Here is a 279,252-nt window from a genome sequence, read left to right on the forward strand (position 1 = left end):
ATTCATCACACAAATAGGGGGATGACTACCAAGGTAGCCCAGGAGGGGTGGTGGAGGAGAGAAGAACCAGGAGGGGTGGAGGAGGAGGGAAGGACAAGGCCACGCAGCACTTTAAAAGTTTAAAACTTTAAAACTTATTGAATGCCAGCCTTCTGTTGCTTGGGCAATCCTCTGGGGTGGAGTGGCTGGTTGGCCGGAGGCCCCCACCCCACCGCGTTCTTGGGCGTCTGGGTGAGGAGGCTATGGAACTTGGGGAGGAGGGCGGTTGGTTACACAGGGGCTGTAGCAGCGGTCTGTGCTCCTGCTGCCTTTCCTGCAGCTGAGCCATATGCTGGAGCATATTAGTTTGATCCTCCAGCAGCCTCAGCATTGAATCCTGCCTCCTCTCATCACACTGCCGCCACCTTTCAGCTTCAGCCCTCTCTTCAGCCCACCACCTCTCCTCCCGGTCATTTTGTGCTTTCCTGCACTCTGACATTGTCTGCCTCCACGCATTTGTCTGTGCTCTGTCAGTGTGGGAGGACAGCATGAGCTCAGAGAACATTTCATCGCGAGTGCGTTTTTTTCACCTTCTAATCTTCACTAGCCTCTGGGAAGGAGAAGATCCTGTGATCCTTGAAACACATGCAGCTGGTGGAGGAAAAAAAAGGGACAGTGGTATTGAAAAAGACATTTTATAGAACAATGGGTACACTCTTTCACAGTAAACCTTGCTGTTAACATTACATACATAGCACATGTGCTTTCATTACAAGGTCGCATTTTGCCTCCCCCCCACTGCGTGGCTAACCCCTCATCCCTTCCCCGTGGCTAACAGCGGGGAATATCTCTGTTCAGCCACAGGCAAACAGCCCAGCAGGAACGGGCACTTCTGAATGTCCGCTTAAGAAAAGCACCCTGTTTCAACCAGGTGACCATGAATGATATCACTCTCCTGAGGATAACACAGAGAGATAAAGAACGGATGTTGTCTGAATGCCAGCAAACATACACTGCAATGCTTTGTTCTGCAATGATTCCCAACTACATGCTACTGGCCTGGAGTGGTAAAGTGTCCTACCATGGTGGACGGAATAAGACTACCCTCCCCAGAAACCTTTTGCAAAGGCTTTGGGAGTACATCCAGGAGAGCCGTGAATGCCAGGGCAAATTAATCATTAAACAAGCTTGCTTTTAAACCATGTATAGTATTTTAAAAGGTACACTCACCAGAGGTCCCTTCTCCACCTGGCGGGTCCGGGAGGAAGCCTTGGATGGGTTCAGGGGGTACTGGCTCCAGGTCTAGGGTGAGAAACAGTTCCTGGCTGTCGGGAAAACCGGTTTCTCCACTTGCTTGCTGTGAGCTATCTACAACCTCATCATCATCATCATCTTCTTTGTCCCCAAAACCTGCTTCCATGTTGCCTCCATCTCCATTGACGGAGTCAAACAACACGGTTGGGGTAGTGGTCGCTGAACCCCCTAAAATGGCATGCAGCTCATCATAGAAGCGGCATGTTTGGGGCTCTGACCCGGAGCTGCCGTTCGCCTCTCTGGTTTTCTGGTAGGCTTGCCTCAGCTCCTTAAGTTTCACAGTTTTAAGCGGCACTGCTTCGGGTCCCTGTTATGGCCTCTGTCCTTCATGCCCTGGGAGATTTTGACAAAAGTTTTGGCATTTCGAAAACTGGAACCGAGTTCTGATAGCATGGATTCCTCTCCCCATACAGCGATCAGATCCCATACCTCCCGTTCAGTCCATGCTGGAGCTCTTTTGCGATTCTGGGACTCCATCATGGTCGCCTCTGCTGATGAGCTCTGCACTCACTTGCGGCTTGCCGTGCTGGCCAAACAGGAAATGAGATTCAAAAGTTTGCGGGCCTTTTCCTGTCTACCTGGCCAGTGCATCTGAGTTGAGAGTGGTGTCCAGGGCAGTCACAATGGAGCACTCTGGGATATCTCCTGGAGGCCAATACCGTCTAATTGTGTCCACAGTACCCAAAATTCGACCTGGCAAGGCCGATTTCAGCGCTAATCCCCTTGTCAGGGGTGGAGTAAGGAAATCGATTTTAAGAGCCCTTTAAGTAAAAAAAAATGGCTTCGTCATGTGGATGGGCACAGAGTTAAATCGATTTAATGCTGCTAAATTTGACCTTAACTCCTAGTGTAGACCAGGGCTCAGAATACTTATGTGACTTCATTTCCATGCCTCAGTTGTAAATGGCTAATTCTCTCTTTCCCCCCATCTGTCTTCCTTTGCAGGCAGTTCATATAGAAAAATCAAGGCAGAATACTCAGATATAAATTGGAATTCAGCAAATCAAATGTCTGATCAATCTGGAGATATAATTCAAGAAAAGTTGCTGGTAGTTACACAAACTAACCTTACTAAAGTTTATCATCCACATGACTGTGTTGTTAGAATATAAATGGTGGGCAATTGCTGATGAATGGTGCGGCAATGAAATCAAACCATGTACTTGTCACTGTTTGTAAAGAAATGTGTACAGATGACTGGTGCTGTACTGTAAGATTTTTAATCTGATTCATGTAGTAATGTTAGTATGACACAGGAAGTAAAATTGACATGTTAAAGGGTTAGTGCTACATAGTACATTTTTCTAACGCTGCAGTGAGACCATTGGGAACTAAAATAACAGTTTGAATGGATCGTGGAAATATTTTTTTGAAGGATAAGCTAGAGATTCTCATGTTAATAAAATGCCTTTGTACAGATAGTAAAAGTTACGAGTTCAGTAGAGCATCAGTGTAAAGTTAGTGAAGGCCGAATAGCAAAAGAATACTGTTTGAAATTGTCATTCTGGAACATGCCACAGTTTCATGTCTGTCTTATGTGTTTGCATAGAAAGCCCAAACATCATAATTGGAGCTTATTTGACCCTACTGAAAAGTAAATTTGTTTCTCTTATGCTGTGCATTGGAAGTTAAGGACTGTACATTTCCTGTGGTATTTTATATGTTCTGCAGAATGTTTAGAGGCTGCCATTTTCTTTTTGTGAATGGTATTTTCTTCAATCATTTATAAAACTGTTACTTCATTCATTATTGATTTTTTAAATCTGTAGCTGAATCTTGGCCCTGGTATAAAAACTGAGACCTCGCCAGAATTTGTGCTCTACACTTAACATGCATTGGGCTGAATGATTGTAAGAACCTGCTATGAAGGGGGATTAGAAAGGATCGTCTTTCAGTTTAAGGGATTGAGGTGCTCAGCTAATGAAAATGACTGGCAAACAGTCATTTCTAATGACCAGGAGTCGATGCATATGTCAAGTGCTTCTGTGAGGTCTTCTTTCACATTAAGTGGGGTGGAGTCGTGAACTCCATCTGCAGTCAGGAACAGTCAGGTTAACTGTAGGGCACAAATTCTGGCTAGGTCTTACAGGTTCTGTGCCCACACCCTGACTGGGCCAGGATGATTATAAATGATTGAAGAAAATATTCGTCATTCACAATTAGAAAATGGCAGCTACTGCCCATTCTGCAACACAAAGACTCTTGAGTTTGGACTGTCCTTAGGTGGCTCATTAGGCTTGGGACAGCTTCCGACTCACTAGGTCAAGCCTTCCCGTCAAATAATCTTGAAAATATACTTGTTCAATCATGCAACAGAGCTCTAATGACCACATATGTTTATTATACCTGATTGCGTCTTCAGATAGTCAGTTCTCTGGAACAGGCACTATTTTAAGTACATGTAATCTATTGTACTCTGCCATCAATACTTACACCCCTCCCCCCTGACTATTTCTGTTTCATAACTGGCAAACTTTCTGTATCTTCATGCATTTTTCTGCTGAACAGCACTCCCTTTGTCACAAACTAGAGCGAAAGCCTGGAATTCCTGCTGGGACAGAGATGAAATAGTGGTCCTGACTGTGAGACATCAGAGCTCTTCACAGCTATGGTCATATTAAAACAGTGATAAATGTTTAGACAACTCATTTTTAATATATGATCTGTTAAAGTAATGTAAACGTTTATTTAGCTGAAGTACGTGTCTGAAGGAGAACTGTTCACTACAGCTTTCCCTTAACGCTGGGATTCCTTTCCTTAAATCCTGGCCCAAATCGTGCTTACGTTTCAGATGAGTAAAGTCCTATTGACTTCAAATGGGACCTTTTGCATGAGGTAAGTGAGCAGAATTTGGCCCATAGTATGAAAAACTAGCCACTAGGCAGAAAACTATGAATGAAAGACAGAATTGTGGCCTTAACTATGCCCATTTAAACAAAATCCTTAACTTTATTTTAATATATATACATCCTTGTATTCAATTTCTGTTGTTCTGATAGCAGAATTGAAGGAATAAAATTCATACAATATCATGAGGGCATTCCTTGCAGTAAGGTGGAATTGTGCCGGTTCTTCACTGTGACACTAAGAAAAAAACAGTACATTAACGCTTTCTCAGTTCCACAGTTCCTTTAGATAAAAAAATATATCAATGGAAAGCTTGGGTCACTCATACTTTTTAGGAGATGCTGCCTTTAACATTGAACAGGGTCCTTGGTATAAAATACCATATAATTATCCTTGGATAATGGTATCATGGTATCAGTGGTCATGATGATAGATAAACAACTACCGCACCTCGGCTATTGAAATCAAAAGACTGCCTATGTACAATCAGAACAAAAAAAATCTAATGGAGACAGAAAATTACAAAAATACAGAAGTACCATGTAGACCATTAAAAAACATGACCAGTTACTTTTCTAAACTAAAAGCCCCTCAAACTACATACTGACTGTCATTAACAAAGCACTAAGACAGGGGTGGCCAGCCTGTGGCTCCAGAGCCGCATGTGGCTCTTCAGAAGTTAATATGCGGCTCCTTGCACAGGTGCTGACTCCGGGGCTGGAGCTACTGGTCCCAACATTCCACTGCTCAAGCCCAGGCCCTGCCACTACTCCACCCCTTACCCCAAGGCCCCTGCCCCTTCCTGCCCCCTCCCCTGAGCCTGCTGCACCCTTGCTCCTCCTCACTCCATCCCAGAGCCTCCTGAACACTGTGAAACAGCTGATCGTGGTGGGAAGGAGGCACGGGGAGGGAGGGGGAGGTGCTGATCGGCAGGGCTGCTGGCGGACAGGAGGTGCTGGGGGTGGCGGGGAAGCTGCTGACATGTTACAGTGGCTTTTTGGCAATGTACATTGGTAAATTCTGGCTCCTTCTCAGGCTCAGGTTGGCCACCCCTGCACTAAGATGTGCAGTAGTAGCAACCAGAGAAATCTGCTTCAAAAGGGAGCTAGCAGTATCAAGGGCATGGGAAGAAGAAATGAAGGGAGATCAAATTGCATTAACCATCCTATACGTTTGGAATAGGCAAAGCCCGGACGAAACCTGTATTTCAGGCCAGCAATACGAACGGTTATCCATGAAGGGGATGCCAAATAATAAACTTTAGAGTAGGTTCAGGACACAAATTGTCCAAAGCCATGTCCTGTTGAAATGGCTGGGAGCCTGGGCCCTTTTGGTAATATCAAAGGTGTGCAGCAAATCTCAGTGAAACACAAACATCCCTATGCCTATTATGTTAAAAGTCTTGTACAAGGAAATGCTTTAATATCTTCACCCTATTTCCTTAAAAAAAAAAAAAAATCATTCTGAAAAAATGCAGCTCCTAACATTAGCTTTGTATAGTCAGGGACCATGGCAAAGAAGCCCATCTCCATCTCCAGTGCTGCCGAGTTCTGCAACTGGAATGGAAAGCAGTTCTTTCCCTTTGAAATCCTTGCACTGCTCTCTGAGTTCCATGGTGATAGGCACAGTATGTGAATGAGAGTGCCAGCACATGGCCTATACATCACTTAAGCCCTTAAAATAGGGCTTGAGTAGAATTTAACAAGGTAAATAGACTTTGGGTAAAATTAATCTCTCTGCAAAGGGCCAGCACAGTGTCAGCAGTTAGATGAAAGATTGGTTTTAACCAATCTGATAACTGGACTAACAATTGTTTAGGCTTCATTTAGCTTACAATTCACTGATAGGGAGAAAGGATTTCAAACGTCATGCTAAATCAGAATTAGCAAAGGCTGCACTCCATATTTTATTCTTCGGCTGTCCCTTTGTATCCAAGAAGCTACTGAGCTCATCATAAACAGTTGCCTACAAAACAGTTTCAGGGACCAAATGCAAGCAAAACATCTTTAAAGTAACTAGAAATAACTGCACTTTCAAAGCAAAAACCCATTAGTAGCAAAGATTCAATATGAAACAAAAAGAACTAAATATGTGGGATATTACACTTTTTAAAAAAGCTGATTGAATGTGATTGACTTCTAATTTTTCAGTATGTCAGTTTTACCATTAAAAAGTCCAAATTTATTTAATTTAATTAGTATATATATTTAGTATATACATTTAGATCCAACTTAAGTTGTTAACTTAACAACTTAGTATTTTATTCTTGAGGGAGAAGAGCTTCTATTATTTAACATTACATGGGAGAGATTCTACAGAATCTCTCAATCTTCTTTAATACTATAAAGAGTATTTGATGTTAGTGAGAAATGGAGGCTTGACCGTTCTGGAGGCTAAAATCCTGTTTCCATCCACGTGACAAGTCAAGCTTAGGAGCAACAGTGAAAACATTCTCAAATAGCTCCAACTCTCATGTAGAAGAGCCCCCTTTAGGCCTAGAAAGTAATTCAGTTTCAATAATCTTTCAACTCCTTGGCCTCTTTACTGAAGCTGCCAACAATGGTACTTATTTGAGGCTGCTGCGATGTACACACATATGCAGTTAAACCAGACTAACTGCCAACTCACTTCACATAGGTCAAACAGCCATCAAATGGCAACAACTTCTAGTGAGTGCTGCCCTGGGCAAACTCCTATCAACATCACAGAGATGATATGCTCCATATTTAGCTGAGCTTGCAAGCACATATACTCAACGTGATGGCATTTCTATGTGTGGATGTAGCATGGTAACTTTCAAACACCACATATGATCAATTCCAAAATATCAGGGTATATTCTACGCTTCAGTGGCCAGAAACCTATTCCTATTGGGGAAAACTGAAAACCAAAAAGGGGAAATGGGGGATATATGGAGCTCCTGCCATCTGCTTAGCACAGCCACAGTTTCAAGGACATCTGCAATTGTCTATAAATCAAACTGGCTGATGACACCCATTAATGTCTTCTGGCATAACATTACCCCATTTCATCTTATCCTTCCAATAGAGTTTAACACATTGACAATCTGAATGACTTATCTCAGACAAATAATAATGGGGGTCGGGGCAAGAAGGTGTGCACACCATTGGTATAGGGGAGAGGAAATGGGGCTCTACACAGAGCCACTGGCATGGGAGGAGAAGAGGGGACCCTGGTAATGCAGAAAAGGGTCACACAGAACCTTTTGTGTGTGTGTGTGTGTGGGGGGGGGAGAGCAGAACACTGGACTCTGGTACAGGGCAGGAGGGAATGCCCCCTCTTCATCCCTAGAGCCACTGGCACAGGAGGAAGGGGGACACACGAAGAGCTTGTGGGGTGGAACGGAGGAATACAAGGAGTCCCTGATGCGTGCAGTATGCTTGGCCTCCACAAGCTACAAAGTGTGTGACCCCTACGCTATTAATCCACTGAGCCATTCAGTTTCCAAACTATCATCAAATTACATTTTTCTTCTTTGCAATAAATATATAAGACTCAGAGTTCACTCTAAAGGTTTGGTGTAAGGTACTGACCTCCCTCAAGTCCCAAATCAATGGTAATTAATGGCATTCAGCATATTGAAGGAGGGGCTCGATGACTTGCAGGATGGAGCCTGAATACCTACAATTGTCAGAAGTTAAAAAACCTTGAGGGCACAAAAATATTTTGACCATTGAATCTGTGAAGACTACCTGACCTCACTTATGCCAATTAATTTTTAAATGTACTAAACAGTCTGGTAATAAATCAAGAAAATGGAAGTGCATCGGGGTAGTGGCAAATAAACAGCAACTACAATTGTACAATAAATACATTACATTGTTTGCAGTTTTGTAAAAGGCTGCACAAAAGTCTAGGTAACATTTTATTAATCGCTTCCTGAATTCAAAATATTGTTTGTGCAAATTTGAAGGGTTAGAAATCAAATAAGTATCTGCAAATCAGTTACATAAGGGAAGCACAATATCAAGGTCACATATCTACTTCCTAGTTACATTTTAAAAACACATTTCAGATATAAAGCACAATACAGGTTAAATCTTAAAATATTCTCTGCACTTCTCTTTAGAAATAAATTTCTTAAATGTTCCGCTCCTGGGTAAAAGGAGATTTAATTAATTTTTTGCTCATAGGCCAGTTTTAAAGGTTCAAATATAAATTTTACATATGCCAATATCACAGTATTTTTAAAAAAGTGTCCTATTATGTCCAAAATAAAGGAAAAATGAACTACTTAGAAATATATTAACTAGGTATGGCCTTGTCTACATGGCACAGGCAATGCATGCTAGGGGGTGTGATTTCTAAAAGTGCTCTAAGGTGTTGTGCTCTGACTGCCCCGAGTAAAATCTGCTATCACTGTCTAAAAGTGTCTAATTCAAGTTAACAGTCCTTCAAACAGGAAAAGGTTAACACAAACTAGGTACCTTTTAGAACATGGCAGCAGGATTTCCATGGGGCAGTTAGAGCATAGCACATTAGTGCGCTTTACAAATCACACCCTGTGGCACGCTTTGCCATACTGGATAGATAAGCCCTATGTCTTGTTAAGGAGGTACAGCAGTAAGGTTCAGACTATGGCCCTAATTCTACTCACTTATACTGATTTTACACCAGTATAAATGGAATAATTCCTGACACACTGACTCTCTATACCTGCAATGGGCTTGAGGTAATTTGAAACAAGAAATATTACTGTTTAGGTTCCTGATCATCCAGCTATTATAGCCATTGGGGAATTTTGCCACGGACTTCAGTGGAGCAGGAGCTGGTCCTTAGACAACAGGGCACATGCTGTGTTACATAATAGAAGAAAATATTTTTGGTTTTATAAAGCCATTTACTGTTAAAGATAATGGTGAATGGGAGTTGAAATAATCAAGAGTATCCAAAGCGCCAGTCTTTGATTCCCCTTGCCTCTTTTAAAAGAGGTGAGTAGGTAATCTTAACACAATAAATTGACACAGCACTGGGACATTACTGTAGAAAACATTGCTGGATTGTCACTTAATATGGATAACGGTATATGCCTTATACACATCCGCCTGAAACTAGTGGGTACGTACTCAGTCGAGCTCAGCAGTGCCTTTGCTGCTGCCATGGTACCACGGCTCTACTGCTATTTATACATGCGCTAGTTCCATGAGAGCTAATGTATGTGTACATGAGCAGGGGAATCACTCCCATAGCTCATAGTGTAGACACAGCATTACATCTATCTATTTTACAAAGAAGAAAAGGAAACTAAAGAATGATAGGTGTTATGTTTGTCCATGTATAGATAGGGCCACTTTCTGAGTATGATGGAAAACAGTTGCCATGTGTTTCAAAGTACATTACCAGATCAGTTTTAAGAGACTGTTCTTATTTGTAGCAAATATTTACTATTTCTTCCCCCACTTTGTCCCTTCAAAAAAACCCTCTCTTCTAGCTCAATGTCCTTATTTTTATTCACCAGTGTCTCTATTTATTGCTTTTAAGTGGTGGCTGATATGGAATTATGCCAAACATGTAGGTTTTTATTTTAATAAAAATCAAGGTTTTAGAAAACTTAAAATTAATAAAAATGTTTCAACAAATTTTGTTAAAAATTCCAGTGGAAAGTACATTTTAATTAGTTCAAATCTTTCCCTGCACGTGTTAGCAATCTGAATATTCTGGTCATGCATGGGAGCGAGCAATCAAAAACTGACTAGAAATGAACTAACCACAAAAGTTTAAACAACTAGTCTATTTTCTTGGTCAACTTGCATAGAATGGAAATAGTGAAACACCATTAATGGCAAAAAAACAACAACATGTAGATTTTCCACCCGCCACCCCGCAAATCTTTCGGTTTAATAACCTAAGTTGTGGATATTTGTAAATAAATGTACTTTTAAAATATATATATAATTTTTTTAACCTGACAGTATTGTAAAGCACATATAGGATAGATATGAAAGGTAAGCAATCCTAATCTTTCAGGTTAATGAAAGCTGAATGCAGTAACTCCTCAGTCGCTACTAGAAGAGTCTGAACTATCAGATGATGAACGTTTTTCTTTTTTTCCTCTTCTTTTTTTCTTTTTTGTGATGTTTTCCTTTCTTAGATTTACTCTTTTTCTCCTTTTTCCTTTCTTTTTTGTGGCATTTCTGTTTTTTTGGTTTTGGATCTTCTTCGTCAGTGACACTTGATGAAGATGATCTGTTAAAAAAACCCCAAATTAATACAGATTACATTACCAGTCAGGGTATGTATATATTCACTTTATTTTTCTTTCTACGCTGAATTTAATGCTGGAGACTGTATAAACACATGAATGCATGCTGTAGGTATAGAGGTTGTCCACACCAGCCTGTACTGGGTAAGCAAACCATATCCATGCTCATCCAAACCTTGGCCTCTCTGATGAGGCTGCCTCACCAGGAAAGCAAGATTTGTGGTACTCCTTAATTAACAGTGTTCACAAATGTGCGGGTTACGTTTGGAAAGAGTTAGTGACTCCTGCTTGTAAATTAATCACTAATTGTACCTTACTGGTTTAAATGTTATTTTTATTTCTTTGCTCTGCCTATAACATATTCCAAACTATGGAATGGAGACATTTCAAGGTTGAAACTTTATTGATAGGCAAATGATCTTATATGTTTAGGTCTAAAGAAAATGGATTGAAAGCATGAAAACAAGGCACATAAGGAGATGAAAGCTTGACGAGAAAACCTACAGTAATAGTATCTAACTTAATAATACCTTCAAACAAACGGCTGTACTACCATTCCCCTTCCCACAATCCCTGCCAATTCAGAGAGCAGATGTTACCGGATGCAAAAGATATACCCATTCTGATTAAACTGAATGGTCTGTTTAATAAGAGATAAATCTGGTGTGACATTTAGAATATTTCATGAATATGAAGTAACTTGGTTTTAAGTACAAAAATCTAACAATTTAAGGGCGGGGGGGGGGGGGGGGGGGGAAATCCTCTTTAACTTACTTGAGAACAGCTCCATAAACTTCATTGTTACTGCTTGTGAGAGTAAGGTACGCAGGATTTGGCTTCTTCGTAGTAATAGTCAAAGTGCACCAGGGAACTTTTAGTGCACACTACCAGGGTCCACAAGGACAGTTAGTGTGCAGAATTAACATAGCTACACCTTAATGCCCCAACTGACTTCAATGGGGGTACTCACAGTGCATGAAGTTAAGCTCATGCATAAATCTTTGTAGGAACAGAGTCTTAGTATGGTGATTGGTAGAATATCAAGCAAACAAATTATTAATTTAAATTCTCATTCTAAATAGTTTTATATTGTTGTTTAGAGTAAACAAGAGTCTTCTTTTAGCATTTTTAATTGCATGTCTATCACTTTTTAGCCACGTTCCTCATTTGTATGCAAAAGATTAGTAGTATGTTTAGTTTTATAGAGTAAAAATTCTGTATCAGACATTCAAATTTAGTATATGTGCTTTTGTAGAAGCAAAAATAAAAGGTTAACATGCACGGGATGTAACAATTTGGAAAGTATATTTTGGATTTTAAAATATAAAGAAAATTCTGTTTTAGGCTTAATTAGGTATTTGTAAGTTACCTTTTCCTTAATTTCTTTGATTTGGATTTTTCTTTGCTTATTCTTTTTAGATTCTTCTTTTCCTCCTCCTCCTGACTTGTATCTGTGGATATAAAAATTGCATTTTATACAAAATATTTTTCCTTTTTAACTTCAAAATTAATTTAAAAACTCACTGAAATCAGTACTTTTTTTATTGCTAATGTTTGTTTCAAGACCAAAACATTTTGTAACCAAGTGCTATTTTTCAGACTCATTTCAAATATTTTGCAGAGCATCCGCACTTTGGTTACACAACTCACATTGTAAAGGACCTGCATCTAAGTACCGAGAATAAAATTAGATATGTGAAACATGGTAAAAACTGCTACATTCACAAGAGGCTGCTCCTTGCACCTCTTCCTCCACAACAGTATATCTGTGTTTACATCCCCTTCAGGAGGTTTGCATGCTAATGTCCTTTTTAACTCTTTAGTAACAGTCAAGCCTCGTTTATCTGAAACTCAAAGACCTGAAAGGAGGTCCTATTTCCCACATGTATCGAATACAACAGACACTCCCTCTTGTTTATCTGAGTAACTTTCATATCCCCCATCTCATTTACTATTTTTGTGTGTAGTCTAGACTGTATATGGACACTCTCACAACAGCAATTGTTTATACCGAAGTAGGATTTATCCATGGCAGCTGTGGGATGATGGACATGCATGTCACTTTATTGTGGCTCATCAGCATATTACAGCAACCTAACTTGGTACTGATAAACCTGGATACTGTATAAGGCACATGTCACAAAAAATATTACCACATTTGACCCCTTTGTTGGCAATCTCACCAGAGGTACAAAGGTCTGAACAGGCATGGAGAATCAAATGTTTGTTGTTCTAGTCAGGTAGCTTGTCAAGGTAGTGACTGAAAACACTTGTGGGTAAACCTCCACTGTAGCTTCGCTTACTTTCCCCGTTCTGTTTAGTTTAAAACAGGGGTTCTCAAACTGGCGGTTGGAACCCCTCAAGGGGTCGCAAGGTTATTTCATGGGGGGTCGCGAGCTGTCAGCCTCTACCCCAAGCCCCGCTTTGCATCCAGCATTTATAATGGTGTTAAATATATTAAAAAGTGTTTTTAATTTATAAGGTGGGTCGCACTCAGAGGCTTGCTGTGTGAAAGGGGTCACCAGTACAAAAGTTTCAGAACCACTGGTTTAAAAAACTAAACAAAAAAGCAAACTTTGATTAAGGCAGTTCAGTTAGTATATTTCATTAGTACTAAATTATGTTAAAGTGTGTGTGGGAAACAACACATGGCAGAAAGGGATACAGTGACAGACAGAGCACTAGACTGTGACCTAGATGACCTAGGTTCAATTCCCAGCACTGCCGGTGACCATGGGCAAATTACTTCTCTCTCTGTGACTGAGTTTCTCCATCAAGCACTTTGAGATATTCAAATGGAACACACTAGATAAAGGAAAAGTGTCATTACTGAGAAAAAATGGCAGCCGGTGACAACTGCTGTTAATACCTTTAAAATTTCCTTGTGGAAGAATTATGCAAACTCATAAGAGAATGGTGTGGCCTATGAAGAAGGTAGGACAGATAATGTGGCCATAGACCACATCAGTCCCCAAACAATGGAACACCACAACGGAAGAACCTTAAAACAAGAGTACTGTACTGATCTGCGTCCTTCCAAAAAAGAACAAACACCCATAACAAACCTGATTCCCTCCAACCAGGTTGTATCTAGTCCCACAGATCAGGAGAAAACTCCTAAAGGAGTCTGTAAACTGGGCCATTCTTTACTTCAAGGAAGGATATGCAATCACCTCTGTTTGTCAAAGTAATGGCAAATAATCAAATAGAAACCTACTCCCCTTGGAAGGATAAAAATCAATGTGTTTTTTTTTTAATCAGATTTTTTTTAATTTAAATTCGATTTTTTTGATAAAATGCTTTTTGAGCAAAAAGCCTATCTAAAGATCATTTTAAGTAAGATACATTATAGCTTAAAGATATCTCATCATGGAATAGGGATTATAAATTCTAATTCTATAGTATGAGACAATATATTCATGTAATGTTTAAGAAAAGTTTTGTAAATGAGTTCCAATAGATCATGGATTAGGGACCTAATCTTATGGGGTTCCAGGGTCTTCTGTATAGATTATTTAGGTTAATCTTTCTATCAACCCAATGGGACTCAGTGCTCAGTTTAGAAGATACTGTCAGAGATGCTTAGTTTTGCAGTTCTCAAACTGGATTTGTGTCTCTAGAGATAACATGCTTGTTAACAGCAAAAATGTTTTTAAATAAATAAATATATATATAGAGAGAGAGGTGAGAAACAGACCTCAACCCTATTGTCCCTCTGCAAATTTGTGTACACAGAGTCAATCCCTTACCTCTCTCTAAAAGTGCAACGTTTCAAAAAGTTAAATGAATAGAAGATTGTTGGGGCGGAATAGATCTGGACAAGGAGAAGAAGTCTGGAGATAAATGTGAGAAGGGAAGGACAGGCAGTAGAAACAAGTGAAACTGTTTGAGCAGCATATTCCAGAAGTCTTGAGGTCTTTCTGAGTGTAGTCTTCATTGATTTAAGATCTACTATACCATTCTCTCACTAGAAAGGAAAACCTATAATGGCAGCAGGCCGTAAAAGAGACCCAGTTTGGGAATATTTGAATGAAGTTCCTCTACTTGTGGGTAACGCAGGCATGCGTGCAAAATGCAAACAGTGCAACAAAGAAATGCAAAGCCTGGTTGCCCGAATGAAACAACATCATGAGAAGTGTTCCTTCTCAGGAGGAAGCTGCGCTGAAGATGATGAAAGGAACATTCTGAACATATAGGATCTTCAGTGTCGTAATAATAATTAAATAACTGCATTGACTTATTTTGTTTAGGAGAATCCATCCTCAACATACAGGATTCTGAAGACTATCCACCTTCAGGATCACCATCATTTTCTATAGTTTCAGAGTTATCTGCCAACGATCGTGTTTCAGTCACATTATGTATGTCACATAGCCACAGTATATTACCTATAGCAAAAAGAAAAAAAAAAATCTCCATCATCCAGAAGCAACCATAGATGAATTTGTAAGAAGAATCAGCAGATTACAAAAAGAGGTAATTGATGAAAACATTGCCCGGTTTGTTTATGCAACAAACTCTCCTTTCCGTATGATTGAGAACCCACACTTCATTAACATGGTTCAGTCATTAAGACTAGGATACAATCCACCCAACAGAGCAGATGTCGCAGGCAAATTGTTGGATTAAGTGTATGAAAGAGAAATTGAGCAGTTTGCAAAAGGTCTAGAGGGTAAAATTGTTAACCTGAATCTTGATGAGTGGAGCAATGTCCACAATGATCCTGTTGTATGTGCTTGTGTGACAAAAGAATAAGGGAATGTCTTCCTTGCAGAGACAATTTATACATCAGGAAATGCACACACAGCAAAATACTTACAAGAAGTAGCAGTAAAAGCTATAACAAAAACAGTGAAAAAAATTCAAATGTCTAGTATGCAGTGTGGTCACAGACAATGCTGCAAATGTATCCAAGATGAGAAGAAATTATTTAGAAGAGAGTCCCAAGCTAACAACATACAGTTGCAGTACTCATTTGATGTACCTCCTAGCCAAAGACTTCAGTCTTCCAGAAATAAAGGCTAAAGTTAAAATTGCAAAATACTTCCGTAACAACCATGTTGCAGCAGCTGCTCTGAAAAAAGTGGGAGGAACCAAGCTAACTCTCCCACAAGACGTGCGATGGAACTCAGTATTGGACTGTTTTGAGCACTATATCAAGATCTGGCCTAATCTGATGACAGTTTGTGAACAAAATCGTGAAAAAATAGATGGCACTGTCACAGCCAAAGTTCTCAACACTGGGCTTAAGAGAAATGCTGAACACATGCTGAGTACCCTGAAACCTATTTCTGTAGCCTTGAACAAAATGCAGGGAAATAGCTGTTTTATTGCTGATGCTGTTGAAATTTGGAAGGAACTGAGTGAGATCTTAAAAAGAGAACTATGCAATGACAGAGTTAAATTACAAGCATTAAAAAAAACGAATGGGACAAGCACTACCTCCAGCTCATTTTCTTGCAAATATTCTCAATACTCGGTACGAGGGTCAAACCTGAACTGTTGAAGAAGAGGAGTTGGCTATGACATGGACATCCAGCAATCATCCCTCCATAATGCCAACTATAATAAACTTCAGATATTAGTAACAAAGATATGTAAAACCTATAAATTCAAAATTCATAATATTAAGATTGCCAGTGTTTATTTTAAGTAATTCCATAAGATTAAAACCATGACACCAGATGCAAGGATGTATAATATCTGATTATAATACTTCCTTCAGTCTTTGAATTAGATTTTTCCCAGGAAACATCTACCTTTTAGTGCTGAATTTGTCCATCCAATTAAAATCATGTGTGACCATCATTCTTTTATGTCAAAATGACTTTTGACGTTTAGTGGAACAAGCAGCCTGAAGTGGGAGACGTTTAAAAAAACAGGAGAGAAAACATTTCCAAAAAACCTAGATGAGTTTTCAAAAATGCTGTATAGAGCACCTACAACTTAAGGAAGAACATCTATACTAGATAGGGATAACACACTATCCTCTAAATATCTACGTACAACTAACTGTTTCTCTCCAGGGCTACATTTACCCTTTTTTCCTAAATGAGTGGCCATTCAGAGCCATGGTTTCAGAAATCCCTAGGTCCACAAGTACACAGTTTTTCTGAACAACTTTGTTCCTATCCACAAGTTCAAAAGAAAGGCTTTTTGGGAAAGCAAATTCAGCAACTAATTTTACCAAAAGAGGTCCAAGCTTTTCTTTTGAAGTGTTCTAGTAATACAGAAGGCTATGTTGGAACACATCTCTCTACCTCGCCTTCCTAATGTCATCAAAATAACCTCCTCACAGAGTATGTTTACACTGCGGTTAGAGGTGACTGTAGCACATGCAGAGACACCCAAGCTAGCTTTAATCTTGCTAGAGTGAATACCAATAGCGGTGAAGTCACAGCAGCAAGGATTTCAGCATGGGCTAGTGCTCCCAGTTTCCAGCTCTCGTACCCAGAGTCCCAGGTGTGCTTGCACATCCCATGCTGACACCTGTGCTGCTGTGGCTTCACCGTACTAGTACTCACACTAGCTAGATTAAAGAGAGCTTGCGTATGTCTACACCTGCAGCACCTTGATTGCAGTGTAGACATGCACACAGATAGGGTTTTGATTAGGAAGTGGAGGCAGGGTCTAGAATGAGAGAGCAATAATAATGCAAATGAGTAAAAAATATTAAGAAAAGTGCATCAGGGTTGGTGTATCTAAAATACATGATCCGAGAATAACAAAGACTAACTGCAAAGTAACAGCAGAATATCATGCCCCAGCATTCCTAAATTGGGGGCTCATAGTATGCTAGAACAGACCCCCATCCACCATCTGGGACCTTTTTGTAGGTTGAAACCTTAGCCCTCCTGCATCATCTTCTGATGAACTTGCGTACCTGTGGACTAACTAACCCCACCTGTTTTAGCTTCCTCTATAGAGTCTGAGCCTCATTTCCCCAAGACAGAGAGCGAGCAATTATCCCTCCAAATGTTAACTGAAAAATCAAAACTATTAGCTGCATTCAAACAAAATAATGCTTACGAATTCGAGAGAAGAAACAGACTGAACAAAGAAAAGCATTTAAAGAGGCATCATTTACTTGGGGGAAGGAGAGAGAAAAAGAGAATCATTTCAGTTTTATGCAATAAACAAAGGATAACGTCAATGAAATAATGTATATTACTTTCCCCGCATTTGCACATTCCCAAACTCACAATCTTTTGGATTTAAGAACCTAAATGTAGACACCCATGCTTGAAAATCTTGGTCAAATGTTTTTAAGTCGAAGCTTTTCTAATTTTTCCACAAGGTGTCAGGGGGGCTCTCAGATCTCTTTAGCCTGGAGCCATCCCATAAAAGCAATTTTTTTAGGTCACTGGATAAGATAGAGTAAAAAGTGAACTCTAAAGGAGTTAAATGACAGCTACCAGAGTTTAAATGAGATAGTTTCCCGATTTAGGATTATGCTCTGTTATTTAAAAAACTTACTCTTTTTCTCTGGTAAGGCCTGCAGTTTTCCCAGCTCTTCTTCCTCGCTGTCTTCACTGCTTGTACTGCTGACGTCTAAAACAATGTCTCTTTTGGGGTCCACCCGGAGAAAGTTTCTGCATTCAAATGTCAGATGACCAGCTGAATAAAAATCAAAAGAGTGAACCACAAGCAGAAATACTTCAAATTATAAAATAATGTTAACGAGTTACTGCTTTGTGCTGAGAAATATGCATTTTAGTATTACACAGATTTCGTAAAAGGGATGGACTTTAATTTGGTTTGTCAGTGGAAAAATAAAGGAATATCACTTTGAAAAACTATCGCAAAGTTTGGGGCTGTGTATAGAGCAGAAATGTTTTTGTTTTAGGAAGTGAGAGTTCCAGTTAGCATCTGGTGCTATTCCCATCAATTATCAATTTATTTTTAGAACCACTTCCCTCAAAGCTTTTGCATAGTCTTCTTCATTTTTTGTGAATGTGTCGCATACCCTTCCCTGAAGAAATGATTTGAAGGAAGGTGAAATGTTTTCCAAATTAAATTATTTTTTTAAAAAGAGTGAAATGAGAGAGTCTGCTCCCTTCCAGTGACAAATTATATCTGCAGTAACCAAAGGTTATCAACTAAAAATGTGTTCGTATACTATGTCATTCTTTATTTTCTAAAACATATGTGCGTGTCTGAGTTTCTAGTGCTTTACAGACACATTAGAAAAAAGGAATTTGAAACTAGCTTACACTGAACTTATACTGAAACATGGGGATTGAACCAGAAAGACAGATGTGAGGTGGAAGCGACAGCTTGCCATTTAAAAATAAATAAATCTCAATATATTCTTTCTATGATCAGCTCAAAATCAAAATTCCAGGATAACGGTGAAATGAACTGTCTTATGACCTTCTCCCAATTACTGTAATAAGCGTTAAACATTTCTAGCTTCGAGATAATAAATAGACTAATTCCTTTTTAATACAGTCCATATTAGAAATGCTATTCATTAAAGAACGCTTTGCAGCAGCAGTTATCTGTAGCAATGTGTATTTTTAAAAAATGCGGGGCCAAAAATCCTAAATTTGTATCCAGACAACAGAAACTCCTAACCCATCTGAAATAATGGACCTGGGGAAAAATGTGAAAAAAGGGAGCTTCAAATCTATGATAATTTGTAAAGCTGTCAGCTGAAAACATAATTTAGCCCCATACAAAAGGGAAACCCTGCTAGAAGTCTCCACAGGAACCAGGCTAATTACTGCTACAAACACAGCTTCTTCCCATCAAAGATAATCTTCTGAAGCCAAAGCAGTAGGGAACATTAAAACAGAATAGGTTACTTGGCTTTCCTAATTTCTTTCATATCCAGAAAGTTTACAACACTGCACTTATCAAACAATTAATTCTATACTAACATCTAATTGCCTTGAGAGGCGTTGATAAGTAAAGGAACGCAGTGTCAAAACTTGCTGGAAGAAAGTCGACCACCTCTCTCACCACGTAACCTTTTTCTAAATCAATTAAAAATGGTTTGAAAGGTTTGTCAACAAAATGTTCATTAATAATTAAGGGAATAATTAATTACTTAAATAGTATCAAACATGTAATATGAGGATTTAGTATTAAAAACTATCTTTAAAAAAATTATCTGGTTTATAGTGTAATTCTGTGCTAAGATTTAAGAGAATAATCACTGATCTGCCCATGCAACACAACATACAATGGAAACGATAAAGAACAGCTACAGCACTTGCAAGGTAGTGTCTTATGGTAGTGTCTTCCAAAGAGTGGGGCATGCAAAGGAACAGCTTTCTTGGGCAGGAAGGAGGGGAGGAAGAGCCACTGAATTGTTCTTTAGCGTCTCGGCTTTCAATTAAAAAAAAAAGAAAAGAAAAAGAAAGACTGTATCTGGTATAGTGAAGAAAACATTCAAAACGTGAAATGACTGTAACCAATGCAAAAATTCTTGTTTGAACAGTTCTGAGATATAAACTGCTCATTCATCAAAATGAGCAGGTGGAGGGATAGCTTAGTGGTTTGAGCATTGGCCTGCTTAAACCCAGGGTTGTGAGTTCAATCCTGGAGGGAACCATTTAGGGATCTGGGGCAAAAATTAGGGATTGGTCCTGCTTTGAGCAGGGGGTTGGACTAGATGACCTCCTGAGGTCCCTTCCAACCCTGATATTCTATGAACATGGGTGCCAACTCAGATACCAATGAGGATACTTTAAAATGTCAAATTTGTTAGCCATTTCACTTCTCATTGAAGCATGTAGGAAAGTAGTAATATCCTATTATTAGTGCTCTACCAAATTCAGGTTCGTTTTGATCAATTTCACAGTCAGAGGGTTTTAAATTTAGTCAATTTCATGTTTTCAGATGTTTACATCTGAAATTTCACTGTGTTGTTACCCTGGAGGTCCCAACCCCAAAAGGTACCCAGAAGTGGGTCTGATCCCCCCCACCCCTGAGCAGCCCTGCAGGTGAAGAGGAACTCCTGTCCCTCCCCAGCAGGAATTTGCAGCTAGAAGCCCCTGGCTGGGGCGCTCCCAGCAGCACAGGGGAGATCAGGTTTCACAGGGAAGGGCTTATTTCACGGTCCATGACACATTTTTCATGGCCGTGAAATTGGTAGGGCCCTACTTATTATGAAGAGCTACACTAAGGTTTTCCACCATGTGGGGATAGGGAGCTGACAAAAAAAAAAAAAAAAAAAAGTATAAATTATGATAGGCAGGCTTTTAACAACGGACTGCAGAGGGGGTGTGTGTGTGTGTGTGCGCGCGCGCTGTTTCATTTTCCCAAAGAGATGGCTCAGCTTTCAAAAGTTTGAGAGAAACTGCACTCTGGGCATCTTTATATTGCCTTCATACTTACGATAGCCACACTTCTTGCATCCTGCCCTGATATTATCCTTATTTCCACCTGAAAACAAACAAACTTCCATTAATTTTGGGTGTTACTAATTAGAACTTAGTTTCTTTTTATCCTTTTTATTTGACTTGACACCGTGTTAAAGTACATATGCATTCTGCAGTGATTTATTCATTAGAGAATTCTATTAGAAAACCTAATATCTGGTCTATTGTCCGGCTATGCCAGAAGGACAGGAGATACTGGATGTGTTTTAATAAGGCTGCAATTTTATTCCTAAATGTCTGGGAGTACCCGGCAGATAAAAGTTTACAGTGCAGATAATTCTCTAATTATTTACATACACCCGGAGACAGCGCTCCCTCTTACCTATCCTGGCCCCCAGCAATCCCACTGCTGGGACCTCTCACCCCCTCCCCAAATAAGGGGGGCTGACTCCCTGTCATACCAGCCCCTAAACACCCGTTTCCACTCCTTTAAAGAATACCTCCTTTAAATCCTTTCTCAATCTATTTCATCTGATCACTGTATCCATTCCCTATGGAGTATCTGCACTGGACATCTGCCACAAGGAGGCACCAGCAATTAGCTTGGCTACCTTCCCCCATATCTAGCCGGGTTCCCAGAAATCTACTGATGCCTTCTTCAATACCAGCCAAAAACATATCAGCGTCTAAGTCTGCAGGTTAACCCCATCTGCCCTGAATAACTCTTGCCCGATATGCTATGTAAGGATGAGAAATCACCAACTCCCTTATGCCATCTATGATTTTGGCCACCTCCCTCTTCTCAGACCTCCTACCCATGTCAACTCATGGAGACTTCGCAGCTTCCTGCCACATGCTGTGTCACAACATATCCAACCAAATAGTTTTTACTCCTGGGAAAAGTTCCAGGATCTGGCCCAAGTCCCTCTGAGTTCTGAACATTAAGTCCACTCCTTTACACATTCCTAAATCATTTCCCCCGAGGTGAATGACAATCATATCTGGTGCTTGCACACAGGCCACCATGCTATCAGAAGGGGCATCAGCTGCTCCCATAACATGCACCTTCTCGCACACTTTTTACTTATTTTGGTAACCAAAAGCATTGAGCCATAATGTAAAGGGGAACAGAATACAATAGTGTTACAACATCTCCAAAGTCACTTTTCTACAGTATATCCTATCACAGTAATCCTGATATTCTATGTTAAAACAATTAGTGCCAAGTACTTTTAAATAAATCCACTCTGAATTACTGGAATCATCTATTTTAATGATGTTTTGCATTTTAATTTTTTTAGTTCTTTTCTTAAAGAATGGCAACAAATGAAAATCATCCTACCATTAAAATGTGTTGATTACAACTACAACTGTACTTTAAACTACATTTGGGGCTTCTCTTTGCTATCTAGGAGGACACACTATATCTATATATATTTATTCAAGCAATTATATAGCTTAACTTACATTTAGAGTCTTAATTTTTACTTTTTTATTTTAGAAAATGGTGAATGATGCATGTCTTATTTACCAGATTTCTTCACTAGTGATTTTTGTCAAGCTCTAGTTGGATAAATAATAAAATTCAACTAAGAATTTCCCAAAGCAGCATTTTTAATTAAATAAAACCACCTTAAATGTGCTGGATACATAGGGAAAAAAAAGTTTATCATAATATGTTTTCCCTTTAAGGATATGTCTACACTGCAATTAAAAACCTGCAGCTGGCCTGTGCTCATTGGGCTCATGGGGCTTAAGGTAAAGGGCAGTTCAGTAATCAGTGTAGCCGTTCAGGCGTGGGCTGGAGCTGGGCTCTGGGCTGGAGCAAGGGGGCAGTGTTCCAGAGCTCAAGCTCCAGCCTAAACCCAAACATAATGAAACAGCCCTTTACCCCAAACCCTGTGAGCCTTAGTCAGCTGGCACGAGCCAGTTAGGGGTTTTAAATTTCAGTTTACACATACCCTTAAACGAACAAATTTATTAAACAAAGAATGTATTAGCTATAGTTAGTAAATTTAACTGATTGTTTCTGGTCGCCATGTCCTTCAAGATTTTAGAACAAGTATATAAGTAAATGAAGCATCAGTTAGGTAAGCTTACCTCATACTACATGATAAAGGCCTAATCCTTACTTAGTGGATAACTGATTAGCAATTAGTGCATAAATAGATGCAGAAGTAATATATGAGCAATATATATGAAGATTTTGTATGCCTGCATAACTGAGTATGGTTATGACCTCTGTATAATGTTTTGAGATAGGACAGTGTGAACAAAGGTTCCTGGCAATGAATCGTAACATCTGGACATTCTGTTATTGAGTTTTTGGTGTGTCTAGGGAAAATGAGGGAAGTTTCTGTCAGATAACTAGAATTGATAGTTCTGTTATTGTTAAAAATTTAGAAAAACATGTTATATAATTTAGTGTGTAATCTGGATTATCATACAGGATAGTAAATATTACCAAATAGAAAAGGAGCGATTGGGCTAAAGAATGAGGAGTATTGATAAAAGGTGATATGTAATACTGTGTATAAAAGATCATATTGGGACCTGAGGTCTCTATCCGACAGACAATTCATTAGCCTGCTATCTTCCACCTGATCACTGAGATGTGGCACTCTGTACCTGTGTGAATGAAGCCTGGACACTGGATTCAAGAACTCGGGGTTAGCAGCAATCTTTCTGCTTTCCTTTGGTTTGTGAGTAAACCTGTGGGCCTTGCTGAATGGGGTTCTGAAATATCACTAAATAGTAGAGATCATCCTCTTACATCTTGTTTTTTGTTTATAGATTGGAAGAGGAAAACAAGCTTTCCTGCTTTTCCACCTCCCACTAGGTTTCTTAACTTTGAATGAAGTAGTCATTGAACTGAACTAGTTGAAATAAACTGGAATGAAGAAAATACTCTCTCTGCCGTTACAGAAGAGGCTACTGCTGTCAAAAGCTGGTTTAGCACTTCAACAAAAACTGGTTCCAGGTGCTTAGCCAGTGACTTCCACCAGTTCAGAGCTTTGACTTTCTTTAATACTTTATCAGGAAACGTACTGATTAATAGTATTTCTTGTATTTAGCCTAAATGATTTTAATAGATTATAATAAATGTAGGCTTTAACATAGATTGTCAATTAAAAATTAATTTTCAACAGATATATTTTTTAACTATATCTGCACGTAAATTAAAAAAGTCTGATTTAAATCCAAAATCCAATTGAAATAAAAAAAAATTTAAGAAAACACAAAACAGATTTTCATTCACCTTACAATCATGACAAATTATATAAAATTTGTCATGTGCACTCATACATTAATTGTACATATATATTTCCACAGAGACATACAAAATCTAAATTATGATTTCTAGACTGCGAGATAAACACAAACTAGGACTGTCAATTAATTGCAGTTAACTCACGTGATTAACTCAAAAAAATTAATTGCGATTAAAAAAATTAATCGCAGTTTTAATCGCACTGTTAAACAATAGAATACCAATTGAAATGTATTACATATTTTGGATGTTTTCTACATTTTCAAATATATTGATTTCAATTACAACACAGAATACAAGTGTACAGTGCTCACTTTATATTATTTTTATTACAAATATTTGCACTGTAAAAATTATAAAGAAATACTATTTTTCAATTCACCACATACAAGTACTGTAGTGCAATCTCTTTATCATGAAAGTGCAACTTACAAATGTAGTTTTTTTTGTTACATAACTGCACTCAAAAACAAAACAAAAACTTTAGAGCCTACAAGTTCACTCAGTCCTACTTCTTGTTCAGCCAATTGCGAAGAGAAACAAATATGTTTACATTTATGGCAGATAATGCTGCCCACTTCTTATTTACAACGTCATCTGAAAGTGAGAACAGGCATGGTACCATTGTAGCTGGCGTTGCAAGATATTTACATGCCAGATGTGCTAAAGATTCTTATGCCTCTTCGTGCTATGGCCATCGTTCCAATGGACTGATGACGCTCGTTAAAGAATAATGTGTTAATTAAATTTGTGACTTAATTCCTTGGAGGAGAATTGTATGTCTCCTGTTGTTTTACCTGCTTTCTGCCATCTATTTTATGTTATAGCAGTCTTGGATGATGAACCCAGCACATGTTGTTTGTTTTAAGGACATTTTCACGGCAAATTTGACAAAATGTAAAGAAGATACCAATGTGAAATTTCTAAAGATATTTCTTTTTTGGTTGTTCGGGTTCTGTAGTTTCCGCATTGGAGTGTTGCTCTTTTAAGACTTCTGAAAGCATGCTCGTCACCTCATCCCTCTCAGATTTTGGAAGGCACTTCAGAGTCTTAAATTTTAGGTCAAGTGCTGTAGCTATCTTTAGAAATTTCACATTGCTACCTTCTTTGCGTTTTGTCAAATCTGCAGTGAAAGCGTTCTTAAAACTAACAACATGTGCTGGGTCATCATCCGAGACTGCTATAACATGAAATATATGGCAGAATGCAGGTAAAATAGAGCAGGAGACATACAATTCTCCCCCAAGGAGTTCAGTCACAAATTTAATTAACAGATTTTTTTAACGAGCGCCATCAGCATGGAAGTATGTCCTCTGGAAAGGTGGCTGAAGCATGAAGGGGCATACAAATGGTTAGCATATCTGGCACGTAAATACCTTGCAATGCCAGCTACAAAAGTGCCATGTGAATGCCTGTTTTCCCTTTCAGGTGACATTGTAAATAAGAAGCAGGCAGCATTATCCCCTATAAATGTAAACTAACTTGTTTGTCGTAGTGATTGACTGAACAAGAAGTAGGACTGAGTGGATTGTAGACTCTAAAGTTTTTCATTGTTTTGTTTTTGAGTACAGTTATGTAAAAACAACAAAAATCTACATTTGTAAGCTATATTCTCATGATAAACAGATTGCATTACAATACTTGTATGAGGTGAATTGAAAAATAGTATTTCTTTTGTTTATCATTTTTACAGAGCAAATATTTGTAATAGAAAAAATAATAAAAAGTGAGCTCTGTACACTTTGTTGTAATTGAAATCAATATATTTGAAAATATAGGAAAACATCCAAAATATGTAATAAATTTCAATTGGTATTCTATTAACAGTGAGATTAAAACTATGATAATTTTTTTTAATTGCGATTAATTTTTTTGAGTTAATCACGTGCATTAACTGCAATTAATCAACAGCCCTACTTTTAATATTTTGTTTCTGATATCTTAATTTAGTAACTCAGAAATAGTTTCATTAGTGGTAGAATATGCTATATCCTTTGTAAAGCAATAAGCTAGGATGTAAAAAAATTAAAGAGGGTAGAAACAAGCACACTTCAGGTAAAGTCAGAAATCAGACACTGAGAATTCTTCCTACGATAGGATATTCTGTACAAAAAAATCTGAAGAATTTAGCCTTCTGAAAGTGATGTTAAAGTTGCATAATAATTTAATTTGTGTATTTTTCTGATTCTTTTGTTGTGGCTGCTTAATTGAGTTGAAAATCCACCAGAAGAGAATCAAGGCTCTTTATTAATAACAGAATACTTCTGCAGACTTAAGTTGCAATTACATGTACAAAATTCTTGACATTAAAAAACAACCCCTCCCCCATTTTATTATTATATATCACTAATATTACCCTAGTGTCTAGGAGCCCTAGTCATGGACCAGGACTTCACCGTATTAGGTGCTTTTCAAATACAGAACAGAAAGAGAGTCCCTTTGTCCCAAGGATCTTACAATAAACAAGCCGACAGCCCATTTCTTCTTTGCTTACACTGACATGACATGACTTCATTATGGAGCAGCTGCTGGCACTTCATAGTTAAGGTTGCAACTGTAAACTGATTCTCCTCCTTAAACTCCCCTCCTACTTCCCCCCCCATGGAAAAATAAATAGTGGCCTCAAAATTGGTACATGAGGTTTGAGGCTGAATTAGATCCTTTAACTAATTCTAAGTTAACAGGACAAGAGATTAATGATATTACATCATAAAAATAATAAAATAAAAATAACCAGATTTTAAATGGGAACTTCAAAATAGTACATCAGCTCCTATCAAGCTATCTTTGGCTTGCGGGAATGCTCATTGTCTTCAGAAAGCTCTGCAGAACACCAAGGACCCATCAAACCCACATGTAAGAGTTCTAGAAAGCTAATTTCCCAGTGTATTAAAGGACACTGACAAGTTATGCAATACAGGACACATACATATTATGAAGCAGAGTTTTCTGTCAGTCTCATTTCCTCCCTAACACACATCTTTTTCAGACTCCCTAAATTCAGCAGGAGGATTCCCACTTCAGTGCACTAGTTGAGGTCTTCAGAAGTGCGACACTTGCCTAGAAGGATGGTGAGATGCAGCAAGCTGCAAGATCACAGGACTTAGGGATGGCAGAGAGGGAACAGACTGCTGAGGAGGCGGCAGTCTCTCATCCTTGTTAGTTCTCTGTGTATGGGCTGCATCGCTGGCTGCTGGCCATGGGCCCCTGAGTAATCAGCTGAGACAGCTCTGTTTGCTGATGTCTTGGTAAGGGCCATGTGGCTCTGACCCTTTTACCTTTGATCAGCCCTGCTGTTTGATGTCTTAGTAGTTAATTACTCCCTGGTAGTGATGGGTGCGGCTGAGCTGAGCTAAGCAGGGAGACTTGGTATAAAAAGTCACTTGCTAGGTGAACTCAAGAGCTGTGAACAGAGGTAGCTAACATGATGGTTTTGGGAGGAGTTCAGAGGCGGACAGAGAATTTCCTTCCAGGTCCAGATCTATGTTTGATTGCGCAGTGGCCAGGGACAGAACAGTGGGGGTAACCTACAATGGATGTGCCATGTTTTCTTTCCTGCCTGAAACTGGGACTTCCTGTGCATGAAGTGCAAGTTGGTGGCCATGCTGGAGAAAAAAAATATTATATTAGAAGGGCAAGTAGAGATACTACTGAGAATCAGAGAAGCTGAGGAGTTCCTAGACAACTAAGTTCAGGAAACATCAGTACCTCAGCTTCCTGGAAGAGACAAACTGGCCACCAAGGAGTCAGAGAGAGGAAGTCAGCAAGGCATAGCAGTTCTTAATGACCAAAGGCAGAAGTCAAGGTGGCTTTCTACACAGTTGGAGACCGACAAAGATGGGTAGGCTGCAGCCACCAGAGAGAAGTGGACCTAGGAGAAATTCCACACAGCTAGAAGTTTCCCATTGATACCAGGTCCTTAATGTGGAAACTGTGGAAGATCTCTCTGAAGATCTGGCTGGTCTATGGAACAGAGAGATGTACAGGACACACCTGTGGATGTGTGCTTGGCCCACCCTGTAAGAAAATCAAGCTTGCCCACAAAGAGATCTTCAACTGGCCAAGGAAGATTGATGATCTTTGTCGGGGATTCTACAACAAGAAGAACAGAAAGGACATTCTGCCAAGGACTGACAGACAAAAGACGGCATGCTGCTTTCCCAGAGCCAAGAAATATCATGTCACACTAAGATTGGATAGGCTTCTGAAGTTGGTGGATAAGGATCCACTGGCGATAGTCTACATCAGCCCTAATGCCACTGTACTGTGGAATCTCTTACAGATAATAGAGGACTTCAGGGAACTCAGAACGGAGCTGAAGAAGGAGAATGTCCAAGTGATCTTCTGTCTTCCTTCACCAAAGGACATGGAGGATCTCCAAGAAGTCAAAAGATTCTGAAAGTGAACCTCTGGCTAGGTAAGTGGTGGGGGTGTAGGGTTTTGACTTTGTGGAATATTGGTCCACTTATGGGGAGAATTGGCTGTACAGTTTGGATTGCCTTCATCTCAGTAGAAAGGGAACCATTTTTCTCAGGGACAGGCTGGCTACAGTAGTTAGGGGGGCGTTAAACTAATAACAAAAGGAGAGAACAAGAAGAGGGAAGAAATGGGCATTCATTTAGTACAAATCTGAGATGCTGTGAACATAAATAATCAAGGAACCAAAGGACAAGAAGAGAAAAAAAAATCTTTAATTATGTATACGCCAATGCTAGGAGCCTGAAATTGCTCATTTATGAACAAAAATTTGATCCAGTTGGTGCCAGAAACCTGATGGGAATATTTGCATAATTGGAATGCAAATATCAATGGTTATAATTTATTTAAGAAATATCAAGTGGGCAAAAGGGAAAGAGTAGTGGCACTCTGTCAAAAATGACATTATCTGTTTCCAAGACAATGAGAACTCAGAAGAAAGTGATCCATAAGCATTCAATGTCCTAAATATACCCCCATTTTGTGCTTTTAGTTAGTGTCTGCTACAGACCACCAAATCACACTAAGGAAGAGGGTGACCTGCTTGTTAAATACATATTTATAATATCTAGGAAAAAAAAGTTGTATGATCATGGGGGCCTTAAGTTTGAGTGACATACAGAGGGCGCATGCTGTCAGTATTAACACATCCTCAGAATTTCTAAATATTCTAGATGACAATTTCCTAACTCAAAAAGTATTGCATTCAACATGGGCAAATTCTACATTAGATCTCCTCTTTACAGATGAAGAGGAATTCATCACAGAACTAAAAATTAGTGGTAGCTTAGGTACAAGTGATTATGATTTGATCACATTTGTTACATGCAGGCAGAATAAAGTCCAAACCAGTAAAATATGCACTTGGTGCTTTAAAAAGGCAAATTTCACAAAACTGAAAACAATTATGAGCCATATCAGCTGGGAGGAAGAATTTAATCACAAAAATGTGAATGATATTTGGGAATTTTTAAAGAACACTTTACCAGATGCCCCAAAAGGCACAATAACACAATCCAGAAAAGCTGTACTGGTTAAAAAACTGACCTGGCTTAAAGGGGAAGTGAAGGGGGCTATAGAAAATAATAATAATAATAATGATGATGATAAAACAATATATAACAAATGAAAGAAAGGGAAGTTAGCAATAATGAATATAAATCAGAAGCTATGAATTGTAGATAATTGATAAGGGAAGCAAATGGACACAAGGAGACATCTATGTCCAGCAGAGTTAAGTACAAAAAGGACGAGTTTTTAAAACGTATATAAGAACATAAAGAACCCTAATAATGGTTTTGGACCATTACTAAATGGAACTGGTGGAATTATTATAATAACGCAGAAAAGGCAAAACTGTTCGACAAATATTTCTTTTCTGTATTTGGGATAAGCCAGATGATTTAGTCATCTCATATGATGATTACACTCTTTCCATAAAGATCTCTCATGAGGATGTTAGACGGCAGCTATTAAAGTCAGACATTTTTAAATTAGTAGGTCCAGATAGTTTGCATCCAAGAGTTTCAGCTTTCACCTTTATTCAACTGCTCTTCTACTAAGAGCTAATTTTATTTCCATACTGAGAAAGCCTGGATACAGAGCTATTTATGCTCTACATTAAGCAGAGGCAGAGCTGGGTATCGTCTATATACTGTTGGCAATTCAGCCTGTACATTGTCACCAGCATTCCCAAAGGTTTCACATAGACACAGAATAAGGTGAGAAAAATAACTGAGCCTTGTGAGACACTGACTGCAGACAGAGGCTATGGAGGTGGAGAAACAGTTGCCCATAATAAACCTTTGGATTCGGTTTGAGAGAAAGGACTGTAGTCATTTCAGGATATTTCTGTTCATCCCCACACTTACTGGGCTGTAATAGGAGTACAGCAGACCCTCGCTAGAGCGTGTGTCGCTAGAGCGCGGATTCGCATATAGCGTGGTCGCGGTGATGGATCCCAAATTTAAATATTTAAATTGGGATCCATGGTAACGTGGCCCCTGCTATAACGCGGTCCCTGCGTTAACACGGTACCATGCATGGATCCCGAACCCCACGTTCTAGCGAGGGTCCAGTGTATTTAGTAGTGATGCAGAGAGACCCAGCAGAATTAGTATGGAATTATCTCCTTCCCTTGCCTATGATCAAGAAAAGATCATCCAAGAAGCCAAATTCTGTGTCTGCCTGTCTCTCTTTTTGAAACTCACGACTGGAGAAGATAGGAATTAATATGAGAATTGAAAGACGCATAAGGAACTGGTTAAAGGGGAGACTACAACTGGCCATAGCAAAAAAGAACTGTCAGGCTGCGGGAAGGTTACTAGTGGAGTTCCTCAGGGATCAGTCTTGACACCAATCTTATTCAACATTTTTATTAATGACCTTGGCACAAAAAATGGGAGTGCGCTAATAAAATTTCCAGATGACACAAAGTTGGGAGATACTGCCAATATGGAGGAGCACTGGAACATCATACAAGAAGGGTGGATGATCTTGAAAATTGGAGTAACAGTGTAACCCAGAATTTGACATTCCTTCAGTAACCCCAGAATGCGACAATACTGCCATCGGCCATCTTGTATGTTCAGTCACTGCTAGCTGAAAAAACAAACCCCCGCATGGCATAGCTAGGAATAATTTTGGCCCTGAGAGGCAAAGACGTGCAGCTGCATGTTTGCAGTTCTACTAATAAGAATGGGAGGATGGAACAGGGAGTTAGTGAAAATAGAAGGAATGTTTGGACAGCCGACCTTGGTTTTAAGTGCCTCTGACACGTACGTTTTATTGTTATGACTAGAAATGCTTTGATACGAGATAATGAGTAGTTTGCTGAAATTATGAGAATTGGTGACCCTTTAGGGGTTACTCTGGTGACCCACTAGGAATCACTGTAAGTTATGTGCTTTGTTTAAAGTTAGCTATAAAATATTAGGTGAAAGAATATGCTTTGGATCAGTCTGAGGAAGCTTTTTCTTTGGACAAGGATCTGACACCTAAGATCTCCAACAGCTAGACGGAAGAAGGGCCCCAGGAAGGCTGGCTGTTGATTCCTCAAAACCATCTTAAACTTCGGTAAATATAAAGGTTTAGTATGGTCTGAAGCTACTGCTACAGCATGTGTGTGCATGCACATGTGCTTGAGACCTAATAAAAAAAACCAGTTTTAGGTAAAAACACTCTTGTTTGTGCCAATCATTGATCAGATGGAGGAGCTGTGTCCCCATTGATTTATTCCTGATACCGCCTGCAGAGAAACAGTTAAGTTATCACTGCTTTGGGTTCTGAAAACCCTGTGTAACAATAGCAACAGGATGAAATTTAATAGTGCAAAGTGCAAGCTCATGCACCTAGGAACTAACAACAAGATTTTTTTCTATAAGCCGGGGACATATCAGTTGGAAATGACAGAGGAGGAAAGCGACCTTGGAGTTTTGGTCAGTTACAGGATGACCATAAGCCACCAATGTGATGTGGCCATCAAAAAAGCTAATGCAATCCTAGGATGCATCAGGTAAGGTATTTACAGTAGATATAAGCAAATGTTATTACCTTGTTACAAGCCACTGGTGAGACCTCATCTGTAATACTTAAGAAAGATGAATTCAGACCAGAACAGGGGCAGAAAAAGGCTGCTACGGTGATCAGAGGAACAAAGAACATACTTTCCAAGGGGAGACTTAGGGTACGTCCACATAGCAAAGAAAAATCCCTGGCTGACCCACGACAGCCAACTTGGGCTCGGGGGTTTGGGCTGTGGGACTGTTTCATTGCTGTGCAGACTTCTGGGCTTGGGCTGGTGCCCAAGCTCTGGGACCCTCCCACCCTGCAAGGCCCTAGAACCTGGGCTCCAGACCGAGCCTAGAAACCTACACAGCAATGAAACAGCCTCGCAGCCTGAGTCGGCTGGCATGGACATATTTTGCTGCATAGACAGACTCTTAAGGAGCTTGACTTGTTTAGCCTAACCAAATGAAGGCTGAGGGGAGATACAACTGCTCTCTATAAACACATCAGAGCAATAAAAAGGGAGAGGAGCTATTTAAATTAGGAGCTAATGATGATACAAGAACAAATGGCTATAATCTGTCCATCAACCAGTTTAGGCTTGAAATTAAATAAAGATTTCTAACTATCAGAGTGAGATTCTGGAATAGCTTTCCAAGGGAAGCAGTGAAGGCAAGGTTTCAAGACACAGCTTGATAAGTTTATGGAGGGGATGCTATGATGAAATTGCCTACAATGGCATGTGGCCCATCTACAACTCCTAGTAGCAAATATCTCCACTCCAATAGCCAGAGATTGGCCATTAGATGGGGAGAGCTGTGAGTTACTATAGCATATTCCCCCCCACAGTTATCTAGCTGGTGTGTTTCATGAACACACTCAGGGTCTAACGGGTTGCCATATTTGCGATCAGAAAGGAGGTTTCTGTGACACCAGACTGCAGATTTTCACCTTCCTTTGCAGCATGGGGCTCCGGCCACTTGTATGGTCACACTACTATAAATGGTGGATTCTTTGTAATTTGAAGTCTTTAAATCATGATTCAAGGGGTTCAGTAATTTAGCCAGATTATGGGTTTATTACAGGAGTGGGCGTGTGAGATTCTGTAGCCTGCAATGTGCATGCCAGACTAGATGATCATGATGAGCCTTTCTGACCTTAACCTATCAGTATAAAAGCCACTTTTCCACACCATGAAATCTGGGTTTTTTTCCTTCAGTCTGTTTTGTTTTGTGACCACTTCCCCTCCAGGCTGATACGGGGTCCCCACTCGCTTTCTGGCTCTTTTAAAGCTTCACTTTGTGTTCTCACCCTGGGCACCGTTTTGTAGGATTGCCCCACCTGGCCCGGTCTCCCACCTGGCCTGAGCGGGGCACCGTCCCCTCCGCCCTCTGCTCTTTACTCACTCTCCCAGGAGGGGTCCTGCCCCCTTCAAGTAAGGGCGACCGGATGTTTCACTATGGGGCGCCCGCACCGCCACTGCGGGGAGCTGACGGCCCCGGGCAGCCAGGCTCCCTTCCTTGCCTCCCGCGCCAGGTGTCTCAAGGGTCTCCTCGGGCGCCCGCTCCCCCCCCGCCAGGACGGGCCCCTCACCTGGCAGCGCCATGGAGCCAAGGGCCCAGCAGCGTCTCCCCGAGCTGAGCCGAACACAGGCGGTGGCGCTTCCCGGCCGGAGGCCTTTGGGCAGCGCACCCCGGGCCGCACCATTAGACAGGGAGAGGAGGGGTGAGTGAAATCACCCCGGCGACGGGGCGAGGCGGAGGAGCCGGGTCAGCGTCAGGATTAGGAGGCGCGACGGAGGCGGCGCCTTTCTCAGCGATTGTCCGGCGGCTCCGCGCTCGGCCTCTCGTCCCGGCTGCCTCCCCCCGCGCCGCGGCGCCGGATCCCGGGGTCCAACATGGCGGGAGGTTCGCGGGGCTAGTTGGGGCTTCCGCAGCGCCGGGACTGGAGCGAAAGCGGAGCCGGGTCCGTCCTCGCGGCGCCCCCTCTCCTCAGCCCTAGCCCACCCCCGCCGCCAGCATGAGCAACATCTACATCCAGGAGCCTCCGACCAACGGCAAGGTGAGCCCCCGCGCCGGGGACGCGTGAGGTGGGATGGGGGCACGGGACCAGCGTGTGAGGCTGGGAAAGGCGAGGGGAGCAGCTCCGCTGACCATCATCCGCACCCCCGTTATAAAAATGGTTCCCGCGCCCCTGTGCTACACTTCTTGGCAGGTGCGAGTTACGTTAGCGAGCAAGAAGGTTTTCAATTGAATCTATATTAGCTCTTTTATTATACCATGGAGAGACAAAAGGTCACGTGGTGTCTATGACCCTAAAACAGCCCCCAGGTACCAGTACCTGTCCCCACCCTGGACAGGTACTTGTACCTGGTTAGCGTACAGTGGCCTCCGTCAGCATATAGCTCCTGTACCTGCAGGCTTGGCCGCTTGCTTCGGCGCTGCGCATACTCCCCAGGAGCGTTCGGGTCGATGCAAAGTGCCTACACCGAGGATAGGTATCCCAGCCTGCAAACCGCTACCGTCTAGCTCAGGGGTTCTCAACATTTTTCTTTCTGAGCCCCTTCTCCCATGCTATAAATACTACGACCTACTTGTGCCAAAACAATTGGTTTTCTGCATATAAAAGCTAGGGCCAGTGTTAGGGGGTAGCACACAGGTCAGTTGCCTCGGGCCCCATGCCCCAGAAGACCTGCAAAGCTAAGTTGTTCAGGCTTCGGCTTCAGCCCCATGTGGTGGCTTTTCAGCTTTCTGCCCTGGGCCCCGGCGAGTCTAACGCTGGCCCTGCTTGGCAGACCCCCTGAAACCTGCTCAGGTCCCTGCAGCGGGACCTGGAGCCATGGTTGAGAACCACTATTCTAGCGCGATGCCTTTTGGGAAGTTTTCTCCTGTGGTGGGATAGAAATAGCTCACCCAGTGATCTCTGGAAGCTGAGTCAAGTTCCCAGCGTGTAACTTAGAATAATAGGGTTAGAAGGGACCACAAGGGACATCTAGTCTAACCCCTTGCCAAGAGGCAGGATTTGTTGTGGCTAAACCAGCCAAGGTAGATGGCTCTCCAGCCTCCTTTTGAAAATCTCTAGTGAAGGAGCTTCCAAAACCTCCTGAGGTAGTCTATTCTATTGTTCTACTGTTCTTATGGTTATGAAGTTTTATCTGAGATTTAATCTAATTTAAACTTTCTCCATCCCATAATGTCATCCCTATCCCATAATTTTTATGCTATCTTTTTTTTTAAAAAATCCCAAAAGCCTACATGGTACTTGTAGCTGCCTGCCATCTCTGACAGAAGCATGGAGCCTGCAGAGCTCTGCGCTATTGTCATGAACCTTGCAAATACAGAACGCATAATCCTCTGGTTATGAGTAGAGCTGCAGGAAGAACCACAACAACAGGGGATATGGTGATTTATTTGAGGAGCGACTGCTGAGGGACATAACAAAACACAATTCAAGGTTATTGATGGATCACTGCGTCAGTGCTCATTTCTCAGGCCCAGATTGGTGGGATCACATCACAGAGCAGGTTTGGGACAACGAGCAGTGGCTGCACGACTTCCAGATGCAAAAGGTTGTCTTCTTGGATCTATGTGCCAACCTCACTCCAGCTCTCTAGTGCAGGGACACCAGAATGAGAGCTTTGCTGGCAGCTGAGAAATGAGTGGCAATCCCACTGTGGAACCTTGTGATGTCATATTGCTACCGGTCAGTGGGAAATCATTTTGGAGTTGGAAAATCTACAGCGGGGACTGTTGTCATGCAAGTATGTGGGGCCATTAATCGTATTCTGCTGCACAGGACTGTGACTCTCAGTTATACAGAGGACATAGTGCATGGATTTGCAGCAGTGGGGTTCCCAAGCTGTAATGGGTGATAAGCAGCACACACATCCCTATATTGATACCGGCTCACCTTGCCATAGAGTATATCAATAGAAAAGACTACTTTTTTGTGGATTATGCAAGCTGATCGCTAGGCATGCTTCACTGATATCGATGTGGGTGGGGAGGGGGAAGTGCATGATGCTTGCATCTTTAAGAACCGGACTGTTGAGAAAGCTGCAAGCAGGGACATTCTTTCCTGACTATAAGGTTACCATTTGCAATATTAAAATGTCCGTAGTGATTCTGGGGGACCCAGCCTATCCCTTGTTCCACTGCTCATGAAGCCATATGCTAACCACCTCAACAGCACTAACGAAAGGTTCAGCTATCAGCTCAACAGATACAGAGTGACCATTGAATGTGCTTTTCGTAGATTGAAGAGGTGCTGGCAGTATTTATCCACAAAATTGCATCTCAGTGAGAATAATATTCCAATGGTTATAGCTGCCTGTTGTGTCTTGCATAATATCTGCAAATGGGGAAAAGCTACCTCCAGGGTGGAGGACAGAGGTGGAGCAGCCAGACACAGGGGCTATTACAAGAGCTCAACATGGAGCTGTGTGGTTGAGGGAGAGCTTGAAAGAGCATGTTAATGGCCAACTACAATAATGTGCTGTACTGGAGTGTGCTCTGGCCCTGAAGTTTTAGGGGCTTTTAGGAATTCTATACAGCTAGTTATACATTTATAAATATTACACCATGTCTTGTAGTGAACCTATGAATTATGAGGTGCTTGCTATACATATATAATTATGTATTATTACACTGTGTTTCACTGAACCTGTGAGTTCTGTGATACAGTACAATTACAAGTAGTGTGTTTTGAGTACTGCTATATATTCTGCCTTATGTTTTGTGAACTAATAAATATGTTTGTTTTAAAAAAATGTATTGTGTAGCAAAAACTGTGCCAAAATCCAATGCTGAAATTAAAAAAACTTCATGTTTTAACAGAAATTAAAGCATGAAACTTTAAAATTAGAAAGACAGAAAACATCCCTGTCCCTTTCATTACACAAATGAAACTCCTGGGGGAATTCTGTACTCCTGGGGGAATTCTGCAACAAAAAATTAAAAATTCTGCACCTAATATTTTAAAATTCTGCATATTTTATTTGTCAAAATAACATAAGCGCACCAGTTTCAATTATTTTTGGTCACTTATTTCAAAATACCTGTCAGCACATATGTCTATAACAATACAGACAACAAAGAAGATTCAGGAAATGTTTTTTGACAAATAGATTCCTTATTAGGCATATTAATAAAGAACTCTGAGTAATAATTCATTTAAACTACAATACAGAACCGTATTTCCCACACCCCGCAGAAGCAGTGCAAAGGCTTGGGGGAGTCAGGGGTAATGGAGGAGTTGAGGGAGAGGAAGTAAATTGCGGAGAAGGAGCCTGGGTGTGAACTTGGAGGGTTGTTTGGATATGGGTGGGAAAAGTATGAAACAGTGGGTTTTTTTTTTTTTTGCAGCGGGGGGAGGTAGTTAGGGAGCTTTCCCCCATGCAGACCATCGCTGACCGCTAGCCTCTCCCGTTCAGTCAGACACATCTGCCCCATCCCCATGTGTCCTGCACCCCCTCCCCTGTCCCCATGTATCTCTGTACCCCCACCCACCCACTCCCCTGTCCCTATGTGTCTGTGTCTCTGTGTCCCCACTCAGCCACCCTCTGTCCCTATACAGCTCTGCACCCCCTCCCCATCACCATGTGGCCTGCACCTACCTCCCCACTGTGATCCTGCACCTCCACTCCCATTCAGCTCCTGCCTCAGTCTGTCCTCCCCCACTAGCCCTGATGAGCCCCGTCTGATCCTCCCAGCACCTCATGCCGTCTGTCTTCCCATAGCCCCCGTCTCCTGACCTGGCCTGACAGACACTGCGAAGAAGGCAAGCTCTTTCTCTTCTGTAGCTGGCTGGGAGCTGCTGCTGTTCTTGTGCCACAGTTCCCTCTGGTGGGCAAAAGGTGGAACTGCAGAAACATTTTGGCAGAAGCTTTTTTCTGTGCAAAACATTTAAAATATGCACGGCTCATTAATTATGTATGCACGCAGTAGCACAGAATTCCCCCAGGAGTAATTTTGGCTACACATACACCAACTGTCTCTCTTTCAAGTCAGTGTATGTGAAGCTGTGGTTGTCCTTATTGTCTCCCCAGTGCTGAGTTGGTAGGAGTAGGGATGTGATCCATGATGCCACGTGGAATGTGGTGGGGGTGTAGAGAGCTGCTACACTAGTTCTCAGATGATTGCAAAGGGTGGTGAGTCCTTGACTGATGGACCTGTAGATCAAGAGTCTACATCATGTGTGTTTGCTGCTTGAGAAACCGCCCCCCCCCCCCCAATATCCTGCTGCATCTCCCTTTCCTTTTCTTGCTGAGACTCATTGGCCTTCCTCCTGTCAGCTCTTTCCTTTGCCATATTGTCTGCCATATTTACCTTCCAGGCCCCTTGTTTGTGATCCGATGCAGAACTGGCTTGTAGGATCTCGCTGAACGTGTCTTTTCTAGTCCTCTTCTTTTTCCTCCTTATCATGATCAGGCATTCTGCAGGTGTGGAGGGGGTACCCCTCAAGGCTTCAATGGAAGCAGCCACAGGTAAAACAGATGTATCATTGGATTTACAGTCACAACAAAAAGGAAAGGATAAGTCTCAAAACTCCCTTCCCTTATTCCCATAAAATTTTTTAATAAGTAATGCTTATTGATACTTTAGCTTTGGCATGCACAGCACCACTCTCCAACCCCAACCAGGGTGAGTATGGCTTGCCAGAGATGAAGGGAGGAGAATGAGGAGGGAATTAAGATTTTTGGTTGCATGAAGCAATAAAATGGTGGCCCTTATTTTCATAGGACAGTGGCACTGGGTACTGGCACTATTTTCAATAGGTGGTAGTGATAGGTAGGGGTCGGTCCTGGGGCCGGTTTTGTTCAATATCTTCATAAATGATCTGGAGGATGGTGTGGATTGCACTCTCAGCAAATTTGCGGATGATACTAAACTGGGAGGAGTCGTAGATACGCTGGAGGGCAGGGATAGGATACAGAGGGACCTAGACAAATTGGAGGATTGGGCCAAAAGAAACCTGATGAGGTTCAATAAGGATAAGTGCAGGGTCCTGCACTTAGGACGGAAGAACCCAATGCACAGCTACAGACTAGGGACCGAATGGCTAGGCATCAGTTCCGCGAAAAAGGACCTGGGGTTACAGTGGACGAGAAGCTGGATATGAGTCAGCAGTGTGCCCTTGTTGCCAAGAAGGCCAATGGCATTTTGGGATGTATAAGTAGGGGCATAGCGAGCAGATCGAGGGACGTGATCGTTCCCCTCTATTCGACATTGGTGAGGCCTCATCTGGAGTACTGTGTCCAGTTTTGGGCCCCACACTACAAGAATGACGTGGATAAATTGGAGAGAGTCCAGCGAAGGGCAACAAAAATGATTAGGGGTCTGGAACACATGACTTATGAGGAAAGGCTGAGGGAACTGGGATTGTTTAGTCTGCAGAAGAGAAGAATGAGGGGGGATTTGATAGCTGCTTTCAACTACCTGAGAGGTGGTTCCAGAGGGGATGGTTCTAGACTATTCTCAGTGGTAGAAGAGGACAGGACAAGGAGTAATGGTCTCAAGTTGCAGTGGGGGAGGTTTAGGTTGGATATTAGGAAAAACTTTTTCTCTAGGAGGGTGGTGAAACACTGGAATGCGTTACCTAGGGAGGTGGTAGAATCTCCTTCCTTGGAAGTTTTTAAGGTCAGGCTTGACCAAGCCCTGGCTGGGATGATTTGATTGGGGATTGGTCCTGCTTTGAGCAGGGGGTTGGACTAGATGACCTCCTTAGGTCCCTTCCAACCCTGATATTCTATGATTCTATGATTTTAACTGATATCTCCTGTCTGAGAGAGAACAAAGGCATAGAGAACACAGCCGCTGCTGGTGTCCTGAAGCTGTCCGGGCCTGTGTCTCACTAGCCAGTTGACTGCAGTGGTGCCTGCTGAAGTCATCGTGGAGTGGTATAGGAAAGTGTCCTACCATGGAAGAAGAAATAAGGCTTCTATCTCTAAAAACCTTTGAGAGAGGATTGCAGAGCATCTCCATGAAAGTTTTATCGAGTTCTCTCAGGGGGGAGGGATAGCTCAGTGGTTTGAGCATTGGCCTGCTAAACCTAGGGTTGTGAGTTCAATCCTTGAGGGGGCCATTTAGGGATTGGGGCAAAAAATTGGAGATTGGTCCTGCTTTGAGCAGGGGATTGTACTAGATGACCTCCTGAGGTTCCTTCCAACCCTGATATTCTATGAGAAGGATACACGGGACATCCCTACATACTTCAACAGATTGCTCCGCATGCCCATCTCCTGCCTTACCTTACTCGGGAATAAAAAGCAGATAACAAGGTCACATTTATTTGTTGTATCACTCCCACTTGTCATGTGAATAAAACAATGAAAAGTTGATACCTGTGTCCTGTTTACTTGGGACTGGGCTGGACACCATCTTTAAATTTAACATTGTAAGGAAAAATGCATGCGCACACTTACCTGAGGTTTCGTCCCCTTCATAAGGCTCATTCTGATGGGACTGACTAGGCTGTGGTAGAGTCTCAAACAGGTCCTGGCTTGTGGCATAGCTGGACACCCTTGCCATATGTCCTCTCCTTCTTTCTCCCCTGTTTACGCCAGGGGTCACTATTGCAGACTGTTCCAAGGTATCCATGGTTTCCTGTGGAGTGCTGGTGGCGTCTCTGCCAAGAATGGCATGCAGCTTGTAAAAGTGATAGGTCTGTGGTGCATAGGGTGAAAAATCAGGATGGGGGTGGGGAGTGATAGGCACCTATATAAGAAAAAGCCTCAAATGTTGGTACTGTCTCCATAAAATCGGGACAGCTGGTTACCCTAGTGGCTGGCGTAGCACCAGATCAATTGTTGGCCTATGCGACCTTGTAGTATGCCTGCCTCAGTTCCTTCCCTTTCAAGCAGTACTTCTGCTAATCTCTATTTTATCCCTTCACCTGTGTCCCCTGTGCAGTCTTTTTGTAGATGTCCACATTCCTTGCACAGCCTCTTCTCTCTATAGGCCCAGGAGATGCAAGGCCTCCTGTGTATTCCAGGTGGGAACACATTTAGTATGTGGAGCCAGCATGGTTGTCAGTTGGGCAGTTGCACACAACAAGGGAGAGCTGCTAGGTGTGCTCACCAAGGTGGGCAATCAGGCAAAGCCATTTAAAAAATAAAAGGGGGTGGCTTCCAGTTCTTGTGACCTCTGGGCAGCAGAGTTCACAACTGTGACTAGCGTGGTCACTGTTGCAGGGAATGGGGCATTGTGGGACAGTTGCTGGAGGACCGTTAGGGTTAGCGTATCTTGATGCAATGTCAGATTCACTGTGTTAACCTCTGTAGGTCGACTGTGGCTCCAGGCCATTTGAGGAGATGGTTTTACTGCTTCACAGTTATAAGCTGCTTACATTGGCCAGAGGAAAAATATTGAGTGTAGGCACATGTACAAATAGGTTGACAAAAGGTAGATTACATCGACCTAACTTTATAGTGTAGACCGGGCCTAATTTTACTATACTCCTGGTAGTAAAGTTATGCAAATGCATAAGCGTTTGCAGGATCTGGGCTTAAATGGACAAGATAGACAAAGGCGGGAAAGGAAAGAAATACAGAGAGGTGAAGAAACTTGCCCAATGTCACACAGTGGGCCACTGGTAATAAAGTCTTACAAAAACTATTCTTTGACTTGTGTATCAGACAAACTGTAGGACAAATAGTCGACATCTAGTACATTAAAATAGCTGCCACTGAAAACCAGACCAACTTCCTAATTTTGTTCTTGCATTCCTAAAATTGGATGAAGAATTTTTTTACTTGTGACTGTATTATTTGATCAGAGACTTCACCTGTAAATGTTTAAGTGCAATAAGACTAAACAGTGTATTTTCATATATTTTATAGGTTTTACTGAAAACAACAGCTGGAGATATTGACATAGAGCTATGGTCAAAAGAAGCACCAAAAGCATGCCGAAATTTCATCCAGCTTTGTATGGAAGGTAATGATTGAGTTGGACAGTAGTTGTCGTTAATATTATTCAATGTACAGTATTGGTGACTTCTTCCATTTTATGCTTTTTCATAAAACAGGAATCACAGGAATAGTACACTAATGTCCACGGAAATTGACATTAAGATATAGTTACCAGTGTGCAGGAAAACTAGAAGTGTTGAGAAATACGTTTTTCAAAGCTATAGAAAGAGACCTCAGACAAAGAATTTTAAAAAGCATTTTAAATATGTTTCTCAGATCCAATAGATGGCAGGTTATTACTGAACTACAATACATGAGAGACTTAAGAGGCCTTACTTTGTGGGTATTTTGTAATGTGTAACTATGTTCTTCAGTAAACTCATGAAATGATAGCTAAGCGGTCCAAGGAAGTCTCTTGAAAAATTACTTTGTGCATCACTCTCCTTTCCCTGCTTATGACTTCCTGTTTTCTTTCAAAAACATCTGGGGATTTTTAATATTTCATTGTGCTGCCATTTCAGAGTGGTGGGAGCTCTGTAATCCAGATCAAAGAAATGGGGTTTGGGGATTAAACGATCTGCCTTGGGAAAACCACACCATGGGAGGATGAAGGAGCTTGTAGCTACACAGTATTTCCAGCTGGTGCCACTAGTCCTTTTATGTATCTTTTAGGGGTAAGGTACTTCAAGACCCCTTCTGATGTGTACCATTTCTTGTAGATATCCTCTGTATAGGAGATTTTCACTCCTGTCTTGTGCCTCCAGCATAAATCAAACCCATCATTTCTTGTACCGCTAGAACATATCTGTTTGAAAGGCATTCAGTCCTGGTATAAAGACTTCAAGTGATGGAGTCCCTTGATAAGTTGTTCCAATGATCAGTTACCCTAAATATTTTTTTTAGTCTGAATTTGTCTAGTTTCCACTTCCAGCCATTGGATCTCATTATGCCATTGTCTGTCTGCTCAATTAAAGAGCTTTCTACTGTTGAAAATCTTCTTCCCTTGTAGGTACTTATAGATGATGATCAAGTCACCTCTCAGTCTTCTCTTGGGTAATCTTAATAGATTGAGCTTCTTACCTTTTTATCTGTAAGGCAAATTTTTCAGACTTCAAATCATTCTTGTAGCTGTTTTCTGAGCTCTTTCCAATTTGTCAATATTGTTTTTGAAACATAGACACCAGAACTGAACTCAGTACTCTAGTAATAATCTCACTAATGCCATATGCAGAGGTAACACCAACTCCTACTTGATAATCCCCTGTTTATATATACAAAGATTGCTTTAACCCTCTTAATAGCTGCATTGCAGTGCGAGCTCATGATTGTTTGGTTATCCACCATGAGCTTGAAGTCCTTTTCAGTCACTGTTTTCTGGATACAGTCCGTCCCCCGGATGGAGGACTGTATTCAGAGGCCTAAGCCATGCACCAAGGAGACGCCAGTCCCTCATGAAACCCTGCCCGGGTGAGACTATTATAGCAGTGAATTCCACATTTGTTGATGCTCCAAGCACTAAAAAGAGCACTGTGCTCCGTGAGTTAAGGCAGTGACCCTGAAAAAGGTAATGTCTTCGTGCTTCAGAGATTGACATTGTCTTTTTCATGGGTCTCTGCCTTAGCTCAAGGAGCACAGTGCTTTAATTTGTCATGATTAACACTATCTTTATCCTCCTAGTCAGCAACCCAGAAGTTATTTTTGATTCCCTCACCCCCATATTTATGCTTTGTCCAAATCCTGCCACTTCTTCCTCCCTGGCTTCCTGTCTGAGCCTTCAACACTGTCTAGACATCAAAAGCTCTTGTCCAAGTCTGGATCGCCTCCCATCTTGATTTACTCCCAGGCATCTCCTTATCTTACTGGCTTCACTCCCTTCCTATGATATATATGTTGTCGTCCCCAATGAAACCCTCCATACGCTTGCCTTTCTCCAGGCATCAAGTTCAAGTTTCTTGTCAATTTCTTCATGGGCCTAAATAAATCTGTTCCTCCTTAGTTATCCACTCATCTCATTGTGTTGCTCCAATGGGCTTTGCTAATAATGCCTGCTATGGATACTCATTTATCCTACAAATGCCTCCAGGTGTTACAGATGGAATGCCTTCCTTGAAATCATCTGAAAGGCAAATACAATTCTCCTTTTAAGACCCACCACTGCTGTGATGCTTACAAGAAAATAAGTAATTATTGACATTTAGATTAATAGTTTTTAAGGCCATGGGGACCATTATGACTATCTAATTTGACTTCTTCATTAACACAAGAGAAGGAACCTCACTTAGTGATTTCTGCATCAGGTCCATAACTTCTGTTATGCATATCTTTTAAACTGACAACCAATCTGTATATAAGAATATTTAGGTTTAGGGGCAGATGAGGATAGTTTTGTGTTTTTAATTTTTGGGAAAAAACCCCACCCACCTTCTAGCCTATGTTGCTGCATCATTTTATTAGGTTTTTCATCTTTCTTCCCCCTTCTCTCCCTGGCCCTTCTATTGGTTGTTTGTTAGTTTTGAATTTATCTCTTTAAGGCAACAGCTGTCTTCCTATTTGTTTGTTCAGCACCTTGAACACTGCCAAAATATAAATAGTGAGAGGGACTTCTCAAGAAACATAAATTGGCCAAATGCTATGAAGTAACAATTTTACACTGATAATTAATTTTGAATATCTGATTTATGGCACCCAGTTTACAACACTATCCTAAACACACAGAGTGCTGGAATAGTGTATAACTATGTCATAATGACGAGGCTTGCTAGGAAGGGAGCAAAAGTTCACATTTTATATGAGATTATTAGAGAAAGAGTAAAGTTTGTTTTCAGTAGTCAGAATAACAACATTACTAATATGGTGAAAAAATGTTTGAAATATATGAAGACTTCTTGAACTTGGCTTATTTTAAATGGAAATATCTCTGTCTACAGTATAAAATTTGTAAGTCCTCCATTGTCTTAAAACATCATGTTTTTTTAATTGACCTGCTGCATATGTCAAGCAGAGTTAAATTTTCACCTCCCAGAAGCTGTTTTGATTCCCTATAATAAAACCAAGAAGCACAATAGACTCAGTATTTCAGAGTCTGATTGGAGCACCATATAAGGTGAAACTGATGAATACTTGTCAGTGTTGGTGTGTAGCCAATACCATTGTTTGGCCATACTAAATTATAGATGTATATGAAAAGCTTTGGTCATAGAGAGAGAGAAGAAAAGAATGAAAGGAGGAAAAACCTTCCATGCTCAAAGTGTGAGAGTAGAACCCTGTGCTGTCAATTTAAGAACTTTTATACTCTAACAGCTTATCTATCACGGAACGGTGGCCGTTAATTTAGCAATATTGGCAACATGCCTTCTCATGTTCTTGGTTTATTTTTTTAACCCAACTGTCTTTATTTCCAGTCACTTACATGATAGTGGTGTTATACTTAATTTCTTGAACACTTGATAACTGACAATAGGAAATTATTGGCACGGAAAAACCCAGCATTGTGACAAATAATGTGAAGTATGCAGTTTATTTTTTCTCACATTTATTGATATAGCTTGTATGTAGTTTTTAGCTCCATTAATTCACATAAACTAATCTTCAGGTTAGGAAATTAAGAATTACCCCACAACTTTGATTGTGTGGTGGTTGGTGGAAATATAGTGCTAGAATATTCCTACTAAGTGAAGCTCCTGATGATTATATTAGAGCAGAAGTCTAAAAAATAAGGAGATACTATAGAATAAACACAGACACATTGGACTTAATTCTCCTTTTATGCTGATCTTCGTCAGTAATAACTCAAAGTTCTTGGTAAAAGGAATATACAGGACAGGAGAACCAGGTCTATTAAGACTATCTGGGAGATGACTTCTTTTATTTCCAGCATGTATCTATTAATATTATCCTTTCAGTGACATGCAATGCCTTCAAGTGTACAGCAACACAGAAAACTGTTCTGTATTGTATATTAGTGTGTTTAATTTTGACACCATTGTCTTGAAAATTTTAAGATGTTTACCTGATCTCACATTTTATGGTACTTCCCAGTTCATATAAATGGGATATTTTATCACTGAAAATTGAAACAGAAGTTGAAAATCAACAAAATACCAGTCTTTGAGTCAAAACTCAAGTTCTAACTTCTGTACACATAATAATATCTAGCCCCAGATCTCAAAGCACTTCATAAATGTGGTCAATATCACTGTTATCAGATGGGAGAAACTGAGACACAGGGCAGCAAAGTGATTTACTCAGCAGGTTAGTTGTAGAGCCAGGAATAGGTTCCCTGAGTCCCACTCTAGTGTTTCAGAGTAGCAGCCGTGTTAGTCCGCAAAAAGAAAAGGAGGACTTGTGGTACATTAGAGACTAACAAATTTATTTGAGCATAAGCTTTTGTGAGCTACAGCTCACTTCATCGGATGCATTCAGTGGAAAATACAGTGGGGAGATTTATATACACAGAGAACATGAAACAATGGGTGTTACCATACATACTGTAACGAGAGTGATCAGGTAAGGTGAGCTATTACCAGCAGGAGAGCGCGGGGGGGGAAACCTTTTGTAGTGATAATCTAAGGTGGGTCATTTCCAGCAGTTGACAAGAACGTCTGAGGAACAGCGTGGGGGGAGGAGGGGAGGAATAAACATGGGGAAATAGTTTTACTTTGTGTAATGACCCATCCACTCCCAGTCTTTATTCAAGCCTAAGTTAATTGTATCTAGTTTGCAAATTAATTCCAATTCAGCAGTCTCTCTTTGGAGTCTGTGTTTGAAGTTTTTTTGTTGAAGAATTGACACTCTTAGGTCTGTATTCGAGTGACCAGAGAGATACAAGTGTTCTCCAACTAGTTTTTGAATGTTATAATTCTTGATGTCTGATTTGTGTCCATTGATTCTTTTACGTAGAGACTGTCCAGTTTGGCCAATGTACATGGCAGAGGGGCATGGCTGGCACATGATGGCATATATCACATTGGTAGATGTGCAGGTGAATGAGCCTCTGATATTGTGGCTGATGTGATTAGACCTTATGATGGTGTCCCCTGAATAGATATGTGGACACAGTTGGCAATGGGCTTTGTTGCAAGGATAGGTTCCTGGATTAGTGGTTCTGTTGTGTGGTGTGTGGTTGCTGGTGAGTATTTGCTTTAGGTTGGGGGGCTGTCTGTAAGCAAGGACTGGCCTGTCTCTCAAGATCTGTGAGAGTGATGGGTCGTCCTTCAGGATAGGTTGCAGATCCTTGATGATGCGCTGGAGAGGTTTTAGTTGGAGGCTGAAGGTGATGGCTAGTGGCGTTCTGTTATTTCCTTTGTTGGGCCTGTCCTGTAGTAGGTAACTTCTGGGTACTCTTCTGGCTCTCTCAATCTGTGTCTTCACTTCAGCAGGTGGGTATTGTAGTTTTAAGAACGCTAGATAGAGATCTTGCAGGTGTTTGTCTCTATCTGAGGGGTTGGAGCAAATGCGGTTGTATCGTAGAGCTTGGCTGTAGATAATGGATCGTGTGGTGTGGTCTGGATGGAAGCTGGAGGCATGTAGGTAAGTATAGCAGTCAGTAGGTTTCCGGTATAGGGTGGTGTTTATGTACCCATTGCTTATTAGCACCATAGTGTCCAGGAAGTGGATCTCTTGTGTGGACTGGTCCAGGCTGAGGTTGATGGTGTAATGGAAGTTGTTGAAATCATGGTGGAATTGCTCAAGGGCTTCTTTTCCATGGGTCCAGATGATGAAGATGTCATCAGTGTAGCGCAAGTAGAGTAGGGGCATTAGGGGATGAGAGCTGAGGAAGCATTGTTCTAAGTCCGCCATAAAAATGTTTTCACACTGTGGGACCATGCGGGTACCCATAGCAGTGCCGCTGATTTGAAGGTATACATTGTCCCCAAATGTGAAATAGTTATGGGTGAGGACAAAGTCACAAAGTTCAGCCACCAGGTTTGCCGTGACATTATCGGAGATACTGTTCCTGACGGCTTGTAGTCCATCTTTGTGTGGAATGTTGGTGTAGAGGGCTTCTACATCCATAGTAGCCAGGATGGTGTTTTCAGGAAGATCACCGATGGATTGTAGCTTCCTCAGGAAGTCAATGGTGTCTTGAAGATAGCTGGGAGTGCTGGTAGCGTAGGGCCTGAGGAGGGAGTCTACATAGCAAGACAATCCTGCTGTCAGGGTGCCAATGCCTGAGATGATGGGGTGTCCAGGATTTCCAGGTGGTTACATTGCTTACACTATAGATATTTTAAAATAATTCTAAAAGTACACTTATAGTAAATATTCTTTTTCTTTGCAGGTTATTATGACAACACAATATTTCACAGAGTTGTGCCTGATTTTATAGTGCAAGGGGGAGATCCCACTGGTACTGGGTCAGGTGGAGAGTCAATCTACGGGCTCCCCTTCAAGGTAGGTATCTGTATAGTTCGTTTTTAATTACTGTATATTCATTTGCAAGTGATTTTATGAATAGCAGAGATTGCTAAAACAAAGCTCACACAAGAAATTAATATTTTTCTCATGTACAGTGATTGCTTGCACATCTTGTGTTTCCATTTTTGCATGTGCATTTTTTTCATGCACAGTTCCAAAATCTGTCTGTATTGTACCCAGGGTACTAATATAATATGTTAGCCTATTAACAAAAATTGCATGAGGAAAAGTGAAAATAAGGTACAGTAAGAGAGCATGAAGAAAAGTGGAATCAAAAGGGTGAAATGAGTGTAAAAATTGTGTCAGTTATTTAAATGTAAAAACATCACTGAAGTGATTTCAATGTTTTTCCTACTAGATATTCAGTAGAGCAAAAGGAGATCAGAAAGCATCAGGTAAACTTGTGTGGAATATTACAATAAAAGGAGAGTCAATAGCTTTCAGATATCTTCATCTTCTCTTGCCCAGATTGCAATTACTGAATAATGCTTTCCAACACTCGTTGTGCTAGTATTCTGGCAGCAGCAAATATTCAAAAGTATGGACAAATATTTGCATGTGCCAAACTTAGATACAGAAATACTCTTATACCTGTGCAAGTTTAGATCTGATGAGCATCCATGCACAGCCCTGTCTTAAACATATGTTCACTGGGGTGTTTGCACACACAAGTTAGAAATCATAGGAATGTAGGCTTGGAAGGTCTTCTAGTCCATTGCCCCACACTGAGGCTAGACCAAGTTGGGCATGTGTAACTCTTCAGTGTAGTTTAGAGTATTTCTAAAATTTTACACCCAGTCTCTTAATATTTATATTCTTCATATGTTAGAAGGTACCTTTAAAAACAGACTTCCCCTTTGTACGTGTTCTTCTGTTTGTCTCTCACTTAAGCATTGCATTGAAACAGAGAGTGAACTAGGTATGAGAGAGAGGTTTTGTTCTATGATTTTGTGATCTGTTAGACAACACTGAAGTGGTTAATGCTATATGTTCAATTATTTTATCACAGGGAATGTTTATAGGCAAGGCCCTGTATACTATGTGTAAACCTGCATTGCTCTTTTCAACCCAGGCTTCTGGTTCTTTTCTAACCTCAGGCTTCAAAGGAGACAGTTTCTCTTTTGGATTGCATGAACAAATAGATTTATACTACTAAACAGGGAACACATATGATCGGTCGGCCATACCATTTTTTTTTTTTCAAGTTAACATTAGCATGCAACTTTTGTTAATTTTTTGCATGCTAACTCTGCATACAGTATTTTTTGGAAATGATTCAGTTGCATAAAGTGAGTTTCAAGCTTTGCGTCCAACAAGGGCTACCATATGGAATCAGGGCTGAGCAGGATATTGTTACTGAGGTGCCTCTGTGGTAGTTCTGTCCAATAGTGTGGCTGCATTGTTGATCTCCAGGTGGTAGTGATTTCTTTCAATTCTGGTCTGTGATGGGGTTTACAGACCCCACACAAAGGCTAAGGAAGTGAGGGACTAGTCCTGGCCAAGAGGACCCTGCCCCTCTGCAGCTGCAGAGCATGCTCCAGATAGAGAACCTACTTAAAAGGGGACTCTGACAGTCAAGCAGCTGTGGAGGGAGATTGAAGGCAAGGCTGTCTGGAGGCAGGAAGCCAGTTTCCAGCCTCTGGGACAGAGTGGTCCAAAGGAGAAAGGTCTGGACTGTGGGTAAGACCCAAATGGGAAGCCAGGGGCTTGACTCTTTTCCCTCCCCTGCTCCCTGAGAAGGGAGAATAACTGGACATTGAGAAGTGAGCTGGGAAGTACCCATTTTACTGTTTAGGTTGTTGAGGCTGATTGGAAACACTTTGCTAGGGAGGGGCAGAGTGTGTTACCATGTCCCAAACTGAAGAGTGGGAAGGTAGGAAGTAGCCCAGGGGAAGCTGGTCTGGTGTATCGGCAAGAGGGGTCTTAGACATCCTTGCACCTTCCCCTTTGGGCCCAGGACTAGACCTGGTTGAGAGGGAGAGCCCGGATCCCCTACCTTCCCCTCCTCCTATATGGCTGAGATAACCCAGGGTGAACTGGGCAACGCTGGATTGTAACTCAGATGCCAGGCTCGCGGACTGCCCAGCAAGGCCATCCCAGGACTTTGGGGACTTTTGAGCCACGGCTTCCCAGTCCACAAGTGAAGCCCTCTATATGATCATGCAAACAGAAGAAAAATAGCCCCTTTCTAGGGTTCCTATGCTTCTGCCACCCCCCGTAGTTGGACGCAGATCCATTCCTGTCACCCAGTTCAGCCTTATAAGACTTGGTCACAAAAAACAGCAGCTTCATACCCCTGCCTTAACCTTGGTCTTAGGATGCATCTGTAAAGTTAACAGGAGCCCACTTAAATCATGATCATACAGAGTCATGTGTGGGTGGGCCCCTAGCTTGTGCAGAGCCCGTGTTGAAATGTGAGAGGGGGAGGAGTGGTCTCATTTTCCTTCTACCAGGATTGTTTATTTGAGTCTAATATTTCATTCTCTCTATAATTTTGAGGACCCAAGATGATTTCTCTCACAAGAAATGACCTGAGAAGGAGTTGTCACGGAAGGCTTTAAATATAGGGTTTTCTTCCTTCAGACTATTCTTAATATTGGGGAAGTTTGCCTGCTTGTGTGTGCTTAGTTTTTCTTTTTGTCCTGATAGTTCTGCGTGCACTTACGTAAATCACAAGCACCTATTTTTGCACCATCTTTACATTTTCTGGGCTCTTTGTGTATAGTCGGGGCCTCCCTGTTTCTGTAAAGTTAGTACTTCCCATAATGGAATATTGATTGGCTGTGTACTGTACTATTGCTAACCTGTTGGGCTGGCTAAAAGAACAAGGAGACACAGTTGGGAGAAGTGGGGGCATGGGGAGGAAATTGTCTATGATCTTGTATTTGAAGATTATCATCATGTGTATGCATTGGAGGGAGGATTAATTTTGCATGGGCAACTTTTAATTTCCGCAAAAAGAAAAGGAGTACTTGTGGCACCTTAGAGACTAACAAATTTATTTGAGCATAAGCTTTTGTGAGCTACAGCTCATTTCATCGGATGCTGAGCTGTAGCTCACGAAAGCTTATGCTCAAATAAATTTGTTAGTCTCTAAGGTGCCACAAGTACTCCTTTTCTTTCTGCAGATACAGACTACAACGGCTGCTAGTCTGAAACCTTTTAATTTCCTGTCTTTACATAAATGCTGATTCTGCCTCCTTTACTCATTCAGAGTAGTACCTTGCCTTGGAAGTATTGTGTCTTGCCCAGCAAATAAGAAGTGGGCCCATAAAAAGGATGAAATACCGGTGCTATTAAAATCTGTTGCAGAGCTCCCATTGATTTGAATGGAAACTGGATTTGTTCTGAAATACAGCATTTTGTTAAGTTAAATATATGATAGTTTTGATGTCACAAGAAAAATGCAGGTTTTAGTCTTTTTTTTTTTCTTAATAGAGATTATGTTTAAATACTAGGTTTCTTTTTTTTTCAAATCACATCTATATTATTGCTTTGAAGTTGACAAATATTTTTCCATTTCTTAGCCTGATTAACAAGAAGCTCTTAAGCTTGCACTTTTTAAAAAAAAAAATCATGTATTTGTTTGCATTGTTAATCTGGGAGTAGTTTTTGATGTTTTGGTAGAACATTGTAAAATTTTTCAAACACAAGAAATTCTGGCTTATGTATGTTAGGGTGGTTGTTTACTGGTTAAATAAGTGCAAAATTAAAATTGCATACTAAACAATCTTCCTTTTTATTTTGAAGGATGAATTCCACTCACGATTGCGTTTTAATCGAAGAGGACTGGTTGCTATGGCAAATGCTGGAGCTCATGATAATGGCAGTCAGTTTTTCTTTACACTGGGCCGTGCAGATGAACTTAACAACAAGCACACCATTTTTGGAAAGGTTTGCTATAGAGTTATGACTTGAATCGTGGTTTTGACAGATGCAATTAAATGTACTTCTAATTCAGAGAATGTTTTCTTATTATCTTCGCACAGCTCAAATGCATTTTGCTACTTTCAAAGTTATTTTAGTATTTAAGAACATCTCAGTTTTTGTCTGTCTTCCATACCTGACCTTGATCTCAATTGGTAGTTTTCCTTAGTAGTTAATTTTCCATTGGTTTTCTACTAAATTGAACCTTTACAATACATTTTTTCAGAGTAATCTAATAAAATTAAAAGTACCCCGATTGTTGCATATAGACTGTTTTTTCTGTTTATAAAATGTTAATTTAGAAATGCAATTCTAATATCATTATTCAAGAACAACCCAAGCAAATGAAAGCAATAAAATGATGATGGTTTCAAGGAAATGTGGAAACTGTCAAGTAGGTTAGCTCTGTATTCTACAGAATTTTTTGTTAGTTTTATTTTCAATTCAGAGCTCCCTTCACCAACTTTTGTGGCACCTGAATAGTTCTTTAACGCAGAATCGGGTTGCTAAAGAGCAGAGTCTTGTTGCATTTAAAATATTTGTAGCCATAGGTAATGTAATGTAAATATTCCTCCTTCATATATTCAAAATTATTTACATAACAATTCCCTTAAATTTTGCAGAATAATTAACAAGCAGTCTGAAAATTGATAGGCTCTGAAATAACTAACTTTAAAAAACTTTTGTGAATTTGTTAGATCACTGGGGATACCATATACAATATGTTACGACTGACTGAAGTAGAAATTGATAAAGAAGAGAGACCACTCAATCCACACAAAATAAAAAGTAGTGAGGTATGTATGCGGTTATTCAAATATTCTACTTTTTCTTTGTCTTCAAACAATTCTGTTCTAGTAGGATGTACTGGCATTAATTTATCTGAGTGGGTTATGTATTATTGTTGAAAAAATAATTTTCAAAATAGTGAATTTTTAAAAAATAAAGTCTTTTTTTTTAAAGGTGTAAGTATTCTAAATTACAGCAAAATGCTTATTAAATATTTGTATAAAATATTTAACTTTTTCTTTAGGTTTTGTTTAATCCTTTTGATGACATCATTCCAAGAACAAATAGAAAGCTGAAAAAGGACAAACCAGGGGAAGAAGTAAAAAAGTCAAAATCCAAAGGCACAAAGTAATTATACCTCATAAGTGGGCCTTTCTTTAATTTTTTACAGCTCTAATTATAAAATTATTTCAGTCTTGTTCTATGATATGCTAGTATAGTATAGTTCTATGATATGCCTTGTATAGTACCTTGTAAAATAAATGTGGTACCTGATTTTTTTTCCAAGATGGGAGGGCATAAAAACTGTTTTCATAGTTTAAGCAATTTGTCCCTTTTCCTTTATTTCTTAATGCTGAATATTATAGTTGGTAAAAAGATTGTTTACATACAGTTGCAGGTATAAGATTTCAGCATTATATGTGCCAAATTACAATTTAAAAAAACTGTTTAAAGAACAGTAAAGTTGCAAAGTGAAGCAGTCATAAATTAAGAAATGCCAGAATAAAGGGTGCATGTGCAACCTTAATATGTGCCCTTTGTATGTGTGGATCGTTATACAGTCTCTGATTTCATGATTATATACTACTTTGTCCAAGGCACCGTCACCTCATTCTGTGCATCGAACTGATGGTGTTCTCAGAATGAATCAATACTCTTGTGATTGACAAAGTTTTCTGTAGGACTCCTTATTTGGTGCAGGAATTGGAAAGTATATAGTTAATAAGGCAAGGGATTGCAAGAAAAATGGTCTTACGGTCAAGGAAATAGAATTCCATTCTGGAGAACTGGATTTTATCCCTGCCTCTGCCACAGAGTTCCTTTGTGATGTTGGGAAAGTCATTTAAACTAAAATATTCACAATTGGCCACTAATTATGTGTTTCTTGTTTTCTGGATGTCAAGTGGGAGACATTTGGTGTCAAATTTATAGAAGTGTAGAGTGCTCACAACTTCAACTGAAGTCTGGGAGATGTGTTTTGAATGTATAAAGTGCTATAAAAATGCTAGGTACTCTGGAAAGATCAGTCCTTCAGTGTCTCAAGTTTAGCACCCAAAATTAGTGGACATTTTTTGACAGTTTTAGCCTTAATATCTTTGTGCCTTGGTTCCTCAACTGTAAAATGGGCTAATACCATCACCTAATCTCACAGTTGTTGTATTGATAAATTCATTAATATTGTGAAGCACTAAGATACTACAGTGAGAGTCCCATAGCAACATCGAAGAGAAAATTAATAGTTTTGTATTCAGTGCAGGGTTTGGATGGTGGGTATTAAAAAGGTTTGTGGCCACGTATTTTGAATGAGGAGCATAAAAAGAAATATTGAATAACTAGCTAGTCCCTCAATAAATGAGGTAGGGATCTTAGGGAAAAAAAGCATGTGATTATGTAATTAAAAATTGTATGATTATATATACATAAGGGGGCAAATTAAGTTTGCATGGGCAACTTTAATTCTGGTATTTTCTAACTTATGAGTGCTTTGCAACCTTAACAATCCTGTAACAAGTTTTTTTTTAGTAAATTCCTCATTTGTTTGTTTTTTAAAAAAGACACCAACATGAAAACCCAAATTCTGTCATCTGGAACTTTTATGTATATTGGGTCATCAGCAAGATTCAGTTAGATCCCAGCACAAATCCCTACCACCTGAGTAACTGGTGGTAGTAGATGCCTGTTATCCTCTCTGTGGATCACGTGCGTACACACAATTTGACATTGAGTTTCACATCTATTTGCAGACAGAGAAATGTAGAAGTTCAGGACTCTTGGTTTGGATTCAGTTCTAGGTTCTGGAGGGGAGTGTGGTGTAGTGGTGTTAGATTCCTTTTGCTGTTGTCAGTGGCCTGTCTCTGTCCTCCTATCCAGTGTTCTGATCCCAGTACCTGCTTGCCTCTCCCTCAGATCCAAACCATTTCCCTGACTAGTTCCCCTCACCCCCCCAACCTGCTTGCTTCTGTCACCCGTCTTCCCTTCTGACTCCTGTAATCCCTTTGTTCTTCTTCGAGTAGCATCCTGATGGGTGCTCCACTTCAGGTGCTCATGCTCCCCCTACCCTGTGATTAGAGATTTGTGGTAGAAGTCCCCTTTTGGCCTGCTCATGCACCCTGCATGTCGCTGTGCCTCGTAGTGAGGTTATATTGGGCTGCAGGGGCAAATCGCCTTCAATTCATTCTCAACTGTCTTCATCCTGAGATGAAGCGTTTAGCATGCCGTCTTAGTTTCACTTTGTACACTGAGCTAACTGAGTATGCTTAGTTTAGTTTAGACATGTTGTTGTTGTTCCCCATTTGAGGGATTATTTTGGACTTGGTTTTTGTTTCTGGGATATGGTGGGGTCCCCACACTTTAAGTGTTGTCTTTCATGCTGGGAAGCTACGTCAGTTAGTATGAACAATCTCAGTGTCTTCGGTGCGTGGGAGATGCCCATATACCATCAAAGTGTAAGATCTGCTGTTCGTTCAAGAGCAGATGTAGAAAAAACAGGGAGATAAAGTACAAGCTCCTCACGATGGAATTAATCCTGAGACCACCTTCTGACCTGGATTTCAGGAACCCTTGTACATAATGCCCTGTCTACCTCTGGATTCTGGTCACTGTGAGCCTCAGCATTGTCACTTGTCACAGCAGTGGGAGATCCAGCATTGTCACTTGTCATAGCAGTACCAAAAGTCCCACACTCTTAAGTCCACACATATTGGCAGGAGTGCTAGATCTCCTTCCAGGAAGTCTTGGTCACTGGGGACCTCAGGCCCCAAAGGGAGCGCTACTGAGGCGCCAAGTACTTCTGGAACCACAAAGAAGGAACCTGCTTCCAAGAGCCATGATATTGCTAAGAAAGGCACAATAGTGAATACCTCTTCTACTTCCAGTGACTATGCCCATTTTAGTGGACATTCCACTTTAAAGAGGTTGATGTCATCAGATCCTTCTGTACCTATCCCAGTGCTTCAGACCTTTTGCCTCTGAGTCAGGACATTCTTGTTCTGTGCACACAGGACAGGCTGCACCAACTCATATTACCAATGTACCTACCAAGGCTGACTTCCACAGGACTCTGCATGGCTCCTGTTTATTTTCCCCTGCTATAGCAGGAATTTCAATACTCAAGAGTCCTCCTGGTATTGAAGGAGCCAGCACTTCTATTACTTACCAGGACCGCATATCTCTTGGTACCAAAGTCTACTGGGTTACTGTCTCAACACTTCTTCTCTTGTTTCTCCAACTTTGACCACCCAGATTGAACAATTATCACTTCCCCTGGACTATGTTCAGGATTACTATGTTGAGGATGAATCCTCCGACTCACAGATCTCTCTTTACAGATCTCCTGTCTCCTCTGAGTCATTATTCTCCTTCACATACAGAAAAAGGGGAGGATAGGCAACACTGACCTTTGACAACCTGGGGTGATAAACCATGGATGCCTCCTCTCATGCCCTGTGCTCCCATTCAGTGATCTCACTAGGATCCCTGGGCCCTGTATTGACAACAGTTTTTAAGGGCACTGAGTCCTCTCAGGAAACATAGACACACACTGTCTTGTGCCTTCACTTCCTCCTCTCCAGCCAGAACCCGGAGAGGAGACATTTGAGGAAAAAGAAGCAAGAGCTCACAAAGGTATTACACTTCATATGTGTATCTCTTCATTATTGCCAGATGAGATAGTAATGTGTCTACCACAGTCCTTGGCAGATGAGTTTAGAGATTTCCAGAAGCTGATGAAGTATATCGCAGATACTTTTCAAATCCTGCTTGAGGAAGCCCAGGACTCCCATCATAAACTGGACATTTTACACACACCAGCTTCTCATGTGGCACTCCCTATTAATGAAGCTTTACTAGAGCCTGCCAAGACAATCTGGTAGACTCCAGCTATGCCGCCCCCCCATCCCCTCACACACACACACACACACACACACACACACACACTTGTAAAAGTGCCAGCAAGAAATACAGTGTGCCAACCAAGGATTCAGAGTTCTTATTCTCACATCCAACACCAAATTCACTGGTCATGGATGCAATGAATGTATGTGGTAGACAACACAATACAAAATATACTCCCTATAACAAGGACCAGAAGTGACTAGATCTATTCGGTTGCAGGAGTTATTCCTCCACAGTGCTACAGTCCAGAATAGCAAACCATCAAGCGCTCATGTCAGAATATGACCATTTGAATTCTAACAAGTTTAACACTTTTATTGACCATTTGCAAGAAGAGCACCACAAGCAATTTTAAGGCTATCATACATGAGGATCAGCTTCTACCAAAGATGTTGCTGCAAGCCTTCATAGGTGCAGCTGATACAACAGCCTGGTCCATTTCTGTTGTGATTGTTATGGGCTGAGCTTCTTGGCTGCAGTTGTCAGGCTTTCCTAGGGAGTTACAGAGCACTGTAGAGGACTTCCCTTTTGATGGTCACACATTGTTTTTTGGAGTCACTGATGATTGCCTTCACACTTTGAAGGACTCAGTGGTCACACTTAGATCCCTTGGAATATACCTTGCAAATAAAAGAAAATTTAGCAGGTTCCAGACATCACAAAGATCTCGCTCAACTCACTTCTCTACTTTCTGTAGATCAATTGATGCTCTGACCAAGATGCTGAGATATTCCAAGAAAAAGCCTGCTACTACCTCCTCTTCATTTTAGCCATCTGTGACATCCAAACATTAGCTCTGATGGCCTCGTCAAGAGTCTGAACCACCTGCTCCAAATAAATCTATCTCTGCAATGTCCCATCTTCCTTCCCCACTTTGGATACCCCCCTTTTCGTAGTTTGGATCTGCATAGGAGACAACAACATTCAACACAGGGGGCTTGGGGATTGTACAATCTTGGTTATTCCATCCATTTCACCTCCCATCCCCTTTTCCTGTCTCTTTTCAGAGACCCATCTCACAATTAGTTGCAGAGTCAGGAGGTTGCTCTGTCCTATGCTTAGGGGTTATAGAACCACTTCCAGTTCAGCACGGGGAGGAAAGGTTCTGTTCCAAGTATTTTCTGGTCCCCGAAAAGAATGGAGGATGGAGACCAATATTAGATGTCAGATGTCTCAACAACTGCATGAAATAACGTAAATTCAGGATGGTGATCCTGACAGTTATTATTCCCTCTCTAGATTTCAGGGATTGGTTTGTGACTCTCTACCTTCAAGACACTTATTTCCACATTGAAATTCACCCCTCTCACAAGAAGTTTCTTTGGTTTATAGTCAACCTCAACCACGACTACTTTCAATACCAACTGTTCCCTTTTGGCCTCTCCTCTGTCACAAGCATATTCTCAAAGGTCATGGCAGTCCAAGCCGTCCATCTACATTGTGTAGGCATAACTGTCTTCCTTTTTCTCAATGATTAGCTACTCAGGGGCTGATCCTATCATGTGGTCCATTGGCAGTACAAATGATGAGGTCTTTGTTTCATACCTGAGACCTCCAGATTAACCATGAAAAGTCTGTTTTGATCTTGGTTCAATGGATAGATTTTATAGGAGCCTCGACAGGTTTGCGAATCTACAGAATCTTAGTACAAAGATTCAAGTAAGCCCTCAGACTTCAGCAGGGAATTGTCTTCAGCAGTTGGGCCATTTGGGGGGGTGTGTCTGCATGACCCAACATGTCAGATTGCATCTTCAGTATTTCAGGGGTGGCTCAAGACAGTCTACATACCAAACAAGCACAGACTTCACAAATAGGTCTCTCTTCCCCTTTGGATTCTGGACTTGCTCAATTGGTGGAAGAACTCCTCCAAAGTCTGTGTGGGGAGTTCTCTTCTTTCAACCTCCTCTGACCACCATTATCACTTCAGACAGATCCCTGTTGGGATGGGGAGTGGATCTTGGTCCACACGTCATCCAGGGCAAATGGTCTTTCTATGAGAGTCTCCTGCATATCAACATTCAGGAGTTGAGGGCAGCCAGGAATGCTTGCTCCCATTTTCTTTCACCGAACAAAGCCAAATTAGTCAAGATCATGACAGACATTGTGTCCTGCATGTTTTACATCAATCGACACAAGGGACCATGCTCCCCCCAACTCTGTGCCAAGGAGACAAAGTTCTGAAATTAGCATGTAACGAACCTGATAGCTTCTCAGCCTCTTACCTCTCGGGTATACAGAACATCACAGCTGATCACCTTCACAGAAACTTCTCTCAGAGTTATGACTGGAAGATGGATTCACAAATGTTCCACAGCATATTTCTAACCTAGGCGTTTCCAGAAGTGGATCTTTTTGCCACTGCTGCCAGTGCAAAGTGCAGGAAGTTTTGCTCTGTGGGGGTAGGGGGGAGAGAGTCGTGTTTCAGTCACTGGGAAATTACTTTCTTATTCCATGGGCCAGGAGTCTTCTTTATGCTTGCCAACCAATGCCATTGATCTTGAAAGTTCTCAAAAAGGTCAAGCAGGACAAGGACTAGGTCATTTTGATTGCATTGACTTGGCCAAGGCAGGTTGGTACTCTTACCTGATTCAGTTCACTTCACTTCTCATTCGCTGCTGAGATTTCCAGTTGCTTGCCACTGTTGTCTCAGGGTGCCCCTCGACAGCCACTTCACACCAATTTGGAAGTTTTCTGACCTCAAGCAAGGCTCCTAGATGGTTCTCGGGATAGAGACTTCCCACTTAAGAGGTACAACAGGTTTTTAAATAGCAGAGAAATATCTATGAGAAGTACTTACCTTCAGAAATGAAGAAATTTAACCTATGGTGTATCTGTTGGCAAGTGTCCATTGACCATGGTTCTCTTTCCACCACCCTGGATTATCTGTTAGAATTAAAAAGATCAGGTATTGTTATGAGTTCTGTCAAGGTTCACTTGGCAGCAGTAACAGCCTTTCACTAATCTGTGGACGACTTTTCACCACAACTTCAAGATTTCTTAAAGATTTGAATAGTTATCTATGGGTTAAGGAACCTACCCCGGTATGGGACTTGAATGTGTCCTTAATTGCCTTATGACACACCCCTTTGAGCTACATATTCGCCATTCAACTTGCCCATGAAAACAGCTTTCTTGGTTACCATCACTTCTGCCCAGAAAGTGGGAGAATTGAGGGTATCAATGGCAGATCTCCCCTGCCCTGCCCTGCCGTGTTCTTTAAGGAACAGGTTTCGTTACGGTCACATCCCAAGTTTCTACTCTAAATGTCCTCTGAATTTCATCTTAATCAGACCATTCATTTACCATTCCCCCCAAAATCACATCACTCCAGACAGAAAGCTGCTTTCCATACCTTGGAGGCCAGAAGGGCATTAGCCTTCTATCTAGACAGGACCAACCATTTTGAAAGTCTCCAAGACTGTTTTGATTGTGGACAGATCTAAAGGATCCACAGGCTCCACCCAAAATCTCTCGTGATGGATCTCTGGGTGTATTATTTCATGTTATGACTCTGCCAACATTCTAAGTTGCCAGCCCATTCTACAATGTTGCAATCTATGTCTATGGCATTACTAAAGGATGTTCCAGTTGCTGACATCTGCAGAGCTGAAACCTGGATTTCAGTACGTACTTTGGTTCATGCCTCTAGATCAGATGTGGCAGTTGGCAGTCCAGTTTTGTCTTCAGTATTGGATTCTGTTCTGAAGATCCTTCCTTCCTCTGGCGATACTGCTCAGGAGTCACCTGAAGTGAAGAACACATAGGGACATTACTTGAAGAAGAAGGAGGGGTTACTCACCTTGTGCAGTAACTGGGGTTCTTCAAGATGTGTGTCCCTATGGGTGCTCCACTACCTGCCTGCCTTCTCCCTGGTAGGACTTTGTGGTAGAGAAGGAACTGAGGGGGAAGTTCACCCACTTAGTAGGGCGCATATGCGGGCCAAACAGGCACTGCTATTGAGAAAATCTGATGAAAGGCCCAGAGGGTGCATGCGCACCTGAAGCAGAGCACCCATAGGGGGACACATCTTGAAGAACTCCAATTACTGCTCAGGGTGAGTAACTGTCTCTTTCCTCCCCCCCTCTTTTCCTTATCCCATTTTTATCAGTTGGCTTCTCCTCCTAGATGCTTAGGTATAAGCAGTCTCCCTGCTCTCCGTTCCTGTGCCTTGCACCACATTGGCCTCTTGGAGCCAGGAGGAGCAATTGTGCAAACTACAATCTTTTCAGAAGCATATAACTTGGCCAAATTTGGGTGAATTTCGCTCTTGACACTAGGACAACCAACCCCCTGTTAGATATTTAGCTCCTTCTTTAAAGCAAGAAGTGCTAGAGCCTCTCAATAAAATAGTTGTAAGAATTTTTGTAACATGAGCAAAACAATGCTTATTTCCCTATTCTCTTTCTCAGAAATGTCTGGATAATTTTAGCTGAAATTGACACCCAGCTATTCCCCCCGCCTTCTCTCCCCCCCCACCTCCCCCCAAAAAAGAAAGAAATCAGCTTGAGGCAGAATGGAATGCAAAATTTTGGCCCAAAAAGTTGAAGTCTGGCAAAGTTATAAGCAACTAAAAATACCTTTGTTTAATGGAAGTGAAGTAGCAAACACGTAGCTAATGGTTTAAATGAGATAACATCCAGTAAATAACTGGCATTTTATTTATTGGAATTTTGAAATTTCATATTTATTGTTTGCATGTTCAAAATGTCACTGGATCAAAATGTATTTTTTGTTTTTGTTTTTTAAAGAAATTTTAATTTGCTTTCATTTGGAGAGGAAGCTGAAGAGGAAGAAGTGGAAGTCAACCGAGTTAGTCAGGTACAGTTCCCAATTACTTGTATCTCTCCATCTCCTATTCTTACTGTTTTTCTTTTGGCATCATTGTTTTATAGTGATAGTATATCAGTTTGAAACCTTGAAAGTTGTTCATTTTGTAGTTTTTCTAGATTTGACCAATAACAATTTAGGGGTAGGGAGGAGCTGTATACTTAGTTTGTAGCATTCTATTCTCCGATGTTGCAGTCTTTTAAATCTTTTATATAAATTATTTTTTTGTCTTGTGTAATTTTGAATATGATTTTAGTTTTCCCACTTTTACAATTGTTTTGTTGTTTCTTTCTTTAAACACAGTATTGTTATACTTCATAGCATATTAGTGGTTCTGCCATTCAAAGCCCATATATACGGTGTGGGTGTAAACTGTGTTAAAAGAAAGTTGTTTAGCTTTCAAAAAGTTGTTTAGCATGCAAAATGAAAAATTCAAAAGTTAGGAAATGCCACTTTTGTGGATGTCTATTTAACCGCAATTCTGTCCCTTTGTGCATCTATCCTGTGCACTGAATGAGGCAGGGAGCCTATGGAAAAAACAGTATGTGATCATGTAATTAAAGGCTATATCATGATGAATATGCAGAAGTAGGCAGAGTTAAGGTTACACTGGTACCATAATTCAGATTTCTCCTGACTTTCAAGTGCTTGACTTTGCCACCTAAATAAGATTATTTAAAAAAAAGTTTTGTCACTGTAACTATCCGTTATGATGTACGCTGCTTGGATACACTGATCTGTTGGCTTTGTGCCAGGGAGGTCAAAGAGTCAAAAGGGACATTATCCAAAAAGAGCAGTGTATTTCTGAAAACCTCGGGTAATATTTTCAAATGTGGATAGCTAAATTAACCATTGCCTCAAGTTCCTCTCCTACATCATCATCCTCCTCTCTCACCAATCTAGCTTCCACCCTTTCCACTCATCTAAAACTGCTCTCCTCAGGATCACTAATGATCTCTTCTTGGCCAAATCTCAGGGCCTCTACTGCATCTTCATCCTTTGACTTCTCTGTGTTTTCATGTTGCTGATCATAGCCTTATTCACAAAGGCCTGCTCTCCCTTGGGTTTTACAATACTGTCTTCACTGGTTTTCCTCTTACCTCTCTGGTTCGTCCTTTTGCACATTTGGCGAGTCCCCATCCTTCTTTCTGCCATTCTGAGGATCGTGTTCCTTAGGGTTATGTTCTAAGTCCTATCCTCGTCTCTCTTTTTGGTGGGTCTTACCACTTATACAAACTCAGCTATCATCACTATATTGACAACTCACACATCAACTTTTACATTCCTGATCTATATTTTTCCATTTCATCTTTCATCTCAGACTTTGACACCTCCACCTGGATGACTTGCCATCAGTTTAAGCTTAAAATGTTCCAAACTGATCTCCTCATTCTTCCGAAATTCTCCCTCTTTTTCCCCTCATTGTCACTGTTTTCAACATCATCATCCTTTCCTCCACTCAGGGCTGATGACTGTCTTTAGTGACTACTGCTCCTTCATCATATGTATTCAGGCTGGCTGAGCTGGACTACATCTAGTGAGAAGGAATGAGAGTTGCACTAGTTAGCATTCTTCTTTATTTGTTGTAAATGAGGGAAAACACCACATATAGACCTGGTTGCCTACCTATTAAATAGGTGATTTTCTCTAGCTCTGCATCCCCATAGCAGAGAAATGGGCATTCTTTCACTTTTGGTAGTTAGGCCTAGCCACATAACTTTCTTTCTCTGCCCCTGTGTCTTGGCTGAATCATGGGCGACCAGACCTAGTATTCAGAGCCAGAGTCTGCAGTCATGAGATGGGAGTCAAGTATCGGCTGGCTCAGGATACCGGGGGAAAGGGAGCAGGAGACAAACTGGAGATCTGAACCACGAGTCAGGAACCAGAGTCAGGCTGGGTTGAGGTACCAGGGGGTAAGAGACAGGAGACAAAATGAAGATCAGAACCATAAGTCAGATACAAGGAGTCAAGCTAGGTCAGGATGCCAGGAAATCAAGCTCGGGGAGCAGGAAGCACAAAGAGCACAGCCTAGAACATGGTGGAACCCTGTTGTTCGGACAGTTTTCTGTTCCTGCTGCTGGCTTAAGTAGGGCAGCCAGCACTCACCAATAGGACCTCATGGGTGGAGCGTCAAATTGGGGCTGAGCTTCATGGGTCCCAGGTAAGCGATTGTCAGCCGTCTGCCAGGTGGCGAGTTGGAGCGTGGCCACTCCCATGAACCCAGCAGACCCAGGTTCCGAGACCTGTGGTTCATGACATCCTGCTAGCTGGAGTCCTTAAGAAAATTGAGGTCAGAGCTGAGCATGGCAGGATGTCAGGTTCTAAGATACTGCATGTAGGGCTAACTGATTTGGTAGCCAGATAGGGTGGGTCCTGTTGGCTTCAACTCAAGAGAATAAAAAGGTAGACCGTTGAAGAAACTGTTTTGTATTAATTTTGATGGAATATATGGGCCCAGAGAGTCAAGATGTTAACATGACCCTGTCACCGTGTATAATACCAAACAGTTAAATGTGGTTCGGGGTTTTCAGTACTGAGGCCTCAGTCTGCTTAATACCATGGCAAGCACACTAGAAAATTCATGCCAAAGTTCGGAAGTTTATTGATCAGAATATGTAAGAGAAGAAGAATCAGAAAAAGTCATAGATATTTTGGAATTGGAATTGAAATTGAATGCTTATGCAGAACAAACTAAATCAAAACCTGTTTAAGTCCGCATCTCTCTCGGAAAAAGTATCAATTTGGATCTCATTTTGTCAGGCAGTCCTTCTTGGTGGGGAAGAAAGGATTAGTTTGTTGTTCGCTTCTGAGGTGTGAATGTCAGTCATCTTCTCTGCCTTTGACAAAACAGATACAAGGAGGAAAAAGAGAGAGGATAATAAAGATGAGGGAAATATGGGTTTTATTGATTATGTCAGGATACCAACCACCTGGTCAGGCATGGATGGGCACTCTGACCCGGCACTAGAACAGTTGTTCCTGTGGACTCAGGCTCACTTTTCTGGTCTGGGATGTCATCTGTCTTGTCTGGTCAGATCAGTCTCCTTACAGGTTTTTCTCAGGCTTGTCAGTGCTGGATGAGCAGTCTCATCTCATTGTGCTGGTACTGTGTGGTACAGTAGGTTTAATGATTGTGTGAAAAGCTGAGAGAGATAAGATAGGAGGAAAATAGTGGGGGATGAACATAGGAAGGGAGGACAGAGCAGGGTCTCAGGCTGGAGTTTTTACTAGTCTACTCATGATGGCCAGGTGTCCCGACTAGCACCCTGAGGTCTGGGTACCGCATTGATGTGATGATGCATGAATGAAAGAGTACCACCATGGACATTTCAGAGCCCAGTTCAACAAGGCAGGAGGAGGAAAGTAGGAGCGAGGGTGCTGAGGAGGAGGAAGACACCCCGGCATCCCTAGATGCATGCAGCCTGGAGCTGTTCTCAAGCCAGGAGGAAGGTAGCCAGTCGCAGCGGCTGGTGCTTGGGGAAGGATAAACACCAGGGGAGGTGCGCGGTAAACGGCTTTTATTTTGGGAAGGAAGCTATTCGGTGCGGGCTCTTGGGGCAAGGAGGGTTAGGGCTGCATGCATGCTGAGATGCAGAATAGGGCGTTGATGTGCTCTCTCACATCGCAATAATCGTCTTCAGTGATCTCTACAAAGGTCTCATCCAGAAGCTGTGCAATGCACTTGCGCAGGTTCCTTGGAAGCGCTACTGTGCTCCTCGTCCCAGTCAGGCTAACATGTCCGTGCCACTGTGCCGTGAGAGGCGGGGGGACCATTGCTGCACACAGGCAAGCTGCATATTGGCCAGGGCAGAAGCCGCATTGTAGTAGAAGACCCTCCCTTGCTTCCCAGGTCACCCTCAGCAGCGAGATATCTTCCAGGATGAACTCCTGTGGAAAATGTGGGGACAGTGTTCAGTATGGGGCCCCCTGCAGCTGTTGGCTGTCCCCAGGCACAGAACCGCAGAGGACAGTATGGCAGTGAAAGAATCAGTTCCCCTCGACCCTGTGCTTACTCACCATTTTGGGGCTCCTGTGGGTTATGTGAGCTTGCTTTGGGATGGACAAATTATGCTATTGTTAGACTGTGCTCGTCTTTAAGTACAGGCGAATCATTGCTCTGTCTGGTGTGAACAATGCTGCCTCTGTTAGGTGTTGCATTTTGCCTTTACAGATGCAACCTTGAGATCTCAGCCGTCTGTGTTATCACCGGCCAAAAGACTCCAACGAATTAGGAAGAGGCCACGTAAAAGCAAAGAAGACATGCTGCATGAAGTCTTGCAGCAGTCCCTTAATGAAAATCAAAAAGCGCAGGAGTGAAGGGAGAATGAAACCCCATCACCATGCAGTATAGCCAGCCTGAAGTGCAGCACTCCTTGCACAGCACTCCAGACAGGAAGGCTGAGTATGAGAACAGGACATACGCAAATCTGTGATTGAACTGTTACCCACCCCACCCCCTTGCCCTTTCTGTTTCCCGAGCAGTTGTGTTTCTTTTCAGTAAATGAATTATATTTTAAATAAATGGCTTTTCTGGCTTTGAAAACTTCTTTTATTGTATTAAGTAAAAGATACCTTAGCCCAGGAAAGCAACAGGCACTGCAAGTCAGTGTAGCAAGCACAGATTCCTACTAACATTGGAACCACTGTACTTCACTCCCGTGCAGGGCACCAAATATTACTGGTGGCTTTCGGCCTCAAGTTGCTCTCTCAAGGCATCCCTGATCCTTGCAGCCCCGCGCTGGGCCCCTCTAATAGCCCTGCTCTCTGGCTGTTCAGATTCAGCCTCCAGGTGTTGAACCTCCGAGTTCCATGCCTGAGTGAATCTTTCACCCTTCCCTTCACAAATGTTTTGGAGGGTACAGCACGCGGATATAAGCGCAGGAATGTTGTCATTGGCCAGGTCCAGCTTCCCATACAGAGAGCGCCAGCAGCCCTTTAAACTGCCAAAAGCACGCTCCACAGTCATTCTGCACTGGCTCAGCCTGTTGTTGAACTGCTCCTTGCTACTGTCAAGGCTCCCGGTGTAGGGTTTTATGAGCCACGGCATTAAAGGGTAAGCGAGGTCTCCAAGGATCACAATGGGCATTTTGACTTCCCCTATGGTGAACTTCTGGTCCGGGAAAAAAGTCCTGGCTTGCAGCTTCCTGAACAGGCCAGTGTTCCGAAAGATGCGTTCATCATGCACCTTTCCAGGCCAGCCTGCGTTAATGTCAATGAAACGCCCACAGTGATCCACAAGCGCCTGGAGAACCATTGAGAAATACCCCTTCCGATTAATATACTCAGAGGCTAGGTGGGCTGGTGCCAGAATTGGAATATGCGTCGCATCTATTGCCCCTCTGCAGTTAGGGAAACCCATTTGTGCAAAGCCAGCCACAGTGTCATGCACATTACCCAGAGTCACGGTTCTTCTGAGCAGGATGCGATTAATGGCCCTGTAAACTAGCATCAACACGATTCCAGTGGTCGACTTTCCCACTCCAAACTGGTTAGCGACAGATCAGTAGCTGTCTGGAGTTGCCAGCTTCCAGATTGCAATAACCACCCGCTTCTCCACCGGCAGGGCAGCTCTCAATCTCGTTTCCGCAGGATGGGGGCGAGCTCATCACACAGTCCCATGAAAGTGGCTTTTCTCATCCAAAAGTTCTGCAGCCGCTGCTCATCATCCCAGACTTGCAGGACGATGTGATCCCACCACTCAGTGCTTGTTTCCCAAGCCCAAAAGTGGCGTTCCACGGTGGTGAGCATGTCCATGAATGCCACAAGCAATCTCGTGTCGTATGTGTTACATGAGTCGATATCGTTGGACTCCTCGCTGTCAGTTTGTAGCTTAAGGAGTAACTTGACTGCCAAACGTGACGTGCTGGCGAGACCCATCAGCATATTCCTCAGCACATCGGGATCCATTCCCGCAGACCAAAAGGGAAGACAGAAAGCACAGTACAAAAAACATTGAAAGAAGGTGCCAAATGTGGACGGAAGCACAGGGATTGCTGGGATGCATCACGGGGCATTGGGACAGGACCCAGAATGCCCCGCATCCCCTTCCCACAAGCCACAGCTCCAGAATGGGAAGAGGTGCTCTGTGGGATAGCTGCCCACAATGCACCGCTTCCAATGCCACTGCAAGTGCCGCAAATGTGGCCACGGCAGTGCGTGTGCAGCTAACAGTGTGAACACACTGCAGCGCTTTCCCTATTGCACTCTCCGAGGGCTGGTTTAACTCACAGCGCTCTACGTCTGCAAGTTTAGCCATGCCCTAAGAAGAAGAAGGGACTTGTTGGAACAAATAATTTTTCACATAGCTAAATGGGTAAAAAAGTCTGACTTCCACATCATACAAAGTTGAGGGCGTCGACAGGGATTAATTCAGGATAAAAAGTTAAATCTTCAGATGTGACCTTTCTGACGTTCTTTTCTTCATTGCGGATGGGCTCAGTGGCACCTTCCTGAGGCTTCAAGCAGCGGGTATTGAGTCCTTAAAGTACTACATTTCAGAAATATATGCTGAATAAAGGCTCCACTGTCTGTCAAACCTTAGTTCACATTCACGCTGTCTCTTCGGTTGAGAAGGGAATGCTTTCCTACTTGAACCTTTGTATATAAGGAGCTGGGCGTGTAGTCGGATCTTTAGATTTGTTCTGTCAGGTTTTATGGATACTACCTTCAGTAGATGGTTCCTGCATGCTACACTCTGAGTTGTTTAATCTCTGTCTGTCTGTTCTAGTGATGGATAGTGCTGCTATAAGTGGCAACTGTCTGAATTGGCATGGAGAGATGACAGACTTTCTTACCTGTTTGGTTACCCAAGTTTGTCTACACCAGCTGGGGTATCCCACTTTTCTATTGTATTGTGTTGGTGGCAGTGGGACTGTTTCTCTGAAACTGTTATGATGTAATTTTTTAGATTTAATAGCATTTTTAGTGCTGAAAGAGCTATTAAATTTGTAGAATCAACTAGCCAGTCCCCTTGAAAGGAAGAGTGATGTCACAATAACTCCCTTTTTGCCTCTCTCACCCTTACTTCTTGGGCTAAAATTAACAGGAAAGAAATTACAATTTTTACCAGAGTCCCCTCTCTTCACTTCCCACTCTCCTAAATACGGTTGTGTAACTTTTATTTTATTTGTTTATATTTTTATAGAGCATGAAGGGAAAAAGTAAAAGTAGTCATGACTTGCTGAAGGATGATCCACATCTAAGCTCAGTTCCTGCTGTTAAAAGGTGAATACAATAGTTCTAATCTACAGAACTGCTTCAGTTTCAATATGTTAGATCTCATTGGCACCATGCACTTTCATTTTATCCATTGCTTTTTCTGAGTAACAGTTCTCTCCATACAGGGCTTCCTGCATAAAACTATTTTGTCATTAAATTCAAGTCATTGTTGGTGTGCCAAAATGTTTCCCATCACCAGAGACATGATGAGAGAGGGCTGGGAAAGAACCTTCTTATTGGCTTGGAGCACTTCATCAAGTCTTGGCCTTTGGGATTCCTTTAAAGAAATTTCACTGAATGCTCATAATATTATACATGTTTACAGTTTAGAAAACCAGATATTGGGAGATTATATATGATTAGTAAAAATATCTACTAATGCCTGATCTATGCAAGATTGCCCATCAATCAATAATAAATTTATTTATTTGTAGATGAATGGTAAAGATAGGTTGGAGACTAAAGAGTTTAGGAATAGGGAGTAATAGAGAAGGGAAAGAAAATAGATAATCACAAGAACAACAGGTTGTCGCTGTTCTCCTCCCCTAAATCCCAATAAATCCCATAAAATGTGCAATTAGAGAGAAGGCTGCCCTAGATGCTAACTACTCACGCTACAAGTCCAGGAATGGTTTATATGTGAGATCATAGATGTCCATCTTACTAGTATGAATAAAGGAAGTTTGGGTTTTTTGTTTTTACATTTCATTCTAGTATACCCACTAGTCCAAAAATCAACAGATGACATAGTTTTCCTTTTTTATGTTTTCAGTAGAATTCTTTTGACTGCCATTATTGCTTTCAGGAGCTACCTCTTTTTTCATGCTTATTCAAAGTAAGTGTAGATGAGGTATCCTGCTACTTCATCTTTGTCCAAAGTGGTCTCTAGGACCACCATAATTTCTCTAAAGGGTTATACCAGGGGTCAGCAACCTTTCAGAAGTGGTGTGCCGAGTCTTCGTTTATTCACTCTAATTTAAGGTTTTGCGAGCCAGTAATACATTTTAATGTTTTTAGAAGGTCTCTTTCTATAAGTCTATAATATATAACTAATCTATTGTTGTATGTAAAGTAAATAAAGTTTTAAAAATGTTTAAGAAGCTTCATTTAAAATTAAACTAAAATGCAGATATTATCAGTTTAGTGTGATCCTTGCCCTTGCTTTTCCTTGCTGAGTTTTCCAATGTCTGGCACATATTTGGATACTTTAAGCTGCACAAAGGCTTCTGAGTGATCAGTTGTTAAACAGCTCCGAGAGGGACAGAGGACAGTTTTCATGTGTGAAAATACCTGTTCACACAGGTATGTGGATCCAAATGCTGAAAGCATTGCAAACACAATTTTTCTTTAGACAGTTAAATTTCACTGGCAGGGATGTCCTGCAGGTCAGAACAGAGGCCCCATAATCTCTCTTGGTAGCTTTAAGTGTACTCCGCAGATCTCCGAAGTTTGATGCCCACAATTCTGAGCTTTTTAACTGAATGAGCTGCATTTCGAAATCTTCAACACCCATCCACTGAAATACAGACAAATCCAAGTTGCTTTCGTTGAACTTTTCAGGTTTAATTAGAAAATAAAGCATTGGGCCAAATCGATGGAAATCTTGAAATTTGTCAGAAAATTCTGATTCCAGTTCTTGTATGTACATTCTAATCTCAACATCAAATGCAGTGCGCTGTTCCACGTGACATGAAAGTGGTGTAAGCAGCAAATCAGGACTTAAATATCCCAGTACAGTGGTGCTGGAACAATTTTTAAGGTGGGAGTGCTGAGCTGTGTCCCCTCTTGCCCCTGTCTGCACCCCTCACTGCCACAGGCTGGGCCAGTGGGCCAGATGGGACCCCAGACCAGCAGCAGAGCCCCCTGGACAAGTGGTTGGCACCTGGGATCGTCAGCAGGCTGAGCGGGGCTGGCAGATGGAACCCCGGCTGGCTGGGGGCCGGCGGCCAGTACCTCAGGCCAGCAGCGGAGCCCCCGGGACCGATGGCCGGGACCTGGGGCCAGCAGCAGGCTGAGCGGGGCCGGCGGACGGAACCCTAGCTGGCAGCGGGCCAGCGGCTGGTACCTCAGGTTGGCAGCGGGCCAGCGGCTGGTACCCCAGGTCGGCAGTGGAACCCCTGGGACCAGTGGCCACGACCCAGGCAGTGTGAGTGCCACTGAAAATCAACTCGCATGCCACCTTTGGCATGCGTGCCATAGGTTGCCTACCCCTGGGTTATACCCACACCATCTTCTCTCCACTTGCCTGTTGTGCTCTTCACTTGGGCCAGAATTGCTTGGTTTAAGAGCACAAAGTCCTCCAGATTTGCAGAAAATGCATACATTGCTGTTTGGTTTGGAGGTCTTGAAATGTGCTGTAGCAGAGTGCGGCAGTTCCCCCTTGGCTCCTGCCTCTAAGTCCACAAAGTCACTCTGAGACCCTAGGGTTAGTATCCACTGGTGCAGTTTATTCACAGGCTTGTTCCCACCACAGTTTCACCACATACAGTTGGCCCTTCACCATCTGCAGGCAGGAGGGAGGGAATAGCTACCTCCCTGTTTCCACTCCCTGCCTTTTCCCTTTCCTTCTGCTCTTCCTCTGGCTTCCTTCCCCTGAGGCTTTTATACAGCCCCAGGCTAATTAGGCAGCAGCTATCTCTGCTTCCCCAATTAGGGCTAGGTTATCTCCAGCCAGCTCTAATTTATCCCCCTAAAGAGGAGCTGGTGTGACAGAGGGCTGAATCAGCAACCCTTTGCCCAGCACCCTATCACAGTGCTCACTAACTGAATTTACCCCTTACATAGTAGCATTGTGTTTTCTTACTGGTCTGTCCCACATTTTTCAAACTCTTCTAGCTAGTGGGTGTGACAATCAAATAGTGGAAAAATATAATCAACGGACATTATAGTGATGAGCATGGTGAAAATGGCTAGATGGGGGGGAACTCTGGCATAGTTTTAAATATATAACCTAAGTGAATTCTTGATTAAGATACTGCTGTACTGTTTTTAAATATGACTCTTATCAACAGATTCAGAGTGCTTTAGAGAAGGAACTACTATCTTATATGGATTGTCTCTCTTTTTTCCCCCCCCCTAGTGAAAAAGCAAATGAAGTGAGGGATTCAGACAAGGTGAGTGGCACTTCTTCTGCAAACAAAGTTTTGACTCATTGTAGATACTCATTCTATATTTCATGTGAATTATTGCTCTTAAGGGCGAGGTAATACTCTAAAGATTCAGCAGGGTAGAGTGTGACCCTGACCTGCCACACACCACCTCCCACATTCTGCATAGACTGCTGTCTGAACATTTCTGACAGCAACTTAGTGGTAGACAACGTTCCTCCAAAGTTATAAATCAGTCAAGAAGAAAAAAAATTATGTAATGGAACAAATACCACAAATGAAAAATCTCCAGCCACTGAGGTGTGTGAGAATCTGAGTGGAAAGATGTATTTATAGAAGCAGAATTTCAAGTAACTTTTCCTTTACTAAAAATGCCATCTATCATGGCTACAACTACACTGCATCTATTAGGATTCTCATTTCTGAGAATCAGAAACTTGAGGAATATCCTTAAGGTAAACAAACTGCAATGAACAGAAATAATACACAGTCCAGAGCCAACAATGGAACATGGAGGTTTTTTTACCTGCAAAAAAGCTCCTTCCTACATTTTATTATGGAGAATAAAACTTTTTGGTTGAAGTGTGGCTTTGCCTGAGTCTTTGTGCCAGGGGCAGCATATTATTGCACTGTCCCTAGAGCAAATTGTGATTTTGAGACTCCAGGCAGGGAAAAAATCATGTGCCAGGTATAGGCCTGGTAGAGTATAATTGCCCCAACATAACAATGCTGGCAAATGGGTTGGAGAAGCTCTCATGGGAGATAGTAGCTCTGTACAGTCTGCTCCAGCCCACACAATTACACATGGTATGAGTGACTGGTCTTAGGCTCTCTTACTCTCTTGCCATGACTTGGCCCTCAGTTTGAGCAGGAACCAGAGGGAAGTAGAAAAACTTTGCACAAACAATATTTCACCAGCTTCAACTTAAGGAACATCCATCCATACAGCATACCTTCTTAGGGGAGGCTGAACTCCCCCACTCCTTTTGGAAAAGGTTCCAGAATAGAATCATAGGGTTAGAAGGGACCATAAGTGTCAACTAGTCTAACCAAAAGGCAGGATTTGTTATGTCTAAACCATCCAATACAGATGGCTATCCAGCCTCCTTTTGAAAACCTCCAGTGAAGAAGCTTCCACAGCCTCCCGAGGCAGTCTGTTCCATTGTCCTACTGTTCTTACAGTTAGGAAGTTTTTCCCTGAGATTTAATCTAAATCTGCTGTGCTGTAATTTGAAATCATTGCCTCTTGTCCTGCCCTCTGTGGCAAGAGAACAACTTTTATCCTTTTTTTTTTATGGCATCCTTTCAAATATTTGAAGACCAGTATTATGCCCCCCCCACCTCCCTTCCAGTTTCTCTATGTCCTTTCTATACATTGCTGACCAAAACTGGACACAGTACTCCAGAGGCATAACCAGTGCCGAGTTGAGCAGTACTATCACTTCCCGTGACTTACATGCTATGCCACTGTTAATGCAACCTAAAATTGCATTTGCCTTTTTTTTTTTGGCAATACCATCTCATTGCTGACTCATGTTGAGGCTGTGATCCACCACAACTCCTTCTCAGCAATGATGCTGCCAAGCCAGTTTCCTCCCCATTCTGTATTTGTGCATTTGGGTTTTCTTCCTTAAGTGTAGCACCTTGCATTTGTCTTCGTTGAATTTCATTTTATTATCTATACCCCAATTCTCCAATTTCTCAAGATCCCTCTGAATTTTAGCTCTATCCTCCAAACTTGATCAGTATGCTCTACCTACATCTAGGTCATTAATAAAGATGTTAAACACTGGACCCAGAACAGATCCCTGTGGAGCCCCCTTGAGACCTCCTTCCATTCTGACATCATTCCATTAATAGTTACTCTTTGTTTGCAGTTGTTTAACCAGTTATGTATCCACTTAATAGTAGTTCTGGCGATCCCACATTTCTCCAGCTTACTTATCAGAATGTCATGTATATTATGGTATATTATGTCCACTGCTTTCCTTCTATCGACCAAACCAGTTACCTTGTCAAAGAAGAAAATCAAGCTGATTTGTTTTTGGTAAATCCAAGTACTGAGAGTCCAAAATGTGATTCCCTTCTGCAGGCCAAATCCAAACAATAATGCTTTATAAATGTATGGAGAAAGGATCCTGTCACAGCTTTGCAGATATCTGAAAGAAAAATACCTCTGAGATAGGCAACAACAGCAGCCTTGACGTGGCTTTCCAGCTTCAGGCCAGCCAGGTCATATTAAAAAAAAAAAAAAGAGGAGATCCACTTGGATCCTCGTGATAACCGCAATACCCAGAAAATTGTTAACAAAAGGAAAAAAGTTGGGAGCACTTTCCAAGCCTTTTACTGCACTCCAAATAGAACCCCCACGACCGTATGATGACATGACATGCTTATGAAGGTGTTCCTGGGATGAGCATGCATATATGTGGGGAAAGTTGGCAGGATAGCAGGCCCATTAAGGTGGACTTCCAACATAATTATGGGGAGGAATCTCGAATGAGTTTGAAACATCATTATATTTTTGTAAATTTATTATAAGATGGGTCAGTCACTTGGGCCTGTAGCTTAGTCACTCTTCAAACCAAAGCCACAGCCACTAGGAAAACGACCTTGAATTTAAGAAACTTAAGTTCAGAGGAATCAGGTAGTTCAAAAGGAGCTTTTGTCAGCTTTGTCAGGATCAATATCTCATGACACACGTTTTTTAATGGGAGCTTTGAAAAATGTCAAGCCCTCCATGAAACTGAAGAGGGTACAGAGATACTCATTCGTTTTTGGCCTGCTCATGATAGGTGGAACTACCAGCCACATGACCTGCATGGAGTTATCTTTTAATCTGGTCTTAAAATAGAAAGTTGAGACATCAAAGTGAGAATCCTGTTAGAGATATCTCCAGAGAAGCAGGTACATCATTTTCATTAACATATATAACAACCCCCTAGAACCCTGAGCAGGGGTATTCTAACCTGGAAATCCTGGATGCCCCATCTCAGGCATTGGCATCCTAACAGCAGGATTGTCTGGCTATGTAGACTCCCTCCTCAGGCCCTACGCTACCAGCACTCCTAGCTATCTTTGAGACACAACTGACTTCCTGAGGAAACTACAATCCATCGGTGATCTTCCTGAAAACACCATCCTAGCCACTACGGTTGTAGAAGCCCTCTACACCAACATTCCACACAAAGATTGACTACAAGCTGTCAGGAACAGTATCTCCGATAATGTCACGGCAAACCTGGTGGCTGAACTTTGTTACTTTGTCCTCACCCATAACTATTTCACATTGGGGGACAATGTATACCTTCAAATCAGCGGCACTGCTATGGGTACGCGCATGGCCCCACAGTATGCCAACATTTTTATGGCGGGCTTAGAACAACGCTTGCTCAGCTCTCATCCCCTAATGCCCCTACTCTACTTGTGCTACACTGACGACATCATCATCTGGACCCATGGAAAAGAAGTCCTTGAGGAATTCTACTATGATTTCGCCATTTCCATCCCACCATCAACCTCAGCCTGGACCAGTCCACACAAGAAATCCACTTCCTGGACACCAGGGTGCTAATAAGCGATGGTCACATAAACACCACCCTATACGGGAAGCCTGCTGACTGCTACACTTACCTACATGCCTCCAGCTTCCATCCAGACCACACCACATGATCCAATGTCTACAGCCAAGCTCTACGATACAACCGCATTTGCTCCAACCCCTCAGGCAGAGACAAACATCTGTAAGATCTCTTATCAAGCGTTTTTACAACTACAGTACCCACCTGCTGAAGTGAAGACACAGATTGAGAGAGCCAGAAGAGGACCCAGAAGCTACCTACTACAGGACAGGCCCAACAAAGGAAATAACAGAATGCCACTAGCCATCACCTTCTGCCCCCAACTAAAACCTCTCCAGCGCATCATCAAGGATCTGCAACCTATCCTGAAGGACGACCCATCACTCTCACACATCTTGGGACACAGGCCAGTCCTTGCTTACAGACAGCCCCCCAACCTGAAGCAAATACTCACCGGCAACCACACACTACACTACAAAACCACTAACCCAGGAACCTATCCTTGCAACAAAGCCCATTGCCAACTGTGTCCACATATCTATTCAGGGGACACCATCATAGGGCCTAATCACATCAGCCACGCTATCAGAGGCTCGTTCACCTGCACATCTGCCAATGTGATATATGCCATCATGTGCCAGCCATGCCCCTCTGCCATGTACATTGGCCAGACTGGACAGTCTCTACGTAAAAGAATCAATGGACACAAATCAGACGTCAAGAATTATAACATTCAAAAAGCAGTTGGAGAACACTTCAATCTCTCTGGTCACTCGATTTCAGTCCTAAAAGTGGCAAGCCTTCAACAACAATACTTCAAAAACAGACTCAATGAGAGACTGCTGAATTGGAATGAATTTGCAAACTGGATACAATTAACTTAGGCTTGAATAGAGAGTGGAAGTGGATGGGTCATTACGCAAAGTAAAAACTATTTCCCCATGTTTATTTCTCCCCTTCCCCCACCACTGTTCCTCAGACGTTCTTGTCAACTGCTGGAAATGGCCCACCTTGGTCATCACTACGAAAGGTTTTTTCTCTCTCCTGCTGATAATAGCTCACCTTACCTGATCACTGTTGTTACAGTGTCTATGGTAACCCATTGTTTCATGTTCTCTGTGTACATAAAATCTCCCCACTGTATTTTCCACTGCATGCATCCAGTGAAGTGAGCTGTAGCTCACAAAAGCTTATGCTCAAATAAATTTGTTAGTCTATGGTGCCACAAGTACTCTTTTTACGTATAAAAATTTATAATATTTATAAAAAGTAATTGTTTATATTTGCAACACGCCAGTGTGACACTTGCATCACAGATATGTGTTTTCATATTGTGCAAAGAAGCACTGTGGATATATAGAACCACCTCTCCTTCCATTCAGGATTGTATAAAAATCCTGTGTTATGTAATACACAGTAATTGTTTACATGGAGAATATTTAATTTGTCTCTTAATAAAGTTTAGAATCTGGAATCAGTTAAGATATCCTGGTTTCAGACAGATCCCAAGGGGTCCACAGACCACAGTTTAAGAATAAATGATTTAGGATATTAAATAGTGTGGAGTTAATTAATATTTAAATACATTTTTCAGAGCTACAGTCACAAATACAGGTAAGTCCTTTGTTGATACTACTGGTTCATCTTCTAAGGTACCTCTGAAAGATGTAGAGGATATGTTCCTCAGTTTACATAGTTCATATTTTGAGGCAATTACAAAATATTAGCATATATGGGCATATAAATTATAAATGTAATCATATCCGCTCTCTTGCTGAGAAGTTGTTCCCAACTTAAAAAATCCTCTAGTAAAATAGAGCTAAAATGAAAGCTGTCTGTTTAAATCAACTTAGGAAGAAGAGGAGGAGGATGACAGTAGCGATAAAGAAGAAGGTGAAATGGATAGTGATGAGAAATATCAAGTGAAAGAACGCATAGCTAAGAAGTTGAGAAAAGATAAAAATGAAAATGTTAAGCTACCATTTAAAGAAGAACCAGAAACTGAGAAGAAAACAACTAGCCGCAGGTAAGCAACATGCAAATTTTTCCTGATTTGAAATTTACAATAAGATGTTTAACTGCTCATCTTTAGCATTGCTTTTTACTATGCTGAAAGTTACATATATTTGAATTGCTGTAGTTTAAAAATTTGATTCCCCCTCCCCCTAAGAATTAATTGATTAATTCAACTGCTGAATGAAAAATTAAGAAATGTACTTATCACTGAAGTTAAATGTTTGATTTACTGCAGGAATTGTGTTAGGGTAATTATATAATTTGTATTAATTTCGTGTGGGCTTTTGTTGTTCCCACATGCAAGAATAAGATGGCTGTGTTTAAATCATGGGATTTGTAACTTTGCTGATATCTTTCTGATGTAATAGTTTACTATTTGATTCACCATAGAGAGTGAATTCAGCTCAGCCTTTCTCAAACTGTGGGTCAGAACCCCAAAGGGGTCGTGACCATGTTTTAATGTGGTCTCCATGGTTGGCATTAGAGTTGCTGGAACCTAGTGTTGAAGCCAGATCCCCGCCATCTGGAGCCGAAGACAGAGGGCTTCAGCCTTGGGCGGCAGGGCTCAGGTTACAGGCCCTCCACCTGGGGCTGAAGCCCTTGGGCTTCGGCTTTGGCTCCTCACCTGGGGCGGCGGGGCTTAAGTGGGCTCAGGCTTCAGTTCCCCCTGCTGTGGTCGTGCAGTAATTTTTGTTGTGAGAAGGGGGTCACAGTGCAATGAAGTTTGAGAACCGCTGAGAATGTGATGTGGTCAGAGATGATAATAGCATGTTGTAAAAAGCAGCAAGATAATCTAGGTGTATAATTAATCCACTTCATATGTGACAAAATTTTACAGGTTTTTCTAGCTAAAAACTATTAAATATGAACTCTGGAAGTTTATCTTGTAACTGAAATGTTAAGCTGTAGTGGTCCCTGTTGAGAAATATGGGCTAAATATTAAAGGCCTGTTAGTCATCTGTTGAATCCTGTTCCTATCAAGTAGAAAGAAATATCTGAAGAGTATTCATATCCCAGTAAACCAGATCATTAAGGCTCCAAATCTGTCACGGAGGATGCAGAAATCACAGATTCCATGACCTCTGAGAGTTCTGCAGCAGCCAGTGCGACTGACCCTAGCTGTACCAGCTGCTGCTGGAGTTGCCCTGGGGCTAGCCGCACTAGCCACTGCTCAAACAACGCCAGGCAGCTGGCCCTGGGGACCACCTGAGTAGCAGCTGTCCCTGAGACTGCCCAAGCAGTGGCCATGGAGACCACCGGAGCAGAAGCGGTCCTGAGGGCTGCCCTAGAGGTGGCTGGAGCAGCGGCCCCGGGGGTGACCAGAAACAGTTAGCCCCTGCTGCCGGAGCAGAGGCTAGCTGTTGGACCCTGGGACCCCACAGAGCAGAGGCATCCAGAACTCCTGAGAGCAGCGGCCCCTGGGAGCTCCCCAGAGCGGCAGTGCCCTAAAATCAGCTAAGATTTAGTCAGGGGTATTTATAATAGAAGTCATGGACAAGTCAGAGTCCCTGAATTTTTGTTTATTGTACATGACTTACTAAAAACACCTGTGACTAAATCTTAGCCTTAGGGCTTGTCTTCACTACTGGGGAGATCAACCTGCTGCAATCGATGCAGCAGGTGTCGATTTAGCAGGTCTAGAGAAGACCTGCTAAATCGATGGCAGAGCACTCTCCAGTTGACTCCAGTACTCCAGCTCCCCGAGAAGAGTAAGATAAGTCGACCGGAGGATAGCATCTCCCGTCGACGCAGCGCAGTGAAGACACTGGGGTAAGTTGACCTAAGCTGTGTCGACTCCAGCTACGTTATTCACATAGCTGGAGTAGCGTAACTTAGGTCAACTTACCCCAGTAGTTAAGAAAAGCCCTCAGTTGTTATTTATCAGAACAAGTTATACATGTGCATGTATGTGTGTTTTTAAGCATCTGTGCCTGAGATGATGTACAGGGAGATATTATGGGTGGATAATATCAAACTTTAGGAATTGTTTCAAAATATGTCAATAAATGTGTACTCCAGAGGTTCTTGACCAAATAATTTTCTCTCCACAAGTACTAATCAGCTATCATGGGACTATTTTATTTGTGTATTAAGTTGACTACAAATTAAAATTGTCCAAAAAGTATCTTTTAGTTTAATTTTAAATTCCTTCAAATTTCACTGTTTTATGTGCTCTTAATGTAGGTTTTGAAATTAAAGTAAAAACTTACCCAGCCCTGCTACCAGAAAATTGTTGATGAGTGTAGACAATAGTTGGTTTTCCTCCTTCGGTTCAGCTTCCACTCTTAACAATGGTTCTTGTGGAGCTTTGATGAACAAGGTGTTCTCCTTTAACTCTCATCCTCATCCTGTCTCAATTGCTCCAAAGGTTGTGAAGCCACTTTAAAAGTATTTTTTGTAGAACTAGCTACATCAGTGGGTGAAGTGAGCTTTCAGTATAGCTATTTAAGTAACTTATATTTGAAAGTGATGTTGGCTGTCCACAGAATAAGGTAACACCTTAGGAAGAAGGGAACTACCAGAACAAGAAAGAAGCAGTTCAAAAGTCATTCCTTCCCGCAATAGACATACATGTCACTTTTAATGGAATTTCTTGGGTCACTAGGACTTTTTTCTCCCTCCTAGAAGCTGGAAGTTGTATAGCTGGCAGTGGCAGCCTGGGAGAGGGTAGGGAAAACAAGAAATACAAAGATTTATTATACATTTGGACATTAAATTAAAATGAATTTAAAACATTCTAAATTGACAAAACAGTTCAAAATGTTTTTTCCTATTTTTTCTTAAATATTTATGAAATGTTTTTCATAGTAGGTTATGTTCCATGAAATAGCAAACAATTTTTTTAAGACACATGGCAGAATTACAATTATTCATTGGGTTTTTTTGTTCAATGACTGTCAATGTGTAATTGATTTACTTAACCAAATAAAAAATTTGCATTCTTTTTGAACTAGAACAACCCAATTTAGCATTTTTTTTTTTTAATATCCACATCAGAGAAAGTCAGCCTCCCATTAGTTGGGGAAAAAACCCCACAAAACCTATGAAGATATCATGGTTTAACTCTCAAAAGTTCATTTAAACTATAGATTTATTTTACATATTCATTTTATGTTAGTTTGCTGCACATTTTCTGTAAAATTGTCCCGCATCAAAAGACTACCCAGTGAGACTGGTGTAAATTTTCTTACTTCACTAAAAGCGGGCCCTTCTCTCTTTTTCTTTTTAAATGCATGGCTTATAGGACATATAAACAAGGTCTGAAGATTTACACGCAGAACTTACTGAAGGTTGCTTTTAAAGCAGAAGTGCTGAATTCTCTTTCTTTCAGGAAAATTTGTCAATGAATCAGCTAGGTGTGTCAGTTTATTAAGCTCTCCAGCCTTATTATCTGTTCCACATTAAATAGCCATCCCAGAACTGGGAACATCAAAGGGAGTGTCTCTTCATTTTTCGGAAACAGCATCTCTTCAGGTATAGGGATGGCAAACAAAGAAGGTCTTTGGAATAGCTATAAGGATACTGGGAAGAATCTTTGTGTCCTATGTTTGGCCCTGGAGAGGTGCTTTACTACTGCGCGTGATTCTATCAGTTTTAAGCATTAGTGGCCATGGGTATGTGTGTACAGTTGTCATTACTGTCTTGTTTACTGTACCAGTAGCATTAAATTCTGGAATCTGTTATTTTCCAGCTGATAGGAATCTGACATTCTCGGACATGGAAATTAAATGCATGCCACTGTTCGATCCAAATTCACTTGTATTAACCTTAGGTCCCAGTGTGATGATATGGTGAGCCCATTATCATGGTTGATGATTCTGTCTTGAAGAATGACTTCTTCATGTGAATGTATAGGAAATAAGTGATATGACAGTCTCATGAAATTTCTCCACCTAGTCTAGTCCAAGCTTCAGTTGTTTAGAGTAGGCAGTGCTGCCGGAGTTGTCTGTCAGCAAACAGGGCGTGGAATCAGCAGTGCATGACTTCAGTGGGAGGTTCTAGTAGCATTTTAGTGGGCCAAGGAACATCTAGTCTCTATCACAGTTATTCATCTCATCAGCAATGTAAATATGCAAACAGAGTCTTTGAGCTTTTAAATTTATTCATTCAGAATAATGGCTTCTAAGTAGGGTAACCTTTTCAGCAGATCTAGTCAGTTGGTCTGTCTTCTTGTTTCTTTTAATACAAAATCCATTTGACAAGTCAGAAAGTAGAATAGAGAAAACAATGTGGAAACACTAGACACTTTCTGAAATTCATGGCACCAACATCCAAGGCACCACTCCCTGTAAATACAATTATACTCAGAATGGTGAAGCAAATTTTGGTTGCTTCAGTATGTGTCAGACCTTTGGTATATGAATCTTCTGACTCAGAAGACCATCCAATTCAACATTAGTGTTGAAGCATGAGGGGATTCTGTCAAGTTGTCTATATATTTGGTGTATGAAAGGGAAATGCCAAAGTCTGAGTCTTTCAGACTGTCATATCTAAGCTCCTAAGTTCAGAACAGCTGGTTAACATCAAAAGCATACTTCCAGATAATAGAAAATGTCAGATTCGTGCATCAGGAATCAAATTCAATTTTAGAATTCCATCAAGTTGGCCTTAAAAATGTCAGGCCTCTGGTTGTTAAAGGCTTGAGAGGATCAGTTGGAGGTTTTATAGAGAGATCCCCATCTGGTCTAATGGTTCTTTAGAATAGTGAATGATTAAAATAATTTCTTTATGTAAGTTTGTTTTCATCCTGTAGGTGGAGCTCGGGTACTACACATTTATAAATAGAGTAGTTTCATTTATTTTTCATGCTTTTTATTTACATGGCATACAGCATGCAGCCACAGTACAAAAATAAGCAAAGTAATACAGAGATGCATTGGTTACCTATAGGAACCGAGGATGTGGCCATGGGTAAAAATAGTTTTAAAGTCCCAAAATTGTAGGAATAGTCCACTCATGTATATGAAATTTCTAGAAGGAAATCTGAAGATCTTCATATGACTGATATATTAAATAGAATTTTTTCTCTATTCCAGCTCTGGTCATTAAAGATCTCATGATTTTTAAATGGGTAGAAGTGTTTAAGTTCCGTATCCTGAGCCAAATGCTTTAATTCACATTCTAAAATTTTGTAATTGCTGCATACTAAAAATTGCTATAATTGCTAAATAGGCGTTGCATGTTTGTTTCACCTGAAAGATGGCTGCATTTCTGTGGCAGCTGAAATGATTCCTCTGTATCATTTCCAAATTTCTTGATAAAATTGCATAGCATTTTGCGGTTCTATAGGCTGAAAGGTACTGCCACAATGTATATCATCAATTTTACTGTCAACTAAGAGCTTAACATCCTTAGTAAGGCAATATTATGCTGCACAGCATCTATGAAATAACTGTCGAGAGTGACTGGGCAGTGAAGGAATAGGAAAAAATGTTTGAGATTACTGAATAATGACATCTGAAAATCAAATGGAAGGTCTCATGTTTTTGGAATTAACCACATAGATCTGAAACTAGTGGTGGGATGGATGTTTCCTATTTCTGTTCTTAGTCATCTCCTGTAATCATTTTAGCTGCATGTTAAAAAAATTAAATGTCTATTTTCTTTTGCTTGGCTTATAATAGGGCCAGTATCTTTATGTCTAAAAGATGGTATTTTAATAGTAGACCTCTGTAGCCATCTCGTTGTTTCTTGTACTCTCCCATCTCTGTCTGTACCCATCCATTCTCTTGTCTTATACTTAGATTGTAAGCTCTTTCAGGCAGGAACCATGTTTTTGTTGTGTTTGTATAGCTCCTAGCACAATGGGGATCCTGGTCTATGACTAGGGCTCCTGGGTGCTAGGGTAATATTAATAGCACACAAGCCCTGCTCTAGGCTAGGCCTATTTCAGAATCTACAAGATAAGCTAGCTAAAAGCTTTGGTAGAATAAAGTAATATTTTTTTAAAAAGTGTATACATTTAAGACACCATAATACTTTCTAAGAATTTGGATAAATCTTAAAAACACACTGGGCATTCCAGAAAGATCTCTTAGATTCATAGATACTAAGGTCAGAAGGGACCATTATGATCATCTAGTCTGACCTCCTGCACAGCGCAGGCCACAAAATTTCACCCACCCACTCCTGCAAAAAACCTCTCACCTATGTCTGAGCTATTGAAGTCCTCAAATCGTGGTTTAAAGGCTTCAAGGAGCAGAGAATCCTCCAGCAAGTGACCCGGGCCCCATGCTACAGAGGAAGGTGAAAAACCTCCAGGGCCTCTTCCAATCTGCCCTGGAGGAAAATTCCTTTCCGACCCCAAATATGGTGATCAGCTAAACCCTGAGCATATGGCCAAGATTCACCAGCCAGATACTACAGAAAATTCTTTCCTGGGTAACTCAGATCCCACCCCATCTAATATCCCATCACAGGCCATTGGGCCTATTTACCATGAATATTTAATTACCAAAACCATGTTACCCCATCATACTATCTCCTCCATAAACTTAAAGCCAGATAGATCTTTTACCCCCACTGCTTCCCTTGGAAGGCTATTCCAAAACTTCACTCCCCTGATGGTTAGAAACCTTCATCTAATTTCAAGTCTAAACTTCCTGGTGGCCAGTTTATATCCATTTGTTCTTGTGTCCACATTGGTACTGAGCTTAAATAATCCCTCTCCGGTATTTATCCCTCTGATATATTTATAGAGAGCAATCATATCTCCCCTCAGCCTTCTTTTAGTTAGGCTAAACAAGCTAAGCTCCCTGAGTCTCCTTTCATAAGACAGGTTTTCCATTCCTCGGATCATCCTAGTAGCCCTTCTCTGTACCTGTACTTCTCTTGAAGCCCCCTTGTAGGACGATCCTTTAATACTGCAATGTAAGGTAGCCGAAGTGAATTTCATGGAGGATCTTTTTGAATTGAATTATTTTAAATCCTTTAATTAAAGACCCACTTTACTCTTCCTAAGGTTTCATCAATATCTATAAATACAACATTAGGTCATTTTTATTCCTAAAACACACTTATTCAGAAGTGATTCCCTGTTATAATTATATCTTGAGACCTTATCACTTAGTTTTTAATGTGGGCCATGTTAATTGTATATTCTATTTTTTAATCAAAATGTTGTGGGTTACCAAGTCAGATGCCTTAAAGAAATTTAAGTATATTACATATGATTGTCTCCTAAATAATACTGAATAGGAAAGTGACTGAGAAATTATTCTGAGCCAGAGGCTCTAATTACTGATTCAAAATGTAAAAGAAGTGATGCAACACTGATTCGTTTTTTTGGAAGTAACTTCAATTATACAAACTCAGTTCTAATTAATACACTTGTTCAGACATGTAAATGTGCATTTTCCTTAAACATATTGGAGAAAAATGTTAGGTGTAATACAGAAAACCTTAACTTCATACATTGAAATTGTGAATTCTTTAAAAAAATGCTGGTAAAATATACAGCTAATAGTGAAAGAACACAAAGAAAAATTTTTTGGTTGTGTATCATTAAAATGATTGTACATCTTCTCATAAACTGAATGTTCTGCATAATCATTCATCCTGTGCAATTTTGTATATCACACAGCAATAGAAATGGGAAAAGTTCCCAACAGTATATGAATGAATTTCACAAATTGTTATACAAACATAGGGAGTACAGTGAAATTAATGATTCCTAGATGTAGCTGGAATCTCTCTAACCTCTGATGTAGTCCTTGCAAACAGGTTTAAATAAAGACACATTTATTTAATCCTTTCCTCCTAAAAATGCAAAAACTTGTTATGGGTATACCCTCAAAGATTCAGAGGTTCTTGGTCCTACATATTTAAGATTTTTATCAATGACGTGGATAAAAACAAATTGAGGGAGTGGTAAGTAATGAAGAGAACAGGTCAATGATACAGAGGAACTTGGATCCATTGGTAAATGGGGGTGCAAGCAAACAAAAAGGGTTTTAATAGGGCTAAATGTAAACATATATATTTAGGAACAAAATGTAGGCCATACTTACAGGAAGGAGGACTCTACCCAGGGAAGCAATGATTCTGAAAATGATTTGGGGGTTCAGATGGATAAGCAGCTGAATATGAGTTCCCCATGTGATCCTGTGGGGCAGAATATCCTGAGGGTGCAACCCCCTGCTCAAAGCAGGACTGTGAGCATTCGGACTCACCCGGCGGTGCCTTCTGCTGGTCGTCCTTGGGAATTAGCTTGATTTCCAACCCAGAGCGCCCTCTGCAGGCCGGTGATCCGCCTTACCACTGGCCCCAGTCCCTCCCAAGACCCAGTGCCCTTGCCTTGGGTGCTGCCCCCTGGCAGTACCCCCACTCCCTGGGTCTCCCCCACCCCAGGGAACCCTCACCCAGTATCCCCACATCATCTCAGTCTTGGCTACTGCCAGTCACCATCTAGCCTCGCACCCTGGGACGGACTGCAGCGTATAAGCCAATGATCACAGGCAACAAGGGGTGTGGACTGGCTGCCTTTACCCACCCTTAGGCTTCCCCTCTGCAACCCTAATACCTATATGGGCCTGGGACCAGGCCCTGCAGCCTGGGGAGTTGCTGGCCTAGGGCTTCCCAGGTCCTGAGGCCTTTCCCCAGCCCTGCCTCACTCGAGGTCCCCCAGGTGAGTTTCCCCTGCAGCCAGGCCTCAGCCTCCACCTCCCTGTCCCTGTCTAACCAGAGAGACTCTGTCTGAGCTTCTGGCTCCCAGCCTTTTTAAGGGCCAGCTGGGCCCTGATTGGAGCCTGGCCCAGCTGCGGCTACTTCCCCAATCAGCCCAGCTTCTAGCCCCCAGCCCTCTCCAAGGGCTGGCTTTTCAGCCCTTCAGGGCAAGAACAGGTGACCACCTCGCTACAAGGACCAATCCCCAACTAAATCATCCCAGCCAGGGCTTTGTCAAGCCTGACCTTAAAAACCTCTAAGGAAGGAGATTCTACCATCTCCCTAGGTAACCCATTCCAGTGCTTCACCACCCTCCTAGTGAAAAAGTTTTTCTTAATATCCAACCTAAACCTCCCTCGCTGCAATGTGAGACCATTAGTCATCGTTCTGTCATCTGGTACCATTGAGTCTAGATCCATCCTCTTTGGAACCCTCTTTCAGGTAGTTGAATGCAGCTATCAAATCCCCCCTCATTCTTCTCTTCTGCAGACTAAATAATCCCAGTTCCCTCAGCCTCTCCTCCTAAGTCATGTGCTCCAGCCCCCTAATCATTTTTGTTGCCCTTCGCTGGACTCGTTCCAATTTTTCCACATCCTTCTTGTAGTGTGGGGCCCAAAACTGGACACAGTTCTCCCGATGAGGCCTCACCAATGCCGAATAGAGGGTGTCACGGACTCCCAGGTCGTGCCCACTCCTGGCCCAGTGCGGTCCGTGGGGGAAACTCCCTTTCAGTGAGACAGCCCTTCTTGGGGGTCTACTCTCTCTCGGGGGTTAAGCCCCTCCACCTCCTGGAGCTGCACCTTTCTGAGCCTTAGTACACCTGTTTCTCGCCGTGGGCTCCCTCAGGGAGTCCACTCGCTCTGGACCCCCAGGGCCTCCACTCCCAAAGGGAATAATGCAACCCTGTTATCTAGACCGGAGTGACACTCAGCCAGAGTAAAACAGGAGGGTTTATTGAGCGTTTGAACACAGCGTAGGAAACTCTCAGGACCGTCAGGCCTGGCCTCCCTCAGCACAGCACATCCAAGTCTCCCCTGTGTCCAGGTGGGCTCTGCCTGCTCTCTCTCTCCAGCCCAGAGCCCCCCTGCTTCCCAGCTGGGCATATGATATTACTGGTCCCAAGCCCCGCCTCTGTCCATTGTCTTCTCTCCAGGTAAACCGGGTTGCCTGGGCCTCCTCTCCCCTCTTCTGTCCTCAGGCCCCCTCTGGCTGGAACTGGCTGGTTAGATCACAGGGTCCTCTCTTCACAGCCCATTGTCCTCCCACTGGCCAGAACTGGCTGTGACTCCTGAGCTGGGCCTCCGGATCCCCAGGTTCCCAGTCGTTGGGGTCTCCATTCTCCAGGCCATTGGCTGGGGTCCCAAATTCCCTCGCCGGTCCTCTGTAACAACAAACTCTCTCTCCCATCACCTCATTAGACCAGTAACACCCAGGGAAACTGAGTCCCACCCCCTCTGCATGCAAACCATTGGAAAAAAACAAGAAAATTCCCCACTTAGTCACACAGGGGAATGACCACGTCCCTCGATCTGCTGGCAATGCTCCTACTTATACAGCCCAAAATGCCATTAGCCTTCTTGGCAACAAGGGCACACTGTTGACTCATATCCAGCTTATTGTCAACTGTAACCCCTAGGTCCTTTTCTGCAGAACTGCTGCCTAGCCGCTCGGTCCCTAGCCTGTAGCGGTGCATGGGATTCTTCCGTCCTAAGTGCAGGACTCTGCACTTGTGCTTGTTGAACCTCATCCGATTTCTTTTGGTCCAATCCTCTAATTTGTCTAGGTCCCTCTGTATCCTATCCGTACCTTCCAGCGCATCTACCACTCTTCCCAGTTTAATGTCATCTGCGAACTTTCTGAGGGTGCAATCTATGCCATCCTCCAAATCATTAATGAAGATATTGAACAAAACCAGCCCCAGAACCGACCCTTGGGGCAGTCCGCTTGATATCGGCTGCCAACTAGGCATGGAGCCATTGATCACTAGCCGTTGAGCCGGATGATCTAGCCAGCTTTCTATCCACCTTATAGTCCATTCATCCAGCCCATACTTCTTTAACTTGCTGGCAAGAATACTGTGGGAGACTGTATCAAAAGCTTTGCTAAAGTCAAGGAATAAGACGTCCACTGCTTTCCGCTCATCCACAGAGCCAGTTATTGTGTCGTAGAAGGCAATTAGGTTAGTCAGGCATGACTTGCTCTTGGTGAATCCATGCTGACTGTTCCTGATCACTTTCCTCTCCTCCAAGTGCTTCGACATGGATTCCTTGAGGACCTGCTCCATGATTTTTCCAGGGACTGAGGTGAGGCTGACTGACCTGTAGTTCCCTGGATCCTCCTTCTTCCCTTTTTTAAAGATGGGCACTACATTAGCCTTTTTCCAGTCATCCGGGACCTCCCCCGATGGCCATGAGTTTTGAAAGATAATGGCCAATGGCTCTGCAATCACATCCACCAACTTCTTTAGCGCATCTGATCCCATGGACTTGGGCTCGTCCAGCTTTTCTAAATAGTGCTGAACCACTTCTTTCTCCACAGAGGGCTGGTCACCTCCTCCCCATGCTGTGCTGCCCAGCGCAGCAGTCTGGGAGCTGACCCTGTTCGTGAAGACAGAGGCAAAAAAAGCGTTGAATACATTTGCTTTTTCCACATCCTCTGTCACTAGGTTGCCTCCCTCATTCAGTAAGGGGCCCACACTTTCCTTGACCACCTTCTTGTTGCTAACATACCTGAAGAAACCCTTCTTGTTACTCCTAACATCCCTTGCTAGCTGCAACTCCAAGTGTGATTTGGCTTATGGGGTGACTTATGCCACATTCTCAGGCAGGAAACAACACAAAATGCAAGTTGGAGATCTACTTGTATTCAGAGGAGGAATTCCACTTCTGCAGACTGGAGTGTGACACCATGGCTGATCTTTTGACATCCCTTTGCTACAGCAGCTCACAGACTCTTGGACAAGAGTGCCACTGGCCCTTTACCATGCATGGATGATCAGTGCCACCAGGGAGCTGAAAACTATGTCCATGTAGAGTGGAAGCATCAGGGGAAAAGAGTCTAATACACTAAGTAAATTTAGGAGTCTATTGCTGCACATGTCTCCTTATCCATTTGATTGTAGATTCTGGACCAGGCTTCACAGACTACTCTCTGGCTCATCCACAGTTTTCCCAGCTGGGCACCAGCTTGGCCTGGTTTCCTCGCTATACTGTGACTGTGGGGCAGCATTGCAGACAATAACTTATACAATGGAAGAATGTCCAACCTGTCATCTAGAAGGCATTTTACAATGCCTAGGCTAGCCTCCCTTGATATATAGGCTATTCTACTGTTACGGAACCGGAGCATAAAGCTCTGATGTCTATGCACAAGAGAAGAGCAAGTAAGACACTCCTGTTCCAGAATAAGAGCAAATGCCATTTGCAGACTGTGAGAGGAAGCATTTCTTTATCCAGGAGTTGAATGCGTGAAGAGTATGGCACACTAGCTACAGTCTAGTTCATCCCTATTTACCCAGTTCATTACCATCTAATATAGCAAAAATAAGAATTAAGCTCCTTGGGAGAAGTTGCTACTGCCAATGTAGTGTAGCTGTAGAAGAATGCTACATTGGAAGGGTTATTGTTGGACACTAAAGCAGCAAATCCTTATCAGTAATTTTTTTTTAAAAAAAGCTCTTTTAATCAAATTGCACATGTGCTTTAATAAGTGACAGTAGTTAAAGAATTAATGTAACATTGGAAATACATTTCTCTCTGTTCAATTTGATAAAATCTTCAGAGTCTAAACAGAGAAATGATAGAATTCTATATTTATCTCAGTAAGGATTGCCCTACATCAGTTTGTTTGCTCCTGCTGAGTTTGCAGATATTTTAGCTAACTCCTATCTGTTGGGTGCTTTGTCATATCTTATTAGTATTCTTTTTATATCCTATTTTACTGTTATGTTAAATCAGTAGTTATACTTTCAAAACAGTTATTAATAGAGTGAAAAAATCTCTCTCTTTATTGAATGATGCTTTGTGGGAAGAAAGTTTGATGTTAACTGAGCAACTGAGAACATTTTCCAGTCTGAAGAACAGTAAATCAGGCAAACCATATGTAGCTTCTATTCTGATGTAGCTTCTATTCTGTTTAGATTCTTATACAGTTTCAGCATCAAGGCACATTCTGGACATGTTTAGTCCTAGAACAAATAAAAACTATTAAATATGTTGGCTTTATTGTTAATTAAATATATAAACATTTGACTTAAAATTAAACAGATTTAAATTGATTGATTTTTATGTTTGTGAGCACACTGAAATTAATTAGCTACAGCTGTGTATAATGCAGGGCAATCCATGCAATTTTATCATTGGCCCTTTGTCCTCACCTCCAACTTTTGTCAAGTCCTTTCATGGGCAGAGATGACAAGAATGCCAGGTTTTGTGAAATTTACATCATCTGTATGATACTATTAAAACTACCAAATTCATGTCACACATAACCAGTAACAGATGGGAATATATGACTCCAGGAACATTGTATTACTATAAAAGATTAATGCATGAACTCAATGTGACACTTGCCCAGCACTGCCTGTCACATTCTATCTTGTATTTTAGAATATTTCAGTTCTTTTCTGTTCCACTCTTCGTTACTGCGGTGCCTGGAATTTTTCATTGCAACATTTTCTTATTTCTGCATACCTATATTAATATGTGACAACGTGGTACTTGCATTTCAGTGCTGTCAGTGAAAGTTTTGATTAAAACCAATTTAAAATGTTCGTGTTTGACACAAAATAAGAAGTGATATTCATCCCCTGTATGTGCTTCAAGAAGTGCACATTTGATTTATGGTGTGAATAACTGTTAAAGATGTATCTTATTGTGCTCCATTTATATGAATGTGTATTCTCTTAAATCCGAGATCCATGCATGCTCATACAACAGTAAGTGCACAATTTATTGACATTGTTCCTTTTTCCCCGCCTTGGGAAGAATGATTAAGTGCCAGTGACAACTTTTATATGCTACCCTTTTAACCAAACAAGTGTACAAAGGTATTTTAAACAGATTAGAAGTATGAGATTTTGTAATTACTGGTATATACACGGTTATAACTGTTTAGTCACTTACTGTAATAGAGAAAAGGCCAAGTGAGTTCAAAGATAAAAGTAACATAGTTTTCATCTTTCTGACTTCTCCATTCCTGAAGGATATATTCACAGTCCATTGAATCCATGGGAATCTGTCTTTTGACTTGAATGGGCATAGCACACAGCTGTAAACCAGGAGATAGTGGCGTTTCTATAGCAAAGAAGAAAAAAGATTAGAATTCCAGAAAATAATTTTTCAGTTGCTGGAAGTAATTGCTATAATAAACCAAAAATTTTACAGTTACGACATCATAAATTTGTGTTCTTGGTCTCTGAGTGTACTCTTCTCTGCATTGAAAATAGGACAGTAACCACAGGGCTTTATCATGCATTTTGTAGAGAGGAGCACACATTTTTATCTCAAAAAAATCACGCTTGGATTCTCCACAAAATTTCTGCCCTATTTCGTTTGCTGCTCCATGATTACTTTTCTTGTTAAGGTTTTATTTTTTATTTTTTCACATATTTTGCTTTATTGATAGGAGCATGCTGCACTGTGCAGCATGTAAACAAATGAGAAGGCAAAGCTATTTTTGAACATTGTATCTTCCTTGTGTAGCTCCACTAAAGTAATTATTTTGTAGAGAACATCTTGGAAATTTCCCTATATATTTAGTCAGTTTGAATTTGTAACAGAAGAGCTCTATGTCACGTATACTGTACTGTAAGTTTTTTATATTATGGAGTGTAAGCTATATATTCTCTCTAAGGGTGTGTCTACAAACCTCCCAGCTCGTGTCTACAGACTTGGGGTAGCAGTGCTTGTGCTAGAACTCTAAGAATAGCGGTGTAGATAGTGCTTTGAAGTTGTGACTTGGACTGGAGCTCATTGGTTTAAAATGTCGCAGTAAAAAATTCAGAACGTGAGCTCTAGCCCAAGCCACAACTTCAAAGCGCTTCCTACACAGCTATTATTAGCATGCTAGTGCAAGCACCACTAGCCCAAGTTTGTCAACCCGTGCTGGGACGCTTGCTGGCATGGGCAGAATAGGCATACATTAAGAGGCTACCTCTGCCTCAACCTTAGGCTGGGACACTGCAGTTGATAGACCACAGGGTGAAACTCATGTGAGCTGCAGACAGAATATTCTTGGTGGAAGGTTCTCTATGCTGAGATCAAGATGAGATCAAGTCTTATCACATTTAAGGTGCTTTGTGAGTAGGGTGACCAGATAGCAAGTGTGAAAAATCAGGATCGGGGGGGGATGGGGGGACAGGCCAATGGTGTCTATATAAGACAAAGCCCCGCATATCAGAACTGTCCCTATAAAATCAGGACATCTGGTCACCCTATTTGTAAGGCTACCTCTTTATGGGAAAAGACTGCATGATAACAAATTGACAGAATGGCCTAGAAACGCTCTTCTGGATAACAGAATGTAAAGATTTAAAAACAAGGAGTTCTTTTACTGTTTCGCATTGTACATCAACAGTATATAACAGTTATGGATGGTAAGTAAAGAAACAGCATATCCAATTGAAATTTAAAGGAGAATCTAAGCAGCAGTCTTTTGCACAAAAGATTAATATATTACAAAGATTCGTCCTACCTTTCTGCCCCAATGAAGATTACCATTATATTTCTGATAGGCCTCAGCCTCCCATGGTTTTTAGAACTAGCTAAGACTAAGTATACTTAAACCTCCTCTTTCAAGCATTTAGCCACTTATCCTTCAATTGTTAGTGTATTAGGATTCCTGTCATTTCTTTATCCCAGGATACAATGTAGATCCACCTCCCTCTTGGTTTGTAAAAGCCATTGGTGAGACAGTGGACTCTTTGGAGATTGTCAGTATCTCATAATTTTATGGTAGAGTGCCAGGTGTTCTGAAGGAGTCAGTAATGAAGGTTCCACTCATGAAATTAACACAAGATGCTGACAATTATATCAACTTCAAACTGGTATTAATTATCCCATTTTCGGGAAAGATTATTGAGAAGGAGGCAAAGCAGGTATGGTAATATTTATAGTCTTCATATTTCCTTTACCCACATCAATCTGGGTTTAGACCTCAAATTTATGAGATACAGAAAATGACCAATGCCATTTGTTTTATCTTCTAACTTTGGACAAAGACTGTGTCCACGATGATCCTATTAGATCTGTTTGTTGCCTTAGATACAGGTGATTGAGGTATGTTGACACACCTGCAGCCCTTAGCAGAAGCAGATGAAATTACTCCTTTTCATACAGAGGACCCAAAAGATTATTATGGTTTGTCCACCCCATGGATTCTCATTCAGGGTACAATATATTCTACCCTGTTTATGATACTAAGTATGTGTCTTTGGCCATGAGGAGAGTTAATAAGGAGATATGAGCTGTGATATCTGTAGTATGCAGATGGTACTCAGCTGTATGTTTCCTTTATGTTTGATTTTTGCCTGCAGTGGGAATGGATGACTCAACATCTATAGAAACTTGGATGCAAAGTAACTGATGGAGGCTCAGTCCAGTTAAGAGAGATAATATTTGCAAGTTCAGGGAAGCATCTGAAAAAAATGGCTAGATTATCATCAGGCTCACTAACGGATCGTGTGATGCCATTTACTGTAAACTGGTTTTGCAGCCTAGGACTCTTATGAGACACAAGGCTGCTATGGGATGTCCACGTAACACCCATGCGAGAGTGCATTTTTCCATCTGTACTTAGAACGCTACCTCTTGTTTCAAATGACAACTTTGCTACACCCAAATTTGTCCCCTAATTTTGTCACAAAATGCTGTACTCGGGGCTACGCTTTGAGAGCATTTGAAGATTGAAGCAAAACCAAAATGTGGTAACCTGCTTATTTTATGGATAGGTGTGTATTTGTACCATTATTATAGAACATAATACGTAGCTTTACATTGAGAGCACATAACATGAGTTCTCTGACTTACACTTCCCTCTTGTGTGCTTACCAGGTGGAATTCATGCTTGGTGGAACAAATTTTTAATGCCCTAAATATTTTAAGTTTGCGTTACCTAAGATAACACATCTGTTGTTGTGCTACATTATCACAGTTGTGGTCAGCAGATGTGCCTGAGTTGGAGCTACTTGATGTAAAAGAGTAGAGCTGCTGGTATGACATTCTCTATGAGGGCCACTAGAGTCTGCAGTGTGCTTGTCTGTGCTGATGCATCGCAGGCTGGATTTCTTAATCCTCTGAATCTTCTGGACACATTGGAAATTAATTAATTTTTCTGTGGCATTTGGGAAGAGGATGGAATGAGAATTGAATGGGATTATTCATTGGCTTCGTATGATTAAGTTTTGGGCTGGGTCAGATGGTGGTAGTATAGGCAAGGGGGTTGTGGATTTAAGTAAGATAATGTGATTTTTGTGAAGTCTTAAGTTTTGTAGGAAGCCTTGGAGCTTGGTATGGGAATTCTTATTTGTGTTCCATTAGTCTAAATTAGTATATACTGTACACATATGCAGTTACGTGACTACGCACTGTAGTAGGAAGAGAGCCTGAGACATAAACCCTTGGATGAGAAGCCTGCTATGATGCTTGGGCTAAAGTAGTAGTCAAAGCTTTACTGATATAAAGGAAAGACAAGCTGTGAGCAAGATGCAGGACCTGTTCACAGAATCTGGCAAGAACAGGGCTGATATTGGAGAAATACACATTCCTAAGCAGTGCTAGGCACCAAGTACTCACACAAACCCATCCTGATATCAAGTGGTACCAGAACTTCCCAATATCAAGGATGATACAAAAACATTCCCCAAGGATAATAGGAACACACTGACACACACATATATATATACACACACACACCCTCGCCCCCGCTAAAAGATAAGGTCAGGATGACAGTACGTAATAGAGATGTTTTAATCCAACCAACATGTACAAGGTGCTGGGTAATAACTAGCCATGTCAGAGGGGTAGTACGTAACCTGTTTGTATCTGGGTACAAAAATGTATCTCAGAGGGAATGTTTTTGTCTAACGTAAGGAGGAATGGAAAGTCCTGCCATTCACTGAGCTGGACCATTGTTACGGGCATACATGTAGTAGGGGTCCGGTAGAGTCTGCAGGATACTAGTACCATGCTTTGTCAACAATAAACTTGTCCTGGTGCCTTCGTACCTTGATGGATCTTGTGGTCATTGGGTGGTTTGCTTGAGGTCTGCTGTGCCGGCTGTCTGTGCAGAGCTGGGGCAGCACACAGGGAGAACACAAAGAGAGCACACACACACAGTTGAACGTCTAACTACAAGCATGTGCTGATAGGAATTACTGATATCATTAACATCTCTTTGCTTTTATTTTTTTTAAAAAACCCTCAAATCCTACAAAATGTGTGCATAGCTAGTCTATGTAACCACATAATCCTATAACTGTTACCCTCATCCTCCACACTCATCCTCATTGGTTTTTATATCCACTTTTTGTTTAATTTAGATTTAAGATCTTCAGGCAGGAATAGTTGCTTAAGTATTTTTACAGTGCCTAGCCTGATCCTAACTGGAGAATCCCATCTCGGTGCCACGGTAATATAAAAATGTAAAACAACAAATAGGTTCACTTTGGGGATAAAAGAAGGCGAAAGTGATTCCAGCCTCTACGGCATCATGGAATTAAAGACTGTTTCATAATACATATGCACAAGGGGGCTGAATAAAGGTTGCACAGGTAACCTTATTTTTGCCAGTTCTTAATTTGTGAGTGCTTGACTTTGCAACCTTGCTAATGTTCTTTTTAATGTAGTTTTTTGTATGTAATTTCCTAGGTTTTTGTAAAGCGTGTTGACACTCGCATAGCTCACCAGCAGGGTCAGAACTTTAGAACCATTGCACAGACCTCTGCAACCACAGCTAATGGAGTAGCTGATAACAATGGTAGGTTGTCATCCTCTGTGTGGACAGGTACTAGACACACACTTTGGCAATGAGTTTCACAGATATTTGCTGACATCAGGATAATGGTGAGACTCAGGAATCTTGGGTTCCATTCCAGACTCTGGAGAGAAATGTGCTCTAGTGGACTCAGACTTTTCTGCTTGTTTCCCTCAAGCTTGACCCCTTCCACCTGTCCCTGTTCCAGTGCTGTGTCTTCAACACTCTGGCTTTTTGTCCCAGTCCTAGTCTTCCTATCTGGGCTTGATGCCCGATACCCAACTCCCTCCCCACACCTGTCCTAATCTCCATATCCAGACAGTCCCAGGTCCCCCTTCCAATCCGTCTTTCTCTTCCTCCCCTCCATCCCTCTGTTTCCCATTCTTCATCTGCTGCTCCCAGCTCCTCATCCAATATCAGTCTCCTGCCTCTGGCTTCTTATCCTTCCTAGTCTCCTACCTCTCTGGCTTCTTGTCTCAATCTCTTTGCCTAGCCTGTCCCACTTCTCCCCTACAACCCAGCTCCTTCTCAGATCTGTCTCCCCTCCCCTCATCCTCTCCCATTGGTTCCTAATCCCAGCCTGTCCCAGTCTCCTTGTCTAGCCAGTCCTAGTCTCTCCCCATCTTCTTCTCCGATCTCAGTGATTTCTCCCACCACCAGCCACTTTGCTCCCTGCCCATCCCCCTCTCTGCTCCCAGTCTTCTTGCTCAGCCAGTCCCAGTTTCTCTCCCCACTCCAGTTCTGCCAGACTCCTTGTCCCAATATAGTCCTTTCCCTCTGGTCTGGCTTTTGTCCCATCTTCATTCAAATCGCTTCATGCTGCCTGGGTGCTTGCAGCCTGGAGCGGCCATTACAGTAAAAATGTGGTTTCGCCCCTCTAACCCTGAGTTGGAGCATGCTTAATTATTCTGTGAGGATGATGCATGCACAGTCCTATCCACACATAGTAGTTGTAATGGCCTGGAACATGTTCAGTTACTTTGTGGGAATGGTTCATGTGCAGCCTGGTCAGAACTGTGAGAGTCTCGAGCGCAATGAGTGAGGAAGAAATCTTTAAAGATCTTAGCTAAGCTTTAGCAAGCTAGACCATATACCGACTGCTATTTTTCTGTGTCTTATAATTTGGCCATATTTGGGTGGATTTTTATGGGGACAGCAAAAGGCACATCACTGACACACAGGCCACCCTATCCAAAGCTTAGAAGTCCTACAGCTGTTCAAAGAAAAGCTTGCCAGAATTTTTTAACCTGGGGAAAACCACCTATTTTTCCCAACTCTCACATTTCTGGAAATGATTGAATTGTTTTGGCTGAAATTTTCCAAAAACTTTAGCCTGAAGCAGACATCCAACATGGGAAATTTCAGCTCAAATGGTTAAAGTTTGGTAACATATTATAAGCAACTGAAAACAGGGGCTTGTAATGGGAAGTGTTGGGCAACCTTACTAATTAGGCGGTGCTACCAGTCCCATCTACAATAAATAAATTATGTGCACTACTGATCAAATTCTCAGACCAACCTTAACAGTTCTCTCCCTTTGCTACCAGAAATCTTCAGATAAAATTATTTCAATCACAATTTTGCACCCACAATTACTTACTGTCACTTGAAGATGTATTTGATGTATTGTATTTTCATATTCGTGTGCATGTGTTATACTGTAAATGATTCATCATATGGTAGATGTGAGTTCAACATAATTTTAACCAATATTTTTCATTTATAAATCATGTGTCAACCCCAGGTATATAAAACCAGTTAAATTATTGGCCCAGGCTTGCAAGCACTTATATAAATAATTTCACTGAGTTAGTGGAACTGCTTATGTGAATAAAAATTTGTAGAAACGGGCACCAAATCCTTCCAGTACTGTTGAAATCTGCCACTTCTGACTTGGAATTTGACCGTCAATCAGTATGATGTAAAACAAAGGAGAGGAGGGAACATTTTGGCCAGTGACATAAAGGGCAACAACCTTATTCTCATAAAATAGTCTCAAGATGTTTTTAACTTCCATCATAAACAGGACTATGCTTTTCAAATCTCATCCAAAAGACCCCTTCAGAGTAAACTCAGATACTGAAACTGAGCTCTATTTAGAAGAATGAAGGACTGTCAAACCTGATTAGATTAGAACCTCAATTGGCATTCCGAACATTATGCTATTTTTTTTATTTTAACAAATGTTTAGCCATCTAATCAGAGTTCTGCTACCTTATGTCTTTTCAATCTTCCCCTTTTATGTATCATCTAAATGAAATCCTCATATTGACACTAAAGGCATTTTTTGTTGTTAGACTTTATTTGATTTAGTTTAGAAAAAGAACACCTGTTTTTCAGTGTGTAGTGAATTCAAGGTCACTAACTGCAGGCTAAGTAAAGTTCATTACAGGAAGCTGTGATGTTTGATTTAGCTACATGTTTCAAAATTCCTCCACTTCTCCTTTAAAAACTCTTGGTTCAGTTACTTATTAATCATATAAAAATGGTTCTCTTTCAAACCATTTTGGAACCGGGGAGGAAGATTCTTCTGTTTCCTGGGGTCAAAATCACTTCTTAAGCAACATATAAGTTTGAGTTGTTGAGCCTATTCCTTTTTTAATTTTAATTTGCATCTTTAATATTTTGTTTGAGAAATCGAATACTACAGAATTATGTAACTAAAACATAGGAAAAAAAGATTGCTTCTGAACAGATATTAGATATACTTGATTTATTTTTTTTAATAAGAACATCTACTTAGTTTAAGGGTTGCATGATTGATTCATTTCGTCAAGATACTGTAGACTTTCTGTATTCTTTACCTTATTAAAATTCATTTTAAAAATCCCAGACATATTCTCTTTGTAGAGTTAATGATTGGCAGTGACTTAAAAGCAGACGATAGTATATTAAACACAAGCACAGATTGTTTAGGCACAAAAACTGTATCCCGGCACTGAGATTTTTCTTGGCTCAGCATCAAAGCATGTTAATAGGTATAGTGTTAGCCTGGGACAAAGACTGGACTGTTACTGTGGTATATTTCATCCTGCTGTTACTTGGCAAGAGTCAGTGTATTTTTAGGCGAAATTTGTGTATGCACTTGTCTAGTCACCTGGAAAAAGGATGCTTAGGTGACCCGTGAAAATGCAGTTAGTGTGATGGAAGGTGAGAATGTGTAATCCTTATTATATAGTGGATTGTTAGCACTGTATTGAGGGCAAGATATCATTTCAAAGTACTACAGTGCTCTCAGTTGTTTAGCTGCACATGTGATTTTTGTAATGTAGTGGGAAGGATTTAGCAGTGGTATAGTAATGCACTTTGTAATTGCAAAATGTTTATGCTCCATTTCCTTCATTTCTTTCAATTGAGTTGAGTAGCATGGGAAGAAAGACATTTTGAAGCTGTATATTTCTACCATAGAGTTCATTTTCTGTAAGTATGAACAGTATATCTTAAAGCAGAGTTATGGTCAGAGATGACTATCTAATGTAAAAAAAGTATACTTCCTTTACTCAACAGATTTGATGCCTGTGTCTAGACAGTCATGTCACAGCTTAATCTACTATATTTTTATTTTACACTCCTTAGCGCACTGAAGAGCTAACATAGCTATATAAGCGTTATTGGGATTCTATTCTATCTCACTTTGTCACTGCACAAGTTTAAACTAAGAGGTGATTACTAAATTTCAGTTGTAGAATATTTATTACTGGTAACGATGCATGGTTAAAAAGGGCACAGCTTAATTTGTGGTTGAAAGGTTAAGTTAGGTTAAGTTTGTAGTGCTGGCAGTTAGAAAAAAATGTTTTACTTTGTTAACTGAGCAGATTTGTTTTGGAAGTCATTCCAATAATAAACTTGGATTTCCCCTCTGCCATTTTTTTCAGATATTTTTCAGAGTATACTGTTACTGCGTTTAAAAATTTGTATGGTACAGTGACATACTATGTATGTGGTAGTGTTGTCAAAATGATAAATTGCTGAGCCACATCATAAATTATATTTATCATTCGTGTTTGACTCTGTTCATTGAATTCTCTTCCCTGGGACTATTTCTAATATTCCTAAATTTTTATTCTAATCTAAGGTAATTCTAAATCATCTATTGCCTTAGTATATAGTGCTGAAAAAATAATCAAAAATATTTTCCTCTTTCCAGTTCTTCTGGTTAGCATGTTGTGCGGTAAGTTTGTCTGTACAGAGGTTTTTGCACAGTCCTTCTAATCTAGTATCCTGTCTCTGACAGTGGTCTTCATCAGATGTTTCAGAAGGTGTAAGAACTGTCAGAGGAGGCAAATATGGGATTGTCTGGCCCACACATAGACCTCATCCTGATTGCTAGTAGATGGTGGCTTAGGCCTGGAGCATGAGTCTTATATCCCTTTTACAAAACTTTAGTTATCATGAATTATGATAATTCTGGATATTCTTGATATCCATATCCATATTCAGTCCCTTTTAAAAATCTCAAATCTTTCTGTTTAATTGAATTTCCCTTTTTTCTTGTGTTGAGACGTGAACAGAAGCTTCCAATTTACCTTCTTTTTACCATTCATTATTTTATGCACACTCCTGTTATAAACTAAACCATCATATTATTTTCAATCTATCTTCATATGAGTTTTTTCCAGCCACTTGTTCATTCTTGTTGTCCCCTGAACCACCTCTACTTCTGCAATATTCTTTTTGAGATGGGGTGACCAGTACTGCACAAGAGTATTCCAGGTGCAGCTGCACCATGGATTTATATAAAGGCTCTATTATCTTCTCCATGTTATTCCCCGTCTTGTTCCTTATGCAATTTAAGATGTTTGCTTTTTAGATTGCAGCTGCACATTGATCAGAGATCTTTGTTAAGTTGTCTACAATAACATCCACACTTTTTTCAGTTTGAGGGGATGAGTATGGTTAACAGGTGTTGTTTTTGGGGAAAGGCTTAATCAAAACGAATACACTAGTTGCCATTTTTAAAAAGACAGTTCCCCCTCCACTCCTTTCTGTTTAATTATGAAATCTCTAATCCCCTGCAAAAAAAAAAAAATTTACAGATGCAGGACAAACAATATTCAGTCCTGAATTAGTATTGGATTAAGATGCTCAGATATCACCATGATGTGTATGGTATAAACGCCTACATAGAAAAAGGTGGAAAGTCAATTAACCTGTGATCCATCAAGGACTAGCAATTGAAGTTTTATACACATGGGAGATACCCAATTTACCAATGGGATGCAAGACACTTGTTTCTAGGTCTCAGAATTTCAGACTTTTAAAGTTATGACATTTTAATGTATTGTAAGCTATATTAGGTCATTTTAGACCCAATTATTTTTTCTGTTCCTGAGAGGTCTGTACAGTTAGATTCAGATTCCAATGGAATTTGAGACTATGAGTCATCAATGTGATGTGGCTGTGAAAAAGGCAAATAAAATCCTAGGATATATCAACAAGGTATTTCCAGTGGAGTAAAGGAAGTCTTAATACCATTGTACAAGACACTGGCAAGACCTCATCTAGAGGACTGTGTACAATTCTGGTCCCCTGTGTTCAAGAGAGATTAATTCCTACTGGAACAGATGCAGAGAAGAGCTACTAAGATGATCGGGGGAATGGAGAGCCTATCTTATGAGAAGAAACTAAATGAGCTTGGCTTGTTTAGCTTAGCAAAATAAAGGCTTAGGGGGAGTATGACTGCTCTCTATAAATACATCAGGAGAGTAAATATCAGGCTTGAATAAAGACTGGGAGTGGATGTGTCATTACACAAAGTAAAACTATTTCCCCTTGTTTATTTCCCCTCCTACTGTTCTTGTAAAGTGCTGGAAATGGCCCACCTTGATTATCACGACAAAAGGTTTCCCCCTTCCCGCGTCTTCCCTCCTCCCGGTAATAGCTCACCTTTCCTGATCACTCTTGTTACAGTCTGTATGGTAACACCCATTGTTTCATGTTCTCTGTGTATATAAAATCTCCCCACTATATTTTCCACTGTATGCATCCGATGAAGTGAGCTGTAGCTCACGAAAGCTTCTCTCTAATAAATTAGTTAGTCTCTAAGGTGCCACAAGTACTCCTTTTCTTTTTATCAGGGAGGCAGAAGAGCTATTTAAGCTAAAGGATGACGTTGGCACAAGAACAAATGGGTATAAACTGGCCATGAATAAATTTAGGCTGCAAACTAGAAGGTTTCTAACCATCAGATCAGTGAGGTTCAGCATTCAAATAGGAGTAATGAGGGCAAGAGACCTAACCAGTTTTAAGATGAAGCTTGGTAAATTTATGAACAGGATTATATGACGAGGTGGGACTGGGCTTGATGACCCAAGAGGTCCCTTCCATACCTATGTTCTTATGAGCTGGTTTTATAAGTGCAGGGGATACAAAAAGTGGTCACAAAAGAACTCAAAATACGATTGTTGGCGTATATACGTTAAATATGTGGTGCACACAACACATGGACTGATATAAAATGTTTTTTTGGCACTCACTTGTTACTCCATTGTTCATAAAGGATAAAATATTTAGTAGACGTTTCTCAACTTAAGTTGAAATTCCTCTTGTTTTCTCGCAAAACTTAATTTCCATTTTTGATAATGATGTTTGGTAGAACTCAGTTTTGGCCATTTGAATTGTAGAAGTAAGAAAATATTGTGGTTTTCACAAATCTGAGAAGATCTTCCAAAGATCTGAGAACATCTTTGGAGCTTTAACTATAACTTAAAAACTTCATAAACAAGTTATCCTTAATACTTGCTAAGAATTTGATCTTCAGTGATATATGCCTTAGAGGTATTTGAAGCTGTTTGGTTAAGATGTTACAGAGCTGTGTTTCTTAATGTATGGATGCATGAGACTCGAGGTACATGTGATAGCTATTGATATTAACATGCCTGTACTTCCATGTTTTGGAGATAACCATCTGCAATGAAAGGCTGAGTGGGAGGGATGGGCAGCTTCAGCAACGCTCCTCATTGTGACTAGAGTGATTTAAAAATGCCAGTTCTCAGTTTTGCTGCATTTGTTGCAGAATCAACTAAACTTTTGCTGAAACACAAGCAAGTTTTTATTGTAAACCAAACCTGCCAGGCAGATTGCCCCAAGGCCAGGGAGCTCAGTGCTTCCAGGGATAAATAAATTTGAAAGTTTTCCATAGTACTAGAAAGAATTCTGCTGGAAGATATTTATATTCGTAGTTTAATGAGATTTTTCTGTTTGTCAGATTAAAACGGTTGATTCTTCGTCTTGTGGCACATTACCTCTGCTTAATGATTTGTCAGATTTTAAGTGTATTATTCTTATTATAGTTATTCCTTAAATTTGACAACCATTCCTATTTTCCATTGCTTAAAGGCAGACTTATTTTTGTGACTAAATAGTTGACGTTCTATCTAGAGTGACTGATCAACTGTATACTACATTTCAGAAATGATATTTTTCATCCAGAGTTTCTTCCAAAGGTGGTAATTGAATATTTACAGTTGCAGTAATTTTTTTGTCTATTTTTCATTGGTATCCTTTGAAGATCATAATAAAAGAGATTGTGCTACCAGAAATATATCAGGGATCGTAGTCACCCTCAGGGTATTCCTTTCCTTTAAGGTTTCCTAGAGGAACATTTGAGTTAATTGTAATTTATCTATTTTACTTCCTGGACAATATTTGTACATATTGTATACATTCTGAACTTTCTTCTGGCCGTGCCAGATACTTCTTCAGACGTACTTATTCATCTTCTGTTTTCCTGGTATTTCTGGCAAATGGAGGTCTCCAGTTTTTGTTGAGAAAGAAGTTACTACTTCTAACTTAAAAATGCAACTTCAGCTTTATAGCAAAAAATTAAAATTTTGGAAAAAATGAGCAATGGTATTTTGTAGCACAGTAAATACAGATAATACTAGTAACTGAAAGCCCATACTGTTTCACAGATGTGGCATTTTGGCCAGACAATCCACCATTTGTGTAGTCTCCCTCATACAACCAATGAAATGGTTGTATGCAAATTAGCTGTAATGTAAGTGCGGTGATTTATTGAGTTACCTTTGATATCACAATGGTCTAGGACTCTTGGCATGGCATAGATGCATGCCTTGCTGTCACACTGGTATAATCTGTAAAGTCAAAGTGGCTGAGAACTTGGATGATAACAGACTATAAATCCCAGTGATGATTGAGCCTGGTGATACTTTAGAATAAAAAGAGCTTACAGCCATGCTTGTAGCTGTTTTTTCATCGCTAGACTTCAGAGTTTTACACAAACAGGTGACAATCTTGGAATATTATTATATAGATACCACACAAACCCATGCTCTTATAAGCAAAGACACTGTAAAATTTCTAACCTCCATTGATAATGTATATGAGAACTAGAAACCAAGGTACATGACTTTTATGTTTTAAACTCTCATAAAGGATTTTAGTCATGAAGTTGCACCATATGGACCTTATTTACAGATTAGCATGCTGTGCCTAATTTGCTGAAAAAGGCTTTGCAAATCCAGAAAAGGGCAAGTCTTTCAGAGCAACTTTATTTGAGTTTTGCTCACTTATTTTCCCCTTCAAACTTTAGGGGCAGGGGAGAGAAAAATGGTTCAGCACCATTTCCTCACATCTGTGAACTTGCAGACTATTTTGGCTTGGGAATTAACATTTTAAATGATCCTTTTTTTGACCCATTTAATTTGATGTGTAACTCTCATCACAATTTTTGTAAATGCTCATTTTGATTCATTGTGGCCTTGGAAATTTCAGTGATTTTGGCAGTAAAAGGGTTAATCCACACTGTTTGACAACTTTGCAAGTTGAATAACAGTAAAGCATACCATAGTCACAGTTGGATAATTTCACAGCGAAATCACTTTTTAATGAGAAGTATATCAGCAGTGCAGAGCTTTTGAAGTTCTTCTTATGTTTGGCTGATAAGCAGCCATACTGAGCTCATTGATGGAAAAGCATCCTTTTCTGAGCAAGACTCATATTAAAGACTGGAAGTCACAGTTACGTCATTGCTTGGTTAATTGGCTGCACCTGTCACTTGTTAACTGCCATAATCCAATAGTCTCTGAACCACGTGTTGAAAGGTCAGGAGGATCAGGAAAGAGCTCAGTTTACTGAGGAAAATTGTTAGATGTAGTCCTAGTTTGGCAACCCGTTGTACATGTTAAATTCAAATTTTCAGATCATGAGCATCTCAAAAAAAAAAAAAAGATTGCAAATAACTTTGAAGAAAATAAAAATATGCCATTTCCCCCCTATAATGTATTATTCAACTAAAATAATGACTAATTGTATAATTATTTATAAAATGTTGAATTTTAATTTAGATTTATTTTTTCACATTTGTTACAAAATGCAATGATATTTTACAATTAGTTATGTTAGTTAAAATAGCATTCATATTTTTAAATTATGTTTGGAACTAATTTTATATTTTTACAGAGATCTGTTATTCTCTAATACGTAATCAGTTTAAACTTATTTTGCTGAAACTTGGTCGGTCTTGATTTATATCTATATCTATATATCACTTCCATATCATTCAAGAAATCTGGCATATTTGGGATAGGCAAAGATGGTTCTGTGCCATCTTTTATGCTCCTACCCACCTAATTGTGGGTCTAGATTGTTAATATAATTAGATACCTACATAGAAACATTAGGAGCAAAATTTGGACATTATGTCTTACTATTTGTGTTGATGCTGCCTCTTATTTTGCATAGTTAAACTTCATTTGTTTTGGTGATGATTTTAATCTCTATTGTTCTGTTATCTCTCTAAAATAAGTAGAATTTTGTATCTTTTTTGAAAAAAATTAATTTTTACGTAACTTCTTATGAATATTGAAAGTAGCACAGACTGTATATTGGGCTGACCAAATTCAGATAACTTGTTCCACATAAACAGCATGAAAGATACAGAAAACACAAGTTTATCTAATTTAAACAGTTCAGAAAGGTTAATTAATATAAAATGTCATTGTGGAAATTATTTTCAAGGGCAGTTTTGAGATGTTGCTGCATCAGTTAGCAGGCACAATATGTAACTTGTAGAGAATAGAACAGGCCAGGCTTTACAATCAGTAGCGTTTTCTGGTATTTGTATAGTTGATGAATACATTTTGAAAAATTAAAAGTTCTTCAAAACCATTGCAAGAGTTGCTACCCCCCAGTTCATGATCTGTAAGAGATTCATTGCTAGGTTATATTTAAGAAGTTGTGTCAAGTTCTGTTGTTACATACAGTTTATGCGGAAGAGACTCTGAAATGTTCATTTTAACAGGTGCAGAATTTAGGCACGTTATTATATTTCAGTAGTATGGCCTTAACTGTAGAAATATAAAACTCTACATTTATTAATGAAAATTACATATGGACATCCCCTTTTTCTGGTACTGCACAACAGTAATACTACATCAGTTACTTCTCTGCAAAAGCCTCCTACAAATAGCAGTTGCAACTTCTTGTTTGATTAAAATTCTTCCTCTCATACCAGCTCCCTTGTCATGAGAATGGTCATACTGGGTCAGACCAAAGGTCAGTCTAACTCCGTATCCTGTTTTCCGACAGTGGCCCATGCCAGGTGCCTCAGAGGGAATGAACAGAACAGGTAATCATCAAGTGGTCCATCCCGTCACTCATTCCCAGCTTCTGACAAACAGAGCCTAGGGACTCTTAATATATAGTATAAGCTCCCTTGGCTCTTGTTACAAACATCGTTTTGTCTTCTGTAAAGGAAAATTTGCAACTTTCCTTACCCTCTTCAGTGGGCTTTTTCTACTTGCACGGTCACATGTCATTGCACTTTGTATTACATTCATTGTGCTACTTATTTACTCTTGGAGGAATTCAGTGCCAAAAAATTAAAAATTTCTGTGCACAATATTTTAAAATTCTGCAAACTTCTGCATATTTTATTTCTCAAAATAACAATGTAATCATGCCAGTTTCAATTATTTTGGTAATTTATTTGAAAATACTTGTCAGCAACTATGTGTGTAACAATACAGACGACAAAATTGATTCAGGAAATGTTTTTTGACAATAGATTCCTTACAGGCATATTAATACAGAACTTTGAGTAATAATTCATTTAAACTACAATACAGAATTGTATTTCCCACACCCCTGAGAATCAGTGCAGAGGCTGATCGACAAAAGAGAGTCAAAGATAACGGAGGAGCTGAGGGAGAAGGAAGTAATTGCTGGGAAGGAGCTTGGGAGTGAATCTGGAGGGTTGTTGGGTGTGTGAGGGAGAAGTATGGAACAGGTTTTTTGGGGGGGGAGGGCAATAGAGGGATTGTTGGGAAGCCTCCCCCATGCAGACCCTGGCTGTCCCTTAGCATTTCCCATTCAATCAGACATATCTGCCCCTGTCCCCATCTGGCCCTGCATCCCCCTCCCCCTGTCTCCATGTGTACTTGCAGCCCCACACAGCTGCCCCATCCCCATATGGCCCTGCACTGCCTGCCCCCCCATCCCCATATGGCCCTGCATCAGCACTTCCATTGAGTCCCTGCCCAGTTTTTGTGACCCCCCCCCCTCCTCCCCACCATCAGCCACGTGTGCTCTGCTCTGTCTGTTCTCCACATAACCTATGTCTCCTCACCTGGTCCTGTGGACAGGGTGCTGTGACAGAACGCAACCTCTCCTCCGCCCTATCAGCTACTGGCTGCTACCGGCAGTCCTCTGTTCTGGTGCCACAGCAGCCCCTGGTGGGCAAAAGACGTAACAGCAGCACCTCTCCAGAAGAATGTATTTTCTGCAGAGAAAAAGAAATTTGTGGGGGACATGAATTCTGCATGTGCACTATGGCACAGAATTCACCCAGGAGTACTTATTATATGGCAAACATTTGAAGACCATAGCTGTGTGAAAGACATGATTAAACATAGCTTCTTTTGTAAGGATTATGTGTCTTAACTTTAATAGTAAAACAACAAAATTGTCAATTACACAAGCTGTACTATTTTGCATTACTTGGTGGATACTAGTTTTAATTTTCTTCAGATCATATGAGTATTCCTGCTAAAAATCCTGATATATTCCATAATACTGTAACATACCATGACGTGTACTGGCTTTATTTTCTGTATGCTGTGTTCCAGATTAGAAAATCTGAAGGCTATTGTTCAAATTCTCCATCCTTTTGATTCTCTTACTTTTAGCAAAACCATTTTAGAATTAGTTAAAGCAGTGAAGATTTCAAAGAAATAATTAGTATTAAAGGAACTTGGGAATGTTTATACTTGAATTGCCTCTGTATTGAATGTTTTAACATACATATATATGGTTTGATCAAAAATACTTCAGATAATCTGCCTTGACCACCTCTCTTGGTAGTTAGAGGCTCTTTTAATCAACAGAAGTAAAAATAATTGTGCCTGCATGGCTAGTTTAAGCTTTTTCTTTCATTTTAGAGTTAGCTTGCAAGACAGTGTTTGGCCCCTCCCAAAGACACTGTAACAAACGTTTGCAATTTTATTGTGAGTCTTGCAGTATTTGTAAGGGTTCATGTGATATTCTGATTTTTGCATACTAACTTGTACGTTTTCTCAAGAACCTCCGCTTGGGAATCCACCTTGTTCAGGTACTTTTTGGAGAGAGTCTTAATTAATTTACTCTTAAATGGAACGCTGTCAAAAAGGGCATCTGTTCCTTCTAAACCCACATACCAAATCAGGTTAAGAGAGAGGACATAACATTACACCATTTAAAATCTCCAGGGTGGTGATGGTGGTGGGGGGAGATGTTCTCTTTGACTCATAGAAGCCATCAGGTAGAGAGGTATTGAGTCCCCCCACTAGGGAGGACCTGCTTGCTCAAGAAGAGGAATTGAGGTTTTTTTAACATAAGAGTTGCACAAAGTGGTTCCAGAACTTTGGCACAGTACTGAAGTTATTGTAAGGAAAGATGGGTCCAAGGGATCTTTAGAATTATAGTTTTAAACCACCCAGTAGGCAATAGTAGTGTGGGTTAAACAACTGTTTTGATTGCTCTATAATCAATAAAATTGCACAACATTGGCAAAACTTTATTCACGGATGTCTGTCTTTTCGTTCAGGCATTTCCTCCACAAATTTACCATCTAATGCCCTTTAGGCTCACTGTGTTGTTGTTTTTTTTTTAATGACTGCTGAAATGGTAGTTCCTGCCTGGTGGCAGAGAAGAGGGATTTTGAATAGTGGCTATTGTTCTCTTGGTCTTAATGCCCTCTGGCTACAGGATCAGCAAGAATGCCTGCTAAACCTAAGTGACAATGTCTCTATTTCATGAGAATAACTTGCTAATGAATTATAACACTATGAAAAGCCTTAAGAGTTGAGTGTGGGGGAGATTAAAATATCCTTAATATATTGCTCAGCTAAAGCCTTGCTTTATACTTGAAAGTTAATTGACCCTTTTAGTAAGTATTAAGAAATGTAATAAATTTATGACTTCGAATTCTAAATATGTTCTGTGCTGATCATACCTTGTTTAAATAATTACATTATTATTTAAATAGCATATGTTATATTGTGTAGCTCTAGAAGCACTTACAAATAGTAGGGATTTATTGCAGTCTTTTGGCATTAACTAATCCTCTGAACAGTAGGAGGCATGTAGTTTTTATCAAATGATTGATTGCTTTTCAAGCACTGATGTCCAAGCTAGCTTGCAGCCATGGAATTATTTAAAGAGCAGGGACAGTTGGGGCAAGTAATCTATCAATGAGTGTCCATTGTGTCTCATACCACTGAAGCATTACAATCAATAGAATTACTGCATGCAAATTAAGAGTGGATGAAGGATGGTGAGTGGTTGTTTTCTGTCCCAATGGTCCCACTTAGGAGTCACCTGAGATTTTGACCTGACTTGTCTATAACCCTATGTAATTATGACAATTAGGTTATTAATAATTACCATATCTATCTTAATTATCATCTAATTTCTTCAAATATAGTTTATGCATAAGGTTTTAGTTCATTTAAATTTATGGAAAGTTTGATTTGTCTGACCTGTTCTGTTGTTAAGATACTTTGGGACAAAGAAAAGACTGACGCAGCTGTTAAATGTATTATAGGATACCTTTTAAATTAATTTTAATTCATAAACTAATTAACAGTTTTGTGAATTTTCAGAAAATTCATTCAATACTCAGAGTAAGTACTGTAAATTTGGGGAAGATGAGAACATTTTTCATCCAAAATAAAGATGTTGAATACTTGCTTTAAGTCAGAGGTTTTGAAACTGTGGGACGTGCCCCCCTAAGAGGACATGGAGGAATGTTTCGGGGGCCTAGGGGGTGAGCAGTGACATCAGGCGGTTTGGACTTCAACCCAGTGGGGTTCAGGGAGGGAGCGCCACCTCCATCCTGACTCACCTCTTTTGTCTGGGTTGGGGGAGGGGGTGCAACCAAAAATTGTAACTCAAAAGGGGAGCTAAGCTCAAAAACTTGCAAAACTGCTGCTTTAAGTGCACGACTGGTTCCTCTATAACATACTGCAGGAAAATATAGCATGTGTATATGTAAATATAAATATATGGCGCGTGTATGTCATATATTTTACTTAAAGTAGAACTATACTCTTGGCACCAGTCCAGAAAGAGTATTTTGGAGATTAAGGATTAAGAAGAGTGTCATTTTTAATACACAGGGAATAATAAAATACATAAAGGGGTTGGATTATACCTGCTTTTATTTGTTGTTTGAATTGTAAATAGACTTTTTAAATGGCAGCTGATCAATTAGCCATTCTACTCAGAGATCAGTCTCTTATGGGGACACCAAAAGGAGTGTAAATTGAAATGCTGAAACTAGATTTTTACAAGCCTGCCAAAATAGTACTACAATGTACTGTGCTTGATTTTAAGTTCACAAAGTAAAATTGACAGAATTGTTCATAATAATCTGTAATTATTTTTTTGGATCTGTATATTTTGATGGTTTCACATCTAAAACATTCAGTGACTTTCTCAGCAGACTGTAGTTGCATGAACTGTTTTAAAATAGATTGCATTTATGAGCAGACCATAGTTTTGACCATGTTATACTATTTCTAAAAGCATGGATCACTGCTAATCTAAAGAATGCACTATCATGGGTTATGATTATAACAAGTTACTATTGTCTTTCTAATGTATGAGAGCATTTTGAGTTAGGGCACTGGCATCCTTTTTTTCCCTGTATCTTCTGTCTCACACACTTTACTATGTAAAATCGTCACAGTGCAATTATTGCTCATTTTCTATTCCGAACACATGAACAAACATGTACATTATTTTTACTAAAATGTATGGAATTGAAAAGTTCCCTGCTGTGGCTACATGCACATAATATGTTGAACGATGCGAAAGGAATATAATGCTAAAATAATTACTATTCTAAATAGAAATAATCAATGTATTCTGTGTTACCTAAGATGCTTTTACTATTATACAGTTAAAGTTCCTCAACCAGCTTCTTCCTTAAGTTACACTGATGAAATCCCATTATGTAAATGTAATGGCTTAATATGTGATTGCTAATTCTCATTTCTAGATCAAACAACATATGTTATATTCTAAACAGAATATAAATCACAACTTCATTTTTAGAGAAACGTATACCTAAACACATTTCAGATTTATACATAGACACAGATTTGCAGTTGCAAGCCTTTTTGGGTTCCTGGATCGTTTTTGGTCCTCATGACTGAAATCTTAGTCTGGAACATTTTCTAAGTCATAACCTCTCACTAGTCTGAGATATTTGTGTTGCACCTTTCTTTCTTTAAATACTGGAGACAGTTAAAGTTTATGAAAAAACCTGAGAGCTTGGCCAAGCCCCTTCTCCAAGACTGCGGCCATACACCTGTGTGCAGCAATGGTCTGCCCCGCCCCAGTAGCAGCAGAGTGGCGCAGGAAGGTTACCCTTAACGGGGCAAGAAACAAAGCAGCTCTGCCAAAGAACCTGCGACAGCGGAATGCCCAGTATCTCCATGAGAGTTTCCTGGGAGATCTGAGGCTGATTCCCATGAAGTGAGGGAGTCAATCAACACCCTGTTCCGCCACTCAGGCTAGGCATGTGGTGGTACGTGCATCATACAGACAGAAGGCTGCTTTCTGCAACCTTCCTGCCCCCAACAACTCACTTCGCCGATTTCCAAAATCAAAACCACTTACCAGGGGCCTTCTCTCCTGCTTGCGCTTCGTCAAAATCCGACAGCTGTTATTGGCTAGCCTCTTCCAGGGTAGAGAAGAGCTCCTTGCTGCATGCATCTCTGACCTCTGAGTCGTCCTCTGTCTCTGGGTCCCCCTCCACATCCTTGTCCAAGATTTCCTCCTCCTGGCTCGGTCCACTCTGGACTGGCACGCGAGACACACAAGGATCAACAGTGGTGGAGGTGGGGTCGCCACCAAGTATTACATCCAGCTCTTCGTAGAACTGTCAGCTCATGGGCACAGCACCGGACCGGTGGTTTGCCTCCCGCGCCTTGTGGTAGGCGTTCTGTAGCTTATTCACTTTGACCTGCACTGCAGTGTGTCCCGGTCATGCATCATGAAATCTGTTCCTAGGTATCAAAATTTCTACAGCTGGAGCGCAGCTGGGACTGGACAGTCTCCTCTCTCCAAATGCTGTTGAGTTCCAGCAGCTTGCTCCAAGCGGGAGATTGCCTGGTGCGTGGAGCAGGCATGGCCACCTGGAAAGATGCGCTGAGACCACTGCATGTGTCACCAAGCAAACAGGAAGGGGACTTTCAAAATTCCCAAGGAATTTAAGGGGTGGGGATGATGGTTGGTCACGTGAGGGCAGTGCCGTAGAGTTCAAACTGATGACCAGAGAGGTAAGAACAGGCATTGTGGGACACCTCCCAGGGGCCAGTCGCATCACTCTAATTGACCAGGGTGTCTACACTGGCACCGCAGTGCTGTAGCCCCAGCATAAAAAGCTGTACGCGTCTCATCAGGGTGGTTTTTTTACAGCGCTGCAACTGTGCAGTTTCTGCACACTAAGTGGCTTGGTAGTGTGTACACCTTAGGAGTTACAACACGGAAAGCTGCTTTACTGCTCAGAAACTTGCCAGGGCCTTAATCTACCCTTGATTCTCTGCCTGTGACCAGGCAAACAACAGCGGATAAGAACTCCTGTTAAAAATGTTCTTTTGACTTTTACAGCTGATCTTGGGGCAACAGTGTGCAGAATCTTTTCTGCCATCCTTTCCTCTCCCTTAAGTGACTGAAATTGCAAGTCTTTGCCTCCTGATTGAGAATATCTACCAGGTTCCTCCTCTTGTTTCTTACACCATAATGGTGGACCAAGCCAGCCCTATCTGCAAGGGGGACCATCTTAGAAGTTGCAGATAGAAGTGCACTGCCACTATTGCTTGCAGTCTGCAGATTCTTTCTCTGTCACGCAAAGGGACTTAGACCTTCCCACCATGGGCTAAGACCCAAAACAACACTAGATCAGAAAAGAGGCCAGGCCATCCTTCCTGCGAACAGCAAAAGACAACCAAAAAGGTTAAAAATTTTATGGAAAATGCCAAAAAGCATTCCAGATCCTGTTCATCCTCCAAAAGCTCTAGCTCACTCTCAGGTTCAGATCATGATCATTTTGATTCATAGAAGCAGGAGATGTTCTTTCTCCATGGAATGTGGTGGCCACCATTAAAATGCATCCAGAGCCAGTGGATGAGTAGGCTAAAGAACAGGGCAAATTCTTTGCCTCCAAATCTAAAATAGAATTTGTTGTTCCTTTGCATTCTTCCTTTAAAGAAGTCACTAGAGAAGAGTAGGAAATACCCAACAAAAGAAAAAGACTGTCATTTTTGTACAGGACCCCTCAAATCCCTCCTTTTTTTTTTTCTCTTTAAGGTTGATGTAGTGGTAATTCCTGTTGAGGGAAATTTCTTCCCAAAAGACCATACATACATAAAGATAAAAGCCACCCTTAAAATGGACTTATCTCTATGAACCACTGAAGAAGCTTCACTGGCAGTTGGCTAGAGCAGTGGTTCTCAACCAGGAGTACGTGTACCTCCGGGGGTACACAGAGGTCTTCCAGGGGGTATATCAACTCATCTAGATATTTACCTAGTTTTACAACAGGCTACATAAAAAGCACTAGTGAAGTCAGTACAAACTAAAATTTCATACAGACAATGACTTTTTTATACTGCTCTATATTTCTATACACTGAAATGTAAATGCAATATTTATATTCCAACTGATTTATTTTATAATTATATGATAAAAAGGAGAAAGTAAGCAATTTTTCAGTAATAGTGTGCTGTGACACGTTTGTATTTTTATGTCTGATTTTGTAAGCAAGTAGTTTTTCAGTGAGGTGAGACTTTGCGGCACGCAAGACAAACCAGACTCCTGAAAGGGGTACAGTAATCTGGGAAGTTAAGAGCCACTGAGCTAGAGCCACAGTATCTTGATTAAATAACCCAAAAAGCACTGAACACCAGAATTGGAATAAATTCAAATTAATACTAAAAAAATATTTCTAACTACTAAATATGGTGAATAAAGCCCTGAGCTCCATGCTGTTGGCAAAAACCTTTTTATCCTCTTGGCAAGTTTGAGAGATGATGAGAAATACCAAGTAATTCTGAAGGGCATCGTGTACTTCCTAGGGCTAGGGACAATAGAACCTCAGGACAAAAGGTACTCAAATCTGTATTCCACTTCATATTGAGAAAGAGAGCAGGAGAATTCTGATCCATTTTAGTTCAATGTAGGAACTAATTAGATTAATGTGTTTTACTTACGTTTAATTTTGGTTAAGTGTCTGTGTAGTTTGAGGCCTTATAACTGGAATGGAAAGAAAAAAATGTTTTCAAAATGGATACATAAATGAAGTTATGAAGGATTATTGTTGTTGGACAAGAGTGTAACTCCCAGCCTCTGTGGTTCATAAGTAAATATATTTTATTGTACTGTGAAATGTCTCAAGGTCTCTTCCTACAATCTCCTCTTCCTTTTTTCCTCATAAAGCTGCCAGGAAATGTTTCATGTCAATATTCATTCATGTGAACAGCCAAAAAACCTATTTCTCACCATTCGCATGATTCTAAATGTCAACAAAATGGGTTTCCCACTAGTGATATCAGTAGTCATTCATGTGTTGTTGAAATGGAGAAGAAATGTGGTTTTGGAAATTAAACTGATAGTTTCCACCATTAAAATCAAGATGGCTATATAGTTAATTTCTTGTAATGCATTGACTGGTAGTATATAGTAGCCATGTCAATATAATGAAGAAAATGGTGCTAGCTGCACATTTATTCTGACTCTTGTTTTTTTCATCCTTTTGCCAAAAGTTGCATCCTATGAATACAGGTTCATATAGGTGAAACAAACACAAAAACTGGAGGACACTGTAAACCACCTGCTGCTAGGTCTCTTCAGACTTACAGCATGACTTTAAAATATGAAAAGTATACTCCTGCCCAGATTACTCAATGAAAGCAAAATCTTATTAGAAACTCTTTGTAAAAAATGACTATGTATACCAGCAGTTCTCAATCTGTAGTTTAAGGGGTGCTAGCTGGTCACTGGTTCTCCTTCTTTCCAGCTGCCAAACTGTATTAACAGGTAAAAAAATAAAAATTATGTACTTTCCTTCCATTACTTTTCAATGAAAGCAATTGCTGTAGTTACCAACAGAAATATTATGTAATTGTGAAGGAATAAAAAGTTAGTCCACACAGTTGCAGTGCTAGGGGAGGTCTTCCATTAAGCAATCTGTCAATGTTATAAGTCGGGTCGGCAACCTTCAGCACGTGGCCCTTCAGGGTAATCCACTGGCGGGCTGCGAGATGTTTTGTTTACATTGACCGTCTGCAGTCATGGCCCACGCAGCTCCCAGTGGCTGCTGTTCGCTATTCCCAGCCAGTGAGAGCTCTGGGAAGCGGTGGCCAGCATGTCCCTACGCCCCGTGCCGCTTCCCGCAGCTCCCATTGGCCGGGAACGGTGAACTGCAGGAGGCTGTGTTTGCGGACGGTCAACATAAATAAAATGTCTCGCGGCCTGCCAGCGGATTACCCTGATGGGCCGCGTGCTGAAGATTGCCGACCCCTGTTGTAAGTTGTGATCCACTTTACGAAAAAGTTTTAGATATTGCCCTGTCTGTATAACTAATACTTTAAACATGCTGACTTGGAAGGGGGAGGAATGACTGGCACACTATGTCAATGAAGAGAAACTTACCTGTAAGATCAAATTTTTCAGTATCTCTCTTCAGTGTGTCTACCATTTCTGCAGTAGGATATTCACAGGGAGTTCTGGAAAGACATAAGCAAGAGGCTGATTCCTTGAGGCAAATCATTGAAGCAAAAAGGAATTAAACCTGTTTTCCCTCCTTTTACATTTTTCTTCCAAAATTATATCACCACCGATTGAAGGAAATTCTCATAAGAACTCTGAAGCTCAAAAGTCTTAACTTCTTTTCATTCCATATTATGATCCGAAAGCCTCTGCTTAAAATGGGATGAAAGAATTCATCAGTGATGCTTATGTGGCCGAAAGCATGCCCCTTCTCACTCCCCCCACCTCCCAGGCAACTGCTCCCCTTCCACCAGGGTGAAGGCCATATCATTAGCCAAAAGAGCAGATGTCTTCCCACTTGATGTCCAAGCTGTTTTGGAAGCTGCCTTTAGGGAACAGGTCCTGAATGCTAAATTGAAGTAGGTTTTGAGGTGTTCTCATTCTCTCTCAGGTGAACCCACCTCAACATACATGGTGTCAGCTCTGTACTTGGAGTTCCTGCTTTCTCAATGGAATTGAGGTTTGTGGGAGAAACTGAATTTTACTACTAATTTAGTTTCTCCTAGTTCCTACTAGTTTTTTAGAGCTGAAAGAAACTCACACTTGTTACTTGAAGGGCTCATAGATTAGCTGTCCTTTGTGTATATCATATCTACACACTTTAGTATTTAATCCTTGTTTTTTGAGCACAGCAATGTTTTGGTGGCACAATCTGTGATCCTATAATCACTTATCACTGTTTCCATGTATACATGGTTTGCTTATCACACTGATTGTTTTTTATTTTGTTTTTAGATGAGTTTTGTAACTATTTTTTTTACTTCCTCAAACTGGTTTGCTCTTCCAGAACTTACCCTTTTATGGGAGGTGATGTCAAAAATATATTGAATTTTTTCTGTATCAGTCTGTTAGTTGGGAGGTAACATTACCCTGTATACAGAGTGATCTAGTATGCATTAAACTCTTACTATCACAGATTTTAAATATTTTATAGCTTTAAATTTTGTAGCAAGAGAGTGTACAAGCTGATTTTTTCCTTAATGCTTCAAAAAAATTGCAAAAAAAATTATAAAATGGGCTTTGCATGCACTCAATGTCCAGTCATTTTCACGTCTTTAAACAATCGTAGCTAATAAAACAGGGAAAATTTCCAGGATGCAGAATGAACCATATTATGCCCTCCAACTCACCCTTCAGAAAAGTCTAGGGTTACATGAACCTTTTGGCATCCCATCACTAAAACTGCATTTTTGTCATGGCTGTCACAAAAGTTATGGATTCCATGATTTTTCATGTTTTTTAGAAATATCCATGACTTGACATTCTGGGCTTTTAGTGTGTGGGTGGATGGATGTGATGGTAAACAGTTTGAACCAGTTTCAGTGAGAACCTTCAGAGCTGCCAAGTTAAGCCCTGAGCTGCATGGGAAGCTAGTGGAGAACAGGAGCTCAGGCAGTGACACATGGGACCAGGCATGTGAATTCTCAGTGAGAAATTTAATTCCTCTAGAGATAGTTCTACTTCCACTTCCACAATATTTGTTTAAAAAAATAAGCATATGGTTGTTTAGAAAGCTCAGTTTCTTTATGGTAATTATTTCCCAGCTTTGAATAAAAACTGGAACTAGTTGGTGCACCAAACAATGCTATGACACTTAATTTTACTGTATTTCTAGAACTTTTGCCCTTTTCACCAGTCTGTGATTTTGTCTTAAAGTGCCAATGAAAGTGCCCTTATTCACTACTACTATTATAAACACTCAAATCAATTTGAATAAATTATACTTTCTGTTGTGCATTGAAAATATTACAAATTAAAATATCAAAAACAGTCATCTTGTGGGTTTTGTGGTTTCTGTGTTTGGCTGGGACTAAGGTTTTCAAATAACTTTAGGGACATAAATTAAGACTGCGCTGGATTAAATATGGTTTAGAAATTTGATCTCTTTTTACCTTAAATGCCTCCCTTTTTCCCCACTTGTCTACATACATGCGCAGTGCCTCATAATTTGAAGCCTAATGCATTTTGGATAAAGGGATGGTTTTCAAAATACAAAAAAATAGTATGCAGGCTAGCTTTGTATTGCAGATTTGCCTTGAAAAGAGGTCACTTACATGTATGTATAAAATACTTTTCTTAATATCTATTTGCTTCTGAAAATCTCCAGTACTGTGGAAACCTCTGTCTGAAATTATCTAGCTCCGTTTTTGAAAACAGAAAGCCAGATAAGTAAAGCCAGAAACTGTGTGTCGGCCTATGAATGAGTAATCATAAAACTGTATTTTGCATATCTGGGGAGGCAAATTGAGTTTTGTGGTTTCATTGTAAAACTTTGTGCAAGAAGTTATATGACACATATTAGGTTTTCTAGTTCTTGATTTAGCCGTCTGATTGAGACAACAATGCCATTGACATTCAGCTTTCACAGAGGGAGACTGCGTTTGTCTGAGTTCTACTTCAATAGCATCCTAAAGCTCATTTGTCTTTCCTCTTCATTGTATTAGACTTCTGTTTACCTTGTTCTGTCACTTCAACATTTATTATAGGCGTATAGTCATACAGGACTATTATTATGATTTATTATTTGTATGATCATAGTGCCTAGTAACTCCAATCATGGACCGAGACCTCACTGTGCTAGTTGCTGTACAAACACAGATAGTCTGATACCTCAGAAAATATCCTATAAAAATGTGTAATACAGGCTCATTCTTCCTTAGTACTGCTCCTCTCTCTGTGAAAGGGCAGGGCTTGATTTATTTTATTTAATTCATTACAATGTCTGAAAGCAAAATCAAAAATGCAAGGTTTACGTTTTGCTCTGAAGAGTGTAACTTTGTATAATTCTGAGATCCTGTGGGGAGGTGAATTCTATAGTCATAGGACTACTGCCAAGAAACTCTTAGGTGCACCATTGTAGTGTTTCTTGTGACGATGCTTTACACTGATGGGAGAGAGCTCTCTCATCAGCATAATAAAACCACCTCCATGAATGGCAGAAATTATGTCAGCAGGCAAAGCTGAGCGCTTATGTCGGTGTAAATTATGTCGCTCTGAGGTGGTTTATTCACACCGTTGAGTGACATAAATTATGCCAACATAGGCTGTAGTGTACTCATAGTCTGTGTTCTGTGGAAGCTAACCCCTCTATGGGATGAGATATCTGGAAAAATATGAGGAGATAAGATTTCTGTGCAAGAGCAGTTATGCACAATAGGCTGCATAAACAATGCTGCAACTCACTGCATTGTCTTTTACCTTAAGGTGTCCACATAGCTAACTTTTTTTCTTTTGTTTCTCTTCATGTCTCTGGCTGTACACACGTCTCTGAATCAATCCTGGGTTTTACTGCTTTTTGGAAGCATTTCCATACCTATTAAGCAGGCATATAAGGATGGGTATCTTTTTAATGTTGCCTGTAGGTTTGCAAAACCAAAATACATCCCCAGCTTGTCCTCCAATCCTAGTTTAGACATCTCTGTTGACATCAGGAAGCCTTATTGCTGATATTAAAAAGGGAAACATCTTAGTGGAAAAACAGCAACCAGATTCTCTACTCATCTTTACCATCCATTCAGTGTGTAACTGAAGTTAGTCGCCTTAATTCTGTGGACTGCCCAAAATTGCCATTTTCATTTGTTCACTAAGCCTAGCTTAACTCTTCAACCTGAATGACCATTGGATACAGGGATATTTCTGTTTTCAAATACTTCAGGTGTTTTCAATGAGGGAAATCTTGAAGACAATATAGATGAGAGATTTAAAGGATCCTCTTTTCTCTTCATTAATATGGTTGTCACTGCTTTCTCATAGTAAATCTCCAACTCACTTGCACGCAACTGCTATGTAGGTTAAGGCCCTTCCAAATTCACAGTCCATTTTGGTCAATTTCACGGTCATAGGATTATAAAAATCATAAATTTCATGATTTCAGCTATTTAAATCTGAAATGTCACAGTGCTGTAATTGTAGGGGTCCTGACCCAAAAAGGAGTTGTGGGGGGGTACCCTTATTTCTGCGCTGCTGCTGCGTAGAAGTAAGGGTGGCAGTGCCGCAACCCCCTGAAAATAACCTTGTGACTGTCCCCCCTTTTGGGTCAGGACCCCCAATTTGAGACGCTTGTCTCCTCCCCCCTGTTAAATCTGTATAGTGTAGGGTAAGAGCACACAAAGGAACAGATTTCACGGGAGGGAGACCAGATTTCACAGTCAGTGACATGTTTTTCATGGCCATGAATTTGGTAGGGCCCTATAGATCATCTTGTAATTGAAATCTTCCCATTTCACTTAATTGAAATTAAATTTACAAACAATCCTAGATAAAGGGCCATATTTCTGCTTCATCAAGTTTCCACTCTAGGCATTGGGATAGGATGTCAGGGAGCCAGTTATGGCTTCTTGTTTCTCTGCTTGACACCAGTCCTAGCACAGATTAGAACCACCTGTGTGCTTCTTTAATGTGCTCCATCTGACAGCAATTACCAAAGGTTCTTGTTATCCTTCAGTCGCACCCCTTCCTAAGTCTGTTCTGGAAATTGTGGAAGATGTTGGAGTTGGCTATACTGGGTCTATGCTTCCTGATAATTCCAAAACAAAGTAGATAGAGCCAGATTCCATCACGTTCATGAAACCAGAACAGTGCAGTAGGAATGGCGTGCGGCAGAGATTTGACCAAAAACCTTCCATGTTCATCCTTTCTTTGTACAAAAGGAAGCATCAATTAAATGTGGCCTGTCTATGGATCTCTCCTGCATTTGGGCTCTGTAGATTCTTGAATGTTTGGCAAACAGTGCATATATTTTGTCTTACATTGTGGAAACGTGAACCTTTACATTTTTCCATCATGTAAATAAGAAATAGAAAAAAATTGCATGTTTTTTTGGTGACAGATTTATTGATAGATTCATAGTATGTTAGGGATGGGATGACACTAAACTGGGAGGAGAGGTAGATACGCTGGAGGGTAGGGATAGGATACAGAGAGACCTAGACAAATTGGAGGATTGGGCCAAAAGAAATCTGATGAGGTTCAACAAGGACAAGTGCAGAGTCCTGCACTTAGGACGGAAGAATCCAATGCACTGCTACAGACTAGGGACCGAATGGCTCGGCAGCAGTTCTGCAGAAAAGGACCTAGGGGTTACAATGGACGAGAAGCTGGATATGAGTCAACAGTGTGCCCTTGTTGCCAAGAAGGCCAATGGCATTTTGGGATGTATATGTAGGGGCATTGCCAGCAGATCGAGGGACGTGATCATTCCCCTCTATTCGACATTGGTGAGGCCTCATCTGGAGTACTGTGTCCAGTTTTGGGCCCCACACTACAAGAAGGATGTGGAAAAATTGGAAAGAGTCCAGCGGAGGGCAACAAAAATGATTAGGGGACTGGAACACATGACTTATGAGGGAACTGGGATTGTTTAGTCTACGGAAGAGAAGAATGAGGGGGGATTTGATAGCTGCTTTCAACTACCTGAAAGGTGGTTCCAAAGAGGATGGATCTAGACTATTCTCAGTAGTAGCGGACGACAGGACAAGGAGTAATGGTCTCAAGTTGCAGTGGGGGAGATTTAGGTTGGATATTAGGAAAAACATTTTCACGACGAGGGTGGTGAAACACTGGAATGCGTTACCTAGGGAGGTGGTGGAATCTCCTTCCTTAGAAGTTTTTAAGGTCAGGCTTGCCAAAGCCCTGGCTGGGATGATTTAATTGGGGATCGGTCCTGTTTTGAGCAGGGGGTTGGACTAGATGACCTCCTGAGGTCCCTTCCAACCCTGATATTTTATGATTCTATGATCCGTCTAGTCTGATCTCCGGTGTATCACAGGCCCTTAAATTTCTCCCAGTTAATCCTGTATTGGGCCCAATATCTTGTGCTTGACTAATGTATATAAGACGGGAGTCCTTGGGGAGCCAACTGAGGTCACTTATTTAGGGTGAACTGCAAAGAATGAGGCAGACAGTTCCCAAAGCTGGTGAATATTCCAGTACTTAGATTTACCAAGCCGGCACAAAACAGCTTCTCTTAATACCTCACTGGTTACCCATAAGCCAACAACACTGTTCCCTTAAAGTAACACAGCCTTAGGCTCCACCCAGACATCCAAGTCAAAGATTATGAGGATTACTGAATATCTTATTCATCATATAAAAAAGTTTGTCCAATCCCAAAGGATTGGACACATTGTCTCCCAGGTTAATGAATATTCCAGGTCTTACCCAAATACATGCTTACAGCCAATTATTCTTAACTAAACTAAGATTTATTTAAAAAGGAGAGAGAGAGAGAGTATTGGTTAAAAGATCAGTATACATATAGACATGAATAGAGGTTCATAGTAGAGGTGGTAAGCTTTGTAGTTGCAAAGAGTTCTTTCAGAATTAGTTCATAGGTTATAGTCCAAAGTTCATATTCAGGGAGATCCAGTCAAGACTGGAGATCTCAATCTTGGGCTTAAGCTTCCCCTGCATGAAGCATCAAGCAGATCTGAGATTAAAAAGGATCAGGACCCAAGCATCTTTAGACAGTTTCAGGCCTTCTCTTGACAGGTCGAAGTCTTTTGGTGAACAATAGGCCATTATGGGGACTTTTGAAGTAGATCCATTTCGTAAGCATCACTGATAATTATCTGCATAGATTAACATAAGGCAGTTGCCCGTTGTTCCTCATTCTCAGGTGATTTGCTATACATTTCGAAGAGAGACGAACACAGTGATATCCTATGCTTACAGTTAATTTAAATGTTAAGATGTCCTTTTGATCTCTGAATTGACAGAATACAGCATAGACTGGGACTGTTTGATTACATTATTAACCTCTACCAATCAGACATGCCAAACCTGTGGGAAAAAAAAAAAAATGCAGAAATTGGGATTTTTTTGGCTTAATTTGCTTGTTGCCTAGTTTTTGGCATAGCTTGTTGCTTGTTTTGCTTGTTGCTTTTTTTTTTTTTTTTTGGATCGGCTCCAGGCAAGGGGGGGCAAGCAGGGGCAAGGAGGGGAGAGAGTTGGGTGCACCCTGGGCCTACCACAGTCCTAGACTGCACCCTGGGGAGATCTAGTCACAGAGTGTTGGGGTTCTTAGGGATTGGCTTGTTTTGGCCTCGTTTTGAAATGGGATTAGCTTGATTTTTGGCTTATTGTGAAAGTCGGGGTGCTTATTTACTGTGTTAAAGTTGGCAACTGTGCAACCAATATACATGTAAACACACAAAACACAACCATTATCTACCAGTGTGTCTTTAAGGGTTGAATTTGGGTCATTTATCCTGCAGGATGCTTAACCCTTTCTGGTCATGTGTCACAGCATATCTTCCATAACAGCATCCAGTCTTGATCTGAAGAAATCAAGAGATGAAGAATCTACCATTTCCTTGGTGGTTCATTCCTATTTTCTAATTTGAATTTGTCTAGCATCTCTTTCCAGCCGTTGGTTCTTGTTATGCTTTCCTCTGCTAGGTTAAAGAGCTGAATATTTTTCTCCCTGTGAAGATACTTTCACGCTGTTATCAAGTTGCTTCCCCATCCTCTTTTTTTTATGAGCTACCCAGATTAAGTTCTTTAAGTCTGTCACTGTTAAAGCATTTTCTCCAGCTCTCAAAACATTTCTGTGGCTCTCTTCTATACCCTCCCTTGTTTTTTTTAACGTGCCACCAGATCTGTATGCAATATTCCAGTACTAATCTAACCAATGCCACATACAGTGGTAAAATCACCTCCCTTCTGCTCCCTTCTCCCCTGTTTATACATCTAAGCATACAGCATACCGTCCTCCTGCTTGTAGGTACAGCCTGCATTCCTTGTACCTAAATGTATAATTTTGCATTGGGCTGTATTAAAATGCGTTTTGTTTGAATGGGCCAAGCTTATCTAGCGGTCCAGGTAGCCATGTTTGACTGCACTGTCCTCAGCATTATCTACTGTTCTGCTGATGTTTGCATCATCACAAATTTCATCAATGGTTATTTTGTATTTACTGCCAGCTGATGGATGGAAATATTGAATAGAGTCAGGCCTAGTACCTTTCTCACCAGAACCCCCACTAGAAACATCCCCCATTCAGTGATGATTCCCCATGGATGACTACTTCTTGTGATCTGTCAGGTTGCCAGTTCTTAATCCATTTAACTAGATAGAAAATACTATTAATAATGATTCAGAAAAGGCAAAAGTGTTCAATAAGTATTTCTATTCTCTATTTGGCAAGAGAAAGAAAAATGTGCTTGTATGACATGATGATGAAGTACTTTCTTGAGATTGTATAGTTCGTTTTTTAATCATGTCATGCAGTAAATCAAATACCTTACACAAGTGTAAGTATATTACATGTAACCCAGTTACCTTATCAACCACCTTTTAATCTCAAAGAATTAATCAGCTTTGTTTGACAAGACCTGTTTTCCATAAAAATCATGTTGACTGGCATTCCTATCCTTTAATTCTTTATTAATTGAATCCTATAGCAGCTTTTTCCATTATTTTGCCTAGGGTTGATGTCAGCTAACCTGTCAAGAGTTACCCAGGTTATACTGCATGCCCCGTTTAATATTATTACAATATTAGCAGTCTTCCAGTTTTTCTAATATTTCAAGATTCACTAAAAGTGAACATCAGTAGGCCACAGATATCCTCAGCCAGCTCTTTAATGATTCTTCTGTGCAAGTTATCTGAGCCTGCTGATTTAAAAATGTTTCTCTCTAGTAGATGTAGTTGAACATCCTTCTTGGTTACTAATGGTCTGGAAAATACTTAATCATCCTCATACAGCAAGAGTACATCTTCCTGCTTCTTTTCAAATACAGAGCAGAAATATTTATTGAACACTTCTGCCTTTTCTGCATCATTATTAATAATGTTATCATCTCCCTTCTCTGTATGCCCATACTGAATGTAATCAGGTCATGATCACTGGTCTCGAGGCAACTACCAACTTCCAGTCCAGTGATTAATTCATCTTTATCTGTCATAATGAGGTTCAAAATGGTTGCAATGGTGCAATACTTTTTGTGCTAGAAAATTATCTATAATTTTTAGAAACTCTAATGATGTGTTACTACTGGCTGCATGAGATCTCCAGCCTACATATCCCAACTGAAGTCCCCCATAACCAATCATTTTTTTCTTCCCATGCATTATACAGCTGCTTCAGGGAAAACTCATCTTGTTCATTAGTTTAATTTGCCCGCCACCAGTATCGCCTTCTGGGCTTTGTTAGTTAGCACGTTGATCACTATGAATTCAGTATCCTCCAGTTTTCAGTTATCAATAACTGTAAAACAAGTGTTTTTAATATAGAGTGCCTCGCCCCTGTTTTGCCCACACTAAACAGGTTATTAGAAGAGATTTTAACATCCCAATCATCCATATAATCCCACCAAGTTTCAGTAATGCCAATTATTTTAATTAACCAATTATACCAATTACTGTTCCTTCACTAAGTACTTGGAACATGAGATCATTCATGTTACAAATAATGGCATGACATTAGACTCATGTCAGATAAAGGCAGAGGAGATCTGTTAGGTCATCTAGTCTATCACCTTTCCTATGAAGGAGTCTTCTCTTCTGTACATTTCTACTATTTTGTTCATTCTAGAAATTTTTTTTTCTAATTATTGGGGCTTTCACCACTTTTCTTGATTATTCCACAGCCTAATAGATTTAACTGCCAGGAAATAGTTCCTTTTCTTCCGGCTGCAGTTCCCATTTCTGAATTCCACTTCTCCTGGCTGTACCTCCTTTTACTATCCAAAAAAATCATCTACCTTTGATATCTGTATCCACTAATACTTGTAGATTTTTGATTAAATGAACCCCAACTTTAAGCTCCTATTTACTTTTGGTCTCTATAAGGCTCTGAGTGAACTTTGTCAGAAATAAAGCTACCTATTCAGTTTCCCATCAGGTGCCTCCCCCTTCATTATTAGATAGACAAACCTCTTGTGAAGTCCAGCCAGATTTACCCTAGCTTTCTAGCAGACGTCTTCTATTTCCCTGTGGGAGTCCTGAAGATTCATTCATTCTGTGTGTGTGTGTGTGTCTGTCTGTCTCTTTCTCACACACACACACACACACACACACACTTTCTTAGTATCCATGTCTTTGCCATCACCCTTTTGCCGCAGAAGATCAGATTGGACTTGTTCAGATTGTCTGTTGTCAGTGTTGATTTTAAATCACCTATTGTATTAATTGTTGACTGAACAGATTCTTTACACATCTGGTAACGTCCAGGACTTGGGCCTACTGACATTTAATGTAAATGTTTTGTTATTAGTGTGTGTGTGTTTTCAGAAACTCATATGTTCACATGGGTAAGAGCAACTTCACAGACACATCTTTTGAAGAATTTTTAAAATGTCCTTTTATCTGTAATCAGATCACAATTTTCTTAATTTTATTTGCTAGTCAATTATTTGTCAAATATTTATAACTAATAATTTTTGTACAACAGTCATGAGCACTTCAGTTCAAGTATTTATAATTTGTGACATAGTTTTGATTACACATGGATATTTTTCTGTTCTCCATTTTAGAATTAGGGTCCAAGTGCCAGTAACTGAATTTGCAAGTAGAAAATTTGCTTTTGGTAAATATTCGCTTAAAGTTTGTTGTTTCCATGAACACTCCTGGCAGTAAACTTGCAGGCTATATTAATAATAGAAAACAGTTACAAAAGAGTCACGAACGCAGCTGGAACAAGTTATTTTTTTAAAAAATTTGGATGAATATTAATTTGCTTTGTTTTATTGCAGTAGTTCACAATTTTATTTGCACTTATAACTATCAATTTTATACTGTTCTATTAGAAGGGTAGTAAAAGATCTGCCTTATGGCAGAGGCTGAAAACACTCAGCGAAAGCTTCACACAGAAAGGCAATAATTGCTGGATAGTTGAAGTGACAAGGCTTTCGGGGTCATGGGGTAAGAGTGGAGGCTTGTTAATTACGATCCTGGGACAAGAGGCAGACAAAACAGTTTCCAGGTGTTGGAATTTTTTACGAAATACATAAACACCCGGCAGAGGTTGCGGGTGGGGGAAAGCATTAGGAGTGTTTCAAGGAAATGAAGTTACTGGGAAAGGATGCATTTTCATGAAAACTCACTATGTATGTTGGAAATGTGTCTCCCACGTGTCTCTCCTTCGCCCCCCCAAGAAGATGAAAGAGGATTTTCCCGTCTGTATGACTTGAGACCAAAAACATAACATCATTACTCCACTGGAGACTCCTAAGGGACAGGTGTGGTCAGAAAAAGACTGCTAATGCTGTCTGAAGGGAATGAGTCTGAGCAACGCTTTGAGTCAGTTAACATTCATTTTTCTATAACCATATTTTCTTACAGGATTTCAAGACCTTTTTATGAACCTGACTAATGCAGCCAATTTTAAGTTTTAAATATTTTATTTTCTGTAGCTAGATTTGCTATTTTGTGAAGTAGTGACTGAAACATTCTCTGATGAGGTATTGCCTATATGAATTGAAAGAAAGACACAGTGAGTGAAGGATGAGAGACTGAGTTGTTGATCTACCAGAAGGGTATTTGAAAACCTGTGGAACCATATGACCACCCAAAATATTATCTTTCTGCAGAATTAACTTTCTGCATCTTTCTGAGCAGCTCAAGAGACAGAGAGAAAGCAGGAGTGGCTAACCCATGACAAAGAAAACAGGTGTTTCTAAATTGCAAACAATTGGTTTAGAACAGGGGAATATGCATGTTTCTAGAGTAGTAGTAATATTAGGTTTCTTAGTCATAATTACATTTTACAATACTTAAGAAATTTGAAAGTCACCTTATTTATTTTCTTGAAAATACAATGTTACCTTTGTTAAAGAATTAGCACAAACATTTAATATTTTTAAGTAATGCACATGTTATTAATTGCTGAATGTACGGACAACGTATTCAATATAGTGGGAGAAAGTTTAAATCACATCACTGCTGTGTTGGCTAAATGTTACAGTGATCTTATCAACTTGTGAGCGTTATAGAAAAAAAGGTGCAAGTGTTAGTTATAAATGTAATGAACTATTCCTTTGTCTTCGAAACAAACCATCTTTATGTGCAAAAGATCATATGGTTCCATGGGTGAAGGAAAGAATAATATCACAGTAATCAACTTGTTGATGTTCAATTTGTATTTTGTTAAGAAATATAGATACTGTCAGGAAGTTCATGTCTTGGATATTGAGCACAGGAGAGTCACAACATTTTGAAAAAAGCTGCACTTTGCTTTTTTACACCTTGATTTAGGGAAGTGATATGCATTTGTGCATGGAGTGGGTATAAAATAAAGCAGTGCAGGCAGTCTAAATACAAAATGAAATAGAGAATGACGGTGCTGAAAAATGAAAGGATAAAAGGCACAGATTTAGTGATATATTTATCCTATGTATTTCTAACTAGTCTGTTGTTTTAAAAGGTTAATTTTTAAATCTGTGTGTACAAGGAAATCATAGATAATCCTGATGCATCCAGCTGCACAGAATTCTGTTTTATGCTAATATCTAGCCAAGGATTCAACATATTTTTTTAAAGAATCTTGTCATTATTTTTAGGGTTTTAAACCAGCATATCAACAATGGTGCACTGTAAAACTTTTAGTCCATCATGCACTGTAAAACTTTGTTAATCCATTTATGTACTGTCAAGGCATTGCTTATTTCTATACAGTTAATCAAGCAAAAGAAATTACTTCTCAAATACCGCAAAGTCTTTTGTTTGAATGCTGTTCAAAAGAACCACCCTTGGTTCCAATGAATAATTTTCTCCTTGATCCAGCAGCTCATTCACTAGTATCTGTATATTTTTGTTATAGTTCTGTAGTTTTACACAAAACAGCATTTTCTGTATTACACCCCCAATTTTGTTTCTCTCTCATTTATGTTTCTGTTTGGGGTTTGGAGTTCAATAAAGAATGTGAACCAGAAAATAAGGCTTTATTTTAAAATTTCTATTTAGTATACTTTATTTTAATGTACAAAATTTTTCTCAGTGCCATTGCAGTTTCCAAATGTGGAGAATATATTAACAGTCAAATCAACCCCAGTTGAACCTGATGATCTAAATTGATTAGATAAGTGTCTAATGCCAGCACTAAGCAACAAAAAACCCACCAAATAGAACCGGAGTCTAAGTTCAAAATGTCTATGTAACAAAATACACCTTTACATGATAGCACCTACTGAATCCATCCTACACACACATTCAAAACTCAGGCTGTTTAGTTAGCAATGGCTTCATTGTCCATATGCTTTCTCCTTTCCTTCCTACTATACAAAGGTCTGCAAACTCTGAGGTCTGCCAGCCTCACCTCAGTCCCTGGAAAAATCATGAACCAGGTCCTCAAGGAATCCATGTCGAAGCACTTGGAGGAGAGGAAGGTGATCAGGAATAGTCAACATAGATTCACCAAGGGCAAGTCATGCCTGACCAACCTGATTGCCTTATATGATGAGATAAGTAGCTCTGTGGATATGGGGAAAGTGGTGAACGTGAAGTACCTTGACTTTAGCAAAGCTTTTGATACGGTCTCCCACAGTATTCTTGCCAGCAAGTTAAAGAAGTATGGGCTGGATGAATGGACTATAAGGTGGATAGGAAGCTGGCTAGATTGTTGGGCTCAATGGGTAGTGATCAATGGCTCCATGTCTAGTTGGCAGCCGATATCATGCGGAATGCCCCAGAGGTCAGTCCTGGGGCTGGCTTTGTTCAACATCTTCATTAATGAACTGGATGATGGGATGGATTGCACCCTCAACAAATTCACGGATGACACTAAGCTGGGGGGAGAGGTAGATACACTGGAGGGTAGGGATAGGGTCCAGAGTGACCTAGACAATTTTGGAGGATTGGGCTAAAAGAAATCTGATGAGGTTCAACAAGGACAAGTGCAGAGTCCTGCAATTAGGACGGAAGAATCCCAAGCACTGTTACAGGCTGGGGACTGACTGGCTACGCAGCAGTTCTGCAGAAAAGGACCTGGTGAGTTCAGTGAATGAGAAGCTGGATATGAATCAACAGTGTTCCCTTGTTTCCAAGAAGGCTAACGGCATATTGGGCTGCATTAGTAGGAGCATTGCCAGCAGATTGAAGGAAGTGATTATTCCCCTCTATGCAGCAATGATGAGGCCACATCTGGAATATTGTGTCCAGTTTTGGGTCCCTCGCTACAGAAAGGATGTGGACAAATTGGAGGGAGTCCAGCGGAGGGCAGCGAAAATTAGGAGGCCGAGGCACATGACTTGTGAGGAGAAACTGAGGGAATTGGGCTTATTTAGTCTGCAGAAGAGAAGAGTGGGGGGGGGATTTGATAGCAACCTTCAATTACCTGAAGGAGGTTCCAAAGAGGATGGAGCTAGGCTGTTCTCAGTGGTGGCAAATGACGGAACAAGGAGCAATGGTCTCAAGTTGCAGTGGGGGAGGTCTAGGTTGGATATTAGGAAAAATTTCACTACAAGGGTGGTGAAGCAGTGGAATGGGTTATCTAGAGACGTGGTGGAATCTCCATCCTTCAAGGTTTTTAAGGCCCAGCTTGACAAAGCCCTGGCTGGGATGATTTAGTTGGGGTTGGTCCTTGCTTTGAGCAGGGGGTTGGACTAGATGATGTACTGAGGTCTCTTCCTACCCCCTTATCTTCTGTGATTCATGTATGGCAGCACCATGTGCTGCATTTGGTTTAAGTTTCAAGGTGAAAGCTATTCAAATTTCTCAAAGTTAATGCTGTATTTGATTACTTGAGTTTTGTTCTTGTTCCTTGCCCTCAGATCTTTTCCAGGGGCATAGAATGCCTTTTAGTTAAATTCCAGAGTACTATTGTCTGTTAATATTGGATACATCCTTTATCTGGGGAATACTGAATATTCTGCATTGGCAAGAGGATGTAGTGGATTATCTAAAAGGTTGCTTCCATACCCCTAAGATTTATAAGATACAGGCATTAAATAAGTCTTAAATATACCCATATACAAGTATTTAATTTTTCATTGGTATCTAAATAAATGTGATTACTTGCCCCAGAACATTGCAGAAATTTTATTTTAACAGAGGGTTACAAAATGTCTGCTTAATGTGATGGGTGGGAAAGGCAGCTGTGGTGCCTTTCGGGAAAATCAATGGGTGTATTGCTACAGAACTCCTGACTGATTCTGATGGTTTTTGTTTTGTTTGTTTGTTGTTTTCTGCTACCTATCTTTAACTATTAGTGGGCATAGATAGGTCTCGGCGTATTCATTTTTATTATTAGCCGTGTCATAAATATAAAGGGAAGGGTAAACACCTTTAAATCCTTCCTGGCCAGAGGCAAAACCCTTTCACCTGTGAAGTGTTAAGAAGCTAAGGTAACCTCGCTGGCACCTGACCAAAATGACCAATGAGGAGACAAGATACTTTCAAAGCTGGAGGGGGGGGGATGACGACAAAGGGTTCTCTGTCTGTGTGATGCTTTTGCCGGGACCAGAGCAGGAATGCAGCTGTAGCTCACGAAAGCTCATGCTCAAATAAATTGGTTAGTCTCTAAGGTGCCACAAGTACTCCTTTTCTTTTTGCGAATACAGACTAACACGGCTGTTACTCTGAAACCTGTAAAAAGTCAGTAAGCAATCTAGTTAGATATGCATTAGATTCTGTTTGGTTTAAATGCCTGATAAAATAAGTTGTGCTGAATGGAATGTATATTCCTGTTTTTGTATCTTTTCGTAACTTAAGGTTTTGCCTAGAGGGATTCTCTATGTTTTGAATATGATTACCCTGTGAGGTATTTACCATCCTTATTTTACAGAGGTGATTCTTTTACTTTTTCTTTAATTAACATTCTTCTTTTAAGAACCTGGTTGCTTTTCATTGTTCTTAAGATCCAAGGGTTTGGGTCTGTGTTCACCTATGCAAATTGGTGAGGATTTTTATCAAGCCTTCCCCAGGAAAGGGGGTGTAGTGCTTGGGGGGATATTTTGTGGGGGAGACATTTCCAAGTGGGCACTTCTCCTGTGCTTTGAGTAACACTTTGGTGGTGGCAGTGTTTAACCTAAGCTGGTAAGAATAAGCTTAGGGGGTCTTTCATGCAGGTCCCCACATCTGTACCCTAGAGTTCAGAGTGGGGAAGGAACCTTGACAAGCCATAACAGTACTTTTTGTAATGCTAATGACTAAAAATACAAAGAAGTGCTTTTGTAGTATTGCATACAGAAATACACAACCCAATGTCTTAGACTCTGTCTTGTTCCTCTTTTTCCATGGCCCCTACAGCATACTGTTATGAAAGCGGTTTTTCAAAACTTTACTATGTCCTTTGTACAGCAAGCTTAACAAAATCAGATAACTTTGCTTTTAATATTAAAATTAATTACATAGCACCATAAACTACTTTGCTGTGATAGTCACGTTATCTGTCCTGAATAGCTTAGTCTGCTTGCAAGTAAGATAAAAATATAGAGAGAAGACAAAACACATAACAGTTTGCATATGAGCAGACTGTTACAGATGAATGTAGAAAATAGACCAGCTTCAAGAGATGTATAACGAACAGGCAGAAAAAACTGATGGAAGCATAACTGTGGGGGAATAGATAAACCACAAAATTGTATTGTGGTTCTTGACTATTAATGATGTCTGAGATGAAGTATGGGTAACTTAATAGGACTATCCTTCTGTATAGGGTGTTTAAAGTATTTAAGTTTGTTGATGAAGATTGCATTTTATAATTTGGAGTTTATGTATATTAAGTTTTATTATTTCATTTTAGTAACTTAGCAAACATGTCATACTCTTCGTATTCATGACGTTACTAAGTTTATTTCCCCGTGAAAGAGTAATTTACAAAAATTTCCAGTTACAGTATGAATATTTGATTTTTTCTATTTTTGTATTCTCAAAACAGTATAATAAAGTACGAGGGCTGAGGGAACCACAAAAAGATCTCCATTTTCAGTTTGAATAAGCATTCAAAATGTATCCAAACATTTTTAGTCTAAAAATTTTGCTGGAAATTTCCCAGGTATCCTGCCATATTTTCTTGTTCTGATCACTTCATAAATACCATGAAATAGGTCTTTTGGCAATATTTCATAGGGATTGGCTGACAAAAAATGATTTAGAAGAGCTGAATATGTATAGTATGGCAAAGCAACTAATAAGTAGAGGGTTCTGAAAATAGCCTACAGATTTTTGAAGAGTGGAGTGGAATAGTTCAGTTTTTTACAAGAGGTGTAATTAAGCATAAGAATGAAATTAAGAAAGTGGACATTTAAACTGAATATCAGGAAAATCTTCATAATTGAAATATATTTGTATATTTTATAATCTTTAAAAGGAAATGGTGGAAGCCTTATTGTAAGGAGAACAGGAGTACTTGTGGCACCTTAGAGACTAACAAATTTATTTGAGCATAAGCTTTCGTGGGCTACAGCCTACTTCATCAGATGCATAGAATGGAACATATAGTAAGAAGATATATATACGTATACAGAACATGAAAAGGTGGAAGTTGCCATACCAACTCTAAGAGGCTAATTAATTAAGATGAACTATTATCAGCAGGAGGGGAAAAAAAAACTTGTAGTGATAATCAAGATGGCCCATTTCAGACAGTTGACAAGGTGTGAGGATACTTAACATGGGGAAATAGATTCAATTTGTGTAATGACCCAGCCACTGCCAGTCTCTATTCAAGCCCAAATTAATGGTATCTAGTTTGCAAATTAATTCCAGTTCAGCAGTTTCTCATTGGAGGCTGTTTTTGAAGCTTTTCTGTTACAAAATTGCTACCTTTAAGTCTGTTATTGAGTGACCAGAGAGGTTGAAGTGTTCTCCTACTGGTTTTTGAATGATATGATTCCTGATGTCAGATTTGTGTCCATTTATTCTTTTGCATAGAGACTGAGGGACATTTGCAGCAAGGAAGATGTAAGTTAGACATTAGGAGGAAAAAATCCTGAGCGTAAGGGTTATTAAGCCTTGCAACAAAATTACCTAGGGAGGTTGTGGAATCTCCATCCTTGAAGGTTTTTAAGAAGAGTTTAGACATACCTGTCAGGGATGGTCTAGATAATCTTTAAATCCTGCCTCAATGCAGAGGACTGGACTAGACAACCTATCGAGGTCCCTTCCAGTCCCACATTTCTATGATTTCTGTGATTTAAAACTAGACTAGACAAAACACTATGTTCTGTAGGAGACAGTGTGGCATTAGGAGGCAGATGGACTAACTTAATCAAATAGATCTTTTCTGTTCTCCAGTTTCTCTGATTCTATGATTCATTTGTTTGCACCAAACTAGAAATCAACCTTTTTGGGGGTGTAAAGGAGCAGACTCACCCCTGCAGTGCCTTCTGCTGATCATCGGGGAATTAGCTCTTTCCAGCATGGAGCGCCCTCTGCAGGCCGGTGATCTGCACAGCTCTGGCCCCCATGTACCTCACAGACCCCGGTGCCCCTTTCTCTGGGGTTCTACCCCCTGGCAGTATCCCCACACTCTGCGTCACCCCTTCCTGGGGAACCCCCAACCCCCTATCCTCACCTTGCCTCAGTCTGGGCTACTGCCAGTCATCATCAAGCCCTCGCTCCCTGGGGCAGACTGCAGTGTAAAGGCCATTCATCATAGGCAAGGGGGTTCATACCTGTTGCCTTCCTCTGCCTCCCAGTACCTCTGTGGGCCTTGGACCAGGCCCTACATCCTGGGGAGTTGCCAGCCTGGAGCGCCCCACTCAGCCTGCTCCTTCCCCAGCACTGCATCACCCTCAGTACCCTGTCAGGCAGGCAGGCCCTGCTCTCTCCCAGCCTGTGGAGAGAGACTCCTTGGCCCTCTGTCTCACAGCCTTTTCATATAAGCCAGTTAGGGGCCTGATTGGGGCATGGCCCAACTGCAGCTGCTTCCCCAATCAGCCATCCCCAGCCACAGCCCCCTCCAGGGCTGCTTTTAACCCCTTCTATTTTAGGGGTAGGGTTGCCACCATGCTACGAGGGGGGGGGGGGGTACATCTCCACTGTGATAAAAGACTCATTACTGGTGCGGTGCAGCTGACTTAGGCATGGAAGGATTCGATTTTTATTGGTAAATGTGAATAAATGTTGTTTTCACTGTACATGTAGAACCTGATGAAAAAATATTTCCATCAATAAAAATCAGTATTTATATATAGGAAAAATAAGAAAAATGCTGCTTGAGAATTTATTAGAGTTTGCTTTAAGGATATTCACTTTGTGTTATTTTGACATGTGATGTTGACAATTTGCATTTTAACAGTTATAACACTTCAGTGTTTTGAGTCTCAACATCTACTGTCATTAATTATTGTCTGACCCTCCATAATTACTCACAACTATGAAAATTTAAATGGATAAAAAAAATGCTTAAAAATTAACATCTATATTATCCATCAAAATTACAAAAAAATAAAAATTGAATCCTATCAAGCCTATTCATACTTTATCAAGATCAATTCACTATGTAATGGAGTGAAGAAACATAAACAGTGATGGACAAAGCTGCTAAATTTTAAATCAAAGAAGGTTACTTATTTGAGTTATAAAAAACATGGTGAAAAGTGCAGAATAAGAACCTTAATATAAAAAGAAAAGGAGTACTTGTGGCACCTTAGAGACTAACCAATTTATTTGAGCATAAGCTTTCGTGAGCTACAGCTCACTTCATCGGATGCATACTGTGGAAACTGCAGCTCAAATAAATTGGTTAGTCTCTAAGGTGCCACAAGTACTCCTTTTCTTTTTGCGAATACAGACTAACACGGCTGTTACTCTGAAACCTTTGTATGAACAGATGCACAATGATTTAAGAAAATATTTTCTGCTAGCAGATGGTGTTCAACAAAGACCACTATTGTTTCAGTGTGAAATGCTTTAAATGTTCTGGGCGTTTGGCCCAGACATAGCCATTTACCTATAGTATATGACCAGGCAATGACAAAAAAATGAAAATAGAAGTGCCAGTCCATACAAAAAATATTTCTATAACTTAATATATCTAACAAGTCAGTGTCAGTGATTAAACCAAGTTAAATTAACAAAACTGATCAGATCATTCTTTTTTACATTTTCACATCTTTCAAAACAGTTATTTGGCATTCTACATTTCAGGAAAAATGAGGATGGAATGCCCAGCTGGTACCTGCTGGTACTGTTTAAATGCCCACAGATAATATAACTCATGCTGCCTGGTGCCTGAATGTGTGGGTAATCTTCAGGAACAATAGAAATCTGTTCATACAGAAAACCCACAAATCCCAAGGATTTGGAGTCTCCCCTTGGATTTTCCACATATTTGCTGTTTTCAGCAGAATTTAAGCTTTTATTTTAAAGGTGAACTGCAAAGCTAAAAAATATGGAGTTATGTGGTGAATGCTAATGCTCTCATCTTCCAGCCTGCTTAATGGACCCCCTCTCTAACATATATTTTAACTTGTTAAAGAAGAACTTCCCTCTCCCCTCCCATTGAAGGTCATCTAAGACTTTGTCTACACTAGTACTTTTGTTGGCAAAACTTTTGTCAAGTTTGAAAAAACACACCCCGACCAACATAAATTTGACCGACAAAAGCACTGGTGTGGACAGCATCTCCTGCTGACACAACTAAGGCCGCTCGTTGGGGGTGATTTAATTATGCTCGCAGGAGAGCTCTCTCCAGCTGGCATAGAGTAGCTACACAGGAGACCTTACAGCTGCGCAGCTGCAGAGGTACAGCTGTGCTGCTGTAAAGTCTGTAGTGTAGACATAGTCTAATGCGCTCTGGTAAAATCAAGTTTGAACTTCCCACATCTGTCTCAAGAGTCTGTTAGGTGAATATATTTGCACTTAAAACAAATCCATGGTACTAACAAGACAGATGCATGTCATGTGCCTAAGTACTGGTGTTTCTCTTTCCCCACCCTTCACCTGTTTGTATCTTATTAAATTGTAAACTGTTTAGGCAGGAGCTGTCTCATCTTATATAACTGTACAGGAGCTGCATTTTAAATGCCAAATGAAATCAATCAAGAGCTTCTGGGGAAATTGAAAGGATATTACACATGTGTTAAATGTGGTGAATTTATTAAAAGTAGAGTTGGAGTAGGAATAGCTCAAATAAAAAAACAATTACAGCACTTTACAACCATGAAAATAACCTTGGAGAAGTTTGAAAATGGCCCTACATATGAAAAAAAGCAAGATGATGTGTAGAAGCAAGCTGGAGACAAAGAGTAAGTGTTATCCATTAGGGCCGTATTGTGGCTTGTCCAGCATAGCACCAACTGCCTGTGTCATGGATCGCAAGTCAGTAGAGGTGGAAGAAAAACAGAATTTCTACCCCTCAGGAAATTCTAAGATTTTGAAATTTAATTTCAACCCAAATTGGGACAAAAAGTTGAAAACATGAAAATTTTTGTGAAATGAAACATTCCAAAATTTTATTTTCAACCTTTATATTCAATTTTATATAATATATTATTATAATATAATAATCTAAATATTTTAACTTATCAAAGTATTTTCAACATTAATATAACTTCCCATAGAACATTTTGACAACACTGATATATTTCCGCAAAATGTTTCAGTTTAATGGAATCTCCATTTTCTGACGGAAAACTGTTCCATTGGAAATTTTTCAACCAGCTCTGTTACTCATGGTATGTCTGCAGTAGAAATGTAAGTCGAACAATATTAGGTTGACTTACAGCCACCGCAGTAATTACTGAGGTGGTGCATGTCCACACTATGCTCCTTGGAGTGTTTCCTCTGACCTGAGAAGGGCAGTGTGGGGAGCTGAGACCCCAGGCTTTCAGTTCCGCGGGGAGCCCGGCTACCCTACAGGTTCCCGGGCTCCTGGCAGGTTGCCCCTGTTCCCCATCATGAGCTGGGGGAAGCCGCCCGGGGCTTCTTGCCCTGGGGAGTGGGGTCCAGCTGCCCTGGCTTCTTGCCCCCCTCTCCAACAAGAGCCAGGCAGCCTTGTAAATTTCACAGCTCACCTTGACAAGGCTACCTGGCTCCCAGTGGAGAGTGGGATCCAACGTTGCCAGGACTTCTTGACCCGGCTCCCAGCTGGGAGTGGAGTCCATTCTCTCTCTCCCTCTTTCCCCCTCCCTCCCCCCGCGCCCAGGCTTCCAGCTTTCCAGGGGAGTGGGGACAGCTGGGCTCTAGCTGCCCAGCTTTCTTGTCAATTTCACGGCTCCTGCCATGAGATTGACAAGACAGCCAGGGTAAGGGATGCAGTGGCTATACAGTGTGTTGCCCTAACTACAGTGACATAAGCCTTATGCCTCTCATGGAGGTGGAATTATTATGTTGGTGTAGTAGGGCACTTATATCAGCAGGAGAAAGGCTGTGGTGTAGACACTAACATAATTAGGTCGACATAAGCTGCCTTGTGTAGACCTAACTGTGGAGTGTAGACCACCCCTCAGAGTGGACAGCCTGCAGAGGACTACAGTGTTTCATTTCTCAATGAATATGGGTGGGAAAGAGCCCTCATGGTGCTCCAGCCAGCACAACTGCAGGTATACACTGTGGGGCTAAGTCGACTTAAGTTACGCAACTACCAGCTACGTAAATAACGTAGCTGGAGTTGATGTACCTTAGGTCAACTTACTGCAGGGTCTAAACTATGCCGGGTTGATGGGGGAAACTCTCCCGTCGACTTACGTTATGCTTCTCGTTCCAGTGGAGTACTGGAGTTGACAGGAGAGCGATCGGCGGTTGATTTAGCGGGTCTTCACTAGACCCGCTAAATTGACCCCCTGTGGATTGATCGCATGTTGACCCCCTGGTAAGTGGAGACAAGTCCTAAGGGATGTATGCTACACCAGGTAAAGGGCTAGTGTGGAATATGTGCCCTTAGAAGAGTGTATTTCTCAAGAACCTCCATTTTTTATTTTTTCTTGTGTCAATAAGAGATATCCCTTGCTTTGACATCTTGGGTTTTGCTTTTCATTATGTTATTTTTTTGTGAAACCAAAAAAACAAAGGCTTTTTTTCACCACTCTATAGTTTTGATCGGAAAAGTGAAAAATGTTTTAAGAATGTGACCTTTGATTTATAAAGGCAGATCACTTCATATTGTCCTTGTTTGTTTGACACTTAAAAACTGTACAAATAAACCAATAAAATGTTCACAGACTGCAATATTCATAGTTAAATTGTTCTAAATTAGAATCCAACCAGGACTACTGTGTAGTATAAATAATAAATGTTAATTTTCTTTTACTACAAGTTATGACCACCTTCAGTAATTCCTAAGAACATTTTATTAGAATTTTGCTTTAACTGTGCTTTTCTCTGCAAGTTCAGTGTAACTAATCTGTGCTGAGAGTAAATTTGTATGAATTTGTAGAGTGCAAAAAAAAGTAGAGCCATAAATAAGTCTGAATAGTATATCATTTAAACAATAGTAAAACAATGACGTTATTCAAAATACTCTGGCTTTTTGGCTATACACATATTGCTTACACATGTTAAAAATATTAATTGCATAATAAAATGTTTATCTTTTGACAAATCAGACTCCTTCAGTTCTACATTTTATTTTTCCACACATTGTGATAACAGCATTGATCAAATTAATGTCTCCAGTGGCAGGGTTACAAGAACTATTCGTATGATACTGTGTATAAAAAAATATTCTCTAAGCCAATTTAAATAGATTCAGACAACATATTTGATAATAAATTTGACTGTTAAAAAACTACATAAAGTAATTTTAAGAGTCGGATAAATACCTATAAAAGCAAGAAAATTTAGAGTTAAGGATGAAATTGCATTTGTAACTTATTTCAGTATTGTGGTATGTAAGAATCATAAAGACACTTACTATCTGAAGAACCTCACATATATATAAGATAAGAAGGGTGAGTCACCTTGGACTCTGATCCTGCAAATACATGTGCATTGCTTTACTTTTAGTTTTACTTATGTGCTTAAAGTTAAGCGTGTGCCCAAGTGTTCTCAGGTTTCGGGTCTTGGACTCCAAATTTCTGTGTCTTGAAGATACACTATTAATGTTCTTTCAACAGTTTTTTTTTTAAATTTTATTTTGGGGTACAGATGTAATAAAGTAAAACATTTTAAATACAATGGGAGTAGTAGATACTCCTTAGAACTATTCTTTTGCCAAGTAGGAAGGGAATGGGTTAGAGACAGAGGTTAAAAAGATGGAGTTACTCTCACAAAAAGAGAAACTTGGTTGCTCTATGAAGTGGATCATATATATATTCCACTGCAAATTAATCTAAGGTGCAAATTATTGTTTATTGGATTGCTGTCAGAATTACAAAACCCAGCACAGATACTCAGGTTTCCCTGCTAAAACAAAAAAAAACCCCTTCAAAATACCTTGATCTAACAGAGAATATAAAAGCAGAAGAGCCCAGAAATTCGAAATTATAGTTGCCACTGTGTCACCATATCTGACTTTTCTTGGGAGGTATGGAATTTCATTTTTGTCTTAAAATATATGTACAAAATTATGTTTGCTGAGGAGCAAACATTTGAATTTATTGCTGTTACAGTCTTACCATTATGCTGATATTGATGGGTTTTGTATTGAATTTCTATAGTTGAACAAACAAAAGAACAAGACACAGGAAACTCACTAAGCACATTGTGATTTGAAGCTGCTCAAGGACTTGGAAAGTTAGCAGCAGTTGGCGCAGAGCGACTGGGGGCAGAGGACAGGTGAAACATCAAGGATGTATCATAAATTACTGAACACTGTGATACATTTTATTAAATGACTCTACTAACATGAATATCACCACCACATATGTAGTATACATATTGTGAAGGAATTAATGAGGCTTCATATATGTACCTGTATTTATCCATCTGGATGGACACAAAACCACATTTCACAAGATGTGGTGATATCCATATGATAAATTACATGCATTGTGCACTTCTGATCACCTCAGCTGCATTCTGCCGGTTAGTTTCTCTCTCCTAGGGCTATTTCTAATATTCCACACTTTTGAGCAGCATTAAACAGCTGTAATTTTTCCTTGTTGCTCCTAAAACTTGGAAAAAAACCTTATACTTTGTGTGAGGGGCAGGTTGAGCAATATCCAGTACTGGACCAATGGCTGTTTCAGATCAAACATCTTGTGGCCCTTCAGGGCTAAAAACTGCAATTTGTAACTTTAGGAAGAGATATCCATTAAATTTGAATGAGACACAACAATTGCTTCTAAACTTACAAAGTCCTGTGATATCAGGCTTTAAACTGACAATGTTGTATGTAAAGGAAAGCAATTGTATGTGATGTTGAGGTTTTAAAAAATTAGTTAATTTTAATTTTACTTTTTCTCTCTCTCAAAGGTCTGTATAATTAGACTCACAGTACTAAAATAATCTGGCATTACAGTTGGCGTGATACAATAAATAGATCAAACATAATGTTTTATTATTCTAATTAATTTTTGCACTGATCCTACAAACACTTAGGCACATGCTTAACTTTGAGCACATGAGTAGTTACCTGGAAGTTAATGGGACAACTCCATGCTTAAACATGTGCTTAAGTGTGTGCAGTATCAAAGCCTTTGAAAGTAATTTGTCTGTGGCATTTACAGAATACATAATTGTGTGGTGAATAAAGGTTATATAGGCCCTCTTTGGGAGTAATGTGACCATTTCATAATAAAGATTATACATTATTGCTAAAGTCTGGACATTTCTGGACCTTCTAACTCAGAGAAATCTTCTTTGGCCTGTCTTTCTGTTTGCAAATTCTGAGTTTTTCCCACCATGATTATAATCTAGCTCAAGTTGAACTATATTTTTTAGGTATGATCTTTTCTAGAACAGAGGTTTTACTGTTTTGTACAGATAGGTGATACTGCAGGTCTGAAAAAGATTATACATTTGTAGGGACTACATTTTACAGTGTCTGATAGGTTTTTATGGAAGCCATTTGGTGATCTCATCAACAGCGAGGCTATTGTTTCATTACTATCAGATTCAGTATGTTTGTGATTAAATCAGCAGAATAGAGAACATGAAGGGAGTGCTGTTCACTTTGCAATCATTTCCATGTGTTATAAATTCTTATCAGATGTTGGGAAACAGCAGACATACACTAACAGTAAGTGCTCCATCCAAATCCCAAGAAACAGTGATATGTAAAAAGCATAGATTGTGCTCTCAGTTAGTTTGATCTACTATTTAGGTATTTACAGTGTATCCACTGAGTAGGGTATCTAGGTATTAATAGAGTATATAGAAAATTATTTCCTACTTGAATCAAATTTTGTGTATTTTTTATCTTTTAAGAATGTGATGGTGCTTCAAACATTTTAGTACCACAGTAATTAAGGTGTGGTTCTAATCACTGATGGTACTTTTCATAACAAGGAGGGTCAGAGTGAGTCTTATACTAACAGCTTCAAGTATCTAAAGCTGCCCTTTCTTGATGATGTAAAAGTCAACTTGGGTTGGCGGGGTGGGTGTCTCTGGTTTACACAAAGAAGAAAAATTAGATGGTAAGTCTAAGGCCTCAAAAAATAAAACAATAACATAAAAATAAAATATTTTACAAAGAAACAGGATTCGCTATTTACTCACCCTGAATCTCAGTCCATTTAAAATAAAGTGAAGCCACACTTGAATTAATTATCTTTATTATTTAGGGTAGGGAGGAGACATGTAGCTCTGTCACATTGCTGCTAAAATGCTCCATTCCTGTTGCACTTTAATCTGAAAGTGTAGTACTGTGGAACGAAAATGAGCTGCGCCCAATGAGCAAAGAATACAGATAGGAAAATCGACATTACCATATTAGCTCACATTCATCCTCTATGTAGTCCAGTATCCTGTCTCTGATAGTGGCTAGAACCAGATGCTTCAGACGAATGTGCTACTATCTCTTCTCCCGCCCCATCTGGATTAATGTTTTGTCCTAACCACTATTAATTAGAGATTATTCTCATTCCTGAAGCAGCAAGTTTTATAACCCTTCCAAAATTCATTTGTGCATTACCTGTTATAATTGGATATCCTTGTCATCCCTCTTCATCTTCCAGTCTCTCTTTAAATCTTGTAGTGATTTCCACAGCCTTACTTGTTCACACTACACACATTATCTTCCACTCAGAGAGTGGGTTTTCCCCCATCATTAATGTCACCTTCTCTAAAGCCCTTCAGAGCAATTCTGGCCTGGTGATCTATTGCTTTTAAATTTGTTCTAGCACCCTTTTTTCTGACACGTCAATCTCTGATACTACCTCATCTCTATTGCCAGAAAAGAGCAGGTCCCAGGCAGGTGTCTCCCCAACATCCTCTGTGGTAAAGACTGATGCAAAGAAAACATTTAGTTTCTCAGCCATGTCTTTGTCTTCCTTAATTGTTCCCTAGAATCTCTGGGACTCAGCAAACCACTGAGTCTTCTGCAGATTTCCTGGTTCTAGTATACTAAAAATAATTTATTCATGTTGGTTTAAAAGCTATTTGCTCTATGAAATTCATCTTATCTCTCCTATATTCCTTCTTGCGTATTGCCTCTTGTAATTTATGCTCCCTTTTATAGACTTCACTAAGGTTAGATTTCTTGAAATTGCAATTTAGCTCTGCAAGTTTACTTTTTGTTTTCCAGGTTCCCTTTTTGTTGAGAATTATGCATGCCTTCTGAGACTTCAAGTAGCATCCATGCTGCATCTAAGGATTTTACTTCCTTTACTTTTGACATTAGGGTCTGTTTTACCAGCTTCATCATTTTGTTAAAATCTCCCTTTCTAAAGTTCAGTGTTGCTGCATGCTAGTTGTTGGTACCTTTCAGTGACATGGTGAACCAATCCACCAGATTTGGAAAGTGAAATTATGCTCCAAATAGCTGCACACTACAAGTTTCTTTGCTCAGAGCTTTCTTCATTATTAGAAGCAAAGATACATCTTTCATTGAACGAACTAATGAAATCTTTAATCTAAATTCAACCCCACAAAAATTTCTTAGTAAAGTACTATGGGATTCCGGACACAAAATGTATAGCTTCCAGTTAAATATACATAAATATATCATTGTCTATATTATGCAATTTACACAAATGTTTCTAAAGTAAAATCACAAATGGAGAAAGTATTAGTTGACTCTTTTAAATAGAAAAATTAAATAACCTTGAGATAGTTTCCCATTCTGTAAACCTGAGTTTGGGTAAAATTGTGGTAGCTTCCAACGTCCTCTGCCATAAGCCTGCCAGTTACATGAACTGCAGCATTGAAACTGCAATATTGGCAATTAACCATAAAACCCCTTTAACATAATAATAAAAAAGTTACCGTACGAATTGCAGACAATTACATATTATCATCTAAATGCTGTTAAACTCAAGAGGCATTATCAAACTTTTGCACATGTACACACAAACCCCAGGAATTGTGTAGAGCTGTGTAGCTGATAAAACTCCTGTGTATGGATCCTCTAAATCCATATCTTCCACCACTTTCTTGCTGTCGTCTTATTTCAGATGCAAATATACTGTAGCATCTGCAGGAGAAGGACAGACATATGTCTGACCTCCACAGCAAACCCCTAGCTTGGCAGGAAGAAGCTGCACATATTTCCAGACCCATAACTTTCATTCTCAGTTTTACAGTGCCAAAAACAAAAAGTACTATAATCCAGATAAAATAAGATTATTGAACCCAAAAAACTAGACTCAGATCTACATGCCAAATGTGAAAACTTGCTCCTCATTCCAAGAACTGTACATTCCATAAGTACCCATTAAGGGTGTTGCCTGATAGCGTTCAAAATTATGACTTTATAGAAAAAGTATCTGTCGAAATTTTCCTCCATACGTTGTACTTCGGTTATCTCCTACAAATGTGCCATTCTGGATCCCACTTTGTTATATCATTTGATTTCTACATTTTTAAACACTATGTTTTCATTTAGAATATTCTCATGTCTGTCAGATGTCTCTAGGTCTTATCTGTTTCTCAGGAAAAGTTGACACCAATACTGAAATTTATGGATCTGATTCATTTTTCACAGATCTAGCTTGCATTTATCAAGTTCATCTTGCAGAACCCAAAAGCTATATATTGGGTATAATTTAATTTGTCTATTACCTCTGATGTAATGTGAAGATGATGTTTATTATTAGCATCATTGTACCATCTATGAGTCCTAATCATGGACCAGGACTCCATTGTGTTTGTACATTGGGTTGTACAAACAGAGAACGAAAAGCTCTGAAGAGCTGACCATCTCAATTGCATCACAATGTCATTTTACCTTGTCTTACGTAGACTAAATTAGTATACCTAGTTCAGCTGTGAAATTCAAAAACACAATGCTAAAGTATTACATAACATGATTATTTTATTAATTATTTTAAGAGTTTCCACAATATCATACACTTGGGAATAGTTTTAAGGAAAAACTTATATTAGATACCAAAAATAGATTTAAAAAGGACAGTGTCAATGAAAAGTCACACTTCTGTCTGAAAATTTCTACCTACTCTTGTTACTTATAACATTTAAGATGACTCTAATTATGAGATTAGAGAGGAAATATTTTTTTCTGTTTTTCAGCTTATTTTGTCATGGACAACACTTTGTGTATAAATAAATTTATCATTTTTGCATAGACTTATAGAAGATTAGGGTTGGAAGAGACCTCAGGAGATCATCTAGTCCAACCCCCTGCTCAAAGCTGGACTAACCCCAACTAAATCATCCCAGCCAGGGCTTTGTCATGCCAGGCCTTAAAAACCTCTAAGGATGGATATTCCACCACCTCTCTAGATAACCCATTCCAGTGCTTCACCACCCTTCTAGTGAAATAATTTTTCCTAATATCCAACCTAGACCTCCCCCACTGCAACTTGAGACCATTGCTCCTTGTTCTGTCATCTGCCACCACTGAGAACAGCCTAGTTCCATCCTCTTTGGAACCCCCCTTCAGGTAGTTGAAGGCTGCTATCAAATCCCCCCCCCCCCCCACTCTTCTCTTCTGTAGACTAAATAAGCCCAATTCCCTCAGCCTCTCCTCATAAATCATGTGCCTCAGCCCCCTAATCATTTTCATTGTCCTCCACTGGTCTCTCTCCAGTTTGTCCACATTCTTTCTGTAATGGGGGGGCCCAAAACTGGATACAGTACTCCAGATGTGGCCTCACCACTGCTGAATAGAGGGGAATAATCACTTCCCTTGATCTGCTGGCAGTGCTCCTACTAATGCAGCCCAATATGCAGTTAGCCTAACTGGCAACAAGGGCACACTGTAATCGCCAGGTACTTTTCTGCAGAACTGCCGCTTAGTCCATCGGTCCCCACCCTGTAGCAGTGCATGGGATTCTTCCATCCTAAGTGCAGGACTCTGCGCTTGTCCTTGTTGAACCTCATCAGATTTCTTTTAGCCCAATCCTCCAATTTGTCTAGATCACTCTGGACCCTATCCCTACCCTCCAGCGTATCTACCTCTCTCATCAGTTTAGTGTCATCCGTGAACTTGCTGAGGGTGCAATCCATCCCATCATCCAGATCATTACTAAAGATGTTGAACAAAACTGACCCAAGTACACACCCCTGGAGCACTCCGCTTGATACTGGCTGCCAACTAGACATTGAGCCGTTGATCACTACCCGGTGGACCCCGACAATCTAGCCAGCTTTCTATCCACCTTATAGGTGATATGATGGTGGCATGATAGCCACTTAGTCATTTTCTACTGATGTTGGTGTGTGAAAGACCAATGGAAGCAAGGGAGAGAAAAAGCATTTTTTAAAAATAAGAAAATGTTGTTATAAAGCTATAAAAGTAGAAGAGGATTCATAATTATAATGCCAGAAGAGACCATTGGGACTATCTAGTTTGAACTCCTGTATGAGACAGACCATAATACTTCCCTGTATTGATTCTATTTAACCTAAAGCGTGTCTATTAGAACAACACCCAACCTTGATTTAAAAATGTCTTGAGATAGAGAATCCACCATAACTCAGGGTAAATTATTCTGATGATTAATTACTCTCACTGTTAAAAATATTGTATCTTATTGCTCCTCTGAGTTTGTTGGAGCAGGCAGCCAATCTAAATAGGGCAAAGAAAGTCCAGTCAAAACTGTAGAAAGTTCTTTGAATGGCAAAGGGACCAAAGGTATGCTTTGGGTGTTTTAGCCCCCCCAGCTGGAGTCTCTGCTGGGATCCAGTCTGCAGTTGTCTCCCAAGGCCATGTGGTGGGAGTGAGGGAATGCACCACCTGGATCCTAGTGTTCCCAGGATTAAATAGCTTAGGGCTAAGAACTTATCCCTTGGGATCCCACTAGAAATACACCCACTCAATGATGATTTCCCCATTTACAATTACATTTTGAGACCTATCAGTTAGCTGGTTTTTAATCTACTTAATGTGTGCCATGTTGATTTGTATATGGTTTTAGTTTCTTAATCAAATTATCCAATTCCAGTCACAGAGACCAAGAGCTACTGTCATTGCTTTCTAAGAAAAATAATGAGGGTACGTTTCCTTTAAAAAACAAAGCAAAGGAGTTTTAAACTGTTGTTTATGTGAATATTAATGCCAGTATTTAAAAAGTCATCACTTAGGATTGGGGCTTGTTTATGTGGTGGGGTAATGCGCTCTACTGGGTTCATAGCTTGAAACAGCCCTATGTTAAAGTGCACTAGGGAACATTTAGTGTCTACCAGCAGGGTCTTGATGGACCTATTAATGTGCAACAACTTAGTGCACTTCAGAAATTGCAGCCCCATAGTGGGCATTACCCTAACATGTAGACAAATCCTTAGTGGACTTAATACTTACTCTGGATTCCTACTCTATGGTATTTAGCTGAAACATGACTATAAAATAATAGAAATGGAGGATAATTTTTTTGAAAGCAACTAAGTGTCTGTTTTTTAAATTGAGACTTAAGCTGCTAAGTTACTTAACCATTTATGAAAATATTACTCTAAAGCTCTTCTTGCACTGATTTCATAACAGTTTAAAATTACTCTTAAATTTTACCAGCACTTTACAGGAGGCTGATGATGAAAAGCTTCTGATTTTGTGGAAATCATAAAGGAGCAGTTAACAGTTACTGCTGGGTGAATTCTAGGTAATATACTAACACTAGGTGGGTGGAATACTACAAAGGAGAAGGTTAAATATCAATTTAAAAAAAATCTCTTGGCATAAGCAGGTCATAAATGTTCAAATTTATAGATAATTGAAATGAAGAACACTGTTGGATACACATGTATGTGGGGGGGTCTAGTTTCAGATATAAGGAACCTGCAGTGAATACCGTTGTTGTTAAGCATCAGTTTACTACTGTGACACTTCTGCTGTTCAGTGATGGCAATTCAATGTACAAAATAAAAAATTCATAGTTATCAGAAGAAGTTTAAGGTTTTGGTTTAAGGGCCAGGTTGTGGTTGGCCCCAGTATAGGTGATCAAGGACCCTCTCTTCTGTACAGGAAACCCTCAACTGCAATCCTTGCAGTCTGTGGTGAGAAAGGATTGCTCTTTGCTTTTGTGCTGCTAGTAGAACTAACCAAGCCGAAAAGGAAAGGGAATAGAACCCTGGCTCTGGAAGGAGGCATACACCATTCCCTTAAGAGGAGTAGTAACAAGATTGTTTATTGTTTATTGTTCTGCACCTGGGAAATTCAGGAGGCACTTTACATTTCAGCCCAGCATGTGCCAGTGGCTTCAGGGCATAAATAAATCCTAGCTGTGCTGAGGTGCGTGATTTTTTTTTTTCCTGTCACCCTCAGCCAAGAAAACAGTATGGCCTATATCACTCAGGCAGTGCACAGCCACTGAATTAATTATCCCACTTCAGAGTTTTATGGTCTATCATAAGAGGGTATTAAAATACAGTAGTAACACTGCTACATACCAACCTTACAAATGGTGTTAAAACAGTCATTTGTTGTTGGGCATGTATGATTAGGGGAGTTTAATTAGGATTCTGGAATTTCAGCATAGAGCTGTGGGTGAAGTTGCACCTAGAATCCAGTCTCTTTCATCTAAAGTTCCAGTTTTACAGTCAGGTTTTGAAACATTCAGAAATAAGGCTGGCTTTGTTTCTACAGCGTTGTATCATCTACCATAGGACAAAATTGTATTTATTTGTGTATTAATGTTAAGATGAATAATGTGAAACTAGAATGGATAGGATTACACTACAGTTATTCTGCATGCTTCTGATTCACCTGCCAATAATGATCCCAGCAATAATTGTAGGTGTTCTTGAATCTTTTATCTACTGCTCTGATACAATGTTGACATCTGATTAATTTATGCCATTGAGTATTCTGGGAAATATTTGATTAGATTAAAACTGAGTCTTGTCTATGCCACAACCAAGTAGGAGAAACTTGATGTTTGCTTGGGTGCCTTGCTCAAGTTAGCCATGTGCTCTACTAATGTTGTCTTTTAAAACTGGGGACAATGCAATTTACACAAAGATGATGTAATAATAGAGCTTTAGTTTGGAAGGTCATATCATATATTTGGGGGGAGGGATAACTCAGTGGTTTGAGCATTGGCCTGCTAAACCCAGTGTTGTGAGTTCAATCCTTGAGGGGGCCATTTAGGGATCTGGGGCAAAAATTGGGGATTGGTCCTGCTTCAAGCAGGGGGTTGGACTAGATGACCTCCTGAGGTCCCTTCCAACCCTGATATTCTATGATTCTATGATCAACAGATAATGGCATTGCTATAGTCCTGACTTATGTGTTATGCTGCAACAATCATATCCTGGAAATGTGAAAAATTCAAACATCAAGTTATTTCTATCATATAATTTTTCAAAATACAATATGTTATAAGTTGTACAAAAGAGAGGGAAACTGTATCTCAAATTAAAGTGTTTTTGTGACTGCCCACTAATCTATAGATAATAATCGTGGCCTTAAGACTGCCAATGAAGAAATAGAAGCCCAGAACTGAGTGCAGACAAAGTGTGATTTAAACATTGCTCTTGCAACAATATCTACACAGGAAGTGCATAATGCCAGAGTTGTAGAACAGCATCAAACCAATTTTGCAAATTTTATCAATGCCAGATGATGAGGCAACCATGTAATCACCTCAGGGCAAATTTTAGAAGTGCTCACTATGCAGTCATAGTCTGCTTTTATAATCTTAATGAAAAGAGTTCATTTACTAACTTCTTATTTTCTTTTGATCTTAGTCTCATGGAAATTAAACTCTTGCAAGATTTAAAAAAATCAGGTTGGAAACTGATTCTACATACTGTTATTTCTAGAGAAGAAAACAGCATTGAATGAATAACTGGATCAAAATACCAAAAAGATTCTTAAAGTTTGGTGAAATAGCAAATAAATAAGGATGGATTACAAACAAAGCACTTTTTATGAAACAAGTATTTTGAAAAACAGAAGCTGGGAGACACAAGAACTAAAGTACTGTGGGGAAAATATATTTCCACCTCTAAATATTAATAACGGAATGAGAGTAATGTCACTAGTTTAAAATAAAGGTACCTTTGACCAATCCCAAAGATAAAGTGAGATTCTTGTATTCACGGAGTACAGTGTGATTTTTGAACATGTAAATTAGCAGTTGTTTAATAATTTTCAGATGGATATTGAGATTACTATAATTAAAGTGGTCAAAAGAACCACTTAGCACCCCTCAAAATAAAAAACCATATACATCCATTTACAGAAGTGGTGCAGTGCACTATTAGGAAGGATAGAAATATATATCACCAGCAATAAATGGCAAGCTCTTTAAACTTTGTGATGATTGTTGTTAAGATTAATGTTCATGAAATGTATTTTAAGAGGTGTTCTTTGGAATATATCTCTTTCTATGATTTGCAGAAGCAATGTGCCAAGGCCTGCCACATAGGCATGATGTTCTTTAACTCAGTATAGACAGGATAAATAAATTATCCCAAAGTGCTCTAAATGTTGTATGCACTACATTAGGCTTACTTACTGTCAGTAATCTACTCTGTTCTCTGAGTGGAAATATGGCAACCATTCTGTGCCAAGGACATTACATTTATGTGTTTTAGGTTAGCAAATGAAGAATAGCCAAGGGGAATTTAGATCAGCAAAATGCAAACTGCAAATTACCGTAATTAAAATGTCCTGAAGACACACGAGCTGACACCTGAAATCTTGAGAAAAGAAATGTAGAATCTTGACTCACCACAAATTGAGGTCCTATTTCCTGTAGTCCCCAGGAATCCAATCCAAGTTCAGATGCCAATCCAAGTTCAGGTGAAGGTTATTAACACTGAACAATCTTTCCAAAGCAAATTAGATGCAAACACAGAAGAAGAAAATGGAGAGGACAGAATTTCACCAATGTCTGTGTATAATCATAGAGCATTGATCATGTGAAATACACTTACATTTACCTGATCCAAACCTATAATAAATGAAAAATGAATCCCCATCATACTCTGGGGAAAAAATTCTCTTTCTCTCTGTTTGGCAATTACTTTAACCTTGTGCATGTAAATAACATTCTTCTTCGAGTGTTTGTTCACGTCGATTCTAATCAGGTGTGCGTGTGCCGCATGCATGGTCGTCGGAAAGTTAGCAGCTCCTGTTGGGTTGGTTTTGGAGCCCCCTGGAGTGGCGCCTTCATGATGCTCAATATATGACCCTGCCGACCCAACCCCCCTTCAGTTCCTTCTTACCGTCAGACATGCCAAACCCACAAAAAAAAAATGCAGAAATTGTGCTTGTTTTTGACTTAATTGTCTCATGAGTTGCTTGTTGGCTAGTTTTTGGCTTGTAGCTTGTTGCTTGTTTGGCTTGTAGTTTGTTGCTTGTTGCTTCTTTTTTTTGATCGGCCCCTGGCAAGCAGGGGCAGGCGGGGGAGAGAGTCGGGGTGCAAAGCAGGCCAGCCGCAGTCCCAGACTGCACACTGGGGGAATCTAGTCACATAGAGTGTGGGGGTTCTTAGGGATTGGCTTGTTTTGAAATGGGATTAGCTTGATTTTTGGCTTATTGTGAAAGTCGGGGTGCTTATTTACCACGTGAAAGTTGGCAACTGTGCTTACCATCCATGATGGCCGTTGGAACTGTGTTCGCTTGCCTAGCAAGTGCTTCCCTTGGCTTTCTTCTTGCGTATTAGTCTATGTTTCAGTCAGTAGTTAGTTTAGTTTTGTGTACATAGTGTATATAGTAGTTCAGGTTAGGAGTCCTCCCCTATCCCTTACCTACCCTTGGCTCCAGGGCATGCCTTGGGGCCAAGGGTTTAAACCTTGTAGGACCTGTGGTAAGCCCATGCCAACAGGCGACCCCCACGAAGCATGCCTGCAGTGTCTGGGGGAAGAGCACCAAAGGTGCAAGATCTGTAGGTCTTTCTGCCCTAGGACAAAGAAAGAGTGGGATTTCTGTCTGAAACAACTTCTGATGATGGAGTCCACTCTCCATCCACAGCCCACCATGGAGCACTGGGATTCAGCACCGAGTGCATCGGTGCGTAGCACCCCGGCCTCAATGCAGGACACGGCGCAGAGGAAAGATTCTGATTCGAGAGGCCCTTGGCACCGGCACTCCCCCACAGGTGGTGCAGGCAACCAGGCACTGCTCACACTCACCGGTGCTGCTTGTGCAGCACAAGAAGATGGAAAAGGGTTGTTCCCCAGTGCCGAAGGCAGCGCCAAGCACAACAGCAGTGCATCCCACAAAGGAGCACTCAGCGCCCAAAGACCAGGAGTCGGCGCCGTTCACTTCAGTTCCCCAGAGGGGACCACTGAGCCCGGCGCCCAGCGACTCCCTGGACAGACAGTGTCACGTAGAGGAGTTGGAGTCCCCCTCCACCCCGGACGCTTTTGAAGCCGCCATGGACCTAATAGTGATGACAGCCTCTCCACCTCTGGCTATCAGGGACAAGCCCCTGGTGTTGCCACACCTGGCGTCATCTAGATGCAAGCCAGCCATGATGTGGCGATCACCTTCTCTGACACGGCACTGTTCACCTCAGCACCACTTGGGACCGTTCTCACCAGCAGCTCCTTATCCAGGAGGTGCAGTCGCTCCTCACTGTAGGGACAGTGGAGGAGGTTCTTCAGGAGCTAAGGGGCAGGAGATTCTACTCCCGTTATTTCCTAATCCCCAAAGCAAAGGGGGGTCTCAAACCCATTTTAGACCTGTGAGGACTCAACCAGTTCTTGGTCAAGCTGAAGTTCTGCATGGTCTCCCTGAACATGATTATCCCCCCTTTGGATCTGGGAGACTGGTACGCCGCCCTTGACATGAAGGATGCATATTTTCACATATCCATTCAGCCTGTGCACAGATGATTTCTGCGGTTTGTGGTCGACCACAAACATTATCAATTCACGGTCCTCCCATTCAGTCTATTGACGGTCGCCCGAGTGTTCACCGAACGTTCACCAAGTGCATGTTGGTGGTTGCAGCCTTTCTTCGCAGGAGGCAGATACAGGTATATCCCTAACTTGATGACTGGCTCTTACGGGGGCACTACAGGGAGTAGGTGGAGTCTCAAGTCTGACTAATAAGAGCTACTTTTGAGAGACTGGGACTCCTCCTCAATGTGAACAAGTCGACCTTGTCACCGACCCAAAGAATAGAATTCATTGGGGCGGTGCTGGACTCGGTACAAGCAAGAGCAATCCTGCTAGAGACCGGATTCCAAGTGATGACAGACATTATCCAAAGCTTCAGGCGATACTCCTCCAAAACAGCAAGGGGATGCATGAGTCTCCTTGGCCACATGGCAGCCTGCACTTATGTGGTCTGACATACCAGATTGAGGCTCAGACCACCCCAAGCATGGCTCACTTTGACCTATTGCCCAGGGCACAACAGCCTGTACTCAATGGTGTTGGTGCCAGAGCACGTATTCAAATCCCTCTGTTGGTGGCTCGACCCTCAAATAGTCTGCGAAAGAGTTCCCTTCAACAGCTCACAACCCTCTTTGTCCCTAGTAGTGGAAGCATCAGCTCTGGGTTGCGGGGCTCATCTGGGAGGTCTCCGAACCCAAGGCCTGTGGTTGCAGGATGAGCTCTCGCTCCATATCAATATCAAGGAACTCAAAGCGGTGCGACTAGCCTGCCAGACCTTCCAGTCCCAATTACAAGGCCAGTGTGTGGCAATGATGACAATAACACCACTGCCATGTTTTACATCAACAAACAGGGCAGAGCGCATTCCTCCCACATATGTCAGGAACAGTAGCATAGCCAGGAGGGGAGCGGGGGGAGCGGCCTCTCCCCCTCTGAGCACAAGTGGCACCTTTTTAATTTATAGGCGCCTTTTTTAATTTTTACTCACCTGGCAGTGCTCCGGATCTTCTGCGGCAGGGGCTTTCACGCGCTCTGGCTCAGCAGGGGCCTTCACTCGCTCCGGGTCCTCCTCGGCAGCATTTCAGCAGCGGGGGCCTTCAGTGCCGCTGAGGACCCAGAGCGCCGCCTGGTGAGTACAAGTGGGTGGCACCTTTTTTATGTCCGCTGCCCCTGCTCACTCCACCTAGCTACACCACTGGTCGGGAAGCCCTCCAGCTATGGGAGTTCTGCATAGCCCACTCCATTCACCTGGAGGCATCGTATCTCCTGGGAGTGCAGAACGAACTAGCGGATCACCTTAGCAGGTCGGTCTGCAACCACAAATGGTCCATCTGTCCAGATGTCATACATTCCATTTTCCAAAGGTGGGGGTTTCCCCAGGTAGATCTGTTTGCCACCTGGAGCAACAGAAAGTCCCCAATGTTCTGCTCCTTCCGGAAACACAGCAAGGGCTCGATCTCGGACGTGTTAATACTACCCTGGAGGGACCGCCTCATGTATGCCTTTCCACCAGTACCACTCGTACACAAGGTACTGCTCAAGATCCACAGAGACAAGGCATGTTGGCCCCAGCATGGCCATGCTAACATCGGTACACCACGCTTCTGGAGCTGTCTGTGGACACCCTGATCCTGCTAACACTTTTTGATCACCCAGAACCACGGTCGCCTTCACCACCCAGACCTCCAGTCCCTCCATCTCACAGCTTGGAACATAAGAACACCCATACTGGGTCAGACCAAAGGTCCATCAAGCCCAGTATCCTGTCCTCTGACAGTGGCCAATGCCAGGTGCCCCAAAGGGAATGAACAGACAGGTGATCATCAAGTGATCCATGGTTAAGCCCAAGGGAGCTTCTGTGCTCGGAACCAGTAAGGGAGGTGGTTCTTCAAGTGCTTGTTCATGTCCATTCCAGTTATGGGTGTGGGTGTGTGTGCGCGCGCATGTGCATGGTGGATGGTAGATTTTTCCCATAGAAGCATCCGTCGGGCTGGTCTGGGCACCCCCTGGAGTTGCGCCTTCATGATGCTCAATATATAGTCCGGCACCACTTCAGTTCCTTCCTACCGCCAGTGACGGTTGGCTGGAAATTCCTGTAGCCCTTGCTTAGCAATCGCATTCTATAGTTACCTGTATATAGTTATCTTAGTATCCATTATTAATATTAGAGTTCTTAGTATAGAGTTGTTGGGGGTCCCCCCCCATTCCGCCTCCCTGGAGCCGTGGTATGCCGCGGTCCCTGGGGTTTAAAAACTGTGTGCCCTGTACAAAGCACATGCCAAAGAGCAATCCACACTCTTCATGTTTACGGTGCCCAGGGGAGGGCCACCAAAAGGATCGCTGTAAGACCTGCTGTGAGTTCTGCCCTAGAACTCTTAAAGAAAGGGAACAGTGGCTTAATGTGATCCTCATGAAGGCAGCTGTATGCTCCCACTCGCACCTGGGCTCAGGGGACCTGGCTCCTAATGCGTCGTCCTCTACACGGAGTGCCCCGGCACCGTTGTCAAGCTTGGCGCCAAGAAAGGACTCGTCCCGGGATGCTCTGCATCGACACGGCACCTCACGAGCCCTGGCTGAGAGCAGGCACCCATCCCATTCGCTGGTGCCTCAGAAGAAAAAGAAGCCAGACAGCTGCTTAACTCCGGCTTAATCCAGAGAAATGAGACTCTAGGTGGGCCACTGCTCCAGATCCCCTACTGATAGTGCATCGACTCCTGCCTAGGCGAGGCAGTTGAGTCCGGATCCCCCACAGTCACCAGTCCCTACACAGCAGCTATAGCTCCCTTCGACGTCGGAGGCTTACCAAGCTGCTTGGGACCTCCTGCACCTTATGGCGCCATTCTCTCCCCCGAGGAAGGAAGAACCTCTAGCGCTGGCTGACCCACCTGCCCCTCTGGTGCAGTCAAGAGGGAAGCCGGCTATATGTCCAGGCGCTCCCCCTCTCCATGTCCCTCAGCACCGGCTCACTCGGACAGAGAACCTACCCACTCCCCAAGCTCTCGAGGCACCGAGGCTCGGCTCCTCGATGGTCTTCAGTCTCGGAGACCTCAGAGTCAAGTCCGACTCCTATCGCTCCAGGAGAAGTAGGGGCCATAGATAGAAGTCTGGGAGAGACAGGAGGGAGCCTCAGGCATGGCCTCCTCAGTGGCACAACCCACCACAGTGGCCCTTCCGGACCCCCTGGACTTTTCGCCAAAGAGGGAACCAAGGTCACCGTTCTGCTGCGTCTTCTGTGGCCTCAGCCACATTCATCCCGCCATCGGCTGCGCAGCTTCCCTTGGTACCTGCCCATACACCAACGCCTCTGATAGTGGCACTGTCGTTGACACCGGATTTGGCACAACCCTGGTGCTGCCCTTGGCAACGTCCTCAGAACCGTTGACGCGCCTGATTGACGCGCCTGATTTCCACGCCTGCACCGTTGTCAACATTGACTGTGGTGCAGACGCCGATGCCAGCGACGGGCCCTCTGTCTTCATTGGCACAGACAAGGGGATCAGCACCAGCTCTGTTGATGGTTCCTCCCATCGTACTGATGACGGCACCAACACTTGGTTCAGCATCTGCAGCCCCGGCACTGTCGAGCACACCATTGGCACCGACACTGCCCCGAGAGTTGAGGGACCCCTTGGGGATGGATGGCAGGCAGCATCTGCTCCATATGAGCGCTTCCTCTTCATTGTCACCTGATGAAGAATTGGCGGGTACAGCCATAGTCCCAGCACTCAAGGACAACAGGGTGCCGCAGCAGTTACTGCGTAGGGCTGCTCAGGGTCTGGGCATTAAGGCCGAGGAGGTAGTCGAGGAGGCTGATCCCATGGTGGACAGCCTCGCCCCCTCAGGACCTTCCCCGTATTGCCCTACCATTCGTTAAAACGATTGTGGACAGTACCAAGACCCTGTGGCAGACCCCAGCTTCCTTGCCACCCACTGCCAAGTGAAATGAGAGGCCTTATTTCGTGCCCTCCAGAGGGTTCAAACATTTATATTCCTTCCCATCCCTGACTCTCTTGCTGTGTATGCTGCTAACCAGCATGAGAGACAGGGCTTCCAAGGGCCCTCCACAAAAAACAGGGAGGCTAAGTGTCTAGACCTTGTTCGGAGAAAGATCTATTCTACAGGGGGTCTGCAGCTCCATATCTCGAACCAACAAGCCATCGTCCGCAGGTACTCATATAACACCTGTGCGGCGATGGCTAAATTTACACAGCTCCTCTCTTCGGACTACCGAACTGAGTTCTTGGCCTTGGAGGAAGAGGGGAAGCTAGTCTCCCGGGCTTCCCTCTAAGCTGCATTGGACGCTGCAGATGCCGCCACTAGGGTCATGGTGACTGAGGTAGCCATGAGGAGGGGCTCCTGGTTCCAAGTCTCAGGGCTCCCTTACAAGATCCAGCAAACTATTCAGGACCTCCCATTTGAGGGTGAGACTCGTTTCTCTGAAAAGACAGACAAGGGGTTACACAGTCCGAAAGACTCACGAGCCACCTTCAAGTCGGGCCTGCACACTCCCGCCACACAGCGGAGACACTTCCAACCGCAACCTCCTCCGAGATTCCATCAGCAGAACCGATGGTTCTCGGAGGAGAAACAGGAGTGGCCAGGGTTCTAGCCAGACCAAGCCGCCCTCTGGTCCCAAACTGGCCTTTTGAAGGTGTGTTAGAGGACAGCACACCACATCATAGACTGGATCTACCCTGCCTTACCTTTTCTTCTCAGCTGTCCTCTTTCTATCGTGCATGGTCCTGTATCACTTTGGACCACTGGGTGCTCCACACGGTGGAGGGGATACTCCATCCAATTCTGTGTCCTCTTGCCCTACCACCCCCTTTCCCAGTCCCTCTCCAGGGACTCTTCTCACGAGCAACTCCTCATGCAGGAGGTGCAGTTGATTTTATTGCTAGGGGCCGTGGAGGAGGTTCCTCAGGAGCACAGGGGCGAAGACTTCTATTCCCAGTATTTCTTAATATCGAAAGCCAAAGGCGGCCTCAGGCTTATCGTGGACATGCGAGAACTCAACAAGTTCGTAAAGAAACTCAAGTTCTGCATGGTCTCCTTGGCCTCCATCATCCCCTCACTAGACTGGTGTGCCATCCTCGACTTGAAGGACGTGTACTTTCACATCGCAATCAGTCAGCCCCACAGGAAGTACCTCAGGTTTGTGGTCAACAGTACCCACTATCAATTTATTGTCCTCCCGTTTGGCCTGTCAGCAGCACCTTGAGTCTTCACCAAGTGTATGGCAGTCGTTGCTGCGTTCTTGCGGAGGCACCAGGTACAGGTGTTTCAGTACTCGATGACTGGCTGATCAAAGGCCACTCTAGGACCCAAGTGGAAGCTCAGGTCACATTTATCGGAGCCACCTTCGACAGCCTGGGTCTACTCCTAAACAAAGCAAAATCGACTCTGTCTCCTGTCCAGAGGATAGAGTTCAGAGGCATAATGCTGGATTCGACCCAAGCCAGGGCATACCTGCCACAGGCAAGGTTTCAGTCCCTCAGCGACATAATCCGAGGCGTCATGCAGTTCCCCACCACTACAGCTAGAAACTGCCTGAAACTGCTTGGGCACATGGCTGCCTGTACCTACGTGGTGCAGCACGCCAGACTCAGGCTTTGACCCTTCCAGTTGTGGCTCATGTCAGTGTATTGCCCAGCCCGGGACAGCTTGGACAGGATCGTGACCCTGCCTTGCCTGGTTCTCGACTCCCTCAGGTGGTGGATCGACGCTCAGGAGGTGTGTTCAGGGTTCCCCTTTGCTGCCCCACAGCCATCTCTGTCATTGGTGACAGACGCATCAGACTTGGGCTGGGGAGCTCATCTGGGACACCGCAGAACTCAAGGCAAGCAGATCTGGGTCTCCACATCAATGTCAGAGAGCTAAGAGTGGTGCGCCTAGCATGTCAGACATTCTGTCCTTACCTAACCGGACAATGTGTATCAGTCATGACGGACAATACAACAGCAATGTTCTATATCAACAAATGGGGGTGCACACTCCTCTCCATTGTGCCAGGAAGCCCTCATGCTGTGGGACTTCTGTGTAGAACATTCAATTCACCTGCAGGCATCGTACTTCCCCGGGGTAGAGAATGAGCTGGCAGACCACCTCAGCAGGTTGTTCCATAGCCACGAGTGGTCCCTTCGCCCAGACGTCGCAATTTCAATCTTCCAGAGGTGGCGGTTTCCCCTGATAGACCTCTTCACCACGCAACACAACAGGAAGTGCCAGCAGTTCTGCTCCTTCCAGAATCACAGCCTGGGCTCCAGCACAAATGCATTTCTCCTCCATTGGGCAGGTTCTGCCCTATAAGCCTTTCCACCGATACCACTCATTCACAAGGTGCTGCTCAAGATCCACAGAGATCGAGCTTGGGTCATACTGATAGCACCAGCCTGGCCCTGTCTGCACTGGTACACATCCCTCCTAGACATGTCTGTGGGAGCCCTGATTACCTTGCTGGTCTCCGCGGACCTTCTCACACAAGATCACGAACATCTCCCAACACCCAAATCTGCAGTCACTCTATCTCACGGCATGGAAGCTCCATGGTTATTGGAGCTTTCCTGGTCATACCAGATTAGACAGGTCCTCCTTGGCAGTAGGAAACCCTCTACGAGAGCCATGTACCTTGTCAAGTGGAAGAGATTTTCAGTCTGGTCGGCGCAGCACCATTCGCCCCCATGCTAGCTTCAGTGCCTCACATTCTGGACTATCTCCTCCATCTGAAGCAGGAGGGTCTCTCGTTGTATTCTGTAAGGATGCACTTAGCTGCCAACTCTGCCTTCCACCCGGGCAAGGACAAGGTTCAGCTCAGGCTTCACCCTGCTTTCCTCCTGAAGGTTGTATCGCAGTTTCACATCAGGATATCCTTCTCCTGGTATTCTACCATAAGCCGCATTCCAGTGGCAGGGAGCAGAGATTCCACTCTCTCGATGTCTGCAGGGAGCTGGCCTTTTACATCAAGAGAACAAAATGGTTCAGAAAATCAGTCCAGTTGTTTGTGGCAGTGGCGGACAGAATGAAAAGACAGCCTGTTTCATCCCAATGCATCTTGTCAAGGATGGTGTCCTGAATCAGTGAGTGCTAAAACCTGGCAGATGTTCCCGCACCTCCGATCGCTGCACAGGCTTCATCTACAGCATTCCTGGCTCAGGTTCCTAACCAGGAAACCTGCAGAGCGGCGACGTGGTCCTCCATACACACTTTCGACGCACATTATGCAATTACCCAGCAGGCCAGAGACGATGCAGCCTTCAGACGAGCAGTACTCCAATCAGTGGACAGCTCCGACCCCACCTCCTGAACTTGGCTTGAGAGTCACCTGGTTGTACTGGACATGAAAAAGCACTCGAAGAAGAAAAAACGGATACTCACTTCTCGTAACTATTGTTCTTGGAGATGGTGTTCATGTGCATTCCAATACCCACCCTCCTACCTCTCTTTCAGAGTAGCCGGCTAGAAGGAACTGAAGGGGTGGCGGGTCGGCAGGGATCTTATATTGAACGTCATGAAGGTGCTACTCCAGGAGGAGCCCAGATCAGCCCAATGGATGCTGCTGTGGGAAAAACCTTCTGGCCACCGTGCATGTGCACACCTGATTGGAATGGACATGAAAAATGCATCTCGAACAACAGTTACGAGAAGTGAGTAACCATTTTTTCTGCTCAGCAGCAGAAAACCATCCACCAGGGCCACTTATCTAGTTAAGTAGAAGAGGTTCACTTGTTGGTGTGCCCAGCATCACACACCTCCGCTCCAAGTGCCTATACCACTCGTCCTGGAGCACCTCCTTCACCTGAAACAACAGGGCCTGGCAGGGTCATCCATCCGGGTACACCTCACTGCTATCTCGGCCTTCCACCAGGGAGAGTTGAGGCGGTCCATGTTCGCCAACCCCATGGTAGGGCATTTCCTCAAGGGTCTGGAAAGGTCCTACCATGGGGTTGGCGAACATGGACCGCCTCAACAGATTAAGGTACCATGCAGGCACAGACTTGACAACCTGTGCCTGCATGGTACCTTAATCTGGTCCTCTCCAGACTAATGGGGCCCCCTTTGAACTGTTGGCGACTTGCTTCCTTCTGTATTTGTTGTGGAAGGGGGCATTCCTCGTTGCCATCACATCAGCTAGTAGGGTGTCTGAGTGGAAGTTCCTATCCAGACGGTGTTCCTAGCCAGTATGTGGGAAAAACCCATGTAGGAGAGCTTGTGTCCCCAACACAACTGCAGGTGAGTCTGAAATGTTTTGAGAAGTTTTAAGGAACTTTAAGGATTTTTTTTTTTAAATTGAGTGGAGGCGTCAAGACCTACTAAGTCTTGATAAAAGCATGGACTCAATATGTTTTCTTGAAGGTTTAGCATTTTGAGATGAAAGAATGACTTGGGTTCAAATACAGACTTTGGTTATGTCAAGGCTGAAGTGCCGAAGGTGGGGGCCCGCAAGGACTCTAAAAATTAATACTCGCCACTCCAGGCTTGTATTAAACTCCCAAGGTTACAGTTTTTCTCTGACCTTGGATGGGTAGATGCTGTCACCACCCAAGTGCAAAACCCCTTTGAGAACTAAGGAAGGCACACTTGGGAATTCCTTCTTGTCGCATACCCTCAAGCCCTTTCACCCCTCTTCCGGGGAAGAGCCGAGAAAGAAAAACAAAGGAAATCAGCTGTTGCCTCCAGCTAATTAAACAACGTGCACAAACCTCTTAGGACACAAAAATCCAATCATGTTCTTAAAAAGGTAAATTTTATTAAAAACAAAAAGAAAGAAAATACATGTGGAAATTCAGGTTATTGCTAGTTTTTTTTAAAAAAAAAAACAAGGATTAAGCACCAAGAATAACGTTCTTGAGTCCAGTTTATAGGTTACAAGCAAAACAAAAGCATTTGAGGTTAGCACAGAGGAGTCCACAAGCCATAAAGAAATAAAAAAGAGATAAACCTAATCACGTCTTCCAAGACATTTCCTGATCTACTTACATATCTGGGGTTTCAAATGAGTAGTGTCTAGGTGTGATCTGATGATTTTTCATACCTGTCCCCAAGCTTCTTACAGCATCGCAGCTCTGTTCTCTCTCTCTGGAGAACAACAACAGACAGACAAAGGTGAAGTCTTGTTTTAATTTTAAAAAGTTTTAACCTTCCCATTGGCTCTTGTGGCCAGGTGCCCACTCATGTTTTTTTTAAACCCTTTACAGGTATAGCAAGTAGAGAACAGCCACTAAGAGGGATTTTATAGCTAACTGGCTGGCTGGGTCCATAAAAGGGATCTTACTCTTCCCGCCCCCCCCTTCATTATTACAGGTTATAAGTGAAAAACTAAGTTGTTTAGGCTCATCCTAATCCATGTTTTTGCACATCACAAACCTACTCTTCACCTTTAGAAGCTGATTAAAATGTAGCCCTGGTCAGTAGTCAGGCAAATTCTTACCAGTTGGCTACATGGTGATCTATGTGAAATATGTTGGTCTCTGTCCAATTTCCAGTAAACAGTGTCGAGATCACAAATTTAAAATTTTTATTAAAGCTAATGTTAAAAAAATTATATAATACATAGGTTGGGAAAACAGTGTCTGTGCATCTGTGTATAGTGCTTAGTAAGTACATAATCAGCAATAACCCAAATTTAGGTGATTTAACAATACAGTTTAGATATTGGAATCCGAATACTCGGGTACATCACTCATAAAAAGTTGTACAGAGATTTGGTTGTGGAAAGCAAAATAGATCAATGAGTGGAGATTGTCCCTCAGTAATTGAGAATTAGGTTGGTTGTCTATTTAGAAAATACAATCCATGAGGAAAGTATTTGTTACTTTCCTGACTGCACTTCTCATCAGCACTCCAGCTCATCCCCCCTAGTATTGCCAATATTGGTGATGTGTTCTATGTAGCCGTCCCTCGACGCACCTGATTGCGTCTGACGCTATGAGTTGCCGCATCAGCCAAGCGTAGAGTTGACCGATTCCGCATTCTCTCAGAACTTGCTCATTACTGAGGTCCCATGCGCCTAAGGCTCCGACAATCAGTGCATGTGTCTGGACCTGGTAACCCTTTGCTCTCAAGATTTTGGCCCGAGGGGCATATTTCTCTACCTTGCGAGCTCGGGCATCGTGGAAGGCCGGGGTCCTGTTCTCGAAGGGCACTGTGACGTCCACCATGATGATCTTCTTCCAGTCCTCGTTGGTGATGACCGTGTCCGGTTGCAGTTGGCTGTTGATTCTGGGGATGGCAGAGTTTATGGCAACCTTCCCCACAGGTGGTGGGATGGCTCTGGCCAGGCGATCTTGGATGACGTTGTGTCGCAGCCGCCAAGCTCTCGAATGGGGCTTGCAGCTACACAGGATGTGGGGTAGCATCTCCTTGGTGTAGCCATACTTCCTGCATCGCTTGTCCCGATTCCCATGGCAGACAGCTCCGTTCAGTGGGACGCAGTTGAGCCAGGTCCTGTGGATGAACCTCCAGATGGCAAATCAGGTGAAGCTGCCCCTGGGGAGGAAGTGATTGCTGGCGTTATTAAAGATGGCCCAGTTTTAGCTGACTTAGGGGTCCTTCCTTGGTCTGTCCATCCCAGATCTAAGCTTTCTCTGTAGGGGATCTGTTAGTCTCCATTATATTCAGAGTAAATATTAAAAGCCTAAGTGAGTCAGCAAGAATTAACCTGCGGCTACTTGAAGTGTTCCTGCACCTGTTAGCAAAGTGAAATAACAGAAGTATCTTACAGAAGTGAAGGATTGAATGAGCATAGAGATGAGACTGTCCTCTAACCCTAAGTGGTCCCTTCAAACAATAAGGCAGAGTTTGCACTGTTCCTGACCATGCTATACCTTTTTGGTAAATAAATCAGTGATTTCATATTCTAGTTATTCGGCTACTTTTCACAAGCATCCCATTCACACATATGATTAAAAATAAAAATCAAAAGAATTAATCAGCACATAATTCCAAGTTTTGACTCGAGAGGCCCAGGACTGGAATAACAAGGGTATTACGGATCAGAATTAAAGTGCACTGACAGAACTGTGGGAGGATGCTTGCACAGCACATTCCTGCATTATGCTCGGCTCTAGCCAGTGTTGCTATTCAGTCACTTTCATGAGCACTAAATCAGTTACAACTTAAAAAGCAAAACAGAGAATATATAAATTAGAATACCAAAAAAGCTTGAAATAATGATCGGTAATCATGGCTTTCACACTTTTTCTATCACTAACCAGACTTCATTTTGGAACTCAATTATCTCTTCATACAGTGTGATTGTCTTTTGCAAGAATTGAACAAACACTTTTGGGGGATAGCTTTGGACAGTCAATAATTCATCTATATAATTTTATTAATAATTGACGAGCCAAAGAAACAATTCCCCTAGAAAAAGCAATTGAAAGAAAACAAGTAATATTCTGATCATAATACGGAAGTTCAGCAGAAAACATTTAAAACATATTATAAACTAACAAAACAGACTCATCACTCAGTGTTAATGTAACTTCTGTCTCAGCCTTTTGGTTTTCTCCATTCGACCTTTTTCAGATGTTCATTGTTTTGTAAAGTTCATAACGCTCAAAATATAGTTTTAAAAATACTTAATCTGGTATTGGATCATATTTATGCAGATTCATCAACTCCATTTGCTGTCCATATATGAAATCTTAGATTGGAAGAATTATCACTTCAGTAAATTGCATTTCACAAGAACGTTATGTTTGTTTTGAGATCGCTCTGCTTTTTATTTCCTTTAAGTGTGGTTCTTGTAGTTAAGTATTATGGATGATACAATGTTAAATTAATGAATCAAAGTATAAATGCAGGGTCCCTGTTCTGGTTGTCTCGTGCGTTTGACATATTTCTAATGGGCTCTGAAAAGAAACCATTTATCATATTCTTTTGTTGTCTTTGCTAATGTAAAGAAGAGCTTTTTTAACGTTCCAATTGACTTTTAAGCCAAGTTCTTCATACCAAACTTAACAAGAGTGAGGCAATACATTCCCTTTGTTTACATCAGAGATTTACTGCCCATTAGCTTTGACTCTGTTTCTCCTGAGTGGCTTTACATTCTTAGAAGATTAGACTCATGTAAATATTGTTCTCTTTGCAGTGAAGAACTACGCAAAGAAGTACGCCAGCTGAAACGTGAACTACTAGAAGCAAAGCAAAAGAGAGAAGAAAATTCTACAAAATCAAAAGAAAAAGAGGAAGGTAAGCACATATCATAGAAGGTGGTAACTGTAAATGTTTTAGTTAGTTTCTCATCTTCAACATCTAGGATTATTGGGTTTCATGTGGATGAATTTAAACCAGATTGCTGAATTGGATACTCTATAAGAAAAAAAATATTCCTTAAAAATTTACAATAGGAGCAACAAAAGTGTACAAATGTATAAATAAAATATAAAATGGCATTCTGTACTGTATCAAACAAATTTATTTGTGTTTGTTCCATGATATACATTGATTGGAGAGCTGCTGCAGCTGAAATTTCCATTGCTGTTACCCTATATTACTGTATTCCCTAACAAAGATATATCTGTTACCACCTGTAATACAGCAAGATAATAAGCAGGTGCCTAACTTTAAGCATGTTAATAGCTCCATTGACTTCAAACTGCTACAACTCCTGTGAATGACAGAACAAGGAGTAAGGGTCTCAAGTTGCAGTGCGGGAGGTTTCGGTTGGATATTAGGAAACCTTTTTTACTAGGAGGGTGGTGAAGCACTGGAATGCGTTACCTAGGGTGGTGGTGAAATCTCCTTTCTTTGAGGTTTTTAAGATGAGGCTTGACAAAGCCCTGGCTGAGATGATTTAGTTGGGGATTGGTCCTGCTTTGAGCAGGGGGTTGGACTAGATGACCTCCTGAGGTCCCTTCCAACCCTGATATTCTATTATTCTTCTAATGATTTCAATGGGACTATTCACATGTGTAAAATCAATTGCTTAAGTACCTTGCAGAATAGGGACCATAGAAAATATCTGCAGCTGCACAGATTGCTCTGGCAAAGTTAATGAAAAATATGTGTTTTGTTGTATCCTTAAAATTTTTCTTTGCTATAATGATTTTGTTGAGCTGAAACCACTGTTGTGGCAAAATTTAACTGGAAGAACATTTGATATAACATGAATCCAGTTCCTTTGCCACCCCTGAATCTGTTCATTCTTCTTTGAGTGATTGCGTATGTCCATTAGACTAGGTTGTGTACATCTTATGCACAGGTGCTGGAGAGTTTTCTTTAGTAGTACCTGTACTGGGGGGCTCACCTCTACCTTAGTATTCTCATGCTCTGAGCCGAGGATATAAAGTATGGAGCCTCCCCACCCATCCTTCAGTTCCTTCTTACTGACCATGGCTGGTAGTCAAAGCATGTCGTCTGTTTGTTCCTTTAGCAAACAAACCATTTTTAGTTAGTTTCTTGTTGTCAGTTATTCTTGTTGTCAGTTATTCTTGTTGTCAGTTGGTACTCATTTTCAGGTCTTTGAGCTCTTTCTTTTGCCCTTCTTTTCTTTTTGTTTGCCTCTTGTCCACTGTAACCCAATCACAGGCTGGAAGGAGTTTAATAGCTAATTAATTATGACAGGTGTCATATGTACCTGATTACTTGTTTCTCAACCAGATGGGTGGGACTGGAAGACATCAGGTGATAACTAAACAGATACCCGTTCCTCATAAAAGGGGAGAGGGCTCAGTCTGAAAAGGAGAACCCAAAGGGACTCCAGTGAAGAAGCCTGAGCCAGAATCTGCAAAAGAGCAGAGCCTTCAGAGAGACTCATTCTGAGGAGCCAGTACTCAGCTTCAGAGCTGGAGGAGAAGACTCCAGAATAGCGTAAGGAGATTGAAGACAGAGACCAGAGAGAGGCAGATTTGTTGAGAGACTTTGATTAATAGTTTGAGCTTTCGTTGCCCCAAAAGAGGTTGGACTTCAGATGTGTCTCAGTTAGAGGGGTGAATAGTGCACAAAGACAGATGACCTGCAGGTGGCACTAGAGATGCAGATTCCTGAACCATCATGCTTTGGCACAAGGGAGGGCTGTAATGGGGCGTGCACAGTGGTGAGCTGGAGCCGGTTCGCACCGGTTCGCTAGAACCGGTTGTTAAATTTAGAAGCCCTTTTAGAACCGGTTGTTCCGTGAGGGACAACTGGTTCTAAAAGGGCTTTTAAATTTAACCGGCCAAAAGTGCCGCCTTAGGCGCCGACTCCACGGGTGCTCCAGCCCTAGAGCACCCAAGGGGAAAATTTGGTGGGTGCAGAGCACCCACCGGCAGCTCCCCACCCCACCCCCGGCCCCAGCTCACCTCCGCTCCACCTCCACCTCCTCCCCTGAACGCGCCGCCCCCGCTCTGCTTCTCCCCCGTCCCCCCGGCTTCCCGTGAATCAGCTGTTCGTGCGGGAAGCCGCGGCGGCTTCCCGCTCAGCCCAGGGAGGCGGAGGTGAGCTGGGGCGGGGGGGCGTGAGGAGGGCCGCCCGCGCCGCAGCAGGTAACCCTGGGGGGCGCGCAGGGGAACCACTCCCCGCCCCAGCTCACCTCCGCCACCCTCAGCCTGAGCGGGAAGCCGCGGCCTGCTTCTCTGCCCTCCCCGGCTTGCCGCCGAACAGCTGATTCGCGGGAAGCCGGGGGGGAGGGCACGCGGAAAAGCAGAGCGGGGCAGTGGGTTCAGGGGAGGAGGCGGAGCGGAGGTGAGCTGGGGCCGGCGTGGGGAGCTGCCTGTGGGTGCTCTGCACACACCAAATTTTCCCCATGGGTGCTCCAGCCCCGGAGCACCCAGGGAGTCGGCGCCTAAGGCACCACTTTTGATGTGATCAGTGGGGGAGTGGCAGCTCCCCCTGCTCCCCCCCAGCTATGCTCCCCCGCCCCTAGGAGCCAGAGGGACCTGCCAGATGCTTCCTGGGAGCTGCCCCAGGTAAGCACCGCCAGGACTCCCCACATCGCCCCCCCGGGAGGTGCTCTGGCTCTTAGGGGTGGGGTGGGCACCCACTACGGTGGCCCACGAGACCCTCCTGCCCGGTTCTGGGGGCAGTCAGGGGACAGGGGAGGGGGGTGGATGGGGCAGAGGTCCTGGGGGGGCATCAAGAAACGTGGGGGGGTTGGATGGGGCAGGAGTCCTGGGGGGGAGGGATGGGCAACGACCCCCTCGTGGGGTGAGGAGGAAACCCGTTGTTAAGATTTTGGCAGCTCATCACTGGGCGTGCACACCATAACATCCATTGTTGGTAGCAGTGGACTCTGCCTGGTGCTTGTGGGAGACTATTCCAATGTCCCCTGGCTTCAAACTCTGCTCCAAGAGTCACAAACTGATGCTGGTGACTGGCCCTCACTCTCATAGCCTAAGTGCTTAGGTGAGGGTCACATCAGGGACAGGTGTTTGATTTTCCAAGACAAGAACTAAGGAGCAGAGAGAACAATCCAGGTTTTTCCTCTTGGAGGCCATTGGTACAACCTCGGTCAACAAGAGAGAGTTCCTTCCTCTCCAGGAGTGCTCTCCTGGCCTTATCTGAGGATAGAGATGGGAAGAGATCCTCTTTGCCATACCTCAAAGAGGCACAAATGCTTGGGACATCCGCAACTGCCAAAGCAGAGAATGACTTCCACACCAGAGTCCTTGGTGTGGGGGGACTCAACCACAGAGGCTAGCCACTCAGGTATCAAAAGTAGTACACGCCCTTCAGCCTACTCCTCCCTGGAGCTGCTGTCACATTTCAGGACAACTGCACCTGTATTTCTCCCCTAAGGTCCAGCAAGGGCCTCCACTCTAGGCTTCCAGCTCCCCATCCATTGGCTCTCTTGAAGACACCCATCTCTCTTCCTTCTGACTGGGTGTTTCCAAGCTGTACAGTCCCCTGACTATACTGTGAAACCTGCAGCAAAAGACAGGCTGCCTAAGGAGCCCTCATTTGCCTTCTCTTCAGAGATGGTACACAGTGTAATTGCCACAGGGTAAGTTACCACACAGCTCTTTCTAAGAAAGCACGTTATAGTCTTAAGGTGAAAGCATTGAAGAGAAAACACCTTAGAAACAATAAAAGAACCTACATGTGTGTTAATAAGCTTACCAGAGGTCACCCCAACTCCAACATCAGTTCTGGCATGTGAGCAGTCCTTCAAAAACCCCCACTCAAGTGTTTTCATAGATTCAGGTTCATAACACCCTTTGCTCATAACAAGAACCCTCATGATTCTGTAAGTCACTCATTTATCCAGTTTGGGGCTTTGAAGAGACCGTGAATAGGTAATTAGCCAGAGAGTGGTTTTCTGCTCAAGGTTCAGCTTCAAAAAGATGGATTCGGAGGTGGGTCGTTTGCATTCCCTTCACCCAAGTTTCTCCTAGGAAATTCATTTCACAGGTATTGTCCCAAAAAGTCCTCCAGGGTTCCTAATACTTCCCAGAGATGGTTTTTCTCCTAAAGAAATTCCATACAATCCTATTACAGTACATAAACTTTTGTAGTTTTAATACAGTGGACTCCTAAAATATTTGATTCGGTAAGGTTTAACTTAATCCCATAAGGTTTGTCCAGGATATTGCAGGATATTATATCTGTCACAGCCATATACTAGTGGCTTGACGAGGTCAGAGCTGTTGACTCCAGGGCCATCAAGACAGACTACTTTCTTGGCACAGATGTTGGAGCCCTCACCTCTGTTCCAAGCAAGGCACAGGCTCATTTCAATAGTGATTGCCTCAGAGGCATACACAGCTGTGAAGGATCTCCTAAGCCTCTCAGTACCAGCCTTGCTGATTATTCAGGCTGACAGTGCCCTGCCAGACCTGTCACATGTGGTGCATACATTGACTCCCACATCAGGATCTTTTATGGCACCAGCAACTTCTGGTACTACTTCCAGCAATCTCAGTGCCAGCTCCAAGACTAACAGTAACTACTCTGCTGCAGCGCATGGTACCAATAGCTTGGAAGCCCCTGATGTCATCTGAATGGAATTTTTTGGTCTAGAAACAATTGTCCTTTGGCACCACACTAATCCTGTCATTGGTCCTACTGGTTACTGTGGGGAATGCCTCCAGCATCTAGAGCCTCTGTACTACAGAAATCAATTCCTAAGGAGGGAAGTCTCCCTGATACCAAAAGACCATCCAAAGTCTGTACCTGGCAACCAGTACACAACAGAAACAAATCGCTGAGGGAGGAAGTTTCTCAATGCGGTACCAATAGACCACTTGATGTCAGTACTGAGGTTCTGTCAGACACCGAGGGTCAGCACTGTTTGCTGCCAGCTTCAGACAGGCCTCCAGCGTCAATAGTGAAAGTCCAGCTTCAGGTGGGTTCTAACCTGCCTCCTCTGATCGCATTGTCCTCTTCACCAGATGAGGCCCTGGTATGAAAATCATCATCTCTGGTACCAGATGATTTTAAGTCCTACCAGATGCTGCTGAAAAGGATGGCTACATCTCTAGGGATACAGAGTTTTTGGAGAAAAATCCCCACAAACTCATGCACATTTTACACCTAGCTGTGTCAGGGAAAGTTGCTCTCCCTATAAATGGTGCAGTTATGCAGCCTATAAAACCCATATGGCAAACCCCATCATTTATTGCACCAGTGGCAAAGCACAGAGAATGCCAATGCCAAGTTCCTCTGCAAGGGCACGAATAGTTTTAGGCTCACTGGCAGTGGGAGCAGCAAATGAAATACATTGCCAAGAAAGAGCAAAAGTGTCTCCCAAAAACAAGAATACAAAATAATGGACCTTTTTGGCAGGAAGATGCAGCTGCAGGATTACAGCTATGCATTGTGAATCATCAAGCCCTTTTGGCCTTTTATAATTTTTCCAGTTGGGATGAGTTGGCCAGATTCCTCAGCAAGCTGCCAGATGACTCCAACATTCAATTCCAGTTTCTTCTTGTGGAAGGTCAGCTGGTTCCAATGTTTGTGCTGTAGGCGTCTCTGGCTGTGGCAGATGCAGCTGCCTGTCATGGCAATGACAGTAACCAGGCGCCGCTCATCATGGCTTCAGTCATTGGGGATTCCTTAGGTAAAACACACCACTGAAGAGCTCCCCTTTGAGGGCTGGGCATTATTTTTCTCAAAGACAGACAAAGCTACGCATGCGCTAAAGATTCAAGGGTAGTGCTGAAATTCCTAGGTCTCTTTACACCAGTCATGAAAAGAACAAAATTTTGCTCTCAATTTCTTCTGAGGCAGCAGTTTTACATACCTGGAGAGGCGGATTGGTATAGGTGTGAGCACAAGTAGCAAAAGAGGATACCCCAGCCATCCACCTCCAGTGTTTCCACCACATGCCACATAGCAGGCTGTTTAACTCCCCCATTAAGGACAGCATAATGACCATACTGGATCTCACTGAAAATCATCCCTCCTTTGGGGGCAGACTGTCACATTTGCTAGGTTCATGGCAGTCCATCACTTCAGACAAGTGGATACTAAGCATGGTAGAATTGGGGATATGCCCTGCAGTTCCTGTCTTCTCTACCCTTCACACCCGCCTTCCCTGTCCCTCATCAGGAACCCATCTCATGAGTCTGTACTAAGACAAGAAGAGCAGACTCTACGTTCTTTGGGAGCCAGAGAAGAAGTGCCACCTCAGTACCAGGGCAGAGCGTTCTACTTCTGCTACTTCCTAATACCCAAAGCAAGAAGAGGTGTTGGGCTCATTTTGGACCTTTGGAAATTGAACAAGACCATCAAGAAGGTGTGTTTCCATATGGTTTCCTTCACAACTACTATCCCTTTGTTAGATCTGGGAGATTGGTATGCTGCCCATGACTTGAGGGATGTGTGTTTCCATGTGTCAATCCACCCTGGTTACAGCACTTTCCTTAGGCTTGTAGAAGGAGAAAACCACAGCCTCTCATCTCTGATGAGGGTTTTCATCCTATGAAAAAGGCAGTGTTTCACTTTCATCAGCCAGAAGAGAGAAATATCCATTGAATGTTTCATGTATTTTCATGCTTAAGTCTGGCAGTGAACAAAGAGAAATTGATCCCTACAATCCTCCAGAGAATACATTTTATCAGGGCAGTCCTGGACTCAACCCTAGCCAGAGCTTTTCTGCTGCTCTGAGGCTTCTAGCTTTATGAAACCTCTGTGCATCCTTCAAGGACCATCCCTGAACCCCAGTGAAGAATTCCCTCAGGCTCCTGGGGCATCTGGCAGTGTGTATTTATGTGACACCCTACCTTCCATGCCAGCCTGCGTCTCAAGTTACTGTACCATCCTCAGATGCGTCTGGACACACTAGTATGCATCTAAGACAAGGTTCTATCATCCCTGAATTGGTGGATGAACCAAAAAGAGGAAATGCTCCCTTCTCTATTCAAGGGCAGGCCGCAGTCTTAAGTCCCTCTCAGATACTTTTCTCCTTCCTGGGGACAGAAGGCTTGCTCTGTGCCTACTGTAATAACAACAGTAGGGTTTCCATGACTTGAGTCAAATGCTCTATTAATATTTAATTCAAGTCCCTATAGCTAATGTTGCTTTTATCTTATTGCCATTTGGTCAGTGAAAACAATTTGGTGGATTTTTATAACTTTTATTTAAGAGCATAAACAATTAAAATGTTAACTAATTTCTTACATTTCCCTGAAGTACTAAACAACATGAAAACTGGATTGATTACAGTGTACATCATTAGTCAAATCAAGGAGTTAACAGTAATACATATTAGAATTAGTTAAAAAAATAATTTAAGACAATTGTGTCTGCTATATTGTTCAGCATAGTCTTTTGAAGTTCTCATTATCTCACAGAGATTGCATTAATCCTTCCTCCTTAAAGAAGCTATATAAAATCCAACAATAGTATACAAACATTTGCATTTACAATATAATGAACTCTAAAAATATTAAACTTAATTTAGTAGTTTAACTTAACTCCGTAAGATTTGCCCAGGATATTGTCATACCTGTCACAAGCACATTCAGCCTCTATGGTTTTGTGGGAAATGTCTCTGTTGTGGGACATGTGCAGAACAGCAACATGGCCCACACCTTTGCTAGATATTATGTGATTACTACCGCATCAAAGGAAGATGAGAATGTAAAAAAGTAGTTCTGTAGTTCTTCTTACAATGAGACTCTTAACCCACCTCAAATGGAAACTTCTTGGAAGTCACCTAATAATGGACATATGCAAAATCACTCGAAGAAAAAAGAGTCACCTTCTTGTAACTGTTGTTCTTCAAGATGTATTGCATATGTCCATTACATGACCCACCCTCCATCCCCAGTGCATCGGAGTCTCTCATCTCAGAGCTTGGTACAAAGGAACAGAAGAATGGGCAGGACAGCTCTTCCCTTTATACTCTTGTCTCAGATCTTAGAATTTGATATAGAATTTAAAAATAGATAAATGAAAAATAGGCCATGTGAACTATAATACTATCTTGGTGATCTGTTCCTTATGCTAATATCAAAGAATTGTGATCAAATGTTTATTAGAATGGTGTGTTCATTGACTTTGAAAGATTTAATAACATTCAGAAGTCCATGGCAGGATTACTGAGCCCAAGATTAAAACAGAGATGCTACTACATGAAAGAAGTTAAACATGAATATGTTCCAGTCAAAGAAGAAATGTTGATTAATGCGTAATTAAGTGAAGCACAATATTGAAACAGTTAAATAATGTTAAGATGACATGTTGTGGTCAGTTCATCCTGCTAGGTGCTACGGTAACACAAGTAACAAATAATAATCCTTGATAATAGAAAGTATGAAGAAAACATTCAGATCATCTATTCTGATGTACCTAGAATTACTAGTAACATATGTTGTGATCTAATTCTACAGTAGAGAAATTTCTTTTATATGACCGTTTGTAGGTGGATGCACAGGAAAATTACTAAGACGGTACACAGTTTGATATATATATATATATATATATATATGTGGTAGACGTCGCAGTTACCAGGTGAACTGCACTTTTGATCCTTCCTGTTCTCTTGGAGCTCACCTTCTCAGGGTCTGTGACCATCACGTTCTACTTGGGATGGAAATCACATGATTCTCCCACTCTGACAGTTATTGGGTTGCAGGCTCCTATGTAATCAACTGTGATTATCTCAGCAGATCTGAGTTAGGCTCAGAGACTGCACATCTAGGCCAACGTTGGTAATCAGTAAGGCTAAGATTTTGTCACGGTTATTTTTAGTAAAAGTCACGGACGGGTCACGGGCCATAAACAAAAATTCACGGAAGCCATGAACTCTCTGTGACTTCTGCTGCTGCAGCCCCATAGTTTCCATGGTGGCGGGGACCTGAGGGTTTCCCCCTCCTCCCACAGCAACTTCCAGCTGCCGGGGGGGCCCCCTCAGCCCACAGCAGCTGGGAGCTGTAGGGTGACCATATTTCCCAAAGAGAAAACTGGACACCCCCAGCCGCTCGCCTGAGGCGTCCCCCTCCCTCCTCGCGAGGCTGTCGCCCATCACTGGAACTCTGAGGAGGGCCCCCTTAGGAGTCTGTCACCTGTCACTGGAACCTTGCAGGGGGCTGCCTGTCCCTGCCAGGGCCCTGCTGGCTGCCAGCTCCAGAGTCCCAGAGCCCTGGGGCTGAAGCAGAGAATGTCACAGAGGTCTCTGGAAGTCACAGATTCCGTGACTTCCATGATCTCTGTGACATAAACATAGCCTAAATAATCAGCAAGCAAACAGCCTTCTTAAAGCACAGAATCATTTAATTCATGCAAAAACATTTAAGAAAAAATGTATCTTGAAAAACAAGCCTAAACACAATACTTGCTTCTCCTTAATGCCTACCTGGATCTGTGAAGGCCCAATTCCTTTAGACACACCCATAGAGCCTTTCACTCTGTCAGCATGTCCCTTTAGACAGACAGCTTCTTGGCAAGTGCCCCTACCATTCCAGGAATCAATACCCTTTTTAACAGTTTGTAGTCCTTTAATCTAGTAGATCTCAGCATTGCAAAACAAGATATACAGCATGTTGGGAAAAGGATAAAGGATCATTGAAGCTAACAGCTGGGCCCCATTGTCCTTCCAGTGTGTACCTATATCAGGGGTGGGTAAACCTTTTGGCCTGAGGGCCACATCTTGGAATAGAAATTGTATGGTTGGCCATGAATGCTCACAAAATTAGGGTTGGTGTGTGGGAGGGGGTGAGGGCTCTGTCTGGGGATGCGGGCTCCAGGGTTGGGCCAGAAATGAGCAGTTCAGGGTGCAGGAGGGAGAAGGGGGGGAGGGCTCTGGCTGGAGGAGCAGGCTCTGGGGTGGGGCTGGGTATGAAGAGTTTGGGGTGTAGGAGGGTGCTCCGGGCTGGTATCTAGGGGTTCGGAGGGCGTGAGGGGGATTAGACCTGGGGCAAGGGGTTGGGGCAAGGGGAGAGGCTCAGGGGTGCAGGCTCCGGGCAATGCTTACCTTGAGCGGTTCCCGGAAGCAGCAGCATGTCCTTTCTCCAGCTCCTACACGGAGGCGTGCTGCCCTGCCTGCAGGCACGGCCCCTGCAGCTCCCATTGTCTTCAGTTCCTGGCCAATGGGAGCTTCGGGGGCAGCGCTTGGTGTGGGGGCACAGCGCAGAGCGGAGCCCCCTGGTTGCTCCAATGCATAGGAGCCGAAGGAGGGCAATGCTACTGTCATAAATATAAAGGGAAGGGTAAAAACTTTCCTGTATACAGTACTATAAAATCCCTCCTGGCCAGAGGCACAATATCCTTTTACCTGTAGAGGATTAAGAAGCTCAGGTAACCTGTCTGGCACCTGATCAAAAGGGGACAAGATACTTTCAAATCTGGGGGGGGGGGGGGGACTTTTGTTTCTCTGTTCTGTGTGTTTGCCGGAGAGAGATCAAGAAAGCAATCCAACTCCATTAGAATTAGTAAGCACTAGCAAGGAAATGCATTAGTTTACTTTTGTTTTGGCTTTTGATTTTCTCTGTGCTGAGAGGAAGGTGTATTCCTGATTTTCTTTTTGTAACTTTAAAGTTTTTGCCCAGAGGGAAATCCTCTGTGTTTTAAATCTGATTGCCCTGTGAGATTAGCTTCCCTTCTAATTTTACAGAGGTGCTTCTTTTACCTTTTTTCTTTCTAATAAAGTTCTGTTTCTTTTAAGAGCCTGACTGATTTCTCTATGGTCCTGAGAACTAGGGGTTTGGGTCTGTGATCACTTTGTAACCAATTGGTTCGGATATCATTCTCAAGCCTCCCCAGGAAAGGGGGTGTAAGGGCTTGGGGGGATATTTTGGGGGAATAGGAACTCCAAGTGGTCCTTTCCCTGATTCTTTGTTAAATCACTTGGTGGTGGCAGCATACCCTCCAAGGGCAAAGAGTTTGTGCCTTGGGGAAGTTTTACCCTAAGCTGGTAGAAATAAGTTTAGGGGGTCTTTCAGGCGGGTCCCCACATCTGTACCCTAGAGTTCAGAGTGGGGAAGGAACCCTGACAGCTACTGCTTCCGGGAGGCGAGTGGAGCGGCCCCCAACCCTGCTCCCCGGCTGGACCGCCGGAGCGGAGCAAGCCCCAGACCCCGCTCCCCTGTGGGAGCTCAAGGGCCGGATTAAAACAGCTGGCAGGCTGGATTTGGCCTGTGGGCCGTAGTTTGCCCACCCCTGGCCTAGATGTTCTTAAACCTGGGAAGCCACTGTGTTGCTTCCCTGTTTGTATTTCTCAAAGTCCCAATAGAAATTGGACCAGTGCATTCACACAGGAAAATCTTATAAGCCAGCCTTGAATAACTTCCCCTCCCTGACCAGGTCACAATAGGTAGACAAATCATAAATGATATGGTTTTTTGATACGGCATTTGGTATGTGGGCAATTGGTGCAACATTGCTATAATTCAGTAGAACAACATTTTTTTCATTTGATATTACATGACATAAGCTATAGGAATAAGACTTCGTAGAAATGTCTTTTTTCCTCCTGCTGCTGCTTAATGTATTTTAGACTTGTTTCTTGCCATCTTTGTTCAATGGTGTCACTATCGCTATTTGATAGCTGTGTGTTAGAAAAAAAGCATTTCAGTATATCAACTGGTTGATGATCACACTAAGTACCCCAATTTTAGTTCTTTTGACCTGAGCAGGCAATCAGCTTAGACCCTTGAATGTTAGATTTCCCTACAAATATCCCTGCTTGTATAATTGCAGCTAATAGTCATAACATTTTCCACACTTCAGGTGATTTTAAAGGAACAATAACAACAGGTAGTTCAAATCCAAAATTAAGGTTTAATGCTTGGAGATGAATTTTGTAAAATCTAATACTAATAGAAATGTCATTGTGAATCTTTTTTTAATTTACGTGAAAACAGTTTAAATTTTCAGCACTCTCAGGCATCGCAAGATTATGCAATCCCCTGAGAATTTGGAACCTAAACTGAGTATAAATTAACTAGAAACAAGTAGAACTGAATAGTTTCTCTTCATTGTCAAATCCAAAGTACAAAAAAGAAAAGAAAAAGAAAAGAACAGCATGATGAAAATAAATTGAATTTTTCTTTTTAAAAGTCAAAGGTAAAATTAGTAACAGGACATTGTTTTAAAAGATTTTGAAATTCCCAAACTATCTCTTTAATAAACATATTAAAATATTTAATATTGCAGTATTATGTGGAAAATAATGCTTGTTTATTTGAATTATATGCATTATGTGAGCCTGCAAGGTGATGGGCTAATCACCACCTTACAAGAGGCGATTCAGAATCAGGATGTACTTTCTCAAAGGCTTAAATGAGTATTAGAAAAGATCCAAGCACTTGTTGAACAACACATCAGTTTGCAGTCATTTCTAGTTATATCTGTGGTTGAAAGAAATGTAAAATATAACCCATTTCAGGGGTGGGGGAAAAGCAAAACAAAGTCTATATGAAACCTCAAATCTCTAATTTAAATACAGTAACTAGATACAGTAAAAGCTGTGTTATCTGGCACTTTATCAACCAGAAACCTCTATTAACTGACATTTCTGATATCTCCCAATACAAATCTTCAATCTAGTAACCAGGACTAGTATACTGCCCAGGAGGTTATGCAACTGCACATTCTGCACTCTCCTTTTACGCACAAGAGGCAGAAGACCAGTAAGCAAGCTGATATAAGGGACTTATTCAAAAAAGAAGCTTCCAGGGTGTGTCATAGGGTCATTACAGATTCAGCCCCATCTCCTACACCTTTTACATCTACGAGGATAATTGATGTTGATAATGATGTGTGGCCTGAAGTGCCTTCTGAATCATCAAAGAAAGATTAATTATGTTCAGTTTTCAGAGTAGCAGCCGTGTTAGTCTGTATTCGCAAAAAAAAAGGAGTACTTGTGGCACGAAAGCTTATGCTCAAATAAATTTGTTAGTCTCTAAGGTGCCACAAGTACTCCTTTTCTAATTACGTTCAGTATAGTTTTAGTATTAAGTGTATTTTTAGTGATCTGGGTGTACGCCATGCGCTGCCCATAGTGATATGTAGTGTCTTAAGATAACCTGCTGTGCAGTACTACTAGTGGATTGGTGAGTACCTGAGTCATAAATATAAAGGGAAGGGTAACCATCTTTCTGTATACAGTGCTATAAAATCCCTCCTGGCCAGAGGCAAAACCCTTTCACCTGTAAAGGGTTAAGAAGGTAAGGTAACCTCGCTGGCACTTGACCCAAAATGACCAATGAGGGGACAAGATACTTCAAATCTGGAGGAGGCCGGGGGGGACGGGGACGACACAAAGGGTTCTGGCTGACTATGTGATGCTTTTGCCGAGAACAGATCAGAAATGCAAGCCTTCCAACTCCTGTTAAGTTAGTAAGTAATCTAGCTAGAAAATGCGTTAGATTTTCTTTTGTTTAATGGCTGGTAAAATAAGCTGTGCTGGAGGGAAAGTATATTCCTGTTTTTGTGTCTTTTTGTAACTTAAGGTTTTGCCTAGAGGGATTCTCTATGTTTTGAATCTGATTACCCTGTTAGGTATTTACCATCCTGATTTTACAGAGGTGATTCTTTTACCTTTTCTTTAATTAAAATTCTTCTTTTAAGAACCTGATTGATTTTTCATTGTTCTTAAGATCCAAGGGATTGGGTCTGTGTTCACCTGACCAATTGGTGAGGATTATTATGAAGCCTTCCCCAGGAAAGGGGGTGTAGGGCTTGGGGGAATATTTTGGGGGGAAGACGTCTCCAAGTGGTCTCTTTCCCTGTTCTTTGTTTAAAATGCTTGGTGGTGGCAGCATACTGTTCAAGGCCAAGGCAAAGTTTGTACCTTGGGGAAGTTTTTAACCTAAGCTGGTAACAATAAGCTTAGGGGGTCTTTCATGCAGGTCCCCACATCTGTACCCTAGAGTTCAGAGTGGGGAAGGAACCTTGACAACCTGTATACTATTTTATACTTTATTCATTTTATTGTATTATTATTCTTTGAAAATTGATATTCCATTGGTAAGTATAACTCTTACTTAACTGGAATTTTTGACTAACCAGAACCCCCCCATTCCCCCAACATGGCAGATAACAAAGCTTTTACTGTAGTATCATGTTTTCTTGTATTATTATTTCTATTACTATAGCACTAGGGGGGAAAAAAACTAGTTTTGCTAAAGGGGAAGAGAGGGTGGGCACTGTAGGATAATCTCAAATCATACAGTATCTTATAGTCTATTCAACAAAAACTGCAATCTTCCATTTCTACCTTGAAAGAATTTCTAGTGTCTAATAAATTCGGTGTGAAGGTTTATAGTTAGTTAGTCAAAAGTAATTTTTCTGGGTTGACCTTGTCCAGTGTTTTAATAAATTTTTCCAATCCTTTTAGCTAAATTACTTCTCTAATCCCTCTACAGGTTTCCTTGAGTTTAAATATTTTATCAGAACCTTCAGCAAGTAAAACATAGCCATACAGAGATGCAAGGTTAGACAAATTTTCTAATCTGCTTTTGAAAGATGAAGTATCAGATTGTCTCTGGTGTAATATCAAAACAATGCCTGAGTTGTGAATATTGCCAAAATTCAGACAGCATAGGGCAATCTGAGCTTGTAAATAAAGAAAGGATTTAAAATCTCAGTTATGATTCGGGCTGCAGATTTGTCACAGCACTTCTATAGCAAAAATCATGAAGCAGTCATGGTAAATTTAAAGAAGGTCACAGTTTAGAGGGGAAATGATGTGTAAAGTCACAGGTTTGAAAATTCAATTATTGCTGTAAATACAATATATATAAATCTCACCACTGCCACCTTCTCACCCCACCAAGCATCTAACCGTCACCTGCAGCAGCCACCCTCCACCTTGACACTGCAACCCTAATGGCTGCCCGGCGAGGAGGGGAATGAAGGAGCGAGCCCACCCCACACTTACTCTATAATGGCAGCTCCTGTCCCACAGGACTGGGCCTGGCTTCCTGCTGCGGGTGTTGCAGCCTGGTGCATAGCGTAGCAGCACCACTCAGGTTTGGCCCAGCTGCCCCTCCTTCATGACAGAGCATCCCTTTGCCTCAGCCTTGACATCCTTATAATTAGAGATGGACCCATGGCACAAAGTTTGATCAAGATTCAACTTCCCCAAAGTTAAGGCTGTTGGGAGTCCTTCTCTGCTAGATCAAAAGGTTTTGTTTTGTTTTAACTTCTATATAGATATCGATACATAGATTAGTTTAGCTGTTAGTGTGCCACTTAATGTGAACACCAAGAAGGGAGACGAATTTTTTAAGTGTCAAATGAACATGTATAAGAAGGACTAACTGGGAGGATCTCAGGGCTGTTTTCACTTGAAACGCTACAGCGACACAGCTATAGCACTACATTTGCGCTGCTGTAGCACGTCAGTGTAGACACTCACTACAGCGACAGGAGAGGTTCTCTTGTCAGCATAATTAATCCTCCTTCCCAAAAGGCAGTAAGTAGCAAGGTTGATGGAAAAATTCTTCGGTTGACCTATTGTCTACACTAGGGAGGTAGGTTGACTTAACTACATTGCTGGAGTGGGAGGATTTTTCACACCCTTGAGTGACATAGCTGAGTCGACTTAACTTTTGTTTGTAGACCTGACCTAAGACATTTACGTTAAATACCAGGAAAAACTTCTTAACATTGAACTATACTAGGCTGCCAAATAGTCTCCCAAGGAGATAGTGGACGCCTAGTCACCTGAAACGTTTAATCGACTGGACAAAATATTATAAAATGTATTGTAACAACTTTGAATTGGCAGAGAAATAAATATTGATGACGTAATAGATCTTTTCACTTTCTAACTACTGTATTCATTGTGTGCCTGTAATATTCCAACATGAGGTTCTGATTCATCCCTGCTTGATCTTCATTTTTTCAACAAAAATATTTAAAGAGGTGACATGGCCCAATGATGATATTTTCTCTCTGACTGATAATCCGTGAAAGTGATCCATTAGACGTAAGATGACTCCTGCATGCCCCCTCCTGCAAAAATGTATTGGGATGGGGAGTACCTCACCATTCTTGTTGGCAGTAGGGGACAAAAGGCCTCCCATGTTCCTTATCCAGTTTGAGATCTTGGGTGAGAGATTCTGCGTCTCTGTGTAGACTTGTATACATGATATTCTGCAGTTTGTACAACTCAATCTCAGATATTTGGGACTTGGAAAGGAGGCGTTTTGGTACAGTACTTCGTATTTTTGGTATTCCAAAAAAAATCTCTTTTTAATAAGATTACATTTTGCAAGTTATTAGGCATATAAACGTCCTTATATTGCTTTGTTTTAAACAAATAAAAACCTACCAATTTATTTCATTTTAAAAATTTAACTACTGTTTGTCCAAATGTTCAAAGTTTTTTATGGCCAACAAACAATATGCTCATACCAAGCCATAATTTAGTTCTTACGGTTGGTCATGTTTGATTATCTATCTGAATTTTAATTCACATAATAAATTTGTTTGCATTTAAATTTGCAAAATAAATGTTGGTGCATCTAGACTCTTCTGAATCCACAGACTAAAAATAATATCTGCGTGGCTTAAAAACAGCTTCTTATCGCAGAAAATAATTGCTTGTTTGTAGTAAGAGTATTTCCATTACCACCTGATTTCTCTTAATCTTTTGGGAAGAGTATGTGGGATGGACATTGGGATCTCTTCTCAGTACACGTGAGCTGCGACATTCTTTAGCAGATTCATAGATTTTAAGAACAGAAGGTGCTATTAGATCACCTTGTCTGACCTCCTGCATATCATAGGCCATTAAATTTCACCAGTTACTCCTGTATTTAGCCCCATAACTGTTGGACTAAAGTATATCATCCAGAAAAGCATCTGAAGACTTGAAGAGATGGAGATTCTACCACTTCCATTGTTAGTTTGTTCCTGAGGTTAATCACCCTCACTTGTAAAACTTGTGCTTAATTGAGTTTGAGTTTGTCTGGCTTCAGCTTCCAGCAATTGGTTCTTATTATGCCTTTTTCCGTAATATTTAAAAGCCCTATTGTACCTGGTATATTCTCCTCATGAAGGTTCGTACATGTTATATGTACTGTTCATGGAGGCCACCAATCTTTCTCATTCATTAAAGAACTAAAAGTCAGATACAATAACCGTATTGGGAGGAAGAGGGATGATCTTCATTGAAGCCATTAGGGATCAGTCTGAGCACAGGGGTCTAGTCATACTGAGCTCCTTGCAGGATCAGGGCCCAATTCTGTTATAAGGCTACTGCCTGATGTCTGTGCTTCCACCACACATCTACTTTGACAGCTGCTGACAGCTCTTTATTAATATTAGTAGCACATTTGGTATTAATACTTTCAACTATACATACTACATATTTGCCTGCTTGTGTTTGTTCCAGATTCAAAACATTAGAGTAATTACAGAGTGGTGTGGTAGTGGGGGGCAGAGGAGAGCACATTTAAGTGTTTACATGGTTTAAAGAGGAGGGAAAAAACCTAATTCCCTCCTTACAAGTTTGATTATAACCAGCCTTCCAATTTGAGAATAAGGTTGTTAGCTATGCCAGACTGCTGTCAAGACCTTACATTAAATAAGATGTTTTTCTTTTATCTGACATTTACTGTAGTGATGCCAAGAATTACATCAAACATATAATTCATTCGAATGCTGAATTTCTTCAGTATTTTGCCAGTACTTAATCAAATATTTGAAAAATCTATCATTCGTTTCATAGCTTTGTGTAGTGTAAAACTGTGAATATGTTACCATGAAAGTTACTTTAGACAAATTTAATCTATACAGTTTTTTATGTATTCAATATGCTGATAGTTTTAAAGGAATATTTTTTTTAAAAAAAATCAATTGATTTTCTTTAACTGTCATATTTTCAGTTGCAGCTTTTGAACATTAGTACCTTTCCTTAAAATAACCCGTTAATCTCTAAATGGTGATAAAAACCAAATAGCCACATAGGATGTATTTGAAATGCCACAAATACAAAAGAAACAGTGAAACCTTCAGAAACTAACAACAAAATCTAAGGATCCTGTTTTAGGTACAAAACCTTTTTTGTTATAATAATAAAGTTTAAACTATGGTAATACCGTCAGAGAATAGTATATAATAACTAAGGCCTTGATTCAGGGCAGCATTTAAGTTTGAGCTTAAGTTCCATGTTTCATTTTGTTGTTAAGTCTGATTGATTTCAGTGAGACTTAAGGTTATATTTAAGTGCTATCCTGAAGAGATTGAGGCTTTCTTGTATTGAGGCCTCAGGTTTTAGGATAAGAAAATTACCATGACCTAGAGAATGTTGCGAATATTAGAAATTCAGAATTCTAGCTGTACCTGGGTTATACATCCTAAACATGTAAATTTTAAGGTGATTGCAGTCCTTATTATGAAACCTTTTCAATATATGAGGCATGGTTATGTAAGATACAACTTACATTTTGGAGTAAAGCCTCAATCTTTATCCTGTCCCTTTAAATCTTTGTCATTATTTCATTTTTAAAAATTTCTTTCAGTGTAGGTATTTCTAAGGCACCCATTAGCGTAGCATCTAGGTATCAAATATGACGATTGAAGAAACCAATTTCTGGCCATCAGTAGTATAATTTCTCCACTCCGGTTAGGTAACATTTTTTATGGGCTCTTTGGAAGTGTAACAGGGTTTACCAGACCTTGGAGGCTCTGCTGCTCTGCTGCACCTTGTCCCAGGAAACAGTGCTCTTTGAGAAAAAGTGCACCAATTTGGGAACCTATGAGATCTGATCCTCCAGCATCTAGAAGGGCTGGGGACCAGCAACAGCCAATCAAGGCCTAGCTGTCCAAAATAAAAGAAGCTGCCTGCTGTCAGCAAGAATATTCTTGGGTGGAGCCAGAAGAAGGATGCTTCCTGTGCCTCAACCAGGCTGGGCCAGGGTCCATTAGTGGCCACAGTCAGCGGAATGTCCACTGTTCCTCATACTGGCAATGATTCAGGAAAGAACTTAAGCATGTGCTTAAATCCCATTGACTTCAGGGAATTAAACATGTGCTTAAGGGCTTTTCTGAATACAGATTGACTTACCCACAGATTGACCAAACCTTGATTGACCAAGCCACAGATTGACCAAACCTTACAGATTGACTTACCCACATTCTTACATGCTTTGCAGAATTGGAGGCTCTGTTAGCTGTTCCTGAAAACTGACAAAGTTCAGATAAAGGTGATGCAGATTTCCATTGTTCCACAATAAATTTGAGCAATCCCACAAATTGTCATGCACTGTTTGCTCATCCCTGTGTGTTAGGGTGCAAAAACGATTTCCAAGATAGTATTACGTGTCCTGACTGAGAGTGTTTTTTTTTAAAACAAACTTTTATAACAACAACATTGCTTTGTTCATCATAATAAACTATTAAGCCCAGAAATCCGCCTGACTAACACAGTAATTACATTGCTTTCTTTTACAGTGGTGAATGATTTTATTTTTCATTGACAAATAGTTAATATTACTGGAAGAGGATTTCTTCATTATTTTTAAGTTCTGGCAAAATTTTATTATTCTTACCCCTTCACTGTAGGGCCCAATCTGTAATTTGAAATACCATTATTAAAGGTCATTCCACTGAAATCAACAAAACATCAAGTATCAGGAATTTTTTGTTTGTGACCTATAGAAAAAATGCTAAGATTTGTTTTCTAAAAAATTCAGTTTTTCTCTTTGGGAATATTTGATGAGGGAATCTGATTTAAATTGTATTGTATTGTTACAGAGGGATGCATTTCTTGACTTTAAAGAATGGGTATCCATATCAGTGAATATGGGAAAGTGTAACATAACGCATGCATACACTGTTTTAGGCCTTTCACTGAGAGGCAGTAGCTAGTTCAACAGAAGAATTTTTCTGTTGACCTAGTGCTGTCTACACAGAGACTTAGGTTGGCTTAACTATGCCAATCAGAGGTTTGGATTTTTTATACCCCTGAACGACTTAGTTATGCTAACCTAATTTTCTGGTGTAGCTCAAGCCTAACAGGATGTAGAAATATATTAAACATGACCTTGCAATGTTCAAAAGAAAAGGGTGAGTATATGTGCTGTGCCTCATGGAAGCAAAGAACTTCCTGGGTATGAAGGTGGCTGAGGTGGTTTTAATGCATCTTTGACCCCTCCTGTTTTGTGATGTGCTGGCAACTGGACAGGCTCGCAGAGTACCTTAGACACCTTGGGGGCTTGTCTAAATTACAGCAGCCTCCCAGGGCTGCCCAGAGTTTCCTGAGTGCAGGAAGGGGCTCCAGGTTTGAGGGGGGGCTCACGGCTGGGGCAGGGGATTGGGGCACAGGTTCACCTCGGGCGGCTCCCATTCAGCGGTGCAGCAGGGGTGCTAACGCAGGCTTCCTGCCTGTTCTGGCACTGTGGACCACACTGTGCCCCAGAAGCGGCCAGCAGCAGGTCTGGCTCCTAGGCGGAGGAGTGCAAGTGGCTCCGCATGGCTCTCTCCCGCAGGCACCCTCCCCCATCCCAGCTCCCTTTTGGCTGGTTCCCGACCTATGAGAGTGTGGAGCTGGTGCTCAGGGTGGGGCAGCGCACGGAGCCCCCCCTGTCTAGGAGCCAGACCTGCTGCTGGCCATTTCCGGGGTGCAGCGCGGTGTCAGAAGAAGTAGGGGCTAGCCTGCCTTAGCCGGGCACCACCGCCAATGGGACTTTTAATGGCCCGGTCAGCAGTGCTGACCAGAGCTGCCATGACCCAGTGCCTTACATTACAAGACCCAGTACTGGGTCGCAACCCACAGTTTGAAAACCATTGTTCTATAGTACCTATGCTAGGGAATTCTCTCTGAGGCAAAACCAAGGCTGCTTAGTCGAGTGATGATCTCTGTTGTATTCCACTGAGGGTTGTGCACCATGTCCCCGGAGCTAGAGCCGGAGCTTTTCAAAAAGAGTATTGCTTGGCAGTCTGCTCATGCGTCCTCATATTACCTCTTGGTTTCAGGCGATAAAGGGCAAGGCGGAACGGCCAAGTCTCCAGTTTCTTCTCACCACCACATGGTCCGAGTCAGAGCTTCTGCTCTCATTCTTAGTGACTCATTTTCGAAATTTTTTTACAAAAACGGTTCTTATTTTCATTCACAGTTAGAATTTTATTGCTTTTTGTTGTATTTTGGCAATTCCTAGCAGTTTTTAGAATTAAGGACTTTTTGGGACGTTGCTTTGGTAATTTTTCACGCCAAACAATTCTCTTCCTCCCCTCTCCACAAGCTCTGAGGTCTGGGTACTGGATTATGCTGAAGGTCCCAGGATTTGCAGTCTGTGCTTCCTGCCCTTGCTCATTTTCCATCAGCAACGAACACCAATGCTGTTTGCACTGTTTGTGGGAAGCCTACATTGCCTCCAGGTGCAGTAACTGCCTCTCCTTCCCTGCCTGTACACAGGAAGGCCAAGCTCTCCACTTCAAGAAGCACCTCATGGAGCTAGCCACGGAGCCGAAGTCGGATCCAGGCTGGGGAACCCCCCTTTGCACACGCCCCATAAGTCGGCATGACCAATCCAAGAGCACTCCCCCTACTACGGAGCCTCTGTCTGGATCCACCAGTACCAGTGCTACGGACCCTGCATCAGGGCCTAGCCATGAGCCACGGAAGCATGCACTTAAGCATGGCAGTAAGTCTTCCTCTAAATCCAAGGAGGATGCTGCGCCATCCATGAGTTTCAGCCGCGGAAGAGCTACATGCTCCAAGACTCACAAGAGTGACACAAAACTTGTCGGATCCCTGTACTCCTCCTGCTTCGGCTCTGCCAGTATCCCATAAATCATCAGTCCTTTACTGGTTCTGGCCCTGTCAATAGACCGGATACCATTGATTCCAGGGAAGCACTCCTGGCCCTCACAAAATGTTTGCCCTGGAAGGAGGTGCACTCAGCTTTGCAGAGGGCTCTATCTCCTGCATTATGTCTGCCTCTTGCTGGTGTACCTCTCTAGCACATCCCATTCTGATGGCTCCATTTGCACTGCCATTCATGCAAGACTATGAATCTGAGGGCCCCGGATGTTCGGCACAGTCTGCCACTTCCATTCCAGAAATGTGACTACCAGAGGGTGCCAATGGCTTTGTGGCAGTTTCCTCTTTTGCCTTGCCCAAGAAGCTGGGTACCAACAGATCCGGAGAGATTCTCTTCATCCTCTGCAGATGCAGCTGTGTCATCTACACTTTCCTCCCTGCCAGAGGACCACTGTCATTTTCAGAAACCCCTACGGAAAATTTCCAGTGCTCTTCAGATCTCAGTGAAAGAGCTGCAGGACAGTCAGCATCAGTTACTAGACATTATGCATGCATCAGCACCCCTGTCCATCCAAAAACCACTCACTGGGTGATGCTCTGGTCAATGATTGGTCAGACCAGATGAAATACACCTTCTCCCCTGACACACACATTCCGACTCTGCATCCTCCACAAACTCCAGCGGGAGAGAGAGACACCCAATCTCATTGCTCCAGTTTGACCTCACCAGTTCTGGTTCCCTTTTCTTCTCCACGTGTCAAAACAACTTCCACTCCAGACGTTTCCAGAATTGCTGACACAACACAACGGCAGATTGAGGCATCCAGATTCATGGACGCTACACCTGACAGCATGGTTTTTGGACGGACACCTCCATTAGCATGAAAATGCTCATTGGCAGTGCAAGGCATCCTCTCCAGTAGCCAAAAGGATTCCATGAGGCGATCGTGTCAGGCCATATGGACACGCTTCACCTCCTGGGCCCAACAGCAAGGTCTTGCCCCGAAGCTGTAGGCATCCCCGTGCTATTAGACTGTTTCCTTCACCTGAAAACCTCAGGACTCATTCTCAACTCTGTCAGAGTGCATGCAGTCGCCATTAGTGCTTTCCATCCTCCAGTGGAAGGACATTTGATTTTTACCCACCTGTTGACCGCCCGATTCTGGAAGCACATTTATGTAAGTATCCACCCATTCAACCTATCACTGTCCAATGGGACCTCAACCTAGTCCTGACCTCTTTAATGAATTCTCCCTTCAAACCACTGGCTTCCTTCCCCCTCTCTCTCCGCTCCATGAAGGTCACTTTACTTGTTGCCATTTCCTCAGCGAGGAGGATTGGTGAGCTGGGAGCCATGATGGCAAACCCCACCTTCACCACATTCCATGAGGAAAAGGTCTCACTGCAACTGCATCCCAAGTTTCTTCCAGAGGTGGTTTCCCAGTTCTACCTCAACCAGCCCATACATCTGCCTACCTTCTATCCAAAACCAGAAGCCTCAAACGAGGAGTGACGGCTTCATTCCCGCGATGTGTGTAGAGCACCGGCCTTTTACCTACAAAGGACAAACTCGTTCCAGAAGTCTCCCAGGCTGTTTGTAACCAAAGGTGAGAGAATTAAAGGATGGGCCATTTCCACCCAGAGAATCTCTAAGTGGGTCTTACGGTGCATTATGAGCTGGTGTCAGTTGTCAGGGCATCTGCCCCCCCCTCCCCCCAGATGGAATACAAGCCCATTCCACAAGAGTGTAAGCATCAACCACAGCTGCACTCCACGATGTGCCCCTTGTGGACATAGGTAAGGCGGGCATGTAGAGCAGTGGTCTCCAAAGTGGGGTGCGCAAGACCATCCCTAGGGGTGCGCAGCAGGAGGAGCGCTGCCGAAGGAGTGCTGCTGGCACGGCAGCAGCAGCGCTCCCAGACCTTTGATTCTCCAGTGGCAGCTCGGCTCTCCCCGCTCCGTCTTCGGCGGCATGCTGGCGGCAGCTCTTCTTCTTCTTCTTCTTTTTTTTTTTTTTTTTTGGCGCTTCCCTAGAGCTGACCCTGGGGGTGCACGATCCAAAAAGTTTGGAGACCACTGATGTAGAGTACCGTACACACCTTTTTCTCTCATTAGGCTATGGTACGTGATCCTGTGATGGACACCTCATTCAGCACAATGGTCCTCTTCTCCTTTCTCTGGTTCCACTATCTTCCTCACACCTTCCTCCTATCTAGGTACTGCTTGTCACTCACCATCAGTGGAATACAATAAGGACCATCACTCAAGGAAGAAGAGGTTACTTACCTGCAACTAGAGGTTCTTCGAGATTTGTGGTCACTATTGATATTCCAATCCAACCATCCTTCCCCTTTGCTGTGGCTCTGTAGGTCTGCAGTGGAAAAGGAACTGGAGATGCAGCCAGTCCACCTCATCCATAATTGCTTCGGGCGAAATACGCGGGTGCATGTGCGGACTGCCGAGCAATACTACTTTGAAAAGCTACAGCATCGGGCACATGGCACATGCACATAACCCTCAGTGGAATACAGATAGGGACCACGCATCTTGAAGAACTTCCAGTTACAGGTAAGTAACCTCCTCTTTTAGGGTCCTTTATGCCTTTCTCGTCCTTTTACCCTGCATAAAATAACTAGAGCAAGGGTGAATATTTTACCCTAAGTGAATAATTGTGCTCTGAGCATACGAAGATCAGAGGTTTGTGGAAAAAACACTTTTCCCTTTTCCATGACGTAACTCCTTTCCAGTTCTAAGAAAAAGTTGCCTACGTATCTCACTTCCCTAGTTCGCATTTTCCCTTAGTGGTTAGTCGAGTTGTACTTTAAACTTCTTGATACTTCTTTCCAATATGTCCGTTACAATGTTTTTAAAAAAATGCTTCATCTGTGTCACTGATACTGTGACACATCAAAAGTATGCAGTCTAAGCACTAGCAAAAATTAATTGGTGATCTTAGTTAAAGTTTTGTGCAAACCATATCAGTAGCCGCAGGGACAGCAACTATTTTCATCTAATCCTTAAATATATTCTTTCACATTTACGAAGAATGCCACACTGATTAGCCTCACTTTGCAATTCATTTTGTTTCTAGTAAGCAGAACCTCTGGGATTTACTTTGAGAAACTAGGTTATTCTAACAACTGTTTCATGCGTTATCTGATTGCCTCATCCAAAAAAGGAAACAAAATCTGTGGAACCAGCACAAGTTTCATCTCCTGCCTTATCAGAGGGATTGGCATTGTTTCAAGTTTTGTCAACACTGGTAAATTAGATAACAAAGCAATGTAAAAGATGACGTGTATGATGTCAGAAATGCAAGTACCTGTGGAAAGTTCAAAATCACTGTCACCTCATCAATGCCAGTATTCGTGTTCATACCACTGCTTTATGCTAAATCATATTTGCCCCACCTTAATTCTGGAAATTATATACTTACCAGCACTGATGCCAAAGTTACTCACGTCAGTATCACACCAGCTTCAACATGAACAGTGACCTTATTTGCTGTTCTAGTGCAATCAGCAGGACTAGAACTCAGATTTTTTTTGGATTTCATCTAGCAAAGAATGCTTCTGATGATGCTTTGTATATTTTATAAATAGTGTCATCAGCAAATATTATTATAATCTACTCTTATCACAGAAAAGCAGAGGTTTGCCTCCTGGGGGTGGGGGAGGACAGGCTCTCTGGACCCCCTTCCCAGGTCCCCACTGACCTTCTTTTACCGCCTCATCTTCCCCAGTTTGCAATCTTTGGGGGAGATCTCTCTGCAGGCTATCACGCCCAGGCCGGGAATAATCCCAGCTATACATACAAAATGATGGGGGTCTAAATTAGCTGTTACCACTCAAGAATCATTAAGAAAGGGATAGATAATAAGACAGAAAATATCATATTGCCTCTATATAAATCCATGGTACCCCCACATCTTGAATACTGCATGCAGATGTGGTCACCCCATCTCAAAAAACATATATTGGAATTGGAAAAGGTTCAGAAAAGGGCAACAAAAATTATTAGGGGTATGGAACAGTTTCCGTATGAGGAGAGATTAATAAGACTGGGACTTTTCAGCTTAGAAAAGAGACAACTTAGGCGGGATGTGATAGAGGTCTGTAAAATCATGACTGGTGTGGAGAAAGTAAATAAGGAAGTATTATTTCCTTGTTCTCATAACACAAGAACTAGGGGCCACCATATGAAGTTAATAGGCAGCAGGTTTAAAACAAACAAAAGGAAGTATTTTTTCACACAACTCACAGTCAAACTGTGGAACTCCTTGCCAGAGAATGTTGTGGAGGCCAGGAATATAACAGGGTTCAAAGAAGAACTAGATAAATTCATGGAGGATCAGTCCATCAATGGCTATTAGCCACGATGGGCAGGGATGGTGTCCCTAGCCTCTGTTTCCCAGAAGCTGGGAATGGGTGACAGGGGATGTCATCTCATTTCCAGACTATAAATGGAAACTTTGTCCCAGACATTGGGTTTTAGGACAGATTACACCATGAGGCCAGCATCTGTTGTGCCTTGAAGAAATATCTTAGGAGAGCAGAATCTATTTAAAAGAAAACAAACTAATTCAAACTCTGAAGTCACCATCACAGAGAGATAAAGGACCCCATGGCATACACCCCCATTTAGGGTCAGGTTAGTGGGTAAGAGACAACATACTTTTAAAAGTGTAAAGCTAAAAATGAGAAGTGGCATTTTTTCAGTAAGTTAGGTTGGGACTTCTCTTTTTTCATCATTCCTTAATTAGATATTTGAAATTGGGCAGAAAAAAAGAGGAGCCAAAGCATCATATTATGGACTTGATCTTTTCATTAGGCTCTGCTAACTTGTGATGCATTAAGAAAAGGAGTACTTGTGGCACCTTAGAGACTAACAAATTTATTTGAGCATAAGCTTTCGTGAGCTACAGCTCACTTCATCGGATGCATGCAGTGGAAAATATAGTGGGGAGATTTATATACACCGAGAACATGAAACAATGGGTATTACCATACACACTGTAACAAGAGTGATCAGGTAAGGTGAGCTATTACCAGCAGGAGAGCGGGAGGAGAAAAAACCTTTTGTAGTGATAATCAAGGTGGGCCATTTCCAGGAGTTGACAAGAATGTCTGAGGAATGGGGGGGGGGAGTAAACATGGGGAAATAGTTTTACTTTGTGTAATGACCCATCCACTCCCAGTCTCTATTCAAGCCTAAGTTAATTGTATCCAGTTTGCAAATTAATTCCAATTCAGCAGTCTCTCATTGGAGTCTGTTTTTGAAGTTTTTTTGTTGAAGAATTGACACTTTTAGGTCTGTAATCAAGTGACCAAAGAGATTGAAGTGTTCTCCGAATGGTTTTTGAATGTTATAATTCTTGATGTCTGATTTGTGTCCATTGATTCTTTTACGTAGAGACTGTCCAGTTTGACCAATGTACATGGCAGAGGGGCATTGCTTGTACATGATGGCATATATCACATTGGTAGATGTGCAGGTGAACGAGCCTCTGATAGTGTGGCTGATGTGATTAGGCCCTATGATGGTGTCCACTGAATAGATATGTGGATACAGTTGGCAATGGGCTTTGTTGCAAGGATAGGTTCCTGGGTTAGTGGTTTTGTTGTGTGGTGTGTGGTTGCTGGTGAGTATTTGCTTCAGGTTGGGGGGCTGTCTGTAAGCAAGGACTGGGCTGTCTCCCAAGATCTGTGAGAGTGATGGGTCGTCCTCCAGGATAGGTTGTAGATCCTTGATGATGCGTTGGAGAGGTTTTAGTTGGGGGCTGAAGGTGATGGCTAGTGGCGTTCTGTTATTTCCTTTGTTGGGCCTGTCCTGTAGTAGGTGACTTCTGGGTACTCTTCTGGCTCTGTCAATCTGTGTCTTCACTTCAGCAGGTGGGTATTGTAGTTGTAAGAATGCTTGATAGAGATCTTGTAGGTGTTTGTCTCTGTCTGAGGGGTTGGAGTGGTTGTATCGTAGAGCTTGGCTGTAGACAATGGATCATGTGGTGTGGTCTGGATGAAAGCTGGAGGCATGTAGGTAGGCATAGCGGTCAGTAGGTTTCCGGTATAGGGTGGTGTTTATGTGACCATCGCTTATTAGCACCGTAGTGTCCAGGAAGTGGATCTCTTGTGTGGACTGGTCCAGGCTGAGGTTGATGGTGGGATGGAAATGTTGAAATCCTGGTGGAATTCCTGAAGGGCTTCTTTTCCATGAGTCCAGATGATGACGATGTCATCAATGTAGCGCAAGTAAAGTAGGGGCATTAGGGGACAAGAGCTGAGGAAGCGTTGTTCTAAGTGCACCACAAAAATGTCGGCATACTGTGGGGCCATGCAGGTACCCATAGCAGTGCCTCTGATCTGAAGGTATACATTGTCCCCAAATGTGAAATAGTTATGGGTGAGGACAAAGTCACAAAGTTCAGCAACCAAGTTTGCTGTGACATTATCGGGGATACTGTTCCTGACAGCTTGTAGTCCATCTTTGTATGGAGTGTTGGTGTAGAGGGCTTCTACATCAATAGAGGCTAGGATGGTGTTTTCAGGAAGATCACCGATGGATTGTAGTTTCCTCAGGAAGTCAGTTGTGTCTCGAAGATAGCTGGGAGTGCTGGTGGCGTAGGGCCTGAGGAGGGAGTCTACATAGCCAGACAATCCTGCTGTCAGGGTGCCAATGCCTGAAATGATGGGGCGTCCAGGATTTCCAGGTTTATGGATCTTGGGTAGCAGATAGAATACTCCTGGTCGGGGTTCTAGGGGTGTTTCTGTGCGGATTTGTTCTTGTGCTTTTTCAGGGAGTTTCTTGAGCAGATGGTGTAGTTTCTTTTGGTAACCCTCAGTGGGATCAGAGGATAATGGCTTGTAGAAAGTGGTGTTGGAGAGCTGCCTAGCAGCCTGTTGTTCATATTCCGACCTATTCATGGTGACGACAGCACCTCCTTCTCAGCCTTTTTGATTGTGATGTCAGAGTTGTTTCTGAGGCTGAGGGATCTGATCATCCCTACACTGAAAGACTGTAGTTTGGCTTCTGACTCCTCATCCTCTGAAGTAAGGATTCCTTCAGATAAAACAGTGCTGGAAAATGGTGTTGCACATTTCTTTGACCAGGTGTCTCTCTCATGTAAACACACAGCAACAGTATATTTATAAAAAACACAAAACAAAACAACCCTCCCTCCCACTACAATAAGACACTCTACACATGCTTCTGCCCCGGCAAGAGATTAAGAGAACAAACAAGATGTAACAGATGTGTAATCACGTTGCTTAATGCACTACTGGAAGGTGCCCAGATACTATCATGATGAGCTCAGTATAAGAGCTTACACAGAATAGATTTTTTAAAATACTGTAGGATGCCAACAAGGCTAATTTAGATAAATGAAATATAAGGATTTCACCTAGTTATTTCATTTATCTAAATTAGCCTTGTTGGCATCCTACAGTATTTTAAAAATTCTATTCTGAGTAAGCTCTTATACTGAGCTCATCACGATAGTACCTGAGCACCTTCCAGTAGTGCATTAAACAATGTAATTACACATCTGTTACGTCTTGTTTGTTCTCTCATCCTTTCCCCAGAGAAGCACGTGTAAAGGAGCATCTTGTTGTGGTAGGAGGGGGGATTGTTTTGTCTTTTATAAATATACTGTTGCTATGTGTTTATATGAGAGAGGCCTAGTCAAAGAAATGCATTTTGCACTTGGAGTGGAAAGTGGTGAGGTGTGTGATAGTTCTTAGTTCTTGGGAGAGTTCAACCCTCTCCATGAAGTTCTGACTCCAGTACAGACAAGTTTTACCTTTATTGTTGAAAGTTCCATTGTGCCAGTGGAGTGGAGCTGTCAACCACAATCTTCATCATGGACCTTTAGGAAGCCTTTTCGATATCCTGGCCTCATGCTGTGGAGTTCTTTGAAGATAAGAATGGAAAAATATTATTGCTAGTCCAATGCCATGCACATCTGCAATGCCATTTTCCAGCACTGTTTTATGTGAAGGAATCCTTTGCTCAAAGTATGAGGAGTCAGAAGCCAAACTACAGTGTTTCAATGCAGGGATGATCCGATCCCTCTGCTGGATCAACAATGAGTCACAAGTTAGCAGAGCCTAGTAAAAAGATCAAGTCCATAATATGATGTTTTGGCACCTCTTTTTTTCTGCCCAATTTTGAAAGGTTTTTGGAGAATTATACATATAATAGTTGCCCCTAAGCCTGTGTTTGCATATATGCATTCTCCCTTCCAAGGGCTATCTGCTCTGAAATAATTTCTTTGTTCTGTTGATTGCCCCAGTGGGTTTTGTTTCTTTAGTGTAGACAAAAATATCTTGCTTACAAAAATGTGTTACTTCACAAAAAATAATATTTTGGCTATGTTCAACAAATAAATTATACTTGTGGTTTTGAAATAATCAAACTGGTTGGGATTTTCAGACATTTCTAAGGTTATGTCTACACTGCAGTTAGACGCTCATGGCTGGCACATGCTGACTCCAGCTTGCGGGGCTCAGGCTGTGGGGTGGTTTAATTGAAGTGTAGATTTCCAGATTTGGGCTGGAGCCCAGGCTCTAGGACCCTGAATGGGGGTGGGTCCCAGCAGCCTGAGCCCAGAAGTTGACACTGCAATTAAACAGCCCTGCAGCCCGAGACCCACGAACCTAAGTCAGCTGGCATGAGCCAGCCATGGGTTTTTAATTGCAGTGTAGACATGCCCTAAGTGTCTTAGAAGTACAAATCCCATTGACTTATGCACTTTTGACACTTATCTATTATTTTGACTATGACAGTAGCAGATAGGAGGACCCCGCAAAGGAATGCAAGGCTCTTTTGTTAAGTCATACTGATGAAAGGTGCTGGAATTCTGCATAGAGGTGAAGAATTATTTTGGCGGACTCTGAGGTCACTTCAGGTGGGCCTTTTATCTCCAACTCAAATTATAAAAGGTCTTCTCATTGAGGCAGAAGTTGGGTTGCAGAAATTTCTGCAAGGAAAACCACAGGAACAGTTAAGCTCTGGAGAAAAGCCTAAGATGAAATAGAAGTTATTTACATTAATTGGGGATCAGTCCTGCTTTGAGCAGGGGGTTGGACTAGATGACCTCCTGAGGTCCCTTCCAACCCTGATATTCTATGATTCTATGATACATTAACAATAAATGACACCACCCTGGAGTGAGAAACTTGAGCTATAGCCAGTGTGCACATATTCACAACAGGGTGGGAGCTCAATCTGTATACATGAGAATTGTAGTGTGACTTGCACAGCACTAAATTAAAAGTGTAGCCTAAAAAAGTATGATTGAGGATCAAATCTGCATGAATTTCAGCTTGTTTAATTATAGCTAGGCTTAAATCACAGTGTTTAAACTTTTAGGGCCAAATTGGAGCTGACCCTTGTATGCATGAAGTCTTCCCCACCGTACACCTTCTGCGCCACACACAAGGGCCCACCACAGTTGCAATCCTTGTGTTCTGGAGAATGGAGGCTGCTCCTTGAAAGCATCCCTTTGAGCACACATCTCCTGATAGGGAAAAAAAGAGGTTTTCTTAACTTGAATTAGCTAATTCAAGGTAAAAATTCTAGTGAAATAAGGGAGTTTTGTAGTTTTGACACATTATCACATTGAGATAGAGACTAAGCCCTGGTCTACACTAGGACTTTAGGTCGAATTTAGCAGCGTTAAATCGATGTAAACCTGCACCCATCCACACGATGAAGCCCTTTTTTTCGACTTAAAGGGCTCTTAAAATCGATTTCCTTACTCCACCCCTGACAAGTGGATTAGCGCTTAAATCGGCCTTGCCGGGTCGAATTTGGGGTACTGTGGACACAATTAGACGGTATTGGCCTCCTTGAGCTATCCCAGAGTGCTCCATTGTGACCGCTCTGGACAGCACTCTCAACTCAGATGCACTGGCCAGGTAGACAGGAAAAGAACCGTGAAGTTTTGAATCTCATTTCCTGTTTGGCCAGCATGGCAAGCTGCAGGTGACCATGCAGAGCTCATCAGCAGAGGTGACCATGATGGAGTCCCAGAATCGCAAAAGAGCTCCAGCATGGACTGAACAGGAGGTACGGGATCTGATCGCTGTATAGGGAGAGGAATCCTTGCTATGAGAACTCCGTTCCAGTTTTTGAAATGCCAAAACCTTTGTCAAAATCTCCCAGGGCATGAAGGATAGAGGCCGTAACAGGGACCCGAAGCAGTGCCACGTGAAACTTCAGGAGCTGAGGCAAGCCTACCAGAAAACCAGAGAGGCGAACGGCAGCTCTGGGTCAGAGCCCCAAACATGCCGCTTCTATGATGAGCTGCATGCCATTTTAGGGGGTTCAGCTACCACTACCCCAGCCGTGTTGTTTGACTCCTCAATGGAGATGGAGGCAACACGGAAGCAGGTTTTGGGGACGAAGAAGATGATGATGATGATGAGGTTGTAGATAGCTCACAGCAAGCAAGCGGAGAAACCGGTTTTCCCGACAGCCAGGAACTGTTTCTCACCCTGGACCTGGAGCCAGTACCCCCCGAACCCACCCAAGGCTGCCTCCTGGACCCGCCAGGCGGAGAAGGGACCTCCGGTGAGTGTACCTTTTAAAATACTATACATAGTTTAAAAGCAAGCATGTGAAAGGATTAATTTGCCCTGGCACTGGCGGCTCTCCTGGATGTACTCCCAAAGCCTTTGCAAAAGGTTTCTGGGGAGGGCAGCCTTAATGCGTCCTCCATGGTAGGACACTTTACCACTCCAGGCCAGTAGCACGTACTCGGGAATCATTGTACAACAAAGCATTGCAGTGTACGTTTGCTGGTGTTCAAACAACATCCGTTCTTTATCTCTCTGTGTTATCCTCAGGAGAGTGAGATATCATTCATGGTCACCTGGTTGAAATAGGGTGCTTTTCTTCAGGGGACACTCAGAGGTGCCCGTTCCTACTGGGCTGTTTGCCTGTGGTTGAACAGAAGTGTTTCCCGCTGTTAGCCACGGGGAGGGGGGAGGGTTGAGGGGGTAGCCACGTGGTGGGGGGAGGCAAAATGCGACCTTATAACGAAAGCACGTGTGCTATGAATGTAATGTTAACAGCAAGGTTTACCCTGAAAGAGTGTAGCCATTGTTTTATAAAATGTGTCTTTTTAAATACCACTGTCCCTTTTTTTTTCTTCACCAGCTTCAATGATCACAGGATCTTCTCCTTCCCAGAGGCTTGTGAAGGTTAGAAAGAAAGAAAAAACGCACTCGTGATTAAATGTTCTCTGAGCTCATGCTGTCCTCCCACACTGACAGAGCACAGACGAATGTGTGGAGGCAAATAATGTCAGAGTGCAGGAAAGCACAAAATGACCGGGCTGAAGAGAGTAAGTGGCGGGCTGAAGAGAGGGCTGAAGCTCGAATGTGGTGGCAGCGTGATGAGAGGAGGCAGGATTCAATGCTGAGGCTGCTGGAGGATCAAACCAGTATGCTCCAGTGTATGGTTGAGCTGCAGCAAAGGCAGCTGGAGCACAGACTGCTGCTACAGCCCCTGTGTAACCAACCACCCTCCTCCCCAAGTTCCATAGCCCCCTCACCCAGACGCCGAAGAACGCAGTGGGGGGGCCTCCGGCCAACCAGCCACTCCACCACAGAGGATTGCCCAAAAAACAGAAGGCTGGCATTCAATAAATTTTAAAGTTGTAAACTTTTAAGGTGCTCTGTGGCATTTTCCTTCCCTCCTCCACCACTCCTCCTGGGCTACCTTGGTAGTCATCCGCCTATTTGTGTGATGAATGAATAAAGAATGCATGAATGTGAAGCAACAATGACTTTATTGGCTCTGCAAGCGGTGATCGAAGGGAGGAGGGGAGGGTGGTTAGCTTACAGGGAAGTAGAGTGAACCAAGGGGCGGGGGGTTTCATCAAGGAGAAACAAACAGAACTTTCACACCGTAGCCTGTCCAGTCATGAAACTGGTTTTCAAAGCTTCTCTGATGCGCCCCGCGCCCTCCTGTGCTCTTCTAACCGCCCTGGTGTCTGGCTGCGCGTAACCAGCAGCCAGGCGATTTGCCTCAACCTCCCACCCCGCCATAAACGTCTCCCCCTTACTCTCACAGATATTGTGGAGCGCACAGCAAGCAGTAATAACGGTGGGAATATTGGTTTCGCTGAGGTCTAAGCGAGTCAGTAAACTGCGCCAGCGCACCTTTAAACGTCCAAATGCACATTCTACCACCATTCTGCACTTGCTCAGCCTGTAGTTGAAGAGCTCCTGACTGCTGTCCATGCTGCCTGTGTACGGCTTCATGAGCCATGGCAGTAAGGGGTAGGCTGGGTCCCCAAGAATAACTACAGGCATTTCAGCATCTCCAACAGTTATTTTCTGGTCTGGGAATAAAGTCCCTTCCTGCAGCTTTTGAAGCAGACCAGAGTTCCTGAAGATGCGAGCGTCATGTACCTTTCCCGGCCATCCCACATTGATGTTGGTGAAACGTCCCTTGTGATCCACCAGAGCTTGCAGCACTATGGAGAAGTACCCCTTGCGGTTTATGTACTCGCCGTCCACATCTCATGGCTGCTCGGCAGAAGATGGTACAATAGGCCTGCTAGCCATCCTCATCTCTTGCCTGCCCGGCAGAAGATGGTACAATAGGACTGCTAGCAATCCGTATCGCCTGCCTGCTCACCATAAGATGGTTCAATAGGACTGACTGCAGGACTAAAGAGAATGACCTCGTCAAGTCATTTCTAATTAATCCCTGCACCCATGTCTGCCCAGGCGCTCCTGGCCGACGTGGCCAGGAACACCTCGGACATGGCGATGACGGCTACCAGTCCTATTGTACCGTCTGCTGCCACAAGGCAAGGGGTTGCTGCTGCTGTGTAGCAATGCAGTACCACGTCTGCCAGCACCCAGGAGACATACGGTGACGGTTACCTGAGCGGGCTCCATGCTTGCCGTGGTATGGCATCTGCACAGGTAACTCAAGAAAAAAGGCGCGAAATGATTGTCTGCTGCTGCTTTCACACAGGGAGGGAGGGAACGGGGGCCTGACGATATGTACCCAGAACCACCCGCGACAATGTTTTAGCCCCATCAGACATTGGGATCTCAACCCAGAATTGCAATGGGCAGCGGAGACTGAGGGAACTGTGGGATAGCTACCCACAGTGCAACATTCCGGAAGTCAACGCTTGCCTCGGTACTGTGGAAGCACTCCGCCGAGTTAATGCACTTAATGCACTTAGAGCATTTTCTGTGGGGACACACACACTCGAATATATAAAAACAATTTCTAAAAAACCGACTTCTATAAATTCGACCTAATTTCGTAGTGTAGACATACCCTAAGGCCTGGTCTACACTACGGGGTTAGGTCGAATTTAGCCATCTTAGGTCGATTTAGAAATGACTGCGTCCACACAACCAACCCTGTTCCGTCGACCTAAAGGGCTCTTAAAATCAACTTTTGTACTCCTCCCCGGCGAGGGGAGTAGTGCTAAAATCAACCTTGCTGGGTCGAATTCGGGGTAGTGCAGATGCAAATCGACGGTATTGGCCTCCGGGAGCTATCCCAGAGTGCTCCATTGTGACTGCTCTGGACAGCACTTTGAACTCCGATGCACTAGTCAGGTACACAGGAAAAGCCCAGGGAACTTTTGAATTTCACTTCCTGTTCAGTCAGCGTGGCGAACTCAGCAGCACAGGTGACAATGCAGTCCCCCCAGAATCGCAAATGAGCTCCAGCATGGACCAAAAGGGAGACACTGGATCTGATTGCTGTATGGGGAAAAGCATCTGTGCAGGCCGAACCCCGATCAAAAAGAAGAAATGCAAATATATTTGCCAAAATCTCACAGGGCATGTTGGACAGAGGCTACAACAGGGAAACACAGCAGTGCCGTGTGAAAGTTAAGGAGCTCAGGCAAGCCTACCAAAAGACAAAGGAGGCAAGCAGTCGCTCCGGGTCAGAGCCCCATACATGCCGCTTCTAGGATCAGCTGCATGGCATTCTAGTGGGGGACCCTACCACTATCCCACCACTGTCCATGGACATCTGCAAGGGGGGAGTCTTGCGCAACGGGGAGGAGGATTTGGGGGATGAGGAAGAAGAGGAGGAGGAGGAGAATGCATAGCAGGCAAGCGGTGAATCCGTTCTGCCCGGAAGCCAGGACCTTTTCATCACCCTGGAGCCAATACCCACCCAAGATGGGATCCCCGAGCCTGAAGCTGGAGAAGGCACCTCTGGTGAGTGCACATTTATAACTACAGTACAGGGTTTAAAAGCAATTGTGTTTAATGTTTGATTTGCCCTGAAGAATTGGGATGCTCTCCTGGAGGTACTCTGAAAGCCTTTGCAGAAGGTTTCTGGGGAGGGCTGCCTTATTTCGTCCTCCACGGTAGGACACTTTACCATGCCAAACCAGAAGCAAGTATTCTTGAATCATTGCAGCACAAAGCATGGCAGCGAATGGTCCTGGGTTTTGGTCGCTTTCAAGCAACATCCGGTCTATATCTTTTTGTGTTAGCCTCAGGAGAGTGATATCATTCATGGTCAGCTGGTTGAAATAGGGGAATTTTTGTAAGGGAACAGTAAAAGGACCCCATTCATGCTGGGCTGTTTGAGCTTGGCTAAAAGGGATCATCCCAGAGAATAGCCACGCGGCGGGGGGGAGGTGTGAAGGGATCATCCCAGAGAATAGCCACACAGTGGCGTGGGGGTAGGTGTGTGCTGTACATCCACCCGAAAACCGCAGCCCCTACTTTTAAATGTGAAACCCAACCCATGGCTTGCTCTGGGAAGGGAGGGTGCTGCAGTTTGAAAACATTCCAACATGTTATGAAGGTATAAAAAGCCAATCCCGCTTACCAAAAGGCTTACCGTGGCTGACTGGAAACCGAATTCTGTTGCCCAGCTATGTGTGATGTGTCACCAAACCGGCAGGCGCTCAATGTAAAAGGCAAAATGTGACCTTGTACCTAAAGCACAGGTGCTGTCTGCTGTGAATTGCTTGATTCACTGTGAAAGAGTCTCCCTTTTGTTCTCAGAAATGTGTCATCTTAAATTTTACTCTCTCTTTTTATCTTCCCCCGGGTGCAAATGTTTCTACGTTTCTATCATCTCCATCTCAGAGGTTATCACAGATTAGAAGGTGAAAAAAATGCACTTGCGATGGCATGTTTTCCAAGCTCATGCAGTCCTCCCGCACTGATAGGGCTCAGCTTAATGCATGGAGGTATTCAGTGGCAGAGGCCAGGAAAGAATAAAGTGAGCGTGAAGGGCAGAGGCAGGATGCAATGCTGAGGCTAATGGGGGAGCAAACGGACATGATGAAGCATCTGTTGGGGGAGCAAACGGACATGATGAAGTGTCTGTTGGAGCTGCAGGAAAGCCAACAAGAGCACAGCCCCCCGCTGCATCCACTGTATAACCGCATTCCCTCCTCCCCAAGTTCCATATCTGCCTCACCCAGACGCCCAAGAACGCGGCGGGGGAGCTCCGGGCACCCAGCCACTCTACTCCAGAGGATGGCCTAAGCAACAGAAGGCTGTCATTCAAACAGTTTGATTTTTAGTGTGGCTCAAATAAATAATGTGGCCTTGTCCTTCCCTCCTCTCCCACCCCACCCGGGATACCTTGTCCGTTGTCTCTTTTTTTTTTTAATTAATAAAGAAAGAATGCATGGTTTCAAAACAATAGTTACTTTATTTCGAAGGGAGTAGAGTGGTTGGCTTACAGAAAGTCCCTTCTTGCAGCTGCTCGAACAGCCCGGAGTTCCTAAAGATGGGAGCGTCATGCACCTTTCCTGGCCATCCCACGTTGATGTCGATGAAACGTCCCTTGTGATCCACCAGTGCTTGCAGCACCATTGAGAAGTACCCCTTGCACTTCACGTACTGGTTGGCAAGGTGGTCCGGTGCCAAGATGGGGATATGCGTTAGGGAATCCCATTGCAGCAAAGCCATCCAGTATGACCTGCACATTTTGCAGAGTCACTACCCTTGATAACAGAACGTCAATGATTACATTGGCTACTTGGATCACAGCAGCCCCCACAGTAGACTTGCCCACTCCAAATTGATTCCCAGCTGACTGGTAGCAGTCAGGCATTGCAGGCTTACACAGCGCTATTGCCACTCACTTCTCAACTATCAGGGCAGTTCTCATCTTGGTACTCCTGCAGTTCAGGGTGGGGGAAAGCAACTCCCAGAGTTCCAGGAAAGTGGCCTTACGCATGCGAAAGTTTTGCAGCCACTGTGAATCATCCCATACCTGCAACACTATGTGGTCCCACCAGTCTGTGCTTGTTTGCCTGGCCCAGAATCAGCGTTCCACTGTACCAACCAGCCCCACTGCCACCATGATGTCCCAATTGCCACAGCCTGTGCTTTCAGGAACGTCTGTGTCCATGTCCTCATCAAAATCCTCCTTGTGCTGGCGTCTCTTAGCCCGGTTCTGCATATACTCCAGGATAATGCTCGAGGTGTTTACAATGCTCACAACAGCAGCAGTGACGGTGAGCTGAGCGGGCTCCATGCTTGCCGTGGTATGGCGTCTGCACGGGTAACACAGGAAAAAAGGCGTGAAACGATTGTCTGCCATTGCTTTCACAGGGGCGACTGACGACATGTACCCGAAACCACCCGCGACAATGTTTTTGCCTCATCAGGCATTGGGAGCTTAACCCAGAATTCCAATGGGCGCTGGAGACTGCAGGAACCGTGGGATAGCTACCCACAGTGCACCGCTCTGTAAATCGATGCTAGCCATGGTAGTGAGGACGCACTCTGCTGACTTAATGTGCTTAGTGGGGACATACGCAATCGACTGTATAAAATCGATTTCTAAAAATTGACTTCTATAAAATCGACCTAATTTCATAGTGTAGACATACCCTTAGACTCTCCTATAGTCTTTAAGTTGACCTGCTAACTCGTGTGAAAACTGCAGCTGTCTTGTCTTCATTAGGATTCTACCTCGGGTTAGCTAGATTAAGAACACATCATTTTTTTCCATAGAAGACAAGACCTAAGGAAAGAGGTAGGGTCATAGCACTATAATGTAGTGGTGTTATACCATACTTCATTACTCTCTTCAGCTCATTCCATCTCATTGTACATGAAGTTTCTGGTAGATTTTGTTTTATACCGTTCAGCTGCAATTTCCCTTCCCCCCCTCCCCCACCACCTTTAATTTCTGGGTTTTATTATGCCTTAATTTTTTCTGATCTTTCTATATGCTAGATTTCCAGTTCCAGATCTTTCTTTGTAACTCTGATGGGGCATGGACTGTTCAGATATTAGCTATTAGTCTTCAACATATTAGCTGGCGCAATGAGGAAATAAAAAGTGGGGTGTGTGTGAAAATTACAGGAGGAGTAAATCGAACAGTTTCTGACTCCAAAGTACAATTTTTCTCAAGACAGCTGTCAGACTTTTAAGTCTTCTACCATTCATTCAAAAGGCTTGACAGTCAGGGTTTGGTTTAGATTTACAGTTCAGTGGTCTCTGTCCTATCTGAAACCTAGTGCACTAACTTTTCCCTATAATTATATTCTGTTTGATCTTCTGCTACAGATGTCTGGAGAGTTGAGGGGGTTATTTTTGTGTTCATTATTGGAACTGACAGTCTTGAAAAAAAGTCTTATTCACGGCTGTGAAATATTCTGTAAGTGTTTTAAGACATTTCACATGTCATTGAGTATCTTCCAAGGAAAAAAATAGTTTAGCTGTACAAATCAAAAAAGGAAGATACTGATCAATATTCTTAATTTTGTTTTGTACACTATTAAATTATCAGTTGTTATTAATCAATATCATAGAAATGATGTACCCAAACAATTGGAATAATTAAGGTGCATATTTGTCACACTGACATTCTACAACAAACTGTTCAATTGGATATATAAAGAGTAGCCTTAGGCTATTCTAGATAATATTACTTTACTTTGGTGTTTTTCCTTATTGGCAAGAAGAAATCTGTTTATGGTAAAGAATTTTGAGGGGGTTTTTGCTTGTTGCCACAACACTGAGAATGTGATTTGTAGCTTCCTCAGCCTGGGAGACAGGACAAAACAGGAAAGTTGTCAATATGACCATCAAACTACAGAACAGTAGTTACAACAGATGGAGCAATGGTGCCTTCAGGCAACATCATTCAGCATCCTGTATGTTAATCTTAAGTACTAAATGAAAAAGTAAAAAGGGTTGAGACAAAGATGTGAAATATCTCTGACAGCTGGAATCCTTCAAAATAAAAATGAGATATTTGTCATTTAACTTCCCGTAACAATGTTCTATATGATACCCTTAATCCTGAATCAGTCTTAATTCATTCATTCACATGACATATGTCCAATTGAATATGTAATACAATTGCCTTTTCATCCAAATCCTTCTTTTTCTACTTCCCTGTTACTATTGGCCATTCTACTTTCCTACCAATTTCTCAGGCTTGAAATTTTGTCATTATCTTTGCCTCCCGCCTGCCTACTAACCTACACATTTATTTCAAGAATAACTTTACTCCTCCCTGAAAAGAAAAAAAAGGATAAATTAAATTAGTTCTATTTTTAAAATAAATAGAGAAATGTTAATATGATGCATGCTAAATTTTGTTAGTAAATCACTCTGATTTCATTACACCCTCTACCTTCCTTCATTGGAACTGTTTAAATTGTAAGCTCTTCAGGGTAGGGGCCTTGTTCTCATATACTTCTGGAAAACCACTTGCCTATATAAATAAAAATAATGAAAAACATTTTCCCTGGTACCAAGAAGCAAATTTTAAAAGCTAACAAATCAACCATATGTGACATTTCACTGTAACTAAAAAAACAGCTATAATAGTAAGAGATTAGCTCTTTAAATGGTCAAATAAAACAATATAATAATAATATAAGCAGTTATATAATGTTTTTCACCCCTAGTTTCTCAGTGCTTTTTATAAAGGTTTATAAATATAATTTGTCTCAGCTTTACAGATGGGGAAATTGAACTGTAGACAGGTTATATGACATAATTAGGACTGCCTTTACATGTCTTAAATTCATATATATGAGCCTGAATTTGTGGGATAAGGAACAAAATAGCCCTAATTGTGTCTTGTTTAACTTGGCCTATTAAATAGCTATCCCCAATCTAATAGGTCTTTTTTTTGCTTATTTTGTGCTGTATTGGAAGTGTCTTTGATCAAATAACTTTTTGTTTATTAATTCTTATGACATTTTAAGCTAAATTATCACATTGATGCAAAAAGATGACATTTTAATAAAAACAAACTCCGATTATGAATTTGGGAAATTTTAAGACTAAAATTAGTCATCACTATGCAAGGTAAACATAGAATCGTAGAAATATTGGGCTGGAAGGTACACGAAAGAAGTCATCAAGTCCAGCCCTTTTGCTCTGAGACAGGACCAAGTAAACCTAGACCATCCCTGACAGCTGTTTGTCCAACTTGTTCTTAAAAACCTCCCATGATGGGGATTCCACAACCTCACTTGGAAGCATATTCCAGATCTTAACTATCCTTATAGTTATGAAGTGTTTCCTAACATCTAACTTAAATCTCCCTTGTTACAGATTAAGCCCATTGCTTGTCCTTCCTTCAGTGGACCTGGGGAGCAATTGATTACAATTCTCTTTATAACACCCTTTTACATATTTGAAGACTGTAAGCAGATCCCTCCCTCAGTCTTTTTTTCTCAAGGTTAAACATGACCATTTTTAACCTTTCCTCACAAGTCAGGTTTTCTAAACCTTTTATCATTTTTGTTACTCTCCTCTGCTCTCCCCAATTTGTCCACTTCTTTCCTAAAATGTGCTGCCCAGAATTAACTGAACACATTACTATTGCTGAGGCTTCAGCAGTGCTGAAAAGAGCAGGAGAGTTGTCTCCCATGTCTTACATAAGATGCTTCTGTTAATACACTCCAGAAAGATATTTGCCTTTTTCACAACTCTATCACATTGTTGACTCATATTCAATTTGTGATGCGTTGTAACACCCAGATCTTTTTCAGCAGAACTACCACCTAGCCAGTTTTCCCCCATTTTGTAGTTGTGCATTTGATTTTTCCTTTCTAAGTCAAATACTTTGCACTTATCTTTACTGAATTTTATCTTGCCAATTTCAGATCAATTTCACAATTTATCAAGGTTGCTTTGAATTCTAATTCTGTCCTCCAAAGTGCTTGCAACCCCTCTCAACTTAGTTCCTTGTGCAGATTTTATAAGCGTATTCTCCACCCCATTATCCAAGTCATTATGACAATATTGAATAGTACTGGACTCAGGACTGACCCCTGTGGAACCCCACTAGATAGGTCCTCACAGTTCGACAGTGAACCACTGAGAGCTACTCTGAATAAGAGTATAAGAATGGGCATGCTGACCAACGGTCCGTCGAGCCCAGTATCCTGTCTTCTGACAGTGGCCAATGCCAGATGCTTCAGAGGGAATGAACAGAACAGGTCAATTTATCAGGTGATCCATCCACTGTCATCCAGTCCCAGCTTCTAGCAGTCAAAGGTTTAGGGATATCCAGAGCATGGGGTTGTGCCCCTGACTGTCTTGACTAATAGCCATGGTTGGACCTATCCTCTATGAACTTATGTAATTCTTTTTTGAACCCAGTTATACTTTTGACCTTCACAACATCCTATGGCAATGAATTCTACAGGTTGACTGTGTGTTGTGTGATGTACTTCCTTTTGTTTGTTTTAAACCTGCTGCCTATTAATTTTATTCGGTGACCACTGGTACTTGTATTATGGTGGGAAGGAGTAAATAACACTTCCTTATTAACTTTCTCCACACCATTCATGATTTTATAGACCTCTATCATATCCCCACTTTAGTTGTCTCTTTTCTGAGATGAACAGTCCCAGTGTTTTTAATCTCTCCTGAAATGGAAACTGTTCCATACCCCTAATAATTTTTGTTGCCCTTCTTTGAACCTTTTTGAATTCTAATATATCTTTTTTGATATGAGACAACTAGGACTGCACCCAGGCATACCATGGATTCATATAGTGGCATTATTTTCTGTCTTATTATCTATCTCTTTGCTAATGGCTCCTAACATTCTGTTAGCTTTTTTGATTGCTGTTGCCCATTGAGCAACTGTTTTCCAGAACTATCCACAATAATGCCAAGATCTCTTTCTTGAGTGGTAACAGCTAATTTAGATCCCTTCAGTTTGTATGTGTAGCGGGGATTATGTTTTTCCAGTGTGCATTACTTTGCATTTATCAACTTCGAATTTCATCTGCCATTTTGTTATCCGGTCATCTAGTTTTGTGAGATCCCTTTATAACTCTTCAAAGTCAGCTTTCAACTTAACTATCTTGAGTAATGTATCATCTGCAAACTTTGCCACCTCCCTGTTTCATCGCCTTTTTCAGACCATTTATGAATGTGTTGAACAGCACTGGTCCCAGCACAGATCTTTGAGGGATCCCACTGTTTACTTCTGTCCATTGTAAAAACTGACCACTTATTCCTACTCTGTTTCCTTGTCTTCCTTGAGTGCTCAGGTTTCAGAGTAGCAGCCGTGTTAGTCTGTATTCGCAAAAAGAAAAGGAGTACTAGTGGCACCTTAGAGACTAACCAATTTATTTGAGCGTAAACTTTTGTGAGCTACAGCTTACTTCATCGGATGAAGTGAGCTGTAGCTCACGAAAGCTTATGCTCAAATAAATTGGTTAGTCTCTAAGGTGCCACTAGTATTCCTTTTCTTCTTGAGTGCTCAATCATCCAGTGGCCCTTCTGGGTGTTTGGCAGGCTTCCTGCTTCTGATGTACTTCAAAACAATTTTGCTGTTAGTTTTTTGTCTTTTGGTAGTTGCTTTTCAAATTCTTCTTTGGCCTGCTTATTTATACTTGACTTGCCAGAGTTTGTTCCTTTCTATTTTTCTCGGTAGGATTTGACTTCCAATTTGTAAAAGATATATTTTTGTCTCTATCTGCCTCTTTTAGTCTTACTGTTTTAATTTGTGGTATACGTGTAGTTTGAGCTTCTGTTATGATGTTTTAAAAAAAGTTTCCTTGAAGCTTGCAGGCATTTCACTTTTGTGACTGTTCCCTGTAATTTCCATTTAACTATCCTCCTCATTTTAGCATAGCTCTCCTTTTTGAAGTTCAGTGCTACTGTGATAGGTTTCTTTGGTAATTTCCGCCCCACAAGGATGTTGGTTGCTATTATCAAGCAGTTCAGCTATATTCAGTTCTTGGACCAGATCCTGTGCGCTGCTTAGGACTAAGTCAGGAATTACCTCTCCCTTTGTGGGTTTCAGGCTAGGTGCTCCAAGAAGCAGTCATTAATGGTATCTAGAAATTTTACCTCTGCATCTCATCCTGAGGTGATATGTACCCTATCAATATGGGGATAGTTGAAATCCCCCATTATTATTGGGTTTTTTGTTTAATCTCCTTGAGCATTTCACTGTCACCATCATCATCCTGGTCAGATGGTTGGTAGAATATTCCTACTGCTATATGCTTGTTGTTCAAGCACAGAATTTCTGTCTAAAGCTGTTCTGTAGTAATGTCTATGGCTTTCAACCAATTGTGCACCCACCTTCTAGTAATTTTATCTGGACCATATTTCCCTAGTTTACTTAAAAGAATGTCATGAGGGACTGTGTCGAAAACTTTACTAAAATCAAGATCTGTCATGTCTACGCCTTCCCCCTATGACCAGGCCAGCAAACCCGTCAAAGAAGGAAATTAGGTTGGTCTGGCATGATTTGTTCATGACAAATCCATGCTGGCTATTCCTTATAACCCTATTATCCTCTAAGTGTTACAAATTGATTGTTTAAATAATTTGTTTCAGTCTTTTACCAGGTATCGCAGTTAGGCTGATTGGCCTATAATTCCATGGGTCCTCTTTGTTCCCCTTTTTAAAGACAGGTATTATGTTTGCCCTTCTTCAGTCCTCTTGGACACATCATCCAGGAGTTCTCAAAGATCATTGCTAATGGTTCCAAGATTGCTTTAACTAGTTCCTAGGATGAATTTCATCATGCCCTGCCAACAATTTATCAGAATATTCTTTAAGCTGTTCTTTCTTTATTTTGGCTTGTATTCCTTCCCCCTTGTTAATATCAATTGTGTTGATTATCTGTTCTCCATGAAGACTGAAGCAAAACAAGCATTAAACAACACAGACTTCTTGATTTCATCAGTTATTAGCTCTCCTTTTCCCACTGAGTGGAGGACCTACACTTTCCTTCATGTCTTTTGCTTCTAATGTTTTGAAAGAAGTTCTTATAGCCTTTTATGTCCCTTACTAGGTGTAACTCCTTTTGTGGCTTAGCCTTTCTTATTTTGTCCCTATAAGCTTGCAGTGCAGGTAACCAAATATCCATTAATGTGAGGAGTTATACAGTCATTCCAAATGAGTGTCAATAAAATATGTATTCCATAACATACCATCATGTATTCTGATATTATTACATATATTGTGCAGAAAATCTCCTTTAGAACTGTTTTAGAGGGTTAAAAAAAAGTAAGGACTCTTTCATATACCTTCACCTAAAACCAGGGTGTCTTTGTATCATGAGTAAAGCTGTACAGGCCTGGAACGGAAAGAAACTTACCTGTTTGTAACTAAAAAATGTTAGAAACCTCTAACTGTGATCTAGAATAAGAATTTCTATTCATACTACAACAGGATTTTAAATTAGCATATATATACATCAGCATAAATTAGCTGAATTATAGAGTATCAATAATGAGAGCAAAAATATCACAATTGATCTGCTTCTTAGTAAAGAGTTATGCACAGGTACTATACCAGTTTAATTTGTTACCCTCTTTGCTCCTGCCTTGATCATTTTAGTTATAAGGCATGTCATCTGGATACCCATATTTCTCCTTTTCTTTCTTTTTTCTTTTTTCTTGTTTTGTTTTGTTTTGTTTGTTTTTTTAGTTGAATTGTATTAACAGATCTTGTGTGAATTTGTTCACTCTTTCTGGTGGGTTCTAAATACTGTAACAGAACTTTTCTGATTGCCCTGAAAGCTAAAATCTCTGCCCAGCAGCCAGCTGACTAGCCAGGTTAGATGCTAAGCAGATGCAGAAGGCTACTGTGGTGAAGGAATCCTTTCCCTCAAGCCACAGAGTGGCCTCAAAACCTGGTCTAGTTTATTGGCTGAAGTAGGCTCTGCAGCCTCATCCCCCACGGAACAGAAGACAAGAGGACCAAGTAGCAATGGAACCCCAAACCCTGCCTCTCCCCCAGAACACCCATAGCCTAGCCTTTCGTTCCCCACACATACTGCACTGCAGAAGGTCCAAATGGATTTTTACACTATGCAAGGGATAGATATTTCTTTTCACCTGCAGGACATTCCACATCCAGCCCATCCCATTTCATAGCCAGAGAAGCAGAACCTGAATTGTAATCTGTTTGTAGTATTTCTTATCTAGATAGTTAGGAATCCTTTGAAAGTTATTCTAACAAGTTAGCAATTTCCTTTGCAGTCAAGAACTAAGGATTGTTTTAAATAGTTGTTGATGGTGTGTGTATAACTTTTGGTAACAAAGCATTCACAAATCCTCAAATATGACTGTAAATCATACCATACAATCTAGCAAAAAGACAGTTGAATTTGAACAGATTCTAAATGACAAGACCTTATTACTGCAATAGAAGTTCCAATTATCATATCACAAAAGACTTTCACAGACATCTTTGATAGAGGAAGTAACTTCCCCCTCTTCACCATGGCAGTCCTAATAAAAAGATTGTCCTTTACAAAATTGTCCTTTACAAAAAGTCCACTGTATAGGGCAAAAATGTATGTTATGCATTTTGTTTGCCAAACTGTGATGTCTTTACTTGTTAATTTTTCTTTGCACTATGTGAGAAATATTTCAACAGCACTACATTTCTATGCATTCCAGATGGACCCTAAGGCAGGATTTAATCCTGATATCACAGATGCACAATAATGAAAGGCAGTCAGGCCTCCCAGCTGTTCTCAAGCTGTTTGCTTGTTCATTTTGGCTGGAAATGAAAATGTATTGAGGGACGGAGGGAGATGTGTAAAAAACCTATTTAACCAGGTGACTAAATCTCTCAAAAGACCAAGAACCAGTGAGCAGCAAAACCAGACAGGTGGTATGGCTACTTGAATGCCTTCTCAAAGGATTTAAATTTGACACCCAGCAAAAGATTGTTGTACTATGAATTTGGTTGTGCTTCTGCATGAATTTGGTTGTGCTTATCCAGTATGTTTTCCATTTTGTTGTAGGATTGTACTTTGTGAAAAACAGTAGTAGCCAGTGTTACTGACCTCAGAGATTTGCGGGATCAAATCAAGCATGCTGGGCTGGATGCTTTGATCTGAACTGTGAATGCAGACTTCACTTTGCATTGTCATTGGCAGGAAGATAGATTATCTAGTCTAACAGCTTTTTCGCTTCTAAACTTCATCTGCTGCATATGGGATATTATTTTGCAAACCTGTACTGAATTATCTATGTAAAAAAACAAACATTACCACAACACCTGAAACAATCAGGAACTTTTGGCTTGGGCGGTCAGTTATCTGTGTAACAATGTGATCTTATTTCTTTTACTCTTGTCTTCTTTCCCACCCCTTCTCTCTATTAATTTGTCTCAGACACTTGTTTTATATTGTAAGCCGAGTCTGGAAAAGTACATATGTGCCAGTATTCAAAAAGGGCAAGCAGGATGACCTGAGGGACAGTAGAACAGTTAGTTTGACATCAGCCCTAGGCAAAATAATGGAAAAGCTGATATGGGATTCAGTTAATAAAGAATTAAGGGATAGGAATATAATTAATGTCAGTTATATGGTTTAATGGAAAACAGGTCTTGCTAAACAAACTTCATTTAATTCTTAGACAAGATTACAAGTTTGGCTGACAAAGGTATCTGTGTGGATGTAATATACTTAGAATTTTGTAAGAATTTGACTTCGGCGTGACATTCTGAAGAAAAAATTGGAACTATGCAATCTCAATATAACGTACGTTAAATGGATTAAGAACTGGCTAACTGACCAGCCTTAAAAAGTAGTTGTCAGTGAGGAATCATCATTGAATGGGTTTCTAGAGGGTCCTACAGGGATCAGGACAAGACCTGATGCTATTCAACATTTTCATCGATGATCTCAAAGTAAATATAAAATCATTGCTGATGAAATTTGGGATAATGCACACATTGGTGGAATGGTAAATAATGAGGGGGACAGGGCACTCATATAGATTGAGCGGGATCATTTGGTAAACTGGAACCACAAAAATGATTTGAGGGTGGAGAGAGTGCCTTACAGCAAAAGACTTAAATCAGGGGTCTCAAACTCAAATGACCATGAGGGCCACATGAGGACTGGTACATTGGCCTGAGGGCCCCACCACTGACCACCCCCTCCTGCTGCCCCGGCCCCACCCCCACTCCACCCCTTCCGTGAGGCTCCGCCCCTGCCCTGCCTCTTCCCACCCCTTCCCTGCCCCCATTCCAACCCCTTCCCTGAGATCCCCACCCCAACTCCATCCCCTCCCTGCCCCCAGGGGGTGCAAGAAGGGTGCAATGGCAGGCTCAGGGCAGGGGGTTGGGGTGCAGTAGGGGTGTGGGGTGTGGCAGGGGGCTCAGAGGGTTGGGGGGCAGGGTGGGGCAGGGGGGCAGGGTGCAGGATGCGGCAGGTGGCTCAGGGCAGAGGGTTGGGGTGCAGGAGGAGTGCGGGGTGCACCAGGGGACCCAGGGCAAGGGGTTGGGATGCAGGAGGGGTGCAGGGTGTGGCAGGGGGCTCAGGGAAGGGGTCGGGATGTGGGATGCAGCAGGGGGCTCAGGGCAGGAGATCGGGGTGCAGGAGGGGTGTGGGGTGCGGCAGGGGGCTCAGGGAAGGGGGTTGGGGTGCAGGAGGGGTGTGGGGTGCAGCAGGGGGCTCAGGGCAGAGGGTTTGGCTGCAGGAGGGGTTCGGGGGGCCGGTCTGGCCCAGCGCGCACTGGGGGCAGGGCAGGCTGGCTCCCTCCATGCCCTGCTCCCGCGCCGCTCCTGGAGGCATGGGGATCTGTGAGGAGCGGCCAGGGCAACACATAGACCCCTGTGCCCCACCTCCACTCCCCCAGATCCCGGCCACTTCCTGGAGTGGCGCGGGGGCAGGGCTGGGCCGCGTGTTTGAGACCCCTGACTTAAATGGTGAGGAAGTTATATATCCAAAAGCTTTTCATAAGGTGTTTTGTCTGGTAATTCTGAAGACACGACAAGCCTGTAGACTGATATTAAATCACAAAGTATACATTCACAGCACTTGTTTAGCAAAAAATTTGTTTTCTATTTCAGAGGAAGAAGCTGATCCAAACAGCATTGTTACAGAGTATCTACAGGAGAAGAAAAAGTACGAAGATCTGCGGAAGCAGCAACCAAAGAAAGGGATTTCTCGTGAAGATCAGGTAGTTGCTTAAAATAATAAAACTGACACTAAGGAAAATTGTTTCACAGAAAACTCTGGAAAAGTTTCTTATCTCTTCAATTGTATTACACAAAATCTCACTCCAAGAAAAAGGTTGGCTTAATTCTTTAAAAAAGAGGACTCAGTGATCCCTTATGTGGGTTATTCAGCCATAGGTGCTGGGAAAGTCTGTGAAGTTTCCAGTCAGTTCTTCAGTCAGAACATCAATATTGCTATGCTTGAAAGTGCCATGAGTTTGCCCCAAAAAAAATTCGGGAGAGAAGGGTTATCCACATAGATAACGAGGAGTCTCTGGTGGCACCTTAAAGACTAACCGATTTATTTGGGCATAAGCTTTCATGGGTAAAAAACCCCACTTCTTCAGATGCATGGAGTGAAAATTACAGATATGCCATCCCTCTGCTGCTGCTACACATACTATCATGTCTACACTGTTGTTTCTACTCACACTAGGGCAAATATATGTATGCGAGCAGGGGAATCACACCCCTAGCTCATAGTGTAAATGTCGCTTAATGCATATGGTCACAGCCAGTGTCACTACTGTTGCAAAAAGTTTCCCTTACGTTCCCCTGCTCTCCATAACATTTACCTTTTGGCCTGATTTGTTACATGCTTGGTCTCTGTCCAAAATTGACTTTTTTATTACGTTTTCAAGCGATTACAACCATGTTGTAGTTTTGAAATGGACAAAAATATGTTTTCTCTAATGTAGAAAGAATATTTTTTCTTTGCTATAACAAAAAAGAGAGAACATTGCAAAATCAAACGTGGTTGGTGAATAAATGTACTTTGCTAAGTTTAAAATAGATGTGGCTTTTAGATAACAAAATTTGGAATATTTTAAAACATGAAACTGTGAAGCAGAAAATAACATATATCCAAGATACATACATTACACTTTACAAATGTATTTATTTGGATACAAAGGTTAGGGGTCTACTACTGACCACCTAACCAGGAAGAAGACGTGGATGAGGCTTATTCTTAAACAACTAACAAAATAATTTCAAAGCACAGGACTTGGTTGTGATGGAGGACTTCAACTACCCAGACATCTATTGAGAAAATAACACAGCAGGGCATAGATTGTCCAACAAGTTATTGGAATGTATTGGATACAATTTTTTTATTTCAGAAGGTGAAGAAAGCTACTAGGGGACAGGCTGGTCTAGATTTGATTTTGATAAATGGGAGGAACTGGTCGAGAATTTGAAAGTGGAAGGCAGCTTAGGTGAAAGTGATCATGAAATGGTAAAGTTCATGATTCTAAGGAATGGGAGGAGGGAAAAACAGCACAATAAACATAATGGATTTCAAGAAGGCAGACTTTAGCAAACTCAGGGAGTTGGTAGGTAAGATATCATGGGAAGCAAGTCTAAGGGGAAAAACAGTTCAAGAGTTGGCATTTTTTCTAAGAGACATTATTATGGACACAAAAGAAAACTACCCCACTGTGTAGGAAAGATAGGAAGTATGGCAAGAGACCACCCTGGCTTAACCAGGAGATCTTCAATTATCTGAAATTCAAAAAAGAATCCTACAAAAAGCGGAAACTAGGTCAAATTACAAAGAATGAATATAAACAAATAACACAAGTATGTAGGAACAAAATTAGAAAGGCCAAGGCACAAAACGAGATTAAACTAGCTAGACACATAAAGGGTAACAAGAAAATATACATTAGAAGAAAGAGGAAAACCAAAGACAGGGTAGACCAATTACTCAGTGATGGGGGGAAAAACAATAACAGAAAATGTGAAAATGGCAGAAGTGCTAAATGACTTTTTTGTTTTAGTTTTCACCAAAAAGGTTAGTAGCGATTGTATGTCTAACATAGTGAATGTCAGTGAAAATGAAGTAGGATCAGAGGCTAAAATAGGGAAAGAACAAGTTAACAATTATATAGGTTAGATGTCTTCAAGTCATCAGGGTCTGATGAAATACATCCTAGAATATTCAAGGAGATGATTGAGGAGATATCTGAGCTATTAGTGATTATCTTCGAAAAGTCATGGAAGACGGAAGAGATTCCAGAACACTGGAAGAGGGCAAATATGCCAATCTGTAAAAAGGGAAATAAGGACAACCTGGGGAATTACAGACCAGTCAACTTAACTTCAACACCCAGAATGATAATGGAGCAAATAATTAAGCAATGAATTGGCAAACACCTACAAGATGATAAGTAACAGCATGGATTTGTCAAGAACAAATCATGTCAAACCAACCTGATAGCTTTCTTTGTCAGGATAACAAGCCTTGTGGATGGGGGGGGAAGCAGTAGATGTGGTATATCTTGACTTTGATACTGTCTAGCCTGACCTTCTCATAAATAAACAGGATGGTGCTACTATAAGGTGGGTGCATAACTGGTTGGAAAACCATTCCCAGAGTGGAAGGGCATATCACACACACCTTTCCCTTCTACTGGGTCCCAGTACTGCTGTTGGGATGCCATTGCCCTCATCAGAGAGTTAACAGGCGAGGGAAAGGGGATTGTTTCCTCGGTGTACCAAACATGAGGCACCCCGGTCTCCTTTCCCATCTTCTTTGAGATGTCTCATAGAATTGTAGAAGATTAGGGTTGGAAGAGACCTCAGGAGGTCATCTAGTCCAGTGGTCTCCCAAGTGGGGTGTGCACTACAGGAGGTGCGCTGCAGGAGGAGCGCCGCCGAAGGAGTGCCACCGGCACGGCAGCAGCAGCACTCCTGGACCTTAGATTCTTCGGCGGCATGCCGGCAGCAGCTCGGCTCTCCCTGCTCCGTCTTCGGCAGCTCTTCTTCTTCTTTTTTTTTTTTGCTTCCCCAGAGCTAGCCCTGGGGGTGCGCAATTCAAAAAGCTTGGAGACCACTGATCTAGTCCAACCCCCTGCTCAAAGCAGGACCAACACCAACTAATCTTCTCCTAATCCACTTCTAATTCCAGTTTATGAGGGAGCCAGACCCCCTGTTGAACCTGTACTGGATATCTGCTAATGCAACAAAATGAATTTTACAACCCTTAAAGTGGCCAAGGGTTTTCTTTCCCCTGCTCGCACAGTGAGAGGAGGGAAGCAACTTGTTTTCATCCCTCGAGAAAACTGTGGAGCTATTATGTTCTGCAAAATCATTAGTTCTGAAATTGTTCTTCTCTCTCTTTCCCCTCCCCCTTTTCTTAAACAGAAAATATGGACATTAAATGCAACCGCCCTTCCCAAACAAAAAACCTATTGTTAATGCTACACTAAAGTAGTGAAAGAACTCATAAGCCAGGAAGTTCCCAAAGATAAGGTTGCTTGCACAAGGAAACTTGACTACATTGCACATTTGTGATATTTTCTGTTTCTGATTCCCATTTTTTAACTTTTGGGGAGAGACTTCAAAAAGTTTTCTTTTTTACTTTTAGAACTAGATTTAAAAAATAAAAGCAGTCATACAGAGGTGTTTTACCAAATAAAATAACAGCTGTAAGTGACTGTGATTATGATATACTGTATCAGTACAGTTACAGCGGTGATACTCAGGCTGAGGCTCGCGAGCTGCAGGTGGCTCTTTAATCTGTCTCCTGTGGCTCTTTGCAGCACATGCTGTTAAAACACTGTGTGATTTAGTTATTAACCCAGCTAAGTTATTAACCAATTGTAGTTGATAAAATAATAATACTTGGCCAGTTATTTTGCTGTGAGAATTTTTTGTGAGATATATGTGTATATATATACATACACACACACACACAAAATATTTCCACTCACATACTGTTACAGTTTTTTGAAAATGTTAGTACAGAATTGGAAAAGTTGTATTTGCACTGTAAAATACAGCATGTCAATGTCAACGAAGTTAGGACATCAAAGCCTGAATTATTTTTAATTTATTTCATTGATTTCTTCACTAGAGAAAAATGACAAATCTCCACAGTAAAATTGTCTTCAGTAGTCTGCGTTGTTTATTGATTATCTTACTCTTAGTAAGTAACTGCTCCTTTAAGTAAATATGCTTAAGACATTGTAGATGACTGACGAAATTTCATAACCTATAACAAATTCCTTACATTACTTCTAGGTATTAATATTTATAACTCTTACTAATATACTAATAGCAATATATAGTTTGTTTATATCCACTTTCATAAATTATCTGGAGGTTGTTCTTTGCAGGAGGATTATTAATTTATCACCTATTGTTTGTTAAAATTATAGGAAATGACTTTGAGTGACCACATTAAAAGCCAATGGTTTCATTCAGTTGGTTACACCGCACCTTGCATCCCAACACTTACATCATATGGTCATGTCAAAAAGGCAACATGGTAGTCACTGATGGGGACGGGGAATTTGTGAACAGTGTGGGAGTATCTTCCTCAAATATGTTTTTTGAACAATTTCTTATCCACGTCAACTAACTACTCCTCAAGTAATCCAAACATAAGTGTACTGTGTATTTTATTATTACAAAACTTCAGTAAAACAAAAGATATTTCATTTCAGACGCTGGCGCTGCTGGACCGATTCAAATCAAAGCTAACTCAGGCAATAGCAGACACTCCTGAAAATGAAATGTCTGAACCTGAAGTAGAGGATGATGAAGGATGGTAAGGATTTTTAATGCATTATATTAGGGAAGGGAAAATCTGACTAGGGAAAAATAAGGCCTACTCCAAATTTTCACCCATCTCTGAACCAGAACCTTTTTTCAATTTAGTAAGTCTTTTTCCCCCCCATCTCACTTACCTGTAGTGGTAGGTTCTCTTCTGGAGAAGGTCAGAGAGTCTGCTTCCCTATTCCTACTTCAGGGCCTCTTCAGGAGGCAGCAAGGCAGTTCGTTTTCTTTGCCAGTCACCCTCTCCCCAAAGTAAGTAGCAGGAACCAGTAGCATCTCAACTGAGATTCTGTTTCCTTCAAATTAAGTGCATGTCTATACAGTTATTTAATGCACAGCAAGCCAGTGTGGAAGTCTACAGCACACTAGCCTGCCATGTTCTAAATGGCTATGTGGATCCTGCTGCTGTACACTGAAAGTTCCCTAGTATGCTTTGATCTACTGCTGTTTTGAAAAAACTAGGGAACTTTTAGTGCAAGGAACACATGACCACTTAGTGTGGAGCAGGCTAGAGCATTGTAGATTCACCCCCTGGCTTGCCGTGCACTAAATCACTGCATTGACAAGCCCTTAGTGATATTCTGTACTTTAATCCCATGCAAGTTTACATTACCTGCATCTGAAATTCCATAGCTAATGTAATCGTACTCACTCTGAAACATACTTTTCAGAAGCTATAGAGCCACCAACTTTGCAGTGAGCTAGTATAGCAGGATTCAGCTAAGTGATATCAATATCTTACTCCCTTGTTGCTGCTTTGGAAAGAAGGGAAGAGCAGACAATGCCCCTTTGAAGAGGCTGGTGTGTAGCATCAGAATTTAGGGGAACCATGACCTACTGGTAGGGATGAGGTGTGACACAAGGAAGAAGAGAGCCAGGAGCTGTCAGATTATGGGTAGTAAGAGTAACCTTCTAACTTTTAGATATTCATGTGAAACTTTTGCTCATCACTCCTTTATATACTATGTCTATATGAGTAAAGTATTTATGCTTATGCCAATCTGTGTAATAGCATATTTATTATTTATCTTGACATGTATTAGCACGATATATAAATATATTAACAGAAGGAGCCACACTGGCATGCCCCATTCCTACTGCATTTTCCATTCCTGTCACTGGGAGTTGATTTTTGCTTTACTGTTGACTTTGGGAAGTCCTGACTTCCAGAACCATATACTCATTTCACAAGGGGCATTTCTTCTACAGAAATATATGGGCCAGTATCATTTTACTGTTATGATTATTTCCATGCTTTTTGACATAATGGTACTTTTGAAATACCTAAGTTTGTTAGTTTAATAAGCCAGGAAGCACATCCTCAGCGAGTGTATACCTCAGGGGTGGCCAAACGGTGGCCCATGAGCCACATCCGGCTATTTTACCGTTAAAGTGCGGCTCACAGAGCCCCCCTACGCTCCCATCCATTCTCCATCTACCAGACCAGGGGACTGCAAGGAAGCTTGGGACCTCTGCCTTGCAGCGGGGTGGTGGGGTAGGGGCTTCTGCACAGCAGGGATGGGGGTCTCGGGGCTTCATCCCATCAGGCACCTCCCTCAGGGCTGAAGCCCCAAGCCCCGGCCCCCGGCACGTGTGCCTTGACTCTCGAACTTCGAAGATTATCGTATGCAGCTCAGAGGGCCAATAAGTTTGGCCACCCCGGTATAGCTCCACAGACTTAAAAGGAGCAATGACAATTTATACCAGTTTTGTGTAAATATATGTCACAGTTCAGGGCAACTACATCTGTATTTCCTCTCCATGGTCCCTCAAGGGCTCCCAGTCTAGGCTCCCGGCTCCTCAGCTGTCACCTCTCTTGGGCAGAGACCTGCATCTCTATCCCTCCTGATTGGGGTTTTTCCAGTCTGCACAATTCCTTGCCTACACTGTGATATCCCCAGCAAGCCAGACCACCAAAAGGCCAGTGTTTGTGCTTTGCTTTCTTTCTAGAGGTAATGAACAGCGCAGTTGCCTGTAGTTATAATTTACCACACAACACCTCTTTATAAGCAAGCATGTTTATTCTTGAGGTGAAAGCATTACAGAGAAAACATATTAAACCACAAAATAACCTCCACACATGCTAAAAAGCTTACCAGAAGTCAACCCAACTCCAACCTGGGACTGTGGTAGGTGTCAGTCCTTCAAAATCCATGGCTTTTCCCCATGGTTATAAGTTTATAACTGTCTCAGATTCAGAACCAGAACCCAAGCTGAACAGAGCAGCCATTTTTTTATACAGCTCAGGCCTCTGAACTTGGTCTTCGGTAACAGATAATCAGCAGACAAGACCCTCTCCACAGGGCATAGTTTCAAAAGGTTGGAGCATTTGAATTCACTTCCCCCTACATATTTCCCAGGAAAACCACTTAACACATTCTGTTTCAGAAGTGTGTTTCTTGTCTGGCACATGGTTCAGTGTAGTCCTTTGAAACCCCTGGACTCACATCTGTCACATCTCCCGCCTCAAGAAGTTACATACAATCCTGGCCCATAATAATACATAAACCTTTAAGTTTGCACTGGCAAGGTCTGCACTCCTGTAGTACACAAAGTGGAGCAATGTAGATAAGCCCTAAGCAGTATATAAACTATATACATACACAAACTAACTAGAGTGTTTTGGAAACTAAAATTAAACTTTGGTTTTTTGGGAGAAAGGTTTGCTCTTTTCCTTTTTTTTCAGTGTCCTCAGCTGGACTGGGTGATTTGATCCAATTGTGGCAAGTTCACATTAAAAATTCCTTCTCTCTTATTTGCAGCCCACCCCTCAAAAGGCAGTGTTTGTACTTAAGATGATTTGTAGTAAATATTATGAGTGCATGGCATGTGCTTGTGTGATAGGCATTCCTAGGCCGTTTTGTCGGTCATGGTTGCTGCTTTTAAGGGAAGTGAAAGCTAGCCAGTATGCTGTGCTCTACTGTCAGGGTGTGTTATCTGAGGTAAAATTATTGTCTCTAAGATATTTTTATGTGTCCACATCAGTGGCCACACATTGAGGCATAATTTTCATTTTCTGTCAAGATAGAAACCATTACCAATTTGTTATGTTTCCTTTTATTTGGCAAACTTTTCTCTTTGCATTTTTGGCTGAGCTGCTGTATTGGCATGGAGCACAGCAGACATTTGGGTACTTTTCAGCAGCATTCTACTTTTTTATGCAAAAAAAGAAATAAAAGAAATATGACTCTATTGTAAATAGTGTGCATGGTGTTTGATAATTATTACCAGATTTTACTGTCTAACAAGGCAGTTGAAGAAGTGTTGTTAAGAAAGCTAAAGAGAAATATGTGATATAGTTTTAATTTTAAATTTAAGAATCCTTACCAGGACATATACTGAGGTCCCTATAATTTTATGACTGTTCTGTGGCAGTGATTACATGTGCTGTCTGGAGCAGCAGAATCCATTCTTCTCTACAAAATTCAAGGAGTCTCAAATTTTTACAACCAGCAATGGACCCTATCTGTAGCCATATAATTCAAAAAACCTTCTACTACATGTTAATACACCATACATAATGATAGAAATAGTACTTTTATGACCATATCTATGAAGTCAATAGGCCATATTGTGCTTTAGGTTTTGGCAAGAAAACTCTCATAGCACCTAGATGCCTAAGTCAGATTGCTTTGGCTGAAGCTTGTAGGTGGTTCTAGGTACAGACTTTGGTGGTTTGCACAGAGACTGCAGTTTTTGCATTGGTTGATGGTGGTATATGAGGATCAGATGTCCATGCCGATATTAAACCTATCAACTGCCCTCAATAACATTGATCATGAGGTCCTATTGACTTACCTGCTGACCATTGAGAAGGCCTGACAGCCAAACTGCAGCTTATTTACCATTAAAGTGCAGCTCGCAGAGCCCCCCCCACACCCCTCCATTCTCCACCTACCAGACTGTGGGGGGGGAGCTCAGGACCTCTGCCTTGCAGCAGGGTAGAAGGGTCTTCTGCCCAGCGGGGAAGGGGGTCTTGGGGCTTCTGCCCAGCAGGCAGCACCTGCTGGGGCTCAGGGCTACAGCAGGAGTGGGGCTGAAGCCCAAGTCCCGGCCCCCGGCAGATGTGCCCCGGCTCTCGAACTTCTGAAGGTTGTTGTATGTGGCTCGGAGGGCCAGTAAGTTTGGCCACCCCTGCCTAGAAGGGAGCAGGTGGAGCTATGCCTTCATTCTTTTCTCTCAAAGATCATCAAGGGTACAGCAGCAGATAGAACAAAGCCAATTATATTGGCTTCAGTTGTTCCTCTCCACAGAGTGATGATGTGTGACTGTTCCTCCTCCTCCTCTAAAGGCCTTCATATGTGGGGTCCCACAGTGATCCATACTATCCCCTCTTCTCCTCAATATCTACATGCACCACTGGGAGAGATAGTGAGATGTGTTGGGTTTGGCTGTGAATAGTATGCTGGTGATACTGAGCTATATATCTCATGGTCAACTGATGCAACCACCACCATTTCTAAATATCAGATCACCTACAAGAAACAAGTTTATGGATGAAGAGCAGCTGGTACAAGCTGAACCCAGGCAAGAGTTAAGTGACAGCAGTCAGAAGGGGAAATGCTTTCAAGAACTAGCCAAGAAGCTGTTTCCACCTTCCATTGAAGGCATACAGCCCCCATTCATCAAAGTGCTATGAAGCATTGGGGTCTGTTTGATTTGGACAGCCAGATAGCAGAAGAGGACCTGGTCACAGTGATCCATACATTTGTCATCTCCACTACCATGGATTACTGTAATTAAAAGTGGCTGAAACTGAATGTAAAGACGATGCACCAGCTCCAGCTAGTACAGAATGTGATTGCCGACCCTCTCCATTGATTAGGCCACTGTGAGCACATCAGAACCATGTTCAAGTCTCTCTAGTTGCTCCCAGTCAGCTTCCAATGACAGTTCAAGGGTTTGGTCCTAATTTTCAAGGCAATTAATGGATCAAGTCCCAGCTACATTAAAGACCTTATTTCAATGTATGAACTGCCATGGTATGCCTGTGCTCTTCGGTACAACACAGATCACAAAGCCTGCACCAAAGTTCATGAGAGCTGAGGATAAAGCATTATCAGTCAAGGGGATCCAGTTATGAAACAGATGAAATGTAGGATGGATCTGGACTCTGAACTGATTCCACCTCCTTCTCCACGCTCCTGGAAGTGTTTAAAAAAAAAAAAAGAGAGAGAAAGAATCTGATGCTAAAAGACACTTTCTCCAGGCCTTTTCGACACTACCTTTTAGGGGCCTATACTACTCCCAGACCCTGGTCCAAGATGCTCTTCGTTGGTGCCAAGAATCTATGAGAAGAGGAAGAAGAGATAGCAGCAGCATTCTCAAGACTGTGTACACTCCTCTTCTGGTTCCAAGAAGACTGGAACCATCAGTCCGTTGGTGCTAAGAGATCTATTGCAGCTGAAGGGAAAGCCTCTGTCACAGGAACCAGATTCTGTGGGGCAGAAGCACATCTTGATATTGGTTATTGAACTCTATAGTGTTGCCCTATTAATTCAGTCTCCTCATACTCCATCACAGGTTCTGAGTCCAATTCCAGGTCTAGAGCCACCATTCCTTGTAGGGAGTAATCCTGATAATTCCTCTCTTTTGCAGGAGGAAATTTCAATTAGCCCAATTTTCATTTTTATCTACTGCTCTGGAAGAACTTAACAAATGTGTTAAAGTGGCAGCAACTCACCTCAGAAGGCAAGGTGTCCACATCTTTCCATATTGCTCATAAAAGCAAAGTTGCTAGAAGAGCTCCAGTCTTCTCTGTGCAACACATGGACAGCTCATTCAATCTCTAAGATTGAGGATAAACCTAGAAAAGTCACAATTCATGATCTCAGCAGATCGTGTCCAGTTACAGGCTCTATTATCACAAAGATCTACCTAGCTTAGCACAGATTCCAGAATATCTTCAGCACTGTCCACTTGATTCAGAAACAGCTTTGAAACCAAACCTTCAAATTGCTAGGCATTTTGTGTCTCCTTGCATTCTGTGTCCTAATTAGAGCTGGACAGAACCTAGCAGTTCAGCACCTAACTCACGCCAAAACCCTAGTGGGATTCGCAAACTAGATATTCCCTTGCCTATGTTGCTTTTGGGGCTCAGTTTGATAAGTGTACTCTGAGCAGTCAGTTCCTGAAAACGAAGAGCCAGGCCTCTTTGACATGCCTACTCTAGCCTGGGGAATCAAAGATAAAATGTTGTTCCAGTTCATGAACACAAAGATAGATTAGAGTCACGTTTGTTCCCCTCCTTTTCAGACTGAAGTCAAGGTACCTTGGCTAGACTGGAAAATCAGGCCCCATATTGGATCTCTCTTGCTAAGGCCATTGATTTACCAAGCTACCTTTAAAAAAGGAATTATCAAAATATTTCTTTTGATTGCTACAGGCCCCTTTAAAGAATAAATTAATGCCAGAGATCTGTATTAAAAACACATTGGAAAGAGGGGGATTTCTACTCTGTTTGGCAAAAAATACATGTTTATTTCGGTCTTTGTATTGCCACTAAGCTGGTAAAAAAAATAAGCAGTAAATCCCTTTCTTTCCTCATCCTTGCCCCGCTCCACCCCAACCCCACGCTGCCAGCATGTGATCAAAACCTCGATCATTTAATTGTTCTCCCACTGTTGAATGTTTGGAAGATTGTATTTGATCAAAATGGTCCTTTTGCCAAAGTTATACTACTTATTGCTAATGCTTCTAGCAGTTGTCCATGCCAGAGAAATACAGTTTTTATTTCTCCATGTCTAAGTTTATTTGGGCCAGGCATCTGGGCTTGGATTTGGCTCCTTGTTCACTTAACACATTCAGAGATGATCCATGCTTTACTCTAGGGATGTCTAGCGTTGCATTTACTGCCTTAAAATCTTATGGTTTATTTATTGCTAAGCTAGTGAAAGATGAAGAAATAATATATTTTCTGTGTCTAACAGCCCAATTTAAGCATCCAAGGTATTGTATACCATTTTTGCCTACATACACTCCCAACATTATCTGGCTTTGTAACATATGCAAGCAACATGCATTTAGCTATATACAGAATTTTTGAGGGGTGGGGGTGTGCTAAATAAAATTTTGAATGTCAAGTTATGAAAACTAGAACAGAGTGCAGTTTAACTGGAATGTGATTTTGTTCCAGGGAAACCCTACCCTCTTCCCCATTCTGCGGCCCACATGATATAGTGTTGCACAGTTGGCTGGGTTCATTTGGGGAGGGGATTTGCTGCCTTCTGAAGTATCAGGTACTGTACAGGCTATTGCTGGAGACAGGATATTAGACTAGATGCATCACTGGTCTGTTCCGGTATGGCAGTTCACATGTTCTTATAGTAAACGCTGTAAATTTTCTCTACATTGGTGTACTGTCTGGGACAAAATCTGGAATTTACTTCAGAGTATTCCATACCGATCTGTTCCACAAGCATGTGTTCTCTGTTTAAAGCCCCCTCTTCTTTCATCAAACTACTTAACATACTTCGTGAGGAGGATAGGGAAATGCAGTAGGTTGTATGTGTGGATTATTACTGATAAGTAGGGCCCTACCAAATTCACGATCCATTTCGGTCAATTTCACGGTAATAGGATTTTTAAAATTGTAAATTTCATGATTTCAGTTATTTAAATCTGAAATTTCATGGTGTTGTAATTGTAGGGGTCCTGACCCAAAAAGGAGCTGTGGGGGGGTTGCGGTACTACTACCCTTACTGCCTTCAGAGCTGGGCAGCTGGAGAGCTGGTGCCATCAGCAGCAGCAGCCCAGCAGTAAGGATGGCAGGTATGGTATTGCCCTACTTCTGCAGAGCTGGGCCCTTGGCAAGCAGCCACCGGTCTCCAGCCACCCAGCTCTGAAGGCAGCAGCGCAGAAGTAAGAATGTCAATACCACGACGCCCCTAAAATAATCTAGTGACCCCCCCCCATGCAACTCCCTTTTGGGTCAGAACCCCCAATTTGAGAAACACTTGTCTCCTCTGTGAAATCTGTATAGTATAGGATAAAAGCACACAAAAGACCAGATTTCACAGGGGAATACCGGATTTCACTGTCCATGATGCTTTTTTCATGGCCGTGAATTTGGTAGGGCCCTACTGATAAGATAGTATATAAGAATCAGATAATTTAATTTGCATAATGAGAATACCTTGATTGAGAGTAAAAGGCTTGGTCTACACTTAAAGGTTAGGTTGACATAGCTACCTTGGTCAGGGCTCTAAACAACCACATCCCTGACTGACACAGCTATGCCGACCTCACCCCATTGTGGACACAGGTAGGTTGATAAAAGAACACTTCAACTTAGCTAACTTTCTTCAGGGAGATGGTGTTACTAAAACCATGGAAAAACCCCTTCCATTTACACTGCCGGGTTATGCCAACATACCTCTGCAGCTGTAGTCTCCATGCTGTAGAGAGAGCCTAAATTGTTGTTGTTTTACATGTTGCTGATTCTGAGGTCATTACAAAACCAAAATAGTCACATTTTCTCACTAGCGTCATGTCTTTTGGACCTAATGGGATTTCTGTGGATAAATGCAGTATCCCAGTAGACTGGTTACTCACAACTTTAATCTTATTTTAAGAGAAAAATAGTACTTAATGACCATGTTGAGTAACATTAAAAAAAAAAAAATGAGGCAACAAGCCACATGTGCATTAGTCCTTACAAATAAAAGCTTTTTTCCCCCTCATCAACCTTGTTCTTTGCGAACAATGGACTATTTGAAGTTTTAACCCCTGGAGATTACATAACGTTGTTCTAAATTCTCAATTTTAATTTTGCAAGAAATACTTTTGTGGTGATAACTGAGAAATCGTGTAATTTGATGAAAATATCTGAGTTGAATATTATGTTAAGAATCCCTGAAAAAGTACTTGTCCAAAAAGGTATGTACATCTTATGCTGCAGGCATAGGAGAAAACACAAAAAAATATTTTTTCTAGGTCCTTCCTTGATATTTTAGAGGACCCATAAATTGCTGGTGTGATAATGTTGTTTTCTCCAGCATCCATTCTGGCAGTGGAGACACCTGGAAAGACTTGTAGTAAAATGAACTACTTCAACAAGCAAGCCTAGGTGATATCATCTGTTCAACACTTCAAAGAAAAATGTTCATTCAGCCTAGACCAAAGTCTTTTCTGCCTCTAAAGGAAGTAGTAACAAGAGTTGCTGATTAACTGATCCAAATGGATATATTTAGTCATTCTTCTGAGGTTATATGCTAAATATTCTGAAGAAAGTAAGTTGATCTGATCTTTCTCCAGTGGTTGTTATATACACTATTCCCTTCCAATGTGCTAGTCAATGCTATGAGACATATATGATCTGACTTTAATACAGATATAAGTTTATTAATTCAATTTTAATTACTTAAAAATTAGGGTGATTTTTGCTCGAAGCATGAACCTTAATAATAACCCAAGATTTTTATTTTTGAATTATCTTCTATTCAGTAATTGTTCTTGTTTGGATTTTAGACACTGTACATCCTTTATTTTAGTTCTACTAATTAGGTTTCACAGTATTGCCTTTTGATAAAGTAAATACACCCAGTTTGCCTTTTTTAATATACTCTCAGCTTTTCAGGTCTTGCAGAAGTAGTGTAGCCCACCAACAGTGTTTAAATTTCACCTTCGTCTAGACTGAAATTGTAATGACAATTTAAGGTGATTTCTGTGAATCAGTATTATAATGATCTGAGGTCAGTCTAAAATCCGAAAAAATATATGCTAGTTCCATCTACTAAGTTAAGGCCAATTTGTTAATGAGCTATGTTTGTTTAAAAGAGGTAAAAACTATTCAATATTGTCTTGGGATATGGAATAATAAAGCCAGTTCCACAAGTTAATCATTTTATATAGAGGACTAAAAACACAATTATTTTGGTTTTAAATTCCTTATCAATATATTATGTGGTGATTTTCTCAGTATTATCTTCAGTTTTCATTTTTCCTCAGTATTATTTCAATAGTCTGGATGATTAGAAAAGCATACTATTCAACAGATGTTGGAAATGTTTTTCTAACCATTCCAGGACATGTGGTACTCACCATGATTAATATTTTTAACATCTTTATGTAGTGACTGGCAATTAATATTCTGCTGTCTGTGAGCAAAAGAGCCTTAATTCATTCTTTTTAATGAAGTTGTCAATTTAGTGAAACTGAGGTAAGGGAGCTGAAATGTTCTGACACAGTACAAGAACTTGGAGGAGAGCAGAGGTAATCTGATAGTGGAGGGAAACAGAGTAAAATGGGGAAGAGGAACACAGGAATGGGCAGAGGTGAAACTAAGGACAGTGTAACGAGACAGATAAAGTAAAATCAGTTGGCAGTGGACAGTTAAGTCACCAATTGAATTACGTGATGATAGATAATTAGTGACAGTGAATTGCAAAACTTATGGAAATTATAAGATGGTGATTGGTAAAATATGTCCATGACGTATGGAAATGTGATATAGGGAGAGACCATATTGCTTCTGTGGCAATGGAATGGGTGCTACTACGGTAGGGGCTTTCATAGCTTGATATTGTGGATGGATGGACAGAAGTCCTGGAGGAATGGTGCACAGGGACATGGTTTTTACAACACCAAGTGGGTCACATAAACAAATGAGACCACGCTCAAGCAGATGTATTCAGGTGAGGTTCAGGTTTGGTGTCCATTGGTCTAGCTACTTATGTGCCTTCCTTCCTCCCTCTCCCCCCCCTTAGTACTCTAGTATCTAAGCGCCTCCCAACCATTTAAGAACAGAGATTAACAATATCTCTCTCTCTCTCTTCACAGCTTTCAGGAAAAATAGTTTAATTATTTTAGGGAGCAGGAGTTTTTGGTGTGTGTGGATACTAGAGTGAAGGGTATAGCATCCAAAGCCAACTGGATAGCTAGATAATGTTAAGATATGACAGATGGGAAATGGTGATGGAACTCCTCTAGAGTCTTCTATTGCAAGGAGCAATAGTGGTGGATAAAGGCTGCCTTACGAACAGGTAGGGCCAGCCTTACGGGTGGCCAAGATGGGTGTCTGCCCAAGGCGCCGTGGTCAAGAGGCTGCAGAAGGGCTGTGCCCACCTGGTAGGCAGTGGGAGAGGATAAAAGGGGCTGTGGGGCAGGAGCCAGGCGCTCACACGCCTCCCCTCTCCACCCTCCCAGCAGCATGACACCTGCAACACCACCGTTGCTCCACCTGCTGCTGCTCTGCCTGCTGAGCGGCCGCCCGCTGCTGGGGAAGCAGTACATAAAGGGTGCTAAAGAAAGTTCTCCCAGGGCCTACCCTAAGGCCGACCCTGGGAACAGTGGACACTTATTGTCTGTCCCAGTAAACTAGGGCTGTGCCTACACTCAGATTTTTGTACAGTTCTCTCACTTGCTGTAGCACCAGATCAGCTCCATTGGTACTAGCAATGGTGGGAGCATTAGTGTATACTGGGCGCCAGAGCAGTTCTAAGAACCGTGTTCTTAGCTGTGGTACATCAGCTTAGAGGGGAGGGGCTGCAGGCTTAGTTTTGTTTTACAATGTATATAACATTTCCTCTTTTAAAACCTGCTTTTTCACATTTTTTTGCCATTCTGGTTTTTATTTTGTTTGTTTGTTTTTGTGTCTCAGTCCTGTGTTTTCTTTCCTTTTCTTTCCTTGATTTGAATTCTTTGCTTGTTTTCAATTTTCATTCTTTTACCCTTTTCTCTGGCTTTTTTCTTCCTTTTTATTTTCCATTATTTGCATTTTGGTCGGCCTCCCCTTTATTCTCTTTGTTTTTGTTACTCATTCTTTTCCTTTTCCATTCTTTACCTTTCTTCCTCAATTTATTTTTCTTTTTGGTCTCTTCTGTTTCTCCTCTTCTTATGCCACCCATTACTCTGCTGGAAGTGAAAAGAGTGCCAGTGAGTTCATTCTTCCAGAACAGCTAACTTCTTTTTCCTAGGAAGAGAAACCTCTTTTGCTTTGATCTGTGGACTCACTCATCTGTTTTGTCTGTCTTTTCATATGGGCTACAATTCTATCTACTGGCTATATATCATGAGGGTGACAGGAGGAAAACGTTGCAACATTTTCTCTGTTATTTATGCTTGTACTTTCTGAACACTCTGATTTCATAGTATTTTCAGGAAAGTTTTATTTTATAAGCAGGGCATAATTTAAAGAAAGAGGAATCACTCAAATATCACTCTGAAAAAAGTGGCGTTTTGCTTGTGGTTAGTTTCGGACTGAAGGAACAAAAACAATACAAGAAAATGAAGTTCCATGTTAGGCTAACAAATTATTTAGAAATCCTTGTAGTTATATCCAAAAGTATACTCAGACAGTGATCAGAATATTATAAATCCCAGCTGTTTTCTCTTTTACCTCACTGACGGAGTGAACTGACAATCTATATAAAATATAGTGATGGTAATTTACAATATTCATGTCTTTGGTATTTATTGTAATATTCATTGTGATGAACTTATTTGATCTAAATGTGGAAGGGATTTGTAGTTTTTGTACATGTTCTAGGCGTGTATATGGCTGCTAGTGGGAGTTTAACTCTCAGGTCTATAGAGGGACTATTGCTAATTAGCATGAGAAAAGTTGTGCCTTGCTTATCTCAGTGCCTCTTGATAGCAGAAGCAACAGCCACATTCTTAGCCAGTCTCTGTTTTGTATATGCACCTACATTTAGGTAAAATTCTTATTTGTGCTTTTAGCTTTAATAAATGTACAATGGCCTAGTTTTGACATGCAGCCATTGGTGCGTACAAATTTTGAAGGCACTCAAAATGAAAGATGGCAGAACTTGTTCCCTTCGCTCTTTGCAGCTGAGTTCTTCACTGGAGCACTTGCCTACCAATGGAGACTTAGATGCTAGGAGACCTTAGGCACCTGCAAGGTTAAGTGGCAGCTGAACGGGGGGGGTTGAGAATGTCGATCGCACCTAGTTGTTGGCACATAAGCCCATTTGTGTGTCTAGCTCAGGGGTGAGCAAACTTTTTGACCCGAGGGTGGGGAAATTGCCACATCTGGGTGGGGAAATTGCATGCAGGCCCATGAATGTAGGGCTGGGGCAGGGGGTTGGGGTGCGGGGTTTGGGAGGGGGCTCAGGGCAAGGGGTTGGGGAGCAGGAGGGATGCGAGATGTACAAGGGGGCTCAGGGCAGGGGGTTGGGGTGCAGGTGAGTGGGGATGCGGTAGAAGGTTGGGATGCAGGAGGGGTGCAGGGTGTGGCAGGGATCTCAGGGCAGGGGGTTGGGGTGCAGGAGGAGTTTGGGGTGTGGGCTCTGGCCCGGCACCGCTTACCGTGAGTGGCTCCAGTGTGGCAGCCGAGTACAACGGGACTAAGGCAGGCTCCCTGCCTGCCCTGGCCCTGCACCACTCCCGGAAGCAGCTGGCACCACATCCCTGTGGCCCCTGGGGCGGGGGGGAGGGGTGAGCAGAGGGTTCTGTGCGCTGCCCTTGACTGCGGGTACCTCCCCCGAAGCTCCCATTGGCTGTGGTTCCCTGGTGCCTGCAGGCGAGGGCAGCGCGCGCCTAGCCATCTGCCCTACCACCCCCCTCCCCAGGGGCCTGCCTTAGCCCCGCGGCGCGACAGGGGTGGCAATCCATGAGACTGAATCCTGGGTTTCCCACTTCCCAGGGGAGTGCTCTTGTGATAATTGGACCTCCAGTTTTACCCTAATTGTGAGCTCAACTGTACAACGTTCATAGGATGACACGATCACATACCTATAACCTATGACAACAAACGTTGATGGGAAAAGGTGCAAAAGGAAGACAGACTGGATTGGTCCAAACAAAAAGGCCTACAGATATAACTCAAGGACTGTGTTAAGATCATGCTTGGGAAACAAGAAACATGGAACCAGAAATCAGTGAACCAGAATTGGTGTGTCGGAAATTAGACCTGTTGTGAACAAAATGATGGGAGGACAGGCTATACCACCCATTATTCCCTTTTGTGGTCCTTAAGAAAAGAGACTTTGGGAGAAAAATTGCCATTGGAGTGAGCTTCACCATCATCCTGCGATGATGGACCTTCATCCTGATCCTGAGAGATCCAAACCAGGCCAAAGAGTGGGATCCAGATGATTCTGCCAATTCTACCAGTTCTGACTGAATCCTGAACACCAGCTGAGCAGTGAGACTTTGTGTTCCCTCCTCCTTCCTTTTGTCCTTTCCCTTCCCCATCTTATTCCTTCTCTGTTCTATCCCTCTTCTGTTTTCTTCTGTTTAATAAGAGTCTGGCTTAGCTGGCCAAGACAGTATATTTTGCCACACTGCTGTAAGCCTATGACCAGAAAGAGGCAGCTAAATGCAGCCTAAACAACCCGATGCTGGTACAAGTTTACCAGGTCTCAGAATGGCTGACAAGACTGTGTGTCATGCCTGTTTTTCCACCAGTGAGGTTGTAAGTGAAAATAAACACCAGACACTGTGACGGGGTTCCCGGGGTGCAATCTGAACTGTGGGACCACTGAGCCCTCTGTCCCACCAACCTGGGGTATCCCTCACACTGATGATGATGGCAAGCTACAAACCTCTGGCAGGTACTGTACTTACAGATATCCACAGGCAGGGACACACCCAACTGAGTTACATGAATGCTTCTCCCAACCACTCATGAACCAACAGCAGAGAGGCTTGAGCCAATTCCCCCCAGTTCCCCAGCCTTGCACCTCAGAACTATACGGTCTTGCCCAGGTCAGAAGCCTGACCAGTGTAAGTTCATTACCCAGTCCACCCCTCCCTCGATGTGGAGAAGATACACACTAGCCTTTGTCAACTGAGCTCAGATTTCCCAAGCACTTTAACAAAAACACTGTTTTAGATAAAATATAAAACAGATTTATTAACTATAGAAAGATAGATTTAAGTGATTATAAGAAGTAAGCATAGAGATCAAAGTTGGTTACCTAAGAAATAAAAGTAAATTCACAATCTGAGTTCTATAGACTTTGTACTCCACATGTATTTCCAAATGGTGAGTTGTGGGGGGGTGAGGCCAAGCCATGATGTCACTTCCTCACTTCATAGTTTCTCCCAGCTTGCTTGAAAGATCTTTTGCTATGACATGTGTCAAGCAGTTTCCATTGTATACGTGCTCTCTCTGAGAAGTCTCCATTGTATACAGTTCTTGAGACTGTGGCTTCCCTTTAATGGGCCATCAGCACATCTGGCTACTCCACTGTTGTACCTGAAAGACTGGTTGTGGCTGTTCCCAACCTCACAACATATTTCAATAACACACACACACACACACACACAGCAAAACTTCATAATTTCCACATACAATGATAGTACATACAATCCAATAGGATGTTAGTGTTCAACAGATCAATTTTTTAAATGATACCTCACAAGGCATACTTTGTATAAAACATCATAATTATATGACGGTGAATATGGGGGTTCCGGGATGCTGCTTTGAGGTACAGAGTGTCACAGATATAGAAGGTGCATTTCCTATCTTTGTTATTCTTTTCTTTCCCCTTTTGTATGTCTTTGTCTTGTTTTATTTTCAGACTTTAACAGCAACAACCCATCTCAACTAACTTATCTTTTCCCCAAAAAAGACAACAATTACAATATTTAATACCATCTAAGAGACTGTCAAGGGGGTTTTAATAACAGGTCATTTTAATAAAAAAATGATGTTTAATTATGTGTTTGCCATGCTACTAAGCAGACTGAGGTCTCTGTATACTAAACCTGAACCATGTTTAAAACAGCTTTAATGTTGGCCAGTGACTGAGTTATATTAACACCTTTGACTCTTTGGGTCCATATAGTCTATCTAAATTAATACAGCTATGCTTTAATCACCAGGCTACAGAGCCATTCTCATACTTCTCTCCCTGGCCCTCTCTTTCCTCTGTCCCAGGATAGAGACGGACTCAAAATCACAATCTCCTTCCTGGTTTCCCCCAGCCTTGGGAAAGGAGTAGATTATACCTAGTCTACACCCAGCTCAGCATCTGTAGCCCAGCTAGCTGGGAAACAGGCCCTGTGTGAGAATCCCACATTTTGACCTTAATTTCTATCAATCCTGTCCTGCAAATGTGTGGTGTTATCTATTAAAACTGAAAGCACCACTTTATGAAATGTATACAAAGTGTGTGTAACACTTCCAAAGAATATTGTCATTCTTTTTGTATCTTAATTTTAGAGAACAGTACTCTAATTTTCATATTGAATAAGCTGAGAAGAAAAAGACAAATGCAGTAAGTGTGTCAACTAAAATAAATAATTGTTCAGTATCTTTTAGAATTAAACTACAAATTTGCAATCATGAGTTACCACAAGGATGAACAAAATACATTGTAGCATTATTAGTGTGCACAGAATTATAACCTACTGACCCGTTATATACTGGAACAAGTCTGACAAATATGCATGTATGTTTTCATAGGACATTGTAAAATGTAAGCATGCTTTCAATTCACTACAGTCAGTAATTTATAAAGCACGTGGGTCAGGAGTTTATTGTGCTGAAAATCAGTCGCTTTCTTGGATTTTGTTTTTTGGGGGTTTTTTAAGACAAACGTTGAAAGAAAAACAAGTTAAAACATTTTGCTTTCTATTAAATGAGAAAATTAGATGTAATTATAGAGAAGTTATCCATAAAAAGTGTTACGTTTTCAGGTTTGTGCTTCAAGCTTTTGTGAAAAACGGCGTCTTTCATTCAGGTTTTAGTACATTGTATAAGCATGGTAAAACAATATTTCATCCTGTGATGAAACTTTCATACTGATGCTGATTTTTTTAAGATTTCATGTCTTTCCCAAGCATCTGCTAATGCATACAAATTACTAAAAACATGAACGGCCTTATTACACAGTCCTGTAAACACTTAGCACTTGTCTATATGGCAACTGAGTTGAGATTCCTGTTGGCAAGCATGGATGAAAGAATGCTCTGCAGATATGCTATGCTGGCAGCTGCAAATAGGCAAAGGCTGTTTGTGCTTTATATAAGCTGTTGGCATTGGGTGTCTTTGGTTTTGGGCTTCAGCTGCCATGCCATCAAGCAGATGGTGTGACTACAACAGTGGCTTCTCCAGAAGCAGCAGGGGATGGAGGAGGTGCAGGGACACCAATGAGGAACTGCTACTACGCAAGCTTTTTCCTGGAGCAGCTTCACACAGCGGAGTGCCATTTCTGGGCCTGGGAAACCAGCATCGATTGGTGGCAGAGAATCGTTCCTCAAACTTGGGATGACCAGCAATGGTGACAGAATTTCAGGGTGGTGACGGCAGCTTTTTGGAGATCTGTGCTGAATTGACCCTGGGGCTACAGTAGTAGCATGCCAACATGTGGTGTCCCATACCGGTTGAGAAGATGTTGCCGTTGCCATCTGGAAGATGTCACCATTGCCATATGGAAGACAGCCACTCCTGACTGTTAACTGATCCATTGCCAACCATTTCAGGATGGGGAGATTGACTGTTGGGGCCACTGTCATGAAGGTGTGTGCTGCTGTGCAGAGGTATTGTTGAACCAAGGTATACAGCTTGGTGCTCAGGAGATTATTGATGGCTTTGCACATGTGGGGTTCCCAAACTGTATTGGGGCAATTGATGGGAGCAATGTGCCTATCTTTTCCCTGCCGCATCAGACCTTGGAGGTTATAAACAGAAAAGACTATTTCTCCAAGGCCTGGTCAACTGCCATGGCAGATTTACAAACATAAATACTGGGTGTTTTGGAAAGGTCCACAATGCTAGGATCTTTCAGAACTCACATCAGGTTACCTTTAATGAATAATGGAAAGTTTGGCCCCAGGATCACTATGGACAATAATGGTATAGAGATTGCTCCAGCCTTTGTGAGAGACCTCGGCTTATTATCTGCTTCTCTAGCTTATGAAGCTGCTCACAGGCCATTGGAGAGAAGAAAAGGAACAGTTTAACTATCACCTCAGTCGTTGCAGAATGACAGTGGAGTGTGCGTTGGGCAGGCACAAAGCTATATGGTGCTGTCTTTATGACTGGGTTAGAAGCTGCAGAACAAAACTTGCCTAGGATAAGAGCTATGGGTTGTATTTTTCACAACATTTGTGGATGGGAGAAAGTCTTAACAATGAGTGGGAGGTGGAGGTACAGAGATTTGCTGAACACCATGAGCAACCATTAAGGCATCCACTGAAAAGTGTAAACCACCAAGTTAATGCTGTCAGAGATGCTTTTTGTTCTTACCTGGAGTTTGGTGCCTGAAGATGTGCAGTTGTTATCCATGTTGTGAGCACTGGAGTTGCTTTTTTGGGTGGTAAAAGTGGCATGTTGTCGCACTTTTTATCTTGAGCCTATATTGTTGTTATTTTGTAAGACCATATTACCTGTGAAAATTTGTACTTATTGTGTACCATGCCTGTATTGCAGATTCTTTGTAATTTTCAATTTTTTTATTGCTCAATATACGCCAGTACATAACTGCCAGGAATAAAATACATTACACATTTTGCTAACAATTGTAATAAACAGATTTAAATTGAAAAAGTTCAAAATTCAAATATAGTGTGGTGGATGGGGGCAATTCCTATTCACAGATGAGTGAACAACTTGCCTTTGCTACTTCATGTCCTTCTGAGATTGAGTGTTAGGGCTCAACATTGCCAAGTGGATTGGATCGCTTGAATATGCTGAACTTCCACATGATGGTGCTCTCACTGCCCTGTGCTTGTGCTGGGCGGGGAATGACCCTGGGAGCACAGGTGCAGGGCTACGGCAGGGAACATCTGCTGGTGTTCCCAATACCCTGTGTTATCCAGAGGCTGGGGGTAGGGCTATGATCGCTGGGCAGGAGAGATGTGGGTAGAGAGAAGGGAATTAGTAGTGCCCCCATTTCATGGCACGGCATGGGTTTGAAAAGAGCCGACGACTGGGGCCTCAGGATGTGACAGATTGCCTAGCTGGCCCAGTTGCCATTTTGTAAATGTTTGGGGGGGGAGGGGGGGACAGAATGAAGGGGACAGGTTTGGAAGAGGGAGTATGGCTGGGTGATGGGACGAAAAACTCAGAAAGGCCCCCAGGTCACATCCGCCCATGGGGCACTTTTGAGAAAAAAAATTAGTACAGCAGTATAACATAACAACAGCATGGACGATTACTTACATGCCAAGGTCCCTTTGATAGGCTCTGTAGGTTCTTCTTCATGTGTCCAAAACTGGGAATTTGGGCTGGCTTCCTGTATGGCCACTCTCTGAGTCCCAAGTTCTGAAGAGATCCTGGCTGTTCAGGGAGATAGCTTCTCTGTCCTCCTCATTGTCCCTGCAAGGCCGTTGGGTTCTATCGTGTCATGTAGCTAAAAATGCCTTTCCACATCCTTAAAAAATAGACAGGTCAAATGGCCAGTAATGGATATTCTTCTGTCATCATTGCTGTCTTTATACGTTTGCCTTAGCTGTTTGGTTTTTATACAGCACTGAGAGGCATCCCGGTAGTGACCCTTTTCAACTATCTGTTTTAAGATTTCCTCTAACAATTTCTTATTGTGGTGGCTGGCCACAAAAGCTGCCTGCAACCTCATTTCTCCCCAGATGGCTAGATTATCAAGGGTCTCACCACAGCTCCAAGCAGCTGCTTGAGGACTATTGTAAAGCTGCTGGAGGACTGTCAAAGTTGTCTGCAGCAGCATTCTGTCTACCGAACAATAATCTGCACTAACTTAATTCGCATCAAACTTAGTACACTTAGGTAACAGGGCTCCAGAACTTGCACCAACTAGGGAGAGGGTGTGCTTTAAAGGTTTGCATCATATGTACACAGGCTTTTTCAATCCTCACTAATACAAGTTACTATGGACTAAAGTGCCCATGCAGACAAGCCATTATTTTCAAGTGTAGTTCTTGCTACTGCCAGTAGTGCCCGAAAACTTCAATGAGACTACTCACAGAAGTGTGAACTAATAGTGGTTGCACAACTGGATCCACAGATAGGAAATGGAACACAACATTTATGTATTAGATTTAAGTGTACTCCACTGTTATATTCATTCTTATACATTGAATGCAAATGAAAATTGTCACCTTTTGTATGGAACTTTCAAATTTTAAAGTTGTCTTTTGTACCAATTCAAAAATAGCAGTTTTGCATAGAAATTCTCTCTTCTGAGTGGAAGTAGAAATTAATGGAGTGGTGGTGGGGGAGGGGGCTTCATCTAAAATGTTACAATCAATAGGCACGCTTAAGTATATAAAGTCAAATGGCATCCAGTTCAGCATGTTGTGAGTTAGAAAAGTATCTGACTTGTCAGTGAAGAACATTGTTTTACAACTGGTAAATCTGTACGTATGCCCAGTTTGTTTTGTCTTTTTTCAGTAGAGTAAAACAATTGAACTATATTCCCTTTAAGATTCTATTTTGGCTAGCCTAAAATTTCATGTTTTCTGACATCTTCCATACTAATTCCCACTTCAGTGACACCTACTAATAAGATCAGAGTTGATCAACTCCAGGCTTTCCTGCCCCTGAGTATGCCAACAAGACACCAATGACTCCAGAACATGCTGATAGTTTCAGACCACTGGGAATGTTATTAAATGGAGAACTACCAGTATGGTCAAGATTTCAAATCAACAGTAGAAACAAAAAGTTGGCTTGAAGAGCAGCATTAGAGTTTAATCTAAGAAAAGACTTGGCAGAATTCAGTTTTTATGTTTTATAATTTTGACAGGTAATATCCATTTTATATAAGCATTTTTTCAATTTTATCCATTTAAGTTTTCATGGTTGTGAGACATTAAGGGAGTCAGATAATATTTATTTAATGACCGTAGATGTTGAGATGCAAAAAGTTAAAGCTTTATAAGCATTAAAATACAAACTGTCAAAATCACATCATAATACACAGAGTAAATATTCTTAAATCAAACCCTAAGTTCTCAAGCAGCATTTTTCTGACTTTGTCTATCGGTAAATTTTGATTATCAGTGGAAACATTTTGTCATGGGTTTGTCTGTATGGTGAAATCTGGGTTTACCAACATTTACCAATAAAAATCTAAGCCTTCCAAGCCTATTTATGAATGAGAAAGCATGTTCAGTTTAAAGTGGAACAGGAGGACTGATGCATTCCCTGTTTAATCTTAAAGGTTGCGATCCTGTAGAATGCATTCCCTGAACTGACTGTAGGAGTTTTCAGTGCAAAAGTAGAAATAGGCCTACAATCATGCTGACCATAAGCATTAAAAGGAAAGTCCATAGTGACTAATAGGAAAACTTGAAAAACACTCTCAGTTTCTGGAAAGATTATATTTAACTCATCTCGGAAGGTGCATCAAATAGAAACAAGACAAAAGGACTCAATACTAGAAATAAAAGACCATCAGACAACATTGATACGAGAACATTTAAATTTGAAAATAAAAGTGGTTACCCTGGAATATAAAGTAGTAGTAAACTCATTTTTGCATTTTCTGACCATCTCACAACAGTACATTTTGCCAGGGATATTGTAATTACCATTTCTAATGTCACTTCTTCTTTCACTCAGCAAGCTTGAACTATGATTTGTTTGGGTTTTTTTAGGTTGTCACATGTACTTCAGTTTGAGGACAGAAGCAGAAAAGTGAAAGATGCAAGCATGCAGGATGAAGACACTTTTGAAATCTATGATCCTCGGAATCCTGTAAATAAGAGGAGAAGAGAACAAAGCAAAAAGATAATGCGGGAGAAAAAAGAAAGGAGATGAAATGAATGTAAAGCTATCTAGAGCTGTCTTGGAAAGTGTAATAAAGCATTGGCCCTTTAATAGCTGTGGTTCCTAAAAATATCACTTAACAAGTGTGAAAAGGAATCTCTCAAGAACCTGTTGTCTGATTTTGAAATACAGCTATCGTCTTTGTTTTATGAAATGTGCAGTAAAATAAGCAAGTGCTCTCAGTGCATAATCCAAGCTCTCTTTAAACATTTTTGAAATCTGAATAAATATATAATAGTTTTGGTCATCATTTAAATCAATGTATAGCAATTAAATATTGAGAATAGAATCAGAAGGTATGTTTTCAAGACAGTGAAGGAAAGATATTTGCCAAAATGAAAAGGTTAAGGAATGAAAAAAAAAAATATTCCCACCAGCTGTACAGGCTTTTTAAGATTTAATTTTTTTAAATGGTAGGATTAAATCCATTTACAGATGATTGATTTTTTTGTTTAGTTAAGAAATTGGGTTCTTCACTGTATCACAAAGTTCAGAAGATAGATTTAAAAATTCCAGACTTCCAGCACAAAGTGTACAATGTTCCCAGCTCTCTTGAAACTCAATCAAAATTTAATTTGAGGGTGTGGTTAAATTTTCTTCATCTTGAGAAACATATCCAAAAAATTACTTGGAAAGACATGATAATCTACAAGTTTGGAAATGTTATTTCACAAGCTTGAGAACATTTTAGAATCCAAATTTAAATAGCAATTAATATGGAAAAAAGAGCAATAATTTAAATCACATGTTTATAAGAAGCTTAGACTCCCAGAACAAGAGTCGTTATTACAAAGTACCCTTCCTCTAATTTCATCTTCTCTACTGATTTGTCAGTATTGCAGGTTTATTTATTTATCTCAATATTGAGACACAGAAATTGCGAAACTAATCTCAGACTCTTGTTATTAAAGACTTTACATCTAGCATGCAATGACCTTAAAGCCACCAGAGGAAGCTGCAAATTTAAATAACCCTACATCATGCAGATTTCTCTAGCACATAATGGAAGCGTGTACAAAAGAAAAAATATATCTGAAATCCCAGAGAATATGGCATTTTTGGTTGTATAAATTTCTAAGCTATATACACATACAATAAAGCAGTTGGTAACACAACTAAATAAGGGGACAACAAGGTCACTAAAAAGTAAGAGTAGATGAGTGTTTTGCTGCTGTCGTTTTTAGAACAAGTTCAGGAGGGTATGGTGTCCTTATCAAAACGCCACTACCAAGTTTCTTGATAGGGTCTGACGTGTGAGGTACATAAACCTGTCTTGGTGTGTCAATGTGGTCCAAATGGCAGAGGTTAGATTAATGCAAAATATTGCTTAAATGTGCTATGTAATCTCTGAGATAAGAAGAAAAAAACTTGTAGGTGTGAAACAAGTTCCTGGAGAAGGCTGTCAATGTCCTCCTCTTGTTCTGAGTGAATTATATTCTAGCAGGGTGTAGCAGAGTTAAGAGGGGTTACATTCTTAATGTTGTCATTCACCAAAAAAAAAAGTGAGTCAAAGTTCTTTGTGATCTGCTTCAGAATCTGTAAATAATTTTCTGGTGGGCTGTCGTTACTACTTACCAGAAAGCAGAGAACAATTTTCCATCCACAGTCACATACTGAGTCACGTCTATTTATTTATTGCTTTCCTAGGAGAGCCAATAGAAAGTTTTAGAACAATCATTTGTAAAAATGATTATCAAATCCTCTCATTCCACAGGGGGAAAAGAACTTAGCTGACATCCTCTTGCTAATGCAGTGGGTACTGAAAATAATTATAAATAAAAAAAAATTACATTATTGAAATAAATAACTGTTTGATTAATACTTATCCAAATTGTTTATACACATTTGATTCAGCTGGAAGAATTGATATTACAGTGCTTTAAATGAAATCAGTTTCAGTGGCCTTCTTTATAGTGTCATAACTTGTGAACAGTCAAATCTCTGGAATTAAGAAGCAAGTTATATCTTAAGATGGAAAAAGAATGGACATGCACACAGGCATCTGTTTACAATGAATAGAGGTCCTGCAGACTATAGCTTTAAATAAAAGCATTAAATAGCAAAACAGAGATCACTGTCAGCCAACTATATGTACTTACAAAGGGTGAAATTCACTCCTCAACATAATTGAGTTTTGTATGGAAAACTACATGGGAGGAAGAGTACATGCTAACATTATCCCACAGGGAGAAAGCTGCAATACTACAATGGCTATTCCCTCCTATAGGCCTGTAAATCCTGAGCCTCTGTTCTTTTGTCCATTCCACCCCTAATAACCTCATCTGGGGCATCTGCTTTACTCAGAGATGGCACCAGGACCTCTTAGGCCTTGTCTAGACTAAGATAAAAGGTATGATGGTAGAATGTGTTAACTAATACATATTAGTAACTAGTTTTAAAAATCTAATGCAGTTAAGGCATTCTGCTTTTAATATGTGCTAAACTGATCAAGTTAAAGCCTACTGGGGAGCCTAGATTTTAAACTTGAGCAGTTATAGCATGTTGAAGTATACAGTGCCTTGTCTACACTAGACTTTTAAAACATGTTAGAACATTTAATTACATTATCAATTCACCTTGTTCTAAGGTGATTTTTTGCTTTATTCACTTTGAATTAAATTCCACTGGTAATATTGGATTTTCTTTCAGACAGTTTACATATCTTAAGTTAATCTTTTTGAACTTTGTCACCAATTCTAGAAAGAATTAATAAGACTGTAAATTATCCCATAGTCACTACTGAGTCAAACAAGGAAGGGATGTATACACTAACTTTTTTATTGCCATAAGGCAACAGTCTTCTAGTGATCATGAAAGTAAGCTACAGGCCTTCACTGAAAGCCAAAAGGAGACTCTTACCCAGAGATAATTTCTTCTCTGTTGAGCTGAGATAGAAGTCTGGTCTCCTTCTACATCTCTTAGACAGTATTCCTTTACTATTTTTTTAAATATTGGCTAAGATCATGCCATTAATATATATTATAGTCAATAACAACCTCACCAAAAATTATGTTCATGGTATAGGCCAAATAAATATTTTCTTTGTGGTAGATTCTTCCATAGTGCAGGAGCCACAACAAAAATCATTTAGAGTTTTATTATCCTCAGACACTTTGCAGATAGTTACAATAATCTGCATATAAAAATGCGGGAAAGTAATTTAACTGCCTAAGGACTTACCCATCATTTGTACTGTGAACAGAATGGATATAGGCCCTAATTTTGCAATTGAATCTGCTCCTGTGAGGAACCACATTGAATTCTACCCATGTGGATCTAGTGGGAGCATCAGGGACATAGTTTGAAGCTTGTAAGGTAACTATGATGATTGTAAAAAAACTATACAATATAGTGAACGCTATTTTTATGAAAAGTAACATTTAATATAGCTTTGTAAATCAATAACAATTTGCTATTTATAGTGAAAACTGTCACACTACAGTAACTTTTTTTCAAAATATTGTAGTCCAGGGGTTGGCAACCTTCGACACGCAGCCCATCAAGGTAATCCACTGGTGGGCTGCGAGACAGTTTGTTTACATTGACCGTCCGCAGGCACAGTCCCCAGCAGCTCCCAGTGGCCGCGGTTTGCCGTTCCCGGCCAACGGGACCTGCGGGAAGCGGTGCGGGCCGCAGGGATGTAGAAACGTAGAAGTCAGAAACAGTCTGAGCAGTTTGGTCCTGTCAATATAATAAAGCAAAGTCCCGGGCACATCAAGTGTGTGCAGTTTCTTTTCTGTATGTGCCAAATGGTTTCAGAAAGATGACAGGCTGATAGATTTGATGAAACTTATCTGGGGGATGAATTTCAGGTAAGGTCTTAGGACCACCTTATCTCTATGAAATGACGTATAAGGAGTTCATCCATAAGTTCCTGAAGCTCACTCACTCTTCTGGCCAAAGCGATAGCCACAAGGAAGACAGTGTTAAAAGTGAGGTGTTGCAAAGAGCATTTTGAGGGAGGTTTAAGGGGAGGCTCCATGAACCTTAAGAGGACCAGGCTGAGGTCCCAGCATCTCTGACCAGTGAGTAAATATGTAATAATAGTCCTTTGAGGAACTCTAATACAGTGGAGTGAGAAACAACTGAGCGATAACTGCCAGTGGATGACAAGCTGGAATTTCTGCAAGGTGGACCTAACATAAATGAGTGAAAGGCCAGACTGTTTCAAGAGCAATGAACAGACAAAGATCTTCAATACAGAGGGCCGGACAGGGTCCGAGCCATGTTGCGCTGCCTATATCAAAGACCTCTTCCATTTAGATGAATGTACCTTTTTGGTCAATGTTTCCTGCTCTCTCTCAGGATTTTCTGAACCTGAAAGGTGCAGTTCTCATCCCTGGTCCTTAACCAACCAAGAGCCATGCTGTCAGCAGCAGTGACTTTGGGTCTAGAGAGAGTATCTGGCCATAGTTTTAGGAGAGCAGGTCCAGGCAGTCTGGGAGCTGGATCAGCAGCTGAATGAATACCTGTAGCAGGTCAGTCAGCCAAAACTACTTCAGCCAGTATGGTGTAATGAGAATCATCGTGGCTTTGGCTCTTTTGATTTTGGAAATTACCCTTGGGATAAGGGGAAAAATCAGTGAAAAGTCATATAGGAGGTTTGAGACCACTGCAGAAGGAAGCATCCATTAGCAAATTTGAGCTCACACTCCTTCTAACACTAGACAGCGAACAAGTATATCACAGGGTATCCCAATAAAGGAATATCAGCTGTATAATGGACCTCAGGATGTTGAGGTGGAACTTCATGTCTTCTAGTGACTCAGTCCCTTGCCTCTCTGTAAGTGGTCCAAGTAGGCTCCCCAACCTGTCTGACATACCTGTGATCGAAGTCCTTGTCAGGAAGGGGGCAGAAAGTAGTATTCCATGCACCTTTGTCAGTTCATTCCACCATCTCAGCATCATTTCAGTTCTGCAATGATGTGAGTTGGAATCATGACCTTCTTGCTCATTTGATGTTTTGCCAGTGAAAAAAGAGATCTGAGCCAGAACTGGAATGGTTTCAGGTGAAGTCAGGTAAATGGTACAAGATACATGCACACCAACATATGGCCTAGCAGTCCAAGACACATCCATAACATTATTGTCAGGTTTGATTCTATCCTGAGCATTAGCAATTGCATCAACAAGGACCTGTCTTCAGGAGGATACATTCTCATTGTCCTGGAGTTGATCAGGTCTCCTATGAACTCTATTGATCTTCAGTGGGATAAGATCATTTTTACATAAGAGCATAAGAACAGCCATACTGGATCAGACCAAAGGTCCATCTAGCTCAGTATCCTGTCTTCCAACAATGGCCATTGTGAGGTGTGCCAGGGGGAATGAACAGAACAGTTAATCATCAAGTACATCACCAGGAGGCCCAGCTGAGAGAACAGGGAGAGGGCATAGTCAAGGCTTGCTGCCACCTCCTGCTGTGATCTGCATTTGATCAGCCAATTGCCCAGGTAATGAACATCCTTTCTTATAAGGCCTGGTCTGCAATGAAGTTAGGTCAACCTGACTACATCAGTCTGTGGTGTGGAAAATCCAAACCCCTGCATGATGTAGTTAAGCTGACCTAACCACCCAGGTAGGCAGCAATATGTCAGTGGAGGAATTCTTCCAGGGGCCGGGTTACTGCTTCTTGGGGATGTGGATTACCTACACTGATGGACAAGCCCCACCCATCGCTATAGTGAGTGTCTGCACTGAAGCACTACAGCAGAGCACCTGCAGGGGCAGCATTTCAAGCGTAGGCAAGTCTTCAGATGTGCTGCTACTACTGCTAGGTACTTTGTGAAGCCTCTTGTAAGAACGCTAGGGCATAAAGCAAACCTTAGTTAAGCAAACTGCTTAACTGATTACCCAGATCACCTTTCTTAAGGTTGTTTGGATTTTGACTGCTTAATTAAAAGAACTTGGAGGTTGACTTTAATTTTAGAGTGTTGTATTAACTATCTTTAACAACAGCAACTGATAGTGTATAAGATATAACAAGGCCAAAATAGTACTGGACTATGATTTTGAGAACAAACTAGAAAGTTGGTTGATGCGATAACCATCTAGATTTTAAGACTCAAACACCACAATCACAATAGAAAATAACACCTATACTCAACCACTATCCTGAGAAGGTGACTTTATTAAGAATTTTGACTAAGAGTCCCTCAGAATAGGGCCTCACATGCACCAACTGCTCATCAACTCTGCTGTTGCTTTCTATAGAGGAAAAATAATCAAAGCATAAGACAGTTTGGTCTATTACTTACACACCAATTCACCAAAGTCTCCTTCCTAATGGATCTGTAGTAGTCTACTATTTAACCTACTTCCCAAAAATTATATTAGCCCCAGGATCTGATTAACACTCCTAACTGAGAACCACCTAAATTTATAACAAAATGCGTAGGCTGTGTGCAGGTCAAGAGGATTGCACAGTTGGTCTAGTTTATGTCTGGAAACACCTAGAATCTGAAAGGCAATATGAAACCATTAACTATGCTACAGTGTTTAGCCATTTTAGTTAACACTGTAACGTGTTTAGATTTGAGGTTACTTTACAACAATTTTGATTTGGCATACTGTAACTGTGACAATCTTTAAAGCACCTACACAAGCATGCATACTTCCTTACTAACTGACTACTCAGTTTCAAAAAGTAGTCATTGACTGATTTGAGTCATGCAAGAAAAAGTCTTGTTACTTATCTCTAGATCTTTGCTCAGCCATCGGCTTTCTGCTCAGTTACGGTTCATAGCAGGAGTTGACACTGCAAACACAGATGGAGCAAAGGACAGCCACGACTGTTACCTTTTTATGATGTGCTAGTAGGCAACCTAAATTGCTGGAAAAGACAAAGAGCTAGTGAAAGGTGCCTGTCAGAGATAGATACGTGATATCACCAGGTGGGCTCCCAGGTGGCTGGCCCAGGACCTCAGTCTTCTCCCTCCAGGTGTGTTGGCCTTGGGGAAGTGATGTGATGAAGGAGACAGGCTTTTTTAATCCCATTTCTTACTTCTGGGAGAATTCTGCACCGAACAACTAAAAATTCCCTGCACAAAATTTTAAAATTCTGCATATTTAATTTGTCAACATAACACAATTTAATCACACCAGTTTCAATTATTTTGGTAATTTATTTCAAAATATCTGTCAGCAACTATGTAACAACACAGACAACAAAAAAGATTCAGGAAATGTTTTTTGACAAATAGATTCCTTGCTAGGCATAGTAATACAGAACTCTGAGTAACTGATTTGAACTACAATAAAGAGACATATTTCCTGCACCACTCAGAAGCAGTGCAAAGATTTGGGGGACTCAGGGGTAACGGGGAGCTGAAAGAGCAGTAAGTAATTGCTGTGAAGGAGCCTGGGTGTGAACTTGGGGGGGTTGTTGGGCGTGGGTGGGAAAAGTATGGAATAGGGTTTTTTTTTGGGGGGGGGGGAGGGAAAGATTGTTAGGCAGCCTCCAGCATGCACCTGGCTGACCTCTATCCCCATGCCTGCACCCCCACTCAGCCACCCCTCCTCCCCCACTCCCATTCAGCCCCGCCTCCTCTGTCCTCCCACCCCACCACTAGCCCTTCAACCCCAGTCTGTGACCCCCCAGAAGTCCCATGTGCCCTATGCTGTCTGTCCCTCCATATCCCATGCCGCCTGACCTGGCCCAGAGGCAGGGTGCTGTGAGAAAGGCAGCCTCTTCTCTTCCCTATCCACAGCTGGGATTGGCCCCACTGACACCACAGCAGCCCCTGGTGGGAAAATGGCATAACTTCAGCACCTTTCCGGCAGAATGTATTTTCTGCGGAGAAAAAAATTTCTGCATGGCACATGAATTCTGCACATGTGCAGTGGCACAGAATTCCCAGAGGGTAATTTCTGCTGGTTGATCCAACCTGGTTCCTCTTCTTGGAGATGCTGGTGTGGATTGTTAGAAATATGAATCACCATCTGATTACAGATCTGAAATGGCAAACCAAATTGAGAGCTGTCCCCTTTCACCGTCCAATCAGAGAACATGCCATCACCTCCGAGTTCAAATATTACAGTCTCTTTGTGCAACATATCTTGTCAGAACAGTTTGTGTAAGACAACTTGGGTCATAGCTGTTGGTAGTACCATGTTCAGACATTCACTAAGATCAAGGTTGTTGGCGCTGGTCAGCAACTTACTTCCACAAATCACTTTTCATGGGGATTCCTTGCAGTGCATCCCATTGCCAGCTTTGAAACTTCAGCAAGCATGTTGTGCAATTTCTACATCAACACTTAGCTAGCTGCTGAGATATCCAGTTTAAAGTTCACATAGTTTATACAAAGTCCCTCCATATTCTGTTATGATCTTTGAACTTGTTTTAACAGTCCATTAAACAACACAAAGTCACTTCAAGAACTGTTGTTCTCCAGCAGGCCAGAACAGCTGTATAAACCTTTCATTGTGTTCTTATTTTAATAACAATGGTGGGACCTTAGTTACACATGGTTGAGCTGTGTCTGTGCACTATTCAACATTATTATTCAACTCTGCTGTTAAATGTCCTTATAACACGCCATTGGTTTCAGTCCCTTTTATTTACTGCTTCTTTCAGTACAGGTGTATTTCACTAACTTAACATAATCATGCTTGATTGCAAATATTAGCCTTAATTTTTCATTTTATTGCTAAACTAAAATAAATCAATGGGAATGAAACCCCTTTTTTTCCCCAACAGGACTGTCCATGAGGTAAACCTTGTCATTAAAGTTTACGCTATTTTGCACAAAATTGCATCACTTACAGTTGACTTCTTCCCCTTCTCACATAAAACTTCATTTAATCACAATAATTTATTCAGTCTGGTTCCCTATTTTTTTTCTTACTACTGTATCTGGAACATAATATAGTATCTTAATATTTGATATCTATATTTCAATTCATTCATTCACAGATGGGAAAAGGGGAAGCATCTCTTCAGCTGCACCAAGGGTAGACTCTTCTGAAAGGCTGCAGAAAAAAATGGTCTTACTTTTCATAAGTGTTGTTCTTCGAGATGTGTTGCTCATGTCCATTCCATTCTAGGCATGTGCGCACCAACGTGCACAGTCGTTGGAGATTTTTGCCTTAACGGTATCCGTAGGGTCGGCTCTGGCGCTCCCCTGAGTGCCAAGTTCATGTGCTGGCATATCAGGCGCCGCCGACCCTATGCCCTCTCAGTTCCTTTTTCCCGGCAACTCCAACATAGGGGTAGGAGGGCGGGTAATGGAATGGACAGGAGAAACACATCTCAAAGAACAACAGTTATGAGAAGGTAAGTAACCATTTTTTCTTCTTTGAGTGTTTGCTTGTCGATTCCATTCTAGGTGACTCACAAACTAGCCTTGGAGGAGGGGCTCAGAGTTCACAGTCTTGCAGCTTGCAGCACTGCTCTATTGAAGCCAGCATCGTCACGGGCCTTCTGGGTGTGTAATGGGATGGGAATGTGTGGACTGACAACCAGGTGGTCGCTCTACAGATATCCTGGATAGGCATTTGGGCTAGGAAAGCTGCCAAAGAGGCTTGCGCCATGGTTGAATGTGTGGTTATGATCACCGGAGGGGGCACCTTTGCTTGATCGTAGCAACAGCAAATTCAGGCAGTGATCCAAGAAGAAATTCTTTGAGCAGACACTGGACAACCATTCACCCTGTTGGTCACCACGATGAACAACTGTGTCGACTTGTGGAATGGTTTGGTCCTTTCAGTGTAGAATGCTAGTGCCCTCCTGATGTCTAGGGAATGTAACCTATGTTCGTCCTCTGACTTATGCAGCTTTGGAAAAAAGACAGGTAAGTAAATGTCCTGGCCCATATAAAACTGTGAGACCACCATGAGCAGGAAAGCTGGGTGTGGCCACAGCTGGACTTTGTCTTTGTAAAAGACCATATAGGGCAGTTCCAAAGTAGCACCCTAATCTCAGAGACCCGGCAGGCAGATGTTATTGCAACCAAGAACATGACCTTCCAGGAAAGAAGGAGAGAGCAGGAAGCCAGAGGCTTGAAGGTGGGTCCTGTGAGCCATGACAGAAGAGGATTCAGGTCCCACAGAGGGACAGGGTCTCTGATGTGTGGGTAGAGGTGCTCGAGGCCCTTGAGTAACCTGGCAGTCATGTCCTGGGCAAAAACTCTCAGCGGTGGATGGAGAGCCGAGATAGCGGCCAAGTGGACCATGGTAGATGAAAGAGATAGGCCTTAGAGCTTGAGATGCAAAAGGTAGTCCAGGATTAACTGCAACGAGACCCGCTCGGGCTGAATGCCTTTATCCGAGGTCCAACAAGCGAACCGCTTTCATTTGGCCAGGTAGGTTGCTCTGGTGGAGGGTTTTCTGCTGCCCAACAGAACCTGTTGGACACCGGACAAGTACTCCTGCTCCTCTGCATTTAACCATGCAACAATCAAACCATCAGGTGCAGCACCGCCAGGTTCAGATGCAGAAGACTGCTGTAGTTTTGGGACAGCAGGTCCGGCCTGAGCAGTAGCTATAACAGAGCAGCAACTGAGAAGTCCAGCAGCGTGCCGTACCAGTGCTGGTGCAGCCAAGCTGGTGCTATGAGGACCACCTTCACCCTGTCCAGCTTGATCTTCATGAGGATTCTGTGAATGAATGGCACTGGGGGGAAAGCATACAACAGCACTCCCGACCAGAGCAGAAAAGCATCCGACGGAGTCTCTGTCGAGGCAAATCAAGGACAAAACATGGCATTTCCTTTTCTGCCTGGATGCGAACAGGTCCACGGGGGGAGCCCCCCACCGCTGGAAGATGATGCTGACTACTTTTGGATGGAGGGACCACTTGTGGTGAGACAAGAAGATCCTACTGAGGTGATCTGCCAAAGAGTTCCTGGCCCGAGGGAGTTGTGTGGCTACAAGATGGATGTCATATTGTACACAGAAGTCCCAAAGCCTAAGGGCTTTTTGGAAAAGGGCAGACAATCTGGCTTTGCCTTGCTTGTTGATATAGAACATAGCCGCTGTATTGTCCGTCAGGACCTGGACCACCCTGCTTTTTATGTGAGGTAGGAAGGCTTGGCAGGCCAGGTGAACCACACTGAGCTCCCTGACATTGATGTGTAGGGATCAATCGTGACTCGACTCACGACCTTGCGTGCTGAAATCGCCCAGGTGGGCTCTCCACCCCAGGTCCAAGGTATCGGAGACGAAGGAAAGTCCCTCCAACACTGATGCAGGATTCTACCACCATGTGAGTGATGATAGTAGGTAGTTCGGTATCTGTTGGGGATGTAGACCGACGCCAGCCATGCCTCCAGGGGCCTGAGGTAGAGCTGCGCGTGTCGGACCACGTAGGTGCAGGCCGCCATGTGGCCGAACAATCGCAGGCACATGTGAGCTGTGGTGAGAGGGTGGAATACAGATAAGGACCATACATTTCAAAGAACCTCCAGTTACAGGTAAGTAACCTCCTCTTATTACTATTTAAGAATTGCCTAGGCATCAAGGCCTTTTAGAAAAGATACGACAAAGAGCTGTGGCCCCCCTGAAAAAAAAGTCAACACCCAAAATTGCAGTCTGGCCGTTGAATAAAATTTTCTGCCTAACAAGTCCAGTCTCTTGGCATCTTTGTTTTTCAGCATGCCACTGACTTGGCCCTGCCCGTCCCTTTCATTAATAGTGGATAAAACCAGTGATGCCACTGGAGGGTGTGTGTACAAATATTCAAACACTTTTGCAGGGACATAGTACTTCTTTTCCGCCTTCTTAGAAGTAGGCGGAATGGAAGAGGGGGTCTGCCACAGCGATTTGGCAATCTTAAGGACTCCTGGGTGGATGGGCAGCGTGACCCAGGCTGGGGTGGAGGAGGATATAACATTAAAGAAGTTGTTGTACTCCTCAATTTTTAAGTTTAAATTGGTAGCCACCCTTGTAAGGAGGGGCTGGTGCTCCTTGAAGTCATTGGGGGGACTGCCCGTCAGGGAGGGATCCACCACAGCTTCATCCAGAGACAACGACGACGATTCCACCGCCAGGGGGTTCCTCTTCCCTCTCTGGGGATAGCTCCTTAGGTGTTGGAGTCTGCTGCACTGCCCCCATGTCAGTTTCAGTACTGTGTTCCGACTCTGGTGCCGGTGGTGCCGGGAGTGGTTTGTCTGAGGCAGCCAGGGATGACTGGTGGGAATACGAGACCAGCATTACTGGCACGTCCCACAGGTTCCAGTATGGCTACTGAGCGGGCAACTGTCCCTGCTGCCATACCGCCGCTGCAGGTGCCGTACCAGTCTTGCGCGTCAGCAGTGAATCACCCTTCCTTGGCGAGGGGTTGAACTCCTGGTCCGATTCGGATCATTGCCCTTCCCGCGACCAGGGAGGAGCCATAGAGGCCTGAGTCTCCTGACTGACCCTGGTCAGCAACTGGTGAGACAAGGGCAAGGGTCAGTACTCGGGAGGTGGAGACTGGTGCCGTTATAGAAAGCAATCCCACCCCGGTGGGGACCAACGTCTGGGAGGCCATGTAGGCAAAGGTGACGTGCGCTGCAGTGATATTTGGCAGGGGGATGGGGACCAGTGCCTTGATTCTGATGTCCCTTCCCTTGTAGGGGGAGAGTGCGGTGTCGGGGATGTGAGCCTTCTGATCAGAGACCGAGGGTGTGATGGCGGGTTCCTAGGCCATGGAGATGGGGATCTACGCCTGCAGTCCGGGGACCAATGATGCTCCACTGCCCTATGAGGGGGTCCCATGACCAGTTTGCCCTTAGGTGCTGGGGTCTTAGCTGAGTCTGGCTAAAGTCCAGCTTAAGTCCAGTTCAGTGGTTCCCAGTTTACAAGGAACCGGGTGATACTCTTGCCTGCTGGCATGATCAGAGACAGCTGCAGTTCATCTCCGGGTAACGAAGGTGTCCGGGTTCCAACGACAATGATGACATGTAGGGGCATGGTTGCTCCCTAAACAGCGAAGGAAACCAGGACTATCCTGCACCTTCCGCCACCCGGGAGGCTGTCACTGGTTGCATTTGATGGTGTACGTCCCTTTCGAGACCACAATGGCTTTCAGAAGAATGGGACAGAGTCTGGTGTGGACTTAGTTTCATAACAAAACTTGAGTGATTCCCCGGTGGCACTCTGCATGCAATTGGCAACGCTTTCCCGGGGCAACCCGAGGAGTTGCCAACAGCATAGAACTGGAAGAGATGCTGCATGGCCAGGGGTTTGCTCCCATTCCCATAGAATCCATGCATGTGATACAGCAATTTTACTTCCTGCGCTCCAGCTGGCAAGCACCTCCAGAGGTTCAGAGGCATCACAGGTTCAGCAGAGGGCCTGGACAGCATCAGACTCCAGACACTTATGAACAGCAGGGTGCTGGTGCAATGGTGGGATGTCATGGCTCGTGTTTGAGACCTCTGAGGGGGCAGAGAAGAGAGAACAAACTCCCACACTTCCCCTGTATATACTGGGAGAATTTGAGACCAATATTGCAGGGTGAACATGAAGCAGTGATCTACGTGAGGGTGGCCATAATAAGTCAAGGACTTCTCTGGCCTTTTCCTGCCTCAACATCGGGGTAGGCACTGACAAGCCCACCTGACACGTATTTTTCCAATGACCCCAAGCCGTTCCTTCTTGCTAGCTAAAAAGGGTGGCTGGCAGGATGGAGAAGACAGTTATACTATTCCTTGAGGGTCAGTTGGTTTACCCTTCCACTCTTTGAGCTGTGAGGTATGAAACCATTTCTGCCAGGGTTTTCCATTTTTTCCATTCAGGATTTCTACCTGATAAACACTGGGACTGGCCCGATTCACAGTAAAGCAGGGGCCATTCCAGGTGTGTGTCAGAGTGCTCCTTCGCTGAAAACCTTCTGTATGTTACTGGTTGGCCTAATTCCCATATCAAAGGAGGTTTTCCCCAGCCTAGTTTTTTGTCCATGTTTTCCTGTACTATGCCTAGCTGTGCTGCCACTCACTTGTGTAAAGCAGCTATCACTTCTACTAAGGTTGTACCCATTCATCTGTTACCATCTTTCCTTCCCAGGCACTATGCAGTTCCACTCCCAACCACCAACTTTCTGGCATGTGCATTTGTCTTCCAGTCATAACTTCAAAAGGAGCATACCCATGTATCGTCTTAGAGCCTCTTAGAGCCATTAAGATGATTGGTAGCTTTTCATCCCAATCCCTCCCTAAGCTCTTTACTTGTTTTCTCAAAGCTTCCTTTAGAGTGTGATTGGTTTGTTCAACTTGTCCAGAGGACTCAGGGTGTCCAGCTATGTGGAAATGTTGCTTAATGCCTAAAGCCTTACATAGCTCTTGCACTGATGATGATATTGAACAGAACAGGACCCAGAACTGATCCCGGTGGGACCCAACTTGATATGCCCTTCCAGCTTGACTGTGAACCACTGATAACTACTCTCTGGAAACGGTTTTCCAACCAGTTATACACTCACCTTATAGTAGCTCCATCTAGGTTGTATTTACCTTTGTTTATGAATAGGGCTTCGTGTCTGACATGGAGGTTGAGGAAGTCATGAATTCCGTGACTTTCCATGGCCTCCGTGACTTCTGCTGTGGCTGGCGTGGCTGACCCCAGGGCTGCCCAAGCAGTTGGCTCCAGGGACAGCCAAATGAGCGACTGCTGGAGTGGCCCCAGGGATGGCCCCCGGCAGCGGTCCCCAGGGCAGCTGGCTGGAGCAGCTGGCAGTGGTCCCTGGGCCGCCGCAGTCGGCAGCCCCCAGCAATGGCCCCCCCGGAGACCCTGCCAGCAGCACCCCTTCCTGGTGCCCCACCAATGCTCCCTCCAGCAGCCCCCCTGTCTCTGCCCCACCCCAAAGAGGGGTCTGGGTGTGATGGTCTTATCAGGGGAGTATGGGGGACGGGTGCTTGGCGGGGTGGGGGTCTGGGTGCAGCTAGCTGGGTGTCAGTGGCATGGGGATCTTGATGTGGGGGCTCAGGATGGTGCAGGAGGGTGGGGCTCATTAGGGTCGGGGTCTGAGTGCAGGGAGCTCAGTGGGGGTGGTCTGGACATAGGGGCGGGGGTCCAGAGGCAGGGGGTCTGGGTGCAAGGGGGCTCCAGCTGCAGGGGTTGAGGTTCAGTGGTGTGAGCTTTGGGAATGAAGGGCTACGGGGGTTCTGGGTGTATGGGGTGAGGCTTGGCGGGGGTGTCTGGGTATGGGAGGGTCCAGATGCATGGGGGTTTGGCAGCTGGGGGAGCAACTCCCCATACACTGACCCCTCCCCCCACAGCTGAGGAGCAATGGGGGCAGGAAGCAGGGGAGGATGCTGAGCTTCCTGCAGCTGGGGGAGGTTTCTGGGGGTTGGTCTGACAGTGATTTACCTCGCTGCCAGCTGCTCTGGGTGCCTGAAACAATGTACCTGCCCAGCTAGGGAGTGGTGCATAACTGCTCTTGCAGCTTCCCTTTGCTTCCCTGTCAATTTTCTGTGGGGAAGCAAAGAAATCTGCAAGGGACATGAATTCTGCACACGTGCAGTGGCGCAGAATTCCCCCAGGAGTAAGCAAAGGGCAGAGAAAATCCACTCAAAAACCACAGACAGTTCTCTGAATGGTCCCTTCTTTGGCTGCTTCTACCAGCTGGAATCCCTGACTAGTTCCTCACTGTGATTTCTCACACACACACCCAAGGCCAAATGGCAGGAAGGGATGAGAGGCATCACCTGGCTCCTACTGCCCCCGCTCTCTCTCTCTCTCTCTCTCTCTCTCTCTGTGTCTGTGTGTGGGGGGAGGGGTTTGGGGCTTGCTAGGGGAAGTGTGGCCCTGGCTGGGCCTTATTTTACCCCCTCCCCTCAGTGCAGCAATCCTGCTTTGGCTGCTGCTTCTGCAGCTGCTTCTACTGGCTTGGGAACCACCAAGTTGTGTGAGTAATCTACTACTAAAAAATGAAGTCTGGTCAAAACAAACTGGGAAAATGTGCAGGTCACAACCTATTATCACATTATCTTAATTTATCTTAATCCCTTGTTATCTTACATTTTGCTTATTTTGACTGAAGACATACACAAACTGAAACCTCACCAGTGTTTCCACAAAAGTTTCAGAGTTGAGAGATTCCTTTCTGTTTACATATAGTGTAAGACAGCAATCCTTAATACTGCATGTTTTTTATAGTTAATTTTTGACTTGTTCCTGAATTCCTACTTAAAGAGTTCTGTAACTGTTCTCACTCATGAAGAGCAAGTAGGCTACCAAGAAGTTAGAATTTATCTCTTTTTTATCACTAGCACTGAGCAAAATCAACAGCTTATTTCACTAAAAGTTCTCAGCCTTTTGAAATAATCTAAATAAAATTCCTGTGACGTAGCAGCTATTCTGTATATCTGAAGTGAATCTCCACAGAACACTTTCTGTTTGGCATTTTTATAGTTTTTCTAAATAATATTAATCTCCACATCTCCTTCCCAAAGAAGCAGTATTACTTGTTTATTAAAACAAATTCTTACTATACTTTTAAAAATTGTTTTGGACTAGAGAACATACTTACGGCTAAAGACGCGATGTGCTCCTAAACTCAATTCAGCCTAGCAATTCTTTCTGTTCCTATTTTTATCCTTAATTTTGCTTTGTGTTTTGAGAAATTGGTCATATTAATGCATTATCTTAGTGACATCATATATTGTGCACTAGGTTAATGGGACAAAATCCATGTGGGATGGCATTAGAAAATGAATTGTTCACTCCACTAAGATGACAGAGTGCAAAAGCCATCCTCTGTGGAAAAAGTTCTCCCAAAAGCAACAATCTTACAGAAGCACAATATATTCTTCCACTACATCTAACAAATAAATATTGTTTATGGGGGCTTAGCATATAATGTACATTTAATGCATATATTCCAGGATCACACTTGAAGTCTAACATGTGGTTTGGACTAATACCAGAAAATTTGCGTGCAAGGAAGAAAAAGAAAAGAAAACCCCAGAAGAATGAGAAATCGCACAAGCTAAATTGTCTTCCCTCTTTCTGAAAGGAAGATTCTTCTGGAGCTAAGATTAAGCTCCCTGGAAGACATATTTGCTTTTTGTGCTGTAACAAACCTAGGGGGGGGAAATATACATATTTGGCTGTAAATCCATGTCCTTTATCCTGCTTGTGTGACTATGAGCAGCACTCCCCAGTCTAAAATATAAGAGAGGGAGAGGGAAAGCACGATTTTTAGTCTGGCAGAAAACTCAAAAATGTGAAGGTTAGCAGAAAGAGCAGGACAGAAAATTTGTACTTTATTTTTCACATTTATTTAATGGTCTAAAATTTTGCTCACAAGTTGGAAGATTTGCGACCGCTGAAACTAATTTGACAACCTATAGGATAAGTTCTCCTAGCTCATCACCCTAATATACTGCAGACTTTCTAAAGAAAAACTTTACAAGCTCCAGACTATTTGGCACCAAATGAATAGAAAAACACAAATCCTTGGTTTGCTTTTCTGAGGGACCTCCATGATAAGTATGTTACACAGGAAACAATTCTCCCGTCCAGAGTTGCTTTGCATCTAGGGTGATTTTCCAAACAGCAATTTCTAGCAGGCCAGCATGTAATGCAGTAACTCAGGAACACTGCGCTAGCTGCCAAGTACGGCTAATTCTGGGATACATTACAAATATTGAGTAATAACTGGGATTTATAAGGACCCTCCATCATCACCCTCAGCTGTTTTTCTTTTCATATATGGATAGCCATTGTCATCTTGCCCAGATCAATTTATAGTGTCCTTTGCAATTTCACTGCTTCCCTCTTTTCTCTATACTGAAGGGATGAGCTTAAATCACTACCCCGAGAGTATCCAAATGTGTTCAAATCTGCTATGCAACTGCAAGTCTTCTAGTTCTAAAAGTTATAAGCATTCACTTCATCAGGGCCAGAGCTGCACCTACAACATAATTAGGAATTATCTCGGTTACAGAGCCATGTAAAACTGATACCTGGAGCTCTGGTCATACTTTTTGGCAGCATTACTTTCTTGATTTGGCTTCTAGATCCAATATCCAATTCAGAAGAACAGTCCTGCATTCTTGGCTGAAATACTTCTCCTCAAACCCAACACCAAAGTGTGGCAAGATCTGGGTCGGTAATACTTTAAGAAGAAAAAGGTTGTTTACTGGTAACCATGGTGTTTTGATGCCATTGCTTGCTCCGATATCTTCGCCCTCCTTTTGGAGGTTTTCCTCAGATCTGAAGTAGAGGACTAGGAGCATTTAGGGGCTGCAGTTCCCCATATGTAGTTACTTCTGAAATTTGAGTCCATAAAGGTGCATAAGCAGCCACTAAAGCCACAGCTTTCCACAGGGTTCTGAGCTTATGCATAGAGAGGCACGCGTTTCCCCAAGAGTGTGGCTCTGCACAGACAATCAAGAGAACAACAAGTAAGGATCTTTTCTAGTGCTGCCAGTGATGTGTAGTGGGCTCTTATTGCTGGAAATTTCCACTACACAGTAGTATTGATTGTGTGGAATCATTTGGAGTTTTACACCAGTTTGAGAGGAACTTCCTCAGCCTTTGCTCCTTTTGTGACCATGTGCACGTTCTGTCTTTTTCCAGTTTTAATTCTGCTCTTTGCCCACTTTCCTCCAAGTGACTCTCAGGGAGCTATGTAGATGTAGCATTACTGAAACAGCTGTGCCGCTGTAAGATCGCATGTGTAGCCATGTTATGACGACAGGAGGGACCTCTCCTGTCAGCATAACAAAACCAGCTCAGTACGTGACGGTAGCTTTGTTGGCTCCCACTGACAGAGTGCTGTGCACATAAGAGTTGCTGGCATAAGCGCTCATGTTGCTCGGGGGGGGTGGGGGGGTGGAGGAGGGGTGTTTTTTCACACTCTGAGCCACAGAAGTTTTGCCAGTGTTAGTACCAGTGTAGACATGGCCTTTGTGTGAAGTGATCTGATACCACAGAATTAGATTCTGCACTAGCCATTTAATTTAAATGCTTTACTTACTGATATTCGTTGACTTGTGCGAGGTGCTGTTGCAACATGGGCCTGCTCTTGTCCCAGTGCTAGGGGTTACTACTTGGGTGCTGCATTAAATAGTATTTTTGATGGCTTATAAAACCATCATCACCATCATCGACAGATAACTAGGCTACTTACTGAATCACCGGGGAGAAAGTAAAATTGAACTTTTACTGGTATGGGGCCAGCTCCAGCCCCCCCCCAAAGGGCAGGGCCTCTGGCAGAAGGGGCAGGGCGGAGGGCAGCATCAGCCTATCTGCACTGCCTGGCCCATGCCATCTGGGGTTCTTTTAAATCGCCGGCCCTGGGGCAGCTGCTCCTTTTGACCCCCACCGGCAGTGGCCCGGGACAAAAACATAAAAGCACTGCCATGGCAGCGCTTTAAGCAGGGTCCTGCGCTTTAAAGTCAGCTGCACAGGCCGGTACTGGCGGCCACTTTCTACCGGTACACCGTACCGGCCCGTAACACCTTACTTTCACCCCTGTGAGTCACAGAACTGACTCTGCTGCTCACAAGCTAAGGTCAACTGAGGACACTTCCTGAATTTTGTATCAGCTCCTAAAGGTGTCACATAAGACAATTATCTTTTTGATGGGATTTTTCAAAGGGGCCTAAGGCAATTAGGGCCTCACTTCTGGAGTCTAATGCCAGCCCTTAGCCATTATATGCCTACTCTATGGGAACTCAAAAATAGACAGCAAGAATTCCTCTAAAGTACCACCTTCTTGATTCTCTCAATTTTGCATTTGTTTTCATTGACTTTTAACATGGTCAAGCTGTATTTAACTCATCACCTTAATTTTAATGTCAGCATAATGTTCCTTAAGAAGTCGTGTTATGATAAGGTGCAAAACATTTAAAGAGTGTGTGTGAACATGTGTGTATATATGCTCCATTGATTTCAATATGGGTGCTCACGTGAGAATCAGACATTTTCTTTATCGTTGTTCAAGAAGCTGAACAGAGCACCACTATATTTCAGAGGGCATTTTCAATCTAACTCTTATTAGTTATGCTGCTACATGCGGCGGTGGGGGGAAGAAGTTTTTTGTTGCAGGTGTTTTTTAATGAAAAAAGAAATGCAGTTGTGGCAAAATTGCTTGACACTTGTTAAGTGTGAACTACGTGAAGCAGTCTGAATGCTGTCATATTCGTAGAAAATATACAGCTGAAATCAACAAAGAAGCAAAATAAATGCAGTTTATTCCATAGTTTGCAGACTACTTCATGGTTTCAAAAATAAATGCGTTAATTCTGTACAATATGAAATTTAAATGCAATCCTACGAATGTATGTGTTCCATTATGTTAAATAGTTGCCATATTCCATCCTAGGGAGCTGTACTTTACAGATGAAGTGATTGCTGCACTTGAGAACAGTGCTATAGAGTACCACGCACTGAAATATCATCCTGACCTTGTCCATACACTCAGCCATTAAAAAGAAAATAAATCCCTGTTTTTGGCATTTGCTAGAAAACAAAAATCACACATTTAGCCCTCCATGTGCTACTATTTGTGCCTGCAATTCATCCAGGTACAAAAACACGCACCCACAAGATCAGTGGATGCAAATAGTACCCATAATAAAAAGGAGAGCAGAGTTATTTTAAATTGTAGGACGCAATATTTTATTTCACTGATTTCCTTTTGATTGGTAACGTTGATTTTATTAAAATAAAAATAGTCATACAATGAACATTTCAACCTGGGTCTGGGTGAAATGAAGAGAGAAAAGATGAGAAGATAGTAAGTAATAAAATTACTTAGCAGTTACACTGTTGATCTGCAGAGTGCAAGAAATAAGTACAAGTGCAAAATATATTAATGAATTTAGTGTCAGAACATACCTGAAGAAGGTATTGCTTATCCCTATTTTTAAGATGGCCAAAGTAAAGCCGCCGTTAAGGAATTTTCACAAGGATTCACAGTGAGTCAGTGTCAGAGGCATGAAAGTAACTCAAGAGACTGGCTCTCTGCCCCAGACCAAGGTGCCTCCCAGTCATGCATACTGTCAATACTATGTCACATACCGTTAGATCCATTAGAGAAAGTTTTCATTTTCTAAGAGAACTACACTGAAAATTAAGGTAATTCCCAGATCTACACATTGAATGTCCCATTAATTAAACTAGGTTCACCGGGGGATGGAGACCAAAGCCCTGAGGTAAGTGGGAAAGTAGGATACTAGGAGGAAGCACAAGCAGGAGAGCGCAAGAGGGGAGGGCTCCTGCCTCATACTGAGAAAGCAAGACGATCGTGTTATCTTAAGTGCCTATACACAAATGCAAGAAGCCTGGGAAACAAGCAGGGAGATCTGGAAGTCCTGGCACAGTCAAGGAATTATGATGTGATTGGAATAACAGAGACTTGGTGGGATAACTCATATGACTGGAGTACTGTTGTGGATGGATATAAACTGTTCAGGAAGGACAGGCGAGGCAGAAAAGGTGGGGGAGTTGCATTGTATGTAAGAGAGCAGTATGACCCTCAGAGCTCCAGTATGAAACTGAAGAAAAACCTGAGAGTCTCTGGATTACGTTTAGAAGTGTGAGCAACACGGGTGATGTTGTGTGGGAGTCTGCTATAGACCACCAGAGCAGGGGGATGAGGTTTCTTCAGGCAACTTCAGAAGTTACTAGATCACAGGCCCTGGTTCTCATGGGGGACATCAATCACCCCAATATCTGCTGGGAGAGCAATACAGCAATTCACAAACAATCCAGGAAGGTTTTGGAAAGTGTAGGGGACAATTTCCTGGTGCAAGTGCTGGAGGAACCAACTAGGGGCAGAGCTCTTCTTGACCTGCTGCTCACAAACAAGGAAGAATTAGTAGGGGAAGCAAAAGTGGATGGGAACGTGGGAGGCAGTGACCATGAGATGGTCAAGTTCAGGATCCTGACACAAGGAAGAAAGGAAAGCAGCAGAATATGGACCCTGGACTTCAGAAAAGCAGACTTTGACTCCCTCAGGGAACTGATGGGCAGGATACCCTGGGAGAATAACAAGAGGGGGAAAGGAGTCCAGGAGAGCTGGCTGTATTTTAAAGAAGACTTATTGAGGTTGCAGAAACAAACCATCCTGATGTGTAGAAAGAATAGGAAATATGGCAGGCGACCCACTTGGCTTAACAGTGGAATCCTTGCTGATCTTAAACACAAAAAAGAAGCTTACAAGAAGTGTAAAATTGGACAAATGACCAGGGAGGAGTATGAAAATATTGTTCAGGCATCCAGGAGTGAAATCAGGAAGGCCAAATAACACTTGGAGTTGCAGCTAGCAAGGGATGTTAAGAGTAACAAGGGTTTCTTCAGGTATGTTAGCAACAAGAACAAGGTCAAGGAAAGTGTGGGCCCCTTACTGAATGGGGGAGGCAACCTAGTGACAGAGTTCTGGAATAGCCTTCCAAGGGAAGCAGTGGGGGTAAAAGACCTATCTGGCTTCAAGATTAAACTCGGTAAGTTTATGGAGGAGATGGTATGATGGGATAACATGATTTTGGCAATTAATTGATCTTTATTCATGGTAAATAGGCCCAATGGCCTGTGATGGGATGTTAGATGGGGTGGGATCTGAGTTACTACAGAGAATTCTTTCCTGGGTATCTGGCTGGTGAATCTTGCCCACATGCTCAGGGTTCAGCTGACCGCCATATTTGGGGTCGGGAAGGAATTTTCCTCCAGGGCAGACTTGAAGAGGCCCTGGGGGTTTTTCACCTTCCTCTGTAGCATGGGTCATGGGTCACTTGCTGGAGGATTCTCTGGACCTTGAAGTCTTTAAACCATTATTTGAGGACTTCAATAGCTCAGACATAGGTGAGAGGTTTATTGCAGGCATGGGTGGATGAGATTCTGTGGCCTGCATTGTGCAGGCGGTCAGACTAGGTGATTATAATGGTCCACTCTGATCTTAATATCTATGAGTCTATGAGGATATGGAAAAAGCTAATGTATTCAATGCTTTTTTTGCCTCTGTCTTCACGAACAAGGTCAGCTCCCAGACTGCTGCACTGGGCAGCACAGCATGGGGAGGAGGTGACAAGCCCTCTGTGGAGAAATAAAGTGGTTCGGGACTATTTAGAAAAGTTGAACGAGCACAAGTCCATGGGGCCTGATGCGCTGCATCCGAGAGTGCTAAAGGAGTTGGCGGATGTGATTGCAGAGCCATTGGCCATTATCTTTGAAAACTCATAGCGATCGGGGGAGGTCCCGGATGACTGGAGAAAGGCTAATGTAGTGCCCATCTTTAAAACAGGGAAGAAGGAGAATCCGGGGAACTACAGGCCAATCAGCCTCACCTCAGTCCCTGGAAAAATCATGGAGCAGGTCCTCAAGGAATCAATTCTGAAGCACTTCGAGGAGAGGAAAGTGATCAGGAACAGTCAGCATGGATTCACCAAGGGCAAGTCATGCCTGACTAATCTAATTGCCTTTTATGATGAGATAACTGGCCCTGTGGATGAGGGAAAAGCAGTGGACGTGTTATTCCTTGACTTTAGCAAAGCTTTCGATATGGTCTCCCACAGTATTCTTGCCAGCAAGTTAAAGAAGTATGGGCTGGATGAATGGACTATAAGGGGGATAGAAAGCTGGCTAGATCATCAGGCTCAACAGGTAGTGATCAATGGCTCCACGTCTAGTTGGCAGCCGGTATCAAGCGGAGTGTCCCAAGGATCAGTCCCGGGACCGTTTTTTTTCAATATCTTCATTAATGATCTGGAGGATGGCGTGGACTGCACCCTCAGCAAGTTTGCAGATGACACTAAACTGGGAGGAGTGGTAGATACACTGGAGGGTAGGGATAGGATACAGAGAGACCCAGACAAATTAGAGGATTGGGCCAAAAGAAATCTGATGAGGTTCAACAAGGATAAGTGCAAAGTCCTGCACTTAGGATGGAAGAATCCCATGCACTGCTTCAGACTAGGGACCGAGCAGCTAGGCAGCAGTTCTGCAGAAAAGGAACCTAGGGGTTACAGTGGATGAGAAGCTGGATATGAGTCAACAGTGTGCCCTTGTTGCCAAGAAGGCTAACGGCATTTTGGGCTGTATAAGTAGGAGCACTGCCAGCAGATCAAGGGACATGATCATCCCCCTCTACTCAGCATTGGTGAAGCCTCATCTGGAGTACTGTGTCCAGTTTTGGGCCCCACACTACAAGAAGGATGTGGAAAAATTGGAAAGAATCCAGCGGAGGCCAACAAAAATTATTAGGGGGCTGAGACACATGACCTATGAGGAGAGGCTGAGGGAACTGGGATTATTTAGTCTGCGGAAGAGAAGAATGAGGGGGGATTTGATAGCTGCTTTCAACTACCTAAAAGGGGGTTCCAAAGAGGATGGATCTGGACTGTTCTCAGTGATAGCAGATGACAGAACAAGGAGTAATGGTCTCAAGTTGCAGTGGGGGAGGTTTAGGTTGGATAATAGGAAAAACTTTTTCACTAGGAAGGTGGTGAAGCACTGGAATGGGTTTCCTAGGGAGGTGGTGGAATCTCCTTCCTTAGAGGTTTTTAAGGTCAGGCTTGACAAAGCCCTGGCTGGGATGATTTAGTTGGTGATTGGTCCTGCTTTAAGCAGGGTGTTGGACTAGATGACCTCCTGAGGTCCCTTCCAACCCTGATATTCTATGAACTAAGCCATCAGGGTAAATATTTACTTTTAGGTCATTTTAAAACCTGATGAGATTTCAAGTGGGTAGTGTCCCTTTAAGCCAGTCTTGGTCCTGGCTAGTATAGTGAGGAGGAACTGTGTAATCTATCCTCTGCTTCATGAATCCAGCTGACTGGGGCAGAGGACTAGAGGAATGCACACTTCTCTGCTTCTATGAACAGAAGGAAATTGCAACCATATTTGCGGCTGGTTTGCACTTACTGTCAATTGCAGCTGTTAGCCAGCTTGATGGACCAGTCCTAGGGGATGTGGACTGTGGGCTGTCATACTTGATAGGTCTCCCTCTGTTCTGACATCATTTTGAGAGCAGTGGAATGATATTGTCCTTTAGCGTGAATAGGGATGATAAAAGAGGTTCCCCACACCCTTTTTCTCCACTATCCACAAATCATCACCGATGCAGTGGAGGAAATGATTGAGCTCTTGTGTATTCGCAAAAAGAAAAGGAGTACTTGTGGCACCTTAGAGACTAACCAATTTATTTGAGCATGAGCTTTCGTGAGCTACAGCTCACTTCATCGGATGCATACTGTGGAAACTGCAGAAGACATTATATGCACAGAGACCATGAAACAATACCTCCTCCCACCCCACTCTCCTGCTGGTAATAGCTTATCTAAAGTGATCATCAAGTTGGGCCATTTCCAGCACAAATCCAGGTTTTCTCACCCTCCGCCCCCCCCCACACAAACTCACTCTCCTGCTGGTAATAGCCCATCCAAAGTGACCACTCTCTTCACAATGTGTATGATAATCAAGGTGGGCCATTTCCTGCACAAATTCAGGTTCTCTCACCCCCTCACCCCCCTCCAAAAACCACACACACAAACTCACTCTCCTGCTGGTAATAGCCTATCCAAAGTGACCACTCTCCCTACAATGTGCATGGTAATCAAGGTGGGCCATTTCCAGCACAAATCCAGGTTTTCTCACCCCCCCCACCTTTTTTCTCAAAAAACACACACACACAAACTCACTCTCCTGCTGGTAATAGCCTATCCAACGTGACCACTCTCCCTACAATGTGCATGGTAATCAAGGTGGGCCATTTCCAGCACAAATCCAGGTTTTCTCAGCCCCCCCCGCCCACACACAAACTCACTCTCCTACTGGCAATAGCTCATCCAAACTGACCACTCTCCCCACAATGTGCATGACAATCAAGGTGGGCCATTTCCAGCATAAATCCAAGTTTAACCAGAACGTCCGGGGGGCGGGGGGGGGGGGGGGAGGAAAAAACAAGGGGAAATAGGCTACCTTGCATAATGACTTAGCCACTCCCAGTCTCTATTTAAGCCTAAATTAATAGTATCCAATTTGCAAATGAATTCCAATTCAGCAGTTTCTCGCTGGAGTCTGGATTTGAAGTTTTTTTGTTGTAAGATAGCGACCTTCATGTCTGTGATTGCGTGACCAGAGAGATTGAAGTGTTCTCCGACTGGTTTATGAATGTTATAATTCTTGACATCTGATTTGTGTCCATTTATTCTTTTACGTAGAGACTGTCCAGTTTGACCAATGTACATGGCAGAGAGGCATTGCTGGCACATGATGGCATATATCACATTGGTGGATGTGCAGGTGAACGAGCCTCTGATAGTGTGGCTGATGTTAGTAGGCCCTGTGATGGTGTCCCCTGAATAGATATGTGGGCACAGTTGGCAGCGGGCTTTGTTGCAAGGATAGGTTCCTGGGTTATTGGTTCTGTTGTGCGGTATGTGGTTGTTGGTGAGTATTTGCTTCAGGTTGGGGGGCTGTCTGTAGGCAAGGACTGGCCTGTCTCCCAAGATTTGTGAGAGTGTTGGGTCATCCTTCAGGATAGGTTGTAGATCCTTAATAATGCGTTGGAGGGGTTTTAGTTGGGGGCTGAAGGTGACGGCTAGTGGCGTTCTGTTATTTTCTTTGTTAGGCCTGTCCTGTAGTAGGTGACTTCTGGGAACTCTTCTGGCTCTATCAATCTGTTTCTTCACTTCCGCAGGTGGGTATTGTAGTTGTAAGAATGCTTGATAGAGATCTTGTAGGTGTTCGCCTCTGTCTGAGGGGTTGGAGCAAATGCGGTTGTATTGCAGAGCTTGGCTGTAGACGATGGATCGTGTGGTGTGGTCAGGGTGAAAGCTGGAGGCATGTAGGTAGGAATAGCGGTCAGTAGGTTTCCGGTATAGGGTGGTGTTTATGTGACCATTGTTTATTAGCACTGTAGTGTCCAGGAAGTGGATCTCTTGTGTGGACTGGACCAGGCTGAGGTTGATGGTGGGATGGAAATTGTTGAAATCATGGTGGAATTCCTCAAGGGCTTCTTTTCCATGGGTCCAGATGATGAAGATGTCATCAATATAGCACAAGTAGAGTAGGGGCGTTAGGGGACGAGAGCTGAGGAAGCGTTGTTCTAAATCAGCCATAAAAATGTTGGCATACTGTGGGGCCATGCGGGTACCCATAGCAGTGCCGCTGATCTGAAAGTATACATTGTCCCCAAATGTAAAATAGTTATGGGTAAGGACAAAGTCACAAAGTTCAGCCACCAGGTTAGCCGTGACATTATCGGGGATAGTGTTCTTGACGGCTTGTAGTCCATCTTTGTGTGGAATGTTGGTGTAGAGGGCTTCTACATCCATAGTGGCCAGGATGGTGTTATCAGGAAGATCACCGATGGATTGTAGTTTCCTCAGGAAGTCAGTGGTATCTCGAAGGTAGCTGGGAGTGCTGGTAGCATAGGGCCTGAGGAGGGAGTCTACATAGCCAGACAATCCTGCTGACAGCATGCCAATGCCTGAGATGATGGGGAGCCCAGGATTTCCAGGTTTATGGATCTTGGGTAGTAGATAGAATATCCCACGTCGGGGTTCCAGGGGTGTGTCTGTGCGGATTTGATCTTGTGCTTTTTCAGGAAGTTTCTTGAGCAAATGCTGTAGTTGCTTTTGGTAACTCTCAGTGGGATCAGAGGGTAATGGCTTGTAGAAAGTGGTGTTGGAGAGCTGCCGAGCAGCCTCTTGTTCATATTCCGACCTATTCATGATGACAACAGCACCTCCTTTGATCACTTTAGATAAGCTATTACCAGCAGGAGAGTGGGGTGGGAGGAGGTATTGTTTCATGGTCTCTGTGCATATAATGTCTTCTGCAGTTTCCACAGTATGCATCCGATGAAGTGAGCTGTAGCTCACGAAAGCTCATGCTCAAATAAATTGGTTAGTCTCTAAGGTGCCACAAGTACTCCTTTTCTTTTTGCGAATACAGACTAACACGGCTGTTACTCTGAAACCTGTGTATGAACAAAGACACTCTCACTCATGTTTATGTTTAGAGAACCTCAAGTTTGCAGGACATACAGATGTACAAATCCTTATTTTCTCCATTTGCCATGATGATAGTGCTAATCTTGTGATTTCAAATCTCAGTCTGATTCCCTGCAGTTAACTCTGAAACGTGAATCTATGATTAAACCTAACAGAACATCTAGGTATCGGTGACTGCTACATCTATCTGTTGAACCCTCCTGACAATTACAAACTAACAGCTACCTGTGGTCGCTACAGCAAAAATTAGCTCACTATCCAGTGGCTATAATTATATTTAGACAGGTTCCTGCTGAAAGATCTACAATACAGAAAATGCAAATCCAACGCTTGGGCCGTGTCCCCAGATCTGATCCTGTGGTGTCCTGAGGTTGTTATTTTTTAATCACAATGTAGAAAGTTAAACCGACAAGGGACATCTACTCACTGCATCAATTAAAATATAAAAGACAGGTCAGATAGTTTATATAACTCGCATGTGCAGCTCAAAGCAGTGCCACTAAACTCTGTCTGAAATATGACTTAACTTAGTGACACTGTTTCTGAGCTACCAACCATCTTACCCCTTGGAAGGCTGAGGTGGGAGTATATACAGCACTCAAGTTAAGTATACTTGACTGAGCTCCTGATCCCTCTTTCTCCTCCCTGCTCCACTTTATCAAACAGCTATATACCCCCTTATTACCCCAGAAAAGTGCCACAATCTGATCTTTCCCTGCCAGTTGCTTATTCTGCCCTGCTACCATTCAGCTTGTGCTACCTACTGCCTTGCCTCCCAGCTGCCAGATCTTGACCTCTTCCGACTGATGAAAAACCCACCCCCCAAGTCATTGGTCCCTCCTTCAACCATCCCAAACAAGGTTCCCCAGCCCCTGCACCCAACAGAAGCCTAACTGACCGTGCCAACCAGTGTCCAGAATGCAATAATGTACCTTAACATTACCTCACTCCTAAGAGTTACAAGTGACAAGCTGAAATATTACTACTTTTTTTACACTTGTATTTTACTCAGTTATTTGTGTTATTTTGAAACTGACATTTGTTTCCTCACTGTTCCCCCGCTCCCAGCCTACCTGAAAAAAAAATTCTTTATAAGAGAACAGAAGGATTTTCTTTTCAGTGTTTTTTTGAACTTCTTTCTTAAGGCCCCAGCAATATAAGCATGGTAATACTGGCTCAGAGCAATGCTCCATCTAGCCCACTACCTTGCCTCTGACAGTGGCCAGTGCCAGATATTTCATAGGTAAGGTTACGCTTTAGTCATGGGTATTTTTAGTAAAAATCATGGACAGGTCACAGACAATAAACAACAATTCATGGCCTATGATCTGTCCATGACTTCTACCCCTGACTAAATCTTGGGGAGTGGAGGGTCACTGCTGGGGGGGCTTCCCAGGGGGCTGATGCTGACAGAGGGGTGTCTGGGGGTGGGGGGCGTGGCCCAGGGCCAGCTCCCAGGGTCACCTGAGCAGCGGGGGTGTGGCTGGCCCAAGGGCCTCTCCACCTGCCGATGCCACCCGCCTGCTATTGCTCTGGCCATCCCCAGGACCACTTCTCAGGCAGTCCTGGGGCCAGCTGCACCTGCAGCTGCTCAGGCGGTCCTGGGGCCAGCTGCACCAACCGCTGCTTGGGCAATCCCTGGGGCCAGCCGCCTGGGGCTACCCGAGCAGTGGCTGGTGCAGGTGGCTGCGTGGCCACCTGAGCAGCTGGCCACAGAACCAACTGCTTAAGCATTAAACCAATCTGGCCACCACAGAAGTCACAGAAAATAATGGAATCCATGACTTCTGCAACCTCCATGACAAACACGGAACCCTATTCATAGGGCATGAACAAAACAGGGCAATGTTGAGTGATCCTTCCTCTGTCATCCAGGCCCAGCTTTTGGCAGTCAGAAGTTTAGGGTTACCCAGAGCATGATGTTGCATCCCTGATCATCTTATCTACTAACCATTGATGGACCTATCCTCCATGAACGTATATAATTCTTTTTATAACCCAGTTATATTTTTGGCCTTCCCAACATTCCATGGCAATGAGTTCCACAGGGTAACAGTGTTTTATGTGCAGAAGTACTTCCTTATGTTTGCTGTAAACCTGCTGCCTATTAATTTCATTAGGTGACTCCGAGTTCTTCCGTTATGTGCAGGCGTAAATAACATTTCCCTAGTCACTTTCTCCACACCATTCATGGTTGTGTAGACCTGTATCATATCCCCCCTTAGTTGTTTCCTTTGTAAGATGAACAGTACCAGACTTTTTAATCTCTCCTTGTATGGAAGCTATTCCACACCCCTAATCATTTTTGTTGCCATTCTCTGCACTTTTTCCAATTTTAATATAGCTTTGGTCACCCCATCTCAGAAAAGTTGCCACTGTATATATTTGTTACATCCATACCTTGAATACTGTGTGCATTTTGAAATTATGTATCCCTTTCCTGATGGTTCCCAACAGTCTTAGTGTTTTTGGCTGCTCCTGCACACCAAGCAGACATTTTCAGAGAATTATCGACGACTCTAAGAGCTGTTTCTTAAGTGGTATCAACTAATTTATACCCCCAATATTTTGTATATCTAGCAGGGATTATGTTTTCTAAGGTGCATTACTTCGCATTTAGCAGCCTTGAATATCATCTGCCATTTTGTTGTTCAGTCATCCAGTTTAGTAAGATCCCTTTGTAACTCTTCGCAGTCACCTTTGGACTTAACTATTGTGAGTAATGTTGTATCATCAGCAAAATTTGCCACTTCACTGCTTTACCCCCACTTTCCAGATCATTTATGAGTCCGTTGGGAGACCCTGCTATTTACCTCTGACCACTGTGAAAACCAGGGTGGATAAAAATCAATGATTTTTTTTAAAACCCCAAAAAATCAGATTTTTTAATTTAAATAGGATTTTTTTGATAAAATGCTTTTTGAGGAAAAAAACCTATTTAAAGATAGTTTTAATTAAGATGCATTATAGCTCAAAGAGATCTCATCATGGAATAAGGATTATAAATTCTAATTCTATAGTATGAGACAATATATTCATGTAATGTTTAAGAAAAGTTTCGTAAATGAGTTCCAATAGTTCATGAATTAGGGACCCAATCTTAAGGGGTTCCAGGGGCTTCTGTATAGATTATTTAGGTTAATCTTTCTATCTACCCACTGGGACTCAGTGCTCAGTCTAGAAGATACCATCAGAGATGCTTAGTTTTGCAGTTCTCAAACTGTGGATTTGTGTCTCCAGAGGTAACAGCAAAAATGTTTTTAAATAAATAAATAATATACAGAGGTGAGAAATAACAGTCACCTCTATTGTCCCTCTGCAAATTTGTGTACACAGAGTCAATCCCTTACCTCTCTCTAAAAGTGCAAAGTTTCAGAAAGTTCAATGAATGGAAGATTGTTGGGGGCAGAATAGATCTGGACAAGGAGAAGAAGTCTGGAGATAAATGTGAGAAGGGAAGGTCATATGCTTTTTTGTTAAAATATTATATGTTTGCTGTTGAAGAAAAAAATCCAGAATACTTAACGTTGTTGCTTTAATTAAATAAAACAATTTAAATGTCTGTCTGGTGATATTCTCCTCCTAATACATCATGACAAGGAAATCCTCCAAATATTAATGATTAACCTGTTGAATTGGAGATAGTTCACCTCCCAATGACTTCATAAATATCTGCTTCAATTACCCTTGGTAAACGAAATAACCAAACAATCATTCATTTTCTGATATAGCAGTAAAACTAATCTGAAAAGATTTCAAAATAAATCACTGTTTAAAAATATATAGCGTGTACCTTCTAAAAATGAAACCTACATCTATATCTGAGTTGTGAAGAATATGTATTAAGATTATAACAACCAACAAGAATGCACTTTTATGTAGAAAACCACGATTAAATAGAGTCTTCTTGACTAGTGATTTAAATCATGATTACTGACCATTTATTCCTCCCCTTTGTTTCCTATTTTTTAACCAGTTACTGATCCATGGGAGGATTTTCCATCTTATCCCATGACAGCTTAGGTTGCTTAAGAGTCTTTGGTGCAGGACCCTGACAAAGGCTTTCTGGAAGTCCAAGAACACTATATCCAGTGGGTGACCCTTGTCCACATGCTTATAATGTCAATAGCATTGGGAAGGTTCCAAGTCAAAAGCTGCTGCAAAGCCAACAGAGCACACACTTGTGCAAATTATTTTTTGGGTAGATCCTAGACAGATGGCACTGTTTGTTTTCTACATATCTTAGTAACAGAGGTAAGGATTTTAAATATGTCTTATAAAAGGTAGTGAACACTAAATAGGGTTGAAATGCTCTTAACTTTCTGAAACAAATTCTTTTAGGGCTGAAATTATCCTTGCTTAATCTCATCCGAGCAATTAACTTTTCTGGGAAAACATGAGCAAAATTGGCTCAGTATTTATGTAAGAAGAGAAAAAGCACTCTTCATATGTTCCAAAAAGAAATTTTGCACATACAAACTCAAGAGTTGCTAAAAGGATATTTCCCCACACACGCTTTGCTTATTTTGTAGATCTCATTAACATTTAAGGAATAGGCTACTTTTGAATTAAATTTCATAGGTTGTTTTAAATTTACAAATATTTAAAGTGTTTTTCATGAATGTAACAGAACTTGCTCTAAGGAGTTTTTTTTATTTTATTTTATGTTTTGTACTGTCATAGGGTACATCTACACTGGACCTAGGGCTGTAATTTCCAGCTCGGTAAGACATACCTGCATCTGCTCTGATTGAGCTAGTATGTTAAAAATAGCAGTGTAGCCACAGTGGCGCAAGCAGTCGGATAGGCTAGCCACACTGCATATGATCCCATCTGAAATCTTCCATATGTATTCAGGTTACTAACCCATCCTGCCATTTGTGCCTGTGGCTATACTGCTATTTTTAGCTGGCTTGCTCAATCAGAGCTAGTGAGGGTAAGTCTACCCAAGCTGGAAATTACACCACAAACTCTGGTGTAGATATACTCACAAGACTTCACTCCTGCAGACTTAGCAGCACTAAAGGGCATGATTGCCTTTCCTGTATCCCTCTATCTTCCTAAAGGCTCCCCTTTTGCTCTACCAGCCATGGTCATGGGCTGCTGTTGTCATCAGAAAATGGTAGAGTCACAGAAAGGATGTAAGGAAAAAGGAAAACATCCTTATAGCAACTCTCTCCCTCTCTGCTTCACTGAAGAGCTTCTGCCTACAACCTTCTGGAGACCTCTTCCTGCCTGGCATCTCATTACAGCTAAAAAGAAACAGCACATTACTCTCACAACTGGGTGCTAAGGGCCCTTAGTTGTAGGTATGACCAACGTTATATAGTGTATTAACAAATACAATATAATAGCCTGTTAAGAAAGACAATTGTTGAGTCATATATACATGAGGGCATGGGGCCTAGTGGTTCAGATTGAGACGTCAAATTTAACTGCATTTAATAACTTCTAGGTGTTTGATCACCCAAAGTTAATGTTGCATTAATGCTTTTTTTTTTTTGCATTATAAACATATCTAAAGGTGATAGATATTTAGAATGAGTAAAATCTGCCAAACAGGTTTGCAAGTCAAGCTGTGAGCTTAAATTGTTGGTATTTCTTTAATGATATAAATACATCAATGTTTATACTGAGCCTATAAAAGCATGTTCTAAAAATATTTTCCAGCACATCGAATTCATATTAAATACAACTTGAGCCCCTCACACACTAAGTATGGAGGAAAATAATGCATTTGATTATGACATACTTGAGAAAATATATTCTTTTATGCTGGTAACTTACATTTCTGGAATATATGAAAAAGTAAGGTAGTTTAGCCCAAAAATGAACATCTAAAACAGAGCTCAACAAAGAGTAAAAACATCAAAAATAAAAACATCACCCACTTTGTATCAAATTATGCTCTCGATGGTTGTAATTCAACCTGCAAGATGCAAAAATGTTTCCATTCAACGTTTGTTTAAATTTATTTATTTTTTATTGGGGAAAAAATCATCTGGGACTAATTTAAATTCTTCAAGCAATATTGGTCTTGATAAGTCAACTTATCAAGCACTTTGTATGGAGCAAACTCAACCATGCTGTATTTGGCAAAGTGTAATTATCACATAGATTACAAAACGAAGAAAGAGAACTAAGGTCTGGCATGTGAGACCGTCAAATTCTCTGTTTCAGTTATTAACCTCTTCTCTGGTGTACCACAAACAATACTGAAACTTTTAGGGCCAAATTCTGAGATGCTTGATCCTCACTCCGGAAAATTCTCTCTGACTTCAAGGGTATGTCACCTGAGTGAGAACTAACGGTATGTCTACACTTCGAGCTGGGGGTGTGATTCCCAACTCAGGGAGACATACCCGCACTATATCTCATCAAGCTAGCACGATAACAATAAAATGCTCGCCCCCACCCAAATGTGTGCTCATCAGAGATGCTAGGTATGGTGGCTAACGCCTACCATTGCTGGCGCTGCTGCAGCCACACTCTATATTTAGCGTGATAGTTTAATCACATCTCTTAAGGCTGGGTATCACATCTCCAGCTCAAAGAGCAGACATGCCTTCTCTCTGAATTACTTGGATGAAGAGGGAAAGAAGGCAGAAGGGCAAGCAGCTGTATTTTGAACTTGGATGACGCGATGAACCTTTTATGTCTGCTAAATGGTTCTCTTAGGCATCATAGATTAATCCTGATTTTGAAATTGGCAACTAGCAAACATAGAATCATAGAATATCAGGGTTGGAAGGGACTTCAGGAGGTCATCTAGTCCAACCCCCTGCTCAAAGCAAGACCAATCCCCAACTAAATCATCCCAGCCAGGGCTTTCTCAAGCCTGACCTTAAAAATATCTAAGGAAGGAGATTCCACCACCTCCCTAGGTAATGCATTCCAGTGTTTCACCACCCTCCTAGTGAAAAAGTTTTTCCTAATATCCAACCTAAACCTCCCCCACTGTAATTTGAGACCATTACTCCTTGTTCTGTCATCAGCTACCACTGAGAACAGTCTAGATCCATCCTCTTTGGAACCCCCTTTCAGGTAGTTGAAAGCAGTTATCAGATCCCCCCTCATTCTTCTCTTCCGCAGACTAAACAATCCCAGTTCCCTCAGCCTCTCCTCATAAGTCATGAGTTTCAGTCCCCTAATCATTTTTGTTGCCCTCCGCTGGACTCTCTCCAATTTTTCCACATCCTTCTTGTAGTGTGGGGCCCAAAACTGGACACAGTACTCCAGATGAGGCCTCACCAATGTCGAATAGAGGGGAACGATCACGTCCCTCGATCTGCTGGCAATGCCCCTACATATATATCCCAAAATGCCATTGGCCTTCTTGGCAACAAGGGCACACTGTTGACTCATATCCAGTTTCTCGTCCACTGTAACCCCTAGGTCCTTTTCTGCAGAACTGCTGCCAAGCCATTCGGTCCCTAGTCTGTAGCAGTGCATGGGATTCTTCCATCCTAAGTGCAGGACTCTGCACTTGTCCTTGTTGAACTTCATCAGACTTCTTTTGGCCCAATCCTCTAATTTATCTAGGGCCCTCTGTATCCTACCCCTACCCTCCAGCGTATCTACCTCTCCTCCCAGTTTAGTGTCATCTGCAAACTTGCTGAGGGTGCAGTTCATGCCATCCTCCAGATCATTTATGAAGATATTGAACAAAACCGGCCCGAGGACCGACCCTTGGGGCATTCCACTTGATACCGGCTGCCAACTAGACATGGAGCCATTGATCACTACCCGTTGAGCCCGACAATCTAGCCAACTTTCTATCCACCTTATAGTCCATTCATCCAGCCCATACTTCTTTAACTTGCTGGCAATAATACTGTGGGAGACCGTGTCAAAAGCTTTGCTAAAGTCAAGGAACAACACGTCCACCACTTTCCCCTCATCCACAGAGTCAGTTATCTCGTCATAGAAGGCAATTAGCATCAGCAATACAGTATACGTAATCTGATTAGAGGACTGGAATCCAGGAGCTACTCTTGAATACCAATCCCAGCACTGACTAGGGCTCTCTGTGACCTCAGGTAAATCAGTTTACCAGTTCCCCATCTGTAAAACGCGGATAATTCTTATTTACCTATCTCACCAGAGTATTGTAAGGACTATCTGCACAACACTTTGGTGGTGCAATTTGCTGTATAAATGCTAAATATTATTTTATTGGAAGTGTCAGGTTTTCTAGGAGCTAATGGGAAAGTCTAAAAAAATGTCTCAGTGAGCCAACAGATTACAGAATGGTATGTTATTTCTACAGCTGTACTCCATTCAGCCCCTTCACTCAAAGATTCTAGGTATGTAGGTTGCTGTTTTTATTGATCCTTTTTGCAGTGGGAAAAATAAAGTTAATACATATTTACTTTGCTCTATTGCTAGTCTCTCACATTTTATAGGAAGCAGTATGTGTGTGGTATCTCTTGTCACAGAATGGGAGAAGCACAATAAGAAAGGTCCAAGGCTATTGTTCATACTTATTTTTCCCATTTCTGGAATAAGTAAACAAAAATATCCATACTATGCCCGAAATCCATAAGGCAGAAAAGCAGCAGCATATTTGAAAAGCTTTTCTCTACTTATTTTTCAGTAAAATGAAAACCAGAACAAAAAGGAACCTGCTAGAAATAACTGAGATGCCAGAACATTACACTGAAAAATGGAATTATCTAAAGTTAACAAAGGGAAAACATTGCGGCCAGGGGAGGAGAAGCAACTTAAATTTGCTTACTAGGATTCTTCAAGAGTAATATAAAAACTCAAGGGTAAAATTTTCAAAAGTGCCCAGGAACATGTCTTCACACAGGGCTTGTCTACACAGGAAGTTACTGCACTAGATGCCAGGGTGTGAATCTATAGCACACAAGCTTTCCCACTACTACTTAAGCCACATTTTGGGACATTCACTATGTTGCAGTTGTGTCCGCATGGAATGTTACTGCACAGCAAGCTTGTGCACTGCAGATTGACACCCTGGCTTGCCATGCAGTATCTTGCCATGTACCCAAGCCCTCAGGTTAAAAACAAGACATGGTCACTCAGCTTTTAATTCTGGTTACCAACCTGAGTTAAAGCCGACAGGGAAGTCTGGGATAGAACTCAAGCTGCTAAAGTATGGTTATTTACACTACAGTAACTATAGGTCTTTGAGATGTTGTAGTCAGTCTGGATCCTACTATAGGTGGGCATGTGCTCTGTGAGCATGATAGCAGTTTTTTTTTTTTAAGCTGGCAATGTCTGGCAGGGCCATGCTTGCGTCCTGTGCCTCCGCATGCTCCAGTACAAAGGTATAAAGCAGGGGTTCTCAAACTTCATTGTACCGCAAACCTCTTCCAACAACAAAAATTACTACACGACCGCAGGAGGAGGGAATGAAGCCTGAGCCTGCCTGAGCCCCGCTGCCCTGGGTGGGGAGCAAAGCCAAAGCCTCACTGCCCTGGGTGGGGGCCAAAGCCAAAGGGCTTCAGTCCCAGGCAGGGGGCCTGTAACCTGAGCCCAGCTGCCCAGCGCTGAAGCCCTCAGGCTTCAGCTTTGGCCCCAGACAGTGGGGCTTGGGCTTCGGCCTCAGGCCCCAGCAAGTTTAAGTCATCCCTGGTGACTCCATTTTAATGACGACCCACTTTGGGGTTCTGACCAACAGTTTGAGAACTGCTGGTATAAAGGGTGGGGCAGCCCACCCCTCAATTCT

The 279,252-nt window shown here is 42.0% G+C and overlaps 2 protein-coding genes across 7 annotated transcripts; one reads left to right on the forward strand and one right to left on the reverse strand.

The window, feature by feature from the left end:
* Positions 1-8,013: 8,013 nt before the first annotated feature.
* Positions 8,014-33,624, reverse strand: SREK1IP1 (SREK1 interacting protein 1). Its single transcript, XM_037902908.2, is given in 6 exon segments — positions 8,014-10,210; positions 10,212-10,347; positions 11,733-11,814; positions 17,840-17,980; positions 20,708-20,755; positions 33,539-33,624. Coding segments are annotated over 6 exon segments (474 nt in total). The 5' UTR covers positions 33,552-33,624; the 3' UTR covers positions 8,014-10,156.
* A 244-nt stretch (positions 33,625-33,868) lies between these two features.
* CWC27 (CWC27 spliceosome associated cyclophilin) lies at positions 33,869-243,558 on the forward strand. 6 transcript variants are annotated; one of them, XM_037902906.2, is made up of 15 exons: positions 35,203-35,705; positions 41,784-41,880; positions 48,136-48,248; positions 52,023-52,166; positions 52,898-52,996; positions 53,233-53,336; positions 61,850-61,919; positions 69,073-69,152; positions 72,226-72,259; positions 77,688-77,860; positions 166,028-166,128; positions 215,299-215,408; positions 219,897-220,000; positions 221,783-221,928; positions 241,498-241,624. In XM_037902906.2, the coding sequence occupies exons 1-14, from the start codon at positions 35,631-35,633 to the stop codon at positions 221,898-221,900; spliced, it is 1,422 nt and encodes a 473-aa protein (XP_037758834.1). In that variant the 5' UTR covers positions 35,203-35,630; the 3' UTR covers positions 221,901-221,928; positions 241,498-241,624. The 6 variants fall into 6 exon arrangements, with proteins under 6 accessions (XP_007059050.2, XP_043402266.1, XP_043402265.1 ...); XM_007058988.4 differs by lacking the exons at positions 35,203-35,705; positions 221,783-221,928 and adding an exon at positions 33,869-34,006 and having other exon boundaries at positions 241,498-243,558; XM_037902907.2 differs by lacking the exons at positions 221,783-221,928; positions 241,498-241,624 and adding an exon at positions 233,945-235,138 and having other exon boundaries at positions 35,204-35,705.
* Positions 243,559-279,252: the final 35,694 nt, after the last annotated feature.

This window comes from Chelonia mydas, chromosome 5, assembly GCF_015237465.2.
Source record: "Chelonia mydas isolate rCheMyd1 chromosome 5, rCheMyd1.pri.v2, whole genome shotgun sequence".
NCBI classification, from domain to species: domain Eukaryota; kingdom Metazoa; phylum Chordata; order Testudines; family Cheloniidae; genus Chelonia; species Chelonia mydas.

Excerpts from the sequence above, each read along its gene's own strand:
- CWC27 (XM_043546328.1), top strand. The coding sequence starts at position 35,631 with ATGTCATATTGCTACCGGTCAGTGGGAAATCATTTTGGAGTTGGAAAA. Across the intron at positions 61,920-69,072 it reads AAGTCAACCGAGTTAGTCAG|AGCATGAAGGGAAAAAGTAA; the intron begins GTACAGTTCCCA and ends ATATTTTTATAG. Across the intron at positions 77,861-166,027 it reads AAGAAAACAACTAGCCGCAG|TGAAGAACTACGCAAAGAAG; the intron begins GTAAGCAACATG and ends TTCTCTTTGCAG.